The 288,358-nt window shown below is 40.2% G+C and overlaps 2 protein-coding genes, 3 long non-coding RNA genes and 1 other non-coding gene across 60 annotated transcripts in view; 3 read left to right on the top strand and 3 right to left on the bottom strand.

The window, feature by feature from the left end:
* The window catches only part of MAP3K5 (mitogen-activated protein kinase kinase kinase 5), a 248,939-nt gene extending 161,767 nt beyond the window's left edge, over positions 1 to 87,172 (top strand). For 7 of the 8 annotated variants that reach the window (XM_081528863.1, XM_081528860.1, XM_081528861.1 and 4 more), the window contains 20 exons: positions 1,419 to 1,526; positions 7,287 to 7,336; positions 9,644 to 9,739; positions 14,370 to 14,451; positions 31,687 to 31,820; positions 36,216 to 36,343; positions 37,392 to 37,528; positions 38,462 to 38,567; positions 44,036 to 44,193; positions 46,208 to 46,385; positions 47,105 to 47,125; positions 52,138 to 52,315; positions 52,407 to 52,575; positions 59,043 to 59,228; positions 62,988 to 63,093; positions 71,777 to 72,020; positions 82,770 to 82,882; positions 83,856 to 83,968; positions 85,476 to 85,552; positions 86,272 to 87,172. In XM_081528863.1, coding sequence (XP_081384989.1) covers positions 1,419 to 1,526; positions 7,287 to 7,336; positions 9,644 to 9,739; positions 14,370 to 14,451; positions 31,687 to 31,820; positions 36,216 to 36,343; positions 37,392 to 37,528; positions 38,462 to 38,567; positions 44,036 to 44,193; positions 46,208 to 46,385; positions 47,105 to 47,125; positions 52,138 to 52,315; positions 52,407 to 52,575; positions 59,043 to 59,228; positions 62,988 to 63,093; positions 71,777 to 72,020; positions 82,770 to 82,882; positions 83,856 to 83,968; positions 85,476 to 85,552; positions 86,272 to 86,332 — 2,445 coding nt within the window. In that variant the 3' untranslated portion in view covers positions 86,333 to 87,172. The remainder of the gene's footprint in view (positions 1 to 1,418; positions 1,527 to 7,286; positions 7,337 to 9,643; positions 9,740 to 14,369; positions 14,452 to 31,686; positions 31,821 to 36,215; positions 36,344 to 37,391; positions 37,529 to 38,461; positions 38,568 to 44,035; positions 44,194 to 46,207; positions 46,386 to 47,104; positions 47,126 to 52,137; positions 52,316 to 52,406; positions 52,576 to 59,042; positions 59,229 to 62,987; positions 63,094 to 71,776; positions 72,021 to 82,769; positions 82,883 to 83,855; positions 83,969 to 85,475; positions 85,553 to 86,271) is intronic. The other variant, XM_081528856.1, reaches the window with a different exon arrangement.
* Positions 87,173 to 93,029: 5,857 nt separating this feature from the next.
* MAP7 (microtubule associated protein 7) lies at positions 93,030 to 268,985 on the top strand. Of its 47 annotated transcripts, none has more exons than XM_081528846.1 (20): positions 205,116 to 205,369; positions 205,571 to 205,653; positions 207,795 to 207,896; positions 214,103 to 214,180; positions 226,235 to 226,341; positions 231,790 to 231,953; positions 232,604 to 232,721; positions 236,256 to 236,366; positions 243,456 to 243,569; positions 248,265 to 248,392; positions 253,691 to 253,806; positions 254,136 to 254,419; positions 256,682 to 256,904; positions 257,964 to 258,135; positions 258,361 to 258,462; positions 259,040 to 259,090; positions 259,183 to 259,240; positions 261,960 to 262,059; positions 265,211 to 265,434; positions 267,535 to 268,985. In XM_081528846.1, exons 7-20 carry the CDS (start codon positions 232,634 to 232,636, stop codon positions 267,543 to 267,545), a joined length of 1,782 nt encoding a protein of 593 aa, XP_081384972.1. In that variant the 5' UTR covers positions 205,116 to 205,369; positions 205,571 to 205,653; positions 207,795 to 207,896; positions 214,103 to 214,180; positions 226,235 to 226,341; positions 231,790 to 231,953; positions 232,604 to 232,633; the 3' UTR covers positions 267,546 to 268,985. The 47 variants fall into 47 exon arrangements, with proteins under 47 accessions (XP_081384931.1, XP_081384930.1, XP_081384927.1 ...); XM_081528837.1 differs by having other exon boundaries at positions 261,957 to 262,059; XM_081528838.1 differs by having other exon boundaries at positions 205,116 to 205,385; positions 261,957 to 262,059.
* On the top strand, positions 112,417 to 112,489 carry TRNAG-CCC (transfer RNA glycine (anticodon CCC)). The gene has a single exon. It is a non-coding gene; the product is annotated as a tRNA-Gly (tRNA).
* LOC145521052 (uncharacterized) lies at positions 190,054 to 225,815 on the bottom strand. 2 transcript variants are annotated; one of them, XR_014065055.1, is made up of 4 exons: positions 225,731 to 225,815; positions 208,090 to 208,182; positions 195,068 to 197,012; positions 194,193 to 194,649 (listed from the first exon to the last, which is right to left on the bottom strand). It is a non-coding gene; the product is annotated as an uncharacterized LOC145521052 (long non-coding RNA). The 2 variants fall into 2 exon arrangements; XR_014065056.1 differs by lacking the exons at positions 194,193 to 194,649; positions 195,068 to 197,012 and adding an exon at positions 190,054 to 191,901.
* On the bottom strand, positions 199,596 to 205,809 carry LOC145521053 (uncharacterized). Its single transcript, XR_014065057.1, has 2 exons — positions 203,478 to 205,809; positions 199,596 to 201,007 (listed from the first exon to the last, which is right to left on the bottom strand). It is a non-coding gene; the product is annotated as an uncharacterized LOC145521053 (long non-coding RNA).
* Positions 244,219 to 247,360, bottom strand: LOC145521054 (uncharacterized). The gene is made up of 2 exons (XR_014065058.1): positions 245,811 to 247,360; positions 244,219 to 244,788 (listed from the first exon to the last, which is right to left on the bottom strand). It is a non-coding gene; the product is annotated as an uncharacterized LOC145521054 (long non-coding RNA).
* Positions 268,986 to 288,358: the final 19,373 nt, after the last annotated feature.

Genomic DNA, 288,358 nt, shown 5'->3' with positions numbered 1-288,358 from the left:
TTATCTTGAATAAAAAGAACTGTTCCATTTTCTCTGATACTTTATTTTCTTCCCAAATATTCCTGCTTAAGACCACACAGGAAATTTGAGCTGAATAGGTGCCTTTAAGTGTCTGTACAAAAAGGTAATATCTGTAGCACCTTTGAAATCAAAGTAGGTGTGGCATTTCAGTGTTATTTGCTCCTAATATGATATGTTAGTAATAATGTAAACATTGTCCAGTCCTTTGATGGAGACTCTCATCCCAATTGTCATATATCCTCGGATACTCTCCAAAGTAGGAGCTAGTTTTACTTCTCTCTTTTTCTCTCACAAAGCTAAATATATCATTATTGAAGATACTAGTTTTATCTTGGATGCAGCGCAAAAGCATTTTTATTTCATACAGTTATGTCCATTTCTTTGGCTCATATATAATACTCTTTCAATAATAATCAAAATCTTTTCTCAATCCATTTACAAGGGTATGAAAACCATAATACTACATCTTTCTGATAAGGTGTGGCCACAAAAAAATCTAAAATAAGCATGTGATAGTCTATAAATGGAATCTTATGTACATAGGATTATTTGTTCTTTTACCACATTGCTACCTTTCTTTGACACATTTACATTTATAGAAATAGATTATGGGGAAAGAATCTGAAAAAGGATATGTATATGTATAACTGAATCACTTTACTGTACACCTGGAACATTGTAAATCAACTATATTTCAATAAAAAAAATTAAAATTTAAAAACTAAAAAAAAGAAATAGATTCTGTATTGATTGTAAATAAAATAAAAGCTTTTAAATATATATATATATAGCATTAGTAGATTCCCTGGGGATAGCCAAACCAACATAAGGACTTCAAAAATTTATTTCCAGTTTCTTTAGCAATGAAAGGTGATGCATTATTGGAACTTATGGTAACTGTTTAATACCATGAATTGCTCAGAGGCCTCATAGGATAGCAAGAATCCGAAGTTAAAATAGTTTTACTCCAGCTTTGGACTAAGCCTTATCTATTAATCTCTTGTGTCAATGCTGCTGCTGCTGCTGCTAAGTCGGTTCAGTCGTGTCCGACTCTGTGGGACCCCATAGACGGCAGCCCACCAGACTCCCCCCATCCCTGGGATTCTCCAGGCAAGAATACTGGAGTGGGTTGCCATTTCCTTCTCCAATGCATGAAAGTGAAAAGGGAAAGTGTCAAGACTTGACTTCATCTCCATATCACTCAGTCGTGTCCGACTCTTAGCGACCCCATGGACTGTAGCCTACCAGGCTCCTCCGTCCATGGGATTTTCCAGGCAAGAGTACTGGAGTGGGGTGCCATTGCCTTCTCCATTGTGTCAGTGCAGGGTTGTTATAACAGCTCTAAATGGTTAAATCTTACGTCAATAATACTAGTTTCTTTGCCTTATGTTTTGAAGGTATTAATATTAGAACCAACCAAAATCTATCAACCTTCGTATTTGTCTATCAACAATGAAGTTGAGGAAAAGACAATATCTATTTGGCACGTGCTTCCTGATGACAAGGTAAATTGTGCAGTTATTAAGACAAGAGCATTAGTAGTGAAAGATTTTATACCTTCTGGCATTTATATATTCCAGCAAATGTCTGTATTAGTTTAGAAGAAATAGCTTCCTGTGTATTTATTTTGGCATAGATGTATTTGGTAATATAAAATTTGTTAAATTTTGGTTATGGATTTCACTCAATAAAGTATAATTCTGCTGTTTGGATTTTTATTATCGATGGCATAGCCATCCAAAGGGCACTCAAAATGGCACTATTTAAAAAAAAATAATAATTTTATTTATTTATTTATTTATTTTTGGCAGCAATTACTTGGGAGGTTGTTCGTGTTATATTAGGGAATTGTGATATTGCAGTTTAGAGTAAGAAATATGTTTTTGATATGGTCCCTGTTTCTGGCACAGAGTTCCTAAAACCCTTGGAATTTCCTGAGTGCTGAGAGTCATAAAGGAGACTTTTGTTATGTTACTGAGGGAGTACCTCTAAAACACCCAAGGATGGGGCCTGGTTGCCAGGGGAACCTCCAGTTTGGAGGATTAGAACTTTCATTCCCATATCCTGACCTCTGGGAGGGGAGAAGGGCTGGCGATTGAATCATTGACCAATGACCAATGGTTTAATCAAACGTGCCTATGTCATGAAGCCTCCAGAAAAACCCAAAAGGATGGGGTTCAGAGAACTTCTGGGTTGGTGAATACTTGGGGATTTGGAAAGAGGGGTGTATGTGGAGAAGGCATGAAAGCTCCAAGACCTTTCTCCACACCTTGCCCTGTGCATCTCTTCCATCTGACTGTTCCTTAATCATATTCATGTATAATAAGCTGGTAATCTAGTAAGTAAAATGTTTCTCTGAGTTCTATGAGCTGCTCTAGAAAATTAATTGAACCCAAGGAAGGGATCCTTGGAACCTCCAATCTGTACTCCACTTGGAGTCATGCCATCATGATGAAATTGATCATAACTAATGTAACTATCTATATACATCTTATTAACCTTGTTTTTATAAAGTACAGTGTTTTCTTTGTGCTGTGCTTAGTTGCTCATTTGTGTCCTCTTTGCAACCCCCATGTACTGGAGCCCATCAGGCTTCTCTGTCTATGAAGATTCTCCAGGCAAGAATACTGGCGTGGGTTGCTGTGCCCTCCTCCAGGGGATATTCCCAACCCAGGGATTGAACCCAGGTCTCCATTACCAACTCAATGGACATGAATTTGAGTAAACTCCCGGAGTTGGCAATGGACAGGGAAGCCTGGCGTGCTGCAGCCCATGGGGTCGCAAAGAGTCAGACACGACTGAGCGACTGAACTGAACTGAACTCCTGCATTGCAGGCGAATCCCTTACAAGCAATGTAAAGTGTTTTCTTTACATTGTTTTAAAGTAAATGCATACATGTTCTCATAAGCAGAAGTAGAGTAGTCATCCAGTTGAAACTACAAAATCTAAGCGGTTAGAGACATGAAAATTTTTATCTGGGAGAGGAGATTTTCAAAAGCTTGATTAGAAAGAGCAGGGTTATCCAAGGACACTTAGAACAGACCGGGGCTAAAGGAATGAGTGATTAGCAAGTCCCAAAGAATGAGTAGAGAGCCAGAAGTTATTTGGAAGACAGAAAAAGAACAGAAAGTAAGCCAGGAATTTTTGAAAAATGAATACTATTTCCAGTTGTCACTATTTTTCTTTTTCTGGAGGTTCTGTGTTCAATACAGTTAGCCTTGAGTTGATTCTTTTATGTTTGTGACAACTGTAGAGACACTTTTTATGTTATGCTAAGAAATAAATATATTAGGATATAAATCAGTGCCTTAAATAGTTATAGATGTAGGCTGTGAATAGTCCTGCTTCCATTTTTACTATCTTTTGATTAAGAAATATTACATTTGCCTTGTCTCCACTGCTTATTACCTTCAGTGTTAAAAATGTCCTTTGTTAAAAATTTAAACTTTTAAAAAATTGATCTGTTTCCATTTTAAATTGAATGTCAATTTATTTGTTGTTCTATCCATAAGTGTGTGTATTCATTATCCCTAGTTCTATCCATAGTGTATTCATTACTACTGCCATTTTCTCTATTGTTTTAAATAGAAGTGATACAATTGGAATGAGGATAAGCAATGAAGATTACTTCGTTATTATTTTACTAGTTTTAAGCAACTGTAATAACTATAATTAAATAACAGATAAGCAACAGTTTTAATAGGTCTTAATGTTAAATAGGAAGTAGATTTTTCTTGGAAGGGTGTCATAAAATGTTTAAATTTTTCCTTCTAAAAGTTGAACAACATAGTGTTGCTTTTTGTTGATTATATTTATTCCTTTACTCCCTCTCCCAGTATTTGCATTCTAAAATGTGGAGTGAGTAGGTATATGAGCTAGTGTATACTTTATATTGCTACTTTCAAAACTTTAAGATCATTATACCAAGTCCTAAGAGTTCAGGGACTCTGTGGTCAGGGGAAATTAATTGAAGTCCCAGTCTTTTAACAGTTCTCCCTGGTTGCTGCTTTAAAAAGTTAGTGCTTGAAGAAAGTCTACATGTGTATATGAAAGAAAAACCTACATTGTGGAAGAGAGAAGTTATTTGCAAGATATTTTAAATCATTGTTATTTAGAATTCCCGTCCTTTGAAATTTGAAGCTAAGCACTGCCGGTCTATCTGGTGCAGGGTCCCAGTGGAGAACTAAGTGTCACCCCACTTCCCTCAGTCCAGCTCCAACCAGTGGCCACTCAGAGGAGACCCAGGAAACTTATTAGGGGATGTATTTACCCTAGGTTCTAGATTTTGATAATATGATGCTCTCACCCATCAGGGAAGTTTTTGACTACAAAACTCCCAACTAAAAATGGCTTAAATAATAAGGAAACATTGTCTCACATTACAAGAACTTCTGAGGTGGATTATTGGGGGCTACTTTCAGTGGCTTAGCAGTGTTAGATTTCTGGTTGGCTTCTCTATGTGCTCTTGATTTTTCTCTCATGGTCTTAAATAGCAGCACCAAGCATCACTCCATACAGACAGCATGCAAAGGAGGTCAGGGCCTTTCCCTGGGACCAAAAGTTGCATCATGTGCCCATGCCTAAGCCAGTCATCAGCAGGGGAAATGGGTTTACCATGGCTAATTTAGGGAATCTGTTTCACCATCTCTAAACACTGCCACCTGCACCTGACCAACAAGCCCTTTTTCTTAGCAAAGACGGAAAGGAATGGCTGTCACCTGGGGAACCAACAGTCTGCCATAGTAGAATTGCTGCCATGTTAAAAAAAGAAAAAAGTCACTCAGTTGTGTCCGATCTTTGCGACCCCATGGACTATACAGTCCATGGAGTTCTCCAGGCCAGAATACTGGGGTGAGTAGCCTTACCCTTCTCCAGGGGATCTTCCCAACCCAGGGATCGAACCCAGGGATCGAACCCAGGTCTTCCACACTGCAGGTGGATTCTTTACCAGCTGATCCACCAGGGAAGCTGCCATGTTAGCTCAGTATTAACACTTTGTCTTCATTCTTGCCCTAGTTGGGGCACAGGATCTGAGGCTAACCATTTCCAAGAAAATGGTGCTTGTGCAGAGTAGGTTGAGTGTTGGTTTGGGGCTTTGGGGAATTAATTATCACTCCAGCACTGCCTCTGCTCTGCCCTTTTCCCCAGACTTTCAGAGGAGCCAGGAAACATTTACCTTACCTGTTGGCTTTATGGCTCACCAGCGCCTCTGTGTGGTGAGTCCCGGTAGCAAGGGAGGTGAGGACAGAGGACTCCTCATCCCACATTGCTCGCATCTCGGGCCCTGGGCTTTGCACCACTGAAATGGAACATTCCCTGGCAGCACTCACAGCCTTCCAGGAACCTAAGATTCTGGAAATGCTCTACTTCTTTCCTACAAAACCAGCCCGGGCAATCTGGGAAATCTCTCTTTGGCTGCTCCCAGAACGAGGCTGATGGACCATAGATTTTACCAGAGCTGTCTGGTCGGTGTTCGTCAGTCGCTGTGTTCCATCGCAGGTTGACACTCTGCTCAGCCGGCTCCTCACTGAGCGCCCGCCTCGTGATCCGGGGCTTGGCCTTAGAAAGCAGCTCAGTTGCAGGCTCTGAGGATAAGGCTGCATTGTGTGCAAGGAGTGTGCAGGTAGCAGCTGCAGCTCTTGGCTCACATATTTTTAGAAGGTCACCTGAGGCCAACAGGATTTAGAAGCCACTTTCCAAATTACCAGCTGAAGCTACAGGCTGCTATTTTAATTTAAGTCCCTCTGTACTGGTTGAGAAAGCTGAGTTCCAGGAGTACCTTTCTGTGGTCTCCTCCCTCTCTGAGCCTCACATACAGCAACATTTGCTCTGTGTTAACTCAGGTCACATCCCCATTACCTGACTGATGTGCACTGAAAGTAGTTTTTTAGTAAATCAGCTCTGAGTTTGAGAGGATCTGTTTTTAAGATGCATGATCCTAGCAGAGGACTAGGTGTTGTGGAGATAAATTGTGGCTCTTCGAGTTGCGTTGGCCCAAAGGAAAGTTCTGGACCACCCCAGAGTCTCAGGCTTCGTTACTCACTTCACTAGCCCAGCCAAGACCTCAGCCTCCGGCAGTATTTTAAGTGGGTGGATAAGAGCTTGTTTCTGTGGTTCTTTTACATTTACAGAATTGAACTGCAATCAGAATTGACTACAATACAGTACTTGATAAATTTAGACACATATATCAACTGCTTTATTTCCATAAAAATATTTATGTTGTTACTTCTATATTGTTGACAATAATATTTTTATAGGGAATAAAAAATATTTTTATATTTTTATAGGGAATGCCATCTATCTTGTCATTTATGTAATTTTGATACATATGAATTTAATACTTATTTTAACTCAGCTTTAGTAATAAACTCAAGAAATAAATTCCCACATTTAATTTTCATCTTGGCCCTGCAAATCATTCATGCTTATCAAATGGTCATCAAATTTCTTATGTTCAAACTTTATTAGCATATTGAATTTTGCATAAATTAGGTCACACTTTATAGCAACAATGGACACTGTAGACATGTGTCTTTACACATACATGGGCTTTCCTGGTGGTTCAGACTGTAAAGAACCCGCCTGCAATGTGGGAGACCTGGGTTCGATTCCTGGGTTGGGAAGATCCCCTGGAGGAAGGCATGGCTACCCACTCCACTGTTCTGGCCTAGAGAATTCCATGGACAGAGAGGCCTGCCGGGCTAAGTCCATGGGGCTGCAGAGTCAGACGTGACCGAGCAACTAAGCACACACATACACATACTACTTGTTGTACTATTTTCTGATGAAATAAAAGCACTATTTTAGTTAGAAAGTATAACTAAAGATAATTCAGAAGTAATTATCTTTAAAACCTTGCAGAGATTTTGTTCAAATTCATATTTTTCTTTCTCAGAAAAGAAATATCACTCAACTGTAGTAATTAAATTACTTTGATCAGGGGTTTTTTACTCTAAATAGTAAAGGCACAACAGTTAATAGGTTAATCTGATAAAAATCAAGTTTTAGAATTTAATGATACTAATTCTCCTAGATTCTCTTGGAAGCTGTTTTATTGGAGTACAGAAATTGTTAAGTACAATAAACATCACCCTTGTGGCTTGAGAATGAACTACAGTTTCCATCTAGATGATTTGTCCTTGCAGAATTATGGGCTAGGAAAAATTACTCTGAGTATATTATTAACAATTAAATTACTGTTATGTTATTTCCATTTGGATGACTCAAACTTTGTTGTTGTTGTTCTTCCCTTGTTTTCTAGAAAGGTATACATGAGTGGAATTTTAGTGCTTCTTCTATCAGGGGTGTGAGGTAAGTCTCCTTGGTTTTGTATACTTTGAAAACATTTTTCTAGAGCCTGAATGTCTTGGATAGGACTTATAGTCATGATTTAAAAATGCAAAGAACTTCAAGCACCCTCCTGTTGATGAAAATGCTCAGCCTTCTTCAGACTCACTATCTTCGTTACAAAAAGATTTGCAACAAAAGCTTCATGGACTCTGTACTTGTCACTTACTTAAAATACGGTGACTGAGAGATAAATGTGATTGTGGACCGGAATCAAGGTAAGGATAGAAGCGAGCTGTTGGAGGTCCTCTCCAGCTGGGGGAGCTGATGGTTTATGTTAGAGGATGATTTTTCTGGGGTTTTTTGGTATAGCAGGAACTACTCTCTCTTTAGATGTATTGAAAACACATGTACCATCTACTGGATTGGTTCCTCTAGCTAATACTAACATGGTGAGATTATGGGAATTCATTTTTTAATGACTTCTCCTGAGATCTCTGTTCATCACATGTTCTTGAGGTTACAGTGACTTCCTTCAGTTTGGACATTGCCATCATAATGCCCATGCCTGGCATTTAGAAATGAGACTTTTTCAGAGTCAAGAGCCCCTGGTTAAGTGTTTACAGAAGTTTATGAGAAACCAACTCTTGCCCATTTCAAACCAAATTAGTTGTATTTACTTCTGTTGGTCCTGTATAAATAAAAATGAGAAAAGCCAGATTCCTGCAGACCAGTTATGCAACACTTTGTTGCTTTTGGCATAATGATAATTGGTTTTGTCGGAGCATGAACTGGTGGAGTTGTCTGAGTCACTGATAATTGGAGTTTGCCTGGCAAAACCACCTGTTACCTTGTGAATGATGTGAACAGAAACAGGCCAGACTGACTCATTATATATCTTTCCAGTCCATGCCTTCTCAGATAAAGCATTACTCTCCTAATATTTAATTTTTAAGACCAGTAATTAGCAAGACACTGTTTATTGCTGCCTTTTTTAAGCCATCCATCTAGGAAAGTATGGTAAATATAAATTTCTCTTTGTAATATTTATTTTCCAGTGAGTTAATTTTCTCTAATGAGGTATGGCATCACTCCACAGCCTTTGTTGTGACTGACGATATCAACATGGAATGATTATTTGTGGCTACTGCCAATTTGTGTGTTGAGAAACTTGAGTTCCTGTGTGACTTCAAAGAGATCGAACTTTTCTTGGCCTCCTCCTCTATAAATAGAAGACAAACTATAGAAAAAAATCCACCTGTCAGCAGTTTATCTTGCATCAGCTCATTTGGCATTTATTGAACACCAGCTATTTGTCAAATGTTGAGTCCTGTTCTGCTAAGGATATGAAAATGACTAAGACCTGAACTCTTCCCTTGAAGCACTCACAACCCAGCAGGGCAATAGACATTTAATAACTAATGACAGTACAGTGTGAAATTAGCAGAAGTATGTTCAAAGACTGGAGAGACAAGAGGAAATCTTTCTGTTTCAGGGAGAAGCAGTGAAGTGAGATGGACTAAGGTCTAAGCTGGGCCTTAAATGATGAATAGAATTGCTGCAAGAAGTGAAAAATGATGTGCATTCCAAATGGAAGGAACAGCAGATGCAAAGGCATAAAATAGGGATTGGAGAACAATAGCCTACAGACCAAATATGGCCTGCTGCCTGTTTTTGTAAATAAAGTTTTATTGAAACTCAGCCATATTCATTCATTGTGTATTGCCTAAGGCTGCTCCAACAGCAAAACTGAGTAGTTTGCCCTGCAAACTGGCTCATTACAGAAAATATTTGCCAACCCTTGGCGTAAAGGAGCATGGCCTGACTGTAAACTAAACAACTTGCTGAGTCCAAACCAAGTGCTATTTCATATTTCTTCACTCCTCTACAATAATGAGCTGCTTTTACTGCCTCCACACATTGCCTTCCTGACTTTGGAAGAATTTTATTGTTCGACACATCTTATAGAACCAGAATCATCAGGGTCCATAAGCCAGTTGATATGTGTGCTTTCCTTCCCAGTGCACAATTTAGTGCTACAACAGGCAAGACCTGTTCCCCACACTAAGTTGTAGGACATGTAGGTTATGTGCCTGCAACACCCTGAGCAGCCTTATCTGTAGATACAAGTAGGAAGACAGTTCTCAGAATATTAAATAATTTTAGTACTGTGGTGCAGAGAATGTCACTTTTGAAGTGCTATTTATAGCATTTTGGTATAAAGAGCATTGATATCATACGTGGGCCTGAATATAAAAAGCATTCCTTTTTCACCACAATTCATGGAAGGCATTGAGATTACTGTGAATAATTCTCTTTTGTTTGTTTCAGTATTTCTAAATTTGAAGAACGATGCTGTTTTCTATATGTGCTTCACAATTCTGACGATTTCCAAATCTATTTCTGTACAGAACTTCACTGTAAAAAGTACGTATTAGTCATTGTTGATGCGTGAAAAAGACTGTTCTTACCTGATCATTATTTTTAATTAGTGAATGAACATGTAGCTCCTGTAGAGAATTCATGGCCATGTGCTTATATAAATATTTCATTTGGGTTGGTATTTTATAATTATATGGCTTGTTTAACTGAGAAATTTGGGACCTCTTTTTAATAAATCAACCTTTTTCTTAGTCATAACTTACTTTTCCACAGACAAAACTTGTACCAAATTTACCAGTTAATTGCCAAGTCTTAGGTCTCATTTTTAAAGAGCTCATGTATTCTATGATTACCAAAATTTTCATTCTTGAATGAAATTCTCACCATTATCTACAACAGTGACTCCTAACTCTGGTTCATATTAGAGTCAACTGGTGGGCTCTAGAAGGTGCTTGAACTGTACCCTGGACTAATTATATTGGATTTTTAGGTGGAGGAACAAATTGAGTTAAAAACCAGTGATCTAATTTACACCACTAAAAGATAATCCAAAAATCCATGAACTGCTTTGTATGTTTGTGTTAACCTCCCTGGGTGTATTTCTCTTGGGCTAACAACTGAGTTCTTCCCGGTCTGTAATTGTGGGGATCTGTAGAAATGAGTGGGTCTTCCAAGGTGGCTCAGCAGTACAGGATCCACCTGGCAAGCAGGAGATGTGGGTTTGATACCTGGGTCAGGAAGATGCCCCAGAGAGGGAAATGGCAACCCACTCCAGTATCCTTGCTTGGGAAATCTCATGGACAGAGGAGCCTGACTGGCTACAGTACATGGCTTCCCAAAGAGCTGGATACAACTTAGCAACTAAACAACAACAAGCAAAAGTGAGTTACAGTTGGGACACCAAAGTGCAGTAAAAGCCAGCTTGGACTTAAAATTTTGTTGGGGATTGTTCTGATTCAAATAATCACTATTTGATCCCATTACAAGTGGTTGATATACTAGTTACAATATACACTCAATCTTTTTATCTTGGTACCAAAAATATGTATGCTTAATTTATGATTCTTAGTTAAAGTTTTATCTTTACTATTGTAAAATATATAGTAAAAAAGACTTGGAAATAAGAAAGAATTCCTAGCACATGTGTGGTCAACTTTTCTACTTACACTTGAATTCTCAAGGCTATTCATTTATTTCAATGATAATTATAGCTAAGATTTATGGAGTACTATATAAATCTTATAGGCCTATATCTATTTTAATCTTCAAATAAACTTTTTAAGGTAGGTAATATTAATAGTTTTGTTGAAAAGAGTTAAAGAAAAAAGTAGAGTCTTAGAGAGTTTATGCTTTTGAACTGTGGTGTTAGAGAAGACTGTTGAGAATCTCTTGGACTGCAAGGAGATCAAACCAGTCAATCCTAAAGGAAACCAGTCCTGAATATTCATTGGAAGGACTGATGCTGAAGATGAAGCTCCAGTAATTTGGCCACCTGATTCAAAGAGCTGACTCATTAGAAAAGACCCTGATGCTGGGAAAGATTGAAGGCAGGAGATGAAGGGGACGACAGAGAATGAGATGGGTGGATGGCATCACTGACCTGATGGACATATATTTGAGCAAGCTCCAGGAGTTGGTGATGGACAGGGAAGCCTGGCGTGCTGCAGTCCATGGGGTTACAAAGAGTCAAATATGACTGAGCAACTGAGCCGAACTGGAGAGTTTAGCCTATAATCATATATAGCCAAAAAGCATAAAATTTGGGATTTGAACGAGGCACATGCAACTACAGAATCCTAGCATCTAAAAATTACCTGTGCTCCCATCCCACTAGGAGTGTTATTTTGTACTTAGAATGTTCATGTTAGAAAATTTTGTGTGAGTAGCTGATGGAAATCTTTACCCCAGATCTTTAGAATTTGTTTAGGTCTTTCATGTTCTTCTTCCTTTTGGTTAAATTTACTCGTGTCTTCAACTCATCAAGATATGTGATCTTCATCAGAGCATACTGTCATTCTGATCAGGTTTGGGATCTTTTTTTTTCCATATCATTAACCTCCAAGAAATGTATGTATAGAGGAAGGAAGAGTGACGAACTTAGCGTCACAAGCAAACTCCAGAGAGAGGCTCCCAACGCCGAAATAGACATGGTAGGGGACCTCCTTGGTGGTCCAGTGGTTAAGACCCTGCACTTCCACCATAGTGGGTGTGAGTTTGACCCCTGATCAGGGAACTACGATCCCACATGCTGCACAGCCAGAATGTAAAATTAATTCATTAAATAGGGTCCCTGGGTGCTGTTCTTTTGGACACTGAGTCCTTTCTCCTTCAGTGCATGTATTAAAAAACAAAACAAAACGGACATTACCTATTTTGCTCATTGTCATATTTCCAAAGGCCAGAACAGTGTTTTATTCCATGAGACACTTGATGAGTATTTGTTGGATGGATGGATTAAAAAAAAGAGCACTATATAAAAAAATCTTTTTCCTTCCTATGTAGGGAAAACCCCAGGTCTTCCCTACTGTGTTTCTTTTCTGTGTGTCTCCTTTGTTCCTCACAAAACACCTCATTTCTGATACTTCTTGTCCCCAAATGTGTGGAGATTCTCCCCCGCAACAATTCTTTGTGACACCTGCGCTTGGACTCAGTCTACCTGGAGGCGGAGTGAGGTCCCGAGGCTAAGGGCTCAGTCCCATAAGACTGTTTCCTCCCTCGACTTCAGGTGCCAGTTGCAAGCCCAGGTTATCACCTGTGTTTTAGACAAACCAGTTATAGCTCAGAGGTCCTGGTGACACCCTTCTTGGGTTTGATAAATTTGCTCGAGAGGCTCACAGAACTCAGGAGAACACTTAACGTTTACCAGATCATTAAAGGACATAATACAGATGAGCAGCCAGATGAAGTGATATGTAAGCTGAGGTCTGGGAGGGTCCTGAGTGCAGGAGCTTCTGTTCCTGTGGAGTTGGGGTTAATCACGCTCCCTATGTGAATGTTTGCACCAACCTGGAAGCTCTCTGAATCCCTTACTATTGGTATTTTGTGGACGCTTCCTCACATGCGTGTGTGTGTGTGTGTGTGTGTGGTCAGTTGCTCAGTCGTGTCCAACTCATTGCGACCTCATAGACTGTAGCCTTCCAGGCTCCTCTGTCCATGGGATTTTCCAGATAAGAATGCTGGAGTGGGTTGCCCTTTCCTCCAGGGCATCTTCCCCACCTAGGGGTCAAACCCGTCTCTCCTGCATCTCCTTCATTGACAAGCAGATTCTTTACCACTGAACCGCCTGGGAAGCCCCATTCCTCAAGTAGGCGTGAACAGGTAATAACTCCACTTCCAGCCTCTCTCCCATCTCTGAAGGATGGGAGGTAAGATTGAAAATTCCAGGCTTTTAATCATGTTTTGGTATTTCTGGTGATCAGTTCCCATCCAGGAGTCATCCAGAAGCCCGCCTAGAATCGCCGCATTAGAACAAAAGATTCTCGTGGTTCTCTATCACTTAGGAACTTATGAAGGTTTTAGGAGCCCTGTATCAGGGATGATGTCTAAGACAAATATTAGAATACAAGATGTTCCTCGTATTCTTATCACTCAGAAAATTACAAGGATTTTAGGATCTCTGTGCCCAGGACCTGGGGCAGAGGCCAGTATATTTATTTTCTATGCTTTCATAGGTATAGAGATAACAGAAAAGTTCTGAGTTGTGGTAGGAAGCTTTTCTTGCCACATAGTAACCTGTTCTTTTCTTGAGCTGACTGTGCACAGCATGACCTACCCATAAGATCATCAGCCCCTGTTCAAAGTGCCTCCCTTACTCCACGTCTGGACTAGAAACCATTAGCATCCCCTCTGGAGGGACAGACTCAGCTAGTGCGCAGAGGGAAAATCTGTTTCTTGCCATATTTTTTTTTTAAGCTCTGCAATGATCTCCAGAAAACAAAACAAAACAAAACTTTACAAGAACAGTTAGTGAAGAAAATGTTTATCACCAAAAGAGAGGTGGCTTCTGTCACAAATGTAAAAGATAGCCATTCCTGGTTCACATCAGTATTTTGCAGACCGTGTACAGGGGACCCCACATGGATACTGAGGTGCTCAGGCAGAAGTTTCAGGAACTGAGATCAAATGTAGTGGCCAACACTGGGTCAGAGAGTCAGCTCAGGAGCTAGAGACACTACAGAAGATGGACGTTTCTGTTATGTCCCATTTAAAATAATAATATTAATAGCAGCAAGACAATAATAGTTAATATTGAATGAGGAGTGCCCTGCCTTGAGAACTTTACAAGTCATCTTCATGTATTCCCCGCTTATAGTTAAAGAATGAGTCTCAGAGAGGTGGAGGAGTTTGTCCCAAACCGTGTAGATACTCCCAATCTTGGTCTTATACACAAGTCCACATTCTTTACATTTCTCTGTCCTTGTCTAGCCTTACCATTTGATTGTGTAATGTATCATGTTACTATTATCTGAAGTGTTAGACATTGTCTGAAATTTCTGTCAAATTATACCAACCTGTGTTTTCTTTTTGGAAAACCTTATTTTTCGCACTGATGCTCATACTTTATTGCCTGACTCCTCTAGGTGCCAGATTTTGCTCTCAAGTCACTTTAAAACGTGCTTGCATATATTTAATATGTTAGCTATTATGAGTGACTATATACCCATTTTCTTTGTAGGTTTTTTGAAATGGTGAACACCATTACTGAAGAGAAGGGGAGAAACACGGAGGAAGGAGATTGTGAAAGTGACTCCCTGGAGGTAATTTTTACAAAATTTCTCTTGTGGCTAATTTTTTTAAGTGAACTATTTAAAGTTTTACTGAAGGAGAGGTGTGTGTGTGAGAGAGAGAGAGAAAGAGAGAGAGTAGGCATGTTACGTGAGTAGTGGTGAGGAGTAGAGGGTCTAGAGTCTATAGAGTCTAGAGTCTATAAGCTGTTCCTTAATGTTAAAAACAGCTTTGAGAATTCCTTTGGTTAAAAAGGGCTGAAAGCAAACATCAGAGAACTCTTAGGAATACCATGTTTTTTTTATCTTATTTATAGAGAGTAACTATGCTTTTATCTCTGAGGGTGTTGATAACCCTCAATGCACGGGTCACAGTGCCCTTGCACGTTTTTCTTCTCCTCTGAGATATGCTGCAATTCAGACCAGCAAAATTCCGTGAAAATTCTGAATGACAGCACCATTTGCAGCCCTCATTCGTATGCTTACACGGAGAACCTGAAAAAATGGCAGATAAACAGAATAAAGAGAGGAGGTGAATTCACTCACCCTGATGCTATTCCTTTCAATCACCTTTTCCTTGTGCCCCCTGAATATAGTACACTGCAGACACCTATTTTTCAACTGTGTCCATTTTCTCCATCCTGTCTGTCTACCGTATGTAGAAGAGTGTTCTACCACAGTGAGGACCAGTACTGGGGAGGTTCAAGAGTGCTGACTCTCTCACTGGGACATCTTCAGTAACTGAAAGGTGATACTTCTCCAGGCATGGCATGGGCCTCTGTTTTCTCCAAGCCCTTCCCATTTTATGACTTGGGAGAGAATTCTAAATTCAAGCAATATTGAAATTTACATTTCTAATGTTAAAGTGGAATTGAACTACAGCACCAGCCTGATTGGTATACTTATGTTTTAGATCACCTTGATAATGTCATCTTGTATACTAGAAGTGTATGTAAGTTTTATAAGCATAGTGGTAGGGTAACAATCGAAGGAAATTTAAATATAATAACCAATTGTTAGTTATGTGTATAATTAAATTCTGTAATTCTTTAGCAGTTATATGCATGTGTGTGTATGCTAAACTGTTTCAGTCATGTCTGACCCTTTGTGACCTCATATGGAATGTAGCCACCTGGCTCCTCTTTCCGTGGGATTCTCCAGACAAGAATACTGGAGTGGGTTGCCATACCCTCCTCCAAGGGATCTTCCCAACCCAGGGATCGAACCTCTATCCTTATGTCTCCCATTGGCAGGCGGATTCTTTACCACTAGCACCACCTAGGAAACCCTGGCAGTAGTATAGCTTTGTTATTCCTGAATAAGCCTAAGGCTTTTTCATTTAAGTAAAAAGATGATAGAGCTACTTTGGAAAAAAAAAATCTTTCCCATGTACTAGCTTGCTGTCTACAGAAGTAATAGACAGTACTTTGTTATGCTTAATATTTTTCAATGTTATATTTTCTTATTTAAGTGATTATGTTAGAAACTAAATATCTTGACTTCCACATCAGCGCTCTTTTGACTGTACTTCATTATCTCTATTTTTATTTGGGTTAAATTTAGCATTACTTGATACATACATAGCAAGTTCTAGGGTAAAAGTTAACAATGAAAATGAAACAGTTCCATTAATTGTAAATTATGAAGTGGATAGATTGAAAAACCCCTAAAGTTGTTTTACAATATCACAAATTGCTGAGTTTAAAAAAAAAACATATCAGCAATGTCACTAGTTGTAGCAATAATAGCAAACTAAGCCAAAACACTTAAAACAAGTATGCTTGAATTCACTGTATAGACTATACAATCCACTGGGAATACTGCAGAAGCCATTCTATGTCAGAGATTTTAAATTATTCTGATAGAACACGAATGACGTATAAGAAGTATAAGAGTGTTTTTCTAACATTAAAAGAATAGTGTCCCTGCACTTTCTTGAAAAGGCCTCCCAGCTAGCTCAGTGATAAAGAATCCATCCATGGATGGATGATATCTGTTCTTTATTATCCTTCTTTGAAAAACAATCCATCTTATGATAAATGTACATAGCTTAGCCAGACTATGATAGCCAGGTTGGGCAAGCTTAGTCTTCATAAACTGATTGAATCATCAGTTCAGAGACTCTGCTCTAGAAACTCCTTTAACTATAGTCACAGCATAACATGGCTTGATTTCCCTTAGAATTTGTGGTGAATTACACTAGCTAATTTTTCTAAGACTAGGTCTCCTATACTGTTAGAGGGATAGGTAGATTGCTTTTCAGAGAGCTGTCAAGAAGACCCAGGGTCAGGATCTCCCGATCTGTATGCAGTGGTAATCAATGGGGTGGGCTCTGTGAGATACCCTTCCTGATCAGACAGTTCTGCAAGCGCTGAGAACACTCACCAGCCAGATAAGGAGGGAAACATTGTTTTTCTTCCTAGGAATGTCCAGGGGTTTTAGTAGGTCTGCTGACCTCACAAAAAACAACTCATACCATAGAGCTCTCTGATTTATCGAAGTGTTCCTAAGCCACTCTTCTCAAGAAAGTGTATGCATGCTCAGTTGCTCAGTAATGTCTAACTCTTTGCAACCCCATAGACTGTAGCCCGCCAGGCTCCTCTGTCCATGGGATTTTCCCAACAAGAATACTGGAGTGAGTTGCCATTTCCTCCTCCAGGGCATCTTCCTGATTCAGGGGTCGAACCCAAGTCTCCTACACTGGCAGATGGATGGATTCTTTACCACTGAGCTAGCTGGGAGGCCTTTTCAAGAAAGTGCAGGGACACTATTCTTTTAATGTTAGAAAAACACTCTTATACTTCTTATACGTCATTTGTGCTCTATCAGAATAATTTAAAATCTCTGACATAGAATGGCTTCTGCAGTATTCCCAGTGGATTGTATAGTCTATACAGTGAATTCAAGCATACTTGTTTTAAGTGTTTTGGCTTAGTTTGCTATTATTGCTACAACTAGTGACATTGCTGATGCTGTAGTCTTGGGTGTTCTGGTAGCGTGACATGAATGAATGGATACAGTGATGTTCTGGGCTGTGAAGATGATGATGCCCATCTTGGCTCTCCCAGTCCCTTCTTGGCCCTCCCAGTCCCTTCCTGGCCAGAGCACCTATACAATATGAGTTACTAAATAACCTTAACTTATATTTTTGCATAACTTATGATAACTCCATTATACCCTTAATCACATTTCTTAGATATCTTCAATATTCATGACTAACATTGTGTGTGCATGTGCTAAGTCCCTTAAGTTGTGTCCCAATTCTTTGTGTCCCCATGGACTATAGCCCTGCAGGCTCTTCTGTCCATGGGTTTCTCCAGGCAAGAATACTGGAGTGGGTTGCCATGCCCTCATCCAGGGAATCTTTCGGACCCAGGATTGTCTCCTGCATTGGCAGGTGGGTTCTTTACAACTAGTGCCGTAACATCAGGTTTTTAGTATTCTAAATATATGATTAAAATTTGTTCCTTAATTTCATTACTGCAAACTGAACTCAAACTTCAGGTTGTGAATGACATAATGAAAATAATTCCCCTCTTCCTATTCTTTACAGTATAAGTGAGAAGGATTACTTTGGTGTTTAAGATTTTGTACATAGAATAATTATTTTCTGATCTTCACCTCCATTTGAGATAGAATTCAAATTGGCCCAAAACAAAATTAAAATGTTAGAAAGATCAGACGTGCTTTTTAAATGTTTTTTAACTTTTCATGGGGTAGTGTCAGCATTTGGCAGACATTAGCTATGAATGTGGTTCCATAAACCACAAGTTTGAACTAAACCTTAGACTTCCTGGTGTTTGAAAAACTTACCTGAAGTCCAAGTTAAGATTTGCTTTTCTTTCTGATTTTGAATGCTGTTTCTTTGAAGCAGTACAGTTGTGGGAGGGATTCAGCCTTGTTTGGGTCATGGTCAGACCCTTCTTCCAATTGATCATACCTGACTCAACTCTAGTAAGGTCCCTGTGCTGGGGTCAGGGGCTTTGGGTTTTGGCTCTCACTTTGCCAATAACCAGTTTTATAACTTTGGACATAAGTCTTACTCCTGCTGGATTAAGATGATATCATTCCTTAAATGAGAGTTGAACAAGAAGATCTTACATGTCCTTTCCTAGCTCACATTTTAAAAAAATTTCAAGATTAGTACAAACTGCACAAGGTTTCTTAAATATAGCTCAATACCACTTTCAGAGGACTTGTCTGTTTTTAAACAGAAAGAGAAACAGCTTCTTTTGATTCAAGGCCATGGTTTTGATTCAGGGCTATCTTTGAAATGGAAGAGTTATGAACCCATGGCTTAAAGAATTTATTATATTAATAAATTTACACTGAACTCATTGAACAATTGATTACAGTCAACTGTAAGGGTTTGAACACTTATCATCTGTGGTCCCTGTTTTTGTTGTCTCAGCCTTTCATGTCTGTACTAAGAGCAAGGGCATCTACACAGTTACCCAAGCCAGATACCTCAGAGAATCTCTGCTCCAGTCTCCCAGCCAGTGTTTCTTCCAGCCCCTTCATTCCATCTATCACTCCTCCATCTCAGGTCCTCATCGTCTCTCATATGGCCTGTTATCTCTCCTCCCATCAATAACACTGGCCCGGCCATCACTGGAGAGATCTCGCAGGCAGATTTAATCCTGAGACTTCCCTAATTAAAAAGCTTTTTTATTTTCTTAAGTTTCTTTTTTTATAAGAGTATAGTTGATTTACAATGTTATGTTAGTTTCTGCCGTACAGCAAAGTCAGTTATACATGCACATATATCTACTCTTGTTTAGATTCTGTTCCCATATGGGTCATTAGAGAGTAATGAATAGAGTTCTCTGTGCTATTGAGTAGGTTCTTATTAGTTGTCTGTTCTGTATATTGGAGAAGGAAATGGCAACCGACTCCAGTATTCTTGCCTGGAGAATCCCAGGGACGGCGGAGCCTGGTGGGCTGCCGTCTATGGGGTCGCACAGAGTCGGACATGACTGACGCGACTTAGCAGCAGCATTCTGTATATAGTAGTGTGTATATGTCAGTTCCACCCAAGTTTTTCTGTATCTGTGACTCAACTTCTGTTTTGTAAATAGGCTCATTTGTACCATGTATTTAGATTTCACATATAAGCATATGATATTTGTCTATCTCTGTCTGACTTAATTCACTCAGTATGACAATCTCTAGGTCCATCCATGCCACTGCAAATGGCATTTTAAAAAATAAAAATCTCTGATGCTATTCTTTTTAGAAGACGATTTCTGCACCATACAATGTTCTCATCTCTCTGGCTGTAACCTACCCTTTCCTTTCTACCCTGCGGTCCTGCAGTGCCAAACTCCTCTCCATTATTCAAACAGCCATGCTGTTCCAGCCTCTGGACTTGGCATGCAGATGCCCAACTCCACATGCTTTTTCTGCCTTGTCCTACTTGGTGACTCTACTCTAACTTTTTGAGATCCAACTCAAGGGTGCTTTTTACTTTGAACCATTTTCACCACAACTTTTCACTTTTCTCTTCCCTTACAGCATTTTTGCCCCAACCTCTGCCCTAACTCTCTTCATTTCTCTGTAATTCAGTAGCCTGCACTGGACTGTTTACATCCCAAGGCAGGACTGTGGCCCTCTTTCCCTTTTCACCCCATCGTCTTGCAGGGATCAGGCATCCAAGCAGTTCATTCAGAAGGCTTAGAAGGGTTTGACGCTGAGGAGTGACAAAACCAGAGTTGTTTAAACAATATCTCAAACTGGGAGGAAAGGGATATAGATTGGAGGAGAGCAGAGTAAATGCTGGGAAATGAGCTTGATGATTGTTTAATCAATGTGAAGTCAATGAAAGAATGAATACCATAATCAAGCTGAATACCACAATCAAGCCACTCTCCACCCATTTGCTTCATCTCTCCCTCTCTCTTTTTTAGTTTTTTGGAAGAAACCACAAATTACTGAGTTCCTTTGGTGTTCAGTACAAAATATGTTGTCTTCCTCGTCATGCCTCTTCCAAACATACATATATTCTCCTTCCCTTTTCCCATCCTGCTCCTTTTTCTTTTATGCATTTGTACCTCACTGTTTTATCAAAATGGGCATACAATTGCCACAAGCCTGAAGTAATCATAGCAGCTGGCCCTGTGAACCTGTTTCTATGTAGTTTCCAGGCTGCATAGAGAGGAAGTTGCCCCCTGTGTGATGGATTAGGAACAAGTAAGATAAATGAAATGTTTTCCTTTCACTCAAACATCTGCTGGATGATGCAACCTTACCATTTCTTACTTTTGATGATTTGCCACACAAACAGTAACAGTGAAATATGGTTTAGAATTCATTTAAATCAATTCAGAGTCATCCAGTAGCACACTGGTTTGTTTTTCTTTGGCCTTGTGTTTCTATTTTTGTACAGATCTGGTTCAGCGGTAAAGAACCTGCCTGCCAATGCAGGAAAGGCGGGTTCAACCCCTGGGTTGGGAATATGCCCTGAAGAAGGAAATGGCTACCCACTCCAGTATTCTTGCCTGGGAAATCTCATGGACAGAGGAGGCTGGCTGGCTACAGTCCATGGGGTCACAAAAGAGTTGGACATGACTTAGTGACTAAATGACAACAACCAGATCTGAAGCTGATCACCCACAGTTACTGCACTGCCTGGGAATAGCTGTCACTATGGTGTTGTATGATAAGAATATGTTTGTTACTCGTTCATTTGTTCCGCTGCAAGAAAAAGAAACTTTTTTCCTCTATCAACTTATATTCAGTGATTGGAGGTCTGCAAATTAACTGACAAAAGAAAGATTAACAGGAGAAAAGACTAGAGTTTATTCCTGTATGAGGGAACATGCAAAGAAGTGATTCCTGCATAGCTAGATTTAAAAGTTTATTTATCTTAATAGGAAAAGTCTTTGGGACTTCCCTGGCAGTCCAGTGGTTGAGACTTCACCTTCTAATGCAAAGGATGTGGGTTCACTTCCTGGTCAGGGAACAAAGATCCTATGTGCCTCATGGCCAAAACTCCAAAATATAAAACAGAAGTAATATTGTAACATGTTCAATAAAAACTTTAAAAAATGGCTCAAATCAAGAAAAAAAAAAAGGCGCAGTAAAACAATTTTTTAAAGAAAAGTTTTTAGAAGGACTTCAAGGGGAAGCAACATGGTAGGAAGCTAATGAGAAACAAGTGGAAAGTATGGAAAGTTTTGGAAAAGGTTTTGTTTAGTAATTTCTCATCCAGGTATAAGAGGTCCTAAACCTCCTGGAGAGGGGATTGTGGCATCTATGTTTTCAAGAGGCTTTGCTTAAGTCAGCAAAATATGTTTAGATAAGGTTTTTTCCTGCAGCTATTTCTTCAGATGTTTTCATCTTAAAATAATCTTTATACCACATTAGGGGGTCCCAGTGGATCCCATCAATTCATTCACCAAATATGTATTGGACACCTGCTATGAGGAAGACACTCTTCCAGGTGCTGGGGATCTAGCAGAGAACAAAATAGAGGAAATCCCTGCCTTCTGAGCTTACACTCTAGTGGGAGACTGACAGTAAGTAAGTAAAATGCATGCTATGTTTGAGTAATGGTCAACATAAAAGAGAAAAATTAAGCAGGGAAGGATTTAGGAAGTTATAGTGAAACAAGTATGTGATTTTACACAAGGAAGCCTTGAGGAGGGAAGATGTGAGTAAAGATCTGAGAAAGGAGAGAGCTATAGAAATAGATATTTGTACCTACCACATTTTTACTCTTCTCTTAATGCTATTAGTAGTTATTAATGCTTTTAGCATTCACATCTTACTAAGGCATTATAACTGGAAAAGTAGCAAAGCTACGACTTGAGTCCTTGAGGTGACTACTCAGCTAAGGTAATTAATACCAGGGACAGCGCTGGCTTTCTAGAAGGTGGCTGTTTTCCTGTGAGTCCCTTGACAGTGCAAGGACTAAGTGAGTCACCACTTTGGTGTTTGGCCTTGTCAAGATTGTCTTCCTACGCACGCCAGTTTAGACAGTTCTGGGCAGGCAACAAGAGAGGCTGATTCTAGAAGCATTCTCATCATTGCTTCAAAATGCAGTTGTCTCCCTTAGCAACACCTGGTTTGTTAACCCATTGCCATAGAAATAGAATGCAAACTATATAAGCAGTGTAATTTTATTCTTAGTTTTAAAAACACTCGATTCCCCCAGCCCCTGCCTTTTTTTCTCCATTTTCGTTACTTAACAGACTTTTGGCTTTGGTCGAGACTTCTTTCTACTTCTTCTGGTCATCACAGAGATGATTCTGTGTCCTTAAAGGTCTTGGAAGTTTTCTCAAGCCTGCCTTTTTAAATTATATCTCTATATTGTAAGAAAAAGAAGAAGGGATTAAAAAGAAAAAGAAGAAAGGGACTTCTGTGGTGATCCGGTTGGTAGGGCTCCACGCTGTCAGTGCAGGGGGCCCTGGTTCAATCCCTGTTTGGAGAACTAGATCTGGCATGCTGCAAATAAGAGTTCACAAGGCACAACTCAGAAGCCCGCACGCTGCTGCAAGGATCCCATGAGCCACAACTACGAACCTAGCACAGCCAAGATAAATTAATTAATTAAAAAAGAAAAAAGAAACCAAGCAGCAATCATGCATTGGAATGGTTTTCAGTTTTATTGAAAGCCCTTTTGAGTTTCACTATGACCATCTAGTTAGAGGCAACTTCTATACTTAATATTCTTTTTAAAAAAGAACAGTCTTTTGATGCTTTGCATCTGAGGGACACTAAACCTTGAGCAGTTTCGTAGAGGCTTGTATTTTCTTCACTATGCTAAGTAAGTATTCCTGTGGCAAAACTCCTTTCAATGAAAAATAAACGGATACTGATGGTAAATGTTTTGTTTTGGCACCTGGTTGTTATCAAGGGAATTCTCTGATGGTTCAGTGGCTAGGGCTCCACAGTGGAAAAACAAACTAAGAAAAGGTTCCCATCAAATTTTCTGTAGTCTGATTGATTAAGCAAATTTTCACTGAACCTCTACTACAATCCAGAAATGGCTAAGACTAGGGATAGACCAATTCAAGATAAAATCCTGGTTCTCAAAGATCTCAGATTAGGGACTGGAATGCAGATGGGCTAAGAGAAGACTGAAAAATGCCTGCGCAAATGAGGGCAAAAGGCCTTGGAAGCCTATCAGACCAGAATCTAACCAAGCTTTGAGGATTAGGTGGACAGTTCAAGAAAGCATCCTTATTTTGAAGGATGAGGCAGAACTCTTGACGTAGAAAACGCCTACGTGTAAAGGCACAAAGATCTGGGGAACTTCACTGAGAATGTTTGGAGGACGTTGATGAGATAGCAGGCTGGACAAAGAGGCAGTAAAGAGATTCCAAAGGGTATTGACTCCAGGCTAAGGAGTTTGGATTTGATCCTGAAAGTGTTGAGGGACACATAAAGCAGAAGCAGTGGTATGAATGTGGAAAGTTAACTTTGGAACCTTAGACTTTGGGAAGTTCACTGCTAACTTTTTGGAGGGTGAGTTGGAAAACAGAGTAAAAGGGTAGGAGGTAGCAGGAAGGCCCTTTGAGGATTTGTAGAATAATATAGAAGCAAGGGGGCTTCCTAGGTGGTGCTAGTGATGAAGAACCTGCCTGCCACTGCAGAAGATGTAAGAGACACAGATTTGATCCCTGGGTCAGGAAAGTCCCCTGGAGGAGGGCATGGCAACCCACTCTAGTATTCTTGCCTGGAGATTTCCGTGGACAGAGGATCCTGGTGGGCTACAGTCTGTGGTGTAGCAAAGAGATGGACACAACTGACGTGATTGAGCATGCACACACACACAGAAGCAAGGAGGGTCTGATCTGAGGCAAGAGCGGTGAGGATCGGCCTGGTGGCATTTGGCAGTCAGTGTGACCTGGGGAGAAAGGGAAGAATGAAGTCTAAGATGGCCAGCAGATGTCTACCCTGTGTCTGCTTGAGTACATATAGGTATCCAGTGAATACCAAGAATATGCTGGAACATCTTTACAATACTGGTGTTTGGAAACAGAACTGAGGTGTGTCTTATAAGTTCTTATACTGTAAAAAAGATTTTCCTGCAGCATTGGGTGGTATGAAGAATAGAAAATCTAGAATCTGACGTTATTGTTATTCATCCCCTCAGTTGTGTCCGATTCTTTGTGACCCATGGACTGCAGCACACCAGGCTTCCCTGTCCTTCACCATCTCCCCGAGTTTACTCAAAGTCATGTCCATTGAGTCGATGATGCCATCTAACCATCTCATCCTCTGTCACCCCCTTCTCCTCTTGCCTTCAATCTTTCTCAGCATCAGGGTCTTTTCAATGAGTTGGCTCTCCACATCAGGTGGCCAAAATATTGGAGCTTCAGCATCAGTCTTTCCAATGAATATTCAGGACTGATTTCCTTTAGGATTGACTGGTTTGATCTCCTTGCTGTCCAAGGGACTCTTAAGAGTCTTCTCCAGCACCACAATTCAAAAGCATCAATACTTCATTGTTCAGCCTTTATGGTCCAACTCTCACTTCCATACATGACTACTGAAAAAGCCATAGCTTTGACTGTATGGATCTTTGTTGGGAAAGTGATGTCTCTGCTTTTTAATACATTGTCTAGTTTGTCATAGCTTTTCTTCCAAGGGGCAAGCGTCTTTTAATTTTGTGGTTGCCATCACTGTCCACGGTGATTTTGGACCCCAAGAAAATAGTATCTGCCACTGTTTCCATTTTCCCCCATCTATTTGCCATGAAGTGATAGGACGGGATGCCATGATCTTAGTTTTTTGAATGTTGGTAACTGTAAAAAAAATTGTCCTACGGCATTGGTAGGATCTGATGAGCTAGGTTTAAACCACCATTTTGACATATTTTCAGTGGAAGATATTTTTGATCATTTGTAAACTGGAGCTAATCATAGACCTTTCCTGCTATGACACAGGCTTATTATGAACATCAAATGAGGTAGGTTATTGAAAGCTGATATTTTTTCTTTTAATTATAATAATTAAAATTATATAGCGCATTGTAAAAGGGGCTTCCCTCATAGCTCAGTCAGTTCAGAGTCTTCCTGCAATGCGGGAGACCCAAGTTCAATTCCTGGGTCAGGAAGATCCCCTGGAGAAGGAAATGGCAATCCACTCCAGTATTCTTGACTGGAGAATCCATGATCAGAGAAGCCTGGCATGGACTGTAGCCTTACAGTCCATGGGGTCCCAAGAGTCTGACACGACTTGGCGACTACACCACCAGTGCATTATAATAATGTACAGTGGTGGTAGTATGAGGTTCAGTGGGCAGGTTTCCCTCCCTTTGATAGGCCACGCTGGCCAAGATGAGTTACAGGACTTTGATGATGGTCCCTGTCCTCCCTCCTGCCAGCCTGGGTCCTGGCTGGTAGATTTCCAGCATGCCTGGTAGAGCATGGCGAAAGTCTGGACCAGGAGTTGGGTATAGAGACTTGGGCTCCTTCAAGTAGAATTTTTGGACTGTGTGTACTGCCTCTTTGCTGGAGTATCTTCCAGCATGGGGGATTTACTAAATGATCCCTGTTTCCTGTTCTCTCATCCTGTAAACATAACTGTTTTTCTCCTCTGGTCTAAGGACAATCTTCAGCCATATGTTAGATCGCTAGAATAAGAGTATTCTCTGATGTACATTGGGTAAAGTGTTGCCACTGGGAAAGTAGACATCTCTTTTCCAGAGCTTGGCCTCTTTCCTCTAGCAGAGAAGGGTCCGTGATAGAGAGATCCATGTTCACCTTGTCCTGCCATGGTAGTGGGCATAATGTTCCCCCAAAGAACGCTATGATTGACTCTATCAAGGCTTGGAAACCTCTTGGAACCAAATAAATGAGCTGGTAACAATATGCCCCCCATCTTCCTCATCCTTTGTGATGGTAGTCTCTCAAGTTGAGAATGTGTATCCCAGAGAATTTGCAGAGTAACCAGATTACCTGTCTTTGTGGGTTATTTGTTCTTTTTTTAAAAAAAAATTTCTCTGCTTCCTTTTATCATCCTCTCTTTGCCTTTGATATTTTGTAGTTTCCCTATATCATATCTGAATGAGAATTTTATTTTTATCTTTTCCTATTTAGGGCTCAATTTCTGGAGGTTAGGTTTGAGTCTGTCTCAAGTCTGTCTGGCCCTTTTTAGAGTGTCTTTATCCTTTTCTCAAGGGCTTCCCTGATAGCTCAGTTGGTAAAGAATCCACCTGCAATGCAGGAGACCCCAGTTAGATTCTTGGTTCGGGAAGATCCCCTGGAGATGGGATAGGCTACCCATTCTAGTATTCTTGGGCTTCCCTTGTGGCTCAGCTGATAAAGAATCTGCCTGCAATGCGGGAGATCTGGGTTTGATCCCTGGGTTGGGAAGATTCCCTGGAGAAGAGAAAGGCTACCCACTCCAGTATTCTGGCCTGGAGAATTCCATGAACTATACAGTCCATGGGATCCCAAAGAGTTGGACATGACCGAGTCACTTTCACTTTCCCTTTTCATCCTTTCCTCATAGTCTGGATTTCTTATTTTATATCTTTATGTTAAATGTACTTATTTTAGAGTGGTATTTGTCAAATACTGTTAGGTATGGACCTAACAGAAGCAGAAGATATTAAGAAGAGGGGGCAAGAATACACAGAAGAACTGTACAAAAAAGATCTTCACGACCCAGATAATCACGATGATGTGATCACTCACCTAGAGCCAGACATCCTGGAATGTGAAGTCAAGTGGGCCTTAGAAAGCATCACCACGAACGAAGCTAGTGGAGGTGATGGAATTCCAGTTGAGCTATTTCAAATCCTCAAAGGTGATGCTGTGAAAGTGCTGCACTCAATATGCCAGCAAATTTGGAAAACTCAGCAGTGGCCACAGGACTGGAAAAGGTCAGTTTTCGTTCCAATCCCAAAGAAAGGCAATGCCAAAGAATGCTCAAACTACCGCACAATTGCACTCATCTCACATGCTAGTAAAGTAATGCTCAAAATTCTCTAAGCCAGGCTTCAGCAATACGTGAACCGTGAACTTCCAGATGTTCAAGCTGGTTTTAGAAAAGGCAGAGGAACCAGAGATCAAATTGCCAATATCCTCTGGATCATCGAAAAAGCAAGAGAGTTCCAGAAAAACATCTATTTCTGCTTTATTGACTATGCCAAAGCCTTTGAGTGTGTGGATCACAATAAACTGTGGAAAATTCTGAAAGAGATGGGAATACCAGACCATCTGACCTGTCTCTTGAGAAACCTGTATGCAGGTCAGGAAGCAACAGTTCGAACTGGACATGGAACAACAGACTGGTTCCAAATAGGAAAAGGAGTGCATCAAGGCTGTATATTGTCACCCTGCTTATTTAACTTATATGCAGAGTACATCATGAGAAACGCTGGGCTGGAAGAAACACAAGCTGGAATCAAGATTGCTGGGAGAAATATCAATAACTCAGATATGCGGATGACACCACCCTTATGGCAGAAAGTGAAGAAGACCTAAAGAGCCTCTTGATGAAGGTGAAGGAGGAGAGTGAGCTTAAAGCTCAACGTTCAGAAAACTAAGATCATGGCATCTGGTCCCATCACTCCATGGGAAATAGATGGGGAAACAGTGGAAACAGTGTCAGACTTTACTTTTTTGGGCTCCAGAATCACTGCTGATGGTGACTGCAGCCATGAAATTAAAAGACGCTTACTCCTTGGAAGGAAGGTTATGGCCAACCTAGATAGCATGTTTAAAAGCAGAGACATTACTTTGCCAACAAAAGTCCGTCTAGTCAAGGCTATGGTTTTTCCAGTGGTCATGTATGGATGTGAGAGTTGGACGGTGAAGAAAGCTGAGCGCAGCAGAATTGATGCTTTTGAACTGTGGTGTTGGAGAAGACTCTTGAGAGTCCCTTGGACTGCAAGGAGATCCAATCAATCCATCCTAAAAGAGATCAATCCTGGGTGTTCATTGGAGTGTCTGATGTTGAAGCTGAAGCTCCAATACTTTGGCCACCTCATGCGAAGGGTTGACTCATTGGAAAAGACCCTAATGCTGGGTAGGATTGGGGGCGGGAGGAGAAGGGGACGACAGAGGATGAGATGGTTGGATGGCATCACCGACTCGATGAACATGGGTTTGGGTAGACTCCGGGAGTTGGTGATGGACAGAGAGTGCTGTGATTCATGGGGTCGCAGAGAGTCGGACACAACTGAGCGACTGAACTGAACTGAACTGATTTGTCAAATCAACCGATACTCACTGATGGTGAATTATTTTGTTATATATTTTTAAGTTTTGGATTATGAGCTTAATTTCACTGGTGGATCCTTTATAGCCTGTGTTAAGGGAGTCTTCCTTTTAAATGTTTTGCTTTGTTTCTGTTGTCACTCCAGGAATTTTCCAGGCTTGATACAGATTATGGGTATTAATGACAACTGTCCATTTGAGCTCCAGACAGCATGAGTGTCAGCCAGTGGTTTAAAGTATTCAGAGGAGACTTTGTTCACTCAGAGCTTAATCTAAGACAGACATAGTTTTCTTTTTGTTTCTCAGTGCAGTGGGCTGACTTTTTTCTAATCTACCCTTTCACCGAATTATAGTCCTTCAAGGACCCTGGATTTGTGTGTTCCATCTCTTCACCTTCCATAGGCACAAGACTTCATTTCCTGTCCCCAGTGAGCATTAAGACCAAAGTCTCAGATAAGGAATTGATGAACTGTAGCCCATACACCAAAACCAGCCCACCACTTCTCTTGGTAAATAAAGTCTTATTGGAACACAACCATGCCCATTTGCTTCTGTGTTGACTGAGCTACTGACAGTGGCAGGGTTGAGTTGCTGCCATAGAGATCGTTTGGCTCACAGATCTGAAAATAATCAATATCTGGCCCTTTGCAGAAACTGTTTGCCAGCCTCTGCCCTTGATTTATAAGTCCAGAAGACTTCATCCCCAGCTCTTGGGCTGCAAGGTCATCAGTTCTTGTGATTATCCCTTTAGTGTCCCTTTTCCTCTTAATTTCTAGTTCCTAGAAGTCTTCTTTACTTTTTTATAAGCCCAGCTAGGCATTTAATGGAATAGGAAATGGTAACACACTTCAGTATTCTTGCCTGGAAAAATCCCATTGACAGAGGAGCCTGGTGGGCTACAGTCCATGGAGTAGCAAAGAGTTGGGCATGACTGAGCACACACACTAGGCATTTAAAGTATGTCTATTTAATTTTGTCTAGGTTTTTTTGGTGGGAACATTTTCATGTACAAAGCCTACCATATTGCCAAAACCAGAAACTCTTCTACTCTGTTTGGATAGTAATATATTCTTCTTTTTGTATTTTCTTGACCATTTAACTGGATCATTTAAAAGTTTTCTGTTTTCAAATGCAATTCTTTAAAACTATGAAAATTTTTATCTACATAGTTCTGAATTTGTAGTTTTTGATGTGCAATGCTCTCCTTGCCATTCTTTTTCAACTACTTTGTAATTCCCACGATCATTTATTTTATTATAATCCCTTGATAATTTTAAATTGCAATGCTCAGTTTTCAAATATAGTTTTTGGCTGTCTTATTTTTAGTATCTTGTGGTCAAAGATCATGGTCTTTATCATAGCTATTCTTTGAAATTTTCTTTGTGGCCTAATATGTGACTAATTATTTTATATTTTTCATATATACATGAAAGGAATTTGTAGCTGGGTACAGGGCTATCTCTGTATTTACCATACCAAACTTGTTATTTGTGACATTAGGGTCTCTATTTTGAATTTGTCTGCTAGATATGTTCATTTCTAAGAGTTCTATTTAGAACTTATTATGGTTTATATTGTATATTTTTCTTTGTAATTTTATCAGCTCTATATATTTTAAGGCAATATTGTTAGTTGAGTGTCAAAATCCATGATCATTATCTTCTTTTGGATTATTTTGTGTGTTAGTATTAAATTTGCTGATATACGAATGTTAGAAATCAGGTTTTTTTTCATTAAATGGCTAACCCAAACCCTTCTGTGAGTTGAACCTAGCTATGTGCTGCTAGTTTTATACTCTAGCAAACTACAGACAAAAGAAGGAGCTTGTTTTTATGGTCTCTCCTGCTGGTCTGTAGTTTTACATTGGGTTTCTACATAGACATGGCTTGATCATTTGATGACTATGAATCCTGTAGTTTAAGTCCACAACAAAAGATGCCTTTGTGGATGACGCCTCCAGGTCTGAGAAGATGTCAACCAAATGTCACATGTTGTTGTCATTTAGCTGCTAAGTTGTTTCCCACTCCTTTGTGACCTATAGACGGTAGCCTGCCAGTCTCCTCTGTCCATGGGATTCTCCAGGCAAGAATACTGGAGTGGGTTGACATTTCCTTCTCCAGGGGAATCTTTCTAACCCAGGGATTGAACCCGTGTCTTCTGCTTAGCCGGCAGATTCTTTACCACTGAGCCACCTGGGAAGTTCTAAAGGTCACTATACCCCTTTCATTTATTTGATGCTGTTTTCCGTATCCGACTGAGATGCTTGCCACTTGGGGTTTAGGGCTGTAGATATTTCCTTTTTTGCATCAAAAATGAAGTTTTTCCTTTCTTAAAATTTTTTTAAATTTTTAGAAGTTTTTAAAATTTTACATTAAAAAAATTTTTTTTATTTATTCTATTTTTTTTAGTCATGCCACGAGGCATGTGGGATCTTAGTTCTCAGACCAGAGATAGAACCCATGGCCCCTGCAGTGGAAGCACAGACAGGGTTCTAACCACCAAACTGCCAGAGAAGTCCCCATTTTTCATTTTTAAAATGTTTTTTAGTCTTGGGGAATTGGGAACAGGGGTAAAGTGCAAATAATCCTTGCTTATTATTGTCAGCTAGTAAGACCTCAAAGTTTCTTCTTACTCAAAGCCATTCAGTGGTTTTCTTCTCCTAGCAGAGTATGAAATGCTTTGATGGTACCAAAAGCTGAAAAACAAAAGAACTGTTAATTCAGTGTCATAGCTATTGAGAGACATTGCTGCTAATCATACTCATCTTCAGAATCAATGAAAAACAGGATTCAGTGGGTAAAGAGTCCAAGTGGGCTTTTGGAGAAGCGCTTTTATGGATTTCAATACATAGTCCCTCTCCGCGCCCCTCACCCCAGCCCGGTGTTTGTCACAGTTGGGAAAATATGAACACACCATGCTCTGTGTTTAGTTTATTCTTTGGTTCTTGAAACTGTTCATTAGAACCTCATCTTATTGTTTCCCTTGTTAAAACCATTTGATAAAATAAGGAAAAATGCTCTTGGAAAAAGTTGATGTTTAAAATGTGGACTGCAGCTAATGTTTCAATCTTCTCTCCCCCTTTGTCCTTCTGTAGTATGACTATGAATACGATGAAAATGGTGACAGAGTCGTTTTAGGAAAAGGCACTTATGGGATAGTTTATGCAGGTCGAGATCTGAGCAACCAAGTCAGAATCGCCATTAAGGAAATCCCAGAGAGAGACAGCAGGTACAGTAATTGTGACTAATCAAAGCTGCTTTCTAAGGTATTTCAGTTTTTAATAGCATTTACAAAATATTTTGGTGATATTCTAATTAATGAAACTCTGTCTGAAAACTCCATGGCTTTAATTAGCTCCCTCTGAGGTTTAGCTGCTACATCACTCAGTGATTCAAGCCCAAGACTCTGTTGGGGAACGATGGCATCTCCATGGTAACTAGGACTTTCAAAGAGTAGAAAAGGGAATGGCCCTGTGTGTGTTGGGCTCAGGTTATGTTTCATCGTGATTGGTTTATTATATGGATACATGGGGAATAAGCACCAGCTAAAATGGTTTGAACCAGAAGTTCCAGTTTCCCGTCAGGTGTGTTAAGAACATTGGAAGTCAGCACTCCATTCTAAACTGCAGGTGGAAAGTTGGACCAACTGAGGAATCAACAACTCTTCTGGGAGCCATCAGAAAAGTGACGTCGCAGGGCACAACCACTGTCCCCCAACATTGGAGAGACAGTCGTAGGGCATTCCAATACTCTTATGAGTCTCTGGTCCTCGCAAAGACTATTAGAGAAATCCCTTCCTCAGAGACTGCACGAGCTCTTTCTCAAGTTGAAACCACATCATGTCATTACTACTTAAAACCTGTCTATGAGTTCTTACAACAGAAAACCCAGGAACCTTAACACAGACACCTGCCTCCCTCTGTGGCCTCGCCTCCTCCACTGCAGCTACACTGACCTCTCTTTTTCCATCAGGCCCACCAACACACTTATTGGCGGGATTGCCTTGCTGTCATCAGTTAGGTCCCAGTTCAGTTCTCAAGCCCTCAGAGATGCCTTCTCTGATTACCACAAGCTCAAGAGACACCCCTCTTTCCCCTGTAACTAGTGTCCCAGGCCTCAGTTCTCTTTCTGCCTTGCCATCCTTAGTCTCCATTCTCGGTACATGACTTTCTGACAGGTGGTCACTCTGCCTTATCTGCATTCCAGACAGAAGAGGGAAAAGGAAAATGAACTTTCTCAGAAATGTCCAGCCTATTTTCACTTCTTGTTTCATTGGCCAAAAGTGACCACTCCTGACTACAAAGGAGGTTAGAAACTCAGTAGTTTTTAAGTTGGCTAGTTGTTTCTCCAAACAAAACCACAGAAAGAGGGAGGAACAGATATTAGGCAGGTAGACAGTAAATTCAGTTTTAGGTTTTATATGGTATTTTTGCAATTTCTCCTTGGTTAACTCATGAGACGTAAGTATGAATTCTTCTGGGATGGTGATAGAAACTATTCACTAGATACATAAGGGAATGTATATATGTGTGTGTGTGTGTTATATTAAAATTTTTATCAAATATTCCTAAAGGTTCTTAAGTATTACATATTGATAGAGTGGGTTTTTAAGCAATATAAAATTTAAAAGGATTGTTTTTAGCAGTATCACCTTCCTCCCCACCACCAGATAAATGTAATTAGTCACTTGGAAGAAAACCACTTTGAAAACTGTCTTTGTAGCTTAAGTTTATTCAGCTGCCACTGTCCACACACAGAGTACACCAACACCAATGAAGATCCATTTGGCATGATGTGGTTTGTTTGAAAACACTTGCATGACAAGCCCTTCTCTTGAACAGCTGCCGTGGGGCATCTTTTTGTCACCTCTAAGAGACGATTAAGGTGAAGTCTATCATGTTATTGTGAGATACAACACAAAAAGTATTTCCACCTTTGTGACCTGGAGAGGAGTTTCAAGGTGGCTTTTAAAAAGGTAGCAGTTACAAAGGATAATTGCTCAGATGGCAGGATGGGTGTGAATAATGCATAATCCAGCATACACTAAACACAACCATCTGTAGTGAAGGATCATAGCAACAAAAGCAGCTTCTTCTGTGGTTCCCTCACACTCTAAAAACACTTCGTTAGAGCATCAGAGTAGTCATAAGAGCAAGCTGCTGGATTCTAAGGACACTCTCATAATTTGTCCCAACTAGTTGTACATCTCGAGTTGGTTTCCACTAACATTCTACACACTCGTCAACTATTTTCCTAGGTCAGGTATTTCCACCCAGCTGTGTGTTATGGGAATCTGGGAAACTTTTAAAAAATACTGGCGCTCAGGCCATAACCCCCAAAATGCTGGGGTAGGTCATAGACATTGATATTTTAAAAAATCCTTCCAGGAGATGCAAAATGGCCAGCCAAGGTTGGGAACCATTGCTTTGGATGGTTGTAGTGGGAATTTGACTCAGGAGAGGTGCTCTGGAGACATGTATGATTTACTAATTTTTCAAAGCTAAGTGCATATTTAAGTATCTTTGAATATCTATATCATTTTTCTTTCTGTTATCACAGGTAATTGAGAAGAAATGGGATTTTCTTGTAATTCCCACAGACAAGCGTGGCTTATTGACCTGAACAAATTATAATTTCATGCTTGTTCAGTGTGCAGTACTTACACTTTCACTTACATTTAGTGAGAATTGCTAGGTGTTATTAATTGTTTCTACGCTGGAGAAGAGTCCTTATTCTCAGCTAGGTTGAATTCTATTATTGTAACTTTTGAGCTATCCTTTGGTTACATAAGGAGAAGTGTGTGTTTTATATTTATTTCTTAATGATCTTATATTTAAACATTTATGATTGATATTTAATAGGTTGTTGGGGTCGGAGCCTTTTAATTATCTGTCATAAACCGAGTGAGCCTCTTGCTTCAGATTATGCAGTCATCTTGATCTACCAAATCTGAAGAATTGGCCCAATATTGCCACTGATTTATCTCATGCGTATCAAGAGAGCTCTTATTAACTAGCATTAATAAAGCATTTTAAACTTCATGGAAAAAGTAACTTGTAAATGTCTTCATAGTTGAGAGTCATTACCCAAGGATCTCCTTGGTAACATTATATACTGGTATTTCTTGCATTATCTCATTCTAGCAGTAGTCAAAATGGTATTGTCCCTAACTGATATCTTGTTAAGGAGTTTAGTTTGATACCAGCCTTTAGCTCCTAGAACAATTCTGAAGAAAAGTAAAATGAGTAAGAGGTCTAATATACAAGTCAATTTTTGGTTGTTGCTGGCAGCTTTCTGAGAAATGTTTCACAGGTTATAAAAGTTTGTTTAAATTAAATCAATTTGTGGTCCAGTGGTTAGGACTTGGCAGTTTCATTTCTGGGGCCTGGGTTCAGTCTCTAATTGGGGAACTAAGATTCTGCAAGCTGCGTGGCTAAGCCAATTAAATAAATAAAAATTTTATATTTTTTTAAAAAATAAATTAATTAAATGAATTTGGGTTTTTGTAACCTACTAATATTATTCAATACTAACTGATTCTAGTATTTGTTTTGGTCATTCCAAAAATCCATTCTGCTTACATGGATTTGCCTCTATAAAATTTGAGCATTTTTTGCATGTAGCGCTGAAGCAAATTATGAGGCATCAGGCTTATATTTTATGTTATAGTAAGTGCTTTTCACACCTGTAGCTTCCATCATACAATAGAAAAAAAATTAGGAAATAGCTTTGAGTCTCTGTTTATCATTGCTGGCACCCTACCTCAGTTAAGTTATATAGTAATTATATTAACATAATATATGATAATATATTAATATTCAGGATTGTTAAAAGTCTACAAACTTCATAGTACTTCAGAAAATCATCACAAATGTTATTCTTTCTGTTCCAGAAATATAAAATTCTTTCATCATAAAATGTAATAAAGCAATATATACCAAGTACATGATTTTGAAGTCTGGTCTAAAGCTGGTCTTTCAGTATGGAGGCTCAGCTAGGAGTGAGTAAAAATAAGTTATGATAGAGAAGAACTGGATAGAATAGAATCAAGGAGACTTGGCATATAAATGGTTTTATATTTTTTTACTGAAGAGTTGTTAGACCTTTCAGTAAGTTCTGGAATGAGTATTAAAATTATTTGCAATTTTGTCTTCCTGGGAAAGAATCTCCTAAAATAATCAACTTATGAAGCTAATGGAATAGAAGGTCATACGAATGTGACAGTGAGCTATGTGGGTGATTTCAGTTCTCCTGGGTTCAAATCTTAGTTCTGTTACTTACTAGCTTAGAAATCTTGGATAGGTTAGTTCTGTGAATCAATTTCTGTGAATCAATTTCCTTATCTGTAACATGGGCATCTTAGTAATACCTTCTCATGGAGTTGTTGTGAGAAATGAGTTAATATACACAAAGACCTAGACTAGTACCTGACACAGTTCCCCTCAAACCCTACCAAGACCTCAGCTTCACAGAATTTATGTGATGAGAAATAAAGGCCTTAGATGGTCATATTTTATTTCATATATGGGTGAATTCATTTTGCTGGAATTTCCCATTTGTATTGCTTAAATTTATACAAGAAAGTCTGACATAATTAGCTCACTGACATTTGCATGTCTTTCAGATACTCCCAGCCCCTGCATGAAGAAATAGCCTTGCATAAGCATCTGAAACACAAAAATATTGTCCAGTATCTGGGCTCTTTCAGTGAGAATGGTTTCATTAAAATCTTCATGGAGCAAGTCCCAGGAGGTAAGAGGTGGTTTTCTTTCTTTAAAAAGTATAGGTTTCTACTATATATAAAATTAATAAGCTATAAGGATATATTGTACAACCCAGGGATTATAGCCAATATTTGATCATAACTATAAGTGGAAAATAACCTTTAAAAACTTCAGATGTTATATAATAATAATACTGTACATCAACTATACCTCAATAAAAATAATAAGTTTAGGAAAACCTCAAAAAAAAAAAACTAACTTTTTTAAAAAGTATGTTTCTAGGATCTTGAAGAGTAAAACTGAATGGAATTTACTAGTTTACAGGTCTTAATTTGTGTAAATGTAAATAAAATTTTGACATATTCCATTACCTTACAGTTTAGTGAAAGTGAAAGCTGCTCAGTTGTGTCTGACTCTTTGTGATCCCATGGACTACAGAGTCCATGGAATTCTCTAAGAGAGAATACTGGAATGGGTAGCCTTTCCCTTCTCCAGGGGATCATCTCAACCCAGGGATAAAACCCAAATGGATTTTTACCAACTGAGTTATCAGGGAAGCCCCTACAGTTTATTGGGAGATAATAAATAAATATCAGAACTGTTCTTGTATCAATCATTATGACTTGAATTAAGGTTTGCAAACTGAGTGGTCTTTTGTGTGTGTGTGCTAAGTTGCTTCCATCGCTTCCGACTCTGCCACTCTATGGACTATATAGCCTGCCAGGCTCCTCTATCCATGAGATTCTCTAGGCAAGAATACTGGCGTCAGTTGCCATTCCCTTCTCCAGGGGATCTTCCCAACCCAGGGATCAAACCTGCATCTCCTGCACTGCAGTCAGATTCTTTACCAACTGAGCCACCTGGGAAGCCCTGAGTGGTCTTTTCGACTGTATTTGATAAAGACCATCAACAGAGAAGGGACTTTCCTATTTATATTTGAACCCAAGTACTGTGTCTGGTATGATACCTGGGCCACTGTTAATAACCAATAAATGTTAGCTTAATGTTATAATACTAACATGCTTTAAAGAATTCATTCAGATAAGATTTTATCCACTGTTTCTCCCTACTTACAGGAAGTCTTTCTGCTCTCCTTCGTTCCAAATGGGGCCCACTGAAAGACAATGAGCAAACAATCGGCTTTTATACAAAACAAATACTGGAAGGATTAAAATACCTCCATGACAATCAGATAGTTCACCGGGACATAAAGGTAGGTTGCACTAGGATTCATTCTTGTAAGGTCTTTGTTGGGTAATTGTTTTATTTGCAAAAATTATTTTTCTTATGAGAACTAATTTGGAATGATAAATAAATCCTAGAAACAGCAGATATATATCACTCTGCCCTGAGTCAGTTATTGACAGTCGTGTCTTATCGCTTTTACTCAAGGAATAAACTCCTTAACCGTGTTCTGCCAACAAAGATTGAGTTTCCACTTCATGGCTGGCACTGTTTGAGGTGCTCCATGGGGCTGGAAGCTCAACAGAGCAAAGTTAACAAGGATATGGTCCCTGCTACCAAGAGGCTTGTAGGCTGGTTAATCTTTGTATCCTTTCTCATAGTAGCTACTCAGTAAATCCTTGTTCAATTAATAGATGAATAGTTAGAAGGAAAAAAATAAAATCCCCGATTCTCACACATATGATATACTCCTGGGTTGAACTAAAATTAGATACTCTGTGAAATTCTCCTTAAAAAGGGAAAATTTAGAACTAACAAATTTATGACAAAATTGGACTATTGAAAGTAAGTTAGTATTACTACCCTAAAACTAACATGAATGTCCATTTATTTGTGCTGCCCCTAAGTATTACAGGAAAAGAAGTAAAACAATATAGAGTAAGTCAAGTACTAGGAAGGCATAAATATCATAATTTAACTAATCATACTCATATCAAACACAAATAGCCCCTACTATCTATAAACCTCATTTCATCTTGTGACCTGAGTAGCAGATTGTGAACTGATAGTATGTAAACAAAAATGGTGTCAGTAATTCACTACTGATGTTACTGTTAAGGAAGAATATAGAAATAGTATCCTTTTTGCTATAAGGACACCTTTTCTTATTAGACTTTCAAGCCAATAACAAACAGTATTGGGAGAAAGATAACATTTCTGATTGAAGTTCTTTCTTCTCTAGGGTGACAATGTGTTGATTAATACCTATAGTGGTGTTCTCAAGATTTCTGATTTCGGAACATCAAAGAGGCTTGCTGGCATAAATCCATGTACTGAAACTTTTACTGGTATGTTTTTGCAGTGATGATACAGATCTTATGTAATTAAAGAAATAATTGCTGTGTTTGAGCATGATGTGAGAGAGAAATTTAGTCTGGGCTCTTACCAACATTCATGTTGATATCTTTTGATGCTCACTGAAAAATGCTATACAGAATTTCATCTGACCGTTTCTTACCTTGTATTTATATAACTCACTCAGTTTCCTGCTTAATACTGCTGAAGATTTTTTTTTTTTTTAACTCTCAATTTGTTTTTTGTTTTTCTTTTCATGTCATTACTTCTCTCCTGGTTGGTCTACAACCACTATAATCCTGACAACATTTCTTTTTTTAACATTTCTTTAGCCCAGCCTCTCAGTGATTCTTACTCATACTTTAATCACTTCCCATTTGGACTATGAGTTCTTTCTTTCCTAATCTGTTTACTGCCTGTGGTCTATTCCCCTACTCACAACCTAAATAACTAAGATTTCAATTCAAAAAAAGGAAGTGACTCACTAACTCAGAAGTAGGGTGGAGAGAAAGCTTTGCTGAGAAATTAGGCAATGCAGCTACTAAGCTCCCTCTGGACCAAAATCCTGAGAGGATGGAGGCAGAGTGACTTCCAAAAAGGTAACAGTAGCCAAGAGGAAACCAAGGCTCAGAGAGATTAATGACTGCCCAACAGTTATAGGGAGGACATCTGGAAGTCCAGCCCTGCTCTCCCCTCCAAGTTTTCATCACTCCATTCTGCTGATTCTCATGAACTGTTAAGTTCCTGTTATTGGGACTTCCCTGGTGGTCCCTGGTCATAAAAAATCCACCTACAATGCAGGAGCTGCATTAGACGTGGGTTCAATTCCCGGGTCAGGAAGATCCCCTGGAGGAGGACATGGCCACCCACTCCAGTATTCTTGCTAGAGAATCCTATGGACAGAGAAGCCTGGCAGGTTGCGGTCTGTGTGATTGCATGACTAAAATGACTTAGCACATGTGCGCTGGCGGTCCAGCGGGTAAGAATCAGTGCTTTCACTGTCAGCTCGGGTTCAATCTCTGGTCAGGGAACTAAAATCCCACAAGTCTTGCAGTGCAGCAAAAAATAATAATAGTAAAAATTAAATTCTTACTATCATCAGAGAGAGAGATTTAGGGGAAAAAAAAGGTACTCTAATGGATAATCTTTGGTCTAATATAAAACAGATTGTCCAAATGCCCTCATTTCTGAATTCTGTGACATGATGGCATTACTTCCATTTTGCAGATGAAGAAATTGAGAGACAGAGAGAAGGGACATCACAGCTGAAAGTCACAAGAGTTTATAAATGATAGAACTCAGATTTTTAATCCACCTTTTGCACTTTGCTTTAAGCTTCTTGCTCCAGTCCATCTTTCTCTCCACCTTGCTGATATCTCTTGTGGAAGCCTGGAAAGGGGAAAGGCAGAGAAAGAGAAAGTCTGAAATCTCAGAACATTCAATCAGCAATGTCTCTGATCCAGTTCCTACTCTCACGGCAGTGGGTATTTCGGGACACAGTCAAACCCATTTAGAATGCATTTTTTAAACAAAATGAATTCCAGCCTTCTAGTAACTTTAAATATATTTACATTTCTTTTCCTCATACTCCCTCCATTTGGCAAGAGACCCTTTAAACACTGCCAAGTCTCAGTAACTTCTGAGAGGAAAATCCTGACTTTCAGACACTTGATTTGGGGAAGATGTTAATTTAATATCTGCTGCTAATCTTAAACATTTCCTTTAATCCCGAGAGAAGTTGTAGTAAAGCAGTCCTCCAGGAGCCCTTTGCTTGAACTTCTCGCACTGGCCTCACATGGTGTGCCATGTGTGACACACGTGTGGGTCTGTCACTCCGATCATGAGGGCCTGGGGTGTGCGGGCCTCCCAGTGCTAACTCAGTGCTGGTCAAGTCACAGGTGTAGGCAGCCTCTGATGAACTGAGTCAAAAGACAGTGGCCTGTGTGACTTCATGATTTGATGAGAGGGAAGGCAGCCATAACTATTCTTTATGGAGCGCTTACTGCATCCAGGCTGTGTTAAGTGCTTTACATGTTATTGCATCGAAATTCGTATATCAAGCCCTAATCCTTATGTATCATTATCCCAGTCTACGGTGAGAAAATTAAGGTTCAAAGAGGTTAAATAGTTTGCCTGAGGTCACAAAGCTAGTAAGTCAAAGAGCTTCAATTCAACTAGACTTAACACGCCAAATGGAATGAGTTATCTTTTCCCCAAACCTGTTCCACCCACACTCTTCTCTGTCTCGGTTGGCCACTCCAACCTTAGAGTTATCCACTATGTCTCTCTTTTCTCACACTTCAGCTCAATCAGCCAAGGAAACCTATCAACTCTGTCTTCAAAACGTGTCCAAATCTGGACCAGTTCCTCTCCGCCTCCACGGCTCCCGCCCTCTCCTCTCACACGCATGATCTCAGTAGCCTTTTCTCCTGCTTCCACTACTGTCTCTCCTTAACTCTACAGCCAGAGCAATCCCGTATAGACATAAATCGAGCCCTATCACTCAGAGACTTCGATGGCTTTCTGTTTTCAGAGTCAACAAACACCACAGTCCTTACAATGATGGACAAGGCTCAGACCTTCTCAGAGTCTGTTACCTTTAGACTCACTTCCTACCCTTCCCACCTTACACAGACCTTCCTGCACTTCCTTCATTCCACCAGGCAGGATCCTGCCGCAGGGTATTTGCACACCCTTTTCCTTCTATGGCACTCTTCTCCCGGCTATCTGCATGGCGAAGTCCCTCACGTCCTTCAAGTCTTAACTCACAGGTCATGCCAATGAGGTCTGTGATTGCCCTATTTACATGACAGCCCTCACCAGACACTTCTCATCCCCTTCTGCTTTTTTCTTGTTTTATAACACATCACTTTCTAACATACTCTGTAATTTACTTATGTGTTTTACTATAGTTTGTCATCTGTCTTCCACTGCAAAAATGTAAGCTGCACAAGCCCTGGGATTTCTGTCTGTTTTGGCCACTCCTGCATTCTAAGTGCCTGGTCCACAGAACTGTGCTGTGTTCAGTTGCTCAGTCTTTTCCAACTCTTTGTGACCCCGTGGATTGGTAGCCTGCTAGGCTCCTCTGTCCATGGAATTTTCCAGGCAAGAATACTGGAATGGGTTGCCATTTCTTTCTCCAGGGGCTCTTTCCAACCCAGGGATCAAACCTGCGTCTCCTGCATTGGCAGGTGGATTCTTACCACTGAGCCACCTGGGAAGCCCTTCTGGCAGTATTAATCCACTAAATGCATGAGTGAATATAATGTGACATCAAGGTTTAAGCTTTTAGCTACTATCTTGTAGTGGCTCCCCAGGTGGTTGTAGTGGTAAAGATATTCTAAAATAGGTGATTTTAAAGTAATTTGTTTATTCTAATGAAGATATTTGTGGTGTGGGTTTTAGAGTTAATACTCTCACTTGTTCTCCTTGGGCTAATATTCAGACTGGTTTGATCTTCACTATCCAGCTCTATAAATCTCTTTATATAAAATACTGTGTCATGTGCTTGTGGAGTAAATAGAGCAGATATGAACACACGATTAAACCTACTTTTTTGGTACTTGATCTATGGGGGATAGTTAAACACAATCGTCAAATATCACTCTTTGAAATATTATCTAATGAATCAAAACACTAATTTATTGTTAAGATATTACTTGAATTATCCAGTTTTTAAAATTCACTATATTTTTGGTCAGTTGTCATCTCTGCTGAGACATTAGTACAACTTAAATTCTTCCATTAAATCTACTTTAGATCCACAGATAATGAGAGTGGTAGGCTTCAGCTCATATTTTCTCAATGATCTCTTGATTTTGTTTACATTGTAAAAAATGATCACATTGGGGGAAACTATCAATGAAGAGAAATTGTAACAGTTTTCTACTAAGGGTAATAATTTGAGGAGCATGGTTACCTTATCCTTCACAAGGTGAAATGCTTTCTTTCAAAAATATGACTGATTTAAGCTGAGAACAGACAGGTGAAGTTGTATGTGACCGTGAACATGAGCTACTATCATGTAATGATGAGATCTCAAATATAAACCTGGCAAGATGACAAAACTTGACGAAAATAATATACTTTCACTTTTAAAAAAAAATTACAGCCAGTTTCCAGCCTTTGATTGTGGGTTTTATAGGAACTGTTTAGAGGAAATTTGTGTCGCAGTGTTCACCTATAAATTAGGCACAGAGCATTCATAGAAGGTGTTCCTTGTATTTATCAAAATGTCTCTTATTGGTTATGAATAAGAAAATGCTGAAGTGGCTCTTTTGGCAAATGCTTCAGTATTTGAAATAATTTATTATGGCATCTTGGATCCTGTTTGCTGATTACATCATTTATGAGTATATCAAAAGCTGAGGATATGGCAATTATCTGTTCCTGTTTGTACTCCTGACTAATTGCTGGATTTTGAGAAATCACTCCAACCTAGATATATAAATTTGAGAAGGAAATGGCAACCCACTCCAGTGTTCTTTCCTGGAGAATCCTAGGGACGGCGGAGCCTGGTGGGCTGCCGTCTATGGGGTCGCACAGAGTCGGGCACGACTGGAGCGACTTGGCAGCAGCAGATATATAAATTTGGCCTCTAGTTGTAACCAATAAGACAAATTGCAAGTTAGCATCCACTTGGGAAGTACGAGACCAGAACTAAAACCAGGGGTTCTTGGCCCCCATGTAGTGCTCTTTGCATCATACCACACTTTTCAACTCCTTGATTCCATGAAGCCTTTTTAATTTCCTCTCTTTTTCATTCTACTCTTCTTCACTCCAGTGATTTGTTTATACTGATGGCTCATAGCCTGACTTTAACTCATTAAATCTGTTATTCTGTGGACCACAGGCTCATAGCAGAAGCCATGTATGTTAGATTTACAGAGTAAAATACACCCAAAATTATTTACATTATTTTAACAATGGCTTTCAGAAATCTTCATGTTTTCGTGTTTAAGAAATAAACATGAAAACAGAAGAACTGAGCATTCACTCAGGAATTGAGAAATAACAGACTAAGGAAATGGATGAATGACCCAGATTTTTCCTGCAAAAGATTGGAAGTATACATAAAGGGAATCTCCATGTATTTGAAAAACTGATTGCAGAAAATGTGTATTAATGTATTTTCTGTTATTCTCAAATGACTTTTAGAAGTTTTGAAGAGGTCCCAACGAAATGATGTCTCAATTACACTCTACTGTCTAGGAAATGAGGAAGTATCTATTCATAAACATATAATATTAGTAAGATATGTTTATATCACTAGTGAAATCCATTATGACAGCTGCTATTTCCCCTTTTATTAGCAGCAGAGAAACCTGGAACTTAAAGAAGATGAGATACTAAGACCTGAATCATGCTTTTAAGTTGTCTTATTTATGTAAATAACTTGAAACTGTTGTTAGTGCATCTGTTTTCTCTTTTTAAACTGTAACTGTGTTTGAATTCTATCCAGGTACCCTCCAGTATATGGCACCAGAAATAATAGATAAAGGACCAAGAGGCTATGGGAAGGCAGCAGACATTTGGTCTCTGGGCTGCACGATCATTGAAATGGCTACTGGAAAACCACCCTTTTATGAACTGGGGGAACCACAAGCAGCTATGTTCAAGGTCATATTTCCTATCTTAAATGTCCTAAAAATCAGTGGTTAAAGCTCTTTACGGCTCTTGGAGTTCCATGTGTGTATGTCATATTTTTTTAAGCAAAGGGAAAGGAGCCTGAGCTAGCACAATCTAAGATCTAAAGTTCAAGTTTCACTCCCCTCGATCAGCCTCACGTGGAGGATCTCTCTCCACATTAAGTTTTCTCAGCTACCAGATGAGACTCAGTGTAATGCCCTTTGACCACCTTTTCATGATGCAGTATAAATAACACGCCATTCCACGGAAGATGATTTAAGCCCTTTGGGAAACACAGTCTGAAAAATCTTCCACTGAAAGACACATAAAAACATTTTTTATTCATTTAGATGTAAAGACATATCTTCCTTTTCTCCTCTATCATTATAGTTTGAAGTTTCCATAGATAAAAGGGTATAGTTGTTGTTTTAAGTACATCAACCTTATTCTCAGCTATCTGCTCTTCCAGCCTGTTACTTTGCCCATTAGTAACTCTTTGGGGGCTGGGAAAGGAAGCAGCTCCAGTTCTCAAAACAGGGAGCATGTGAAATGGAAATAGACCTGAGGGAGCCTGGGGGCCACAGCTTTAGCATCTGGGGCCTGGACAGTTACCTGCCTCTGCATCCCTGCAGTCCTCACCTGCCACTCCACTGAGCCAGAGGAATATTAAACTGAACCCCTGCTCCCAGGAAGGGAAGCTCACATCTCTGCTATTCTCTGAGGTGTTGGACTTTTGGTTGTAATTTGTTATTCCTTCCCCTGCCACTGACCATGTTTCTAGCACTTACTCCATTTGTGAATACCCCCTCTTATGAGGGACCCCCGCTTATATGTCACGTCCCTTCTATGTTCGTACCAAACTCGGTTTACCTGAAGCTTGGAGACAAGCTGATGGGCTGCTACTGATACAGAAATGAGTAGTGTAACCACACCTGAAAAAAACAAGGAGAGCTGCTCAGAGATCTGCCTTTCTGGGCATGAATGGATGTCTTTTTCTCCTTGGCCAGTCTTTCAAGTTCTCACCAATCTCTGGAACTTCACTCTGAAATGTTCCTCTGGTACCTATTGGTGCAGGGACTATTAAGCAACATACTTCAGAGGACATAGCATGCTCTGGCACCGATTTGCAATGTTTGAATCCAGACTCCAACACAGTCAAGTTATTTACTGGCTTTGAGTAAATTACTTAACCTTCTTGTACATCAGTTTCCTCATCTATAAAATGGGTATAAAAATAGTACCTATCTAAATGAAGGTTTTTGAGGAGTGGATAATATGTGAAAAGCACTTAAAACAATGTCTGACACATAGTAAAGGCTTTATAATTAGTAAAAATGTATCTTATCTACATAATAAATTAATAAAAGCTATTTAATAAAACATTTCCTTAAGAAATTTTCTCTGTACTAAATACATGAAACATTGCTGAAAGAAATTAGAATGACAGCAATGAGAAAAACGTTCTCATTGTTATAAAAATACTGTTTGTTTAATTTTAAGTGTTTTTAAATATCTCTTTTAACATAGGCAATTTGAGACAGGGAAAAACATTCACAAATCATGGCACAGGAGAAACAACACGGTCTTTAAGCCAAACAAATGAAGGTTCAAAATCTCAGCTCTGCCTTTTCATAAGCATGTAACCTCATCCCTGTGAGCCTCATTTTTCTCATTGCTGTAACTGGGATCATATTTAATCCACTGGGTTGCTAGGAGGATTCGATGAGATCTCATAAATTGAAAAAAACCAAGCACGAAGCTCTGAGGACTGAATTATTATTTCATAGCGCTGTCTACTATCTTAAGCAAATTACTGTGCCTATGTCATTGATAAAGTTACAGAAACACTGACCACTTTCCATAACCTCCAGAAAACAGGTCCTGTCTCACTTTGAGAAAAGCCACACATTTGCAGTATTTGATAAAGGAGCTTGTCTCATTAGGTGACCAAGTTATGGGATGGGATGAGATGGTCATTCAGAAGCCATGTTGTGCTGTGTCTTAGGTGGGGATGTTTAAGGTCCACCCAGAGATCCCAGAGTCCATGTCAGCAGAGGCCAAGGCGTTCATATTGAAGTGTTTCGAACCAGACCCTGACAAGAGAGACTGTGCTAATGACTTGCTTATGGATGAGTTCTTAAAAGTTTCAAGCAAAAAGAAAAAGACACAACCTAAGCTTTCAGGTATGTGGTTCCATCAAAGGGGGTGTAGGTCAGAGTCTCTAAATACTAAACTTTTAAGATGGAAGATTTTTCCAGAGGTGAGCTAATTTGTTTAAAGGTATCACTGAAAACTGGCATCTGGAATCTGTGTTAGCATCAATTTCACAAATGCTAGGGCCTCACATATAATAATCTTCCATCACATGGACAGTAGGGGATTAGTATATCAGCATTTATATATTAGCATTGCTGATACAAAGATTAAAGTACAGAAGGGGTGGAAGGTAGTTTTTTCAAACTGAAACTCCAAATTACCATTGATTGACTACAGGGCTATTAGAGAACTGTTAAACTTCCAAAACATCCGGTTAATATGTTCTTTTAATTTTAGATTGTCCAAAACACCAATTGCCTTTTAGAGAATATCATTCCAAATAATTAACCCCCCCAAAAAAAGAAAAAAAAAAGGATAAGATTTCCAGTTATAATAAAATAGCACTGTAAAAATATAAATTGGCTTTTTGCAATAATTTCCATAACTCATTTCAGAAAGGAAAAAAGTAGGCGATTCACTTGTTGTTAGCGTTTTTGGTGTCTATGTGGGATGAGATGGGCAGAATGAATGTTTGGAAAGGACATCAATCCCATTTCCAGCATTCACTTCACTTTTTGTTGATTTCTCAGTTTAATAACAAACCAAATGCATGCTTATGTTGCTGTGTTTACTTTTCTTTCCACAGCTCTTTCAGCTGGATCGAATGGTGAGTTTATTTTTATGTTGTCCTTTGAGCTGAAGCTTGGTACATCATGAAATCAGCTCTAGATTTCCTATCTAAGAGCCTCATCCTTTGCTCTTTGCTTACATGGGGTAAGGGTAGGGGGCTCCTGGATACAAAGAATATGTGGTCGGAAGCCTTGCTAGGTTCGTTCCTTCAGAAACCCCTCAACTTTCTCCCTCATAAGATAGGCTTCTTTTGTTCCTTCCTAAATGCAGGATGGTGACTCTGTTTTTGAAGTCTTCAATTTGAGAGGAGTCCATGCATTCTTAGGGGCTTCCCAGGTGGTGCTAGTGGTAAAGAACCCCCTGCCAATGCAAGAGACAAAAGAGACGTGGGTTCCATCCCTGGGTCAGGAAGATCCCCTGCAGGAGGGCATGGCAATACACTCCAGTTTTCTTGCCTGGAGAATCCCATGGACAGAGGAGCCTGGGGGCTATAGTCCATAAGGTTGCAAAGAGTTGGATACACCTGAAGCGACTTAGCATGCACACGTGTTTTCTTATCTGAGAGCTAGCTGGCCACCTAACGCATTTCTTGTGGAAAATTCCAATGCCAGACACCTTTCCCTGTCATCTTTGGTGTCCTATTTTCCTCTGATTTTAGCTGGTCAGGACTAGATGTGTTTTTGATTTTCAGTATTAGGCTTTGCAGATCATAACTAGGAAGGTTAATCTGCTCTAGGAAGATCAACTGATGCATTTCAAGGCATAGGAAAGAAATGACCATGATTTGAGATTTTCCTAAGTTGGATGAGTTGTTGATCAAATAGACATGGAGCTCGGTGTTCATTGTTAGCGTCCTGTGTATCCTTCCACTGGCTGGGGGTAGATTTTTGTAGGTTCCTTAGGTGCTTCAAAGCCAGTCAGCCCAGAAAAGAAGCCCAGTGATCGAGGTTTCTTGGCCACAGCCTCTCCAGTTTTCCCTCCTCAATTCTGAGAGTTAAGAAGAACTCTGTGAAGAGAAGCCCCTCCTTTCCTCCCTTCTCTACAGTCACTGCATTTCACAAGGAGGACCCCGGGGCACTCAGCAGCCTCCCTGCCAGCCGGGTTTTGATGTCATAAATTGGGCCCTGACTTTGGACTCCAGCAGAAGTCAATTCACTTTGCACTTAGGCAGAAGCTGATTCTGATCTCAACTGAGCCACTTTCTAAAAAACATGACAACGCAGCAATTTACTTGTTTCATCAGGCATTCTGTGCTGGGAACAATACCTACTGCACAGATATGCTTCTGAGAACAAAATAAAAAATATATACCCAAAGAAGCTGGAGCCATGCCCAGAAGTTCAATCCATGATTGCTACATGGGTAGGTTTTTGTTGCAGGAAGCAGTGTCTCATCACGCACACATTTAAATTATGTTAACTCAACTATACATACTTGGCAAGAGGCAACTAGCAAGAGGGAATTTAAGCTGACAGTTCTGCCCACAAGCCCTCTCAGTGAGCATGTGCCTTAGAGCGAGCCTGAGAAGGAAGGTGTCCATCTGCTGACCCCTTGGTCACCTTTCCCACACGCCCTCCCCACTCTACACACAGGGTGACTCAAGAGCATTTGGGACTCAGCTCTGGCTTTAGAGTCTTTTACTTAAGGTATTTTATAATCTTAAGATTTTGTAGAGTCAGCATTAAGAGAATGGGCATTGGAGTCAGAGCTGGGTTCATGCCTTAACTGGGTGACCCTGGAAATGACTTACCCTTAGTCACCTCATCTGTCCAGTGAGTTCAGTTAGACAAACTGCCCATGGGGCTTTGTGACAATTAAAATACAGTCACACATGTGAGATGCTTAGCAACTGCCTTAGGGTGGTTATTATGACTGTTACTGTGGGGCTCTTCTTGCTCTGGCCTGCCCATGCTCAATGGTTTGTTTAGTATTGTAGACCACAGTCCAAAAGTCCCCTATTCTTTCCCTAAAAACTCTCTATCTTCCTCACTCAGAACATCTCTCAGGCCTCCTCAGTTCTCTGGATTTTTTTTATTTCGCAGTGGCTTATCCGTTTCTGTTCTGCCTCCTTGGCCTGCGACATTGATCTGCTTGATAGAGATGTTTCTAACAAAAATTACTTATTTTCAAAACAATATTTGATGAAAACTAGGCACCTCCTATTTTGTCAGTTCAGACTCATTCAAAATAAAATAAAAGCTTATGTTTCTTATAAAATTATAACATTTGAGAACTGGTAAAGACCTAAGAGGTCATCTGCTCTATTGGCTTCCAAAATATGCATTTGGCAAAGAACTGCTTTTTAAAAAATTATGAAACCTTAAGCAGAGCTGAAAGATCTGATAGAGTGCCTGAAGAACTATGGAAGGAGGTTCATGATATTGTACAGGAGGCAGTGATCAAGACCATCCCCAAGAAAAAGAAATGCAAAAAGGCAGAATGGTTGTCTGAGGCCTTACCAATAGCTGAGAAAAAAAGAGAAGCTAAATGCAAAGGAGAAAAGGAAAGATATACCCATTTGAATGCAGAGTTCCAACGAATAGCAAGGAAAGATAAGAAAGCCTTCCTCAGTGATTAATGCAAAGAAATAAAGGGAAACAACAGAATGGGAAAGACTGGAGATCTCAAGAAAATTAGAGATACCAAGGGAACAGTTCATGCAAAAATGAGCACAATAAAGGACAGAAATGGGGAAGGTATTAAGAAGAGTTGGCAAGAATACACAGAAGAACTATACAAAAAAGATCTTCATGACCCAGATAACCATGATGGTGTGATCACTCACCTAGAGCCAGACATCCTGGAACGCGAAGTCAAGTGGGCCTTAGGAAGCATCACCACGAACAAAGCTAGTGGAGGTGACGGAATTCCAGTTGAGCTATTTTAAATCCTAAAAGATAATGCTGTGGAAGTGCTGCACTCAATATGCCAGCAAATCTGGAAAACTCAGCAGTGGCCACAGGACTGGAAAAGGTCAGTTTTCATTCCAATTCCAAAGAAAGGCAATGCCAATGAATGTTCAAACTACTGCACAATTGCACTCATCTCACATGCTAGCAAAGTAATACTCAAAATTCTCCAAGCCAGGCTTCAACAGTACATGAACAGTGAACTTCCAGATGTTCAAGCTGGATTTAGAAAAGGCAAAGGAACCAGAGATCAATTTGCCAGCATCCATTGGATCATCAAAAAAGGAAAAGAGTTCCAGAAAAACATCTATTTCTGCTTTATTGACTATGCCAAAGCCTTTGACTGTGTGGATCGCAACAAACTGGAAAATTCTTCAAGAGATGGGAATACCAGACATCCTGACCTGCCTCCTGAAAAACCTGTATGAAGATCAAGAAGCAACAGTTAGAACCAGACACGGAACAACAGACTGGTTCCAAACCAGGAAAGGAGTACGTCAAGGCTGTATGTTGTCACCCTGCTTATTTAACTTATATGTGGAGTACACCATATGAAATGCTGGGCTGGATGAAGCACAAGCTGGAATCAAGATTGCTGGGGGAAATATCAATAACCTCAGATATGCGGATGACACCACCCTTATGACAGAAAGCAAAGAAGAACTAAAGAGCCTCTTGATGAAAGTAAAAGAGGAGAGTGAAAAAGTTGGCTTAAAACTCATAATTCAGAAAACTAAGATCATGGCATCCTGTCCCATCACTTCATGGCAAATAGATGGGGAAACAATGGAAACAGTGAACGACTTTATTTTGGGGGGCTCTAAAATCACTGCAGATAGTGACTTCAGCCATGAAATTTAAAGATGCTTGCTCCTTGGAAGAAAAGCTATGACCGACCTAGACAGCTTATTAAAAAGCGGAGACATTACTTTGCCAACAAAGGTCTGTCTAGTCAAAGCTATGGTTTTTCCAGTAGTCATGTATGGATATGAGAGTTGGACTATAAAGAAAGCTGAGTGCTGAAGAATTGATGCTTTTGAACAGTGGTGTTGAAGAAGACTCTTGAGAGTCCCTTGGACTGCAAGGAGATCCAACCAGTCAATCCTAAAGGAAATCAGTTGTGAATTTTCATTGGAAGGACTGATGCTGAAGCTGAAACTCCAATACTTTGGCCACCTGCCGTGAAGAACTGACTCACTGGAAAACACCCTGATTCTGGGAAAGATTGAAGATGGGAGGAGAAGGGGACAACAGAGGATGAGATGGTTGGATGGTATCACTGACTCGATGGACATGAGTTTAAGCAAGCTCTGGGAGCTGGTGATGGACAGGGAGGCCCGGCGTGCTGCAGTCCATGGATCACAAAGAGTCAGACACGACTTAGTGACTGAACTGAAGTCAAGCAGAGCTCTGATATATGACTGAAGGAACATATTTGTTTTAGGTAAAACAGGTTTGGAACCTGTGTTCTAGGATCACGGAAATCTCCCCACTCACCCCATCCAAGGCAGCCCTGAGAAATAGGTGGACCTGAAACTTATAAGGAACATAGTTTATCAGTTATGAATCCGGTCCTTTATTTTATACATGTGAAAAACTAAGACTCACAAATGACTTTCCTAAACTCTAATGGGTATGTGTGTGTGTTCAGTCGTGTCCAACTCTTTGGACTGTTGCCAGCCAGGCTCCTCTGTCCATGGGATTCTCCAGGCGAGAATACTGGAGTGGGTTGCCATGCCCTCCTCCAGGGGATCTTCCCCACCCAGGGATCGAACCCGCATCTCTTGCATCTCCTGCATTGGCAAGCAGATCATTTACCACTGCACCACCCGGGAAGCTCCTAAACTCTAATAGGTGGACAATAAAAACAAGGGGCTGAGAACCCAGAATTGCTGGGCCTGGTTGCTTCCTCTAGTTTCACGTCCCTGAGATAGTTCTTTCAGGGCCTAGGAGGCCCTTTCCTCGCCGACCCCCTGCATGGATTATGCTGAGGATCCGTGGTCCCAAGACCAGCCCCTTACGTTGCATAGTTTGGCTGCTCACTGGAACGAGATGCTTGACGAGTAACCTTGCTGTCTTGTCAGTGTGTGCACGTTTCTAGGAGCCTTACTCATCTCGTTTCTCCTCTTGTGACACGCAGAGTACCTCAGGAGTATCTCCTTGCCAGTGCCAGTCCTCGTGGAGGACACGAGCAGCAGCAGCGAGTATGGCTCAGTTTCCCCCGACACAGAGTTAAAGGTGGACCCCTTCTCTTTCAAAACAAGAGCCAAGTCCTGTGGAGAAAAGGATGTCAAAGGCATACGGACGCTGTTTCTGGGGTAAAGACCTGACTTAGTTTGGGTGAGGGGCCGTGTGTTGGGTGTCATTTGATAATGGAGATGGTAATATGTGCTGCCTAAATTATTGCAGCATCCCTGATGAAAATTTTGAAGACCACAGTGCTCCACCTTCTCCAGAAGAAAAAGATTCCGGATTCTTTATGCTGAGGAAGGACAGCGAGAGACGGGCCACGCTTCACAGGATTCTGACGGAAGACCAAGACAAAGTTGTGAGAAACTTATTGGAATCCTTGGCTCAGGTAAAAGCCCTTATGGCGACTTCATTTCCCCAGAGTTGACTGTTTTTTTTTTGACTCTGCCGAGTCTGTTGTGGCGCTGGGGCTTTTTTCTCTAGTTGTGGCACATGGGCTTAGTTGCCCCTCAGCATGTGGAATTTAAGTTACCCAACCAGGGATCGAACCCACATCCCCTGCACTGGAAGGTGGAGTCCTAGCCACTGGACCACCAGAGACGTCCACTTGGAACTGCCTCAGATGATGTGAAGACATGAAGAAGTTTCTGCCTCCTGATGATAAACCAAACCTACCGTGGGGGTAGGCAGAATCCCTAACACAGAAACTGTGTTTTAGAACATAAGCTGTTTTTACGTCAGGCTTCCCTGGTGGCTCAGATGGTAAAGAATCCACCTGCAATGTTGGTGACCTGGTTCAGTCCCTGGGTTGGGAGAATCCCTGGGAGACGGGAATGGTACCCATTCCAGTATTCTTGTCTGGAGAATTACTTGGACAGAGGAGCCTGGCGGGCTGCAGTCTGTGGAACTGCAAAGAGTCAGACACAATTGAGCGACCGACATTTTCACTTTTCACTTATTTTTAAGTCAGAAGCAAAATGTTGATGAAGTTCTGGCGGGTCCCTGCAAATCTTTTCACCCTTCATTCATTTATTCATTTAGACAGTAAACATCCACTGAGACATGTGAATTGCTACCTGCCATTAGCATGCGGCCACCTGCCATTGGCTCCTCTGAGCATTTGGGAAACCTCACTCACTCAACAGAGACCCCTGTGCTTGGAGGGCTCCAGTCAAGTATAGGGAGATAGGCAATAATAAATAAATTATCTAGGGTGGTAAGAGGCCATACATGCTACAAAAAAAACAAAGCTGGGCAAACTCTTGTTCCCTGGTGTATTTGTTTGCTGAGCTGCCATAACAAAATACCTTAGACTCAGTAGCTTGAACAACAGGAAATTTGTCTCTCTCACGGTTCTGGACGCTGAAAGTCTAAAACTGAGGTGTTGGCAGGTTTGGTTTCTCCTGAGGCCTCTCTTCTAGGCTTGCAGGTGGCCACTTTCTTTCTGTGTCCTCACCTGCCCTTTTTTCTCTGTGTGCCCCTACTGTCTCTTCTTCCTCTTACAAGCACACTAATCCTGTTGAATTAGGGCCCCACCCTTATGATCTCAACCTTAATTATCTCCTAAATACCCTGTCTCCAAATACAGTCACCTTGAGGGGTTAAGACTTCAACACATGAATTGGGGGATGGGAGAAATGACACAGTTTCATACCTAATACCTGGAAAAATGTATTCCCTGGGATTCTGCTTATAGAAATGAGGAAGAATCCCCTCTCAACTCTGTCCTAGTGGAAACAGGGTTTCCACCACCTCTACACTGCAGGTGATGGCTGCTTGCCTGGAGCAGAGGCTCAGGCCTCCTCTGAGTATAAAACTCCCCAAACATACATGACACTTGCATCCTCTTTTAGTTCTATGGGTGTCAGGGACTTATGCACCTACTTCAGCACCTGTGGCAACCCCCTGTGGCCACCACCTGTCTTCCATGATCACCATGATGACATGTAATTTCTCTCCTCCCTTCTGTCCTTGGGGAATAGCCGCAAAAAGGGTGAACCTAGGGGGATCGGATCAAGTTTCCATCTCAGTCCAGTACTTTACATGGTCTCAGCTTTTATTGGAATGTAAATGAAGCCAGGCTTTCTCTTTCTCAGCTCTTGCTATATAACCCCTGCTTGTCTTTATCTTGAGTAGTGCCCAAAGTTTCTCTGCTGATTCCATCACCTTAGGAATTCTCTAATATTCACATCTTTAAATGCCATAGGAGGAGCTGAAACACCATGTGTGTGTCATCAGGGTCTCTGGGTACAGGGAGAACTGACATCTGCGTGTTCTGGGAAAACTTCTGACTTGAGTCATAAAGGGAGCTGCGTGGAGTGAGCAGGGACTCTGAGGCCCTGAAAGGAGGTGCTCTGGGTGAGGGACAGCCAAGTTCTGAATTGGAAGTGGAATGGGTGCTGAGGATACCACAGAGGAATCTGGAGACGTGGCTGAGATGGGAGGAGTCTGGAACCTGTAGCTGTCACTCGTGCCTTTCCATGTGCTCACTGTGGTCATTCAAGGACTGAGAATCAGATGGTGTAAGATAAAGAAGCAGAATCAAGTTTAGATAGAAGGAGCAACTGTGCAGTAATCGGAGGTCATTCAACAAATATTTACTGAGCATCTACTAGATGCCAGGGATCCCCCCATCTATGTGCTGAGTATGCTAGGACACTATAGTGAACCAAATGGGGAAAAATAGATGCATCCCATTGAAGCTGACATTCTTGTGGAGCAAGAAAAGCAATAAAAATGTAGTAAGTGCATAGTTGAATATATAGTACTTGAATATATAGTTAAATGTTATTATATACTATGTATGTTACATATATGTTACTATATATGTTAAATATATAATATGTGTGTGTGTGTGTGTGCTTAGTCACTCAGTCATGTCCGATTCTTTGCAACCCCATGGACTGTAGCCCGCCAGGCTCCTCTGTCCATGGGGATTCTCCAGGCAAGAATACTGGAGTGGGTTGCCATGCCCTCCTCCAGGGGAACGTCCCAACCCAGGGGTCGAACCCAGGGATCGAACCCAGGTCTCCCACGTTGCAGGCAGATTCTTTACCATCTGAGACACCAGGGACACCCAAATATAGTAATAATAACAAATACTTTCTATGGGCCAGATATCGTTCTTAGTAGTTCCTGTGTCTCTACTCACTCAATTCCTCGTGACCACAGTCCTGCAATAGTAGTTCTGTTAGTCTCCTCATTTTGCACAGAGGAGGCACAGAGGCGTTGAATAAGTCGCAGAAGCCACACAGCCCTAAGCGATGGAGTTGGGATTTGGACCCAGGCAGTCTGGCTTCGGGGTCTGTGCTCTTTAGAACCACATTGCCCTCCATTCTGCTATGCTGCTCTCCCTCCCGCTACACCCGAGGGTGACAAGTCCTGGGGGAAACACATGCAGCAGAGGAGGGGACGGGGTTTGGGTTTGGGAAAAGGAATCACCAGTAGCCTCTGTGGCATGAAGGCTTCTGTTTTAGGTCAGTACACAGAACCCAGTGATTGCTTAAATCTCATAATCATCCCCCGTGGGTGTGCTTTCCTAATACAGAAAAATGTCTACTTGTTTGGGGGTTTTCTTTGTCTGCCTTGATTTGTGTCATGGTCTCAGTCCTCAGCAGAGAGCCTAGCAGGAGACTGTGCTTCCATGACTGTGCTGAAATTCCTAAATTTTGGAGTTGGTTAATCCTGTTCAAGTGTTTGTGACTTCCTAGTGTTTTAAGAATGCTTGAATGTTCTCTAAAAAAGGGGAAAGGAAAGAAAAGCTTAAAAGCGACTGTCAGAGGGCTTGCCTCAGTGCACCAGTATGAAGTGACCAATATGATTCTGACCAGAAACTGCTGGTCACAATTGCTTAGTAAATCCAGAATTGTTAAGTGAGAGATAGGGTCCTTCTGACGGTGACTGCTGCAGACGCTGTGAATCCTTTCCTGGAGCATCCCATGGTGATCTTGCAATAGAGCAGGTCCCCACCCAGCTTTACTACTGGTTCAGACAGCTAATTGAGGCAGTAAAAGGTAATGATTAGGAGCTTGGGTGCAGCCTCAACTTGACTCTGAGGCCTGATTCTACCACTTAAAGGCTATGTGATTTGAGCAAGTTAGTTAACCTCTCTGAGGCTGAATTTCCTAATCCATAAAACTGAGGAAACAATGGGGTTAGTCACCGTAGCAAAGGGTTGCTACGGGGAGTAACTAAGATCATGAATCACTGAGACAATAATAGGGAGTATTCCATAAATGTTAACTATTATTGTTGATATCATCATTATCAAGCAGTTATCTAGTATCTGATTTTTTTCTATGACTAGATGGAAATGTATTTTCATTGTATTTCTAGATATATCTTTACATTTAAGCCTGCCCCTTTATGACAAGACTGAAGTGTAGATCCTCAAAGTGGCCCATGAAAGCACTTTCAATCTGTAACATCCTTCTGAAATCCACTCATCACTTGGAAGGCATTTAAGGACAAAGAAGGCAGAGCCCCTTTGCCAGAGAAATCTAGGATTGTCCTCTTGAGTGTTCAGGAAAGGTGCACTGTCAGATGCTACCTTCTGATACTGAATCAGTCTCACCTGATAACCTAAGATGCTTGTTCATAAAGGCATGTTGATGAGTACACGTGGGGAGGCAGGTTTGAGAACAGAAACAACCATTATTATAACCATTATGTAGGTGATGAAATTCCCCAGATGAAAAACATTTCCCAGGGTAGATAGTGTTCCTTTGTAGGACAGGGACAGTGACATGAAAAAACCAGAAGAAGCATGTTTTACTGTTGTGGAAACAAAGCAAATGTACAAAAAATGTTTGCTGTTTAAACTGCTGGCAAACATGTAACTGATTTTTCACTAAGATAAGCTTCCAATTTCTAAATAGCACACATTTTTCTTCTTGAACATATTTTCATGTTTTTATGATATTGCCTGTGAATCTTTACTTTGAGTGTAATTTAGTTTGTGGCAAGAAAAGAAACAAAGTTTATAATTGTTCCCTGTCTGGTTTTCAAATATTCCCTTAATGATAGCTTTCAAGCTTTTCAATATAATCTTTCCTCATCAAAGCATAAACATGAGAGGGAGCTCCCAAATGAAAATATACTGAGAGAACAAACTTGATGGGGCATTTCTCTTTTATTTTAATAGACTCCTAGAAATTGTCTTTTTCAAAGCCCAGATGAGGAATTTAATTTTAATGATGCAGTAACAAAATACACAATACGAGACAGAAATGAGGATAATAAAAATCCCTTTCTTAAAGTTAAATGAGGATCAAGAGCATTCTTCTATGTTTCCTTTAAGTAATAACGTTTCTTGCTCAAAATAGAAGTTCAACTTGAGGGAGGGAACTTGTTTAAATATTCAATTTTTAATGTGAAGTCATCCATTTGGTCCATTCTTATTACTGATTGCCTTATTGGTGTGTGAGGAATGGTTTCCAGGATAAAGTCTGAAGCAAGCTCCTTTTAATAGCAAAATGTTTTGTATGTTTTTATTGTTAATTAATTTTTATTGGAATATAGTTGCTTTATAATATTATGTTAGCTTCTACTGCACAGCACAATTAATCAGCTGTACATGTACATACATGTGCATGCTCAGTCATGTCTGATTCTTTGTGACCCCATGGACTGTAGCCCACCAGGCTCCTCTGTCCATTGGATTCTCCAGGCAAGAATACTGGCTGCTGCTGCTAAGTCGCTTCAGTCGTGTCCGACTCTGTGTGACCCCATAGAGGGCAGCCGACCAGGCTCCCCCGTCCCTGGGATTCTCCAGGCAAGAACACTGGGGTGGGTTGTCATTTCCTACTCAAGGGGATCTTCCCAACCCAGGGATCAAACCCAAGTCTCTTGTATCTCCTACACTGGCAGGTGGACTCTTTACTACTGTGCCACCTGGAAAGCCCACATATACATATATTCCCTTCGTTTTGAGTTTCCCTCCCATTTAGGACACCATGAGAGAAGTAGATCAGAAAAAGAAAAACAAATATCATATATTAATGAATATATCTAGAAAAATGGTATAGATGACCTTATCTGCAAAGCAGAAATAGAGACAAAGACTTAGAGAACAAATGTATGGATACTGAGGGGGTAGGCAGGGTGGTATGAATTGGGAGATTGGGATTGATACATATACACTATTGATACTATGTATAAAATAGACAACTGATGCTAGCTGCTTTTGATTACAAAGAATTGATGTGTTTTAAGGGCACTTGAAGGACTAGGAACATGTAGGCAGACATATGGATTCTCAGGTTAAGTTCAACCACAGCGTCTCACGGAGCCTCACAGAGACAGAAACAAGTGTAATTCCAAGGCCTTCAATTCCCACAGTCTGTGCTTCTCCGGCTTGGTTGCTGTTTGCACCCATTTCCATCTACTTCTCTCTCTACCAGTCGTCATTCTCAACTCTATTCCTTGTGCTTCCTTATAACTCTATGTACTCGCACCCTGTTTTATGACTTCTCTCTCTGGGCAGACTTTGAGCCTGAGATCCTATGGCTCTTTGCCTGAATCTCTCTTTAGCTCCCAATTAAAACTTCTGAAAGTGGACTCTCACAGCCTCTGCCTGTCCCTGTTTGTCCATCTGACTACATCACGGCTGTTGGACAGTGTATGTGGTGGGTTTCTTTCCTTCCCAAGGTCTTCCCTTTCCTTTCTTTTTTTTTTTGCAGGGGGAGAAGCCATAGTTCATATATGGCTGTTCCCCCTTAGCAGGGGGCTATTGATACTATGTATAAAAAAGTCCAGTTCTTCTCAACAGGGGCTGTGAGGGCGGCAGGCCCATGGCTGATACATCCAGTACAGAAATAGCTGGCTGACTGACAGACTGTTGGTTACTATTCACAGGGGGCTGAAGAACCTAAACTGAAATGGGAACACATCACAACTCTCGTTGCAAGCCTCAGAGAATTTGTGAGGTCCACGGACAGGAAGATCATAGCCACTACCCTGTCCAAGCTGAAGCTGGAGCTGGACTTCGACAGCCATGGTATCAGTCAGGTCCAGGTGGTGCTCTTTGGTTTTCAAGATGCTGTAAGTATGATACTTCGCCCATGTTTTCGCCGACACTCCAGCTAAACTTAGTCAGAAAAATAGGCTAAAAACATAAACTCTGTTGCTTGTTCTTTAATCATTGTAATGAATTCTCTTCTCTGTAGAATACGAGTAAGTATGAGATGGTTGCCTGTCTGTGTGCCTCGAAGCACTAGCTATGTTTGTTATATAATCTGGTATCTCCCCCAGGTTAGATACACATAAAATGGAACACCGTGGAAAATAACAACACTCACAGACATCTCCCATGGCTGCACTTTGTTCTTATAAAATCATGTAGTTGGTCACTATTTATTTTGATCATTTTAGCAACAGAGGCCTCTTCATTCCTGCACTTTCTATTATATATGAAAAATGCCATCTAGTGGTCACTCGGAAAAATGTAACCGTACAGATCGGAATGATCAGAATGATCAAATTTTTTCCCCCTTGCTCTGTTTTCCAAACAGAGCATTTTAAACATACTTGTTTAATAAATATTGACTACTTCCTAGCCAGCAATATACTTTAGAGCACAGGGCATCACAGGATAAAAATTAATCCACAGGCTCTGGTGAGAGATCACTGACAGTTCCTCACTCTCATAGCGAGTTGCTATGCAACACAAACTTGAAGCCAGTTTTCCAGAAGCCTGATTCAAACCATATGTGATATCCTTGAATGAGACTTGCCTGTGGAACTTGTACCAAAAAAAGCCTGAAGTCCCTTCCAGAAGCCCTTACAACTGACTGCGGGAGACAGAAATAAGAGAGTTCCCAAGGTGCCGGCCATGTGAATAGGGAAGCACTCTGCATCATTTTAGGTGAATTCCCCAAATTGACTCAGTCCTAATGAGTTTATTGCTCCTACCTAGAAGATGTCTTGACAGTTGCATCTGGTGCATCAAAAGATCCCTGATTTAAAACTCAGTTGTAATCCTTCAGTGACCTTGTGCGCCCTGGAACTCTGTGTAAGCCGCTCAGTCTTGTGCTGTATCGTGGGCAGGGCAACATTCCTGACTCAATTGACGTCATGGGAAATGAGAGCAACTGGCCAGGCCTGTCACTAATATAATGCTAAAGGCACACTTACTCTGTAACTAGGGAACCCCAGCCAGCTGCAAATAGAATCAAATAACTCAGTGAGTTTGCAACTTGCTCACACATTTGGCTTCCAGTCTAGAGGTTGGAAAGCAAATAGGCAAGTAGAATTCAGATTGAGGGTGGGTTAGTTGTAATCCTGGGCCACAGACCAAGTCTCACACACACACACACACACATACACACACACACACACACACCTGCTCTTGCTCTGACTAGAGATGTCCAGGAGGGACTTGTACTGTCCAGGTTGGGAATGAACCCAAAGAATGGCCTGGATGTAATATACTGTTTAATGAGGGGCTGTGAGGAGCTAGTCATGGTGATAGAGGACCCCTCTTCCATTTTCTGTTTGGGACCCTTGAGAGAAAGAGTATTAGTTACTAAATGTTGTTACCCACATTAGTCAAATAATCAGGCGAGTCCTTTAAGAAAATGCCAGGACAAAATCATTCTGAAGGGGTTTCCTAGAACAAGTGGGAACCTAGCAATGGTCCACTTCCTTGGGAACAACCACTCTTGAGGAATTCCTCAGACAGACTGCCATCGACACTGGTAGATTTTGATGAAGATGGATCAAGGGTAGGAATGAGCCACTGGAACTCTAGCTTCTAGTGTGAGATTGCAGCTAGGTCACCTTCTCCCCAACTTCCTCTAAGATCTCTAGTCAGAGTCCTGTTGGGAAAAATAGCGTCTTTTCTTAAAGCCCCATGTCAACCAGAAATGAGTGGAGTTAAACCAAATTTTGAATAAACCTCTCTTAGCCTTATGATAAAACTCATTTATAAAAAGGTAATGGCTTACCCATACAATGGAATATTATCAACCTGAAAAAGGAACGAAGTTCTGACACATTACACTAAGTGAAATAAGCCAGATGCAAAAAGACTGTACGATTTCGATTGTGTGAGACACTTAGAGTAGTCAGATTCGTAAACAGGAGATAGAATGGTGGTTGTCAGGGACTGGAAGGAGAGGGCAGGGGGGAATCATTGTTTAATGGGTGTAGCGTTTCAGTTTTGCAGGATGAAAAGAGTTCTGGAGATGAGCGATAGTGGTAGTAGTATTGACTTAAAAATGAGCCACAACCTGAAAGTAGAGAGTGATTTCATTTGGTGGGAATGTTAAGGACTCTGAGCCCAGGAGACAGCACCTCAGTAGCTCTGTGAAATCTTCTCAGAGGAGGTAGGAGAGGGAGTCAGCCTATATACAAGTTTGCAACAAAGGGGGCAGGCAACCTGAACATCAAAGATTATTGTTCAGTAGTAAGGAAAACCAGATATCAAGCTAAGAAATTTAGTGTTTTCTATGTATAGAAAGATGCAAGCCTTTGGGCTCTCTGAATTCATTCCTTTCATAGGCACCTCAGCTATCAGGGGCCAAATCTGTTTCTAGATGCTTTACATCCTTAATTCCTTCTTTTTTACTGTAAGGGGTGGTAGATGTGGCAGATGGCTGCTTCTGGCATCTCATCTCTTCACCCCACCAGCAATTGCTATGGTTGGGGGTGGTGGCTTCTGCTGGATCACAGTTTTGGGAGCCCTCATTCATATTAGGAGGCATGAAATCACTGACGGCTGTGACATTTCTTGCCCACTGATACAGCAGGAAATGTTTCACTTCACACTGGCACAACAGTGTCAATGTACTTGATGCCACTTAAAAATGCCACTTTAACTGTACACTTAAAAATAGTTAAGATGGTAAATTTGATGGAACGCATATTTTACCATAATTTTTAAAAAGAAAGATAATGCATATATCTGTGTCAGTGTCTGTGTAAGTAAGTGAAACATTATTAGTCACTTTAAAAAGATAGTCTTACAACAGAGATTTTTAATGTGAACAGATTGTCTGGAATGGTTCGGCAGTTTATCCCCCTTTTAAAAAGATATAAGCCATTGTGGGGTGGAAAACAAGGCACACAGCATGGCAGGTCTGTAGGTAGCACGTGTGTTCCCATGTTCACCCTGTAAGTGGTGACTGGCACTTTTAAGTCATCACATTATGCTGAAGTGCTTGGTTGTCTTGAACAGCAGCCACAACATTTAAGAATAAAAAGGAGATAAATAGTCTCGATGCATGTGTGTGTGCTGAGTCACTTAATTCATGTCCAACTCTTTGCGACCTCATGGACTGTAGCCTTCCAGGCTCCTCTGTCCATGGGATTCTCCAGGCAAGAGTACTGGAGTAGGTTGCCAAGCCCTCCTCCAAGGGATCTTTCCAACCCAGGGATAGAACCAGTGTCTTATGTCTCCTGCATTGGCAAGTGGATTCTTTACCACTAGTGCAACCATTTTAAACCCAGTGGACTCTTTTTTTTTTTCCCCTCCCTTTATCACCTCCACCATCCAATCTGCTGACATCATAAAAGGCAGAGTTGCAGATACTGAGTCCCAAAGAGGCAACATTCCCATTTGACTAGATAGCCTTTCATTGAAGTGGTATATCTCACTTGCTTACATGGGGAGCACCAAACTTCATTTTGAAGTGGCAATTTTTCATTTGTTTTCTGGTGACATAAAGAAATTATTCACAATTCAGAGTGAAGAAACCTTTTAGTTATTATTGTTCATAGAATATCATCCAAATGCATTCATCAGCTAGGTTATTTGCAATTAAATATTAAAGTAAACCATATATCACTCTCTTTCTCCAGGTCAATAAAGTTCTTCGGAATCATAACATCAAGCCACATTGGATGTTTGCCTTAGACAGTATCATCCGAAAGGCGGTACAGACGGCTATTACCATTCTGGTTCCAGGTCAGAAATACTTAACTACTTTACAAATATTTAGAGTTTGGTATTTTCAATTACTTTTCATCTATCATTTATGATGTCTCCTCACTGCTTTTAAGACAACTTAGCATTTTTTTCATCTTTCAAAGCCACCAAATAATATTTTTCTAGTGCGTGTACTCTGAGCAATGGTACACCCAGAAAAATGTTTACTATGAGTGAGGAAGATTGTTCCTTGTCTTTAAAGAGCATCATTGGATATAAAGACAAAGAGAAAATGATACAGGAGATCCAAATACATATGCATTTCAATATTTAGATATCTGTACCCACAAAACACACTCCCATATCATCCTTTACCAGTGATTCCCATAGCTGCCAGTGCATTGAGTGATGTAAGGAGCTCTTTAAAATTACAGCTTTAAGAGCTCCATCCCAGACTGAGTGAGAATCTACGGAGGATAAAGCTCAGGAATCTGATTTTCCAGGTCATTTTTATACACAGCCAGGTTTGGAAATCATGGGTCTAAATAGGTTCCAGCTATGTTTGCACTGAGATATTATACCAAAGGGTATCTCAATGAATGCAACCAGGTTATGCAGTAAGTGTGCATGCTAAGTTGCTTCAGTCGTGTCTGACTGTGTAACCCCACGGACTATAGCCTGCCAGGGTCCTCTGTCCATGGGATTCTCCAGGCAACAATACTGGAGTGGGTTACCATGCCTTCCTCCAGGGAATCTTCTCGACCCAGGGATTGAACCCACATCTCTTAGCTCTCCTGTATTGGCAGGCGAGTTCTTTACCCCTAGCGCCACCTGGGAAGCCTGTTATGGAGAAAGGTAGAGATGCACTCATGTTCTAAGACAAGCTTCCAAAGTGTTTTGATAGTGCACCCATAATAGAAATTTTAAGCAGAGCTATTCCACGTTGTGTGTGTGTGTGTGTATAGACAGAGAAATAGATTGATTTAGGTATATGAATTAGAAACGTGTTCTAAAATAAACATGTTCTGTTGTACTAATTTGTACATGTATTATAAAGTATTCTAAAACAGAAATCTAAAAAGATAAGGTAAATATAAATATGAAACATTTCAAATTTTATGTTATTTATAAATGGTACCACAACCTTTCAAGTTACCATAAACCCTTCTGAGTTGTGGAGTTCCTTCTCTTCTTTCAGAATGCCTTGTCTGGTTTCAGAGTGAGGAATTAACATTTCTTTCTTATAAAAGGAGGACGTAGAAGTTCTAACATCCTGAATAGGTTGTTCCTCTATGTGGTGCGTACCTCGTCACCCCCATCGCCCCCACCCCCATCCCTCCTGCCACCTCCCCTTGTGTTCTTGTGAGTTTGCCTTCTTCAGGTCTCAGTTTACGAGATGCCCCCTCAGAGAGTCCTGACCGACCCCCCAAAGTCTCCTGTAGACCCCCTGTCTCTCTTTCTCCTTGGAAATGGTTTTCCCATTGGTGACATTTGCCCAGTCAGAAACTACTTTTATTTTCTTGTCTAATGGCTGTTTCCCTTACCAGAAGGTAGCTATGTCTTTTATTCTGTGTCAAACACATTGTCCAGCATGTTGCCTGGAAATGAACAGACTTCCAATAAATATTGGTTGAAGCAATCAGTAGATGAGTTGTACCTGGTTATAACAAATTAGGGTGAAAACTTTTGCATAACTTAGAAAAAAACCCTAGCGAGGCTTTGAAACAAGCGGCTGGCAGTTGGATGTGAACCTGAAGAATGTAAAGCTGATGGAAACCCAGTGTGATGCTCTAAGGAAGTCAGCACATACTTATGTTTAGATGGTTAATCACTGAGATGAGCGTGGGTGTGGGAAGTGTACCAAAGAGGGGTTATAAACTCAAAAGACGTAAGGGGTGAAAGGGATTAAGTGTGTATCAGTGAGTAGTATAGGTATAGGCTGTGAGTTAACACCGTGTGCTGTGCATGCAAAGTTACTTCAGTTGTGTCTAACTCTTTGTGACTCTATGGACTAACCTGTCAGGCTCCTCTGTCCATGGGATTCTCCAGGCAAGAATACTGAAGTGTATTACCATGCTCTCCTCCAGGGGGTCTTCCTGACTCAGGGATCGAATCTGCATCTCCTGCCACTCCTGCATTACAGGCAGATTCTTTACCGCTAAGCCACTGAGGAAGCCCCGAGTTACACCCAGTAGTAACCTAAATTGAGAATGTCTAAATGAGGAGAAGAGAAAGGGATTACACTTTGAAATAATTTAAATAGCATATAAATAATCTATTAATTGAATTTGTAATAACTCCTTTTAAAATGGATTACCTAAATGCAACGGATTGTATCCTGGAATAGAAAAAAGAGCATCGGGAAAGCTAGCATAATCTGAAAGTACTCCAGTTTCCTTAATACAACTGATACTGTACCAATGTTAATTTCTTAGTTTTGACAGAGGTACCATAGTTACATAAGATATACTAGGAGAACTGGGTGGAAAGTATATGGAGTTTTCTGTAGTATCTTTATAGTATTTCTGTAAATCTAAAATTCTTCCAAAATATAAAGTTTATAAAGCACACGGATTATCATGCTGTAGATGAAACAGTTTAAGCTAGAGAGAGACAGGGACAACGCAGGGAGGCATGTCTCCTCACGTGAGTGTCCCCGTGATGGGCATTGCTTTAACCCAGCTTGTGTACAGAGGAAGGCACACTCTTTATGAAAACAGTTTGCTAAGCAAAGTTTTCTGTCCTTCCACTGTGAAATTGGTTTCTTTGAGGCCACTAGGGGTCTCTGATGACAACTGAAATGACTCTTTGAAAGCATTTTAAAAAGTGAGCAAAAAATGAAAAAAGGGACTTCCCTTGTGGTCCAGTGGTTAGAATTCCACACTTCTACTGCAGGGGGCACAGGTCCAATACCTGGTTAGGGGACTAAGATCCTACAAGCTGCGCGGCGTGGCCAATAATAATAATAATAATAATAAGTGGGAATTTCAGAGAATTATGTTAAGGAAGTATTTTTTTAATATTCCTCTCAGGATGCAGGAAGACTATATACACTGTACATCAATATGTATATGTTGAAATATATGAACAAGGGCAACTGATTTCAAGCATATGACAATTCCATTGATTTCCAAATGTCCCTAAAGATTTTGTTATACAATTAAGATTCAAAGAAACTAAACTAAAAATGCCTATTTTTTTAGTCTCCTGTAAAAATTACTTTTAGATGACAAAATACTTGCAATTAACCTACCAAATTTTAAGACATGCTAAAGAAACCAACAAATTTAAAAGTATACCATCATCAGTACACACATTTCCTAGATGTGTTTGCTGAGAGGAACCAGATGTTGGCTTTTAAACATTCTCTAATAAAAGGAATCAGAGCTCCTTGCAGAAATGGTTGATTTCCAAGGCTGCCTGGGGCAGAGGAAATACAAGATGAATCTGGAACTTACTGTGATGGCAAAAAGTAAGGAAGTGCCCCAAAAGGATGGAAGCTGATACAAAGGACCCTGGAGACAGCTTGAAGGACTTTCCAAAAGTCTAAGCCAGAACAAATTAAACAAAAAATCAATAAAAATAATATTGGATTATATGCATAGAGTAAACTAAATAGCCATGAGTCCATACTGATATAAGTGATTGAATATGGAAGAGAAAGGCTAATTATTTGTCTTAGTAGAATTCCAATTAATACATGTGAAGGGATGAGGGAAATAGAAAATCACCATTAGGCAAACACCACAGTAATAATTATTACAACAAGAACCATCAATAGCTGCTGAGATAAGCAGGAAAAATAATGCTGAGAAATGAGATATTTGAATGGTCTCAGGGAATCTCTCCACAAGATATCTACTAACTACAAAGAGAAAACAGTGACACTCCCTTTACCAAAAGCTCAAGGTAAGCATCACTCACATAAGACACAGCAGCATCAGGTACCTCCTGATATGATGCTCTGAGAAGGACACAGCATCACCTTTGTGGTATAGGAGCCAAAAAGGCAGAGCTTCAACCTAATCTTGACAAGACATAAATGAACCAAAAATGAGGGACACAGTACAAAATAGCTGACCAGGACTCCTCAAAAGCATGGAGGTCTTGGGGGATAGAGAAATACTAGGATACTGTCACAGATTGGCAGAGACTGGGACACATGACAAATAATGCGGTGTGGGATCCTGGATCAGGAAAACCGGTGAAATTCAAGTAAGGTCTATAGATTCGTTGGTATTATTGTATCCACGTGAACTTCCTGGCTTTGGTAATAGTGCCAAAGCTGTGTGTAAGCTGTTATAAATATTTAGGACAAGCTGCTACTGGGTATACAGGAACTCTCTGTACTGTTTTTTGCAACTTTTCTGTTATTCTAAAATTATTTCAAAATGAAAAAGAAAAAATAAGAAAATGTTCCATCTTCTTTCTTGCGAAAAAGCACAAACAGAACAGAGAGTACTGTGTAAACCCCATATGAGTTTCTTTTTTTTTTTTTCTCAGACTCTTTTCCCACTTGCCTTCAAGGATCAGCCTGTGGATTATTGGTAACACTGAGTATCTTTCATTACTGTGGGTGACCAGATGGCAAAATTCTGAGCATGAGACCATGTTGGCCTGGCTAAGGTAGAGAGAAGGCACAGTGCAGGCACACTTCTGATGGGAACTCTAATTGTTTAAACTGCTAGAGTCCTTGGTGTTACTCCCCGTTTTTAAGCTGAATCAGTCCATGCGCCTTGTCCACATTAATGTAAAATGACCAGCACCCCAAACTACATGCAGTGTTTAATGCGAGGATCATACACCGCACTGACAAGTATCGTGATCCCACCATGTGTTAAAGAAGCTTGGTCTGGTTATTTTTCTCTGATGAGGCAGCCAGTTGTGGTGGAGTGGGAGTGAGGGGAGGTGGGGACAGTATTGCTGTTTGATCTGTCTTGCGTTTTGGAAACATACATTCCCTTTAGTTTCCCACACATGGGCTTAAATGCCATCCATTCATTCCAGGGTCCCCTGAGTCCCTGCCTTTATCCTGACACTTGGCTCTGTCCCGACAGTCCCCTCTGCTTTCCATTCTCCTCAGAGGGCTCATTTGTGCTTCCTTCTCTTAAGCTTCCCAGGTGGCTCAGACAGTAAAGAATCCGCCTGCAATGCAGGAGACCCCATTTCAATCTCTGGGTTGGGAAGATCCCTTGGAGAAGGGAATGGCTACCTATTCTAGTATTCGTGCCTGGAGAACTCCATGGACAGAGGAGCCTGACGGGCTACAGTCCTTGGAGTTGCAAAGAGTTGGACATGACTGAACAACCAATACTTCACTTCTCTCAAGTACCTCTTCCCCTTTCTCTACCCCAAGGCTGTCCCCTCCTCCAGAACCTGCCTACGCCCTTCTATCACCTTGAATCCATCAGTGTGTAAACCCCACACTGGGTTTAGTCATTGCAAATATACTTTACTTACCCCTTAGCACTCTTATTACATGTTCCTGTGAATTATATATGTAGTTAGGTGTATAACTGAGAGCATCTAAGATATTCAAGCTGAATTCATTTGTACTTATAATTTCATGTTATCTTTGCACATGCTTTTATGACTCTTGTGTATATTTGCCCTAGTTCTCCTTCAGGTTGTTTTCTTTTGGAGGATCAAGACCAGATGCTCTCTCTTATTTGCATGTTTTACAATATCTAATTTGATGATGTGTCCTCGGGTAGCCATCATGAAAGATCAAAATAACAAAGTATTGCATTCACTTACAGTTTTCTACTTTCTTCGAATTATTGAGAAAAACTTTTAGTCATTGGCACATAAGTAAAATAATAACATATGATTATTTAAAGTGTACAGAGTTAGAGGAATGTAAGGGAACATTTAAATGTAATAATGTAATAATAAGTATTAGAAATTTTCCCTCTCCTAAAGTGAGATTATATTCAACAAGACAATAAACCTTAAAATTGTTTTTAAAATTTCAGTTTAGAGACCATAAGAAAAAAGTTTAGAAAATTTAAAAAGGCCTATTCTTGCTCTAATTTAATATAGATTGAACTCTCTTATTTTTAAAAAGTTATTTGTTTGGCATTTCCAGGTCTTAGTTGCACAGCACGTAGGATCTAGTTCCCCAACCAGGTATTGAACCTGGGCACCATGCATTAGGAGTGCTGTCTTAGGCACTGGATCACCAGGGAAGTCTTCTTATTTTTAAAGAAAGATTTTTTTTTCACTATTTTGTTCCCTTATAGATAATCCTAGTAAGATAACTTCCATTCTGCCAACACTTTTTGCGAGGCTAATATGGATGGCTCAGCCCCTGTAGCAGGTTTATGTAACTTAAACACCTGATTTTGAGTTACACCTACAACTAACACACAGAATGAAGACAAAAGGGCTTCCCTGGTGGCTCAGACAGTAAAGAGTCTACCTGCAGTGCGGGAAACCCGGGTTCTAGATCCCCTGGAGAGGGAAATGGCAACCCACTCCAGTGTTCTTGCCTGGGAAATCCCATGGACGGAGGAGCCTGGCAAGCTATGGTGTCGCAAAGAGTCAGACACAACTGAGCGACTAACACAGAGAATACTATAGATGGACTAGGAAATAGAATTTTGGAAGGAGAAAGGAGGTAATGCAGACAGCAGAATAGAGGTGGAGTTTGGCTAACCTTAAGAAATAAAGAGTAAGGATGTGGAGAAATTAGAACCTTTGTGCACTATTGGTAAGACTATAAAATGGTGCAGTCACTATGGAAAACAGTATGTGGCTCCTCAAAAAAATAAAAATTACCATATGTTCTTCTGGGTATATATTCAAAAGAATTGAAAGCAGGATCTCAAATAGATAATTGCACACCCAAGTTTACAACAGCATTATTCACAATAGCAAAGAAGTAGAAGCAACACAAGTGTCCATTGATAGATGAATGGATAAACAAAGTGTGGTATATGCAAAACAGTTACCTGGAGGATTTGGCAATGAAGTGGCCCTTTGGCTGCATTGCTGTAGCAGCTATGTTAGAGCAGTGGGAGGGGTCTTCCATCACTCCCACTGGTGCCCTCCCCTAACAGAGGGGCTCTTAAACTGTGGTTCATGGACTCTCAGAATTGGCATCAGGGAGTCAGTGAGCCCTCAAGAAACAGGGAAAATGCTGTCTGAATGTGCTTCTCTTCTGGGGAGAATCCACCTGGCTCTCATCAGATTCTTGGTGGGTTCTGTAATCTAATGAAAGCTCCATGTGCCCATAATGAGATATCACCCCAGACTTGTGGGAATGGCTATCATTAAAAAGAATACAAATAGCAAGTGTTGGCAAGGATGTGGAGAAAAAAGAACCCTCCTACACTGCTAGTGGGAATGTAAACTGTTGCAGCTACTATAGAAAACAGTATGGAGGTGTCTCAAAAAACTAAAAATACCATATGACCCAACAGAAACAAAAGCACTAATTTGAAAAAATACTTTTTTTCCAATGTTCATAGCAGCATTATTTACAATTGCCAAGTTATGGAAACCACCTAAGTGTCCTTCAAACACATAAATGGCTAAAGAAGATGTGATGTGTATGTGTGTATATGATGGAATACGACTCAGCCATAAAAAAAATGAAATTTTGCTGTTGGCAGCAACATGAATGGACTTGGAGAGCATTATGCTGAAGTGAAAAAAGTCAGGCAGAGAAAGACAAATACTGTATGATATCATTTATATGTGGAATCTAAAAAAGGCAATGAATTAGTGAATAAAACACTGATACAGAGAACAAATTAGTGTTTACCAGTGGGGAGAGGGAAGGGGAAAGGGGCAATACAGGGGTACAGGGAAATAAGGGTCATTCTAGGATGATATGAAATCATATGTGTGAAACTTTTGAAAATTGTAAAGAGTTATAGAATTTTTGAAAATGAAAGTTTCATGTGTCATAGCATATGGAGCCAAGATCCAATATTTCTGTTACCCTGATTTTACTTAAATTATGAATGTAATTCCTTTTGGAGGGGGCCATTTTGAGGACCTAATCACAATGTATAATAGTTTTTGCCATCAGAAGGTATCATCCCAATTCTGAAGTGACCTGCAGGTGAACTCTTGTCCGGCAGTCTGTTTAAACTGGAGACTTGTAAATTTTGCACTTTAAATCTTAGTGGTGAGTCAGTAGGTTAGGGTAGGATGCACACTAAAAATTAACCCAATAGTCAAAAAGTCAAAAGCAGATTGGCCTACTAGATTGAATATAAGAATGTGTGTGTATTTTCAGTACTCGCCCCTCCAACCCCCATACATTTTGAATGTTACAAGCAAAAAGCATTCTGTCTTCCTACTTTAGTTTATACAGTCTCTCTATATCTCACTTTCCTCATTTCTAAGTGAGTTAATAGTTGGCAGAATCAAAACTATGAATTTTAATTGTATAAACAAATTTTCCTATTCTTAACAGGTTTTTACACAATTGCCTATCTGATTTTAACAGATTTCCCACGTATCTTATGTGCTGTGTGAACATTTCTCTTATGTTTGAGTTAGATCATTCTGAGTTTACATATCTTATGAGTTTTGCAAATTTGCTGGAAGAACAAATCTGAAATAATGTGCAGAAATCCATCCTCACTTTTGGAAAAGGAGATGGGAATACATCTCTTATTGATAGCAGGGGAGACGACATTCATGTCTTAAGAAATTAAGGCAGTCATTCTTATTTCATTAAGATTGTTGTTGATCATATGCTTAACAGAACTGAGGCCACATTTCAGCCTTGCATCTGAGAGTGATACTGCCGATCAAGAAGACTTGGATGCAGAAGGTGACCATGATGAACGGCCTTCAAATCAAACTGTCCGAAGACCTCATGCTGTCCTTGAAGATGCGGTGGCCACCTCAGGGGTGAGCACGCTCAGTTCTACTGTATCCCATGACTCCCAGAGTGCTCACCGATCGCTGAATGTACAACTTGGAAGGATGAAAATAGAAACAAATAGGTAAGGCCTATTCCAATGTGGGTGGGTTTATTTTTTCTTACTTTTATATAAGTGCATGTGTTTGGAGTCTACTTTAAAGATTGGTCCACAGAATATACGTGGGGTAATTCCTTTTTCCCATTCATATAACCTTGATTTCATTCATTATTTATTAAAATGAGAGATTTATTTTAGTCTCTTTAGTCAAATACGTTTTCTACTTCTCCCAATTCAGTCCTTCAGCATCTCTTCTTTGATCACTGCACTAAGATTTTCAGAGTAACTTACTTGTAACCTCATAGACTGTTTGGGTTGCAGGCTCAGAGCAGCATGTACCATCCAGTAGATAGCTGAAAGACAGGCAGAGAGGCTGTGATCTTGAGACCCGTGACTTGGAATATCAGGTTCTTTCAGGAGAGGAAGAGCTCTGTTCTTAAGGAGATAAAACTAATGGTTCAAAAGTTTTTCATTTGAGAAACTTGAAACGATGATCCATTGACCACATTTATGATTTTATTTTTAATGTGCTGTATCATATCTGGAGTTTAATTTTTCTTTGTGAGTTTGATAACACAGAACTCACATGATCAGGTTATTAAGTGAACAGGAAATATGTCCTTGTGCTTCACAAGATGTTGACACAGTTCAAGGTCTGAATCTTTATGATTTATAGCTTCCTGTGCTGGTTACTGTTGACATGTGGGCAACTGACTTTATGGCTTTGGGCTGACAGGGAAAACCTTTTTATTATTTATATTTTTGGAGTGAATCAATAAACACTGTTCAAATGTTTAGAAACCTTAGTTGAAAATCCAAGTTATTCACCAGGGAGATAATAATATTTTATTTCTAGTCATAAGTTTGGGTTCTTAATAAGCTTGAATACCAAGCTTGTATGAGTAGTACCAGCCAACCTCATCCTATATTTAGAAACTTGAATTTTAGTTGCACGATTCAGTAAATCCATACTTAGCTTCTACAGTTTACATACAGAAATCTTTCTGAATAAAGGGAAAGTGGCTTTCTTGTTTCTGTATCCCGGATTTAAAATATATATATATATTGATTTATTTATTTGGCAACATCGGGTCTCAGTTGCTGCATATGGGATCTTTGTTGGGTCACACGGGATCTCTTGTTGTGACGCATGGGCTCAGTAGTTGTGGTGTGTGGACTCTCTAGCTTAGTAGCCCCACTACATATGGGATCTTAGTTCCCTCACCAGGGGTCGAACCCATGTCCCCTGCATTGCAAGCAGATTCTTAACGACTGGACCAACAGGGAAGTTCCCTTATCCCAGTCTTGTCCTCTGAAACCCGCCTCTTTACTTCCCATCTCTGTTACTTAGTGGAAAACAATTGGAGTCTTTCCTAAGACTTCCTTTAAATCTTCATGTCCTCTATTTCCTCCTCTTCTCAAGCAATATGGGCTTCCCTCATAGCCCAGTTGGTAAAGAATCCACCTGCAATGCAGGAGACCCTGGTTCAATTCCTGGGTTGGGAAGATCCACTGGAGAAGGGATAGGCTACCCACTCCAGTATTCTTGGGCTTCCCTTGTGGCTCAGCTGGTAAAGAATCCGCCTGCAATGTGGGAGACCTGGGTTCGCTCCCTGGGTTGGGAAGATCCCCTGGAGAAGGGAAAGGCTACCCACTCCAGTATTCTGGCCTGGAGAATTCCATGGACTGCAAAGAGTCAGACACGACTGAGCAACTTTCAGTTTCACTCAAGCAATAGTCCCATTATGACTCTCCATCCATTAGAGCAGCTGTTGACTTTAGTCACTTCTCTTTAGTTTACTCTCTGGCACCCAGTCCTGAATGGAGTTGTGTTTTCATACCCTTCTCTGATTTCTGGAGGAGGAGAGTACACTCATGACTGTTTAGGTCCTGCCACCCACCCGGCTCTGCCCACGGCTTCCAGACAGTAAAGCTACTTTATTTACCAGTGAGCCAGTACATTTGCTCCTCTGGCTCCTGAACCTGCTGTGTACTTACCCTGGCTTATGTCAATAGAACATGCCTCTCCTAAGTGCAGCCTCTTCCTTCTCTCCTCAGCCCATTTTGCATTACCCTGACTTACCACCCCCACGGTCCCCACCATCTGTCCATCATGCTTGCTCCACCCATGGTCCCTGGGGGCTGCCCTTCCCTGGCTGCTTTCTTTACATCTCTTTTCTGAGGGTATCAGACAGCTGAGGGCATGCTCCCCACATCTGCCCACAGGAATTACCATGTCTGTATTACATTAGGATGTTGTTGCAGTTCTTACAAAGCCCACTCATTTATGTTTTCTATGTATTTACACTCACATGTGTGAAATCTCTATGGTTACTGGCCTCCTTTTTTTCTTTTTCTAGTAGAATCTCCCACAGCTCCTCCATCAGCCCTAGAAAAGTGAGACAAGGCACAACATTCACTTCATGTAGGGATCTAAAGAAAGGGCGGCTGTGTTAGGACAGGTGCCAACAAGGGGCTGGTCATGTCTACACAGGTCCTAGTAATTTTCAGTTGAATATTACTTGATATACAGATGTACATATATTGCAAAATAAACTTCAGTTCAGTTCAGTCGCTCAGTCGTGTCCAACTCTTTACAACCCCATGAACCGCAGCACGCCAGGCATCCCTGTCCATCACCAACTCCCTCAGTCCACTCAAACCCATGTCCATCGAGTCGGTGATGCCATCCAGCCATCTCATCCTCTGTCATCCCCTTCTCCTCCTGCCGTCAATCTTTCCAAGCATCAGGGTCTTTTCCAATGAATCAGCTCTTCACATCAAGTGACCAAAGTATTGGAATTTCAGCTTCAACATCAGTCCTTCCAGTGAACACCCAGGACTGGTCTCCTTTAGGATGGACTGGTTGGATCTCCTTGCAGTCCAAGGGACTCTCAGGAGTCTTCTCCAACACAACAGTTCAAGAGCATCAATTCTTTGGCACTCAGCTTTCATTATAGTCCAAATCTCACGTCCATACATGACCACTGGAAAAACCATAGCCTTGACTAGACGGACCTTTGTTGGCAAAGTAATGTGTCTGCTTTTAAATATACTGTCTAGGTTGGTCATAACTTTCCTTCAAAGGAGTAGGCATCTTTTAATTTCATGGCTGCAATCACCATCTGCAGGGATTTTGGAGCCCAGAAAAATAGTCTGACACTGTTTTCGCTGTTTGCCCATCTATCTGCCATGAAGTGATAGGACCGGATGCCATGATCTTAGATTTCTGAAAGTTGAGCTTTAAGCCAACTTTTTCACTCTCCTCTTTCGCTTTCATCAAGAGGCTCTTTAGTTCTTCTTCACTTTCTGCCATAAGGGTGGTGTCATCTGCATATCTGAGGTTATTGATATTTCTCCTGGCAATCTTGATTCCAGCTTGTGCTTCATCCAGCCCAGCGTTCCTCATGATTTACTCTGCATATAAGTTAAATAAGCAGGGTGACAATATACAGCCTTGACGTACTCCTTTTCCTATTTGGAGCCAGTCTATTGTTCCATGTCCAGTTCTAACTGTTGCTTCCTGCCCTGCATACAGGTTTCTCAAGAGGCAGATCAGGTGGTCTGGTATTCCCGTCTCTTTAGGAAATGTTAATGTGTTTTTAGGAAAGGATGTAATCCTCAGGTTAGAAATCGTAAGCTTATATTTAGGATAATCACTGATGAATATCTATCCAGCTCTTGATTATTAGATCATCAATAATATTAAATAGCAGAAAGTAACAAAATAGCTTTAGGAAGCATGTTTTACTTAAATATAAAGTATATGCTTACCTAAAATGTTCTGAAAATAAGTCACTTCACATGAGGAATTGGGACAATAATGCAGCGGTAGTTAAAATCTAACTCAGGAGGAGCTGACTGGTTATCTGATTTCCCTTTCCTGAAATTCTGGAATTACCCACCAACCCAGCTCCCCACCCTCACCTATATGAGTTAAAGAAATGACCTCATGGCTGGTCCTTGCCAAATTTGTCTGGCACAGAGAGGCAGTCAATTGCCTTGGTTTCAAACGATTTCCCTAGTAACAGAAGACAAAGTAAAAACAAAACTGATGGACTGGATATGTCCTAAAAATAAATAATTTTGAGGGCTGGATTTGGGACAAATGAGGTGGCCTGTCAGTAATTTGCTTCCAAAGTTAAGTTCTGGCTTTTAGGATAAAAAGGAAATACATAGTATAAATGCTTGTGTGCTAAGTTGCTTCAGTCATGTCCAACTCTCTGTGACCCTCTGGACCATAGCCCGCCAGGCTCCTCTCACTGTCCAGGCAAGAATATTGGAGTTGGTTGCCATGCCTTCTTCCAGGGGATCCTTCTGACCCAGGGTCTTCTGTGGATCCTGCATTGCAGGCACACTCTTAATGGCTGAGCCACCAGGAAAGCCCATAATCTAGATCAGTTCGGTTCAATTCAGTCGCTCAGTCGTGTCCGACTCTTTGCGACCCCATGAACCGCAGCACGCCAGGCCTCCCTGTCCATCACCAACTCCCGGAGTCTACCCAAACCCATGTCCATCGAGTCGGTGATGCCATCCAGCCATCTCATCCTCCATTGTCCCCTTTTCCTCCTGCCTCCAATCCTTCCCAGCATTAGGGTCTTTTCCAATGAGTCAACTCTTCACATCAGGTGGCTAAACTATTGGAGTTACAGCTGCAACATCAGTCCTTCCAATGAACACCCAGGACTGGTCTCCTTTAGGATGGACTGGTTGGATCTCCTTGCAGTCCAACGGACTCTCAAGAGACTTCTCCAACACCACAGTTCAAAAGCATCAATTCTTCGGCACTCAGCTTTCTTCACCATCCAACTCTCACATCCATACATGACCACTGGAAAAACCATAGCCTTGACTAGACGGACCTTTGTTGGCAAAGTAATGTGTCTGCTTTTAAATATGCTATCTAGGTTGGTCATAACTTTCCTTCCAAGGAGTAAGCGTCTTTTAATTTCATGGCCGCAATCACCATGTGCAGGGATTTTGGAGCCCCCAAAAATAAAGTCTGACACTGTTTCCACTCTTTCCCCATCTATTTTCCATGAAGTAATGGGACCAGATGCCATGATCTTAGTTTTCTGAATGTTGAGCTTTAAGCCAACTTTTTCACTCCTCTTTCGCTTTCATCAAGAGGCTCTTTAGTTCTTCTTCACTTTCTGCCATAAGGGTGGTGTCATCTGCATATCTGAGGTTATTGATATTTCTTCCGGCAATCTTGATTCCAGCTTGTGCTTCCTCCAGCCCAGCGTTCCTCATGATGTACTCTGCATATAAGTTAAATAAGCAGGGTGACAATATACAGCCTTGACGTACTCCTTTTCCTATTTGGAACCAGTCTGTTGTTCCATGTCCAGTTCTAACTGTTGCTTCCTGCCCTGCATACAGGTTTCTCAAGAGATAAGTCAGATGGTCTGGTATTCCCATCTTTGAAGAATTTTCCACAGTTTATTGTGATCCACACAGTCAAAGGCTTTGGCATAGTCAATAAAGCAGAAATAGATGCTTTTTTGGAACTCTCTTGCTTTTTCGATGATCCAGCAGATGTTGGCAATTTGATCTCTGGTTCCTCTGCCTTTTCTAAAGCCAGCTTGAACATCTGGAAGTTCATGGTTCACATATTACTGGAGCCTGGCTTGGAGAATTTTGAGCATTACTTTACTAGCATGTGAGATGAGTGCAATTGTGCAGTAGTTTGAGCATTCTTTGGCATTGCCTTTCTGTGGGATTGGAATGAAAACTGACCTTTTCCAGTCCTGTGGCCACTGCTGAGTTTTCCAGATTTGCTGGCATATTGAGTGCAGCACTTTCACAGCATCATCTTTCAGGATTTGAAATAGCTCCACTGGAATTCCATCACCTCCACTAGCTTTGTTTGTAGTGATGCTTCCTAAGGCCCACTTGACTTCACATTCCAGGATGTCTGGCTCGAGGTGAGTGATCACACCATTATGATTATCTGGGTCGTGAAGATCTTTTTTGTACAGTTCTTCTGTGTATTCTTGCCACCTCTTCTTAATATCTTCTGCTTCTGTTAGGTCCATACCATTTCTGTCCTTTATCGAGCCCATGTTTGCATGAAATGTTCCCTTGGTATCTAATTTTCTTGAAGAGATCTCTAGTCTTTCCCATTCTGTTGTTTTCCTCTATTTCTTTGCATTGATTGCTGAGGAAGGCTTTCTTATCTCTCCTTGCTATTCTTTGGAACTCTGCATTCAGATGGAAATATCTTTCCTTTTCTCCTTTGCTTTTCGCTTCTCTTCTTTTCACAGCTATTTGTAAGGCCTCCTCAGACAGCCATCTTGCTTTTTTGCATTTCTTTTCCATGGGGATCGTCTTGATCCCTGTCTCCTGTACAGTGTCACGAACCTCTGTCCATAGTTCATCAGGCACTCTGTCAGATCTAGTCCCTTAAATCTATTTGTCACTTCCACTGTATAATCATAAGGGATTTGATTTAGGTCATACCTGAATGGTCTAGTGGTTTTTCCTACTTTCTTCAGTTTCAGTCTGAATTTGGCAATAAGCAGTTCATGATCTGAGCCACAGTCTGCTCCCGTTCTTGTTTTTGCTGACTGTATAGAGCTCCTCCATCTTTGGCTGCAAAGAATATAATCAGTCTGATTTTGGTGTTGACCATCTGGTGATGTCCATGTGTAGAGTCTTCTCTTGTGTTGTTGGAAGAGGGTGTTTGCTATGACCAATGCGTTCTCTTGGTAAAACTCTATTAGCCCTGCTTCATTCTGTACTCCAAGGCCAAATTTGCCTGTTATACAAGGTGTTTCCTGACTTCCTACTTTTGCATTCCAGTCCCCTAGAATGAAAAGGACATCTTTTTTGGGTGTTAGTTCTAAAAGGTCTCATAGGTCTTCATAGAACCTTTCAACTTCAGCTTCTTCGGCGTTACTGGTCAGGGCATAGGCTTGGATTACTGTGATATTGAATGGTTTACCTTGGAAACGAACAGAGATCCTTCTGTCGTTTTTGAGACTGCATCCAAGTACTGCATTTCGGACTCTTTTGTTGACCATGATGGCTACTCCATTTCTTCTAAGGGATTCCTGCCTGCAGTAGTAGATATAATGGTCATCTGAGTTAAATTCACCCATTCCAGTCCATCTTAGTTCACTGATTCCTAGAATGTTGATGTTCACTCTTGCCATCTCCTGTTTGACCACTTCCAATTTGCCTTGACTCATGGACCTAACATTCCAGGTTCCTATGCAATATTACTCTTTACAGCATCGGACTTTGCTTCTATCACCAGTCACATCCACAGCTAGGTACTGTTTTTGCTTTGGCTCCATCCCATCATTCTTTCTGGAGTTATTTCTCCACTGATCTCCAGTAGCATATTGGGCACCTACTGACCTGGGGAGTTCCTCTTTCTGTGTCCTATCTTTTTGCCTTTTCATACTGTTCATGGGATTCTCAAGGCAAGAATACTGAAGTGGTTTGCCATGCCCTTCTCCAGTGGACCACATTCTGTCAGACCTGTCCACCATGACCAGTCTGTCTTGGGTGGCCCCACACGGCATGGCTTAGTTTCATTGACTTAGACAAGGCTGACGTAGTTAAATTCTAGAAAATTTCACTCTGTGTTCTTTGAGAAAAGCAATAAGAATATACTATCATTATTCATACTGTAAATTAATATGAAAGACAAAAATATATACCAGATCAAAAATTGCCAAATTAAAAGTTCATACTGAGCTTGCTGAAACTTTCTCTGAATACCATTTGTGTTGGAGTAGGTAAGTCTCCCTTAATCCTCTCCTTCCTTCCTTCCTTCATTTCCTACTGCTTAATCCATTTAAGTGTGCACTGTTTGTCTTTAAACAAGCTGTCTTCCTGTAACCACTGTCTCTGTCTGCCTCCCATTGTTTTCTTTTTGTCTCACCTACTCACCTACTTTGCCAACAAAGGTCCATCTAGTCAAAGCTATGGTTTTTCCAGTGGTCATGTATGGATGTGAAAGTTGGATTATAAAGAAAGCTGAGCACCGAAGAATTGATGTTTTTGAAATGTGGTGTTGGAGAAGTCTCTTGAGAGTCCCTTGGACTGCAAGGAGGTCCAACCAGTCCATCCTAAAGGAGATCAGTCCTGGGTGTTCATTGGAAGGACTGATGCTGAAGCTGAAACTCCAATACTTTGGCCACCTGATTTGAAGAACTGACTCACTGGAAAATACCCTGATGCTGGGAAAGATTGAAGGCGGGAGGAGAAGGGGACAACAGAGAATGAGATGGTTGGATAGCATCACCGACTCAATGGACATGAGTTTGAGTAAACTCTAGGAGTTGGTGATGGACAGGGAGGCCTGGCATGCTGCAGTCCATGGAGTCACAAAGAGTCAGACACGACTGAGCGACTGAACTAAATTGAACTGAACTCTACTACAACCCTTTCTTCTATCTGATAGCCTCCCATGTCTCTGTCCTGTGGGAAAGAGGTGGAACATGGGGGTCATGGAGACAAACCTCAATGAACCCTGGGAGACCTCTTGTCCAGGGCCTGACCCTACAGCAGAGAACAGACAGCCCATCTTAAAGGCAAGACACTGTGCTTGGCATTTTACCTATGCTGATTCTCATCAATGATTACAGGAATCCTCTCAGGAAGTTCTACTCTTCCTTTTTACAAATGAGAAAACTGAAGCCCAGAGGCATTCAGTCATTTGTCAAGGTTAACACAGAAAGTTTATGGCTAAACCAGGATACAAGCCCAGGGCTGTCTTCAGTTCAGCTGTGCTGCCTTCAGACCATGTCAACTGAAGCAGAAACAAACTTTTGGAATGGAATCTGGTCCTGAGTTAAATCTATCAATACTCAGAAAGTAAAACAAATAGAGCTTGTTAAGAGCCATGAAACATTGTACCTTGATGATCTTATACATAATTATATTTGTTGTTCAGTCACTCAGTCATGTCCTACTCTTTGCAACCCCATGGACTGCAGCACACCAGGTTTCCCTGTCCTTCACCGTCTCCTGGAGTCTGCTCAAACTCATGTCCATTGAGTCAGTGATGCCATCCAACCATCTCATCCTCTGTCATCCCCTTCTCCTCCTGCCTTCAATCTTTCCCAGCATTAGGGTATTTTCACATGAGTCAGCTCTTCGCATCAGGTGGCCAGAGTATTGGAGCTTCAGCTTCAGCATCAGTCCTTCCATTGAATATTCAGGGTTGATTTCCTTTAGGATTGACTGGTTTGATTTCCATGCAGTCCAAGGGATGCTGAAGAGTCACCACAGTTCAAAAGCATCAGTTCTTTGGTGCTCAGTCTTCTTTATGGTCCAACTCTCACATCCATACATGACTACTGGAAAAACCTTAGCTTTGACTACATGGATTGTTTTGGTGGCTCAGACAGTAAAGAGTCTGCCTGCAATGCAGGAGACCCGAGTTCAGTCCCTGGGTCGGGAAGCTCTCCTGGAGAAGGAAATGGCAACCCACTCCAATATGTTTGCCTGGAAAATCCCACGGACAGAGGAGCCTTGGGGGCTACAGTTCATGGGGTCACAAAGAGTTGGACATGCCTGGTCAGCTTCACTTTCACTTTGTCAGCAAAGTAATGTCTCTGCTTTTTAATATGCTGCCTAGATTTGTCATAGCTTTTCTTCCAAGGAGCAAGCGTCTTTTAATTTCATGGCTGCAGTTACTATCTGCAGTGATTTTTGGAGCCCAAGAAAATAAAGTCTGTCACTGTTTCCATTGTTTCCCCATCTATCTTAAAGTATTACAATTCTGAATTCAAGTTACTCAAAGATAGTTTTCTAAAAACTCAGAACATCTCTCTTCACAACTTGGAATATTTTCCCAGTAGTGGGAATGGTGAGTGGGTTACCACTTGGCTGTCAGTTGTGCAGTGAACCTTTCATGGGTAAGAACCATGTAAAATAATACTTCTCCTTATTTCTTTGGAGAATGTATCAGATACCAATAGGGAACTGAATGTACCAGGAACACAGCTGACTTTTACTTAGTTCATTCCTCCCCTTAGAAGGCAGAAAAATAACAGTAACAAACACAACAACCCAAGCAATCTTCATTAACATTTATTGAGGACTGATTATGTGCCAGGTACTGTTGGCGACCTCCCCTATAGTTGTGAACTGAAAGTGTTAGTCGCGCAGTCATATCTGATGCTTTGCGACCCCATGGACTGTAACCCACCAGGCTCCTCCATCCAGGCAAGAATACTGGAGTGGGTTGCCATTCCCTTCTCCAGGGGATCTTCCTGACCCAGGGATCAAACCCAGGTCTCCTGCATTGCAGGCGGATTCTTTACTGTCTGGACCCCCAGGGAAGAGTTACTTCTCAAATTTTCATAGTTTAAAAGAAAGTGAGTACCTTTCTTTTTGCATTCATTGCCTATTGTATTACCCATGTTGACCAACTTTTTTTGATGAGGGGCTATGCAGGTAAACACCATATATAAATTTGTTTGCCATTATGGTCATAAAAGGAAACAGAACAACATTAAACAGTCTGTCAGCCAATTAGGGGTGCAAGTTTTAAATTCTTGTCTGGAAACACACTTTCTAGAGCTTTGCTACTCAACTTGGATGTCTATGGATCTGGGAGCTTATCACATATGCAGAAACTCAGAGCTCCCTACCAACCCCTGCTCCCCAGCCAGCTTCAGTATCAGAATCTGCATTTCAATCAAACCCCAGGCTGTCTGTGTTCATTATAGCTTGAGAACCCTTGTCTAGAAGGTCATTCTGTGGCTGCTCCCGCTTCATTATCCTGTCAACCAATATAATTTCCTTCTGCAGATTACTGGAAGAATTGGTTCAGAAAGAGAAAGAATTACAAGCACTGCTTCATCAAGCTATTGAAGAGAAAGACCAAGAAATTAAACACCTGAAGCTTAAGTCCCAACCAATAGGTGAATAGCAGAAAATTTTAAAGTAATACTGTTCAACCAGACTGCCACAGAAAAGTAGAAAGCCAACAGGCAACTTTATGTCATGGCTTATTCAGCATCCGTCACTTGTACCACAACTACAGAGATTGCTGTACAAAAATATCCAATTCTTAATTGTAGCAAACTATTATTTCTTAACAGTACAGTAAAAATGATTCATAATTATCTCTTCCTGAGATTATATATTATTGAGGTAAATAGGGCTCTCCACTTTTTTGTCTTTATTTCTTTTTAAGGATTTCACAATGAAATTACTAGAATAATATAATACTATTTTTGTCATTTTGCATTTGTATTCTATGTATTCTAGTGTTTTGTAATTTGACAAGGCTTAAGTAGAATAAAGATCAAGCAATAGCAAGTCACAAGTTGAATATACTTTAAACTAATAAAATGTTTTGTCAATTATATCTCAGTTGTTTTTTTTTTTTAAGTCACAGATTGGAACTAAAGAAATCTATTCTGTGAGAAATTGGGGATGAAAGATAATCTTTAGGCAATCTTATTTAGCCCATTTAGAGGAAAATAAAAGTCATTATTTTTTGTTCAGATATATGGTCCTTCCATATTATGGCAAATAGTGGAAAAAGAGATTATTATAATTATATGGTTCTCTGCTAATTATGCTCATCTTTGTTGCCTGAAAAACACACAGTGCGATTTTGATGCATCATTTTATTCTAAGAAGCTATAAAATTGATATGAAACTACAAGGTGGAAGTATCATTAATTATTGTTAGTGACTCTCCATTTACTAGTATATTAAGCAGCCTTAAAGAGTTTGATTTATATTATCTTGTAGACTGCCAATCTCAGTGGTTTCTATTAATCATACTGTGATGGGGAAAAGCCTGTTAAAGTATCAGTAAATGTTGACTATCACATGACCTCTGAAGCTAAGAATGTCCCTCCTTACCCCTCGATTCTGTTCTAGATATTCCTGGGTTGCCCATGTGTCGCTCCAGTTCTCGGGGCGCGAACACTGAAGATTCTGAACTTATTGACTGGCTGAGAGAAAACGGAGCCGATGAAGACACTATAAGTCGGGTAAAGAAAACATTCTACGAGACAAACATTCTTTCACTTGTTTCCTAATGCTGAGTGCCTACTATGTGCCAGGCACGGGGGATACACTGGTGAGAAACTCTGACCCAGCCCTGCCCTCCTGGGGCTCACAGACTGGGCTAGGCAGACGATAATCAGATAATTCCACATGTACGAATATAATTATGTCCTGGTCAAGTCTGTAAAGGAAAGGTTACCAGGGATTAGGAGACAGAGGCGGGGAGAAGCTGGGGGAGGTTCTTTGAAAAGATGATTGGCGAGCCGGAGTGTAAAGGAATACTTAGAAATGAACTGAATGTCTGTCCTGGGATGGGGGAAAGACAAAAAGGGAAAACCATTTGGGGTGGAGGACAGAGACAGCAGACAGAAGCTCTGTGGTCCAGAACCCGTAAGGATTTTTATGCTGTTTAATTGAAAATAAAGAAGAATAGGAAAAATCAAGACAAGAACTAAAAGGAAAAAGTTCTTCTGCTTCTCATTCTTTCTCTCGTTTTTTTAACTCTTAAATTCTCATGTGACATTCTTAGACTCCACTGGGCAACAGCTATTTATTGCTACTTAATAAAACAGACTAGTTAGTGAACTTTTGTCAGAAACAAACACTTTCTATACAAACTATATTATATAGGGAACTTTTGCAGTTAGCAGGAATAGATTTCTTTACATTGTAAGATCACATATATGTGCAGTAAGAGGTTATATTATTATTTTATAGAAATAACAAATAGTTTATATAAATAGGAAATATTCTATTATTTATTTTAATACAGTATTATGTTGATTTCAGTTTTATATTTAAATTTTTTAAATGACTAAGAAAAAAGATGAATTTCTCTTGGCTTGATAATTTATTAGATCGCTTAATAAAATTTAAGAGTCTCCTTAGAAATCTGCAAGCAAATTACAAAAATTTAAAGGATTTTCTCACCTATGGGAAAAATTTATCCAATCAAATTTTCCAAAATATTTTCCCCTTTAACCTAGACTCAAATAAAAATTAAGGAGTAGTCATTGATGACCCAGTAAATCACTGACCTTTTTGAAAGATTTAAAATTAAAAGCTTCACTTAAATTCAGGACTCTGATTTTGTAGTAAGTATCAGAAAGTTTTCAGAAATTAAGTGTAAACAACACATTTTACCCACTGGGAAAAAATAAAGCTACAAAGCATAAACCTTTTAAATACAGACATTATCTTATAAGTAACAGATGTAATTACAAGCAACTCTTATCTATTCATCAGAAGACCAATCAGAAGTACTGTGTTACTTGTCATCTTTCTGCTCCTAGAAGTCATATGGATGTAATTCTTTGTAATTATTTTGTAATAGGGGGGACTTTTTTCTAATAATTCCAAAAGATTCTGTCTTTAGTGAATTTCCTTTTAGATTTACTTTTCATTACTGCCAAGTTTACATTGTGGATAGTTTGCTACTTATGGAAGTGCATAAGACATCTTACTTTTGTGCATATTTTACTTTCTCCACAGTTTTTGGCTGAGGATTATTCATTAATGGATGTTCTCTACTATGTTACACGTGATGATTTAAAATGCCTGAGACTAAGGTACCACTTTTCTTTCTGTTCAGTCTCATCGTGATGGGAAGAGCACTGGGCTGAGATCAAGAAGCCTGGGTCCCTTCCCAGCAGATTGCTAACCAGCTCGAACTAGCTCTTCAGTCTTGGGTAGAGTGCTTAAGTTCTCAGCTTCTCTGAGTAACCTGAGTTGCTTGGACCAGGCTATTATTGGGAGCACTAATAACCAATATGTCCACATTAGGAAATGCAAATCAGCCAGAAGAATTTCTTGATAACATATCAGATTAAGACCATGCAGATATCTTAAAGCTGATATTTTAAACCAAATGCTCTAATTTGGTTCATGCTCATATCATACTTATTAAAAATACCATGATGACGTGCTGATTTGCCATCCAAATAACATGGTATAATCCTGAACACAGTTTCTTACAATAATTGGTTGTCTCCATCAGGCCAAGCACAGACATAACTATTACTCCTGTCCACCTCTAGAAAGACGCATTTCAAAAGTGCTGAAAATCTAAAATGATGCTTTGGGCTCTGGTTGTCTGTGGGAGTGGAGAGGAAAGGCATGGAGGGGTGAGGAGAAAATATATACAAAAAGAATACATCAGGACTGACAAGCCTTTGGGATCTTCACGTTCTGATCAGAGCCGCTGAAAACTAAGAAGTCACTTTCATATTTCAAGGGTGCTGTTTCAAGTGAAGCCATCTCTTCACCATATTCTTGTGTCTTTACACAGGGGCGGGATGCTGTGCACACTGTGGAAAGCCATCACTGACTTCCGAGACAAACAGGCTTGACGGTCACTCAGTTTGTTTCCAACTTTCCGTGGAGATTCTAACAATGAATATAGACCTGATCTTCTTCTAGGGGAGGGAGAATGGAAGGGACAGGAGAAAGAAGCTGCACTTTAAATCCAGTATTTGTTTACTCGTGTTAAAAAAAGAATAGATGAAATACACTGAAATTTCCTAACTGCTTCTGTTTCTATGATTCATAAAGACTCTTTATAAGGACTCTCAAAATAATCACAGACACTGTGATGTTTGGGATTATTTTGGTCCAAACATTTTTATGGAAATATTTTTAATTCAGCAGCTCTAACAACTCAGCCAAATGTTTATTTCACACGAAACAGATAGAACATTTCATGTGATTGTGCATCACTGGAACAAAACCAAAATGTGACCATAACTTTTTAGGCTTATGTGTGTTTGTATTATACCCTGATCATTTGAGTAGAAGTGCGTGATTTGGATTATTGTATAAAGTTTATGGGGTTTTTTTTAAGTGTGCAGAATCTGAGAGCAGTGGTTTTTACTTACCTGTATTAATTGTCATATTAACTCTATTTTGTAACTTAAGTTTCTGGTCTAGAGTACGTTCTTTTGAGTCATTTATGTACTACTGAACTGTACCAGTTGCACCTGCCTGAATCCTAGTAATGTTAGCTTGTTCTAAAGCTATCCCTTGTGTCATATTTACTCTAAAAAGTAAAAAGACTCTCGAAATACTGTTTTGATAAATTCTAAAGAATTTGTATTTTGTTTTGGCAATCTAGATAATTACTGTGTCAAAATTCTAACTGTTCCTTCAGTTCTAAGATTAAATAGAATCTGTCTTCTCTTCAAGTACTCAAAGAGCAACTGATGTCCAAGTCATTCCTTGGGGCTGCTGAGTGGTAAGAGAGAGAGGATATGGAAAATAGAATAAAAGAAACTCAGTGTCTTTTTCTCAAGACCCCAAGTTACCTTGGATGACTACTGTGTATCTCAAGGGGTCTGCAAATAGCACCCCACTGGGGAACACTGCATTTTCTGTCTCCTTAATTTTAGTTCTCATATTTGAGGTAAGTATTTTTATTTTAAGCTGGATATGTATTATATTTTATAAGACTGCCCACACGAATAGGATCAAGTCTGAAGTTCCTAGATGGATGAATGACATAAACAAATTTCTTAAATACAGAGGAACTTGTTTATTATGCAATATAGAAATAACAGAGCTGATCTTGTATTTGGAGAAGGAAATGGCAACCCACTCCAGTGTTCTTGCCTGGAAAATCCCAGGGACGGCGGAGCCTGGTGGGCTGCCATCTAGGGGTCGCACGGAGTCGGACATGACTGAAGCGACTTAGCAGCAGCAGCAGATCTTGTGTCATGACTTGATCCGTACAGAACAGTCTTTAATAAAACAGGAGTCATCTTTATTTCTATGTGAAAATCAACATACAGTATATGTTTTATATATTGCATTAGAGTGTGCAAAAAGTTCTCACCAGTATGTTCCTATTTGATACTTGCAACAACACAGCTGCATTTTTTTCTTCTGTCCCAATCCTGAGAACAGTCCTGTGTCCTGTGGAGAAATCTCGAAGGTGGTGAGGTGTAAATGAAATCATAAATCATTTCACTCACACTTAAAGACAGGATAACTTGTTTATTAAGCCACAGTTCATATCCCCACCTGTAATGGTTAAGTGCTTCTTTTAAAACCATATATATATATATATACATATATATATATACATCAAGCTACCTATCTTGAGCCAACTCTTTAATGATGTAATCTCCTCTTGGGATCTCCCTCCTACCCTGTGTAGGAGTAGTGCTCAGTAGCTCAGCCGTGTCCAACTGTTTTGCGACCCCATAAACTGCAGGCCACCAGGCTCCTCTGTCCATGCGATTATCCCAACAAGAATAGAATACTGGAGTGGGTTGCCATTTCCTCCTCCTCCTCCTACCCTGTATCTATGGGCAAATGTTTCTCTATCCCTATATGGTTCATAATACACTACCAGTTTAGCATCCTTGGGGTTTTTTTCAGAATTCTGGGCCTTAGTCACAAAAGAAGGCAATTCCATTGTAGCCCTATTTCCATAAAGTTTTGCACTGAAAGGCCTTTGGCGTCCATCAAGGCCAGTGATTCTCAACCTAGCTTCATGTTAACATGATCTGGACACTTAAAAAAATATATTGATACCACCACCTCAGAGAAACTGTTGTTCTGGTTTGCCGTAGGGCCCAGAGGTCTTTTTACAAAGCTCTACAGATAATTTAAGGCTTCCTTGGTAGCTCAGTGGTAAAGAATCTGCCTTCAGTGCAGGAGATGCAGGTTCAATTCCTGGGTTGGAAAGATCCCCTGGAGAAGGAAGTGGCAACCTGCTCCAGTATTCTTGCCTGGTAAATTCCATGGATAGAGGAGCCTGGCAGGCTACAGTCATGGGGTTGCGAAAGAATCAGACATGACTTAGCAACTAAACAACAGCAGATAATTTAACACTGTCAAGTCCCACCTCCTAATGCCAAGTGACACCTGGAGAGATACACAGACAGCTCCTTTCCATTAACGTGGTAGTAAGATGGTTACTATTCATTGTTCCTTTAGTGCAGAAAGAGTCCAGGCACATAGGCCTGGAACAAAACTACCACTTCCTTTGTGACCTTGGCCAAACTAATTCACCTCTCCCACTCTCAGTTTCCTCATTTGAAATGGGGGAAAGTACATGGGGTTGTTGTAAGATTTAAATAATTGTTTTAAATCTATAGGTGTGGATCTGCTTAGTACAATACTTAGCAGATTGGATAGCACTGCCATGCCCCTTGCTATTATTATCATTCATCCCAAAGTACTTCTTAAATACGTACTAGGTACTGAATCCTGTGCATGAAGAAGACACAGTTCTTTTCCCTGAAGCTCACTTTCAGAGGTGGAATCAAGACAATATAAACAACATTACATGCAGTAAATGCTATAGTTGCATCGAACTGCCAGAGAGAGTCAAGAGGGCTTTACAGCAAAGTGAAGGTCCAGAGCTGCGCCTAGAAATATTTTGTAACAAAATAGATTCACATGGGTGCCATGGGCAGACTCAAAAATAGATCCAATGTTTCTTTTAAACCACAGTTTGACCTCTTTCTCCTAGTTCTGTTATTGCATATTGTGTTTCTTTCATTCCCAAGCTATCACATGACACAGTTTGGCAAAGAGGAATTAACTGCGAACCCACTGGAAGGCCTACTGTGTGTGAGGTGCTGTAGCTGCAGGAGAGACACGAAGCCCATCAGGTTCAGAATGCAGGCATGTGTGTCATTGAGGACATCTGCAGCCTGTCAACAAATCAAATAATTGATGGCTGCAGACTTTATGGACACCTACAGAGAAAGAGAAGTCGAAGCCCCTGCCACCAAGTCATTTGTATCAGATTGAAGAGGCAGATGTGCTGTAACAAACCACATCTGGTCTGTGTTAAAGGCTGGACAAGTTACAAGTACAGAAGACCGTGGAGAGGTTCAGAGGACCAGCTTGCCAAGAGACCCAGGGCAGGTGGAATAAGTCTCACTGAGTAGGTGGACCTCAAGCTGGGCCTTGGAAGGAAGGAAGTATTAAATTAGTTAGGACTGGAGAAGTCACTCTGGCAAACAGCTCCAAGAACAAAGGCAGAAAGAGATTTTCAAGGTGTTCTAGAGAAAGTGAACAACTTTCATATTGCACTAAAGCATACACAAATTTTAACTCATTTTAACTCTCACTTGGCTGGAAATATGAATTATAGAGATGAAAAGTGGAAATGGGATAGGAGAGCTCAGGAGGTAGTTGGGGGATGGTCAGGGAGGGAGGTGGAGTTAGTATTTAGTTATGTAGAAATGGGGAATATAAGTTTTCTGAGCAAGGTGTATGTGTGTATTAGAAGATTAACTTGGTAAAGTTGTGTTGGGTAAATTAGAGGGAATGGAAATTGGACAGAGCAGTTCAGAAACTGTTTAAGATGTGAATGAGGGTCTAGTGGAAGCTACAGAGCAATACGAAGTGAGAGGGTGGAATTAAAACAATGAATTGACAAAATTTTGGAACCTTGATTTGGGCGGCGACGAAGATGTTGAACCTACGTGACTAAGAGAATTCAAAAAAAGGCAAGTTTGGTGGGGTGCTGGTCTGGGGACCTGTTAAATTAATGTCAGGGCATCCTGCTAGAATGTGCATGAATGAGAACATGCTAGAATGTCCAGAGACCCTTGAGGATGTATTGGTGGAAGTCAGGGTATAGATTCTCGATTTAGGAGTCACTTGGATGGAGATAACAGTAGATGAGGGCTGTCAGAAATAGAATAGAGATAGAAAGGTTATGGCCTAAGATTTGGGGAGGAGGCAGGTTTGGGGACAAGTTGAGAAGGAGGAAGAATTTAAGTCCACAAAACAGACAAAAGAACTGACCACAGAGGAGTGAGAAACATCAGGCCAGCGGGGTAAGCCAAGAGGAAAACGATTAGGCTCAAGTGCTGCAGAAAGTCTAGGGGAATACAGATCAAAAATTAATAACGGAATTTGATTTTGTGACCAGGAAAGCTTTTATAGACAGTAAGAAAGACCACAGCCGGTTAAACAAAGATAATAAACTGTTGGCAGCACAAGGTCCACATATTCATTCCCTTTGGTGAACAAAATATATGACGAGATTTGGCAGGGTGGGAAGTCAAAGGATGAAATTTTCAGAAGCAGAGAGTCCTGAATGTATTTGTTCGGGCAGAGCCCCTTGAATGGAGGTGTTTAGGGAGTAGGGATAAGGGAGAGATTAGGTTTCAGAGGAGGCAGGAGTGGGAGTGGGTGGCCTGAGGACATCTAGCTCCTCCCCTGGAAAAGGGAATCATGATGATGCGGCAAGGTTTTGAGTTGGATGTGGGCACTCAGGACAGATGGCTTCCGTGTTCTCAGTAAAGTACAACATGAAATACAACGTGGTGGTGTGACATTTAACAGATGTCATCCATTCCTGCAGTCACCCAACAGTCCACTCTGCTCAGACACTGCATGGGGTCTGGAATACAGAGTCTGTACAGGGTCTAAGTGCAGAATTTTGGTGTGTTTCTTGTTGAATTTATTTTTGTGTAACTTGTGACAAACTGAAATGTAAGTTATCAAAAAAATGGGAGAAGGAATGAGCACAGACAGAAACAAAAACCAAACACACATACAAAGAAAAACACCAATAAGTCTTCACTTTTGGGAGGGGAGGAAGTCAAAGAAAGAACTCATTGGTTCACTTAAGTAAATAGTATAGCAGAAGATTGAAAACAAACGGCCTCCTTTTCCTAAGGAGGATTCTTGATTTTTCTTTCAGAGAATTCAGCCTTTCTGATGTTCAAAGGAAAGTGTCTTAAACCCTGGTAACTTAATGTATTAAAAAATATCTTTGGTTGGACCCAAGCTGAGGTCTAAAACTACCTCCATCCACCTGATGCTTTATTTTTATTGATTAGAAGGGCGATAAGAGTGATCTGAATGTGATTTAGGAAGGTCACATTGCCAAATGATCAGTTTGCGTAGTCCACTATAGAAATGGCACTGAGGGAAAATCCATAACTACAAACCGCAGCACGTGTGCCTTAATGAAAACCTCTACCTAATCAGCCAATGACCCAGTAAACCAAATAAAACCAGTCCATTCCTGGGCTCAGAATGGCAGGATGTGCATGCAAGGATGGTGAGAACTGTCACCTTGCCAAGAAACCCAACACTGTTCTCAGACACACTTGAGCTCCCCTAGATTCTGCTGAAGTCCTTGAGAGGATTTTAAACTGTTGCGAGCTTGTGACTTGTGTTCAGCCAACCAAGGCTGTGGGACTGCATCTCTGCGTAACCAGGTAGAACTGATCTCTGCCCCATTTTGTTCCTTTATGTTTCCATTTATACAGGCTACATTTTTTTTCTCAGCATTTTGTTGCTTAACGTTTATTTGCTCGTTAGAGCAGAAATTGATGTCTCTGCAGCTAATAATCTGTTTCTTAAAAAAGAAAGAAATTGTTGCCTACTGCTTTTTTCTCTTGGTCTTCCGGAGCCAGCCACGAGTCACAAGGTAAGCTGCTAATCGGAAGTCAAGAATAAGAAAAGCTACATCACTGGGCACAAAGTTGTGTGCCCTGGGGAACATCAGATACAGAAGGGTGAAAAGACAGGTCGTCGGCAGTGATGTGCTAAAACGCAGATGAAGACTGGACGAATGAGTCGAATCCAGCCCGTGTAGTCCGGCTTTCCACGTGGCACCATAGTCTTCGGCGGCTGTCACCATGAACCCCAGCCCTGGCGAGTCTTAACATTGATCAGGCTGCCTCCGAGTTCAGAGAGGAATAGAGCTTTCCGGATGCTCTCGCCTCACTTCGACGGATCCTCAGAGCGTCCCGGTTCCTAGCGCCACCAAGCGTCCCTTAACTCCCTGCAGACCTCGAGGAGCGGGCAGCCGGGACCAGAAGCTCGCGCGGCCCAGGTGCCTGACTCCGCCCGCTGCTCTGGTTGCGGCAACCCTGCCGCGTCAGCCGGAGCGGCTGCCACGCCGTACCTGTCCACGAGGGGGCGCGCCGGGCGCAGGCCGCCGCGGGCTGGCGAGCGCTCGCTCCCTCCTTCCTCCGCCCTCCGCTGACGGCGCTCACCTGTCTGGGCCGCGGGCCGGGAGGCGGGGGGCCGGCGGGAGCCAAGCCGAGGAAGAGGGCGGAGCGGCTCTTCGGGCGCGTCATCGGAGCACCATGGCGGACCTGGGAGCGGGCGGCGACAGCCACACGGGCGGGGATGGCGCCGCGCAGAGCGAAACAGGTGACTGAGCTGCGGGGGCAGGTGGGGGTCGGGCGGGCGCGGGTGGGAGGGCGGCCAGCGGGGCTGCGGGCTCGCGTGGGGCCGGCGCTCCCCTCCCCCGCCCGGCCGCGGCCCGGAACGGCCGGCTTGGAGACCGCTTGGCCCTCCGCCCTCCGCCGCCGCGCGTCGATCGCGCGGCCCCGGCGCCCAAGTTCGCTGGCGCCCGGCCGCAGCCAGGGCCGCCCCTCTCGCGCTCCAGCTCGACTTCCCCCAACAGGTGGAAGCGCGCCAGGGAGCGCGGGCGGGAGGAGGAAACGGGGAGACGCCGGTCCTCCTCTCCCACCTGCCAGGCTGGGTCTAATTCGGTTGAATGGGGAAATGCTATTCCCCCAACCAAACCACCAGCCGGAAAATCCTTGTCCGGGTGCGGCTCGCAGGATTATCCTTTTCTGCGCAAATCTTCTCGCCTTAACTGGAGGACCGGGTGCCGGGGTCGCCCGACGCGGTGGACGCAGCCCAGCGCTCCGGAGCGATTGTCCTGGGGTCCGCAGTTACGACGTTGGTCGCGAGAAGACTGAGATCGGGGGGTCGGGAAGCAGGGGCTGCTTTCGGGATGGTGGGGGCCTGCGGGTGCTGGGGGGGGTGTCTCAGAGATTCGCTGACTTGAAAGGATCCTCAAGAGTTCATGTTTTCAGTCCGTGCACCAACCACAGGTGGGAACGTCGTCTCGGCCCTTCCGAACGCTGTACTGAGGACCCCCCCTCCTTCAACTTCCAAGCCGCGGTCGAGGGCAGGAGCTCACATCCCTGAGAGCATTAAGTCCTCCCCTCCTCCTCGATCTCCCCTCCTCGCGATCATTTTTTCTTGCAGATCCACCTCTCTTTTCTAGTCCCCTCTTCTATTCTTGGCCAGTAAACTGTTTCTGGTACCTTCCTACGCTTGGTGGCGGTGAGGCAGTTTCTTATTTTAAGAAGCCGTGCCAATTGCAGGCTCCCCAATTATATCGCGTTTTCTGCTTACACATAATCGGAAACAACTGTTACCTAAATGTGAGACTCCCTCCAACCTCAAAAGAGAGATATTGACTTAGAAGTTATGCTTGTATTAATGCGAAAGGTCCGGGAAAGCTGTAACAGTATTTGCAAATGATGGATCTGTTCAGCTAGGTAGAGTTGGGGCACCTTAAGACTGAAGACTTAATCCCTCCAGCCAAAATACCTGAGATTAAGACAAGGAATCTTGAACTTGTTTACTTTGAAGTCACGCTACTTCCTGAAGGGTGGTTTATTTTGTCTTAATGTGTTTGAAAGATTGGCAGGTCAATATTTTGGTTTGGGGTAGGGAAGGGGTGGCTCAGAGGACATGCCTTTGTAAATGCTTTAGGGAACTTGATAAACTGGGTTCTGAGGGTTAGTGCAGCAGGAGGGCAGTATCCTCATTAAGAATGTAAACGGTTGGTGCCTAATCCACACAAAAGGGGGGAGGGGGAACTGCTCCTGAAGCAAAATTGTTCCTGTGAGTTAAGACACACGTTTTATGCTAAAAATAATAAATAAATATTTCCTAGAATTTGCATATGAACAAGCTTTTCAGATGTAAGTGAATTGCAAACTATTTTATTCAGTGCTCAGGCATGTTTACTAAGGAACTGGTCATGCTTCTAACAATTAACATACAAATCAACCATGTGGCTGTCAGTGAAATATTTTCTTTATGAAAAGGGCGATTTAATTGGCTACCATCACTTTCATAGAAAACAATTCGTCCACATCTCTGCCTGGAAACTTTAGTTTCCAAAGACCAAGTTTTATATATAGTCTTTGAATATCTGTAGTTTAGTTGGTAAAGACTCTGCCTACAATGCAGGAGACCAGGGTTTGATCCTGGTTGGGAAGATCCCCTGGAGAAGAAAATGGCTACCCACTCCAGTATTCTTGCCTGGAGAATCCCATGGACAGAGGAGCCTGGCGGGCTACTGTTCATGGGATCGCAAGAGTTGGACACGACTTGGTGACTAAACCACCATAGTTTAACTAAAGCTTATTTCTGGCTCACATCTTTTTCCTATTTTCCTAGCCCTGTATTACTATTATGGCTTTTCATGGTCAGAGGACCTGTGTGATTAGGTGCCGAAGAAAGAAGGTGAAAATACATATACACGTATATTTAAATCTGGGTAGCAATTGTTTGAGGAGTTTAACAACTTAGGAAGTTTTCCATATATTTAAAATATGTGACCTATGCCTGAATATCAGACTTCAGTGTAGTACTTTTCTTCTTATGGATGTATTTCATATTAATATCCAAATGCTGCAAGTTACTTTTTTGTTTGTTTGTTTTATAATTACAGGGTTGTATTGAGGTGGATTTTGGGGGATAGGGTGGGGATTTCTGTCTTTTATTACCAGCAAGAAGAGAACATTGCCACCTTAAATGGCAAGATTTGTTGAAGGATTCATTGTATTCCCTTTCAGATCATGTTATTAGGTTATTGGGCTTCCCTCGTGGCTCAGATGGTGAAGAATCTGCCTGCAATGCAGGAGACCTAGGTTTGATCCCTGGGTTGGGAAGATCCCCTGGAGGAGGGCATGGCAACCCACTCCAGTATTCTTGCTTGGAGAATCCCATGGACAGAGGAGCCTGGTGGGCTACAGTCCATGGGGTCGCAAAGATTCGGACACGACTGAGCGACTAAGCACAGCACGGCACAGCACATTAGGTTATTAGGAGGTGGAGCCCATTCTTAAATGTCTTAGTTTTTCTGTCCCTGTGCAAAGACTGTGGTCCAACTTTAGGGCAATTTAGATTACAATCTAAATTTAAATCTAAATCTAGATTAGAATCAAATTATAAAAGTAACACCTGTAATGTGTTCATTATTATATACATATGTATGTGTGTGTGTATCAAAGATGGGTTGAAAAGTGGCAGTATACCACCCATAAAATGAGACATTTTTTAAAGAATATTGAAAGGTAGAATATAAAAATCATATTTCTTTCAGCATTCAGAACTGTATCTCTGTTAGGATATATTTATTTTCTACTCAAAAGTAGTCAAGTCTTATTCTTTATGATGAACTTTTAATTTTTTCTTTAAAATGAACCCTTCTTTCTACTTGTGTTGCCCTAACCAAAGGTAGGCAAGAACTGAGCAAAATAACTGACTTGGAAACGAGTTTTCAGTTTTACCACTAGAGGATGTCAAGTCTATTCAGGTGATTATTTTGTGTAGCAGATTGAAATTCACGAAATTGCCTCTGCCCAGGCTTTGTGTATTTAATTTTATACTAGTGCTCAAGAACTGTGAAAGTGAGTGTGTAGAGCTAATCTATCAATTTAATAACTTCCTTTAAAAAAGCCTATTGAATTAAGACCAAATCTAGAGTTGCTCTGGACTAATCCGTGAGAGTGCACTTTCATACACTGGGGATAAGTTAATACCGATGACCTGTGAAATCTGTTGACACTCCTTTGGGGGAAATGACTTAGAACCTGGAATTGAGCTTTTTCTCTCTTTAGCAGGCAGCATTGTGGAAGAACATGGACCTTTTGTGTGATCTTGGTCATGACTGTTCACTGCATTTTTTCCGAATTAGAAAGTGGTATTTAAGATCTTAGATTTCAGGGTCTGCAAATAATTGTTAGGTGGAGTTCAGATGGTATTAAACTCATCCATGTTGAAATTCACATCCTAGAGCTAGTAATGCCTCATTCAGGTGAATAGATAACTTTTTCCCTGTTATATTTTAGCTAATTCTTACCTTTACATCTTGCTAAGTAGAAGGGAAGTATTAGACTAGGCCTGTGGGCTCAGGAGCCTGCATTTAACTGATACATTAGTTAGGCATGTGTGTGAATCACTAATTTACATTGGCATGTTCTGTAAAAAAGAATTCTAACATCTTTGTCCCCTGGGGCATGAAAAATAATCACTTGAAAGGGTTTTTTTTTTTTTTGGCTGTATTGAGTCTTCAATGTTGCAGGTAAACCACTCTCTAGCTGTGGTGCCACCAGCCTCTCACTGAGGTGGCTTCTCGTTGCAGAGCACAGGCTCTAAGCTGCATAGGCTTCAATAGTTGTGACTTGCAGACCCTAGAACATGCAGGCGTCAGTAGCTGTGGCACACAGGTTTAGTTGCTCCATGGCATGTGGGATCTTCCCAGACCAGGGATCGAATTCATGTCCCCTGCATTGGCAGGTGGATTCTTATCCACTGTGCCACCAGGGAAGTCCCTGGGGCTATTTTTTGTTTTAAACTCAAGTCTATTAATAAATACTGAAGGAAAATTTCAAGACCAAATACAAGTCTCTAATAATAAAATGTGGATTATGATTCAAAAAAAAAATAAAAATAAACTCAAGTCTATTAATATGAGTTGAAAATATTGAGGTTTAGAATAATTTAACCAAGAAATATGTACTTTCTCGAAAACATAATGGCAACTGAAAGGTTGATAAAGACATGATCCTTAGATTTCAAAAGGAAAACAAAACCCATAAGCAAATAATTACAGGGTTATGAGGAGTTCAGTGAAGAAAGAGTTACTTCTAAGCTGTGGCTTTTCATCAGGGAGGATGTACTGGATGTAGTAATTAACTTAAACTTTTAAAATAGGTAAATGGCATATAAAGTTGAATGGAGGCAGGAGAGAAAAATACAGGTGCAGATATGGAAAAGAGCAAAATTTGGGTCCTAGTGAGATGTGTGAAGCTCATTGTGCAAGAATCTAGAAGACGGATTAGGGATGAAGGCACGTTGAGGGCGTTTTGTTGAGTGATCAAGCTGAGAGGATGCTCCGTGATTCTGCGGGCACTGAAACTGTTGATGACTCCTAAGGATAACATATCTTGAATAAAGTGCGATAAATTAGGTAATTCTCTACCTGTGGATCTTGAAAGCTTGATTAGCAAAGTCTGGCACAAATGCTCAGCTGTGCATTTTAGAAGTGTATGGTCCCTTCAGCAAGGAAAGCCATTCCCTTGATTGAATTTTGCTGCTTTGGGAAGGGTATGGGGGCAGGGGGAGGAGGGAGTTTATGAGGAACATATGCGCAGTCAGGCAGATCAGCCAAATCTCTGGCGATCAGGAGGGGAATTGGTATTCTACCCATGTGATCCTCATTTTGAAGTAGTGGTGTAGACTAGGGGAGGGACTTAAGAAGGACACATGCGGTGACTTACAGACCAGCTCTGAAGTTCCCGCAGGAACCTTCTGGGCAGGTGTTGGGCCGGCACTATGGCATGGCAGTGAAAGTGGGAAGAGAATGATTTAATTCAAGATTCTATAGAGGCATGTGTCCAAGGATGCAGGTAAGAAATTGACATTTAAGTTTATACTCCAGGTTTGAGTTCGGTTCATTCGTTTAAGGGTGGCGTGAATATAGTCATGAGGAGGACCTGGTTTTGGTGGAAGAGCTGGGCAAATCTCTGCTTTAAACACAGAGATTTGAGCTGCAAGGGAGATGTGCAAATAAAATGTTTAATGGACACTTGGGAGGGTGGGAATAAGGAGAAAATGAAGGTTGGGACTCTGGGAGGATTCATTCCACAAGGGGAATGTAATGGAGGCCTTGACAATGAGGGTTCCGAAACGAAAACTGAAAGGGGGTGAGACAACACTTCAAGGATAGGAGGTGGAAAGCCAGAAATTTAGAAGCATAACTGAGCAGTGCTGTACCAGCCAAGGGAGAGGGATGAGCTGGCCAAGGATTCCGAGATTGGAAAGAAAAGAAAGCACTTGCCGCTGTTACTGGGTAGTCGCTGACCACCCCCAGAGTTGGGGCATTTCAGAGTGGGGGATGTAGCAGAGTATGTGATTAATAGACTAGCAGTTGGAAAGTAAAGATAGCCAGTTAAAAAGACTCTCCATAAAATACACTGGTGAAAAAGAGGAGTGTAAAATCCTTGAAATTTTTCTTATTAAAACTTTTGAATTTGCACACAGCTTGCTGTTTTGGGGGGTGTGGGATTCATTGAGTTTTGTCAAATGTATAGTCATGTAACTACCTCTATGGTAATGATCCAGAAGAGTTCTCTCAGCCCAGAAAATTCCCTTGTGCGGCTCCTCCGTGATCCAGCTCTCCTATCCTTAACGCCTGGCAACCACTGATCTGCTCACCATCCTAGTTTTGCCTCTTCCAGAATGTCATAAAAGTGGCATCCTACACATAGACTTCCAAGTCTGAATTTTTCCCTTAACATAATGCGTTTGAGATTCAAATGTGTTGGGGGGTATCAGTATTTGTTGCTGGTAGTTTGCCATTTTAAGGGAGTCCCACAGATTAATCCATCCACCCATTGAGAAACATTGGATATTTCCAGGCTTTGGTGATATAAATGTTGCTGCAAACACTTAGGTACAAGGTTTTCTTATTTATCTAAGGGAAATGCCTGGGAGTGGAATTGCTGACTCATAGGTAACTACATGTTTACAAGAAACCAATGAACTGTTCTCTGTAGTGGCTGTGCAGTCTTGCATTTCTACAAGCAGTGTATATGAGTCTTACTTGCTCTGCATCCTTGTCAATACTTGTTGTTACGTTTAGTTTTGGTTTTTAGACATTGCACCAAGTTCTTTGAGTAAAGCAATGTAGTCACCTCAAAGTAAATTGGTGCCCTTCGGGATACTACATGATGTTCACTTGAACCAGGAAAACCTGTGGAGGTACTCCCAGAGCCCAGGGTATAATGAGGATTTATTTGGCTCAAATGTCATTGGCTTCTTTTTTTCCATAGTATTTATTTCTTGTGGAGTCTACATTCTGAAGTTGATGATGAACTGGAGTGTCGTCATACAGCACATCCCATGCTAGTCCAAGTTCTCTTCTCCCTGCTTAGTGTCTGTCTTCCAATCCCTTGAAATACGGCTTTCCAGAATTTGGAACTTTTTTTTTGCAGTAAGAAAGTTGGAAGTATTACTATAACTTGTTTTCTTTGTTGGCAGAATTTATATTGTCAAACTCAGTATCAGTTCTCAGCTACTGAAGTGTACTTGTAGAGCTTTGTAAAAAGTCTTGATAATGCATTTGGACCTTTAATTTACTGAGCATGGTCTAAGGTTCTATAAGCTAAATGTGTACGGTGCTCAGGCTTATTCTTTTCTAGAAAAACCAGTTTTAAAAAATTTTTAATGACGTATAATTGATTTACAGTGTTGTTCTAATTTCTACCTTACAGCAAAGTGACTCAGTTATATACACATATACATTCTTTTTTATACTTCCCATTATGGTTTATCCCAGAATATTGAATGTAGTTGCCTGTGCCATATAGTAGGACCTTGTTGTCTATCCGTTCCATTCTATATGTAATAGTTTGCATCTACTAACCCCAAACTCCCAGTCCATCCTTCCCACCCCTTGGCAGCCAGCAAGTTTTGTACTATCTGTGAGTCTATTTCTATTTTGTAGATAGGTTCATTTGTGGCATATTGTAGATTCCACATGTTATTTGTCTCTTTTTGACTTACTTAGTATGATCATCTCTAGTTGCATCCATGTTGCTGCAGATGAATGTAGGTATGCAAAATGAAGCAGAAAGGAAGCTGGATGAAATGCATTTGGTATCTGTGAACTGGGCTTTGCAAACATATTTAGTAAAACTGTGATATTTCAGTTTAGAATATTGAGATTTGGGATGTCTTAATTTCTTCTGTGACTTTTTTAAGGCTCCAAAATTCTCCTTTTTAGAACTGGCTTTGTGGTACACAGAAACATCTTTTACTATGGCATAACTTTCCACGTATACAGCCTGTCTCCCTGACACCATTGTTATAGTCTAGGAAAAGTTGAAATTCCAAGGTGCAATTCTAGAAGGAACCCCCCTTCTTTTAGTGTTCCCGTAACCCAACACAAGCCCTGTTTGGGTGGACAGTAATGTGCATAATAATTGGCTGTAGTGAAAACACCTGGCTGCTTTTCAAGGTTTTAATCAAGGCAGGCCTCTGTTTCCCAGAAGCTCCTGACCTCTTTAGCGCGGCAGACATACCAAACAGGGCCCGGTTGCCTGCTTCCATCATTCCTGCTGGGTTGGTTTATTTTCACAGTAGATGCTCTAAGTTAGTACACCCCACAGCCCTGCTGGGTTTATTTAAATATAGCTCAGTCCTTGGCCACAAGGTCATGTTGTTGAACCAATTATTGAGGTCATGTGCTGGAGCGTCATTGGTTCAGATCATTGGTTCTCACCTTGGGTAGTCTTAATTGGCTATCACCTGGGGACCTTTTAAGTACTCGATACCCACGCTGCACCCTAGGCATTTATCTGAGACTCTAGAGATGGGAGCCAGGTGGCAGTATTTTTTAAAAATTCCCCAAGTGGTTCCAGTGTGCAATCAAGAGTGAGAACTACTTTAGATCCATTTCTACTTAATGCTCTTCCAGTTGACCTTAGATTTAATTTGGAGGTGTTGAGTGTATCTTATGAAAACCACCTGGAAAATTGTAACAGCTACTGCCCTCAAGCTATTGAGCTTACTCTCTTATTTTAGCCCAGTCATTTTCTTTTTAAGGAAAGAGAATATGGGTATGAGATGAGTCCACTTGTATAGCCAAGTATATGTACATACATATTCTGGGACATATGTATGCACTTTATTGTCTGAATATGTTCAGGTAGACACAATGTTAGGTAATTAGATTTCTTTTTGTCCACTTTGCTCAGTTGCTGCACTGCCTTCCTCTACCTCCTCCTCAAAATAAAGTTCAGTTTCGGGTAGATAATTAAAGGGTTCTTTTTGTAGAAAATTATATACTTTTCCCAGAGATCTTCAAGGCGACCCATGAACTCTAATCACCAGGTGCCTGGCTGGAAACCAGCCCTTGTTTCTTCCATCTGTAAATACGTGGCACCAAGATGACCTTAGCCTTGATGCTCTCGCCTTCCATCTCATACCTGACCTGATGCCAGTGCCCTCTGGGCTAATCTTTCCTTCACCTCTTCTTTCTCCTCATTCCGTGGTATTTTACCGAAGTCTTGGTCTGGTAAGCTCTGCCCTTTTCATTTTCCAATTTTTCTCAATATTATTATTCACATCTACGGCTTTGAACCTCACCTCACATGACCATCTCTGATTTTGTTGTGTCAGAACCTCTAGAGACACTTCTGAATTGCAGTTGTGTGTGCTTGCAAGGCTCTGTGGTGCCATCCATTGTGATTGGAAGCCCTTTCCGAGAGGGCTTACCTTTGGCAGAACTGGTCTCCTCTTTTCTGCTTCTTGTAGCTGGTGTCTGCTTAACTGTAAAATCCAAGGCCAAAACAGAAAGGACAGTAGGGGAGATACAATGGCAATGATCCCTGAAGAAGAGTATCTTTTTTGTCATTGTTTTTCCTCAAGATAATACTGAAACTGAGCACATGGGAAGACGTATAGTCTTACTCTCAGAATTGACTGCCCAATTATTTAGGGATAATGCTAAACTATTACTTTGTGCGGGGGCTTTCCAGGTGGCTCAGTGGTAAAGAATCTGCCTGCCAATATAAGAGACAGGTTCGATCCCTGGGTTGTAGAAGATCCCCTGGAGAAGGAAATGACTTCCCACTCCAGTATTCTGGCCTGGAAAATCTCATGGAGAATGGAGCCTGGTAGTCTGCAGTCCATGGGGTCACAAAAGAATTGCACATGACTTAGTGACTAAACAACAAATTACTTTATGCTAGGACTCTGGGGTCTGGCTGCCTGGGTTGCAATCTCAGCTCCACTCCCCACCCCCACAAGCTGAGGGATATTGGGTGAGTTATTTGACCGTTCCTCAGTTTCTTCCTTTTTAAAACAGGGATATTGGTACCAGCTTCATAGAGTGAGGATTAAATGAGTTAATGCACATCAAACATGTAGATCAGTGTCTGACACAGCATAGGCATGAAGTGTTATAATTACTGTGGTCATGACTACTAAGGATTAGTACTGCATCACTGTGACACTGTGGACCCTAGCATGCTAAATCGCTCCCTTAAGCAAATTTTCTAATTGTGAAGTCTCCATAATAAGAGATTCAAATATAGTGCTGATTCAGGCTTGACAGCAGCTGTGATCACAGGGCCATTGGCTTGTCCCAGGTATGGGAAGCATCATCAAAGCACATGGGTGCTCTTCACCTGTCCGTGTTACACACAACCTCCTAGCAGAAGATTGTGACACACTGGCCTGTGAGATTCATGGATTATGTTGTAATTGAGTCAGACAACCATGCCAGCTCATCTTGGCTTATTTTTGTTTCGTTTTTATGGTATTCAATTGTGTTTTTATTAACATATTATAGTTCTAAATGTTCTTAAAGTGTGATTGCTATAGGATTATTGCATTTTACATGAAAGATGGACTTCCATTCTTTCAAACCACAAAGATGGACTTGCCGGTTTGTTATATCCTTAAGAAGTCACTGTCACTTCATTGAATGTTTAGCTCAGCTGGTAAAAAATCCACCTGCAATGCAGCAGTCCCCAGTTCGATTCCTGAGTTGGGAAGATCCTTTGGAGAAGGGATAGCCTTACCCACTCCAGTATTCTTGGGCTTCCTTGGTGGCTCAGATGGTAAAGAATCCGCCTGCAATGTGGGAGACCTGGATTCCATCCTTGGGTTGGGAAGATCTCCTAGAGAAGGGAACAACTACTCACTCCAGTATTCTGGCCTGGCGAATTCCATGGGCTGTATAGTCCATGGGTTGCAAAGAGTCAGACACGACTAAGCAACTTTCACTACAAGGAAAATAGAGGAAGCATATACAGCTTGCCTTCTGCAAACTTCCATAAGAAAGTTTGGGTTTCTTCAAAGTATAGGCATGAAAGAGAAAACATCAGTAAGCTGTCTTATTTGTCAGTTTCCTATTGAATTTTATAAGAGACTTTCTTAAATTGCAGAGGCTCCATTTACAAGGCCAATTCTGGTTGCGTATGTGTGTGTGTGTTTGAGAGAGAATGGCATGCACACGTGCAGAGACATTTTCCCTAAGAAAACACTGTCTCCTTCACCTTGTAACTTAGATTTTTATATCTTGAAAATAACTTAGTAAATCTTAAAATGTCACTTTCTCCAGGGGGCCCTGGGTTTAGATGCCTTCAGGTTGTCTTTATATGTATAGTAGATGCTGTGGTAATTGAACAAATATGCTTTTTGCCATCCTTTATTAAAATTTGTATAGTTCTTCAGTGAAAAAAATTAATATTGAAAATAGCATTATTATATAATATGCTTAACACTAGAACAAACCCCTTATCTTGCAACAGTGGCTTCCTACCATCTACCATCTCTGTGAAGATGCTCCTGTTGGTATATAGCAAGATACATCCACATGCTTTGTCCAGAGACTTTGTGTTAAGTCCCAGGCTGAGAATCAGAAAGTAAAATACAAGTTGAAGAAATAGCTGTACAGTAGAAAGAAAGCATGAAAATAGAGAAAAGGGAGATGGAGCTATTTTTAGTTCAGGAGACCTATGAGAGGACAAATACCATAGTCTTATAATCCAGTGAAGCCTCATGGGAAAGAACACTAGTTTGGCATTTCTAATTGAATTTCTTGGTAGTCCAACTGTATCTGAAGTAGTCAGCTTTGAGAATGTCATCTTGTTTATTTACATTTGCCTGCTACTCTGAGCATGGAGGAAAAAAAAAAAAGGAGTCCCCATCATCCACCAATTTGTACAACACAAGTCTAAACCATACACGTGATTAGAACCTCATGTCATTGTGAAGGCAATTAAGGAGTCATTCAAGAAGGTTTTGGAAGAGGAGGAGCATAGAATGTCAGGAGGAAAGAGAAAAGGGCTATTCTAAATCTGGCTGCTGGTTCAGAAATAGGACTCGGCGTGTGGCTCTTGGACACCTGTGAAGTTGAGTTAACACTGCTCTGAAGTGTATGATGACTTTTTCATGTACAGAAAACATGATTTTCTATTACTGATGTACCTACCTGAAAACACCTCATGGAACAATTTTCAGGATTGCAGTTATTTTTAAAGCAAACAGCTTTGGTTATGTAAAACGCCCTCTTTTGGTTTGTAAACAGAAAGCAAGGACAAAGTCTTTTTATACTGAACCGGATGCAGCCTGGCTTTGCGCTTCAGGGAGACATGGGTGCCTCTTGTTTCAGGGGTTCGGGGTGAGTCTCTTCCTCTGTGCCTATGGAGCCCAGGTAATACTATCTCCAGCAAGAAAAAAATTTGAGAGGGAGAAGATATTTTTATTATGAGGTTGATTCCTTTCTGCACTATGGCATGTATCTGGAACAGCCTTTTTTTTTTCCAATACATTCAAAATTTTAGTACCTTTAACAATGGAAGTGTAGCTATTTTGCTTTATGATAAAAAGGCAAAATGGTGTGTTTGTGATATTTTCTGAAGTTTGCCAAGTCTCATTTGGCATTGTAATCCTTCTTCAGTAGCCTGTCTGAAGTGTACATGAGTTTTAAAATGAGGGCTTAGAACATAGATGTGTAAGGTAAAAGGTTTTAGAGATGAGGTTTCGGGGTGCCTTGAGTGTCCTTATCAACTCATCCATCTTTCTGAGATGTTATTTATTTCTATATAAGAGCCCCTGAAATCTTGATGGCCCTAGGTTAGGCAAAACAAAAAGAAACTGTATTTATCAAAAAACAAACTGGGTTGCTAGTAATATCTACATGGAAGTACTTCATATCTTTTTTTTTTTTAAGTAATTATTGATGCATTGGGCTTCCCTGGTGGCTCAGATGGTAAAGAATCCGCCTGCGATACAGGAGACCCGGTTTCTATCCCTGGGTCAGGAAGATCCCCTGGAGAAGGAAATGGCAACCCACTCCAATATTCTTGCTTGGAGAATCCCATGGACAGAGGAATTCTTGGCAGGCTACCGTCCACGAGGTCACAAGGAGTTGAACACGACTCAGCGACTAACACACACTTTGATGTATTAGGGACATCTTTTATTTAGCACTTGCAAATTTTGAAAGCTTCTGGGCTTGCTATTTAACCCAAGTATGCTTCTCTCTTACCTGTATAATTTATTTACTTTTAAAGATTTGGACCATTTTTAAAGGCTTTATTGAGTTTACTACAATATTGCTGCTTTTTTTTTTTTTTAATGTTTTTGGGGTTTTTGGCCCTGAGGCATGTGGAACCTTTGCTCCCCGACCAGAGATCGAACCCGTACCCTCTGTATTGGAAGGTGAAGTCTTAACCACTAGATCACCAGGGAAGTCTGTACCTGTATAATTTAGGTTTAGGCTTCTGGTTGGTTGCACACAGTTACAATGGATGTGCTAATCCTTTTCACTAGGAGCCTTCAACTGAATAAAAATGACCAAACCTCAAACTTGCCCACCAGCATTTTATACTTTAGCATTTGTTAGTCACTTCCTTCCACTAGGTTGATTTCAGAACTGTGCCAGAGAATTGTATTTCACTATCTCTCCTTCCATATATATCTATATACCATGGTTTCCTCTGATTTAAACAGTAGGAAGGATTTCTATAAGTTTCATATCTGTACTTTCTAAACCATTTAATTTTGAGACAACCAGGCTGTTTAGTTCTTATAATGATAAAAAAGGATTTGTTTGATGCTTTGAAGCCAACCTGTATTGGATTCTCAGTGAAAAATCATCAGTGAAAATATAGGGGGATTTAATCTCTTCTGAGGTGTCCAGTTTATGAATACTATTTTCATAGAGCATTGCAATATTGGAAATGATTTGAGTAAATAGTATCCAGCCTATTCAATGAAGGTTATGATCGTTGACAGATAGACCTCTGACATGCTTTATTTCAGTGTGGTAATAGGGTCTTCATCTCGGGGTCACTGACTGAGATGGTTAACTTTATGTGTCAACCTGACTAGGCTACAGGACCCAGTTTGGTCAAACATGGGAGTAGGTGTTGCTGTGAAGGTATTTTGCAGATATGATTAACATATACAGTCAGTTGACTTTAAGTATCTCCTCCTCTATCAAGAAGCTTACCCTCGATAATCTAGACGGTCTGATCCAATCATTGAAGGCTGTCAGAGTGAAAACTGAGGTTTTCCAGAGAAGGAAGAATTTTGCCTCAAGACTATAACATACAAGTCATGCTTGAGTTTCAGCCTGCTGGCCTTCCCTACAGTTTTGGACTTGACAGCCTCCACAACTGCAGCAGCTATTTTTCTTTAAAATAAATCTCTTTATATATATTTTGGAGAAGGAAATGACAACGCACTCCAGTATCCTTGCTTGAGAAATCCCATGGACAGAGGAGCCTGGTGGGCTACAGTCCATAGGGTCGCAAAGAGTTGGACACGACTGAAGTGACTTAGCATATATATTTTACATATTATATTTTTCTCCAAAGACAGAGAACTGAACCCTGATGGATACGTTGATCCACAGAAAGAAAACCAAGGGTTTACCTCTAGAATTATGCAAAACACTTAAATTACTTTTTGAGAGAAAATTTTAATCTTAAGATTAAAAGAGGATATTAAACTTTCCTAAATTGGAAAAAAATCCCAATTGATGTCAGGTTTTATTTTAGGAGAATTGGGAAGAGCAGCAGAGGGTAAGGATTGGGGAGGCGGGTAGGTTTCAGAATCTGAAACACATTGTTCTTGAGCTGTTCTGTTCTTCACTGGCCTAAAGACTTAGAACTGTCTTTCGCCTTAAAATGTCCATAAAATAATAAACTGAATTGGCTTATATTTATTGCTTTTTCACTCACAGACCTTTAGATCTCATCTCTCAAGTCACACAGCCACAGTGAGCCATCGTAATAAATTGTGTCATGAAAGGAAAACTTGTATGTCTTATTCACCTTTATGTCCCCTTCACCGGAGTTTTTCACCCAGTAGCTTTCAGTAAGTTGTGGGTGGGTGAGAGAAGAGGGAGGCCTGCAAGCTTGCAGATGCAGGAATCATAGCATGGGCCTCTGCTATCTGAACACCCACTGAGGGAGGCTTCCATTGTTTTCATTATTTAGCTTTAAGTCTGAAACCTCTGGGGGGCATCAGTTGAATGAGTAAAGCGATACCGCTGCAGAGCTGCCTACAGAGTGAAGCCCTGTGAAGTTTAAGTGTAGAGAGTCAGTGACAGCAAGGAAGAGGGTAATTTGAACCTCTCTTGGGCTTTTTCTCTCTGCCCAACTGTTTTCCCTGAGGATACAGCTTGAGTTTCCATTTTCGTCAGGTCACAGAGTGGCAGGATCAGAAGGGACTCTAGAGTCTGAAACTCCAACCGGTGTACCATGCATTAGCCCAACATATCACCCCGGATCAGTGTTTGTGCACAACTGTCCTCGGTGATATTACATTTGGTAACTTCCAATCACCCAACCTCAGTCTGTGTGCTTAAACTACACTAAAAGTTTGCCTTTAAATTCGTTCTTTTTATTCCTCTTGAGTCTTATTTTCTCCAGAGAAAATGTACTTTTTTTCCAACGATCCTCCTATGTTACAGGCTTGAATCTTTATACGTCTTAACTTCTTTTCTGAATAGGTTATTTCTCATCCCATTTGAAATATCGAGCTCAGACCATGTGATCTGAGGACCAGGAAATGGAGAAGGCTTACTCCTCTGACCCAGCACACTGGCTGGGTGCTGCTGTCACCTGTGATGCTGTCAGGATGGTCACTGCCTCATCACACTGAGATGTAGGAAGCTTACTGTCCGAGGGCCCTCCTTCCTTGTGTCTACTGAAGCTTGGCTAGGTCTTCATTTTGTACCTGTGCAGTTGTTCCTTTTTAATACAAGAAGAGGTGTTCATATGTATCACAACTAAACCCATCTTTTTAGCTACAGTCCATTATTTCAAACCGTTGATCATTTTGGTCCTCATTCGAACCATCCCTCGCTTTGTTTCTTCTGCAGATGTAAAGTCCTCGTTCTCATCTGCATCTTTCATAAAAACATTAACCTCCTTTTCTGCCCACTGCCTACATCTCAGCTTTTATTTGGACTATTGGTATACCCATGCTCACTCCCCTGCATAAGTCTTCCCCATGCTGGGGGATGCCTGTATAAAAAAAGTGAATGAGTGATTCTTGGATTTCTCTCTTTTGCTTTCTGTCCTCCCAGCCACCGCTTGAGATCCCTTTTCTCCACTTGGACAAAGTTATTATGTGACAAGGTTTTCTTAAGTCTCACTCCTTGTCCCTTCCTACCAATCCAACCACAGCTGCCAGACTGGCCCGTCTGGATCACACATTTAGTCATTACCACTCCTCAGTGACGCCCCTGTCCTTGTTGGGAAGAACAATTTATGACTTGGCACCTTCCTGCCTTCCATTGTCATCCGCCAGAGCACCTCATCTTGCATCTTTGATGTTTTACCAAAACTCCTAAAAATGAGGAACCTGTTTCTTAGTTTTCTTGTTTTTCTAATTGTATGGTTCAAAAATTAAACATGTAACTTGCTCATAGACCAGTGATGGATAGATAATTTTTAGAAACACTGCTCTGGGCATGTGTCTCATTCTTCTATTGAATCCAGTGATTGATTTCTTTGCCTCATTTTGAATCTCTAAAATTGGTTATCTAAGCTCATAAGGCTGTCACTATTAAAGGAAAGGACCTTTCATGAGCATTTTAACTTTTGTCAAGGAATTCAGAAGCCCATGTGATGTATATTAATAAAGTATTACCACTGAGAATAATGAACAGGAAAGCCTAAAGGCTCTCTAGCGTATGGTACTGGGTTAAAGTTTAATGTGGCGTTTTATAATATTTGCAACTTAGCTAGTGATACCTAATGTTTAGGAAAGGGTTTTAAGGAAAACTTAATCTCTGTACCTTATGATCAGATAAATGATCCCTCAGGGTTTTACACTTGTTTATAACAGAGCAGACAAGGGAAAGTGGACTTTGCTAGCACCATGAAGTGTTCATGCAGCAAAGATTTATAGAAATGTTACAAAAGGCATGGCAGGAACCTGGTACTCCTTGGTTGATGGCACGTAACTACTAGGGTAGTATTTACTGTTTTTCTTGTAAGTGAAACTCACTCAGTCATGTTCCACTCTTTGCGACCCCATGGACTATATAGTCCGTGGAATTCTCTCGGCCAGAATACTGGAGTGGGTAGCCTTTCCCTTCTCCAGAGGATCTTCCCAACCCAGGGATCAAACCCAGGTCTCCTGCACTGCAGGCGGATTCTTTACCAGCTGAGCCACAAGGGAAGCCCAAGAATACTGGAGTGGGTAGCCTATCCCTTCTCCAGGGGATCTTCCCAACCCAGGAATCAAACCAAGTTCTCCTGCATTGCAGGCAGATTCTTTACCGACTGAGCTATCAGGGAAGTCCTTTTTCTTATAAACCTGTTAACAAAAGGTGGTAAGGAAGATCAAAGCAAACCTGCTTTATTATCCTTTCACAGAGTCAGTCTGCCTTTGTGCAGTATTTCTTTGTCCAGCTCTGCCTAATGCTGCAAGATGGCAGAATGTTGTGCCTTTATGGCCACAGACACCATCAGGAAGTAGCATCATTCTAGGAAACTGTAAGGAAGCCTTTTAACTTCGAGGAAGGGGATGGCAGAGAACCAGCTGGGACCTTTGTTCCCTAGGAGTTGTTTTGATTTCACATTCACCTATGCTGGCTTTATCGTTTTCAAACCAGGTATGGTTTTTTTAATTATATTAAAATATGGATTTCTAAAGCTCCTGCTTGCAGTAAATTGCAGCTTACTTTGGGGAGATGCATAAAGTATTTAAAAGATTACTGAAATCTAGTAGTTTTGAAGAATTAATAGTCTCCACAACTATAGAAATGTGGAAAGCATTTTGGCACTTCTGGGCCCCACTGGAAAGTAACTTATATGGATATAGAACTGTAATTTACCAGTGACTGACTGGCCATGTGATCCAGCAGTAGTGATTTTTGTTTTCAACTACAGTCCTTGATTAGTACAAATCAGCCCCTTTACCATTTCTGTAATGTTTTTGTAAAGCTCACTAGGCTTTCAGAAAGGAAAATTTAGGTATGCTTTCTCACTGATTAAGCAGATTTCTCTTTGCAAGAGGAAATTCTTTGGTTATCTGAGGAGCTGTTTTCCAGTTTTATGGTCACAAAAGCTTGGGTAGCATAAATATGAACAGCAGCCTGAAGGTTATCTGTGGATGTGTGTGCCTACATGTGTTTAGTCTCTTATATAACATCATGACAACAAGGCCTAAGTCATGAGCTGACTCTCCTGCAGATCAGCAGGTTTAACTCTGTTTCATGCTCGTGGTTTGGTGCCAGCCAGGCAGCCAGGGTAGAAACACAAATAGACATAAATTCATTGTATACTGTGGGAGTGGGGTGGGAACAGCAGTTGCTCAAGGGCCCGTTGGCCTGTTTGGTTCATAGCAATGATGAGTGGTACCATATCCACCTATGATTTTTGAGTACATTTTGTGATTTTTCTGCTAATATTTTTTTCTCTGTACAAAGTCAGGCTACTTGTAAAATCTACCCTTTTGCACCAGTTGGTCTCATTTGTACGGAGTCTCTGTTACTACATCACTTACTATTTTAACAGTTTAAACAAAGCACTTGTAAAACCTGATTGATTCTTGGAAGTCTACATGCCCACATTCCCATGGGAACTGAATGAAGCTCCTGTATCTGCAGGCGACAGGCAAGGACAGTCGTGACATGTTGAATTGAAACTGCTTATTAGTGCTGAGAACAGTAAAGAAGTTCAGAGTAGTATTCCTTTTAATTCTGGAAATATTAATTTAAGGTCCCACTCTCCCCCTTTTCACATTCGCTTTTATTTTGGGTCAGAGTGTAAAAAGGAGATTAGAGCCCCAAACTCTGTCCCTTCAGGGATCAAGCCAGGACAGTCCTGCAATTGCATAACTTAAACCTCTGGATCTGTTAAAGGCTGGATTTGAGCATTTAGGAAACTAATCTCAAGTGTATCCGTATGTCTTAAATGACATAACAAATGTTTACCTTGTGGGTAGGAAAAAATACTTCATTATGATTATTTGATCTTGAGCTGTTTGCTTTCCTGTGACTGGTCACAGCTGTGACTGTGACATCACAATCAGGATCCACAGGGCAGCAGGGTAAAAGGATCTTGGCTTTAGAGCCGATGGGCCTGAGTTTAATTCTGACTCAGTGATTTAACTAGCTATGTCACTCGAACCTCTCTGAGCCTCTGTTTCCTGATCTATCAAGGGACAGCTCTCTCTCAGGGCTGCTGTAACTAACCAAGATAACATGGGCTGTCTTGGTGGTTCAGATGGTAAAAGAATCCACCTGCAATACAGAGGACCCAGGCTCGATCCTGGGCTCAGGAAAATCCTCTGGAGAAGGGAATGACAACCCACTCCAGTATTCTTGCCTGAACAATCCCATTGTCAGAGGATCCTGGCGACTTTCACTTTGTGGACTTCCCTGGTGGTCCAGTGGTTAAGACTCTGCTCTCCCAAAGCAGGAAGCCCAGGTTCGATCCCTGGTCAGGGAACTAGAGCCCACATGCCACAACTAAGACTCAGTGCAACTAAATAAGTATTTTGGGGCTTCCCTGGTGGCTCAGACAGTGAAGAATCGGCCTGCAATGTGGGAGACCCGAGATCAACCCCTGGGTCAGGAAGATCTCCTGGAGAAGGGAACCCACTCCAGTATTCTTGCCTGGAGAATCCCATGGATGGAGGAGCCTGGCAGACTATAGTCCATGGGGTCCAAAAGAGCAACTAACACTTTGACTTTCAAGATAACATATCTAACGCACCTGGCACAGTGTCAGACAGGAAGTTGAACATGTTGCCAGCTGATGGGTTCTTATTATATTCCTATACTTGAGACCACACTGCCTTATGAGTTGAGTGATGGTGGCAATCTCTGACCTCCTTCGGTAGGCACTCATTTTCCCCTGCCCCCCAAAAATGATTATAAGTATAACTTGTATTCTTTTAAAAACAAAGCAAAACAAAACAGCCATTTTCGTGGTTTTCACATTTTGAGACAATTCGAAATTTTCCAGGATACCCCTCAGGCTAGAGCAGGAACAATTCCGTCTCCCTCACTGAGGGGTATTGCAGTGAAGTTCATGGAAGAGGAAGACTCTTGATTGCCTAGGTTGAGTGTTGGAGCTGGGTTGTCCTGTGATCTCTCTTCCCCAGGACCTTCATTCTGCTGGGAACCTTGAGTGCAGCCACAGACATCAAGGAGGACTCCTTCCTGAAATTTGTAATCTCGTCTGGACAACTTAAACGCTAGATAGTATTTGCTTTTTTGTTGCATTTCCCCCATAAAATGATTGAGGCCATCCTTGAAAGTAATGGAATGGACACCTTTTGCAGAGGTCAAAAACCACTCTTAGAAGACTTTTTTGTTGTCCTTCGAGGACAAATAAATATGGTCATTTCAGTTTTTTATTTAGAAGGTGGAGAAGAAGATCCCTTTTTCTTCTTTCAGTAGTACTTTTATTAAACTCAGTGGTGATGATCGTAAGCTGTTAGCTATATTTGAGTGAGGAATATTTTCTGAATGAAATCGGTCATTTGCCCAAGACATTGATTTTCATTTTCTCTTCCAAAAGATAGTTTCAACTATACTTCATGTTTCTCTAGAGAGAACTAAAATAGATTTGAAAATATTTCGGATATGTTTATGTATGATAATTGGCCTGTATTTATTAATCATCTGATTAAAGAAAAATAATTAGGAAATAAAAAATTCTTTAATCCAGAAAAAAGCTTACCAATTACAGAAGGTTATGGAAATACATTAACCAGTTTGAAGGCATTTTCTTTCCTCTCCACATCTTGCCCTCTCTGTAGAAGTTGGAGAAGAGGGATCTGGGATTTTAAATTATGTGGGCCAAGAATTTTTTATAAGAGGGAAGATTGAAGGAGGAAGAAGGGAATCTAAATTTTCATCATAGACTTGCTGCCAACTAACATTTGACTTGGGCAAGGACTTTATTTCGTGGGCCTGGGCTTCCTTGCATGTAAAATGATGCTGATTCAGATGCTTTCCGAGACCCATTCAACTCATTTTCGTCTTTTATTCCAAATGCCTATGTCATGATTTTAAATAAGCCCCATATCTGAAACTTCCTACATTTCTCTAAGCCACAAATCAAAATGCATTAATTAAATATCCCAGCCTTTGGAGGGAAAGATTTCTGAAGATTTATCTGTTGTTTTTTTTTTCCAGCAGGCATTTGCTAACCATTTAGTACATTTCTAGCCCTAGGCTGGGCAGTATAAGTAAATAAAAAGCAGAAGTATTCCTAGATGCAGTTGACAGTTGAACTGAAAACATCTTAAATAATTATGAAGCAAAAGTGAACTAGTTATAAAAATGTATTATAAAATATAATTAAAGCAGCTGATATTTATTAAGCACTTTTTTTCTGCTAGCACGAGCATCATTTAAACCTTGACCCTAATCCTATGAGACAAATGATGTCATCAACCCAATTTTATATAGAAAACTGAAGTACCAAGAGAGTAGTGAATTGTCTGAAGTTACTCTGCCATGCCAAAGATTTAGATAGGATGTCTTCCTTGCCTTAGCACCCCTGGGTCCCCTCTTAGATAAATAAGTTTGTGGTGGTTGTTTAGTTGCTAAACCATGTTTGACTCTTTGTGACTCTATGGACTGTAGCCTATCAAACTCCTCTGTCCATAGGTTTTCCCAGTCGAGTGGGTTGCCATTTCCTTCTCCAGGGGATCAAACCTGTATATCTTGAGTCTCCTGCATTGATAGGCAAATTCTTTACCCCTGAGCCACCAGGGAAGTCCATAGTAAGTTTAGGGATTGAGAAAAAGTAAGAGTAGGCTGGGGGTGGGAGGATGGCTACAGACTTTCTAAGCCAACTTGAATTTGATTAAAAGGCAGAAACAGAGCAAAGATTATTTTCTTAATTTGGAGTTTGACATTTTTAATGTCATTTATTGTATATTTAGGTTTTCTTGCACACAGCATAAATTTTAGGCAGCCTAGAAATGGAGAGTCTCATAAAATGAGAGAGATGATTTCAAAAGAAAACAGTAATCACATGACTGTGTGCTTTGGAGAAATCAGTCCAAAAAAGAGCTAAAATTGGGTCAAGTGTTGGGAATTGCTCAGCCCTGCTGGTAAGGAGTTGCCCAGAGCAGTGGGAATTCAGGGGAGTTTGCTGGATCTAATCAAGGCAGCTTTTTGCCCATTGGAGGATCGTAGTGTCTCATTTGTATCCCTTCAGCATGACCTGCAGAAGCAACATTTCAGATTGTGGACTCGGTGAGAACAGGCAGAGTTCTCCCCTGCCTGTCTTCAGTGGAGAGCCTCAGGGACATGGCCAGGCTAGTCCTCATGGCAGGTACCACCAAGCCTGCACTTATACAGACTCTGGGGTCTTAAGAGTGTCAGGGAAACTGGCATGTGTTACCGAGTGTGAAGTGAGCTGGAGGGTACCAGCCAAGCCTTCCTTCATCCAGGGGCTCACAAACATTGTTACGATGGAAAATCTGGTCCCCCAAAGAAGCAAAAGTGGTCTCACCTTGAGCCCCTTTCCCCAACTGCGGAGTCCACTGCTGTCTGTACAAGCAGAACACATTTCTCCTCCCCTCCTGCTGCCACTGCCGCTGCGAGGGAGAGGGAGCTGCCCAGCGGCCAGGCGGCCTCGCCTCCTCGCACTGTAACCCTCTGCTGGCGAACTCCCAGGACCAGCATCCCAGCAGGCTGGCTGCTGCCTCTCCACTGGGGAGATGGAGCCGCTCCCAGCCCTCCTCGATTAGGATGTGTCAGGGTTGTCAGGGCAACTGTTCACGGCAGCATCTCCTACTTCCCCTTCTGTGCTGCGTGCTGAATATTTTCTGTGTGGTGGCAGGAAGAAGACTGGGAAAAGGTGCCGAGCAGGAAGGAGAAGCTGGGATCTGACTGAGCAGGTTAGGCAGTGGAGAGAAGCATTCGCCCCTGCGTGCCTTTCGCAGGGCTTTTCTGGAAGGAGAGAGTGGGAGTGTGTGGGTGTGGGTATCGGTGTGTGAGTGAGCGAGCTGGAGCCAGCACACGTGCCTGTGAGGAGTAAGTGGGAGGGGGCTCGAAGGGGAGGGGACGCTGCTAGGTGAGGGGGAACTGCAGGGCCTCAGTTGCCAAGAGGCTGGTAGTATCTGTCAGCTGTTTGCACACTGTTTCCCCATAGGGGATCTATTACAAGTGCTGAAATGAACCAGCAGCTTAGAAACTAGCGGCTTCCTGGGAGCTGCGATTATATAAGCATATACTTTGGATATACTAATAATTAAAAAACAAGTTGCAGCGGTATGCCTGGATCAGCTACAGCTCTCCGACAAGAGAGACTGAAGAAGACCCATGCAAGGCCAGTCCCCCTTGGTCTATTCACCATTAATGAGGAAGATGAGCAGCAGAAGAATGGACATTCCAGGAGACCAAAAGGTATGCATCAGCCCTACCCTGTGGTCAGAGCCAGACCAGCCCCTCCCGTTTCCCACACTCCCTACAGCACTCTTATCAACTAGGCTCTGGAGCACGCTGTGTGGAGTGCTGGTGACCTGCTAGCACAGTTTGCTGGTTATATTTACGCACTCTGTAGGGCTGTGTGTGTCTGAAAGGGAGAACAGATTTTTGCAGATTTGGTAGGTTTCAGATCAGCTGCCTATTTGACTCAAGGTGCTTTCTGGGCCTAGAGAGCTTTAATCTTCACCTGCTCACTTAAACAGTCACTAGTGACTGTCCTCATCAAGTGGAGGGAGTGTGAGTTCTCAAGGTTAAAATGAATAGCTCCCTGAATAGCTCCCTCCATAGGTGCATCGGGCGATTTTCTCCTTGAGAGAGATGAGTTGGATCGAGTGACCCAAGAGTGCAGCCTTTCCGTGGGCAGAGGGTCAAGCTGTTACTTCTTTTTCTATTTTGAAGTGCTGAGAGAGGAGGAAATCAAACACCCAGCATGACTGTGGGAGGCAAGGCTAGGGAAGCAGGGAGGAGACCCTGAGGTTTTATAACTTCTGATGGCAACTCTGCTGCATCTGAAAAGAGGTTGAAATGTGCTGGGTATGGAAAGGAGAGGACCAGTTCTTGTTTTGTCCCTTCATCAGGATGAAATGGAGCAGCAGCTCGCTGGCTTCTTCCATCTCAAGTACTGCATCATCTTTAACGCTATCTCATGGCCACCCTCCTGGGCCTGCAGTCACCATTCAGACAACATCGTGCATTTTTGAAGCAGGACTTTAAGGCTTTCGTTTTCCAGTATCATTCTTGCAATGCCTCCTTCCCACACACAGATGAGCTATTAAGCTGATCGGTGATCAGTTTTGTTGTTTCCTATGTGCTGATTACCTTTTAGCTCGTGTTCAAATTGTTCTGTCACCGAGAGATCACATTTTGCTCAGTGTGTCTCAGAGCTGTAGCGTAGCAAAGGAGCAAGGAAATATTTGAGCAGTGATAGAATGAGCGTTTACATAGAAGCCACTGTCTGAAGACAGCTGGCTCTTTCTCTCCTGGTCCTGGAATCAATCTCTTTGCTTTTAGGAAATATAATGTAAACTCTCTGAACCAAAAAGTATATTTTAATCTCATCTTTAAAAGGCTATACAGGGAAGTCCTAATAAGTAGAGTGTTATTACTGTAGTTGATCTCATTTCACTGTCAGACTTCGTTTCTGTCTGAGGACCAACCATCTTCAGGTATCTGATGCTGTGTGACTAGAAGGTGACTAAGGTGATTCTTTTATTTGCCCGTGAACTAGATCTTGATGAAAACTCAATACTTTAAATTGTTGGTAGCAAATCATTTGGCCTTCTGGCATTTGGTAGCTTTAAAAAATTGATGTGGATTTGTTGAATTGTGGCCGCTGTGTATTTTTGGAGTTGTTGATTTGTGGCACTTTTCCCCTGTGTGTCCTAGAACAGTAATTTAGGATCATCATCCATTTTGTCCTTAGTAATTTTTTTGAATTTCTTTTCTGTCTCCTGTTCTTTTCAGTTGCCTCTAGGATTTTATTTAAAAGGAAAGAGGGCTGGGGGACGGAGGTGCTTCTTAAAATCGATTTGTTTTTGGCATTTTATGCAATTTCTTGGGCAAGAGATTTAAATTGAGGAGTTTCTGATCCCCTGCTATTTTGGTTTTTCTACCTTCTCCCACACCAAGGGCAGAGGGGAGGGGGAAAGAGAAGGGGGAAAAAGCCTATGCTGATAAGGATGTCCAGACTTTCTGTATATCCCAGAATGTCTCTAATTTAGGATACATACAGTAAAATAAGTAGATCAGGCATCTTAGGTGTCTCTGATATTCCTGATGGGTAAGACTATTAACTTCGATTCTGAATTTGTCAACAGGTCTACAGGAGCAATAGGAATGTTCACTTTTAAGTCTAGCTTTGTCCATCAGGAGGACAATGATGGAAATATTGTCTGCACTGTCCAGTATGATAAACCACTAGCCACATGTGGCAAAGAGCACTTGCAATATGGCTGTTACAGCTGGCAAACTGAATTTTTTAATTTTATTGATTTTTAGTTATATTTAAAGATGGCCACGTGTGGCTAGCGGCTACTTGACTAGACAACGCAGTTCTAGTCTATAGAGCTATGACTTTCTGAATTTGTCCTCTTTGTCCATGCTTGATTGCTTCCTGGTGCTAGATTTAGTTGATACTGAAATGAATGTGTTATTAAGAAGGGCAGCAGGGAGTAGATAGTCTGTTCTCTGCAGAGGAGCACATTAACCTGGATTTATAGATAACTTCATTTTTCCTTTTCCACTTAAATGTTATTGCCTGCTCTGTATATTATTCTTACCAGTTGCTCATTTCCTATGCCATTTTAATAAACTCCTATTTTCTATATTATTTCCAAAGCATCACAGCAGGATAACATACAGTTTATCTTTTAGTCTAACCATTAAGATAAGCAATCAAAAACTTTTGAGTTTTATTTTTTTTTTTCCTGCTTACTCCATGATCTAATCAGCCACCTGGTTTTCAATGCTTAGTATCTTTGTTGTATCATTACCAGGGATAAAGAAGCTTGCTATCTAAATTGAATAAGCTGAATGTTTCTGTTTGGGATTTCCCTGGGTTAATGGCAGTAGCACCTTTCCAGGTACTCTGTTGTTGGGTTCATCAATACGGATGAACGCGTCGATTACCATCTGGACTCCCAATGGTAGCTTCAAAATTATCTGATAGGGTCATGCTGTAGTTTGGTTAGCTAGTAGACTAGATCAACTATTAAAGGAGGGATTTCTCTCCTGTATGCTGCTGCTGCTGCTAAGTCACTTCAGTCATGTCCGACTCTGTGTGACCCCATAGACGGCAGCCCACTGGGCTCCCCCATTCCTGGGATTCTCCAGGCAAGAACACTGGAGTGGGTTGCCATTTCCTTCTCCAATGCCATAAAATCGATAGCAATATGAATGTTTTTATGCCTTCTTATTATTGATGTATAGCACTTAGTAATTGGGAATGAACTGGACTTATACTGTTGCTGTTACACCTCAGAACCCAAGCCTCCATAACTGCTGCCTGTATAACTTGCTTAGGAGAGATTGTTTAGGTATTGCAGTGACTGAATAGGTTTCAAGGCCAAAGTGCCTTGTAAGTTTTGCTGAGTTCAGTGTGATTATTTAGTAATATGACATTTCTCCCTAAACCAGTGTTTGTTAATTGCTCACTCTATACAGATTACTCTGCTGGTCATTGGAAGGGCTGCAAAGATAACTGACATGGTTTCTGCTCTCAGAAGTGTTTAACTGTCTAATAGAAGAAGACAAGTACGTACAAATAATGCAAGGATATTAACTGAAATTAATTAAGGGCTGATAATGTAATGATATTACCTCTGCATACATCCATGCCTTTCTCTAGACTATAAACTGCTTAAGGGCCAAGTCTACTCCATGTCATAAGTATTTTGCAGGTGCAGGGAAAGCTATTGAATAGAGATAGATTTAACATTCAGAAATAATTTTCACTGGTTCTTAAAGGTCTTACTAATGCAGGGATTCTGAGAGACGTTGATGGTATTAGAATCGTCCTTCCAAGATAACTACTTTGAAGGTGTGTAGCATTTGGATGTATCTGATGTGTTCGTTGTTTTATTCTCTGCTGCACTGCATTTATCTAATAGTATATTGAGGATTCTGCTGCTTGTTGCTTTCCCTCATAGTATGCATCGTTCTCTTTGAAAAAATACAGGCCTATGTTCACAAGGTAGAATCAGTTGACTACTTGTTAGTATCTCGGTTAACCCCTTCTGCCCCTTTTGTTAGCTAATCGCAGGTTAGAGTGTAAAGAAATAAAAATCTCTCCTTGAAATCAGGACACAGTAGTTGTGAGAAACCGAGCTCCTCTTCTCCTCTTCCCCCCATTTTGTTAAAAGTGTGTATTGATGGAGCCTGCAAGTGACTCTTCTTCTTTCAGCTTGTCCTTTGCAGAATTTCTGCCAGTTAAGGTTTCCAAATGAAATACAATCTACCATTTGCTGCCTATATTCCTATTGGATAGGTGGTGATCTAACAACTGTAATGTCCTCTTTGTAAGTCACGAGTCTTTTTCTTTTCAAGGGAAGTGATATGTTAAGACATGTGAATGCCACTCTAGAATCATTCTCACACATTTCCTCGTTTCTTTTTCTCTTTTCTTTTGTAAGACTTGGACTGTTGTCTGTTCCAGTGTTCTTATTTGTGCTATTTGAAGACTAGGCAAAAGGCTTTAGCCATAGAATTTTACAGCTAGTGAGGCAAAAGTATAGTTTAGAAAAACAGTGATACCAAAGATCTCTATTATGAGGGGAAACATCTTAGACAAAGTGATTGGCATATCTTGTATTTGTTAAAGAAACCCCAAATATATTTATTCAAAGCATTTATGTTTTTTAAAAAATAGAGGATACCAGGAACAAGGGCCACAACATCCAATGTATGGCTTGCACTCATTGGATTCTCCATAAATATCTGTACGTAGCTGTCTTTCAGGCATTCCTATGTTCTAGAAGTAGAAATTAGCATAGATGGATCACTGTGTACTAGGGAAACATGATTTAACTGGTACATAGCCACGTTTTTTTGAACAGTGAGCTACTGTATGTAATAGAATTTGTTTCCTATCCAAAACTAATAGGTTTAAAACTTGTGTGCCTGTTTCAAGCTGTAATTGATGGAGCTAAAATTTAGCTGACTGCTCCAACCATAAGAAGTCAAAACACATGTTTGATGAGGCTCTCCCAGCTGATAAATCTTTGACCTTATTTATTGGAAGATTGATGTGAGTATCCATTTCCACTAACATCAGCATGTCTCAAGGAGCATTTAATTTGTTGCTGCCAAAAAATTTCCAGGTGACTTGCAGGCACCTTGACCATATTTTTAGCAGAAATGAACACCTTCACAGCAACAAAGGTAATTTCGAGAGAGTCCGTCTTAATGCCCAGATTTTTGTAGGCATTCAGAAAAAGCCTCATTTATATTAGACCCTCTGTGGGGTGTTAGGTTTAGGTTGCAGATTTGCTAACTTCAACAGGCAAGTCATACCACATTGTACCTCAGATGCAAAGACCCAGAGATACCATTTATCACAGACGGACATGGACCTTGTGTTTGAAATAGTTGTCAGAGCACCATGGAAATAGTTTAGCTGACTATAAAATGCAAGTCCTTTTTTTAGGCTATATGCCCAGCATTGATTTGTTAGTGAGAGAATTCTAACAGATGCTGTCCAGATTCTGAAGAATTGACCATCCTTGGTCCAGTGTGGCATGTGAAATGAGAGTAGAGCTTAGGAGTACAGACCAAGGAAAATTATTTTCACAGTTTTGATTGAGTGTGAAAATAGGCAAGTTACGTTTATTTAACCTCATTATTTCCAAGCCTCAGGTTCTCAGCTGTAAAGAGAAATTAATAAAATGATACTCACAGGTGGTGGTGAGAATTAGCAATAACGTAAGTACTTAGCACCCTTTCTGGGAAATAATTGGAATTCATTAAATGAGAGTTACAGAAATGATAATTTGTAGTCCTATGCCCCACATTTTCTGTTAACTTCTACCAGCATGTTCTCTTGGGGGTATGGGCTATGGGCTCACAGAAAGACCACAATGCTTATCCCTTCTGGCACCCTCATCAGAGAAAGATTTTTCTCTAGTCTGATCTCCTACCTTTTAGTGAAGTCACTCAGTTGTGTCCGACTCTTTGCGACCCCATGGGCTGTAGCCTACCAGGCTCCTCCATCCATGGGATTTTCCAGGCAAGAGTACTGGAGTGGGTTGCCATTTCCTCTCCTACCTTTTAACTTACTTGTAAAAAGTTTCCAGGAAGGCTGCCTCTTCTCCGAAGCCTTTTTAGTCCCTTCGCCACCGTAGGCATATGTGACTGGATCATTGTCCCATGCTTATTCACATGGATCAGATGGACCACATCTGATCAGGTAGGTTACTCATCAGGTAGATTACTCATTGCAAAACCCTGTAATTTTGTCATGTTAAGTGAGGGAAGTAAATTGCATTATGTCAGATCACTTACTATTTCAAATACAGCTCAGGGAGTAGACCTTTTCTTCCTCTGGATGAATGGAAACACCTGGTCTTTAAGGGAACAATAGCACCAATCCTCTGCCCTCTTTTTGTCATTGCTGTTTAGTCACTCAATTGTGTTGACTTTTTTGAAACAGCATGGACTGTAGCCCTCCAGGCTCCTCTGTCCATGGAATTTTCCAGGCAAGAATACTGGAGTGGGTTGCCATTTCCTTCTCCCGGGGGTCTTCCCAATGCAGAGATCAAACCCACGTCGCCTGCATTGGCAGGCGTGTTCTTTACTGCTGAGCCACCAGAGAAGTGCTCTGCCATCTTGGAAACCGATCAAAAGGAAATTTTTTCCTTAAAATTTATTTTTCCTTCTGATATGGAGTGTGTGTGTCTGTGTGTGTGTGAATTGCTTGATGGAGATATCCTAGATTTGTGGGCAGGTTTCTACCAGTGACTTAGGTTATAGGTGCTCACATGTGGGGCTGCCAATTTTATGCAAGCCATTTTTCTTTTTCTATATGTGTATTTTAAGCACCAAGATTTGTTCTAGGTTGGTTTAATACTTCTCTATGGTAGTCTCGTTTCATTCACTAGTCGGGCAGCAGTAAGTGTGACAAGCATGAGTTGGATGTTTTAGCTGCTGTTACTAAAGATCACAGGCTGGTGGGTCTTTGTGCCCTTCCTCCTCCTCGTGTCACTTGGGTTTCTCCTCCCCTCTCCACTTCGCGATACCTGGCCGACTCCTGCTTGTCCTTCAGTTCTAATGTCATTTCCTCAAGAGACCAGGTAAGGTCCCATGTTCTATGCTCTTGCAGGATCTGGTACTTGTCTCTTCTCTTCAAATTGTAGATCATTTGTCAAATAGCTATTGAATATCTGTCTCCCACTTCCCTGGTGGCTCAGATGGTAAAGCATCTGTCTACAATGTGGGAGACCCGGGTTCGATCCCTGGGTGGGTAAGATCTCCTGGAGAAGGAAATGGCAACCCACTCCAGTATTCTTGCCTGGAAGATTTTCCATCCTGGAAAATCCCATGGATGGAGGAGCCTGGTAGGCTACAGTCCATGGGGTCTCAGAGAGTCAGACACAACTGAGCAACTTCACTTGCACTTTTCCCAACTAGACTAAACGCTGAGCAGGCAGCAACTGTAACTTCTTGTTTACACTGTATCCCTGCACCTACAAGGCCTGGTACATAATTGAGGGTCCCTAAATACTTGTCGCATGACTGATTAGAGACTGGTACCCTGGCAGCACCAGCCAGAGAAAATGAGGGAGCACAGCTGGGAGAGACTGTCCAGGCCTTGGAACATTCCAGGGACCAGACTTGGCTTTGAAACTGGCAAAGCGCTAGAGATACCAGATCAAGAATCATCCTGCCTAGTGATGGGACAGTGACTTTCTGTTAAAGACATCGTTCCACTAGCTTTCGTGCAGAGATGACCTGTTGTTGGTTTTCTTCTTCCAACAGCTAAGAGTTGTGATAGAGAGCCTGCAGATAGTGCAGTGACTGACTTAGAGCAAATTCTAGTGCTAGACCATTCCAGAAGCACCTTCTACCATCATCTTTCCGTGACCTGCTGAAAGCTCATTATAAAATAGTTCATTTTAATTTGTGGTGGTGGTTGTTCAGTAACTAAATCGTGTCCGATTCTTTGTGAGCCTATGGACTGCAGCATGCCAGGCTTCCCTGTCCTTCACTATTAGTTTGTGGTATATATTCATTATCACCACATTTGAGATGTTAAAAGATTTACTTTACTTTGGAACTATTCAAATTCACTATTATGACTTAAAGCGTAAGTTGCAATCAGAAGGAGTTGTGGCAGGGGAGAGAGTGACATAAGAAACAAATCCTCGTTTACTTAAACCCTCCCTGAGTTCTTTGACAGAAAGTGTCTGCCATTTTTTCCTGCTGCTTTGTGGATCAAGAAACATTTCTGAGACCAGAGCTGCTGTTAACTTACCAGTCCTGTGTGTTCCTAGTCATATGCCTGCTGATCTCCCACCAATTTTGGTGCATCTCATTAAGCCACCTCTGAAATGTCCTTTTATGCGTTTCTTTTTACTGTCTCTACGTCAGCCTTTTTTTTTTTTTCCTCCTCAAGACCCAGAAAAACAGGTTCTTTGTCAGTAGACAGGTCCTGGTGCAGACCTTTGTGTCAGCAACTTGTATAGATGCAAAGTAGCAACTGAGACTTTCGGATTCAAAACTTCAGCACTCTGAGTTTTTACCCTGGACTTGTTTCAGGATCACTTTTTTTTTTTTTATGAGTTGGCTACTTGTTAGTGCTGATTCTTCTGTGATACTCCAGTGAACCCTTCTAATTTTTGCTTGTTAGTTCCTCAGTCATTTCCTATTCTTTGTGACCCCATGGATTGTAGCCCACCAGGCTCCTCTGTCCATGGAATTCTCCAGGCAAGGATACTGGAATAGGTTGCCATTCTCTTCTCCAGGGGATCTTCCTGACCTAGGGATGGAACCTGGCATTGCTGGCAGATTCTTTACCGTCTGAGCCACCAAGGTGGTATACATTATCCTACAGCTCTGAATACTGAGCTGAATACTGTCATCCTTACCCATCTGAAGACTGTCACAGTAACCTGGGCATGAATTATGAATGGAACTCCGAACTGGCCACTTGTCAACACTTCCAATCACCAGACAACCTTACAGCATTATCTCACAACCCCAGTGACTTCAAAATCATCTTCACTCAACTGCTACAAGTTGCAGTGACCTGGACATCTGCTTTGCTCCATGGCCTTTGCTTCACCTCCATTTAGGCAGACAGGCAGCAGTGCAAGTTGGTGCTGGGACTTGTTAGCACTGTACCTACGGTATCATGAACTCAGATTCCCCCAGGCAGCCACAGACTTCAGATTTAGCAAACACTAATTATGTGCTGACCCCATGCCAGACAATATGCTAGGTTTTCCCAGATCTGTGAGCTCATCCTTCTACTGGACACACAGCCTCACACCTTCCAAATCCATCATCTTTTGCAGAACCTCTGGGCTCCTGAACCCTCTGTGTTATAGTTGTTAGTACCCTTCCAGCTCACTTGGCTTATCCTTGCCTCTTTTCAAGCCTGGAGCTCATTGGTAGCCATTTCAACAATGTGTTTGCTATGATGTTGGGGCCACCTTTGCAGGCTCTGAATTTGCCCACATGGCCTCTTATTTAGGGCTACTGACTGCTATATGAAAGCACTCAGGTCTTTTCCACTTTGCTGTTCTCTCACCATCAGATGAGCCTTGATTGCTGCTGGACAGTCATTTTAGTCAAATCACATGACAGCTGGTATTCACCCTATGTCTCATCCACTCTACCTCTCAACATCTAACATTTTCTGCCACTTTGCTGTGAATATTGAGGATGTATTGTATTAGCTTTTAGATCATAATCTACTCTCTTGAAAAGAAGGAGAAAATAAGTGGAAAGGCATATAGCCTGTATTATTCTAATTAAAACTCAACAATGGAAAAGAGAAGAGAAACTTTGATATAATTTTGAAGAAGGAAAAGATTTAAGAGGACTTTTGGTCACTAACATTGGGTTTAAATAAAGCCTGTCAGAGGATGACTGCAGCTTCATGGTCAGCAGCACAGTTCTTTGAGGCATTATACATAAGAGAAAAGCAAATTGAATGTTCCAGGTACCATCTGAGAATTTCTTGATCATTTCTTGTTGATCATTACAACTATAGGTGCCACATGACCAAGTTAATGCAGTCAGTAATCTGTGCCTTATTACTTGGAAAGAACAAGGTTAAAGAATGAGGATATACTGTTACAAGTCATGTGTTCAAAAGCAAAGCTTTATATCCTGTGATGAGCCATAATGGAAAAAAATATGAAAAAGTATGTATGTATATGTATAACTGAATCACATTGCTGTGTAGCAGAAATTAACACAACATTGTAAATCAACTATACTTCAATAAAATACTTAAAAAAAGCAAAGCCTTTAACTCGGGGCTTTTAGTATTTCTTGCGTTCCTTTCATCTGGCAGTACTGTTGTAACCACTGCAGTGGAGGTCTGCCTAGTCATTTCCAGGGTCCTAGGTTTAATTCCCCCCCCCAAGATTATTGACTCTAGGTAATAGGAAATTTCTTGGCTGAATATGTGGCTATTTCAGTCTTCTCTAACATAGTTTATCTTAAAACTTTACTGTTATGTTTTAGTGTGAAATTTAAAATAGGAAAAACAACTGAACTGTCTTGGGCTGTGGTTGATAGTTAACCCTGGACAAATCTGTAGCATTTAGCATTATCTATTTTCACACGTGTGGCCCTAAGGCTTAGTGTTCATTCTTCTAGAATGTTGACTGGGGGGAGGAAGGGAAAAGTAGGCATCCATGTATGAAACTGTATGAAGGATACTGGGTCAATACATAGCTTAGGATGGTTAAGGGTAGAATGTGCTAGTACCAAAATTCAGAATGCTTGATCTGTTATTAGTTGAAAGATTGACAAAAACTAATTTCCTTTTCCTGATGGTGATTTCCTTCTTAGAACCACAGGGTTCTAAGTGGTTCAGATTTCCACTGGTATGACAGGCCTTTGATAGAGTAGTCCCTGGTGAAAACCAAATGTTCTGACTAGTAAAATGAGCAAGTCATGTGTTAATGTCCTAGAAGCAGCTCTGAAATGTTAAATTGGGGATTGTAGGTCAAAGTACATGTTGAATTGAGAAGTTGCATGCTGCTCAAATGTCAAATGCTCACATCTGAGGTGTGTCATTATGATCTCTTGGAGGTAATGTGGATTCGGAGCCAGTTTTGCCACCTCTGAAGTATATGCTTCAGGCAAGGGACTTTATATTTGGGCCTGTTGGCTTCATCTAAAAACCAGGGATAACGGTGACACCTGTCTCATGGGGTTATTAATGATTAAGTGGGATAATGCATCAAACATGCTCGTAACTGTGCCTGGCACTACTATGCTGGCATGTGAGTGGTAGCAAAGGTCACTTGGAAAGTTTCTTAGCTCCATGGCTTTTCCTAATAGTTCTGATAAACCAGCATTTCTGCTAAGACTCCTAAATTTTGAGGGACTTGAAACCAATTAAAACAAAGTTTTAATTACTGAGAATTAATTATATATCTGCTGCGAATTACTTACATAATTAAAGATAATTTTTCTTCTACATTCGGTTTATCCTTTGAAAATAACTGTAGATTCCTAGTGAATGTGAAACTGTAGCAAATATTTTTATTGAAACTCGCTATCCTTGACAGTTACCTTGATAACAGCATTGTGAGTCACACAGCGCCCTCCCATCAGCCACACAAAAATGAGGACACGAAAATGTGTTTGAAATTGCAATGCGTTGTTCTTAAGAAAATACTCAGGAAGGTACTACTTTTTGGCTTGGCCACCCAACTCATTTTCAACCTTATACATTGTTGTATGGTTACATAATAAATATCCGTATACCCATCCCAGACCGTTTTTTAAAAATATTTAAATACTTTATATTTCAGTACATAATTTGGGAAAATGTGAAGTATGACTGCAAATGTCACAGTTTCCTGTGTGTCCTTCCGTGGTCTTCTGCTCCCTCTCTGCCTTTCCCCTTCAGGGAGATAACACACACTCCTCCAGTCTGTTTCTGAGCTTTTACTGCATGTGTGCACTCGTGTTAGTCACTTGGTCGTGTCTGACTCTCTGCAGCCTGCCACACTCCTCTGTCCATGGAATTTTCCAGATAAGAATACTGGAGTGGGTTGCCATTTTCTACTCTAGGGGATCTTCTGGACCCAGGGATCAAACCAATGTCTTCTGCGTCTCCTGCATTGGCAGGTGGATTCTTCACCATTAGTGCTACCTGGGAAGCTCAGGTGTATTACTACATGTATATATCTATATCTATAAATATCATGTGTGTATATTTCAATTTATATAAATTATATTGATATATCAGTTTGCTACTTGGTACTTTCCCCTCACTCAAGTTTTAAAAGAACTTTCTAAAATGATCAGTGTAATTTATTCTAACGGCAGCTTAGAATTCTGTAATGTGACTTTACTGCAGTGTACTATTCCCCATCTGACAGATGAAGAAGCTGATTATAGAGTTTGGTTTTCTTTGCCTTATTTCTACTACAAATCGTGCTGTAATAACCATTTATAAACTTCTTCTTGGGCATGTGTACAAGTTTCTCTGTGTATTTCTGGAAATGGTATGTGCATTTTCACACACCAAACTGCTCTCCAGAACAGTTTTATCAGCCTCATCCCACCTATGGTATGTAAGAGTCACATATCCTAACTTAGACTGGATTTATTAGTAAGACAATTTGATTTTTGATAGTTGGATAGATATGAAATGGTATTTGGTTTTAATTAGCAAAATCGGACATTGGCTAATGTTGATTTTTTTTTTTTTCTTTTAAATAATGGGAACAACTGGTACTGTTTGTGTGTCCCCTCCCCCCTCCCTGGCCCAAGGGAGGGCAGAGAAACCACTGCATCAGTAATGTGGCTTAAAGCTCCTTGTTCTTGGCAGGTATACTGAGTCACTGGGGAAAGAAACAGATGGTGCCATCACCCTGCACAGCTGGAGGGAGGGCAGTTATCTTCGTTGAAAGCATGGCTGGGCCTTAGGACAGGGTTTCAGATTCCCCTTTCCAAACAGTGCATCTTGTTTGCAGGCCTGAGCCTTTTGGTTTTCTCTTCCCATTGCTTCTTTTCACTCAGTCAGTATCACTGCTACTAAGTAGCCAGAGAAAAAGCTGTGTATATAAAAGTTAAGCTGACTTTCTTGATAAAACGAACTCTATACTAAGATTTCTCTTAAGGATGAAGACTGTAAGTGGTGGGGAGGGTAGAGACCATGCTTGGGGAAGATTTCTGGAGAGAGCATGTGTTGAAAACATTGCTTAAAATCAGATTTGGTAATTATTTGCAGCTTTCCATTATTCATGTAATCCTTGGATCTGATTAGTATTCCTAAAGTATAAACTCTACAAATGCAGGGTATTAACATGAATAATTAAAAGGTAGGGAGTTAGTTGTATGTGACTGTGGGTTTTCTTTTATTATTGTGGAGGCTATTTTAGTAACAAGAGGAAGCTTAGACTTGTAGACTGATGGTCTGGAGATTCCAGTAATGCTCTCAGCTCAACCACATGTCATGATATATTGTACAATTGCCGTACTTTCCTGGAAAAAGAAAGGTAGTCTGCTGGGGGAGGGGGTAGCAATATTCTGTGCTATCTATATTAATTATAAGGGTACAATCTGAATTCCTGGGAGGAGGGCTGTACTGGGTGTAATCATATCAACCTAAGTATAATTCTTATTATAGTTTAAAATTGCCTTGGTCATGGCTCTAATTCATTGATTTGGGACCCTGAACCCCCACAAAGTATCCTTTTCAAAATTAGGGTATTTACCAGGGGATAGTTGGTGTGCTGTAAACAAGGCCTGCACGAATGCCACCTCCATCCATAAGTTGCCTTCCCTGTTCATACTGTGCCCATACACTGCTCTACACTTACATTTCCCAAACTGGCATTCTCTAGGTCAGTCCTTCTGCAGGATGTTAATGGATGTGCCAACAAAAAAGTGATTCTAATTCAGATCACTTTAGGAAATGTCTTTACTATAGGACTCATAAGGGCATTTAGTATACTATTACAAATCACCAAGAAAGAATTAGTAGATGCATTTGACTAAGGAATAATTCTGTGTTGGGTGTATGTATGTCTCAACAAATGTATGTGCTACTGCACAGAGTACCACTTTAGGAAATTCTGTAGTGTTTGTGCGTGTTTGCTTGCAAAGCATCATTTAGGAAATTCTTCCTTTGCTACCACGTGGTACCAAAGCTGTGAGCTGGTTCAATGCAAATGGATGTTAGATTTTTTTTTTCTTAATGGCTTCTGGGACATACTCTGACAAGTCTTGATGTGTCTAAATCTCTCAAAGTCCAACTTGGACCCCTACAACATAACAGAAGTCTATAAACCTAACTTGCCTGCTGGTGAAAATGCACAAAAAAGTATCTCGATCGTTTTTGTTCTTGCTCTGGAAGCAGGAGGCAGATACTATCTCAGTGGATACCAGACTCTGGTCAGTAAAGTCATGGCCACCTCTGGCCCTCTGAATTTATTGTAGGGGTGGGGGGAGGAGAGGGTCTGTCTATATTCTGCAACCTCATACACAGTCTGTGACCCTCCCTTCACGGGGATGTTCCACTGAGTAAAGAAGGGAAAACTTGTGATAGGAACTTGACCATTTTCCACTGAGATCTGCATGTGAGCAAGTCATGATGGATCTATTTTCTGTATTCTGAAAGGATAAGTAAAATGAAATTTAAGTCATACAGTGATTTGATTATTCTACAGCTTACTTCTTTGATATGTATGTAATAAAAGACATTTGTACAGAGAATTTCAATAAGTAATTTATTGTAGTTGCTCAGTTGTGTCTGACTCTTTGCAACCCAAGACTGCAGCATGCGAGCCTTCCCTGTCCTTTACCATCTCCTGGAGTTTGCTCAAACTCATGTCCATTGAGTTGGTGATGCCATCCAGCCATCTCATCCTCTGTTGTCCCCTTCTCCTCCTGCCTTCAGTCTTTCCCAGCATTAGGGTCTTTTCTAATGTATATCATTTATTATATATCATTTATTTTACCCAATAAGTAAAATAAATGATATATAAGATCAAAGAGAAAGGAATCAAAAGGAAGATCTGAGAAAAATCACTGACTTTTGGATATATTTTCTTCCAGTCTGTTTTCTGTTTATCGTCCCAGTGATTTGGAACATGATGTTTTGCTATAAAAATCTACTGTGGTTACGTTACTGAAGATTTTCCCTCAGATAGTCTTAAGCTTATGTTACCTGACAGTGCCAGAAAATATTAGTAAAAGATGAGCTTATATTCTTCTTAAAACAAAAATTTGGAAAAATGTTGAAGTATGTAATTGCTGATAAATCATAGCAGATTTTGGAACATTTGTTTTTTAAGAAAATGTTAATCAGAAGTTTCCTTCTTGCTGTTCAAATCCCTTTGGGAGCCAGTTAGAAGCACTTAGTGGTATAACCACCAGCATAGCACTCTGCTACTTCAGCATCGTTATTCTTAATGGAAGGTAGTAACTCTAACATTACTATAAAGCCCAGAAAGAATTTATTTAGAGTTAGTTCCAAAGTGATTCCAGATCAGTGAAAAGAATTTTGCAAAACTTGAGGCAGCTCTAGGTAATGGCTAGACATATCCTCCTTACAAATGCACTTAAATGTTAAGATTAACTGAAAAAAAAAAAAAAAAATCAGCGGTTAACAGTGTTCCATAAGGAAGGAAATGAGAAGGAAAATCCCATTTGAAGAAACAATGTACAAGTCATGAGCAACAGTTTTCCTGCCTGGGGATGCCTGTGAAACATGTGGTACTTGAAACTTTTAACAGAATAACTGTTTAATAGTTGCCAATATTTACTGAGCACTTGTTATGTGCCAGGTTATTTATATAGATAATTTCCGCTTAATCTTAATAGTAATCTTATGACAGAATTATTAAAATCCTCTTTACAGAGTTCTTCATTGAGACTCTGAGAGCTTAAGTAACTTGCTCAGGATCATGCAACTAGGAAGTGCTAGCATCTGATTTAGAATAGAATCCAGCTCTGTCCAGAGTCCACACTCTGAAACTTTACTCTTGATATTTTGCAATGTTGGTTCTATTTTCTTGGTGTCTGGTATTTTTTATTTCCTTTGGATCATTTCCATTATGTGTCTTTCAGCTGCATCTCATGCACTTTCAGAGTTCTTCAGGTAAGACACTGGCTTACATGGTCAGTGCAGTCATCACTCGATACCTGAGTTCAAGGAACCCTTTGGATACCCAAATCCACGCCGGTGCTGCGGACCTTTATGTAAAATGGAGTAGTACAGGCAGCTCGTCCCACCGTCTGGCCCTGCACCCAAAATTCCATCCTCAGTTTGTGGAATCTGCAGATGGGTAAACCATGAATATGGAGGGCCAACTATGTGTGCTTCCAGCGTTAGAATTTGGCTTTAGGCTCCAATAAAAACACATGAGCCTCTCTTTGGGGAAATCTTTAGTGTTTGAATGTCTTGTCACTTGAGTTCCAAGGGACTTATAACCACCCGATAGACCTGTAGACCCTGAAAATGTCTCTGCAGGGGTGACTCGATCCTCCTCTTCCACTCCCATTCCTCTATACAAAACGAAATCGGTAACCAGGAAGGGAGACTTATCTTTTGGTGACAAAAAGACCTCAGGTTATCTTCCCTTTTCCTACTGATAATTCTTGTAGGTAAAGTCTTTCTCACTTTTTTCCCCTGAGATTAGGAGAGCAATTGTGCGGTAGGGTAGTTTGAGCATTCATTGGCATTGCCTTTCTTTGGGATTGGAATGAAAACTGACTTTTTCCAGTCCTGTGGCTACTGCTGAGTTTTCCAAATTTGCTGGCATATTGAGTGCAGCACTTTCACAGCATCATCTTTTAGGATTTGAAATAGCTCAACTGGAATTCCATCACCTCCACTAGCTTTGTTCGTAGTGATGCTTCCTGAGGCCCACTTGACTTCGCGTTCCAGGATGTCTGGCTCTAGGTGAGTGATCACACCGTCGTGGTTATCTGGGTCATGAAGATCTTTTTTGTATAGTTCTGTGTATTCTTGCCACTTCTTCTTAATATGTTCTGCTTCTGTTAGGTCCACACCATTTCTGTCCTTTATCGAGCCCATCTGTGCATGAAAAGATCTCTAGTCTTTCCCACTCATCTCACATGCTAGCAAAGTAATACTCAAAATTCTCCAAGCCAGGCTTCAACAGTACATGAACTGTGAACTTCCAGAGGTTCAAGCTGGATTTAGAAAAGGCAGAGGAACCAGAGATCAAATTGCAACATACGTTGGATCGTCGAGAAAGCAAGAGTTCCAGAAAAACATCTGCTTCTGCTTTATTGACTACACCGAAGCCTTTGACTGTGTGGATCACAATAAACTGTGGAAAATTCTTCAAGAGATGCGAATACCAGACCACCTGAGCTGCCTCTTGAGAAACCTGTATGCAGGTCAGGAAGCAACAGTTAGAACTGGACATGGAACAACAGACTGGTTCCAAATAGGGAAAGGAGTACATCAAGGCTATATATTATTACCCTGCTTATTTAACTTATATGCAGAGTACATCATGAGAAATGCTGGGCTGGATGAAGCACAAGCTGGAATCAAGATTGCTGGGAAAAATATCAATAACCTCAGATATGCAGACAACACCACCCTTATGGCAGAAAGTGAAGAACTAAAGAGCCTCTTGATGAAAGTGAAAGAGGAGAGTGAAAAAGTTGGCTTAAAACTCAACATTCAGGAAACAAAGATCATGGCATCTGGTCCCATCACTTCATGGCAAGTAAGTTATGGGACCGGATGCCATGATCTTTGTTTCCTGAATAGATGGGGAAACAGTGGAAACAGTGACAGACCTCATATTTTGGGGCTCCAAAATCACTGCAGGTGGTGACTGCAGCCATGTAATTAAAAGATGTTTGCTCCTTGGGAGAAACGTTATAACCAACCTAGACAGCATATTAAAAAGCAGCGACATTACTTTGCCAACAAAGGTCCATCTAGTTAAAGCTATGATTTTTCCAGTTGTCATGTATGGATGTGAGAGTTGGACTATAAAGAAAGCTGAGCACAGAAGAATTGATGCTTTTGAACTGTGGTGTTGCAGAAGACTCTTGAGAGACCCTTAGACAGCAAGGAGATCCAACCAGTCAATCCTAAAGGAAATCAGTCCTGAATATTCATTGGAAGGACTGATGCTGAAGCTGAAACTCCAATACATTGGCCACCTGATGCAAAGAACTGACTCATTTGGAAAAAAAACCTGATGCTAGGAAAGATTGAAGGTGGGGGGAGAAGGGGAATGTCAGAGGATGAGATGCTTGGATGGCATCACCAACTCAATGGACATGAGTTTGAGTAAGCTCCGGGAGTTGGTGATGGACAGGGAAGTCTGGTGTGCTGCCGCCCATGGAGTCACAAAGAATCGGACACAACTGAACTGAGGAGAGTTAAGTTCTTTCCCAAGACTGGAGTAGCCTGGGAGGATTGGGAGGTCTCTGCTGCCATGACTTTGCTCTCCTCAATAGTTTTTTTTCTTGCCAATTTGAATGGCAGCCTGTTGCTTCTGTTTCAGAAGTTTCCCATAAAGGTTGCAGAGTTTATTTTCTAAACCAAGGGAACATGTTGCTGTCCTGAGTTCATCAGAGATGTAAATCTCAATGATGCTCCAGAGGTTGGGAAACGCAGCCTTCAGGCAAATCTGACTTTGGCTTATTTTTGTACTAAGAGCTCAGAACAGCTTTTCACATCTTTAAAATTGCAGCTCAGCAGTAAAGAATCCGCCTGCCAGTGCAGGAGACTCGGGTTTGATCCCGGGGTCAGAATGATCCCATGGAGAAGGAAATGGCAGCCCACTCCAGTATTCTTGCCTGGGAAACTCCATGGATAGAAGAACCTGGTGGGCTACAGTCCATGGGGTTGCCAAGAGTCAGACATGACTTAGCAACTAAACAGCAAAATGTACATAGTATAAAATTTACCATCTTAACCATTATAAACTTCAGTGGCATTCAATACACTGATGGCTTTGAGGTTTTTTTTTTTTTTAACATTTTAAAGAGTTGTAACAGCAAAGCCTATGTGACATATTCATGTAGCTTGAAAGCCTGAAATATTTCCTGCTCAGTCTTTTACAGAAAAGGTTTACTGACCCCTGTCTAGGTCTTTCTCTGTACATGGGAAAATGAGTATCATGATCAAGAGCATCAGCTGTGGAATTGAGGAGCTCTGAGTTCACTTCTGGTTCTCTTACTGTTAATATTACCAGCTAAACAACTTGAGGCAAGTTAGGTAACCTCTGAGCCTTGTTTTTCTCAAGCCCTGTAAAATGTCAATGATAATAGTACTTAACCTCATAGACGGCTTCCCACGTGCTGCTAGTGGTATACGCCTGCCAGTGCAGGGGATGTAAGAGATGTGTGTTCGATCCCTGCATCGGGAAGATCTCCTGGAGGAGGGCATGGCAACCCAGTCCAGTATGCTTGCCTGGAGAATCCCATGGACAGAGGAGGGGCCTGGCAGGCTACAGTCCATGGGGTCACAAAGAATTGGACACAACTGAAGCAACTTAGCACGCATGCAACCTCATAGAGTCATCTCTTGATTAAATGAAGGAATATTTGTGAAACATCGTATTAGTTAAGATACTTTGGGTGAGATTTATCGGGCTCATGTCAAGGACATGTCCAGAGATGATTAGTAGACACTCTTTCTCCTTGAAGTTAGAGGGCTGTTGCTAAAGTTGCTGGCCATAGGAGAGACCAGCCTGAGAGCAAAGCTAGCCCAAAGAGGAGGCCACAGGTAAAAATTCTCAGAGAAGTGGAACCACTATCCTGATGACTTGCTGAATTTCCCAGTCAGACTGAAGCCTTTTCCACTTTTGGACCTGTCAGTTACCAATGCCTGTAAATCCTCTGTACTATTTAAGTTATCTTAGCTGAGTTTGCTAATGCTTAAACTGGAAGTATTGTGCAGGGCTGTGGTAACAAAATTCTGTGGACCAGGTAGCTTTAACAACAGAAATTAATTTTCTTAATGTTCTGGAGGCTAGGAGTCAAGATCAGGGTGTCCACAAGGTTGGTTGATTCTGAGGGCTTGTATTCTTAACTTGTAGTTGGCTATCTACTCTTTTCACATGGCCTTCTCTCTGCCTGTCTGTCCTAACCTGCTTAGGGAGGACATAGTCCTACTGAATTAGGATCCACCCATGTGACTTCATTTTACCTTAATCACCTCTTTAAAGGCCTTATGTCCAAATATGGTCCCATTCTGAGGTACTGGGGGTTAAGACTTCAGTGTATGGATGGTGGGGGATACAATTCAGCCCATAGCATGTTCTGATTTTTATAGTTTTCTACATGTATTAACTACTCCTGTAAATAATATAACAGTGAGGACTGCCTTAGTTTAGGCCAGTCAGGACCCACCATGGACCTGGGTGGGGATACAGTAAGGGAGGGTTAGAGTGGCTGTCGGGAGAGCCATGATGACTATTGCAACCATTAACACGCTTCCTTAGACAGAGTAGACACCATTATCTGTCAGCTTGCTGCCAGAATTATTCTCTACTAGTATGAGTTGTTTTTAGAAGATAACTTTGGACTTTATTGTAAGGCTCCTGACAATTAGCAATGTATTTTGAAGTTTTTAAAATCCTTTCAATTTGTCACATCATTTTTAAAGTGAATTTGCTTTTAGAATTGCAAGTCCAGGATGACTCTCCAAAAGTCATCTGTGTATTTCTGAGCCTCTAGGAGGTACAACATTTACACCAGCCCAGAGGGTTATGTCCCACACCTGGAAGTCTCTAGAACCTCCTAGTGTACCGTCACCATGCAGTCAAGTTGACATTTCATGTGCAAGGGAAGGGACCTAAAAGGACTAGAGCTTTTTTCTCAATATAGCACTGGCATTCAAATTCCACTAGATACTACTGAATCAGTTAACTGTGGCTATGTAAGAAACCACGCAAATATATGACTGAAAACAATAGCAGCTTACTCTTTCTAATGGTTCTGTGGGCTGGCTCCGTGACTCTGCTGGTTTTGCCTGGGCTCACTCATGGGCTCATTAAGCTCGAGGGTTGGCTGGGCAGGAAGGTCCGTGATGACTTCACTCACTTGCCTGGAGTTGATGGTCATGGTGATCTACTGGTGCACCGGGGTTCTCTTCTAGTAGGCTAGACCTATTTAGTGATCTTGAGGAAGTATTCCACGAGAGCAGAAACTCCAAAGCCTTTTATGGCCTGGTGTTGAAAGTCACCCAAGGTTGATTCTGCCATGTACATGATCAAAACATATCACACGGCTAGCTCAAATTCAAAGAAGAGGGGAAAAACCCCACCTGCTGGTGTGAGGAGTAACAAAGTCAGATTGCAGAGGAGCCTGAAAAGAAGCTATGACTCACCAGGAGCTGCTGTGGTAACAAGCCACAGCTGCTAATGTTCACTGACCCCCCACATGCATTTCTTGGATTGTGACTTATATGGAAGACTAGGTGGGAAAGTAATTCAGGTTTGTATGCAGATGTATAGATTTTTTCAAAATGTATTCATGAGTATGCTTATTGTATAGAATCCACCTGCCAATGCAGGAGACCAGGGTTCGATCCACAGGTCGGGAAGATATCCTGGAGGAGGACATGGCAACCCACTGTAGTATCCTTGCCTGGAGAATCCCCATGAGCAGAGGAGCCTGAAAGGCTACTGTCCATGGGGTCGCAAAATCATATATGACTGAGCGACTAAGCACATTGTATGTATTGTTTTAAAACAGGTATTAAATGGCAGGTTTGTATAATATTTTCTATTTTGCATCTGGGAGGATATATTTCAGAAAGTCCATCCTACATCATTATAGCCAACTTAGTTCTTCAACTGAGCTGTGCAAATAAATGACTGAAAAGATTAATATGTACCTCTGCCAAAAGTTACCAAGTGAATCTTTGTTATTTAAATGTTATCTTTGAAATTCTAGGTTACTTCAAATGTTATCTTTATTTGGATGCGTTTTTATTAATGTGGATAATAAATGAGATTCTTTGATCAAAGTGGAGATCTAGCACATTCATATACGCAGGTGCAATGTACCCGTGTGCACAGTTATATATAAACAGCTGTGGATTTCAAAAGGCATTTATGTAATTTGTATATGCTCACATATTTAAATTCTTAATTCAAAATATGTGAGCATATTGCTGTCATTTAGTCTCTTAAGTCGTGTCTGATTCTGTGTGACCCCATGGACTGTAGCCTACCAGGCTCCTCCATCCATGGGGATTCTCCAGGCAAGAACACTGGAGTGGGTTGCCATTTCCTTCTCCAGGAAATCTTGCCGACCCAGGGATTGAACTCGTGTCTCCTGTGTTAGCATACAGATTCTTTACTGCTGAGCCACCAGGGAAGCCCATGTGAGTATATAGAAATTATATGAAGTTGTTTATATGTACGTTGCCTTATAGATACAGCTACCCAATCTAAGTGACCAGATGGTTTGTCGGACCTCTGCTCACCTAATTTTGCATCTCCTCCATCACCAGTCCATTCCCTCTTAACTCATGTCTCAGATACTGCCTTCTCCCTCCAGCCTCCAAATATTCTCCATCCATTTCCTCTGGAGAGATAGGCTCACATAGGTACAGATACTCATGAGCACCATGGGGCACGCTGAGGCCTCCAGATTTCATTTCATTCTAGAACCACTAGAACCAAAGTCAGGGGGAAAGGATAGTGCATAAATCCTGTAACTGTTTCTTTTCTCATCTCCTTGTCCTTGCAACAGGCAGATCCCAGCATTCCCAGGGTGTTCAGCTACATGCATTACTTCACGTAAAGACCCTACTAACTCTCCCCATCCCATTGCTACACTGATGATAAACTTTGCAGGTCTTGGATGTTTCCCTTTTAGAGTATAAGGATCTAAATATAGAATTCTTTCTTGGTGGTAGAGGATCTTATGAAGGACTCCTTAAAACTGCTGGGATCCTCAAGTTTCATAGATCTGTGAAATTATTTACAAAGTATGTGAATATGTCCTTATCTGCATTTTTTTTTTTTTCTGAGAGAAAAATCTATAGCTTTTATAAGGTTCTCAAAAAGACACAGGGCTTAAGAAAAGAATGTCCTTCACTCTATGAGATCTCAGTGAAATAAAGAAAAGGGTTAAAGATGCAGGAGAGAAACAACATATAACCTCAGTTCAGTTCAGTTGCTCAGTCGTGTCCGACACCTTGCGACCCCATGAACCGCAGCACACCAGGCCTCCCTGTCTATCACCAACTCCCGGAGTCCACCCAAACCCATGTCCATTGAGTTGGTGATGCCATCTAACCATCTCATCCTCTGTCGTCCCCTTCTCCTCCTGCCCTCAATCTTTCCCAGCATCAGGGTCTTTTCCATGAGTCAGCTCTTCGCATGAGGTGGCCAAAGTATTGGAGTTTCAGCTTCAACATCAGTCCTTCCAATGAACACCCAGGACTGCTCTCCTTCAGGATGGACTGGTTGGATCTCCTTGCAGCCCAAGGGACTCTCAAGAGTCTTCTCCAACACCACAGTTCAAAAGCATCAATTCTTCGGCGCTCAGCTTTCTTCACCGTCCAACTCTCACATCCATACATAACCACTGGAAAAACATAGCCTTGACTAGACGGACCTTTGTTGGCAAAGTAACGTCTCTGCTTTTTAATATGCTGTCTAGGTTGGTCATAACTTTCCTTCCAAGGAGTAAGTGTCTTTTGATTTCATGGATGAAATAAAGTCAGCCACTGTTCCCTATCTATTTGCCATGAAGTAGTGGGACCGGATGTCATGATCTTAGTTTTCTGAATGTTGAGCTTTAAGCCAACTTTTTCACTCTCCTCTTTCACTTGCATCAAGAGGCTCTTTAGTTCTTCTTCACTTTCTGCCATAAGGGTGGTGTCATCTGCCTATCTGAGGTTATTGATATTTCTCCCGGCAATCTTGATTCCAGCTTGTGCTTCCTGCAGCCCACTTCACTATATTACTGGGTCCTCCCTGCCAAATATTAATACTTAGTATGAAGCATAAGATTAGGAAAGAGGCCAAGAAGAGAAGAAACCATCAGTTCTAATGGAGAATGAATCATGCCAACCAAGAGAAGGAGAAAAAAGGGGAACATGTAGTAAGAAACTTCCATGTGCCAGAATCTGAGCTACATGCTCGAATTTTTCATTTAATCCTCTCCAACATTTACTCATTTGATGGGAAGTCCTTGGGTTTTGGAGCTAGTTAAGAAATAGCTAGATCTGGATTTGAATTTTGGCTCATTGCTTTACTGTGTGACACCTGGCAATTCCTATAACCTCTGAAACCCAGTGTTCTTAATTGAAACGTGAGATTAAGAGCACTTACTAAATTTGCATGAAGATTGGGGATTGTTTCTAGAAATTTTAAGAGCTCAGTAAATAGTAGCTATTATTAATCATATTTTAATGAGAGATTCATGTTTAGGGGTTGATTATGAAATCAGAAAGGGGCTGGCTCTGAAACAGGTTTCCAGTGACTATTACTTAGCTCTGGTGGTTTCATTGTCCCTTCCCTCTAGGAATAGATCCTTCCTTACCAATCCCTCCCTACCCCTAGGTTCTGACAGCTTAGTTATTATTGGGAAATAGGGAGAGTTCTGTCTTCATAAAATAGGGGAGAGCTGTGTTCAAAATTGAAACTCCAGCCCTAGAAATCCTGCCCCGTGCAGCACTGAAGGTGCATCTGAGCTTTAGGTTGTAGGTTAGATTGTGGATCACATGGGCTTTGGCAAATCAGTCTCGGAGCTAACATTTCTAATATTGCTTCTGTGGGGGAACTCTTTTCTAAATTCCAGTCAAATGTCCTATTCATATGTTACTGGTATACATAAAAATTGGTGAGGTCTTGAGGAATTATATTCTTAGGCAAAAATTGAGAGATTCGGAGAAACACGACGTTGACAGATAGTTACACTTTTTCTCATTGCTTATGAAGTTAATGTAGTTTTGACATGAAACTTGTTCTACCCATGTATTAGTTGCATGGCAGCCAAATGAGGGACACGAGAAGATGCTTACTTGTCTCTCCTTTTGTGTCAATTCAGCTTCTGTTCCCTTCCAATCATAAGTAATTAGGAACTGCTACTATGAGGGAGCTTAAATAATGCTTCACCCTGCCAAGGCTTGAGTCTTGAAACACATCACTGGCATATTTCTTCCTTTGAAGGGAAAAACACCAACTTTTGGTCATCCATTAATTTCATTTTGATGCCACCTCTAAGGTAGGGAGAGATGGATCCAGTGTGTTCATGTGACAAAGGGAGCATATGTATTAATACATGCCCCTTAACAGTTTGTAACTTAAAAAGCATTTCAACTGTTATAGCTTATTGTGAACTATTTTAAATTATTCCTCTGACTGTTATGAATTCAGTCCTCCATGAGCCAACACTTTACAACTTACTTTTATTTGGAGGGTACTTTTTAGTAAATAATTTTACCTTTCTTATCAATATTTTCACTTGCTGGTATTTGTTTTGATCTGTAAAAATAAAATCCAAGAGAAAAATTCAAGACGTGATTCTTAAAAGAAATCTTAGTGTAAACTTGAAATTGTCGTTTTTTTCATAGCAAATGGATTTTAGGTATGTAAGATACTTATAGATTATATTCCAGTGGCTATCCTTTTTCACACTTTAGATATGTAGACCTGTACACATCCCAGTAGAAAGAACATTCATTGATGTATCAGGAATACATTTTTTTGTGTATTTGTATGAACATGTGTGCATGTATATATATAATTTATATATTGATAAAATGTCACATACATTTCTTACTGGTCATGAAAATAAGCTTATGCATTCAAACCCAAGATCTAGAGGACAAAGGCTCAAAGATGAGCTTAGGTGGGCTATGACTAAATTGTAACAGTTTACATTTTCTAAGAAGATTTAGAGTTTATCGGCTTCTCTTAGAGAAAGCTGTGACCCAATTTAGAAACCACTTTTCTAGAATAAGTCAGGTAGTGGATCTAGATAATGTCCCTCTCCAATCCTTTTAGGATTCTTGAATTTAATTTTCTACATGCTCAAGCTTTTAGGGTCTTAGAGGTCTCGGGAGGGTAGAAAAAACTGGCTTTATATAGAAAATAAGCAATAATGATAAACATAAGGAGAGTCAGTGTAATTTCTAGGCCAAGTAGAGCTTTTGCTAAACCAATGGCTTTGTTTTGATCAGGTTGCTGCTTCAACCTTCATATATGAAGCTTCAGTGATTGTAGCTTTATAAAATGAGCCGTTATGCTTCTCCCATTTCTCTTCTCGGTGTGTATTTGAGTGACCGTATATGTTTGTGGGTGTGAGGAGACCTTGTGTCAGGGTCTCTATGGACATTAGGGCAATCCTGATCTGGAAATGCTTGTTCCATATTACTAAATCCAGAGACTCAAGGAAATATTCTATCCACTCATTTGACAGTGTGAAGTTGTCAGCAGTCTCAAGTTTTGTAGACCTACTCTTTAAAGATGGAGACATCTTATCTCTTGAAAACTTTTTTTCTAGTTTGTCTCCCGTCAGTCTACCTTTTATCTCATGTGAACATGACTCAGTAATGAAGGGACTCTATGAATTAGTTGTAGCCTTGGTGTTCATGAGACCTACTAGAGAGAAGATAGTGACTATTTAAGGATTTTTATTAAAAATTGTGGTGAAGTCAGAATGGCTGCTATCCAAAAGTCTACAAGCAATAAATGCTGGAGAGGGTGTGGAGAAAAGGGAACCCTCTTACACTGTTGGTGGGAATGCAAACTAGTACACCCACTATGGAGAACAGTGTGGAGATTCCTTAAAAAACTGGGAATAGAACTGCCATATGACCCAGCAATCCCACTGCTGGGCATATACACCGAGGAAACCAGAATTGAAAGAGACACGTGTACCCCAATGTTCATCGCAGCACTGTTTACAATAGCCAGGACATGGAAGCAACCTAGATGCCCATCAGCAGACGAATGGATAAGGAAGCTGTGGTACATATACACAATGGAATATTACTCAGCCATTAAAAAAAATACATTTGAATCGGTTCTACTGAGATGGATGAAACTGGAGCCCATTATACAGAGTGAAGTAAGCCAGAAAGAAAAACAACAATACAGTATACTAATGCATATATATGGAATTTGAAAGATGGTAACAATAACCCTATATGCGAGACAGAATAAGAGACACAGATGCATGGAACAATTTTATGGACTCTGAGGGAGAAGGTGAGGGTGGGACGTTCTGGGAGAATAGCATTGAAACATGTATATTATCGTATGTGAAACAGAACACCATTCCATGTTCGATGCATGAGACAAGGGCTCAGGGCCGGGGCAATGGGATGACCCAGAGGGATGGGATGGGGAGGGAGGTGGGTGGGGGGTCCAGGAAGGGGAACACATGTAAACCCATGGCTGATTCATGTCAATGTATGGCAAAAACTATTACAATATTGTAAAGTAATTAGCCCCCAACTAAAATAAATAAATTTATAAAATAAAAAAAAAAAAATTGTGGTGAAATACACATCACATGAAATTTGACATCTTAACCATTTTTAAGTTTATAGATTGGGGCCTTAAGTACAATCACTTTGTTGTGCAACTATAGGGTTTTTCAACAATGGGTTTTTCTATGCAAATATTTCTATTTGGTCAGAGATTTTCTCCTTCAGAAAACCATGTATCTTACTTATCCCAAGGACAATATAAGTAAAACATGTCTGTTAAAATAATGTGTCTCCTAAAATCACTGAGTCTATGAACTCAGTTTTTACAGTAAAATAAAGACTCAATATTACAACTGCCACCAAATCTGTTACTAAATCTGTCAGGATTCTAATTTCGCTACTGCATATCACCACACTGTGAATGCAGCCTTTCTTGTGGCAAATCCTCATGTTTCCCTTTTCTGTTTCCTAAGTAACCGTGTATTTTGAGGTTGGCTATGAGACTGAAGGCATCACCTCAGCATGCTCGGTTCTCCCAATTCAGACCAACAGATGTTGATTGTCTGTTATGCTGAGATATGCTATCTCCAGTTCTCCTCAGTGTCATGGGTTGCAGCCTCTGAAAGTGATTTTATACCTTACAAATAAAAAAATGGTCAGGAATTAAGAGCTCTAAAGATTTTAATTAGGTATGACTTGAGAGGTAGGTAAGTTGTACCATCCCCATTTTGTAGATGCGGGCTCTGAAACGTAAAGGTGACATAATGGCATCAGGGTAGTAGCTTCCTGTAGAATGCTGTGGCGTTGGAATGCTAGACTGAGTCCAGTGCCCCTCTTAGCCCATGGGGGAGGTACGGCCACCGTTGGCATAGACGGAATTAGGGATTAGCATGTTTCTGCAACAAAGCACTCAACTCACATGTCTTGGAGTTTTGAAACGTAATCGAATCCAGTGAGAAAAAGGATACTGTCCATATGGGTTTTTAATATGTTTCATAGAAATAGCGTTGCGAAACTTTATTAAGATAGTTATTGTAGAATTGTAACTTTCAAGGGTGAAAGTTTTACCAAAAGTCCCTTAGCCTTGTTGATTCAAATATTTATTTTTAAAAATTGAAAATAAAGGTTGTGTTCAGGGTGCTTCTTAGCATGATGCAGTTAATAGTGTTGAGCTTTGTATGATTTTTCCAAAAGACCTTTTTCAGTCTTTAACAGATTTTAGTCCTACAACATAAGATCTGTGAGCTTTATCGGACAAAATTTTGTAAATGGACACTACTTTCTGTCCAGTGGCAAGTCTTCTTTCCAAGCAGACAGACCTTAGGTAATTTACTTGATAGTGCCCTTACTGGCTCTGGTTTAACCCACTACCCTTGCTCCTCTCCAAGGATGCTTTGAATGAGAATATCCTTTGACATTTCCTCTTTATCTTTTTGTTCTCCAGAAAAATGTCTTAGGTTCATCTAGCAAACTTAAGATGAATAATTTTATTTTCATTATTTTTGTTTTATTCTACACTTCTTGTATGGAGATAATGCTCTTTATGGTATAATTCTGAAATCAGTTAAAGCCATTATTTATCTCATATCTTTTCAACTCTACTGATCAGAATGAATTCTCCATTTTTCAAGTGAAAAAACTCGAGCGACAAAGAAAGATAAATGCCTTTTCCCAAACTTTCAAAGAAAGAGAAATAGTAGAGTGAGGGTTGTATGTATCTTTGAATCTTATGTACTGATTTGCATCAAACTGTGCTGATTTGAAAGATAATTTTCCTTTTTTTCCTTCATTTATTGAAAGATTAGGTAGGACAGTGCATGGTTCCAGGTATTTAAACTAAGATGGATATAAGCTTCAAGAATCAAGAATGCTTGGTAGTCTATATAAAGATTTGCAGTGCAATTCTTGACTTAGAAGTTCTGTGTTTCATATTATTGGATGCAAAAACTAAAGGAAATGATTGCATATGTGTTATATTTCCTGTCTATAGTGTATAAGTTCAACAATATCTTGCATTATAGCTATTTGTTTATATGTCCTCACCATCAACTATTGGAATATAAGTGCATGGGTAGGGAGCAGGACAGCAAAGATCTCTTCTCCCTCCCCACACCCTCCGGTTTCCCTAGCAACTTAGTGGAGTGTTGAATATGCATGATTGGTAATGTAGAACCTCTCAAATGGCTATTTCTTGTGTAGAAGGAATTCATTCATATCATGATTATCCTGCTGTTTTCCCATTAAAGCCATTCTTTGAGATCAGAATGTGAAGCCAAAGAGAGCTAACCAGTCATGTGGGGGAAAATTACAGGAGCAGCATTTTGATATATTTGCTTTTTGGTTCATTTCAGTAGTAAAATCTCAGATTTCCCCTCAATATAACCCACTAAAATGGATGAATTGAAAGAAAATGAATTCTAAAAGAAAAATATAAAATGGAAGGAGAGAGATATTAAGTCTGTTATTTTATTCTTTGTTTCTTGTTGATGATGATGCTAACCTTGTACAAGGAACACAGCGTGCTCAGCAAGTTGTTTGTCCTCTTCATCTATGTTGTTGGGTGAGGAATGGCCACCCATGATCTGAAGTCGTTGTCATGATAAACTGAGTGATGCCATTTGATAGACTGGGTGCAGGCACCACAGGGTGTGAAATCTAGATCACATCATAAACAGCCATGTCCTGGGAACAAGAAGCTTGCTGGTTGTCATCTGTCTTGCACAAACAGTTCATCTTGGTGCTTGAAATTGTTGGCATAACTTGGCTCAAGTGTGAAGCTGAACTATAAAGAAATTCCTATTTTTGACCATTCTTTACCTAATATGACAATTTCATGTTGTTCAGCTTAATACAAAATATAGTGAAATCTGTTTAAATTTCAGACTCTTACACTGTAATTTTAAGCTTTTTTTTTAAATTAAAAACTACTGCCTGTTAAAAGCACATTGTATAGTGTAGGAGAATCTATACAGTTATTAATAATACCTTTCACTTTCAGAAACGGTGTTATTAATGGCAAAAATTTCATTGGAGAGTAGAGTTAGATTCTAGGACTAAAGACTTAAGGTACAAAAGCTAAAGTACTTAACTGTAACTTCGCATTGAGATATAAGAGGATTTTTTTATTTCCTACTAACCAAAGTCGGTCTTATGCCAGCTATTGAGAACAGTTATATATGGAAGTGGAGTTGTATGTGTTTGCTAGCCATCTCCAGTTCAGAAGTGTCTTGTGAATCTCTGTGGTGTCTTGGATGCTTCTACAAGTTTTGTGTTATGAGCTAGTTGTCCTCATTCTTATTAAGGGCGATGTGTTGCTTGGAAACTCCAACCAGGTTTTCACAACTATAATATGGAAAATAGATTTAAAATCTTCAGATTAGAAAACTGCATTGGCAGGGGGAACTATACTTTACCTGGCTTTTGGTTAAGAATGCACCATTTTAATTTAGAGTAGAATTTATCTGGGGCTTCCTAAGTGGCTCAGTGGAAAAGAATCTGCCTGCCAATGCAGGAGACATGGGTTCAATCCCTGGACCAAGAAGATCCCCTGGAAAGGAAATGGCAACCCACTCTAGTATTCTTGCCTGGAGAATTCCATGCATAGAGGAGCCTGGAGGGCTACAGTCCATAGGGTTGCAAAGAGTTGAATACAACTTAGTGACTGAGCACACACACACAGAATTTATTTCAAGTCATGTAGCTGCTGCTGCTGCTAAGTCACTTCAGTCGTGTCCGACTCTGTGCGATCCCATAGACGGCAGCCCACCAGGCTCCGCCGTACCTGGGATTCTCCAGGCAAGAACACTGGAGTGGGTTGCCATTTCCTTCTCCAATGCATGAAAGTGAAAATGAAGTCGCTCAGTCGTGTCTGACTCTTCATGACCCCACGGACTGCAGCCTACCAGGCTCCTCCATCCATGGGATTTTCCAGCAAGAGTACTGGAGTGGGTTCAAGTCATGTTACTCTGAAGTAAATGTGAAACTCCTGAGACTTCAGATTTAAATATCACCATTTGCTTCATATAGATCGACTTCTTCCTCTTTAAATTCTATATGATTATATATATATATGTATATTGTATATATGGTTTTCTCCTTCAGTGTTTTTAATTATTTTTGCCTCTCTAGGTGATTCTCCTTTCCCTATGTCCACCACTACCCACAGCTTATTCTTTCCCTCATAATCTTAACCACAGCTGCTTAAAAAGTTCTGGGATGTCATTACCACTCCCTGTCTGTCTTGGCATTCCCAGTGTGCTGGCAGTTTTTAAGTTACTCATGCAAAACATTCCTGTCCATTCATGGTGGAAGTCAGAAAAATGCCATGAGGATGTGTCTGCAGCGTCATCAAGGCCCCTGATCTTAGAGTATTGGAATGACCCAGGAATTCTCCGGAGTGTAGTGTTGCCAAATGAATAGCATGAAGAGGTAAAATGAATGTGTAGACTTAAGCAAAAATGGAGGAGAAAAGGATGGAATCATTAACGTTAGGAATAAAAGGGCAGATGTTAATCAGATATTTTCTGGTTAATACCAGCTTAAAGAAGCATACATTTCTCTTTCTGAAGATTGTGAGTTGCTTCTCGGGATATAAGTGAATTTATGCATTTCTTCACCTTTAAGTACAACATGCTTTGATTTCCATGTCCATCCCACTGTGGGTTGGGGGATGAATTCTGAAATCTCATGAAAAAAAAATACAGTTTATTCTTGGAAAGGTAGAGAAATGGCCTTAATTTGGAATTACTTTTGATGTTGTTCAGGGAGATTAGCACCTATTAGACCTATTAGAGTCTGTTCCTATTAAAATCAGAAATCTGAAAAAAAAAGTTGTAAAAATAGAGGGATGGTGAATGTAAGTGTGGGGATCGACATAGGTCATGTCTAAAATTTAAAAATCCCTAACATTGCATGTGTTTTCTATAGTGTATTATTTTTCTCAAAACATATAAGAAATTAAATGCGTAGCATGGCACATGGTAAGAATCAATAAATACTTGTTTCTTGACTGAACACTCTTCTAGTCTAAATGTATTAAGAACAAAGGAGGATTTTATGTTAATGATAATCATTTAAGGGGAACATATCCTGTTGGTAAAATAAATGTAGACTCCTATTGTTTGCTTTTGCTATAGTTGATGATACCAAAAGAAATTAAAAAAAAAAAAACCTTTCTAAAAAGACTGCCAAATAGCGTCTCCACCATCTTTTGAATTTTAAAAAGTGAATAAAAATGTGAGAAGTTATTTCTCGGCATATGGTTTTTCTTCAATGTAGAAAAGCTTGTACAGGAATATTATCTAGAAGCTACTTGAAACTTTAAAAAGAGATGTTGAAAATGAAATCAAATCACAGAAATTTGCCTTTTTTGAAATGTTATAATTATTTAAGTATGAGCATAATGTGAAAGTAAGTAAGTGTAAGCTGCCCTTTCCCTAGAAGGCTTGTCCCTGTTTTTTTTTTTTTTGAGGCTGTCTCTTTTGATTGGTTTTTGGGGGAGGCCTTTTTCCCAGAATAGATTCGCCTTTTAACAAGACTTTCAGCTCTCCACATTAGCATATACAGTGAGCATCCATACTAGTGGTCCAACTTCAGGCATCTTTTCTGCCATCACTAATGACTAGAGTACAGAAAATCATGAACAGAAATAGGCTCCAAGCATTTCCTACTGGTTACTGTCTAAACACCTTAAATATCACATACATATTTCTGATAGTAAAAGTAATAAATATTGTAAGACACTTACAAAATGCAGAAAAGGATTAAGCTTATTTTTGAAAGTGAAAGTGACAGTCACTCAGTTGTGTCCACCTCTTTACGACCTCATGGCCTGTACAGTCCATGGAATTCTCCAGGCCAGAATACTGGAGTGGGTAGCCTTTCCCTTCTCCAGGGATCTTCCCAACCCAGGGATTGAACACAGGTCTCCTGCATTGCGGGTGGATTCTTTACCAGCTGAGCCACAAGGGAAGCCCATTTTTAAATCATCTATAATCCTACCATCTACATATAGTTCTGTTCACGTATTGTGTGTGTGTGTGAACATATAGTTTTTAGAAACTCATGCCTGTGTGTTTACAGACTTGTCATATTGTTGAATATGTGGTTTTGCAAACTGTTTTCTTTTCCATTTAGTTTCAGAAACATTTTTTAAACATTTTTCTAAAAAAGTTACAGTAAATATTCTCTTATTTGAAATTTCTGTCAATTTTATAGGCAAGGAAATGTTTTGCCTTCATTTAATAACTGATGTTAATTCTTACATGCTTGTTAGCCTTTTATTTTTGTGAATTACATGTTTATTTCTTGTGACATTTTCTAGTGACGTGTTTTTTAATATAGAAAAATATAATATCTATCATATATGGCCACATGTATGATAGGTATTTTAGATATTTTCCCATTTTAGCATTTGCAGTTTAATATTGTTATGGGGTTTTGTTTAAATCTTTGTTACAGTTCTTTAGTGATTTCAGAAATCTCCCTGATTCAGAGAGTTGATTTGGGCCTATCTGTTTGTTGGTGATTCACTCAGATCCACACTAAAATGGTTTCAGAGATGCAAGAATGACCTCTCAACTATAAGCTCATGAACTGTGAAGACCTGGTGAACCCTAAGGCCTGAGCTCTGGGGCACCGGGCAGCCTCGACACTGGGTGAGGATTAAGCCAGCTCAGATGCGCACAGCCTGCTGATCTAACTAGGTCAGCCTGCAGTGCCTCCGTGACAGACTGTGGGGCTATTTTTGTCGATGTTTCTCTGTGTATGAAAATGAGAATTGAGAAGAGCTACAGATGCTTCCCATATGGCTGCTATTAGTGAAATTACGTACCAAGGATTTAATTTGAAAACGAAGTAGGTACACTCACATTATTTAGAGACTTAAAAGATTCCTGTTTCCAGGACGGGTGCTACATCTTAGTGTGAAGGCCTCTGTCCTGTTCTTGTTCTTCCAACGAGGGAGCTTACATTCTGGTGTTCATGAGTTTTCATAATAAAATATTTTATGAAGGATTCGAATCTTACTTTTTTCTCTTTTCTTCCCCTGCCCTCCAGAATTTTTTTTTTTTTTTCCCTAATGGATATTGTCTGGATTCTGCATACTTTTGGGGATTTCTCATGGCCTTTTCATGAACTGAGCTGATAGCTGCCCCAGTCTTTCTGACATCCAGAATTTAGGGGGAATTTTCATTTGTAATCAGCTGTACTTGTTCTTAGAACGGCTTATTTGGATATAGCAGTGAACAGGCTGTGATGGTTTATCACTTTAATTGGTCCATTAGATGTACTTGATGTTTCACAAGGTTCTAAGAAGAGGAAAAAAAAAATGTTCATCCACAACAGACTTGTGGAGCCTACTAATGGAGTTTAAGGTCTATTTTTGCCTTCTGTGAAAATGCATTATGGATTTGTATTTTAAAGAATAATAATAATAAACTTTTAGTGGGATTAATCATTAAGTCATCAAATTTAGTTATGCTCTATTAAGGCAATCAGGTGACCTCTAAATTTGATTTCCCCTAAATTCCTAATCAATATGCTTATCCCAGTACGCTTGACCTACAAAGAGAATTTACTGCTACATAGTTTTCCTTTTAAGAGAAATGTCATTTTGAAAAAGCATTATTTGTGTCTATTAAAGAGAAGCCTTTAACAATCTTAACTTTTAAACACTGTAATTACATTTATAAATGTAACTCAGACTTATAAAATGTAACCCAGACCTATCCCAGATTAGTAAATATTGCCCCCCAAAAAGGTCTTTGATCAAGTCAATTTGGGAGACCCTTATTAAATTGGTTACTTAGTAAGGGCTTCCTCACAACTTTTAATATAATATATGCTGTAATTCTTTAAAATAATAATTATTTCATGCTGTTTTCCAAGTGCATTTACATCAGAACCCCAGTCATGAGAAACATCACTTGAGGCACGCTCTTTAGTAATAGTATAAGTTTTTAATAAGTGATTAAGAATATCATCATTATGATTTATAGTTAAAGAATCACTTAAATAGTTAAGATTTCCTTATCTCCCAGTTTTTTAAGTATATAACTATCTCTATTCAAGCATATGCATACATAAAACACATCACGTAATAGATTAAGTAAACACTTCCTCTACCCAAGTATTTCTTTGTGTAAATTATTGATAAAGGAAGTAGAGGAATTCAGTCTAAAATCTGATAGTTTAGCTGGCAAAGACAACATTAAATACATAAATCCTTGTATACCGAATGATCATTTCAGGGAAGAGAAGGAAATGGGGAGAAAGAAATGAGAGATTGTTTTCTGTAATTACAAATGGCTCTGATAATCATAACATGCTAAATGATGCTAAGATCCAACTAAAGTAGCTTCTACTCCCTAATTCAAAATCATGCTATTTTACTTTTTAAGAGAATATTTCATTAGCTTGTATCTTACTTTAGGCTAAAAGGTATGAAAAACATTTCTTTTTGGCTTTTTGTTTAACAACAGTTTTTGAGCCAGATTTGAGGTCTGTCTTGTTCCTGGGAGGGGAATACTGATTTAGTAGAGCTGGACTTAGCTTTCAGGGCTTAGCTTGAGTTAATAAGAATCTCGAGTCAATTGATGCATGGTGTCGGGAAATTGCTGCCTGAAATTCCCCCAGCTCGTGTCCTGCTGCTCCGGATACCAGATTCCATTTCCTTCTGCCACAAAGGGCCAGCTAGTTTCACCCTCAAATTGCTCTTTGCTCAATTTTCCTATTTATTTTTAGCCAGTTTAACATTAAGCATATGAAAGTTTTTTTTTACCATCTGGTCAAAACAAATTGATTTTTTTTTTCTTCTGAAAGAAAAAAAATGGTTAAAAGTATCTGAGGGTGGACCACTGTATAAATGAATAGATTTTTTAATTTCCTCTTCATTTTATAGCAAGACAGTTGTAATTGGAATGAAGAATAAAATAGGTAAGGTGCTTACTTTTGCTGTGTATCTTATACTCTAATTTGAAGAAAATATTATATTTTATATATAGTATATTTTCAGAAAACTTTGTTTTACACTCAGATTTTTCCAGTTTTAATTAATGTTCCTGTTAGTAAATGAGTCAAAAGTTAACATTAATTTTTTAAAGCTATCAAGAAAAAATAGGAATTCAATAGCCTTGGTTTTAAAAAAAAATTTTACCCCCACATAGTGTCAGAACTACAGAAAAGCTGAAAAGTTGTAGTCATAGTACTACCAGGAATTCCCATGTGCCCTTCACTCAGATTCTCCAAATATTAACATTTTGGAAGATTTATTTTTAATCCTTTCTCTCTACTTTTTAAAAGCAAGCGTTGTCTTTTATATAACTATATATGCGTATGTGTGTGTGCTCAGTCGCTCAGTTGTGTCCAGTTCTTTGTGGCCCCATGGACTGTAGCCCACCAGACTCCGTTGTTATGGAATTTTCGTGGGCTGCCATTTCCTTCTCTAGGGGATCTTCCTGATCCAGGGATCAAGCCCGCATCTCTTGCATTTGCTGCATTGGCAGGTGGATTCTTTACCACTGCACCACCTGGGAAGTCCATAACCATATTCCATTTATTAAACTTAAGGTTATCACTGATAGAATAGTGTTGTCTAAGCTACAGACCTTACTCAGATTTCACCATTTATTCCAGAGATGTCCTTTATAGCAGAAGATGAGCCAGGTCCTTGCATTGTATTCAGTTATTGTGCCTATTGACTCTCACTTCCTCCCAGTCTTTCTTTCTCTGAATCAGTAGTTCATGCTACATTTTTAAAGCATTCAGGCCAGTTATTTTTGTAGGATATTCTCAAATGGGGTTTGCCTGATGTTTCCTCATGATGGGATTCAGGTTACATATTTCTGGCAGAAATGCCAGAGAAGTGGTACTTAGTCCTCAGTTTATCCTACCAGGAGTCACAGTGTTGACTTATCGCAATTCCGGTGATACCCTGCATCACTGTGTGAAGGTGATGTCTTCCAGGTTTCTCCACTATCAGCTTACTTATCTTGCCTTATAATTAATAAATGTCTTGTGGGGAGGTACTTGAGGCTGTGTAAACATTCTGTTCTTCCTCTTATATTCATCTCTTAGTTTTAGAATCAGTGATTCTTGCCTGAAACAGTTGGTTGCCAAGTAGTAATTTTCTAATTCACCATTCCCTCTACATTTATCAGTTAGCTTTATACTGTAGGGAAGACCTTTCCTTTCTCTTACTTGTTTACCAGTGTGGACTCATGGATATTTATTTTACTCTGTAGATTTGAATGCTTTTCTGTATTTAGTCTGATGCTCAAACTGTTCCAGATTTGGCGAGTGGGATCCCTTTGAGGTTGAGTCCTGTGTCCTTTTGATGCATCTTTATTATTTTTTGAGCACATCTTTCCCTTCTGGCACAAGATGTTATTGACTCATCTTTCTTTGACTCAGCCTTGGAATCTGCCATTTCTTTAGGAGCCCTGGTTCCTTACAGTGGAAAATGACATTTTATGATCGAAGATCTCGGTGCTAACTTTGCTCATGGTTACCTCTAGGCTGTCAGCAGGCCAAGCTCTGTGAAATTGTGTGTGTGTGTGTGTGTGTGTGTGTGTGTGTGTGTATACCTAAGACACTGCATCATTGCATGTGGCTGGTGACTACTATATTGGGCAGTGCAACTCTGGAGAGTAATGACTTGCTTCATGTCACATAGATGCTAGTGACAGAAGCCACACAGGATCTTTAGATAGTGCATACCAGATTAAATTGACTAGACCAGGCTTATCATATACCTTTTATAATAATTATAATTTTTAACAATTTTATTTATTTTTGGCTGTGTTGGGTCTTTATTGCTACTTGAACTTTTCTCTATCTGTGGCAACTGGGGGCTACTCTATAGTTGTGGTGTGTGGGCTTCTCATTGTGGTGGCTTCTCTTGTTGAGGAGCATGGGCTCCGTGGATGGTGGCTTCAGTAGTTATGGCACATGGGCTCAGTAGTTGAGGTCCCTGGGCTCTATAGCACAGGCTCAGTAGTTATGGTTCATGGGCTATGCTCTGCGACATGTGGGATCTTCCTGGATCAGGGATTGAACCCTTGTCTCCTGAATCAACAGATGGATTCATTACCACTGAGCCACCAGGGAAGCCTAATAATTGTAATTTTTTATACCAAAACCTATGGCGCATTTTTTAGCAGATTTTTTTAAATCCCAGGAGCTTCAACACGATCATCTGTAGCAGTTTATTTATTATTTTAAAGAAAATTTAAAGACCAGTAGCAACTCAAAGTTGACTTGTTTTCAGTACCTAAAAGTAACTAATAGTCATAGCTATAATTTGAGCACTTGCTGTTTTCAATGGGAATGCTTTTTTTTAGATCTAAAATGTACTGGCAATTCTTAAATTAGTACTAATACTTCTCCAAAAATGCTAATTCTCTTATAGGTTCAATGATATCACTTAGGTTTACAACCTTTAATAAATACTATGCCAAGATTTATTTTTGCTTGTTTCTAATGAGAATAAGCAGTGCAACTAGGTAGTAATTCTTGCGCAGTGTTGGTGAGAGGAAATTGGTAACGCCATCCAGGAAATTATATTCAGTGCTAAGTATCAAAGCTTTAAAACCATTCCTAACTTTGAGCAATCCCCTTTACAATCTAATGTACAATTCAAGTTTATGTATAAAGACATAGGAAAAAAATCAGAAAAACTTGAATGTACAAGAAGATGCAAAATATAGAAAAATAATGTGATAGCATCTTGGCTTATCACATCACAGATTTTACCTTTTGATGTTTTTAAATTTTTTTTTTATTGAATGAGAGATTCTTTAAATTCTGTAGTGCATTGTAGTTTTCAAAAGTTTCACATACATGGTTTCATATAATCCCATAATAACCCCTTTTTTCACTACCTCCATACTGTCCCTTCCCCTATCCCTCTCCCCAGTGATAACCACTACTTTGTTCTCTATATCTGTGTCTGCTTCTTTTCTGTTTATTCACTACTTTGTTGTCCTTTTTAGATTCCATGTATAAGATCATAGAGTATTTGTCTTTCTCTGTTTGACTTCACTTATTATATTGCCTTCTAAGTCCACATGTTGTTGCAAATGACAAAATTTCATTCTTTTTATGGCTGAGTAGTATTCCATTGTACTTATATACCACATCTTCGTTATACGTTTATCTGTTGATGGACACATAGGGTGCTTCCATAGGATGGCAGTTGCAAACAATGCTGCTGTGAACATTGGAGTTCGTGTATCTTTTTCAATTAGTGGAGTGTTTGGGGTTTTTTTTGGGGGGGGCATGAATATACACTCAGGAGTGGAATTCCTGGGTTATATGGTAATTCTGTTCTCCTCAAGCTTATTTGATCTTCACTCAGCTCTGTCTTAATAGATGTTCAACCAAATGCCTAGGTGTCATTTTTAGTTTTTCCCTCCACATTGAATCCATCGATGAGTCCTGTCGGCACTACCTCCAAAATATATCAAACCTGTCTACTTTTGTCCGTCACCATTCCTGGTACAAATCATATGTGCTCACCCCAGATTATATCATTAGTAACTGAGCTGGTCTTGCTCTTCCATGGACACCTCAGCCTCCAGTCAATGTCCTTCTGCACAGCAGCTAGTGACCTTTTAAAATTATAGATCTGATTCTGGCTCTTCTCTGCTTAAAACTTGTCACTTGCCAATGGCTGGCTTCCCATCGATTTTAGTATAAAATTCTTATTATGAGCTACAATTAGAATCTTCCCTGATGGTTCAAGTGGCTAAAGAATCCACCTGCAATACAGGAGACACAGGTTCTATCCCTGGGTCGGGTAGACCCCCTGGAGGAGGCAATGCCAACCTACTCTAGTATTCTTGCCTGGGAAATCCCATGGACAGAGGAACCTGGAAGACTACAGTCCAAAGGGTTGCAAAGAGACAGACACAACTTAGTGATAAGTTTGGATAGTTTGGATTTTTCATAAACTACAGTTACCTGCTTTTCTTCCTTCTCACCACATTTTAATCCAGTTTATTTTCTTTTCATTCTCTTAATCCTCTTTGCTTACCCTGGCCTCAGGACCTTTATACTTACTCATCCCTCTGTCTCTCTTTGAAACTCCCTTCCCTTGGCTTTTGGGCTGAGTGGATTCTCCTTAACCTGCTGCACTGCTACTTCCTCAGAAAGCCCCTCCCTGGTCCTTCTACCACATCTCCTGTCCCACCCCAGTATTGTTTCATTGACAATATTGATCTTATTTATCAATCTCTTGTCTCATGTATTGTTCATCTACATCCATGGGATGGAAGAGTCTTGAAGAACAGTACCTGGCACATAGCAAGTACTTGTAAGATAACAAATGAACTAGTGAATGTATTGCTGCTATCTGAGGCTATGGTGGAAAAGGCTCTCTTTGGTGAAATGTATCACTTAAAAATTCAAAACTATTTTAAAACATTCCTAACCAAAGATGCAACAATTCTATTTTAGAATTTGTCCTTCAGACATTGTTAAGATTTGTGAAACTCTATAGTCAACCTTGTTTATAATATCAAGGAATTAGAAACAAAAGTTTGAGAGTCCGCTACATATATTGTGGTATTTCAGTATTGTGCAACCATTAATAAAGGTGTATTTGGAACATAGTTGACGTGGAAAAATGTCCAGAGTATAAAATAGATTTCAAGATAGTGTTATGTAAAAAGCTTGCTTTTTTTTTTTTTTAATATTTGTGCAAATTAAACATTAAAAAATCTTCAGGAGCAAATAACTAAAATGTTAACAGTGGTAATGTCTGAATTTTGAGACTGCAACTTAAATATTTTGTGCTTATTTTTATTTTCTGTTTTCTACACTTAATGTTTATCATCTAATTTATAATCTCCTGAAATATATACTCCAATAGCACTGAAAATTGACCTATATAACTAGAAGCTACATCATTGCAGTTTAGTGTGTTTCTTGAGCTTCAGTTACCCAGAGAGCCTTTGAGGGAGTAGATGGATGAGTCTGATAACTCCCCTCTGAAGGCAATACTGTTAGAGAAGAGTAATTGATGTGTTTGTGGCTTAGGATGGGGGCAAGCTCTTCTGTCTGGGAGAATCCAGATAGAACTCATAGAGGATGAGGGTATTTGCCTTGCTTCTTAACGGAGATGACTGAAGAGACATTCCACACAGGAAGAAGAAGTGGGCAGGAAAGGGAAAGGAAAGGAAATCCCGAGGCATGTCAAAGGGACAGCAAATGCATCCATTTTGTAAAAACATGGGCTATTTGAGGGAGCCATGGGAAAAAATTCTCAAAGTTGGTGGAAACATTGCTATGCTTTAATTGGGAAGGTAACTGCGAGACATGATAGATGCTTGAGCAGGGGAATGATAAGCTGCTGGAGCTGGTTTTTAAGGCAACTAGTCTGATGGATCCTAGGAATTAAAGAGGAGAGACTGGCAGTAGTGAGACCAGTTTTGGAGCCTGACAGTGCAAACAAAGTGGTGACGCTGGTTTGAGACTAAGCTGTCTGCCCAGCGTGTCATGTGTGCATGTGCCATGTGCTCAGTTGTGTCTGACTCTTTGCGACTCAATGGACTATAGCCCGCCAGGCTCCTCTGTCCATGGGATTTCTCAGGCAAGGATACTGGAGTGGGTTGCCATTTCCTCCTTCAGGAGATCTTCCTGACTGAGGGATTGAACCCATGTCTCCTGTGATTTCTGCATTGCAGGGGGATTCTTTCCCCGCTAAGCCATTGGGGTTTCCCAAGTAGACTAACTCTATTCTGTGTGATAGCAGAAAGCTGTAAAACTTGAGTACTCTTGTTTCCTAGTGATTTGCCACAGTGCCATAAATCTCTTATAGTCTGATCTTGCATGTAAATTAGATTATAAAATAAGAACTTGTACTTGGGATATATCACACTTGACATTTTTACATCCCTCCATTCCACAACTTTTTTATGACATTTCTCCTGAGGATGGTGTAATGTCTGGAGCTGGAAAGTGGGAGAGGAGTGAGTGCTCATAGTCTGGAATATAGACATTCTTCAGTATCCCGGGGGTTTGGTTCTAAGACACACACCCGGCTTCAGGGATACCAGAATCCACAGATGTGCAATTTCCTGATATTTGCTGCTAAGTCGCTTCAGTCGTGTCCGACTCTGTGTGACCCCATAGACGGCCGCCCACCAGGCTCCACCGTCCCTGGGATTCTCCAAGCAAGAATACTGGAGTGGGTTGCCATTTCCTTCTCCAGTGCATGAAAGGGAAAAGGGAAAGTGAAGTTGCTCAGTCGTGTCCGACTCTTAGAGACCCCATGGACTGTAGCCCACCAGGCTCCTCCGTCCATGGGATTTTCCAGGCAAGAGTACTGGGGGGTGCCATTGCCTTCTCCGTTCCTGATATTTAATGGCATAGTATTTGCATAACCTAGCACATCCTCTGTATACTTTAAATCACCTTTGATTATGTATAATGCCTAATACAATGCAAATGCTAAGTAAATAGTTATAAATACAATGCACAATATGTGGCAAATTCAAGTTTTGCTTTTTGAAACTTCCTGGATTTCTTTGTTTTTTTGGATAATTTTCTGTGTGTGGTTGGTTGAATCCATGATTATAGAATGTGCAGCTACAAAAGGTCAACTGTACAAAAAAAGGAAACATCAAATTGTTTTTGTAAATTCAAAGTTGTGTGTTACAAGAGTTCCTTACATATATGGATATCTATTTTACTTCTCTGCAATAAAACCTTTGACATTTTGGCTCCAGATTCTGAAGGCAAATACCTGAAAGATTGCATTGGTTTGGGTTGAGAAAATTAACAAATATCCCTTTAGAAACTAGGTCAAGTTCCTTATTTTAATTTCTGATCTAATTCAGGACTCCAGCTGTCAGACTACCCCATTAATCCTCCACTGGCAGTGAAATCCTCTCTAAAATATATTGTAATTAACTTGCAGGAATTTACAGCAAAAGATGGAAAGTTAGGATGATATTTGTTTACAAATTTCCCAGATGGAAGTGGACATTTAAACTTTTGAGAAGTCATTAAAAATGCTTAGAGAGTTTTGGCAGAGACTTTCTTTTTCTCCACTGAAAAATAGCTGACCCTTTTTAGCAGTTTCAGCACCCAAAATCTAGACCTGAAAACTTGATTTTGCTGAAATGTTTAGTATTAGAACTGTTGCTTCAAGCATAGCAATTTTTTGTTATAATTATCCTTAAACTAGCGTGCCTCACAAGTTCCACAGGAAAACTAGTTATAGCTGGTGACATGCCTAGAGTGGGGTAGGAAGAGGCTTGAGCAAGTTTGATTACAGCTAAGGGGAAAGATTTCAATGTAGACTAAAAGTATCTCATTCATTTGTTAAGTATAGCTTTGTCCATTCCTGGGAAGTGTTGACATGAAAAATTGTTTCCGCAACTTGAGGTCATGGAAAATTCCAGGGCAGTGCAAACATGGATTTTGAGAAACAGACAAGCATGCTATAACATACTCCCTGAAAGAAAACATTTGTGTGTGGAGTACATTTTTAACTGAATTGATTGAGTTTTCCTAAACAACCAACTCTTGTAGCTTTTGTCACTGTCCAAGGTACTAATAAATGGGGGGCTGAAAAGCAGAATTTTCTTTTTCCAGGATCTTAAGGATTATGGCCTCTGAGGACAACCTAAACGGGAAAGAGAATGAGCCGAGATACCTATTGGGAAGGAAAAGAAAACAGTGCTGGTTACTATGTAAAGGTTGAAATGAACAAATATTCTCCCAAAGCCTACCACTTGTTGAACCCAAAGGAAATGGGAAAAAAAAAAACAAGAATTAAGATAAAGAAGGGGTCCTGGAGAAAGTGGTAGGCTACAATATTCCTAGACTGACCGTGGGCTTAGAAGCAGTTCACATATTTTCAAATAAGACTGACCATGATTAAATCAATTGGTAAAAGATAATGAGCTGAGGAACTGGGTCTTTTAATGAATTATGTATAACAAATCTGTGATTTGTAGCTATTGAAAACTTCAGCAAAAAGCATAAATTCCTTTATAAAATGAATCTGCTTTTACTTTTCAACTAAATATGAAACAAATGAAATCTATTTTAAGTGAAGTGAAAATTGCTCAGTCATGTCTGACTCCTTGTGACCACATGGACTGTACCTGCCAGACTCCTCTGTCCATGGGATTCTCCAGGCAAGAATACTGAGTGGGTTGCCATTTCCTTCTCCCTATTTCTCAATATTTGCCCCTTAAAATAGCAATAGCCATGGTCTCAGTATTTTATAGTAGATAAACACTAAATTCTTCAAAATACCAAGATTTTAAACTGTATGATTTTGATAATTGAGGTAATAAAATACAGAATATGTGACTTTTTTATCACATAAAATTAAAATTTTTTTACACATAAAAATGTTTTATGTGTAAAATATGTTTAGAAACATATTTTAAATTCTTATAAATAATAATAATACACTATAAGAGCATTATCTTTTCAGCCCAAAGACTTAGTCTACCCATGTTCTTTCAATTATTTGATAGGACAACTAGATCTTCATCTGTATAGTTATATATTCATTATTACATGGACAGTTCAGTTCAGTCACTCAGTCGTGTCCGACTCTTTGCAACCCCATGAATCACAGCACGCCAGGCCTCCCTGTCCATCACCAGCTCCCGGAGTTTACCCAAATTCATGTCCATCGAGTCAGTGATGCCATCCAGCCATCTCATCCTCTGTCGTCCCCTTCTCCTCCTGCCCCCAATCCTTCCCAGCATCAGAGTCTATTCCAATGAGTCAGCTCTTCACATGAGGTGGCCAAAGTATTGGAGTTTCAGCTTCAACATCAGTCCTTCCAATGAACACCCAGGACTGATCTCCTTTAGGATGGACTGGTTGGATCTCCTTGCAGTCCAAGGGACTTTCAAGAGTCTTCTCCAACACCACAGTTCAAGAGCATCAATTCTTCGGCGCTCAGCTTTCTTCACAATCCAACTCTCACATCCATACATGACTACTGGGAAAACCATAGCCTTGACTAGATGGACCTTTGTTGGCAAAGTAATGTCTCTGCTTTTTAATATGCTATCTAGGTTGGTCATAACTTTCCTTCCAAGGAGTAAGCGTCTTTTAATTTCATTGCTGCAATCACTATCTGCAGTGATTTTGAAGCCCCCAAAAATAAAGTCTGACACTGTTTCCCCATCCATTTCCCATGAAGTGATGGGACCGGATGCCAGATCTTAGTTTTCTGAATGTTGAGCTTTAAGCCAACTTTTTCAGTCTCCTCTCTCACTTTCATCAAGAGGCTTTTTAGTTCCTCTTCACTTTCTGCCATAAGGGTGGTGTCATCTGCATATCTGAGGTTATTGATATTTCTCCCGGCAATCTTGATTCCAGCTTGTGCTTCTTCCAGCCCAGCGTTTCTCATGATGTACTCTGCATATAAGTTAAATAAGCAGGGTGACAATATATAGCCTTGACGTACTCCTTTTCCTATTTGGAACCAGTCTGTTGTTCCATGTCCAGTTCTAACTGTTGCTTCCTGACTTGCATACAGGTTTCTCAAGGGGCAAGTCAGGTGGGCTGGTATTCCCATCTTTTGAAGAATTTTCCACAGTTTATTGTGATCCACACAGTCAAAGGCTTTGGCATAGTCAATAAAGCAGAAATAGATGTTTTTCTGGAACTCTCTTGCTTTTTTGATGATCCAGCGGATGTTGGCAATTTGATCTCTGGTTCCTCTGTCTTTTCTAAAACCAGCTTTAACATCTGGAAGTTCGCGGTTCACGTATTGCTGAAGCCTGGCTTGGAGAAGTTTGAGCATTACTTTACTAGCGTGTGAGATGAGTGCAATTGTGCGGTAGTTTGAGCATTCTTTGGCATTGCCTTTCTTTGGGATTGGAACAAAAACTGACCTTTTCCAGTCCTGTGGCCACTGCTGAGTTTTCCAAATTTGCATACACATACACCTCCCCCTGTTAAGAAGTGCAAAACAAAGTTGCATCACCCAATTCTCTTTGTTTAAAAAAAAAAAAAAAAGGTGAAAACATTACCAGATGTCTCATGTCTCATAGAATTCTTCTATTTATGGGTATACTAGTTTATTAACATTTAAATTTCACCAAGAGTTCAAGTATATGCTAGCCTTTGTTCAGATTTTTGAAATGAAGATAAAATGGACAGACAGCTTTAGAAGAGTACAATGTGTTTAAAACCTGCATAATATATTCACCTACTATTCAGTCTGATAGGTGGTGTAACTATACACTTAAGAGCACGGGTATAGGAGCACAGGTATAGGGACAAGCCCTGGAACTGGAGGAAAAACCCACCATTCAGTACTGAACAGAGGTTCTTGGTTACTGACAGAATCTCCTCTTGACTTCAGGTTTGAGACAAACCAAGGGAGTCTGTCAGTGTACTAAAACCACTCAATTCAGGACAGTAACAGGATTGGCCAGTGCCAGTTCTCATTGTGGCAGCCAGTCTGAAGGGAACAGGAGGCTGAAAATGTTGCAGCTGAAGTGCACAACGGGTGGATGAGAGGGGCCATCTTCTAAACATCACTGATTTCCCAAACAAGTTCCTAAGATGCTTTTCCCAAACAGTCATAGAAGTCTTGCTGCAGCTTAAAAGATCCTATTTTATAAGAACTGGTTTTTCTCTTAGTAGCCAAAAAGTTAAGAGGAGGGGGGAAATAGGAAAGAAAGAAGAACAAGGAAGAAGCAGAGTAGTAAGTGAGCAGATTAGATGGGAGAAAACACAGATAAGAGCTGCCTACACGTTTTACCCTGGCGAGGGCCTCTGCAGTTTTAAGGTTTATGATGGGACTCAGGATGGAGCTGAGAGCTGATGAATCATCATCTCTGCCACAGAGCAGTTTTAGGAGGCTGGTGAGCAAAGCAGGTGGTTCTTGAGCGAGTAATGAGTTAGCACACAGAGGGGAGAAGGTGGATTCCTCGGAGTTCTACAACTGCTCTGCCAATTTTATAACTCACCAGCTCCCATTACAAAATATATATCACATTTTGTATTTGTTAAGGATGATGTAGTTTAGATTTAATAAACAGATTCATTTCCCCTTAATTTCTCAGGATTCACGTATTCTGTTGTAAAACGTGCTAATCTTTCCAAGTGATTTCCGTTCCCAGAAGTTGAATAATAAACTGTCAATTCAGCCTTCCTCCATCTGCCAGTATTCTGCATTGATAGTTTTGCTGGATATTGAAAATGAAGCCAAAAATAGACTGGTAGGCAGAAGCCTTAGTCTTGAGAAGATGACAGTAACCATGCATGTAGTTAGAAATGTGCCTCTTTCCAAGATCCTCACTGTGCAGCTATGGTTTCAGATGACACATTATTACCGTACCCACTGCCCCATGCACTGGGACATAGAAATCTCCTTGAGCCACTGGTCACATAACAAAACCCTCTATTCTCTTTCCTCTCTTGTTAGCATTCAGCTGTTTTTCTGGATGAATGCACCGCCATTTAGTTACACGCTGTTGTTCCTAAGGGGAGAGTGGGGCACTGTCTCCACACAGTGTCACCTCCTGTCTCTCCCCGCCTGTCTTCTCCCCTCGTGGTACCAGTCCTTTCCTGTCAGCAGGCGACAGTGGCCTAATGCTCCGGGGTGCTCGGAAGTGAGAAGTCACCTAGCTGGAGGGCAGAGATGGCCATAGAGCAGAGTGTGGGGACTGAGAGTCTGCCACTGACTAGCTCACCCAAATTACTCTGTATACCTGAGTCTCCTCATCAGAAAACTTAGCATAATAGGGTGATTTGTGAGGTCAGACCAATCCTTATGTGTAGGACCTTAGAATAATGACTGAGTTAACAGGCCATTCACAAGCTTAAGCTATTATTTTTTTTTTTTAAGCTATTATTTTTATGATTCCCTGTGGCAATCTGTCTGAGCCACCAGGGAAGCATGGCTTAGACAGATTGCCATAGGAAATTATGAAAATAATAGCTTAAGCTCAGAAAATAATAGCTTAAGCTCCTGCAATGCAGGAGACCTGAGTTTGACCCCGGGTTGGAAAGATGCCCTGGATGAGGGCATGGCGACCCTCTCCAGTATTCTTGCCTGGAGAATCCCATGGACAGAGGAGCCTTGCAGGCTGTAGTCCACAGGGTCACAAAGAGTCGGACATGACTGAGTGACAAGCACAGCACAGCACATGGCAATCTGTACTTAAGGCAATTTTTTCCCCACCAGCCCTTCTCTGTCCTATAAACCTCAGATGAGCACACAGCTGGTCACAGTGTGGAAGGATGGATCCACAGCAGGGGAGGCAGTGTGGAGAATTCCTGAGGAGCTGATGGAAGGTAGAGAAAAGGCTTGTGGTAGTTAGCCAGAAGAAGGGAGGAGAGGAATCTTCAAGAAGTAATGGCAGCATGTATACAACTGATGAGGACAGGAGAGCCAAGTCCAGGGAAATGCAGCCGAACGCCATGCTCCGTGAGGCCAGAGAGGAGAAGGCAGAGCAGACAGGCAGCCGGTAGTGCTGCTGATGTGTAGTGAGAAAAGCAAGTGTGTGAGACCACCAAGAGCCAAGAAAACAGAGGCGCTGAAAGAGTTACAGGATCAGATTGGTATTCTAGAAACACCATAGCTGTGTTGACGACTGGGTTTTGGCGGTCAGGATTTGGATGGCCACAGAACAGACAGCTAGGAGGTTCGTATAACACCACCCTGTCCTCTTAAAACTGGGTGCCTCTAATCTTCAATGAACTGAGAGATAGATAACTGAGCTAATTACATTTGAGTCTAAAGTATAAATATAAAGATTCTGAGGAAAGAGGTGAAAGGATTTTTTTTTAAGTTGCTAATAGGAATTATTTTTTTATTTGATAAATTCTTGATAAAAATTAGGGTTAGGGTTAGATAATTGTGAGATAATTCAGAGTATGAGTTCTAACATTTATGGAGCCCTACTAAATGTACCCTTGGAGGAGGGCCTGGCAGCCCACTCCAGTATTCTTGCCTGGAGAATCCCATGGACAGGGAAGCCTGGCTTGCTACGGTCCATGGTATCACAAAGAGTCGGACACAACTGAAGTAACTTAGCATGCGCATATTGAATATACAGGCATAGAATTGTGGGAATGGGTCCATATTTTAATAACACGCCTCCAAATTTTCTGAAATTAATAACCAACATATTTCTTTGGCTAGCACGCACTCTGTGTCATGCATTTCATTGCTATAGTTGGACAGAATTGGGAATTTGTCTACTTCTTAAGACATTTAGGCAAATCACATACCAGCCATTGTATCACACGTGAGCAGAGAGAAAAGTGTAGGGCATGTTTATTCCCCAGAGTATCAGTGTTGTGAATCTTGACCGCCCTTTCCCATGTCAGTTACATTTGAGTCTAAAGTATAAATATAAAGATTCTGAGGAAAGAAGTGAAAGGATATTTTTTTTAAAGTTGCTAATAGGAGTTATTTTTTTATTTGATAAATTCTTGATAAAAATTAGGGTTAGGGTTAGATAATTGTGAGATAGTTCAGAGTATGAGTTCTAACACTGATGGATCCCTACTAAATGTACCCCTGGAGGAGGGTGTTCTGTGTCCCAGAGTCAGTGTCACAGAGTCAGTTCTGTGTCCCTCTCTGAGGCAATGAGGTCTTTGGGGAGGGAAAAAGAACAGTGGAGCGATTCGAGTATGTTTCCCCACCTGGAGAAGTGCTCTGCTCTCTAGCCTCCCTACCACACTAGCCCTGTTCGGAGGGGCAGAAAGAAGAAAAAAAAAACCGGGATTTGGAGCCACCAGAGTTGTAATTTTCTTTAACCAGAAGTAATCTTGCCTCACACCCCCATGGGACATTTGGCAGTGCCCGAAAAAAATGTTTTTTAATGGTCTTGACTGTGGAGAGGCGGGTGTCTATAGGCAAAGCTATTAGATACAGGAGGCAGAGGCCAGGGGTGCTGCCAAACTGTTAAAGCCTCATCCCCTCCCCTGTCGTCCGCAGCAAAGAGTTATCCTGTCTGAAGATCAGGAGGACCAAGGCTGAGAACTCCTGCACTAGAGATCCTGTCTGTACTTATGTTGTTGTTCAGTCACTCAGTCCTGTCTGACCCTTTGTGACCTCACGGGCTGCAGCACTCCACGCTTCCTTCTCCTTCACTATCTCCCGGAGTTTCTCAAACTCATGTCCATTGAGTTGGTGATGCCATCCAACTATCTCATCCTCTGCTTCCCACTTCTCCTCCTGCCTTCAATCTTTCCCAGCATCAGAGCTGCTTTTGACAATGCAAGGGGACTGGTTGGCAGGAATGATGGTACTTAGGCATCTGTGACGCTAGGCCTCTGGAGGTGTTGGGATGGTACTGGCTACAGCTGGTATTCCATGGGTTCCTACTAAGTAAGTCTTTAGTTCCAAGGACATTAAAAAGGGTTAATTGCCAAGTCCAGTGGATGCTTGAACCCCTACATCCTATAAATCCTATGTGTCCAGTCTCTTTACTGAGGCAAGTCCTACTACTCAGAGAGGCTTGAAACGATTTGTTTTCTTCTAAACAGCGTATTTCGTTTTCCAGATTGGACCCATGGATCATCCAAACTCATGAAGTTCATTGGTTTTAACTCAGGTATTCTGACTCCCATATCACAGTTTTAAATTCTATAAAGGCACAACAAGGACTTGACATGATTTTTTCTCCTCAGATTCCCCTCTGTGTCCCTAGACAAAAAGTCCTTTTAAAGACAAGCCTAAGGTAACATTGTGATAGAAATGTTGAATTCGAAATTCATAATGTAAAACTCATCACTGGCTTAAAAATTTTTTCTGAAGCCCTATAATTAATTTATCCAGAAATAATTTCTAAAACTTTAGTGTTAATTGATTCTTCCTCTTCACTTTGAAGACCTTCAGAATTTTTCAAAACTTGCTAAAGCGAGTCAGTCTTCTGGACCTTCTGAAGGATAGTGAAACTTCATTTCATGTGGTTTCCCAACGGCTCCATGAATGTTCTCAGTGAAGGGAGGGAAAGAACAGAGGTCTCTCTGCTTGACTGATTCTAAATGATTGCCTCTCTCAGATGCATTTGGTATGGGAACAAAATCAGCCATAATCTTTGGGGTTTTAAAATGCCATCTTTAGTACATTAGGAAACCAAAAGGCAGAAGAATTTGGAAAGATAGTAAATACCGTTTAGATGATCTTGGTTAAACATTTGTTCAAATGTGTTTAATGCACATCCTGTTTGGGGCCCGAGCTGATTTTAAACCCTGAGACTGAACTGATGTTTAACAGCCATTTCTTAACCAGGAAAGGCCTCCCCTTCTCCCAGCCCACACCCATTCGAGCTTCACTGGCTCTTTTGAACAGAAGCCGTTCTCAGTTTTTACTTGGTTCAGTGAACAAGGTTACTGTTTAGAAACAGTGGCTGTCGAGTCATATGTCTCCTCACCCTTTTGCCTTCTTCCTGAGTGTACCTCGAGCTGCATGAGAGATGATATTAATACTTGGGATGATTAAAGGGTCTCTTCACTGATCGCTTGGTCTTTGCCTGGCCGAGAAACTCAAAGCAGGAAGAGGGAGACATGCAGATATGTTGCAGCATATTCAAGAAAGAAGGGTTTTAGGATGGAAGACACTAAACTGGCCTGTAAGTTCTTGGGCTCAAAATATATTTTGAAACTTCTTAATAAGGATATGTAGTAATTGGGCAATTTTTAACTGTGTTAGTTTTGACACACTAACACTTTCAACAGGTACAGAGTAAGAAATCTTTTAATAGATCTTTTTGTTTTAGGGGGTAGGGAGGACTTGGTTTTAATGTTCTAAGAAAAAGAAGTGTGAATTTTAATTAAGTGAAACATTCCTTGTGCTCTATAGATGATGGATTTATACTTTATTATCCTGCAGCCATGGGATGGCTTCTATGAAAATTCAAGGCAAATGATATTATTTTCCATTTTCCATGTTTGTACTTTTTTTTTCTTTTGGCAAAAAACAAAGTGAAAACCCTGAAACAGCTCCTAGAGTCTCCTGAGTGCTGGAGGTAGACAGTAGTAGCAGGCTACACATACAATTGCACTGCTGTTCAAAGAATATTTTAGCACATAATTTATTGATGATTTCTTATTGCTTTCAATATTTGCATCTGGATTAGATCATGAAGAATTTGAGAAGTGATTGTTTTTCTATTTTATGGGAGTATGTTTGAGAAGTGCCGAGGATTTTTGCTGATTAAAAAGGTCATATTTCTCTTGCATGCCTGTTCGGTTTTTATTTAGTTTTTTTTTTTTTACCGTCAAAAACATTGCCTGCATTTTCCTCTCATACCTTTCCTCACCAGAATGCTTCCATTTCCATGGTATGTAAATCAGTTAACTCGCATGTAGGCTTTATGGAAAAAACTATAGTGATCAGAATCTTAAGCACTACATTTTGGAGAGGTATTTTTATCACTGTATTTTCTTCTCTAAAATTTTCTATATGTACTAGATGCTTTATCAGATTTAATTTTAAGAGTAGTAAAGATGCTTTATTCACTAAATTATTTGCTCTTTTAAAATACTGCCTCTATTCATTTGCATGGATAATATTTGCAAATTTTATAATAAAAACACATCTAGGAAAGAGAAGTGAGTTGTACATAGTGTCAGTATCCAGTAAGCATTAAGGAGATGGATTATGCTAAAAATAAGTGGCTTGCTTTTGGTGTTTTATGATTATAAAGTATAGAGTCAAAGAGGCATATTAGAAATATCTTGAGAGTTGGATCCAAGCCTAGATTTTGGCTCTGACACTAGTTTTGTGACCTCAAACAAATTATTTATACTCTATAAGTGTGTCAGTATCATCACTGCACATGGGAATAATCTAACTTTCAGGGCTGTATATACATTAAAAGAGAGGCAAAATGCCTCACCTAACTGGCTTCTTAGAAAAAAAGCTGATATTATTATATGTATTTGTTCAGTTAACTCACTTTTAAATTCACTTTGTACTTAATGAGTCAGAGAAGAATTTCTGTGTGGAAATCATATTTATATACAGTATTCAAATATTAGGATAAAACAATGCATAATAAGCATTGGGTTTCATAATGAATTATTTAAATGTGATAAATAATATTGGTTGAATCAAATGAAATACAGGTTACTCAGTAAGAAAACTGGATAAATATCAAATAAATAAAATTTATATTGAGGGGGAGAAATTTTTTCATTCAGAAAATTGGTCAAAAAACATTAGATAAGTGGTTTAAAAATACTAAATTTTTCTTTTTTAAAAAATATGTGTTTATCTTTATTTATCTGGCTGCACTGAATCTTAGTTGTAGCCTATGGGATCTAGTTCCCAGACCAGGGATCAAACCCAGACTCCCTGCGTTGGGAATGTGAAGTCTTAGCCACTGGACCATCAGGGAAGTCCTCTAAATTTTTCTTAGATACTGGATTTAGGTCTCTTCCAATTTCCAACTTTTAATTTGGTATTGAGTAGACCTTAGAAAAGTAGACGTTGTAGCTTCATGTTCCATAAACTAAAATTTCAGTGTGAAGACCGTAACACTATCTGGAGTAGAGATGAAGGGTGAACTCTGCTCTGTACACTTCCCACAGCCCATCCAGCTCATTCATGAAAGTCCATCCCACTGTGGGAGCAGAGCTTGTTGCCATGTCAAGCTGCTGGGGAGTAACTATAAGAAACTGTAACAGTGACCCCCCCCAACCCCAGACTAAAGCTGGTATCTATTGTCATTCGGTCTGTTCTCATGTTAGCACTTACCACCAACTGAGGCTGTCATGTTTGTTTTGTTCTCCCACACTAGAATATGAGCCACAGGGGCAGGGAGTTTTGGCTTTGTCATTCACAGCTGTATCCCAAGCACCTACAACAGAGCCTGGCAACCAGTAGGTGCCTAGTCAGTTTATCAGATTAATGAGCCGACCCCTCGTCTTCAAGAGGGCAACAAGTTAGGGAAGGCCATGCCTACTCTCACTGTAAAGCACAAAATAACAAAGATACAGCTTTGTATAAAATCTGTACCAGGGCATGCTACTTTATCCTGTGGTTGACGCAGAAGTAGAGCTTTGTTACAACTTTTAGAAGAAAAGAAAGTCAGCAGAAAATGTTACTGTCCTCAGTTAGACATGTGCCAAGAGCAGAAAACTGAAAAGTTTACTTCCTTTATGAAAAATAGGTAAATTAAGGGCTCTAGAAAAATAATTTTGTGATAAAATGCCAAGTCACAGGCCAAATAAACTCCCTCCTCCCCTGAGCCCTCGGTGAGGTCAGCGCTCAGCTCCAGAGGGACAGCCCCTCCCACACACCCCGGAAGCATCACACAGCGCTGTGGACTCAAGCTCCTTTACCAGGAATTGTATGTAGGTGTAGTTTTCAGAAGCTATGAATCTTGTTCAGTAAGACTTTCACAAAACACTAGCCATTCTCAAAGTTACACTGAATCTATACCTCAATCAAGAAGATAAATTGCTGTACTTTAGAGTCAAAAGACCAGGTTTTCAAACTCTAGTCTAAGGCTGTCTGTATGACCAAGGGCAAATCCCATTTGATCTCTGAGTCTCAGTCCCCTCCCCTATACAAGGGCAACAGGCATACCTGCCATAATCAAGTTAAGATGGTCAAGTGAGTTTATACACAAGAAAGTGACTTGTAATCCATTAAACAAATTATACAGTTTAACTTGAATACACATTTAAAAAACAGGGCAAGTTCTTTCCTTAAATGAGAATTTAAGTGCTTTATAACTTCTATTATTTGTCAGAATATCACTAATTAAAGGGGCAAACCCCATCAAAACAACAAAAAAGGCTAAGGTACAATTTTTAATGCCATATTTTAAAAATAAATCTAGAAAGCACTATGGCATAGTGGTTAAGATACTAGGTTTTAAAGTCACATTGATGTGGATTTTATTCATGATTTAGCTGTTCACATTAGACAGATTTCTTAACTTTGAGACTCAGTTTTCATCTCTGTACAGTGGGGAAAGTGTTAACCTAAATGCAGGCTTACTATAAAGAAAAAATTGAATGAGACAGAATGCTTAAAGCATGTAGTACAGCCTTGGAACATAATAGATGCTTAGTAAACAGCAGTTGCATTTGTAGTTATTTTAATTCTTTATAAATATCATTGGGTATATGGTTTGCCTTTTAAATGATATGATACTGAACTTTTAAAATCTGTTAGCCACTATTACTCCGTATAGAAATCTGCTAGAAATTTCCTGAGAGAAAATAATTCTACAATTTTTGAGAGCTCTTACTTTACTGAGCCTGATGATTCTTTAGATTAGGTGGTCTTTGAAATAAGCATCAATACAACTAAAAGTTTTCTAATATAATTTACTTACCTAAAGCTTGGGGGATCTCAAAGTATGTTAGATTAAATAGACTTATCCGTAACAGAACACACAGATACTCATAAAGAAAGAGCAGTGGCAGGAATTTTCAAAGACAAGAGTTTAAAATTCTCTTTCTAGGAAGTGTATGTTGCTAGGGAATGAACAAGAAGGGCATCAAGGTAGCAACACATATTGTCGTGCAACCTAGAGATATTTAAGTTCCAAGATTTATTGTTCATAGTCCAAGATGTAAGTCATGTATTAAAAGTCACTAATCCTTTCTCAGCATTTCACTGAGTCATTGAATTAAATATTCTCTGAACTGACATTTTAGTACTGAATTGCAAACATCAGTGTACAGTCTTGATAATATAATTTCTTTCTCTTATCAGAACCTCCAGATGACGTGAATAAATGAAATTCAGTTGAACCACAGGCTAACTTTAAAACTTAGGTTAGCATTTTAATATACAAGAATTATTGTCCATTAAAAGATGCTTTTCTATAAGACCTACTTTATTTTAAAAGATAATGCCATAATCCATTTCTGGATCATAATCTGGTTATATAAATGTATTGTAATGTCTTATCTCAGCATAAAATAACATTACTTGAATAACAAGTAGCATAATGTGATGAAGGACCAAGAAGGTAAAAGTTAATATTTAAGCTTTCTCCTTACTTGATTTAATATTAACAGTGCATAGTTTTCATGTTTTTCTGTAACACAACAGTTATAAAGCCCTGAATCAAAGATTAACATCTTTATATAACATTATTAAGAATTATTGTTTTGAATATTTGGATTTTGTGTTTTACTTCTGTTAATCAGAATACAGAATTCAAATATACAAGCATTTAAGTGTGATGTTCTTATAATTCAGTGCTGTCAGTTTTACCCAACAATCACAATCAAGTTAAAGAAAGCAAGTAAGTCTGAGGGATTTTAGTTGGACTCAGTAGATACCATTTTAACAAAAGAAAGGTGGCCTGGGCTTTGAGAGATGATATATTGTGGGGAAATGATTAGGAAATAGAGCTAATGGAAGATGAGGGTTAATATAGTAGGTTTGTTTATGCAAACTCATCTCTGTCTCTGGGCATGAGCCATTCTCCTCCTCATGATACAGGAGAGGGGGACACCATCACAGGGGATATTTATGCCCAGCTTTTAGGTGGGTATACGCAGAGAATTCTTTCCACATCTGTTGATTCTCAATGCCTTCAGCTGAAAATAATGCCAAAGTGGCATCTTTTGGAACAGTGCATTCTGATGCCCTTCGTGGTATTCTAGTGGACATCTTTAGGTATAAGACTTTTCTCATATTTTAGATTATTTCCTTGAGATAGAGTCTCAGAAGTGCAGTTGTCGAGCTAGTAGTTTTAAACCTTTTAATGGCAGTAGATTCATATCACTAAATTCCTTTCGTGGAATTATACCAATTAACTGTTACTCTAATACTGCTGCTTTCTGCTCCACATACTTTCAGGGTTTTCAGTGCTGCATTTGGAAGCACATGTCTAATATTCCTCTTCAGGGTTCACACTAGATGAAAAATACCAAGGATCTAGAAAAGGATAGTTCTAACCATTGGTGAAGCTAGTTGCAATATTCATGACTGGTGCTGTGGTAGTGAAGGAGTAGCATAAACGGACTGAAGCGGATGCTTTTCTCCAGGTATCCCTACTACCAGCTGAATTTAACATCTCTATCACAAGGAGACCGCTCAGGAAGAGGGATAATGGAAGATACCTTCACTGCAAATAGATCATATGCCTTGTGCATGTGTGCACAGTCACTCAGTCACGTCTGATTCTTTGTGACCCCGTGGACTGTAGCCCGCCAGGCTCTTCTGTCCATGGAATTTTCCTGGCAAGAAAACTGGAAAGGGTTGCCATTTCTTCTCCAGGGGATGTTCCTGACTCAGGGGTGAAACCCCTATCTCCTGCATTGCGTGTGGATTCTTTACCCCTGAGCCACCAGGGAAGCCCAAATAGATCATGTGGTGGTGGTGGTGTTGGTGGTTTAGTTGCTGAGTCGTGTCCGACTCTTGTGACCCCAGTATGGATGGCATTAAATCTTCATGAACTATTTAGTCCTAAATCCAGATTAGCATTTGATTGCCAATGGGACTGATACCAAGCCTTCCTGGGGACAGATCCTCCCACCCATATGTTCCCCCATCTCTTTTTTATTTGAAAAAAAAAAAAAGACCTTTAGCCTCTTTAGCCTTCCCCAAGTTCCAAAGAGCAAATGTAATCAGAGAAATGGAAAAAATACAGAAACAAAGGAAAGCAGTCAAGCGGGACAAAATTAGTTTAGCCACAAAACAAAATCAAGGACTTCTAGTTCCTCTTCAAGGGTTACAGATAATACTCCGAGCCACATCCTTGAGTTGTTTTGCAGATAGTAAAAACTCCTACCAGGTGGAGACGGTCAACCATATGCTGGCTAGCATCACATAGACCCCAGACAGGTTGGAACTAGAAAACTAATAATTGAGATTCCCAAAATACTACAGTGTTACCTCGCTGTCAGCCAATTCAAGAATTGTGCATGAGCTGATCAATCACCTCAAGACCCTATCCCTCACACTGTCCTTATAAACCTTTCCCTGAAAGCTATTGGCAAGTATTTAGGCCTTTTGAGCACAAACTGTCCTGTTGCATGGCATCCTACAATAAATGCTGTGCTTTCCTTCACCACAGTGTCAGCAGCTTGGCTTTGCTGTGCATTGGGTGAATGGACCCAAATTCACTGGATTTTTCAGAAGGCATAAAATGACACATTCAAATCAAGGAATTTTAGAGCTGTCACCATCAAGCTAATTACCATTGGGTAGAATCTTAAGCAATGCATTGGAAAACTGAAACAGCTTCAATTGATTATAAATTAATGACATAGGATGTTTATTAATTATTAAGCTTTGTTGAAATACGCTGAACGTTGTACATAGGGTTTACAGCCAATAGCTGTCATCAGAATGTTTTGAAATTACACCCATGAGAAAAACAGAAAGGTTTTTACCTCCATGCATTTGCAGTTGTTTGCTAGTTTTGTAGTAACCATCAAAACACAGGACATTGATTTATACTATTGAGACTTGCCTCTTCTGAGAAGATTTAGCCACTTTGAAAAAAAGTCATATATCTCAAAAAACCCCTCTTAAAAAGTCAATACTTAAGGTACTGATTTTATACTGAAGTATTAAGTTCTTCATTTTTAGGCAGACAGGTAAAAGTATTATATGGTGGGAATTAATACCTTCCATTTTTTAAAAATCATCATTTATAAAGTGGTTGAGGGGGGGAGGTGTTATTTAAAAACTTAATTAAATGAAGAAATCTTGGAAATAAGTTTCAGATTCTAAGTTGTGTTCAGTTCAGTTGCTCAATCATGTCTGACTCTTTGTGATCCCATGGTCTGCAGCACTCCAGGCCTCCCTGTCCATCACCAACTCCCGGAGTTTACCCAAACTCATGTCCATTGGGTTGGTGATGGCATCCAACCATCTCATCCTGTCTCATCCCCTTCTCCTCCCACCTTCGATCTTTCCCAGCATTATGGTCTTTCTTCGCATCAGGTGGCAAAGTACTGGAGTTTCAGCTTCAACATCAGTCCTTCCAATGAACACCCAGGACTGCTCTCCTTTAGGATGGACTGGTTGGATCTCCTTGCAGTCCAAGGGACTCTCAAGAGTCTTCTCCAACACCACAGTTCAAAAGCATCAATTCTCTGATGCTCAGCTTTCTTTATAGTCCAGCTCTCACATCCATACATGACTACTGGAAAAACTATAGCTTTGACTAGACGGACCTTGGTTGGCAAAGTAATGTCTCTGCTTTTTAATATATGCTGTCTCGGTTGGTCATAACTTTTCTTCCAAGGAGTAAACGTAAGTAAACTAAGTTGTTTTAGTTACAGTATTTTTCTACATAAAGATATATCCTGAGTTGTGTTAGTTTGAAGGACAAAGGTTTAAAAGAAGCCATGTGGAATTTTAAATAGTAGCACTTATTCAGCTCACTGTGTTATATTCCTAAATAGAATTGTGTACTTCCCTTTAGAGCTGTTATCTCAGTTCTCAGTAACAGTCATTAATGTGACCATTTTTCTAATGCTTGCCTCCCTGTAGCCTGTAAGTTGCATATGAGCAGGACCACACCTGCCTCCCACCGTTATATCCTGGCTACCTGACACATTGGATGTCAGCACTCAGTAAGCAATGGCTGGATGGAGTAATGGGGAAGGATTCTGGCTCCTCTGTCCATGGAATTCTCCAGGCAAGAATACTGGAGTTGGTTGCTATTTCCTTCTCCAGGGCATCTTCCCAACCCAGGGATCGAACCTGCCTCTCTTGTGTTTCCTGCATTGCAGGCGGATTCTTTACCACCGTGCCACCTGGGAGCGGAAGTTAGTCATTCTAAAAGACCCAAAACATTAAAGTGTGTTTTCTTTTCTCAGCATCTGGTTGAAAGGATTGATTGGTAACTTCTTCCTGCCTCTTTATCTGTCTAGTATCTCAGTGAAACATTTTGTAGAATCAGAATACTTTGTAAGAAATTCATTGTCCTTTAACAGTTGTGGCCTTTTAAAAGTCTGGACTCTTATCCTACAAAGTTTTAAATAATTGTGTTGCTGAAAAGACCTTAAGGCAAGTTAAGCTTATTTATAAAGACTTTTTCCAGTATAGACCCCAGAGCATTACTATAGAATTCCCAGAACCTGCTTATCCCCTCAGAAGTCAAAACAGCTTCTTATTTGTAATTCCTTGGACTCCTTGCCTTTAAAAGAAAAACATTGTGTTTTAGCACAGCACTATATGAAAGTCACTGCTTAAAATTTTAGATGATAACTTTCAGGATAAATTAATATTAAAAGAACAACATTGTTTCAATTTTTGAAAAGCACCAAGAACTTAAGTATTGTTTTCAAAATGATGCTTATTTAGCCAACATTTGAGCCTTTAAATTTTGCCTTAATTGTTACAATTTAAAGATGTACTATAAAGTATAAATCTTAGTTGAAATAGTATTAAAAACATATCTCTACTGCATTGACAAAAGGAAAGAGAAGCTCTGGAAAATGTTTGAAGTGTATACGTGTGAGAGGTGGGTGCTCTAGTTTAAAATACTCTGATTATAATGTAAATATGTCAGAGTTGTTTCATTTGTTTTTAGCCCCAGATGTTATTCAGTGTCGAAATGAGTTTTAAAACATAATACAGGGACTTCCCTGGCAGTCCAGTGGTTAAGACTTCAAACTTCTAATGTAAGGGGTACAGGTTCAATGCCTGGTTGGGGAACTAATATCCCACATGCTGTGTGATGCCCAAAAATTGTTTTTTAATTTTTCAATTAAAAAATAAAGCATTCAAAACAGATTGAATGCATGCTAAAGTTGGGAAGTAACCATAAAAGCAGGTTTTATTTATGGAGGACAGTGTGGTTCATTACACAGCTCTCTATTAGTCTAATTTAATACAGGAATAGATTTTAGAATATATACAATTAGTCTGCCATACATTGCCCACAATACAGCTTCTTGAAACTGTGCTTGTGCTAGCTATTGAGTGAGCACTCCTTGTCAAGTTTCTGGATTACATTCTGTGTTGTCAGTTAATAGTGGAATCACATGATTTAGCAAACAGTTGACCTTGGGGTAGAGTTGATCTGGTCACACAATAACTGAGAGCTGTAACAAAGATGTAGGCTTAAACAATCAGTCAGCATGTTGCACCTCTAGGAGATACCAGTGGGCAGGGTCAGACTTCTTCAAGAATAATTTTAAACTGGGTCATTCATTCATTAAAGGCCCCAAATTGAAACTCCAGGTAGCATGACTAATAGAATTGTAGTCTGGAGTTTGTGAATTTGGATGAAGAAAATAATTGCATCTGTGTTTCTAATAACCTTTTCTGGAAATTGAATGTTTCTTTTAGTTATGAATGTGAGCAAAAAAACCTACAGCAGTATTAGCATTAACAGAAGTCAGATATTTTCATAACACATTACAGTTGTTTTAGGAGAGTCAAAAGGTAGCTTAAAGAGATAACTGCTTTGAAATCATGGCAGTTGTGAGACATACCTCTAGATTGTGTTATTTAATGGGTTAATAAAGAAACACATATATGTACGTATATTACAGATCTTTTGCTATCTTGATAAGCTTTTAAATATAAATATGTATTTTTTGTGATGCTACATATTTTAATTTATTCATTAAAAAATATTATCCTGAGTAGGAATCTGTCCTGACCTTTTGCAGAAGGAATCCAAAGCCGAAAGAAAGGTTAAAATCCTTTTGTGGAAAGCCTTCAGGTGCCTTTAAGAGCATTCATACCCTAGATTGAAGGCTGCTGAGCCTGGAAAAGACTGAAGCCCACCAACTCATCTTAAAACGTTAGACCAGGAAACCCAGACTTGCTTTTTTTTTTTTTTTTTTTGCCAGGATATGAAAAAATCACTTAAGCCTGTGGGAGAGGAATCCTAGTTTAAATTCCATGATCTGTTGGTTCTAAATCAGGGATGTACATCAGACTTCTCTAGGGAGCTATTTATAATCATAGAGCTGAGCCTTATGCCTCAGGATTGCAGTTTAGCAGGTCTGGGTCAGACCTGCGCATCTCTGTGTGAAAGGCCCAGAGGTGGTTTTCATACAAACCCGCAAATGAGAAGTGCTTTGAAAGCTTGTTCTTTAAGAATTATTTCAAATATCACATTTTTAAGGATTTCTGTTTGGTTTAAAAAAAATCATCTCAAGAAATGAGGAAGATTCACTTTATAGTTTGTAACTGCTTAAGGCATCTTTTGCTGTGGCAGAAGGTGAACCGGTTCTTGACCATCCATCTCTGGGAGCCATGAGACGTTCTGAAGTTGCATGTGCATTTTCCAGGGTAAGGGGACAGTGGCTTTCCTGAGATTTGCAAGGGTATTCATGATCTAAATAAGAAGCAAGAAATAGCTTCCCATATACTGAGATAGTAAAATGTAATCATAAAGTAGGCAAAAGACAAAATTACTAGATCTGCTAAGGAAACTTATGAGAATACCATTAATTCTATGATAAAAACATTGAACTTGAATAATATGACTTTATCATTAATTCCTGAAATCAAAATATTTGTTTTTTGCAACGCAAGGCATCATAGGGTGGCAAATAAGTGGTTTTGATGCTATATATACATTAGGGAAAAAATAAATATAAAATACTAGATTTTATGGAGTACATAATTGCATGTAAAAATCCAATCCCTCATGGCTCAGTGGTAACGAATCTGCCTGCAATGCAGGAGACATAGGAGATGTGGGTTTGATCCCTGTGTCGGGAAGATCCACTGGAGACGGAAATGGCAACCCACTCCAGTATTCTTGTTGGGAAAATCCCATGGACAGAGGAGCCTTGCAGGCTACAGCCCATGGGGTCCCAAAGAGTCGGACACAACTGAGCACACGCACACACATGCAAAAATCCAAAAACAATATGATCATTAAAATAAGACTTAGCTTTCTTTAAAATAAAGTTATTCTAATATTGGACATACCCCCTACCTTGAACAGTTTTGTGTCCTTGGACCCATATTCTAAAATTATGAAGCAGTAGAAATGTGCTGTGAAATGTAGTTTCCTCCTTGTAACAAGTGAAAAAATAAACTATAGGAAAAAGTATTTTTATGAAGGAATAAAGAAAAGATGCAGCGTTTCATTTACAAAAGAAGTTGACAGTTTCAAGTAGGCATGATTGAAGGTTGATGCACATCTGTCCTTTTCTCTGTAATGGTAGTTTCCTCCTGCTTTTGGTTATCTTGCTTTCTCCTTGACCAGAAGTGCCCACCCCCACCCACATGCCTACTCCAGAAAGCCACCCTTACCTTTGTCTGTGCTTCCATCGAGTCTTTTTTTTTTTTTCAAACCTTTTTCTTTTTTTTTTTCCAAACCTGTTTCTTTTTTTTCCTCTGCGCCTCAAGGCATGTGGGATCTTAGTTCCCCAAGCAGGGATTGAACCTGACCCCCCTGCATTGGAAGCGTTGAGTCTTAAAACCACTGGACTACCTGGGAAGTCCCTCCATTGAATCTCGTACATACCTCTCTTACTACTTACCGTGCTGTATCTTAATTATCAGTTTCTATGTGTCTTGAGAGATTAACTTCGCTACCATTATCCTTGTGTTATTATGCCGGGAATGATGTCTGCTCATTAAATATTTTGCTGAGTAATTACATATGATTACCACCCAACTCATGCCGCTCACCCATTGTTTATTGTACTCGACAGTGGTTCTGTGCCACCGGATCAGTCCATGTATTATGCTTTGGCATTCAAACTCCTGCTCTAGCCAACCAAGCAAACCTGCTCAGCCCGACTGGCAGCTCAGTACAATAAACTGAGTCCAAACTGAATCTAACAATATTTAGACTGGCCATCAGCCTAAGATTACACTTCATAGTGGGAGCAAGACCAAGCATGAAGTTGACGACTAAGCCAGCCACTCCCTGTTTATGTCTAGGTCCACTTCAGACTCTTAGACTTGTCATCTTATTACTGTCTTAGCAAGATTTCCTTTCTTCTTGGCCTATATTGACTTTTAAAAAGTTATTTATGTCTACTCAATTATTGGGTTGGCCAAAACGTTTGTTCAGGATTTCCCTAAGATATTAAAGAAAAATACAAATGAACTTTCTGGCCAACCCCAATATTACTGTGGGGCTTCCCAGGTGGCACAGTGGTAAAGAATCCACCTACCAATGCAACAGATGCAGGAGATGCAGATTTGACCCCTGGGTTGGGAAGATCCCCTGGAGTAGGAAATGGCAACCCACTCCAATGTCCTTGCTTGGAAAACTCCATGAGCAGAGGAGCCTGATGGGCTAGAGCAACTGAGCGTACACACACGATATTATAAACTAAATAAGATCCTGAACTAGAAAATAACAATTGCTTATGACATCCAGTGAATTTAGTGGGAACCACATCCCAGGGTTCCTCCATATCCTTGGATTCAGCCAACCATGGACCGTGTAGTACTGTACTGTGTATCCACTGATGCTGATTTTTCCCAAGACTGTAGTGTTTACTCTCGGGAAAAATTGCCATATGAGTGGATCCGCTCAGTTCAAACTCTTGTTGTTCAAGGGTCAGCTGGAATCAGAGAGCAGTTGCATTTCATCTTGAAAAGTGGGGAGGAAAAAAAAAGAGATGGCAATAGATTTGTTACTTTTTTTTTTCTTTTGACTTGTTACTTTTATTCCTGGAAAATAGGAACTGTATGGATGGCCCTGAGGGTCCTGAGTGCATCCTGAAGATTTTATGCATCCTCCGCATGGTTTTAGGCATTAACTGATCAATAGTGAAGTCGAACATAAAATTATTAGTACAAGTTAAGACTGGGCTGCATGTATCAGCTGTGCTCTGTAGCCTCAATTTTGGCAGAGAAAGGGGTTGAAACATATATCTTGTAGCTACTATCAGATTGCTAGGAGAATTGTTAATGCTCTCCATTTTATATCTTTTACTTGAGCTAGGGAGGGGGAGAGTGAGAGCGAAAGAAGAAAAATATGATTTCATCCCATGTGGATTTTCTAGAATTCCATGGAAGGTGTTGCTTCTGTTTCTGTAGTCTCGGAGACTGCTTTCTTTCTTTAAAACTAACTGTGGCTTCATTACGAATTCATTAGTATTACGAAGCACCAAGAAATAGTAAAACTACTGTGACATCATGTGCAGTTGTTCATGCAAGGCAGAACTTTCACAAAGCAGATACACAGATTCTCCTTAAGTGCAGGATAGGTCATCAGAAGCCTGAGTCCTCGGGTTGCTTTTTCTCATCAGAGAGAAAAGGAAAAAGCCGCTGGTCTCCTCTCATACCCTAGTCATACCTAACCAGGGCTACATTCTAGGTAGTCTAGCACATGAGTCTGTCTAACCCTTTTCTCGAAGATCAGCATGGTGAGTGAAAACTACACAAGGCGATCACCCCGTTCGACCACTTACTCTTCTCTTCCCCTGTGTTTTCAGTGTAACATGGGGGTGTTCATTGCCTACCCTGCATGGATGCCTGTAGGAATTTGATGTGATGGATGTAAAGACTCTAGCACAGTGCTGATTACATTAGATGCCACTTGATAAATGGCTCTCACAGTTGTTGCTTTTTTATTGTGACTAATATATTTATTTTTTTCCCTCTCACAGTGATTCTGCTGTCTTATTTAACTTTTTAAAGCATGAATTTTCTAATGAGCAGTCTGTGTTTCTCCCCTTTCCCATTGAGTGTTTTCACTGGTGGTTTCTCATTTGTTCATTTGTTAGCTTTGCCTCAGGCTGCTTTTCTTTCCTTATTGAGTTAATCTGATAACTAGATAAGAGAGAGCCCACTGGAAGCGTGCTGGGGGAAGGCTGAATGAGAAGTAGCATATACTAAACCGGACATTTTTAATTAGAATTTGAAGCATTGTTTTAAGTAATCTAAAAATGTGTATAATAGTCTAAAACCAAAATATGAAGGTTTATAAATGAGATTTTAAACATTGCATAGTATTAAGATAGTTTTTCTAGCTTTTATATTCAGCTTAAATTTTTTCTTAAAGTTGAGTTTTATAAAAGGGCTAAGATTTTTGTCCCTAGTGAAAGGAGAATCAGCACACTTCTAAAGCTGGTTGAGAACACTTTCCAGATTAATGGAAATGAAAATGTGTTGCCAGAAGATATTTTATTGTAGGCTCCTAAGAAATGACCATGAGTTCTGTCTCATCTCCAAACATGTAGATGAAACTGTCATTCTTAAATGCAAATTTAGCTCAATGCTCTCCAGCTGATGTAAGTAAGATCAGTATTAGTATTTGTGTAATCCCAGCATGGGGGTGCCTGTATTGATAGCTGTAAGGAGCAGTGAGTTTTAAGGAACAGCCCACAGAGATAGTACTGGCTCTATTCCAGGGTAGAGTGATGTGTCCACAAACTAAATTCTTAGGAACAAAGCTGTAGGATTCTGGGAATCCCAGTGAAGTGGGCCAAAGGCTCTGGAGTTGGAGGTGGGAAACTTCCCGCTCTGGCAGCACTGGGTGGGTACTGAGATGCTCTCTCATACAGACTTCTTGTGAGTGGGCACCAGACTCTGTCCAATCAATTACCAAGGGGCCCAAGGGGGACTATTGGGCTCCCATCCTGGGAAGTCTCACTCTGATTAGAAGCAGCAACATCTCCAGCATAGATGATACTGCTTGGGAGTCAGTGGAAGAGGAAGAAAGGGGGCAAGGAGGCAGTTCTCTGCTGAAACTAAAGATAATAGAATGGACTTTCTATTATCTTTCTGCCATAGGCAGTAGTGTTTCTGGGAGCAATGTATGTCATTGTAAGAACTTTTTCCTTCGTTACAGAAGTGTTGCTCTACCAGATATACAAGTAAAACTTCAGTTAGTCAAGCGGTCTCAGAAGTTCACCTGTTTAACTGGTTTAACTCACTTAGTCTAACACAGGGCACGTACACATGGAGGATTTAGAAATCAGCCTTAATGACAAAGATGAAACATGATGTCATTTGTATTTTCCCTATCTCCCTGTATGGTGGAGTTATTATACCATCATGTCATCAATAGGGATTCCCAGGTGGCACTAGTGGTAAAGAACTCATCTGCCAATGCAGGAGCCTTAAGAGCCAAGCATTCAATCCCTGGGTCGGAAGATCCCCTGGGGGAGGGCATGGCAACCCACTCCAGTATTCTTGTCTGGCAAATCCCCATGGACAGAGGAGCTTGGTGGGCTGCAGTCCATGGAGTTGCAGAGAGTCAAACGCAACTGAAGCAACTTCGCACGCACATATGCACATGTTATCAGTGCTTGTATTGCTGAGGCTGATTGATGTATTATTATAGAGCATAGATGTTGATGCAGCAAAAATTGAATATGACTGGTTACTTGGTGCAAAGACTTAGATACTCATTTAATGTAGTCACATTAATTTGATCATTCTGAAGGCCAACATCCATATTTGATTTCAGTGTGATTTAATGAGTAAGATGCTGTAAAATCAGTCTGGTGAGTTGAAAAAGCTAAATGCTTCCTTTTTGAAAACAACTCGCACTGAGATAGGTGTCAGCCATCCTTATCTTTCTTTTTCCTACTTTCAGTTCAGTTCAGTTGCTCAGTCGTGTCCAACTCTTTGCAACCCCGTGGACTGCAGCACGCCAGGCCTCCCTGTCCATCACCAACTCCCAGAGTTTACCCAAACTCATGTCCATTGGGTCGGTGATGCCATCCAACCATCTCATCCTCTATCGGCCCCTTCTCCTCCCGCCTTCAATCTTCCCAGCATCAGGGTCTTTTCTAATGAGTCAGTTCTTCACATCAGGTGGCCAAAGTATTGGAGTTTCAGCTTCAACATCAGTCCTTCCAGTGAATATTCAGGACTGATTTCCTTTAGGATGGACTGGTTGGATCTCCTCGCAGTCCAAGGGACTCGCAAGAGTCTTCTCCAACACCACAATTCAAAAGCATCAATTCTTCGGCACTCAGCTTTCTAGTAAATGCTTGTCCATGGTGTTTTCAGATGATGAAAAATGTTGTCTTTTAGACATATGAAACATGAAATTTTTATCAGGCATCACTAGTTGCCATAATTTTGCTACTGAACATTATTTTACAAAGTCAAGTTCAGCCTGCCTTCTAGAAGCATCTTGGCGAAGGAAAAACTGAATAGCATATTCAGAGGTACTGAACTGAGCAACATATGAGTGACTGTCTCTCAGACATTTAAACTGAAATGGTTAATGACACTTACGAAGTGAACTTCCTTTCTCAACTAGTTCTAAAGTATGATCACCTATGATCTTTGCCTTAGGCATATTTGCTAGACTTCTGTGGTGTTTAAAAAAAAAAAAAAAAGATAGCAATTCCCTGTGATATATGGGTTAGGTTCCAGAAGTTCATTTGTGCATTGGCTGTTTGAAAGCTGGAACACATTCATATTATAAAAATATTATATGTGCAACTGGTGACCCTCAAAAGCCTATTTAACCTGTTTGGTAGCAATGTTATCATAGAATCTCTATTTTAAAAAACTCAATTATTCCACAATTTCTAGGCATCTGTACTAATAGTACAATGGTGGTTACTGGTGGCTTAGTCGCTAAGTTGTGTCTGGCTCTTGTGACCCCATGGACTGTAGCCCACCAGGCTTCTCTCTCCATGGGATTTTCCAGGCAAGAACACTTGAACAGATGGTCATTTCCTTCTCCAGGGGATCTTTCCCCACCAAGGGATTGAACCTGCATCTTCTGCTTGGCAGGTGGATTCTTTACCACTCAACTACCAGGGAAGCCCTGATAGTACAGTGACCTACCCTTAAATTGCTCATATTCTGTTTTGAAAGCTGAGTTTCCCTCTCTCCCCGTCCCTTCTTCCTGCCCTGCCTTCACCCAACCGTAATTGCTCTCCTACCTTAATCTACATGAAGACCAAACAACATCCCAGCTTCTCCCAACCTCACTATTTACAGAAAGCACACACCCTTTTGAAAATCGTCTACGGATTTTCACTGCTTTAAAACGAAGGAGGTAGAATAGCAAAAGTGTTTGAAGAAGTCTGGGGCTTGTGCTTCATTTGTAAATTACGAAGAAACCGTTGGCTCTGTTGCTTCAAGATGATCCCTGGCTCATCCAGGCGGAGTGGAGGGTTTGAGGGGCCGTCCCATACTTTACCAAGGCTTCACTGAGATACATTCACACCTCACTAAACACCTGGGATAGTTTTTTAAGTAGGTTCCTTTCTGACAATGATTCTACTGGAATTTTGAAAACAGAGCAGGTTCTCAGTTAAAGAACAGGGTGGAGAAACAGTCAAGGCCAATGACTGGTGACCAGTAACAAGGCCAGTGTTCCTGGAATGCAAGGACAGCAGCCTGGCTTACAGCAGCTCTGTTCCTCCCACCTCCACTGAGTAACTGTTGAATTTTTTCCTTTTTTCCAGGAGGAGCTGTCTATACAGATTTACCCTCCCAATCTTCTCACCCCTCTCCTGACTTCTCCAACTACTGTAGCTGCCAACTCCCAAATAGAGATTGTCAACTAAGAAATGGCCTCATAAAATGCATTCCAAAGGCACTTCGAAGAAAGGAGTCAGTTTATCAGCTTAGTTCTGGCTTAGCTCTTTGGGACCCTGAAAAACCTTAACACTTAGGCAGATTTAGGACTTGTAATTGGATTCTCTTGTTTGGAATGGGTGTAGCATACTTCAGATGAATATATGTATTAGAAAACAAGCATGTAAGTTTCAGCCTATAAACCAAATAGCTGTTAGTGTTCTGTACTGTAAAGAGCTCTTCCGCCTGACCTGATACTGTTTGCCAGGTTGTGACACCTGCCACACAGTCACCTTTGTCCTTTCGTGAGTTGGCCAGCTTCTGCCAAACTGTTTCCTTGTTTTTGAGACTGAGAGCTTTTCCTTTACTTTTTGTTCTCATGTGTTACTATGCAGTAGATTCCAAAATTTGAGATCCTCTATTTGGGAATCTTTTGAGTGTGGCAAATTAAAGAAATTGATCAAATAAAATGCCATGTCTAAGTAGAAAGATAATAAAGAGAGCAGAACACCATGTTCTAAATTTCACTTTTCCTTTCCTGCAGAAGGCTGGCAGGAAACTTTGTGATTTTAAATCCCTGATACCGAATTTCTGGTCATTTACTGTGTGAACATAGCAAGGTCTGGGCTGCATCACATTTCTTTGCACTCCAGGGTAATTGGAGAAGGAAATGGCAACCCACTCCAGTATCCTTGCCTGGAAAATCCCATGGACAGAGGAGCCTGGTGGGCTGCAGTCCTCGGGGTCTCAGAGTCGAGCACAACTGAGCAACTGACACTCCAGGGTAATTATTTCAGAGTTGTTTTTCAGTTGCTCAGTCATGTCTGACTCTTTGTGAACCCATGAACTGCAACACACCAGGCTTCCCTGTCCGTCACCATCTCTTGGAGTTTGCTGAAACTCATATCTATGGAGTCAGTGATGCTATGCAACCATCATCCTCTGTCACCCCCTTCTCCTCTTACCCTCAATCTTTCCCAGCATCAGGGTCTTTTCCAATGAGTTGGCTCTTCGTATCAGGCAGCCAAATTATTGGAACTTCAACATTTGTCCTTCCAACGGATATTCAGAGTTGATTTCCTTTAGGATTGATTGGTTTGATCTCATGCTATCCAAGGGACTCTAGAGAATCTTCTCTGGCATCGCAATTCAAAAACATCAATTCTACGGCACTCCACCTTCTTATGGTCCACTTTTCACTTCCCTACATGACTACTGGAAAAACCATAGCTTTGATTATACAGACCTTTGTCAGCAAAATAATGTCTCTGCTTTTTAATATGCTATCTAGGTTTGTCATAGTTTTTCCTCCAAGGATCAAGTGTCTTTTAATTTCATGGCTGCAGTCACCATTCGCAGTGATTTTTGAGCCCAAGAAAATCAAATCTGTGACTATTTTCCATTTGTTTCCCCATCTCTTTGCCATGAAGTGATGGGACCAGATGCTACGATCTTAGTTTTTTGAATGTTGAGTTTTATGCCAGCTTTTTCACTCTCATCTTTCACCCTTATCAACAGGCTCTTTAGTTCCTCTTCACTTTCTGCCACTAGAGTGGTATCATCTGCATATCTGAGGTTGTTGATATTTCTCCCAGAAATCTTGATTCCAGCTTGCGCTTTATCCACCCTGGCATTTTATATGATATGCTCTGCATATACGTTAAATAAGCAGGGTGTCAATATACAGCCTTGACACACTCCTTTCGCAAATTTGAACCACTCCGTGTCCGGTTCTAACTGTCACTTCTTGACCTGCATACATACAGGTTTCTCAGGAGGCAGGTAAGGTGGTCTGGTATTCCCATCTCTTTCAGAATTTTCCACAGTTTGTGGTGATCCACACAGTCAAAGGCTCTAACATAGTCAGTGAAGCAGTATATGTTTTCCTGAAATTCCCTTGCTTTTTTTATGATCCAGGGGATGCTGGAAATTTGATTTCTGGTACCTCTGCTTTTTCTAAATCCAGCTTGTACATCTGGAAGTTCTCGGTTCACATACTATTAAAGCCTTGAAGGATTTTGAGCATAATCTTGCTAGCATGTCAAATAAGCACAATTGTACAGTAGTTTGAACATTCTTTGGCATTGCCCTTCTTTGAGATTGGAATGAAAACTGACCTTTTCCAGTCCTGTGGCCGCTACTGAGTTTTCCAAATTTGCTGACGTTGAGGAGTGCAGCACTTTAAAACAGCGTCATCTTTTAGGATTTGAAATAGCTCTGCTGGAATTCCATCACCTCCCCTAACTTTGTTCATAGTGCTGGTTCCTTAAGGCCCACTTGACATCACACTCCAGGATGTCTGGCTCTAGGAGAGTGACCACACCATCGTGGTTATCTGGGTCATTAAGACTTTTTTGTACAGTTCTTCTGTGTATTCTTGCCACCTCTTCTTAATCTCTTCTGCTTCTGTTAGGTCCTTGCTATTTCTGTCCTTTATTGTGCTTATCTTTGCATGAAATGTTCCCGTGGTATCTTTTAAGGAGATCTCTGGTATTTCTTGAAGAGATTTCTAGTCTTTCCCATTCTATTGTTTTCCTCTATTTCTTTGCATTGTTCACTTTCTTATCTCTCCTTGCTATTCTTTGGAACTCTGCATTCAGATGGATATATCTTTCCTTTTCTCCTTTGCCTTTCGCTTCTCTTCTTTTCTCAGCTTTTTGTAAGGCCTCCTCAGACAACCAGTTTGCCTTTTTGCATTTCTTTTTCACTGCCTCCTGTACAATGTTATCAACCTCCATCCATAGTTCTTCAGGCACTCTGTCTACCAGATCTAATTCTTTGAATCTATCTGTCAGCTCCACTGGATAATCATAAAGGATTTGATTTAGTTCATACCTGAATGATCTAGTGTTTTTCCCTACTTTCTTCAATTTAAGTCTGAATTTGGCAATGACGATCTCATGATCTGAGCCACAGTCTGATTTCGGTATTGACCATCTGGTGATGTCCATGTGTCAAGCTATCTCTTGTGTAGTTGGAACAGGGTGTTTGCTATGACCAGTGTGTTCTCTTGGCAAAACTCTGTTAGCCTTTGCCGTGCTTCATTTTGTACTTCAAGGCCAAACTTCCCTGTTACTCCAGATATCTCCTGGCTTCTATCTGTTGCATTCCAATCCCCTGTGATAAAAAGGACGTCTTTTTTTGGTGTTAGTTCTAGAATTATTAAATAGAGTCGAATGTATTTTCAGACCACAAACTATGCACCCTTGATGGTCACTAGCAGAGTACGTCCTAGGACAGCATCTGTGCAGAGCTGCTGAGGTGGGAATCAGCACCGTGTCATTGCAGGTGTCACCAGCCTTTTTCCCCACTTTGTCACCACTGGCTGACAGCAGAAGGAGCAGCATCCGCCTTCCACTCTTCTCAGCACTTTCTGACTTAACAGCCTGTGATTCTGGCTTCAAAGTGGGCATGAAGGCGGCCAGGAAGTGTTCTTCTATCTTTTGCTGCTCTGCTCCATTTCCTGTGCAGAGAAAGTGCCAGAGACACAGTTCGATTTCCGCTCAACCCACAACATCTCACATCAGAGTTGGCAGAAGCCACAGCTTGAACCAATACAGGTTTGGCTTGGAAAACTGAGAGGGAAAGTGGTACGTGTATCCACATGGAGCAACCTAGTTTGTCAGCTTCTGATTCAGACCTAGCACTGTGGCTCCTGGTGGATCCCTTTGCTGGCTTTCCCCTTTCTCCCAGGAAAGTCAAGTTGTCTTGGAGTTTTCTTGGTAGTCCTCCTCCTTGGAAGTGGTTGCCTTCTCAGCAGCACCCAGACTGGCAAGAACAGAGAGGCCTAAATTGCAAAAGATGAATTTACCAATGCCAGAGGCAAGAGATCAGGTGCTGTTGTTAAATATATATTATACTCAAGCAGGAAGATTCAGATAACTTGAAGTTAGAAAGCAAAACAGGGGATTACTGTTATTTTAATTACTTCAGTCATGTGTTAGAAATGATGAAATGCAGTGCAGTTAAAGAAGGAAATTGAAAAGTAGGCTGAGGTTAAAAAATTCAACAGAAAAGTAAGTATCGTGATGTTTTGAATAAATTAAATGTAAATATATATATGCACATAGACATTTTTTCCAGAGAGAAAAGAGGGGAAAGGAAGGGGCTTCTATTTTTAATTTACAACTTTTATGTGCAATTAGACTTTGCTAACCACAGGAGAGACATTTCTTTTTAATATAAAAAGAATAAATGGGTTATTCAGATGATGGGATTATGGACCTTTCAAATTTGTACCTCCATAGTCTTTATATTGTATAGAAAAGCTAATAAATGCTATTTTAAAAAATATACTAATTCAACTGAAACTTTTTATTTCCTTTAATGGGCGAGTGTATGGTTAATACCTGCTCTGATAGCTTCTCTCTCAACAGTTCTATAAATGTAACTTAGTCCCCTAGCCAACCTTTGGGTGCTTCCGTGCCATGTAAGCAGTCATATAGAGGGCCTTAGGATACTATCAACAGCTGGCTAGAAAAAGTAGAATTGGTGACTCAGGAGTTACCAAGAGCTATTACAGATAACCAAGTTTGCTCTGGGGGAAACCTTCACATTCTTTTTAGAAATACTGGCTTCTAAGTTGGAATTCCTGTGATTTCTATCACAAATGATATTATTAAAATCACCTGATCTGGGGACTTCCCTGGTAGTCCAGTGGCTAAAACTCTGCACTCCCAATGCAGGGGGTTTGATCCTTGGTCAGGGAACTAGATCCCACATGCCACAACTAAAGATCCTGCATGCTGGAACTAAGACCCAACACAGCCAAATAAATAAATAAGTTTAAAAAAAAAAAACTGATCTGACATCTTTGCTCAATTTTTTTTTCCTACTGCTATTTTTCAAATCTAAATGCAAATCTGTTTTAATGTGCTAAACCAGCCCCTGTTTTGCTTTCTGACTTCTGGAAGAAATTGGAATAAGTCACGATGCATCAAATGAAGGCGATGCTGAAACACAAAGCATGTACAGACTCCCCAGTGTCAAGCCTGCTCATGAACGCCTTGCATGAAAAGCCCTTCTCTAAGATACCACGCATGAGATATTTTTATCATCTAACCACCACCTAGCTCTGTGTGCCCTTTTTTTTTTTCCTTTCTGGTTCCTCACTGTCCTTTGTAGCCTTTTATTATCCCCCACCTAAATTAAATCCTCTGCCTTTTCTGAATCTCACCCACCTACTAAGCCAGTTTGGAGCACCCCCTCCAGCCCTCAGTGATGTCTGACTGAGCTCCAAGAGGTGATAGTTGAGAAGTAGAGGAAGTAGAAGCCAGCAGGTTGGTCTGGGGCCCAATTTCGGAAGATATCTGGAAGATATCTGGAAGCTAAGCATTTGGACATCATTCTGTAGTTAGTGAAAACTCTATCGGGTTGTGGTGGTTATTATTCAGTCGCTAGGTCATGTCCAACTCTGCCGCCCCGTGGCCTGCAGCACATCAGGTTTCTCTGTCCTCCACTATCTCCCAGACTTTGCTCAAATTCATGTCCATGGAGTCAGTGATGCTATCTAACCATCTCATCCTCTGCCACCCCTTACTCCTTTGGCCTTCAATCTTTCCCAGCATCAAGGTCTTTTCCAGTGAGTCAGCTCTTCACATCAAGTGGCCAACAAATTGGAGCGTCAGCTTCAGCATCAGTCCTTCCAATAAATATTCAGAGTTGATTTCTTTTAGGATTGACTCGTTTGGTCACCTTGCAGTCCAAGGGACTCTCAAGAGTCTTCTCCAGCACCATGATTTAAAAGCATCAGTTCTTTGGCACTCAGCCTTCTTTATGGTCCACCTCTCACATCCCTGCATGACTACTGGAAAAACCATAGCTTTGACTGTATAGACATTTGTTGGTGAAGTAATGCCTCTTCTTTTTAATACATTCTCTAGGTTTTTCATAGGTTTTCTTTCAGGGAGCAAGTGTATTTTAACTTCAGGCTAAGGATTGCTTTTCATTGTGAATACAAGATCTAGAAAATAAAGTGATTTAAACAAATTAGGTTTTTGTTTTGTTTTCTTACCGACAGCAAACATGCTAATACTTGTTCAGCAGCTTAAACATGGCAGGGTCAAGTTTCTGTTATTCCCATCACCTCTTTGTCATCATTGCCTTCTGGTTATAAGGCGAATGGTTGCTCTACTTTGAACATCACATCGAGATTCAAGGCAGAAAGAAAAAGAGGGGAGAGGAGCAAACCCACCAAGTCTGCTTCTCCTCTAAGTAGCTTTCACAAACCCCACCAGCAATTTCAGTTTTCAACTTTTCAGTCAGAGCCGTGCTTTGTGGCCAATCAGGGTTCTATTAGAAAGCATCAGAGAATATATATTTATTGGATAACCCAGCACAGATCTGTACAGAGCCTTCCCTGTGCAAGTTGGCACTATGAATTTCCACACAAGAAACAGTGTATCAAGCATTTCCCCCAATTTATTAAACGATAAAGCATAGTTTTTGCCTTGCCTTTCATGAGATTATCAGTATCTAGAACTTTTGGAAATAAACATTCTAAAAGTCATATAAGATAGAATGAAGTCAAATGCTCGATAATGTGGGGCAGTCTTGGAGTGTAGCAAAAGTCAGAGAAAGAAATGTGTTGAAGGTAGGATAACTAGAAGAGATTTTAGGAAAAAGAGACTTGAGCTGGACTATGAAAAATGATCTGGATTCCGTATGATACTATAATGGTGGATACATGACGTTATACATTTTTCAAAACCCAAAACAACACCAAGCATGAACGTTAATGTGAACTATGGACTTTGGGTGATGATGAGGTGTCAGTGTAGGTTCATCGATTGAAATAAATGTCCCACTCAGTGAAGATTGATGGTGGGAGAAAGTGTGTTTGCATATGGGAGAAAGTGTGTATATGTAGAGGCAGAGGGTACATGGGAGTTCTCTAAACTTTCTGCACAATTTTTAGGTAAACCTAAAACTCTCAAAAATAAAGACTTTTAAAATATAGTAAGATGGATTGGATTAAATAGTTGGAGAGATGGTGAGACTGGTGATCCAAGGAGAGAAGAAAAACTGTTAATAACAAGGTCACAAATGTAGAAATGACTACAGCATAAGACAGCATGGTGAGACTGGGTTGGCCAGTCATTTGGAAACAACTTTTAAGTTAAATGTTCAGTAGTTACCTGAAATGAATTGGAATAACTTTTAACCTTTCACTGTTTACCATTCATTCATATGAGTTTGTCATGTTAACATAAAAAAGTTTAAAGTATTTTACTATTTTCTGCAGAGGAGGAATGATTAATGATTAATATTCTGCAACCATGTGTATATGGGAAGCATGGATTACTCATTTAGTCGACTAATACAGGATTAAAATTACTTTCACATTTCTTTGCAAAACTGACATTTAAAACTAAATCTACTGCTTATTTGGGACTCTTTCTAAAAATTGTACATTTACTACCTTGATAATTTTACTTTGTATTTAAGTACAAAATCTTTTCTGTTTTGTGGCCAAAAATAAGCATTTTTTTAAAACTCTGGCATTAGCCATTTTAGTTTTCTTTCAAGTTAAGTCGTAATCCTGTTAAAAGTAAAAACAGCTTCTTTCAGTTGGTGACTTTAATTAAGGGGAGTATAATAAAGTTGAGTTCTAATTATTTTTCTTTCCTAAATTAGTTAAACAGTTGCTTTTAATTACACGCTGAATTTAATTGAATTGGATTAATTTGATCAGCTCCCTATCCAGCTGTTGAAATTTAGACAATTAACTGCAATCTGTAATTTACCATTTCTCAGTGAGACTGGAAAACAGTACGGTTAGGGTTTTCACCCCCTTTCTATATTTTGCCCTGTACTTTGCTTAATCATAAACATTATTCATATTACAGGGCAAAGATCATTTGTGAAACAGCTTGCACTGTGACTGGTAAATATCACCAGGAAAATATGTCACCCACAGGGATGAAAAGGCTTACCTTTTAATCTGGTTATATTAATACAGGTGAAAAATACAGCATTTTCTCTTTTGATTATCATGTTGTCTCCATCTGACTGGAGGAAGGCTTTTGTTTATTTTTTGTTGACTTTTAAATAAAAGCCTCTTGGGTTGAATTTAAAGTGTGTAGTGAGTGTTTACTCCTGTTGGCTAAATGTATCAGAAGGACTTTGTAACACAAATCAAGAAGCTGCTTTTGGTGATAAACAAAACAGCTTGAGAAATAATTCTCAGTCATTTACACAAAATACATGGAACATGTGCTTTTTTGAAATGCTTTTCATTTCAGCTAAGATGGGTTTTTTTTTTTTTTTTGGCTTTTTAACAAACAGATTATCAAAACATATCTATTAAGTTGCTTTGGAAAAAAAACTGGAGTTCACAAATCTCTCAAAGATGAAATGCCTGTTTCATGGAGTGTCTGATGTTTCCAGCCAGAGACTGTACTGTTCTCAGGCTTTATCCCAGGCAGTATAGGTGGTATACTGTTGTATTCGAGATTGACCCTCTGTTCCCCAGATATTCACTATAAGTGTTGGTGGTGGTTTAATCATTAAATCGTGCCCGACTCTCGCGTCCCCATGGGCTGTAGACTCCAGGCTCCTCTGTCCATGGGATTCTCCAGGCAAGAATACTGGAGTGGGTTGCCATTTAAGTGAAAGTCGCTCAGTCATGTCCAGCTCTGTGTGACCCCATGGGCTGTACAGTCCATGGAATTCTCCAGGCCAGACTACTCTAGTGGGTAGCATTTGCCTTCTCCAGGAGATCTTCCCAACCCAGGGATCAAACCCAGGTCTCCAGCATTGCAGGTGGATGCTTTACCAGCTGAGCCACAAGGGAAGCCCTCACTATAAGTGGTACTGAGCAAACCTTTCTATTATGTGGCTGCCAAAACAGTCCTTTGATTTTTGAGTCTTGCCTGACACATTGTTAGCACCATCCTAGAATTACGTTAGTTTTTGTTTTCTGACACGGAGTGATGTAACTGTGATCTGACAGTTCTTTTGGTCACCTTTTTTCTACCATATCTGCAGGAGAAGGAATAGGCTACCCACTCCAGTGTTCTTGGGCTTCCCTTGTGGCTCAGCTGGTAAAGAATCTGCCTGTGATACGGGAGACCTGGGTTCGATCCCTGGGTTGGGAAGATCCCCTGGAGAAGGCAATGGCTACCCACTCCAGTATTCTGGCCAGGAGAAGTCTCAAAGAGTCAAATAGACTAAGTGACTTTCACTTTTTCACCATCTTAGCCGCCATCAAAAAGTGAGCAAATGTATACTTTCTTTTTACTTGTCATTAATACTTTCTCTTCTTGGGCTTTTGCCACAGTTTGTTTGGGGTACACTATCTACAATTTCTTACTCTCTTGTTTTCTTCTTCAGGCGTTTATGCAGTGTCGCCTATATGCCAAATGGTGGGCTAAATACTAAAGGTACGGAGCTGATCAAGATGAAGGCCCCATCCTTGCCCTCAGGTTCCTCAAGTCGGGTAGAAATTATCGTAGTTCTGAAAGCACCTGGCCAAGTATCAAAGACTAAATTAGCCTGTCACTCCCCTTGCTTGGAGAGCATCTATGGTTCTTCAAGGTCAGAACATGATGTCTGTGTGTGTGTTCAGTTGCTCAGTCATTTCTGACTCTTTGCAACCCCATGAAATGTAGCCCGCCAGGCTCCTCTGTCTGTGGGATTTCCCAGGCAAGAATACTGGAGTGGGTTGCCATCTCCTCCTCCAGGGGATCTTCCTGGCCCAGGGATCAAGCCTGCATCTCCTGCTTGGTAGATGGATTCTTTACCACTGAGCCACTTGGGAATTTAAGTATGATGTCTGTGATTAGACATCAACTCTTTCGGGTAAACAAGTAGCTTACTCCTTATCCCTTAAAAATATCTTGGTAACTTGGTAGAATTATCTGTTGCAATTATTTAAATAATATTTAGATCTTTCCTATTGTGTACTTTGGCAAACAAAATGGATTTTTATAGAAAAGGTTATGTTGACATTTTATCTTATTGTAGACGACACTTCAGTGCAACTGCTTCAGTTTCTTTCTAGAACTTGATTGATTACAAACTGTTAATAAACACCAACATGTGTCTGTTCCATTCTTCATACCTTACTGTCAGTTTTGTAGATGAGTGATGTTTTTGGTGGATTCTGTTCCCATGCATCACATAACTTCACACAGTGTTTGGTTTATATTGATATTTGTAAAATCAGTGTCTCTACATTGGATTTGTACTATCTCAGTATTGGACAGACTTCTTTGTTTTTTGGATGAATATCATTTTCCATAACTCATAATTTTTTTTTCATTATGAAGAAATGAAGTTATCAGAAAGGGACTTTCAGTCACTATTCGTTGTTGCTGGGATAAGCTCCCTCTAAATTTTAAAACCTCCACAGGGTCTTACAAGCCTCTAATGTAGTCTAGTGGGGCTGCCAAGTCATTAGTTTTTGTTCTATTTGGAATATGTGAAATACAACAACAACAAAAAAAGTCTTAATTGAGTCATTTCTGTCAATATGAATAAGGAGGATGCAGTGTATGTCCTAGATGCACAGTATCTTCAAATATTCTCATTTAATTGCATTTGTTTTTGCAACAAGAAATGAGCAAGAGTGCTGAATAAATGGTTCATTGTTCTTATTGTTGCGTCAGTTTAAACGTGACCAGATGTCACACCATGTGACAAAGTGGGTCTGTTCTGGTGCAGAAGGGTAAATCAGACTCTGCGCTGTTTCTCAGCATCTCTAGTTACATATGTTGCCATGGTTCAGTACCTGTAAGTGTGCATAGTGAAGTGACTGCTTCCTAGGTTTGCCTATGAAAGAGTAAAAATACTCATCAGCACCTACCTCCATCACCTGCCTGTGTATCACCTTCAAAAACACCCCACTTGTTTCCCAGCCAGGCACTGTTCCTCCATTCTCTATTTCCTCTTCCTGCTCACTGCTCTTGCTTCCTGGAGTTTGTGGCTGGGTCTCCATTTCCTGCAGGATCTGAAGCCGAGGAGCCCTGGAGCCACCTACGCAGGGTCCCTGTGCGGTGCTGCCTCTCTGCCCTGGCTCCCACGAGGACAGCCACACTGACTCTGCTCGTCCTTGGCTCCCTGATGCGTCAGCTACAGACAGAAGTTTCAAAACACAGTCACTCGTGTCACTTTTCTCCCTTAGTGGTTAAATAATCATCTCTTGGTACAGGTTAAGGGAAAGTGGGAAAATCTGCATAATCATTGTGCAGAGAGTGGAGTTCTTCAGATGTGGTTTTAGTCGGATTTCCTTTTTATTAAGATGATCACCGTTTTGAATGCATTTCCAGTGGGCTTGTGGGGTCTTACCTTTCATTTACTCGGAATCTGCTGGAGCTAGACTAGTTCACAGCTAGAAGTGCCATCTGGCACTCTTGTGATTTCCCATTGCCTTCATCACAAATTCCAAACTCTTGGAATCTGAGGAGGCGTTGGCCTCGGGCTGTTTGTCTTATTTTCACCTGTCTGCCTTCCTACACCTCCTGTTCTGACTGGACAGTTCCTTGATGCACTCTCATTTGTGTGCCTCGGTAGTTTTGCACATGCCATGCCCCAGCCAGGAGGATTCTCGGCATCCCCCTCACGTATCCATATTCTCTCCATTCATCAAAATCTTTATTCAGTAACGTTCCCATCTCTACTACCCCTTTTATCATGGTCTCCCATCTCTGAATCCCTATAACACTGTGTCACATTTGGTTACTAGTCCTCTGTAGTGTATTGATTTTTGAAAACTGATTTGGTCTGTTGTTGTAAATGCCTATGTTTGCATATTGTCTCCACCAAAGGACAATGAGGATCTTGCAGGTAGATGCTATGTCCTCAGTTCAGTTCAGATGCTCAGTTACGTCTAACTTTGCGACCCCATGGACTGCAGCATGCCAGGCTTCCCTGTCCATCACCAACTCCCAGAGCTTGCTCAAACTCATGTCCATTCAGTCAGTGATGCCATCCACCTATCTCATCCTCTGTCATCCCCTTCTTGTCCAGCCTTCAACCTTTCCCAGCATCAGGGTCTTTTCTAATGAGTCAGCTCTTCGTATCAGGTGGCCAAAGTATTGGAGCTTCAGCTTCAGCCTCAGTCTTTGCAATGAATATTCAGTTTGCAGTCCAAGGGGCTCTCAAGAGTCGTCTTCAACACCACAGTTCAAAAGCATCAATTCTTTGGCGCTCAGCTTTCTTTATGGTCCAACTCGCACATCCGTACATGACTACTGGAAAAACCATAACTTTGACTAGATGGACCTTGGTTGGCAAAGTAATGCCTCTGTTTTTTAATATGCTGTCTAGGTGTGTCATAGCTTTTCTTCCAAGGAGCAAGCATCTTTTAATTTCATGGCTGGAGTCACCATCTGCAGTGATTTTGGAGCCCAAGAAAATAATGTCTGTCACTGTTTCCATTGTTTCCCCATCTATTTGCCTTGAAGTGATGGGACCGGATGCCATGATCTTTGTTTTTTGAATATTGAGTTTTAAGCCAGCTTTTTCACTATCCTTTTTCACTTTCATCAAGAGGCTCTTTAGTTCTTCTCTTTCTGCCATAAGGGTGGTATCATCTGCATATCTGAGGTTATTGATATTTCTCCCAGCAATCTTGTTTCCAGCTGGTGCTTCATCCAGACCGGCATTTTGCATGATGTACTCTGCATATAAGTTAAATAAGCAGGGTGACAATATACAGCCTTGATGTACTGCTTTTCCTATTTGGAACCAGTCTGTTGTTCCATGTCCAGTTCTAACTGTTGCTTCCTGACCTGCATACAGATTTCTCAGGAGGGAGGTAAGGTTGTCTGGTATTCCCATCTCTTGGAGAATTTTCCAAAGTTTATTGTGATCCACACAGTCAAAGGCTTTGGCTTAGTCCATAAAGCAGAAGTAGATGTTTTTCTGGAACTCTCTTGCTTTTTTGATGATCCAGCAGATGTTGGCAATTTGATCTCTGGTTCCTCTGCCTTTCCTAATCCAGCTTGACTATCTGGAAGTTCTCGGTTACTTACTGTTGAAGCCTGGCTTGGAGAATTTTGAGCATTACTTTGCTAGCACGTGAGATGAGTGCAGTGATGCAGTAGTTTGAACATTCTTTGGCATTCCCTTTCTTTGAGATTGGAATGAAAACTGACCTTTTCCAGTCTTGTAGCCACTGCTGAGTTTTCCAAATTTGCTGGCATATTGAGTGCAGCACTTTCACAGCATCATCTTTGAGAATTTGAAATAGCTCAGCTGGAATTCCATCACCTCCCCAACTTTGTTTGTAGTGATGCTTCCTAAGGCCCACTTGACTTCACACTCCAGGATGTGTGGCTGTAGGTGAGGGATCACACTGTTGTGGTTATCTGAATCATTAAGACCTTTTTTGTATAATTCTTCTGTGTATTCTTGCCACCTCTTCTTAATATCTTCTGCTTTTGTTAGGTCCATATTGTTTCTGTCCTTTATTGAGCCCATCTTTGCATGAAATGTTCCCTTGGTATCTCTAATTTTCTTGAAGAGATCTCTAGTCTTTCCCATTCTATTGTTTTCCTCTATTTCTTTGCATTGATCACTGAGGAAGGCATTTTTATCTCTCCTTGCTATTCTTTGGAACTCTGCATTCTGATGGGTCTATCTTTCCTTTTCTCCTTTGCCTTTCACTTCTCTTATTTTCTCAGCTATCTGGAAGACCTCCTCAGACAACCATTTTTCCTTTTTGCATTTCTTTTTCTTGGGGATGGTCTTGATCACCACCTCATATACGATGTCATGATGCTAGGTCCTAAAGTCTTTGTATTCTTAGTTCATGGCACAGTGGCCAGCCCATAGGAGTGTCTAAATTTTTACTGAAAACATTATGTAGCATTTCTGAGCCTAGAAATACAGTAGTTCCATTGACAGTAACAAGGAGACCGGGTTGGCTCATTTTGTGAGCATGGTTAGTTCAACTTTTGACATAGTTTCAAGTGATAGCAGAGATACATGAGCATATATTCCGTAGGGGTGGAAGACTGTTTATAAATGCAAAGCATATTTATAAATCCAGACTGGAAAATGACTGAGGTCAAGATTGTGCTTTAGAAGCTATATATGACAAACCCACAGCAAACATTATCCTCAATGGTGAAAAATTGAAAGCATTTCCCCTAAAGTCAGGAACAAGGCAAGGGTGCCCACTTTCACCACTACTATTCAACATAGTTTTGGAAGTTTTGGCCACAGCAATCAGAGCTGAAAAAGAAATAAAAGGAATACAGATAGGAAAAGAAGAAGTAAAACTCTCACTGTTTGCAGATGACATGATCCTCTACATAGAAAACCCTAAAGACTCTACTAGAAAATTACTAGAGTTGATCAATGAATATAGTAAAGTTGCAGGATATAAAATTAACACACAGAAATCCCTTGCATTCCTATACTCCAATATTGAGAAAACAGAAAGAGAAATTAAGGAAACAATACCATTCACCACTGCATCAAAAAGAATAAAATACTTAGGAATATATCTACCTAAAGAAACAAAAGACTTATATATAGAAAACTATAAAACACTGATGAAAGAAATCAAAGAGGACACAAACAGATGGAGAAATATACCATGTTCATGGATTGGAAGAATTAATATAGTGAAAATGAGTGTTCTACCCAAAGTAATCTACAGATTCAATGCAATCCCTATCAAGCTACCAATGGTATTTTTCACAGAACTAGAACAAATCATCTCACAATTTGTATGGAAATATAAGAAACCTCGAATAGCCAAAGCAATCTTGAGGAAGAAGAATGGAACTGGAGGAATCAAGCTGCCTGACTTCAGGCTCTACTACAAAGCCACAGTCATCAAGACAGTATGGTATTGGCACAAAAATAGAAATATAGATCAATGGAACAAAATAGAAAGCCCAGAGATAAACCCACGCACATATGGACACCTTATCTTCGACAAAGGAGGCAAGAATATACAATGGAGAAAAGACAATCTCTTTAACAAGTGGTGCTGGGAAAACTGGTCAACCACTTGTAAAAGAATGAAACTAGAACACTTCCTAACACCGTACACAAAAATAAACTCAAAATGGATTAAAGATCTAAACGTAAGACCGGAAACAATAAAACTCCTAGAGGAAAACATAGGCAAAACACTCTCCGACATAAATCACAGCAGGATCCTCCATGACCCACCTCCCAGAATATTGGAAATAAAAGCAAAAATAAACAAATGGGACCTAATTAAAATTAAAAGCTTTTGCACAACAAAGGAAACTATAAACAAGGTGAAAAGACAGCCTTCAGAATGGGAGAAAATAATAGCAAATGAAGCAACAGACAAACAATTAATCTCAAAAATATACAAGCAACTTCTGCAGCTGTATTCCCGAAAAATAAACGACCCGATCAAAAAATGGGCCAAAGAACTAAACAGACATTTCTCCAAAGAAGACATACAGATGGCTAACAAACACATGAAAAGATGCTCAACATCACTCATTATTAGAGAAATGCAAATCAAAACCACAATGAGGTATCATTTCACACCAGTCAGAATGGCTGCTATCCAAAAGTCTACAAGCAGTAAATGCTGGAGAGGGTGTGGAGAAAAGGGAACCCTCTTACACTGTTGGTGGGAATGCAAACTAGTACAGCCACTATGGAGAACAGTGTGGAGATTCCTTAAAAAACTGGGAATAGAACTGCCATATGACCCAGCAATCCCACTGCTGGGCATATACACCGAGGAAACCAGAATTGAAAGAGACGCGTGTACCCCAATGTTCATCGCAGCACTGTTTACAATAGCCAGGACATGGAAGCAACCTAGATGTCCATCAGCAGACGAATGGATAAGGAAGCTGTGGTACATATACACAATGGAATATTACTCAGCCATTAAAAAAATACATTTGAATCGGTTCTACTGAGATGGATGAAACTGGAGCCCATTATACAGAGTGAAGTAAGCCAGAAAGAAAAACAACAATACAGTATACTAATGCATATATATGGAATTTGAAAGATGGTAACGATAACCCTATAAGCGAGACAGAATAAGAGACACAGATGCATGGAACAATTTTATGGACTCTGAGGGAGAAGGTGAGGGTGGGACGTTCTGGGAGAATGGCATTGAGACATGTGTATTGTCATATGTGAAACAGAGCACCATTCCATGTTCGATGCATGTGACAAGGGCTCAGGGCCGGGGCAATGGGATGATCCAGAAGGATGGGATGGGGAGGGAGGTGGGTGGGGGGTCCGGGAAGGGGAACACATGTAAACCCATGGCTGATTCATGTCAATGTATGGCAAAAACTATTACAATATTGTAAAGTAATTAGCCCCCAACTAAAATAAATAAATTTATAAAAAAAAAAAAAAAAGATTGTGCTTTAGACCATAATGGGGGAGAATATTTCTGCAAGGAGAGGAATTACTGGGGGAAATCAAAAGCTCCCTAGAATTAGAGGTCTGGAAAAGGAAAAAGTTGTAGAAAAGATGTATTGTTCACTTAAGATTTTCCCAATACTGAGCACAAGGTGTCCCATGGAGTAGGGTATCAACTGAATAAATGTGAAGAAAACTGAAATAAAGTAGAAAATTAAACCTGGGTTTGTCTAGTGCTGACTCCCACGAGCTTTGATCATTCCTCCCCAACTTCGCAAACAATTAGGAGGAATTTAAACTGAAAAGCTCTCCATGTGGAATAATCAGAAAAGTCATTAGAAGTTATGAGATTGCATTATGACTTTCTTATTCTAATGCAAGTTTTATAAATAATGTTGGATAAAACATTTAATAGCAATGACTTATATGTTACAATATTCCTGGCAGCTCTTTTAGAATAGATGTTAACTGTCAAGTAAATAAGCTAAAGAATTTCATACAGTAGAACATTTTAAGTGAAACACTTTGAATTACCCGAGAATCTCCTGAGAGTCCTCTTTAATCTTTAGATATTGTGATTTTAAACCAGCAATGTTCTTTAGTTGCCGTAGTTGTATTCTGTAGTCAGATTTTCATAGAAGCTATTTGTGATTCAGGTTCTGTGATTCACTGAGAAGGACGCAGAACTTAATATATAGTCATACTTGTGCCTAAGATTTATCGTAGCAAGAAGACATAAAGCAAAATCAGACCTTTCCAAGGACACACTAGCAAGCCTGGAATGTTAACTTTCTTTCTGCCCAGGTAGAATGAAGCTATGAGACATAAGAAGTTGCAACATTCAGCCATTTTTTACTACAAAAAAAAACAATTGTGTGCAGTTCAGCCTCTAGTTCTGTCTTCTGGTTTACTCCCCCAAAGGTATGTGTGTAGCCTGGGGACTGGATTCCATAATGTCCAACCCATACTGAGCAGGGCATTAAGTTTTGCTGTTTCCCAGCCCATATGCCATGCTTGATTTAAAACAGTGACAGAAATACATTATTTTTATGGGGGTTAAGACCACCTGTGATTGAATGAGCTTAAGCTCACATGGTCCCTAAAGTTGTAGTCATAAATGTCTTATAAGAGTAAACATTTTGACTAAATTAAGCATTTGTTGGACCAGTTATCTTCATCACATGAGAGAAGGCACTTCAACCAGACCCTACAGCCAAACATAGACACAAAGCAGTAAGAACCCCATGACCTTCATGGAAAGACATTGCAAGGAGTGTATTAATAGTGAATCATAGAGGAGGTCGATTGTAGACACACATTTGTGGCACTTCCTGAAGCTGCAGAATTTTTTACTAAATGAAAGCTCCGAAGGTCTGCTGCCTGCATCTTCTATTGCAGAGTGATTTAGAGACAGTCTCAGACCACAAGGGTGCTTCTCTCCATCCTTCCTCTTCTCTTTAACACATTTACATGTGATGCTAATGGAATAAAGCTTTCAAGCTAGCAGGAAGATCAATAAAAATTTTATAAGGCTAGCAAAGTCTTATTGAGCATCATAGTATATGGCTCAATTTTCTTTTCTGAAAAATGAAAGAGATTCAAATAAATAATACTGGAAATGTCATCTGGGTCATTTTAAAACTGGAATTTTAATGGTAATTTTTAAAAAGGTGTATGTGATCCTACCTACTAGTTGCCCAGGATTTCCAGATTTTTAAATGTTGGAAATCTTAAAATGGATAAATTCCTATTTTCATTCTGTTCTCAAACAGCAAAATTCCCTGCCATTTGTTTGAAAAAAAAAAAAACAACCCTCTTAGAAGCTACTATTTTCCTGCTAATAAAAGTGAGTTTTTTTTCTTTTTTGAAGATTTAGCCTTACTTTTGGCAACTTGAAAGGTATTACATCTCAGAAAACTGTCATCTCTCTAAGCCCCGGAAAGACCGATGATTAAGTCAGGAAACTGGAAACTGTACTCTAAGTCCTACCTTCCTGTAGCCCCCAGGAGGTGTGATTGTAGCTGAGCTGCAAACCTCTGAAGCCAACAGCAGAGCCAGGCTCTGCTCCCTAGGACTGCTGTCACCAACTTGACATAAGTTTGCTTTCCCTGTTAGCATTAAGCAAGCAAAGCCCAGAGGAACGAACTAGAAACCTGCTTTCCCACATTAGTGTAGGACTAGGGGGAGAGCCAAAAATACCTGCCACTTTTTATTGAGCCTTGCAGTGGGCCCGGCAGTCTCATTTAATTTTTGCAACACTGAAAGTTTTCCTGCACTGCAGATGGGGAAATTATGACTGAGAGGTTGAGTGACGTGCTGTGGGTTCACAGCTCATAACTGGCAGAGCCAGGTCAGCTGACTCCAGAGTGCACACCACCTCCACTACAACCTCAACACACAGCTCTACACCTGGGAGTGTGGGAGGCCCAGGACCTTGAGGAAGAGCATAAATGTTGAGGGAAGGAGGGCTGAATGTTTGCTAAACACCTCCTGTGGGCCATGTTCTATAATAGATTCTTAACACAGATCTTTTCAACTAATCCTCCCAATGACCCTCTGAGTTAGGCCATTTCACCCTCATATTACCTACTCAGAGAAGTCAAGAAACTCTGACAGTCACTCAGCTAGTAAGTAGCAGGGCTCACAGTGGCTTCTCTGGTGGCTCAGATGATAAAAAGAATCTGCCTGCGATGCAGGAGACACGAGAGACACCAGTTCAATCCCTGAGCCAGGAACATCTCCCGGAGAAGGGAATGGCTACCCACTCCAATATTCTGACCTGGAGAATTCCATGGACAGAGGAACCTGGCGGGCCACAGTTCATGAGATCACAAAGAGTCAAACACAGCTGAGCGACTAAGCACACACACATAATCTTGGCTTAAACAGACTGGCTTTCAAATTTACCTTTATTTTACTAAATTTAGCCCATCAGTTTTATATGAACATAACACATTTTAAGATCAATTTTAAATTTGTTATGAATAGGACTCAGAAGGATTTTGTGATAGAAATGAATTCCTGAGATCCAGATGATAAGAAAGTGGGCAGATAGATCCAACTCGACTGGGTCTAATAAAAATCAGATATATTGATAGGTAAATTGGAATTCAGGTAACCAGACCTCCAGACTTACAGTTTAATTGAAATTTATATTTTACATTTGAATTTCAAGACAAAGCAAATTACAACCAAAAAAAGGGGGGAGAGGGATTACCCAGGAATTATTTGGAAAAGTCACTTGCACTGAATGTCTTCTTTTGAATCTCCTCCATGGTCTACTGTAACGTAATATTTAGCTACGATTGATATCTGTCGTCCAGGCCTGGGGTCATTGCAGATAATCAACAGAGACAGATTAAATTATGTCAAATATGCTAAGGTAAGAAAGAAATGAATGCATATGAAATAGTCTAAACAAATAGTCCTAATTATCTTTCATTTAAGTGAAAATGATAAATAGAAGCTCGCTTAAACAGCTTACTACTTAAGGCTTTGTTTGCTATGTGCTAGAGGTGGCTGTATAATAAAAAGAAAATAATCAGAGTATTCTCAATCTGTGTGCACTCCTTTCTGTTCATCTTCTTTATAAGCAGTTTTGAGAATACCTTGCAAAAGATGGGAGAAAGTTGGTCTATCCATATTGAGCACCAGAGTTCCAAGTAAGTCAATTTTTGGTCTTTAGGGACTACCTCTAAAATTGTGAGGCTGTAGGCCAATACGAACTAGTGTGGCCTTTACCTGCCACAGAGTGATAACTGGCAACTTGTTTTTGGCAAGTGGGATGAGAGTGTTATAGCAACCAGTGTTTATGTTTGAACCTGTTATTTAAAGCCAACAAATTGTTTGAAACTGGGCAGTTAAACAGTGTTAAAAATATGGCATAGGATGCTTTCTGCTGTTCAGTCTGTGGTTTCCTATGCTAGCTAATACCGTATGTAATTGAGGGGCATCCATAAACATTTGGTATATTCTTTGTTCAGAGCTCAAAGGTAAAGGTTTACCAAATTGAATAACTTTTTAAAGTGTATCTGGGGTACCATTTTTAAATTTAGTCTTCCTGAAGTATAACTGTCACATTCTTTCAGGTTCAGAAACCCTGAACAAGTGAATCTCATTTTCTAGTTATTCTCCATTTCCCTCAGCCTAGTGGAGGAGATAATAAACGTGCAGGGTGTCAGGGGATGAGGGCTACAAACAAGGCAGAGTAAGGAGGAGAGATGAGTGACGCAGGTGCTATTTTAGACAGATCAAGAGGACTCTAATATCACATTTGAGCAGAGACTCAGTGGAAGTGACGGACAGACCCGTGTTAACACCTGGGGGAAGAACATTTCAGGTACACTCATTTCAGGTATGTCCATGAGATGGACGAAGTCAGTATGTAAGATCTGAGCAGAGTAATTAAGAGGTCAAGTGGTACAGGGTAAAGGCCAAACCATATAGTACCCTGTAGGCCGTGGACAGCCCTTGAATTTTTCTCTCAGTGGGATGGTGGCTGTTAGAGGAGTGACATGACTTATGATTTCATGGGGTCACTCTGGCTGCTGAGATGAGCAGCGACTGAAGATCAGTGGTAGGATCTGGTAGACTGGTTAAGAGGACATTCCAGTCACACAGGGAAGAGAGGAGCAGAAAGGTAGTCATAGAGGTGATGATTTTTTAAGGTAGAGCCAACAGAACTTAGCCAACAGAGCGAACTTACTACTGAATCAAATATGGGGAGTGACTGGAGGAGAGAAGTCAATGCTGATTCCACGGCTCCAGGCCTAATCTACTGGAAGAATGGAATTGCTTGAATGGATGGGGAAGACTATGGGTGGAACAGATTTTCAGGCAGATAGTAGGAGGCAGGGAAAATCAAGAGTTTGGTTTTTGACACTATTTATGAGAAGCAGCAAAATACTTTAAATATGTTTTGAAAAATATGTTGTTAAAGTAAAATGTGTAAAGAGCAATTTACCTGAAGGACTTTATGCTTTGTATAACCAGGGAGTTGCCTGATATTTCTGCCCTTTGGTTGCTTCCTAGAATACCTTTCCCTTAGTCTCTTGAATGATCTTTGTTACTGAACATTTGTTAGAGGCTTTTCCAGAATCCTAGTAAATTATATCCCCGGTTCCCTTTTGGTGACCTGCTTGGTTATGTTCTTAGAATTTTTTGGTTCCTAACGCATGACCTTTGTAAGAACAAATATCAGACGCTCTTGTTCCAGTCTTATTTCTTCATGGTTGCTTTCTGTATAAACTGGAACAGCCAGGGTGAACAACTTCATGGACCCTGAAGACGCCACTGCTGTAGGGTTGGTCAGTTGATTTGAGACTATTGATTCTTGGGTGTGTTCTTCCCACTAAATGGTATGCTCATTGAGGGTAGGAGTTATCAGCTGCTTAATCTTTGTATTTCCTGAGTCTAGCCTGGTACTTGATACAAAGGTTGACAGCAAATTTTGAATATGTGAATGTTCCTGAATAAATTTTGAGAAACTAAATATGTCTTTTCTCTTTTATCTCATCTGTGTAGCGCCTGATGGCAACAAACTACAAGATAAGAAAACCTCTGCCTCTCACCGGCCCTCCACTACTACTTCAGGACAAAATAGCAACCACTCAGGAAATAAACCAGGTACTATGCATTGCCTTTGCTGTGGAAAAAGGAGGGTAATCCCAAAGGTCTTAGGCCTGCTAGAATTTAGGAGAGCTTGGTTTCAGTCCTGCCACCAAAACACACATTTAGATGGATTTCTATAAGTCAGAAAACCTCTCACACCCTGATTTTCTATCTTTAAAATGGAGATTCAAAGCTAAGCCCTACTCACCTCTCAGAATCATTTTGACAGGCAAGATGGTATCTGTGAATGCACTGTTTACTGTCAAGCAGTGTACTAGAGGTAATAATTTTTCCATTCTGCCTGAAATGATAGAAATGACACAGTTTTTTTGTACCTGTATGCCCAGCATTAGTGCATATCTCTTTTGTGACTTTTTCAAAACCCACTTAAGGAAATCATTACACACAGCAATGCTGGTATAGAATTACATTTTTGTTCACTGTTGCCTGCAATGATTGTACACCTACACAGTAATTTCATTTAATAGCCTGTGATTCATGGTCTGTTCCATTCAGTGATACAAAGAAGCAAACACTCTGTAAACAAACTACAAACAATGGAGTAGACAATGCAGTAGCTTCTGGGTATCTAGCAGCCATGATATGGTCTTTGGGAGAGACTAACTTACAGTATGATGACCAGAGATAGCCAAAGGAAGGAAAAGGCAAACCGAACACCCCTTGAGGTTCTTGGAAGACTACTTCATGCTGCATCCAAGGCCAGAGGCACTTAAGAACAGTCAATCCGTGGGACTAAAGATGAAAATAACTCTATCTAGCCCCATAGAAAACATTCCCTGTCCCACCTAATTTTGTGGGGCCTTTTTTCCTATGTGGAGGAGGTCTTGAACAGAGCAGATAAGTCTGCCTTGCTATTCAGATGATGTATAACAGGTACAATTGCAAGTATTGCATTTGCTACCATTAGTAGCAAATGATGTGTGGTTTCAGTGGAGTTTTAATTCACAGGCTGAGATTTTTCCCATTTAGTCAGTTTACATTTTCATTCATTGGTCCACCCATATATCCACCCAAAGCCCAGCCAACATCTAATGTTTCTTGAGTAATTGCCCAATGTTGGGGACTGTGAGAGATACCTTGTGAGAAAGCAACAGGGTTGCTGTCCTCACAGGGCTTATTCTAATGGACTTTCATTCCCTGTACTCCAGTGGGCATCCTTATAGAAGTAGAAGCTGTTTAGCATGAAAATCCCCTTTGTTTTATCGTGAGAATTGAACATAGCTAAATGGTTTATACTGATTTTCCCTTATTCTCTCCATCAACCATCATTTCTAATTCCTCCCATTCTTTACTGTGCAATTTATACTTTTATATCCTGATAATTTGTTTATTCATCTGGTAATAGCACTGTATAGGTACTAGGAATATATTATTGAAAGACATAATCCTACTCTCTAGCTGACAAGTGTAGTAGAAAAAAATCAGTATATGAATAGATCATTCTAATATAGTATTTCCATTGTGAGAAGAGAGATATGCAGAGTGCATAGAAATATAGAGGCCAAAAGAAAAATCTTTTCTACCCCAATTGACTGTCTCTTCATTGAACTATTTGATTTATATTGCTAGAGTCAAGTTCAGTGAGGAGACATTTCATTTCAGATTGTGTCTTTTAAGTATCCTTGTGTCTGCTTTCTTGTATATACACATAAGCACAGATATATCAAAGATTCTTATTTTTAAACCACCATGTTATTTTCCTGAGTATCTCTGAAGATATCAGAGGTTCCATGTTGGAGTTATAGGCTTGAGTAAAACCTTTTGATTTTATGGGATATGAGTCATGGGAACGTCTGTCTAAAGCATTTTTTTGATTTTCTTACTTCAGGAACTTGAAAAGAAGTACCTGCTCTTTGGGGGATATTTTGAGTATTGCCGTAACCAAATGCAAATATCCTGACAGTAGTTGTTCAGATAGGAGTCAAGGTATAGTGAGTTCTTATAAAAAGGCTTGTCACAGTGAGTTTATTTTTCTTGATCTTTGAGGGTCACTCTTTAGTTCCAGTTTATTCAGGATTGTACATGCTTTCACATGTAACCACAGGCTATTACCAGCATGCCCTTTCACTCTCACAAGTACCCGGGTTTGGGTGGTCCCTCTGCTTTTCAGTTATCACAGGTAGAAGGTTGGATGCAGAGTGGAGCTGCAAGTGTGTCTCCACTGAAATCCTATTTCTCTTAAAAACTTTTCCTTCTAAGAATTAACTAACTTAATTCTATTCTAACAGTGTTAGATTTATTGGGAAACTGTGTGAAATGTTCATGATGTCAAACTATTTTCTATACCTTCATTTTGTTCCAGAAAAAAAGTAGTATGAGGATAGAAATGAGATGGAGAAAAAGAATTTCAGAAAATTCGCTATTTACTTGCAATTATTCAGTTGTATTTTTTTTCTGAAATCCTACCTTTAAAGGTCATTTTTATCAGTTTTTAGTTATTAAACCTTAGAATTGTAATCACAGTATTTACTAACACCTTTTTAAAAGTCTATTGTCAAATACAAGTTTGGTATGAGTTTGCACTCATAGTGAATGTTAATTCCATTAACATTTAGAGTGTGTAGGCTCCAAACGTTAGCCAAGGTTACTGGCTCATTTGTTCTTTCATTCATTTAATAAATATATATTGAATGCCCTCCTTTCTGCCAGGTATAGTCCTAGGCTTTGGGAATATAGCAATGAACAAAACTGACAAGCTCTGCTCCTCCCTACCCATATTCACAGTCATCTTTAATCTGCCACAGAGTGTTTATTAACATCCTGGTACCAAAGTGACCTTCTTATTAATGTGACCAGAAGAATGGAAACAGAATTCAAACTGAATACCTTTTTCACTCTACAGTGTTTTTTAGTGCCAGGTCCCGAAACCAACCAAAATCATCTAGCATATGATAGTCACTATGCACGTTATATTTCAGAAATGTGTTGCATTTGTTCTTTACTTCCTCAAATCGAATTCTAAATAAATAATGGTTGAGATCAGTGCTGAAGCGATAAATGTGGCCAGGGAGAATTATTGAACTCATAAAGCTTTGGCCTTATTTATAGTGTTTATTGATATATCTTTATAGTGCTAAATACAATGTGGTTTTTAGGGTACTGGTGTTACCAGACAGGATACAGTTTATTACATGTGAAGAGTGTAATTTTCATATGGAGTGATATCATAGAAATCAGAGGTAAACTGTGCCCTTTCTTTATGTATCTGAAAGGCAAATGTTCCACTGCATAATTGAGTGTTGCCTCATGACTGCAGGAACACCAGGTATTGACTTGGGGCTCTCAGGGTTGGTTGGGGTGGAAGAGGATAGGTGAGGATGACTATGTTGTTATTGAAAATTTCTGTCAAAATTTGTGTGAAATTTGTAGCAATGTCACATACTCCGTATTCCATGAACAGAATGTTACTTCATAGACTCTATTTATAGACTTTCTATAATGTGCCCATGTAACTTTTATAAATAAAGTTGTTTTTCAAGTTTCATAATAAGTGCAAAGTTTCATAAGGGAGTAAAACCTCACTATTAAAGGACTTTTTTTAAGCAATAAGTAATTGCTAGAAGTCTTGCTTCTAACTTCATTTTGGCTTGTGTTCTTAGATCATTTTTTTCTTCAAAATATCATTTCGATAGGGCTATCATTTCCAAAAACAAACGACAGCAAAGCTCCCGTCTGTGACCCTTAACCAAGTGCCTAAGGGAGGTCTACGTGCCTCTTTTCTAGTGTCAGAAGAAAACCTTTTGGGACCAAAGGCCATATTTTTCTACATAAAAAATATTTGAAACCTCATAAATGATTAGCAAATGGGGGGAATAATTATCATAATGAATATGAGCTAGTTAGGGGTTCATATTATCAATTAAAAAAAAAATGCCTTAAAGTAAAGGAAAACCACAAAATATCATCTGCTGGTCCTGCCTGTGACCCCACTACCAGGTTTATGCAGCTTCTAATGCACTTTCATACAGTTTTATTTCTCTTAAATGTACAAATCCTGTAACATTTAGGAGGCATTTGGGGTGCAAGGCCTTTAAATCTGTTGAAGTACTACTATGTTGTCTCTAAAGTATTATTCCAGTAGGTTTTTCTTTTTAATATGAGATTTTAAATTGTTAATTTAGTAGCAAGGAAAATAATGCTGATTTTAAGGGTAATTATTACCATCATTATTGTTATCATTACTATGCTTTTGTTTTTGTTTAGTAACAGCAGAGTGAGCGTGTTTGTATAGACCTCTGCTGGAAAGCCCTTAGTGGCATCTCACTCACAGCATAATCCAAAGTCCTCACCAGGACCCCAGCCTCTGGCCCCATCGCTTAAATGATCTCACTCTGCTGCAGTGGCTCATATCTTCATGTTGTTTCTTGAACATCTTAGGTACTTGCAACCTCAGGGCCTTTGCAGTTGCTTTTCACCTCTTGGAATGTCTGCACAGACAGCTCCCTTATTTTCATCAAGTTTTTACACATAAAAGCTACCATCAAGTTAGAATTCCCTTGGCACCTATCCAAAATGTCCAACCTTCCATTCCTGCCATTTCACAGTCTGTTTTGTTGCTTTGTTGTCTCCTTAGCATTTATCTCAGTCTAACATTCCCAGGTGGGTCAGTGGTAAAGAACCCTCCTGCCAGTGCAGGAGATGTGGGTTCAATCCCTGGATCGGGACGATCCCCTGGAAAAGGAAATGGCAACCCACTCCAGTGTTCTTGCCTGGGAAATCCCATGGACAGAGGAGCCTGCAGGCTCCAGTCCATGGGGTCGCAAAAGAGTCTGACCCTACTTAGCTATTAAAACAACGACATTCTATGTGCGTGCATGCTAAGTCGTCTTTGTTGCATCCAACTCTGTGCAACCCCATGGATTGTAGCCCACCAGGCTCCTCTGTCTATAGAATTCTCCAGGCAAGAACACTGGAGTGGGTTGCCATTTCCTTCTCCAGAACATTCTATATATTGCCCCTTTTCCCATTCTCTACATTTTGCATATGTTTTTCCCTAAGCAAACTTTATTTGAGCAGAGATTTCTGTCTTTTTTGTTAATAGCTCTCCTTTCAGCACATAAAACACTGCCTGATCACAGTAGATATTTAGTGTCTTCAATGAATGCAGATATTTACTGAGATTTATCAAGTGCTAAGGCACTGTGCTAATGCTGTTATAAGCATCATTTTATTTAATCCATACAGTGATGTTAGATAGGGTCTAACAGAGTGACAGAACCAGAAGTGATTTCATGCCTGTCTGATTTCAAAGCTGGGCTCTTCATGTCTAGCTGGTGACTGACCATCTATTTAGTAGAATAAATTCACTTAGGATTCTATTTGTTGTTAAGGAGCAGACTTTTTTAAATTTAATTTTTTAATTTTTTATTTGGCTGTGCTCTGACTTTTCTCTAGTTGCAGCGAGCAGGGACTACTCTCTAGTTGCAGAGCACAGACTTTAGGGCACACAGGCTTCAGTAGTTGCAGCACGTGGGAACAGTAGTTGTGGCTCCTGAGCTCTAGAGCACAGGCTCAGTAGTTGCGGCGCACAGGCTTGGTTACTCCATAGCATTTGGGATCTCCCAAACCAGGGCTCAAACCTGTGTCTCCTGCATTGGTAGGCAGATTCTTTACCACTAAGCCACCAGGGAAGCCCCAGGAGACTTTTTAAAACATAAAAATAATAAAAGTTCAGTAGTTTAGGAACATAAAACCTCATGAATAGTGTTTGATGAAAATAAGCCAAAGGCACAGTTATGTTTTTACATAATTTGTTTTGGCTGTGTGCCTTTTTCTTTTTTTTTTTGAGTCTTATTGAGATGTAATTAACATACATCATCAATCAAACTGTAAGTTTAAGGTGTACAGCATAATGACTTGACTTGTATTATGACATATTTATGCCAATATATTTAGTTAACATCCAGCATCTTATATAGATACAAAAAGAAAAAACGAAAAATGATTTTTTCCCCTTGTGATGAGAACTCTTAGAATCTAACCTCATATATAATATTTTTAAATTGAAGAAAATAATGGGAAATTCTCAGGAAAATTATAATGAAGTACAACACTGCAAGTATGGTCATAATTGTTGTAATGTTACTATAGGTAAGATGTAGTAATAATTCATTCATCAGATTTACCAGACAAAGAGATATTTATCAGTGTTTATCATTTTTAAAAATCTGCTCCTCTTGCATCTCCCATCTCCTTTTCAGACCCGCCACCTGTGCTGCGTGTTGACGACCGGCAGAGGCTCGCGAGGGAGCGGCGTGAGGAGCGGGAGAAGCAGCTAGGTATGTCCCTTTCAAAGACACTGTTGTTGAAATGTTACTTTTTTTCCCCCTAGGATAATGGACACTTAACATTGAGCAAATGGACATTTCTATAATAGCCATGCTCTCTTGCATGCCTTTATGAGTTTTGCTGATGGATTGGGAGACAGAATTTTAGTATGTGATAGAAACATAGAACCAAATTTTCACCCACAATGAAGTCCAGCCCAGGATTAGGGAGATTTTCGTTTCTTGTTGTAATGACAGTTTCACCTGACACTGGAGGAATGTATGTATGAGAGGCGTGATGGCTCAGCTTACATTTTACAACTTAAAAAATATCAGGAGAGTAAGCATAGGGTTCTTTTTATGTGACCAGTTATGAGACTGTTTAGTGCTAGGGCACTCACTGCTTTCCACGTTAAAAGAACACTGCTGCTGAATTTATAGACAGATGCTACCAGTATGCTGCCAGGAAAAACCCAAGACCTGTGCTGTGATGTCTGACTTTTCTTTTGTTACCCAAGGCCCTTGCAAAAGTTTAGCAACTGCAGTATTTGCCACATGATCAGCTAGAAAGCTGGGTCATGGGACTAGCTAATCAGGAGGCCAAGATCCAAGCACTCAGCAATCATCTTCTAGAACACTGAGCAAGGATATTGGTACCAGCTCCTCCTCTGCTTGAATGTCCACCTATGCTAAGTTTGCTAAGACAGGATATTTTCTTTACGTGCCTTGGAAAGATGAAATGTCATGTGTCTCAGTGTTTCCAGGGTGTCTGATATTTTAAAACCAGAACTGACTTGCTGCTGCTACTGCTGCTAAGTCGCTTCAGTCATGTCTGACTCTGTGCAACCCCATAGTCGGCAGCCCACCAGGCTCCTCTGACCCTGGGATTCTCCAGGCAAGAACACTGGAGTGGGTTGCCATTTCCTTCTCTAGTCCATGAAAGTGAAAAGTGAAGGTGAAGTCGCTCAGTCGTGTCCAACTCTTAGCAACCCCATGGACTGCAGCCTACCAGGCTTCTCTGTCCGTGGGATTTTCCAGGCAAGAGTACTGGAGTGGGTTGCCATTGCCTTCTCTGAACTGACTTAGGTTGTCACAATCTTTACAGTGGATGACTTATAACTTTTCTAAAGTTCTACTGCATTTTATAAGAGATAGTGTTTCAATTGGAGAACCCAGCCCCATATCCCATCTCTGATTATTTGTATTCAAGAACCCAGATTTGTGAAGTTCATTGGAAGCTGGTTTTCAAAAGTCTGTTGACATTGTTTACATTCTTTGAACACAGGCCTCTTTCTCTCCCTTGCCATCATGGTCATGCGAGGTCATTTCTTCTGCTGCCAAGGTTTTTCCAACACAAATTTCAATGACTTGCTGAAAGTTAACAAGCCACATTTCTCTGTGTTTAAAGTTTGCGCCTACGCTTGAAGTTCCCCACCTTTGGGAGGTCTCCTTCTGGCTGGTAGGTTCCTGGAGAACAGGGCTACCTGTGACCTGTTCCACTCCTCTCTGCTTGGAGTGCTGTGCAGTCTGGATTTCTTCCTTTTATGCATTGTACCCGCTGCTCCCCAGGCAAGGTCAATTTGACAAGTGGATCAGAACTGAGAGGGAAAGAAAGGCAGAGCTACAGAAGCAAGAAGAGATTCCAGATGAGCATAAAGCAGCAGACGACTGCTCCAGGGTGGTTGGTATTTACACTCTGGTTTTGAATCCATCCAAACAGGGAAAAGCACTCTCCCTTCTCCACCCCATCCCTGTCAGGTTAGCTTTCACCCAATTAAATGTCTCCTTAGCATTGCAGTGTAGATTCATAGCTGCCTGAGTTAAAGGAGCTCCGTAGGTTGAGGAGACTATTCCTTTATGATTTAAATCCCATCAAGAATTAGCTTTTACACACTAACTCATGTCTTCCCATTTGGATTTCTTTGTCTTTCAAATCCAGGTGTTACTAGTTTTATCATGGAAAGCATGATTATGCTTGTCACACAATAATGATTTCCCTTCTTATACTATAAAGTTGTATAGCTCTGAGCCTGCAGATTCTCCTTGTAAGTTGCCTTGCTTTATCTGTTAAGTGGCTGGATTTCTTCTTAATATATAACTTCATATTTTAAATCATATTTCAGACCATACATCAATGGTGTAGAACATGCATCATTAATTTATATATTTTAAAACTGCTATTTGCCAGGTATTATTCTAAAAAGATGAATAAAGGTTGAGACCCAGCCCTCCAGGGTTAGCTGCAAGGAGGTGGGAGAGGGTAGATAAACACACAGCAATTATAGCAGAGGATGGTATTGAAGGAGTGCACACATGGGGCACTGAGAACCCACAGAAGAACCTAACCCAGCCTGGGGATGTCAGGGACCACCTGAGCTTCCAGCTAGAGGATGAACAGAGTCATCCAGGGAACTAGAAGAGATGGGGACTGCAGAGCAGTGGTGCAAGGACAGGTCGCAAAAGGGCATTTGGTAACAGACCCATCTGTTCATCATCAGATTAATATATGGGTCAAAGTAAAGTTCAAATTATTATATTATCCTGTGGTCACAACTTACTTATTTGGTGAGCTGGTAGCTCAGACAGGAAAGCATCTGCCTGCAATGCGGGAGACCTGGGTTCGATCCCTGGGTTGGGAAGGTCCCGTGGATAAGGAAATGGCAACCCACTCTGTTGCAGGAAGGGGGACCCCTTCCAGGGCCCAAAACTGGGCTCTTGTCTAACACTCAGAAATGAATTGTCCGAGGAGACACATGTGCTGACAAAGCAAGAGATTTTATTGGGAAAGGGCACCTGGGTGGAGAGCAGTAGAGTAAGGGAACCCAGGAGAACAGCTCTGTCGCTTGGCTCACAGTCTCCGGTTTTATGGTGATGGGATTAGTTTCCAGGTTGTCTTTGGCCAATCATTCTAATTCAGAGTCTTTCCTGGTGGCGCACGCATCACTCAGCCAAGATGGATGCTAGCAAGAGGGATTCTGGGAAGTGGACGGACACGCGGTGCTCCTTTTGACCTTTCCCGAACTCTTTTGGTTGGTGGTGGCTTATTAGTTCCCTATTCCTTAACAAGATGGTTACTATGGTGCCTGGCCAGGGTGGGCGGTTTCAATCAGTGTGCTTCCCCTAACAACTCCAGCATTCTTGCCTAGAAAATTCCATGAACAGAGGAGCCAGGCAGGCTACAGTCCATGGTGTCGTAAAGAGTCAGACACAACTGAGCAACTAGCACACACAGCGTATTCTAGGCTTTGTTTTTCTTCCTTCTTACCCCTGCTGTATTTAATACTACAGTTTCCTTAATTTTGATCTCTTTTCTTGTTGTTAAGTCATAGTTTTAATGAAGTAGCATTTTATTTATTGTATTTATATTTTATTTTACTCTGCACTTTTATTTTTATGTTCTTATTTTTTCTGCATTAATTGTATTTTCTTTTAAAATTTTAAACCAATGTCTTTTGGCCTATTCTTTTCCACTTAAGTTCTCTGAGTAGAAATTAATTTTCAGAAATACACAAACATACAAATGTGCACTTACATTTGTGAAAGAGTCATCTAAAATGTAGCATCTAATTTAAGCTGTGCCTTAGAATACAAAAGGGCTATTTCTAAAAAATTTCAGTACTAAAAGAAAATCAAAGGGCACCTGATAAACTACCCATAAACTGTGCTTTGCAGAAACTATGATGGCAGTGAAATAGTGTTTTTTAAAAAATGGCAGGTAGGGTGGAGGAATGGCTATTATCTCAAAGATCTTTGGAGTGTGCTTTTTGAAAACACAAAAGCAGTTGATAATATCAACTATTACCAAGCTTTCACAGTTTAAAGCTTTCCAAGTATAAAGAAAAAAAAAAAAAGAATACATCCCAGAAATTCCAACAAAGCAAAGTTTAAAGCAATTGGCTGGTGAGATTATTTACTGTTGAATGTAGGCTGAAATTAATATTGAAATCATTGAAGTTTTTATTCAGACAACATTTTTAAAAGCAAAGTAGAAAGAAGGGAATAAAGATCTTTGCTTTGAGTGACAAGTCATGTTTGTACTGTTTTGCAAACAGAGGGTCTGTTAATAACTTTCTGTGGGTTAAATCTCTGAGTCATGATTTAATGCATTATGATAGGATTATGTCATGTGGCCTCTGTTTCTACATTATCCTTCAACTTATCACATGAAATCAGGCATAATTCTTGAAGTGTGGGACTGTTCTGTTCATTTGGTTGGGCATATATACTCTGAAAGCTTTATTTTTCTGCCTTAAAAGGTTTTCTCATGAAGAAATGTCAACTAGTCTCTTTTATCTGACTCGAATTCAGGCCATTCCTTCAAACTTCTCTCTTGATTTCTGCATATTTTTACCATCTCTCTTCTAAGCTTTAATTTTGTTTTTTTCCTGGGCTAGGTTGGGAGAATTGTATTTGTTCTCATGATTTCTACTCTCCTGTTTTGATATTATGGGTTCCACATCCCCAACTCACTCTTTAAGGTAGTAGATGCTTTCCTATGATCTAAAACTCAACTTCTATACAATAAATTGTCCATGAACTTTCACTCTGAGTAATTGCTGTGTACCAGTCAGTTGTACCAATATGCCTTCCACCCTTCCCCACCCCCACAGCATTATTTTTCAGGTTTTGGTTTGTTTTTGTTTTGTTTTGTTTTGATACTTTCTGCTGCTGCTGGAGGCACTGGCATCTTTCTGACTCCCAGCCTTAACTACTGAATCTTTCGCAGAATAAAATATTCCCGTCCTGGTGGTCCAATGCTGTGCACTGCCTAGACTCCACGCTGGCCTGTTGAGCCACTTGTAGGTGCCACTGGTCAGTCTGGACTCAGCCTAGTCCTGTAGCTCTGGCTTCAGGTTTGTAGGTGGAGATTGCCTCACACCCTGTCCCTAAATCCATATAGTCACAGGTCTGGTACTCCTCTGTCTTCAACAGAGGTCTCAGATCCTTGCCTTTAAATTTGATGCTTCTGCTATCATCCTTCTGCAGACTTCAATAAATTTAGAGTTTAGTTACCCAAAACTGTCTCACTGATGTACTTCATTTGTCCAGCTCTGTCACATTCAGTACCAGTCCTTCTTTTTGAAGCCTTCCTAGTTTTTAATGATCTTTTCCCTCTTGGAAACTCTCATTTTCTTGCTATATAATGTATCTTGCATAACTGTCATGTTTTAGCTATATGTTATTCAACTTCTTCTATTGGGACTTCATAAAACTTTCTAGTTATATATATTTTAAGCTTTTAAAGAGTATAGTCATAGTATTCTAATTCTTTTTATCCCAGTTCAGTTCAGTTCAGTTGCACAGTCATGTCCGACTCTTTGCGACCCCATGAACTGCAGCACGCCAGGCCTCCCTGTCCATCACCAACTCCCGGAGTCCACCCAAACCCATGTCCATCAAGTCAGTGATGCCATCCAACCATCTCATCCTCTGTCGTCCCCTTCTCCTCCTGCCCCCAATCCTACCCAGCATTAGGGTCTTTTCCAATGAGTCAACTCTTTGCATGAGGTGGCCAAAGTATTGGAGTCAGCTTCAACATCAGTCCTTCCAAAGAACACCCAGGACTGATCTCCTTTAGGATGGATTGATTGGATCTCCTTGCAGTCCAAGGGACTCTCAAGAGTCTTCTCCAACACCACAGTTCAAAAGCATCAATTCTTCGGCGCTCAGCTTTCTTCACCGTCCAGCTCTCACATCCATACATGACCACTGGGAAAACCATAGCCTTGACTAGACGGACTTTTGTTGGCAAAGTAATGTCTCTGCTTTTAAATATGCTATCTAGGTTGGCCATAACCTTCCTTCCAAGGAGTAAGCGTCTTTTAATTTCATAGCTGCAATCACCATCAGCGGTGATTTTGGAGCCCCCAAAAGTAAAGTCTGACACTGTTTCCACTATTTCCCCATCTATTTCCCAGGAAGTGATGGGACCAGATGCCATGATCTTAGTTTTCTGAATGTTGAGCTTTAAGCCAACTTTTTCACTCTCCTCTTTCACCTTCTTCAAGAGGCTCGTTAGTTCGTCTTCACTTTCTGCAATAAGGGTGGTGTCATCTGCATATCTGAGGTTATTGATATTTCTCCTGGCAATCTTGATTCCAGCTTGTGTTTCTTCCAGCCCAGCGTTTCTCATGATGTACTCTGCATATAAGTTAAATAAGCGGGATGACAATATACAGCCTTGACGTACTCCTTTTCCTTTTTGGAACCAGTCTGTTGTTCCATGTCCAGTTCTAACTGTTGCTTCCTGACCTGCATACAGGTTTCTCAAGAGACAGGTCAGATGGTCTGGAATTCCCATCTCTTTCAGAATTTTCCACAGTTTATTGTGATCCACACAGTCAAAGGCTTTGGCATAGTCAATAAAGCAGAAATAGATGTTTCTCTGGAACTCTCTTGCTTTTTCGATGATCCAGCGGATGTTGGCAATTTGATCTCTGGTTCCTCTGCCTTTTCTAAAACCAGCTTGAACATCTGGAAGTTCGCGGTTCACGTATTGCTGAAGCCTGGCTTGGAGAATTTTGAGCATTACTTTACTAGCATGTGAGATGAGTGCAATTGTGCGGTAGTTTGAGCATTCTTTGGCATTGCCTTTCTTTGGGATTGGAATGAAAGCTGACCTTTTCCAGTCCTGTGGCCACTGCTGAGTTTTCCAAATTTGCTGGCATATCGAGTGCAGCACTTTCACAGCATCACCTTTGAGGATTTGAAATAACTCAACTGGAATTCCATCACCTCCACTAGCTTTGTTCGTAGTGATGCTTTCTAAGGCCCACTTGACTTCACATTCCAGGATGTCTGGCTCTAGGTGAGTGATCACACCATCGTGATTATCTGGGTTGTGAAGATCTTTTTTGTACAGTTCTTCTGTGTATTCTTGCCACCTCTTCTTAATATCTTCTGCTTCTGTTAGGTCCATACCATTTCTGTCCTTTATCGAGCCCATCTTTACATGAAATGTTCCCTTGGTATCTCTAATTTTCTTGAAGAGATCTCTAGTCTTTCCCAATCTGTTGTTTTCCTCTATTTCTTTGCATTGATTGCTGAGGAAGGCTTTCTTATCTCTCCTTGCTATTCTTTGGAACTCTGCATTCAGATGGGTATATCTTTTCTTTTCTCCTTTGCTTTCGCTTCTCTTCTCTTCCCAGCTATCTGTAAGGCCTCCTCAGACAGCCATTTTGCTTTTTTGCATTTCTTTTCCATGGGGATGGTCTTGATCCCTGTCTCCTGTACAATGTCATGAACCTCTGTCCATAGTTCATCAGGCACTCTGTCTATCAGATCTAGTCCCTTAAATCTATTTGTCACTTCCACTGTATACTCATAGGGATTTGGTCTAGGTCATACCTGAATGGACTAGTGGTTTTCCCTACTTTCTTCAATTTAAGTCTGAATTTGGCAACAAGCAGTTCATGATCTGAGCCACAGTCTGCTCCCGGTCTTGTTTTTGCTGACTGTATAGAGCTTCTCCATCTTTGGCTGCAGAGAATATAATCAATCTGATTTCAGTGTTGACCATCTGGTGATGTCCACATGTAGAGTCTTCTCTTGTGTTGTTGGAAGAGGGTGTTTGCTATGACCAGTGCATTCTCTTGGCAAAACTCTATTAGCCTTTTCCCTGCTTCATTCTGTACTCCAAGGCCAACTTTGCCTGTTACGCCAGGTGTTTCCTGACTTCCTACTTTTGCATTCCAGTCCCCTATAATGAAATGGACATCTTTTTTGGGTGTTAGTTCTAGAAGGTCTTGTAGGTCTTCATAGAACCATTCAACTTCAGCTTCTTCAGCATTACTGGTTGGGGCATAGACTTGGATTACTGTGATATTGAATGGTTTGCCTTGGAAACGAACAGAGATCATTCTGTCGTTTTTGAGATTGCATCCAAGTACTGCATTTCAGACTCTCTTGTTGATCATGATGGCTGCTCCATTTCTTCTAAGGGATTCTTGCCCACAGTGGTAGATATAAAGGTCATCTGAGTTAAATTCACCCATTCCAGTCCATCTTAGTTCGCTGATTCCTAGAATGTTGATGTTCACTCTTGCCATCTCCTGTTTGCCCACTTCCAATTTGCCTTGATTCATGGACCTAACATTCCAGGGTCCTATGTAATATTGCTCTTTACAGCATCCGACTCTGCTTCTATCACCAGTCACATCCACAGCTGGGTATCGTTTTTGCTTTGGCTCCATCCCATCATTCTTTCTGGAGTTATTTCTCCACTGATCTCCAGTAGCATATTGGGCACTTACTGACCTGGGGAGTTCATCTTTCTGTGTCCTATCTTTTTGCCTTTTCATACTGTTCATGGGGTTCTCAAGGCAAGAATACTGAAGTGGTTTGCCATGCCCTTCTCCAGTGGACCACATTCTGTCAGACCTCTCCACCATGACCCATCCGTCTTGGTTGGCCCCACATGGCATGGCTTAGTTTCATTGAGATAGACAAGGCTGTGGTCCTATCCCAGTACATAGGGTAAATATAAAACAGATGCATAATAAATGTTTTCTGACTATACTCAAACCTTTAATTAAATACTAATAATATTGTTAATAATAATCATGTTAATTGAGCACTGACTATGGGCAAAGCAATGTTCTAAGCACTTGACTCTGTATTATCCAATTTAGGAGCAAATTAACACAATGGTTGTACTTTTTCTTGTGTAAGCCTGCCATAGTTGCTGATGTAAGTTATGAATTGTCTTTTATTTTTTTAAAAATGCATTGGGATAATTTAGCTTAAGGAAGGAACTGAACCTTTTAAAATGGGATAGTTAGTGGACCCTTTTTTCTTTCTGCCATATCAGCTGTTTATGTATAGGGTCACCAAGGTCCATGTTTACATTCTTCAACAAATGGTGATGCTGTTAAGTAGAGAGCAGTCCCTGTGCTTTGGATTCAGGTGGTGGTTTTTTCCAGGTTTCAGAGCTGGGCACCCCAGCTCGCATGTAGAGGAAGAGTCTTTCTGCTTCTACATACAAGCAGGGTACTAGTGTGCTGTACTCACTGTCCACTTGATATAGAACCAAAGGGTAAATGTAAGTGTTGGAGCAGATTCTGACATCTTTTTGAAAATATTTAGTGGCATTGACCATTTGTTAACCTTGAAGTCATTAAGAGTCTGTAAGAGCTTGGAATAGATCCTGGTTACTAACTTCTCTTCTAAAACATCTGCAAGGATCAAAGCCTGTGAAATTTATGTAATACAAATTTTTGACTTAGGTTAAGTAATACCACCACCACTACTACCACCACCTCCTTTTTTAAAAAGCTATTTCATGCTATTTTAATTCACATATTCATTCACCTAGTATTTGATGTAGGGTCACTATTGAGCTAGAAACCCTGGGCTATTGAAGTGAAAGATCAATTTTCTAACCTCCTAGAACTTACATTGCTATGCACTCCACCTGGAATATTTGGCCTGAGAGATGCATGTAAATCATTTTCTCTCCTCCTTCAGGTATTTTAAATGCCATCTCTTTAGTGATGCCTTCCCTGACCATCTTCCTCAGATTTGCAGCTCCCCAAACTAACACCCTCTAATTTTCTCCATGTCATTCGCAACATCTAAACATGCATATATTGATATTCTACTTGTTTATTGTCTTGTCTGCTTTCACTGGAATATAAGCTTATTATAAGAGAGGACTTATGTCATTTTTTTTTAACTTCTGTAACCTAGTGCCTAGAAGAGTGCCTGGCACATAGTTGATGTCTAACAGCTGTCGGTTGAATGGAATGGTAAGCGAATAGTCTGTGCATTTCAATGTATGTGCAGCAAGTATACTGCAAATTAGTTAGATATTACCAAATTATCAGGTAATATCTTCCCTTATAACATCCAGTCAAACAAGCCTGAAAATCTCATTCTTAAGCAGTTTCTCAGTTAGATGAACAAGGACACAAAGATAATCTACATAATGGTTGCACCTTGAAACTACTTGGTCTTCATATATGTTATGAAACTAATAATCCTACAATATGCTGACAAATTCTAAGGAATATATGAGGGATACTGAGCAGACAAATAGTTTTCTCTGTTTAGGAAGATACAAGGTTTCCCTTTTTGAAGGTGATACAGATTAAGTTTGAGGTATAGATCAGAGGCTTTTGAGAGTCTGTAAAATCACGAAAGATTATCAGTGAATTGTATGATTGACTGCTATAGCTCTTGAAGAAAAAAATTAAATTTCTCAAATCTCTCATTCAGTTCATTCATATTGGGTTTTGTAGCTAAGTTCAAAGCTGTACAGGAGATCTGTCAGAATATAATATATTAGAAACAACCATAAGATAATATGAAAAAGATTTTGACCTTCAATTAGATTATATTTAATCTAATTTGTGGCTTCCCTTGTGGCTCAGACAGTAAAGCATCTGCCTGCAACGCGGGTGACCTGGGTTTGATCCCTGGGTTGGGAAGATATGGAGAAGGAAATGGCAACCCACTCCAGTACTCTTGCCTGGAGAATCCCATGGACAGAGGAGCCTGGTAGGTTACAGTCCATGGGCTCGCAAAGAGTTGGACATGATTGAGCAACTTCACTTATCACTTATCTTTAGATTATATTTGCCTTGTTTCTCAGATAAATTCACCAGACTTCCTTTCCCCTCCAGTCATAACTTTTCTGCTTTGCCTCCCTTCCCACTCCTCCAGTCTCAGTGTGTTGTCAACTCAGGGGCAACAGTGTTAATAAGAGTGTGGTCAAGACATACATGATCATTTCAATCTGGCTTAGAATGTTCATCTCAAAAATGTTGATAGAGTAGAATTAGTAAACAAGCAGTGATGCCGTACTCTGATTAGAATCACAAGTGAAATTGTCCCTGGTTTCACACTTCACATTATTATTATTATTGCTAGACATATAAGGAAGTCATTGGTCTTGACAAAACTGTCCTCAATACACATACACATACACATACACACCCGCTCCCAAAAAAACCCAGACTTTGGGCTTTGGGAAAGCAGTCTTTCTAGTCCAAATATATGCTGGGTAAAACTTTGACCGATCTGTGGTCACCCATGGCATCTGGTTTCCTAAAGCTGTCTGTTGATGAATAGAGTGTACAAAATCCCACAAGGCTGCCAGGCAGGCTGTGAACAACCAAGGCATCAGAGTAAATGTGAGTGGGAGGGATGCGGACATGAGCGCATATTGCAGCACTGCATCAGGAGTCAGGCACAGGACCGGGAAGAATAAACGCTTGTTGTGGAATGGATTAAATAACTCACAGGCTGAAGCTTTAACATCAGGAGAATCACTGTGACTAAGCAGCCATTACTTATTTCTCCCAAGTTTACTTTGCCTGTAAAGCTGACAGTGAAAAGGTCTTAAAGCCTGAAAAGTAAGGGGTCTTGTAAACAGATGATGAAGGCCAAGAGTGATGTGAGAAAATCAGGATCTTCACATTGGGTGCCCACCTTGTCCCAGTCTAGAGGAGGAGCCTTAGTCATGGGAAGTATTCCAAATCCTGCCTTTAGCATAATGGTTTCTTGTTTGCTTCTCGAGTCAGATAGTCCAGAGTTTGAATTCCAGTCCCCCCACTGACTTACTGTGAGACCTCAGGCAGGTTACTTCAATTCTCTGTAAGTTTAATAGCAGTGTCTCCCTTGCCAGCTGACTGTGTAGGTAATGCCTATAAATCACCTGGTGTCAGCACAAAGAGCTGAGCACAGCTCACCGTGACGATTGTGATGATAAAGGTGAGGATAGCAGGTCAGGTGACTCCAGAGGCTGACTGACATGCTTGGGGCTGGAGACACCAATGCTTCTGAGCTTCGGGGAGGCAGAGATAGAGGGGCATTTGTACTTCCTGGTCTAGTAGGGTGGGCTCAGTAAGACAGCAAGGGAAGAGGATGGCAACATTTTTGGAGGAGTGAAAGTGGATCAGGGTCAAGGCGGTGAGATTCAAGGATAATCATTGCTTTGTGTGCTTTAGCAAAACTCTGTTGACTTTAGCTGCGGCCTAGCTAAACACTCCAGTGAGCCTAGCTCTGAAGATAAGAAGTCCTGGCACAGTGTTGCTCTCCTGTCTCAAAAGAAAATGTCTTTCACAGGTATAAGCACCTCAGCTCTGCCCCGGCAGCTCAGCCTCATTAGTCCACCACCGTGTCCAGGGATGAAGGCAGAGTAGGCAGTCCCCTCAGGCAGGAGACGCAGTGTTGTGAGTATCCTACAAAGTCACCTTTATTGCCAGGCAGTTCTCCAGCGTAATATTCAAATGAGAGGAGAGTAGAAAACAGTTTAAATGACTGGTTGAGAAGGCTTTGAATTAACACTAAGGCTCAATGTGAATCACTTTGCTTGGAGGTCATATAACCCTTTCATTCCTTAGCTCATTTTATGTGGGGAAGGACTCAGAAACATGTAACCGCAGAGTAATTACCATCTGGTGTACAGGTAGGAGTGCAGAGGAACTACGGGAGTGACCTTGGTGCCAGGGAAGGCTTTTCAGAGGAAGAGCCATTTGACCTAGAACTTGAAAGATGACTGAAGTTTGACAGGTGGGAAGAGGTATTTGGGGCAGGGGTAGCACGTAAAAATGTAGAGGATCATATGGTCAATCTAAGGAGCCAAACCGGGGGACAGGGGAACTAACAGATCTTCAAGCAGGACTATGACAGTAGGTTTTGTTTGGGAGTGGGGCCGGCGGCAGGGGGAGGGAGATGTCTGAGAACAGTATGCGGGATGGTTGTGAAAAGGAAACAGACTAAACCCCAGGAGTAAGAAAAAAATGAGGGCTTAAATACAATCGAATCGGAAGGAAGAGAGAGAAGACACTAAATTCTGATGTAAAATGGAAAGGTCAATTGTGGAAGTGTTGAGTTGGGTTGGAGCATCCATGAAGGAGAAATTGAGGGTGACTCCAAGGGATCTTCGTAAACCATTGGGAGGTCATGTATCTGCTATCAGAATGGAGAAGGCAGAGCAGGTTCTGGTTTGAGTAGGGATGATGACTAAGGTTATGTGATGGATCTGACCGGGAAATTCAAGAGGAAATTCTAGGCGGGCAGTTGTGAATTTGGAGGAAGTATTGTATAGTAAACTGAAAGTACAGGCTTTACAATCAGAGCTGAATTATAATTTCAACTCTTCCTCTTTTAGACACCGTGATCCTGGGAGAGCTATTTATCTCCTTTGGGTTTTTTTTTAATTTCACTTTATCTTTACTGCCAGACAAAATGGAATTATTATTCCACATTTATTACAATTTTGTTTTCATTTGCCTGATAGCTTTTGTTCATTCATTATTTTATGGGTTTTTTTTAACACTTTGTTTTAGGTTTGTTTCTTTTAAACAACATGTTGTTGTTCAGTTGCTCAGCTGTGTCCTACTCTTTGTGACCCCATGGACTGCAGCATGCCAGGCTTCAACATAACTTGAGCATTTTGGATTTTGGCCTGGTCTAAAAGTCTCAATCTTAACAAATAGGGTTAGTTTTATTCCTTTTAAACTTTCTTTTTCCCCCTTGCTATGGTAGGGGTAGGGTTGGTGGTATGGAGGTATAGAGGTTACATGTACTGAGTCCTGACTCTGTACCTGGTACTGCGCTGAACACTTTATATGTTACTGTGGGCTCGTCTGGCAACTCTGGCAGGAAGACGGTTGGAGGAAACAAGACCACTTCCCTCTGTAACGGGAGTGGCAGGAGGGGGAGGACTCAGGTTCCTGTGAAGTCAGAGCTTCTCTACCCAGTACCCTTTCACTTCAAACTCCTTTTAGTACAGGAGTCACTGTTTCTTTAGTACAAGAGTCACGTTTCTAAATAGAGTCCAGGTTGACAGTGGGTTTCCCCTTTGTGTGGCACTGACCTACTGTTACAGTGTCTTGGTGGCAGCAGCTCAGGGATGGGACTGGAGTGTTCACGTCCAGAGGCCACAGTGGGTTTTCGTTTCATTTTTATATTGTGACCTCAGTCCAGGAGAAAATGCTAACTTCACAAGAGCAAAGGTTAATGATATTCATCACAGGTCTTTTTTGGACATGTTATTCGTTCACAGAGCTCTGTGAAATTAGTGATCGTTAATGATTTAAATACTGAATAAGTTGTTATACAGTCTGTTCATACTGCCATAGCAGACTACCATCGAGTGCATGGCTTAAACAACAAATTGTTTTTTCTTACAATTCTGGAGGCTGGAAAGTTTAAGATCAAGGCTCTGGTAGGCTTCCGTTCGTGATGAGAGCTTTCTTCCTGCCTCATGGATGGCTGCTTTGTTCTCACCTGGTCTTACTTCTGAGCATGAAAAGAGAGGGAGAGAGAGCTCCCTGGTGTCTCTTTTTATAAGGGAGTAATCATTTGAAAAGACCCTAATGCTGGGAAAGATTAAAGGCAGGAGGAGAAGGGGACGACAGAGGATGAGATGGTTGGATGGCATCACCAACTCAATGGACATGAGTTTGAGTAGACTCCGGGAGTTGGTGATGGACAGGGAGGCCTGGTGTGCTGCAGAGCATGGGGTCGCAAAGAGTCAGACATGACTGAGCAACTGAACTGAACTGAACTGAATCCTATTGGATTAGGTCCCTACCCTTATGATCTCATATAATCGTGATCATCTCCTGAAGGCCCCAGCTCCAGATACCGTAGTACACTTTGGGCAGTAGGGCTTCAATGTACAAATTGCTGGACGAGGAGACACAAATCAGTCCATAGCAAGCGTTGATTTCTTTTTCTTATATTCAGAAGTCTAATTTCTTAATTAGAAAATATGAAACTTTGATATTGTATATCATCCACAGGGAATATTTTAGGTAACTAAACCTCTTAGGATAAGTTAACTTTCAATTCTTACTAAAATATTGAAATCTTTTATGCATTATCCTCCTGTTTAAAGGGTCACAAGATCTATACTTGGTAGTAATCCTGGTGCTCACCACCATTCTCTGCAATAATATGAAACCATTGTTTGCTATTTCACCATTGTTTGCCTGTTTGACTGTTTAAAGGTGACAATTGTTTAAGAAGGCACTACAATAGGATCTTCACTTCCTGGTAGAAAATAGAAGTGGAAGTTAAGAGTTTGATGATGAAATACTCTTCATTTAAAAGATTATTTGGGACAAAATTAATTGTTATTGTCATAATATCTGTTTTGATTGGTAGCACAAGCTTAAGAACTACCTTGAATTTTCTGAATTGAAATTATGGTGACAAATTTGGCAATAATGGCTAATATTTATTGAATGCTTACGAAGCGCAGAGAACTATTCTGACTGTGTTAGGTGTAATGCTTCTTTTAATCCTCACAGTAAATACTATGAGAAGGTCCTATGTTTAGCCACAGTTTACCCTGACAGAAGTGAGGAGTAAGGAAGTTAAGTAATTTGCCTAAGACCACACAGTTAATGGTGAATGAGTCAAGAAGTACAATTGTTCTCAGTGAATCGGGAAGTAATTATTAAGGCCCTTGCTTATATACAAGTTGTGAAAAACACTATCTGTGTATGTGCACTCAGTCATGTCTGACTCTTTGTGACGCCGTGGACTGGAACTCACCAGGTTCCTCTGTCCATGGAATTCTCCAGGCAAGAATACTAGAGTGGGAAGCTATTCCCTCATACTATGTGCGTTTTCTTAGAGTAAATTTTTAACTTGAGTCTGACAATTTGTTTAAAACCATGAGATTTGCACATTGGAAGGAAAGAACCTTAAAGATCAATTTCTTCATGTTTCAGACCAGAGAAAACTGAAATCCAAATGAAATTGTCCAGGTCTCACCATGTGTTAGCAGCAGAGCTGCTCAGGAAACCCAGACCTCTGTGTACCACCCTGAGTGATGTCAGAGAACAAACTCGCCTTGGGTTTGTCCTCATCCTTTTCCTCCCGTGAAAATCAAGTCAGTTCACACTCCTTTCAGTGGCTTTGTCTCCTGAAGTGAATAGCTCTGGAAAGATTTAATGGTAGCAGGAATACATAATCTCTCATATTAAATATTTAGAGGAAGCTAAATGTTCTTAAGTAACATTTTAATTTATATACCATGTAGTGTCCTCCAAGTTTATGCTCTATACTTTGTTTGGATACTTTTGCCTACAGTGTTAATAACGCATATTAAAAATGTGTTTAGCTATCATGGCTGAAGGAAGCATCATATTAAAAAAAAAAAAAGTTTTCTGGGGTTTATTTTTCCCAGAAATGAGGAAAGTGCGTGTATATGTAAAGAAGAAAGGAAACATTCCATTATTAAATGATATTTTTTTAGGTCATATAGACTTTTTTTTTCAAACTGTAAACTTTTTATTATGTGTTGAAGTATAGCCAGTTAACAATGTTGTGGTAGTTTCAGGTGTACAGCAAAGGGACTCAGCCATACGTAACACACGTATCCATTCTGTCCCAAACCCCTCTTCCATCCAGGCTGGCACATAACATTGAAAAGAGTTCCATGTGCTATACAATAAGTCCTTGTTGGTTATCCATTTTTAATATAGCAATGTATACAAGACCTTCCAAAACTCCCTAACTATCCCTTCCCCCTGGCAAACATAAGTTCGTTTTCTAAGTCTATGACTCTCTTTCTGTTTTGTAAGTTCATTCGTATCATTTCTCTTTAGATTCCACATCTAAGGGATGTTATCTGATACTTCTCCTCTGTTTGATTCACTTCACTCAGTATGACACTCCCTAGGTCCAACCATTAAACAATATTTTTTGAGCTGTATATTTTCACTCTGTGATAAAAATGTCTTGCCTGAATAGATTAGGAGCAATTCAGAGACAAGGTTGGCTGCTCATTTGATCCCTCATGTCCTTTTGCTGACTCAGTGCGATATACCCATGAGGTGTATCTTTCATCAACTATCAATCTTTGGAATTTTCTCCCAAATCTTTTTTTAATTAATTTTTGTTGGTGTGTATGCTAAGTCACTTCAGTCATGTCCGACTCTGCAACCCTGTGGATGGTAGCCCGCCAGGCTCCTCTGTCTATGGAATTCTCCAGGCAAGAATACTAGAGTGGGTTGCAATGCCATCCTCCCAGGGATCTTCCCAACCCAGGGACTAAATCTACGTCTCTTATGTTTCCTGAATTGGCAGATGGGTTTTTTTTTTTTACCACTAGTGCCACCTGGGGATTGGAATATAGTTGATATACAAGGTTGTTTTAGTTTTTGCTGTATAGTAAAGTCAATCAGTTTTACATATACACATATCTACTCTCCCAAATCCTTTTAACATTTGCAGAACCAATGCTATGTTGAAAGGAAGTCACAGGCTTTCGATCTGAAGGATATCACATATTTTAATAAGAGAGAGACAGATGGTGCTGCTGGGTTTGAGAGTATCATCATTATCAGCTTTGAGGCTAGAGTATGTGATGCATGCCTTCTTATGCAGTAATAATGTACCGAACTGGAGGGCTGTTCCAGTTCCCAAAGAATAGAATTAAGTGCATCTTCTTCTGCCTCATTGTTTGCATATTCAATTATGTTCAACATTAATAGTAGTATTTTTTTTTCCTGAAAATTTGAGGAAAGCACAGGCCATGGTTGGTTAATAAAAACAAGAGACCCCATCCATGTTTGCTAAATGTGGGCCACTCCTACATCCCCAACTGTTAAGGTTTTAAACCTGCCTGTGTTTGGTTTCCCTTGTTTTTTCTCCTGAAGCTGCAAGAGAAATCGTCTGGTTAGAGAGAGAAGAGCGGGCCAGGCAGCACTATGAGAAGCACCTGGAGGAGCGGAAGAAGAAGCTAGAAGAGCAGAGGCTGAAGGAGGAACGGCGGAGGGCTGCCGTGGAGGAGAAGCGCCGGCAGAGGCTGGAGGAGGACAAGGTGAGACGCTGCCCTGGGGGCGCAAGAGGGGCGCGTCTGTTTCAGAAACACAGCACATTAACTGCGAAGCTTCCCACTGAGGTGCTGGGATGCACAGCTAGAATGTCTGAGGCAGCAGATTTACCAGCCATCATAGTTTCTAGGGGCTTCCCTGGTGGCTCAGACAGTAAAGAATCCACCTGCAATGCAGGTCACTCTTTGTGACCCCATGGACTGTAGCCCACCAGGCTCCACTGTCCGTGGGATTCTCCAGGCAAGGATATGGAGTGGGTTGCCATGCCCTTCTCCAGCGGATCTTCCTGACCTAGGGATGGAACCTGTATCTCATGACTCCTGCATTGGTAGACAGGTTCTTTACTGCTAGTGCCACCTGGGAAGTCAGTGGTAACAATAATAGTCCTTTTTTTAAGTACCTGCTGTATGCTAAGGGCTTTATCAGCTGGAACCTAATAATTTCAGTAACCACCCACCCAACCCCATGTTGATAGTACTACTCTCACCTTAAAGTGTAGAGTTTAGGAATCTTCTGAGTATTAGGAGTATTAAGGTTGAAATTTAAGTAGTACCTCTCACTCTACTCTGCCTTAAGTTGAAGAATCCTCCAGCAACCAGGTAGAATCTAATCATCAACTCCTCTGTTCCATTTAAAGGAACGTCATGAAGCCGTTGTGCGACGTACAATGGAGAGGAGCCAGAAGCCAAAACAGAAACAAAACCGGTGGTCATGGGGAGGTGCTCTCCACGGGAGCCCAGGCATCCACAACACAGGTAAATGGAGAAGCCACTTTCCAAAATTACTATTTTTTAAATCACAGTTAAAGTCATAGTTACTTTTTTATTCTGTGTTTGTAAAAAAATCCTGCATAAATAATTAAGCTACAATGAAATGATGCTTCTACTGTTTGAGGATAAGAGGGTGATGGAAGTAAGAAGATAAGGTTTCCTCCCTCCACACAGGCTGCTTTTCTCATTTGTTACAAAGTTCTTTAAAGAAACTGAAACCTGTGCAATTTTTCGCAGCAACTATTTTCAGTTCTACATTATTTTGGTAATTCATTTGCATAGGGGTTTCAAGATTATGGAATGGGTTAACCAGTTTTGCCTTTTTCTCTGTGAGAATCCTAGCACTGTTGCCGATCAGAATCAATCCTGTGAGCTTATGTATTCTGATCCTAAAGTATATGCAACACGAAGGCTCTGCAAGAGGAAGTGCAGATTTCTGAAGCTAGAAATAGTAGTGAATGTCCAAGCAATTCCTTGTTCTTAAATTCACTTAAAATCCTACTGAAATTTGGACTTAGTGAAAGGCTTTATTTTTGTACTGTAAATTCAATACACCTTGAATTTTATATAGTGTGTCAGTTTCATATGTGTGAGTCTAATAAGCTATTTTTTTCTTTTTTTAATTTACTTTGGAAAATCATTGTCTTACATTCTGTCCCCAGGTGGTTTTGTTGAATCATCATTCACCTTTCTCGATTTAGCAGGCCTGGACCACCACTTCACAACTTTTGGTGGTACTAGAAAACCTGGTACAGACCTCCTTGTGATTTGCTGATTGCCTGACCTGTAGCTAGCACCTCAGACTAGGGCCAGTTCATCAATAGCTGAACCATTGCCACCTTAGTCATAATGCATGCTTAATATCCTATTGCATAGACCTAGATCTGGGACATGGCACAGTGTTTCTCAAGTGTTGATAATATAACTCGGTGACTTAAAGGTATTGAAATAAAGTAATTACCTGTGATATGTTTACTTTCTCTTTAAATGATCATTTTGGATAAAACTTTAAAGAAAATGTTTTTTCACTGATAAATCACCTGAGGTCAAAGTACATCCAGTTTGGCTTTATTTCACTCTGCCTCCATCAATACAGCTATTGTCACTTTCAGTTTTCATATGAATAACTATGGATTTTTGTTTGTTTTCTCTGTTGCCTTTCATTCCTAACATTCAGTGTATCTTCTATAACCTCATCATTTAAAAAAAATCTAAAAGCATATTGCCACAACTTTCTTTCCTATGCAGTGAACCAATTTGAAAGCATGTTTTTTCCCCCTCGGCTCTTCATGACCCAGTTATATTTGCAGTGGGACACATCAAATCTGTGGTCAAAAGGCTCATTTACATGTGATATTTCATTCTAGGTATAATTTTGCGTATTTGTTCCATACAAAAAAGCCATCATGGTATATGCTTTTATAATATTACTTATTTTTCTTTTGTTTGGCTTAGAGTTCAATATATGACCTCTATTATTGCCACTCAGAACTGTATTTGTGAGCTGTTGGATAAATCATTTTTTATTAGGGCTGTGAATTAGAGAAAATTGCTCCTATAATAGAGAAGTTTGAAAATAATGAGAATTTACCAAAATTCTCAATGGTCAGAATAATTTGCCAAGATCTCAAGAGCAGTAACCAGGTCTTGTTCATTTTGCCTACTCCTTACTTCACAACAATGCTAACTTGTGGTAGATACAACAAACAAATCCTAGAAATTAACTTTAATCTAGATCAAATCAATGTGTTGTCTCACTGTTCCCACTTCAGCTAGCCCTGCTTTATAAAGACTATACTTTTTCATCCAATTCTTCATAAATCCTTTTGTGAATTTGTGTTTTGTTCAGAGAGGGAAAAAAGATTAAAAGATTCTTATTTGTTAAGTAATATAATAAGTACATATTTTATCTCCATAAATTTAATTATGTGTGTAATTAAATTATGCATTTAATTATGCATGCCTGCATGTAGACACAATTTTCCCCCCAACTGAAGCTGAACATATAAAGCGATATCAGAAAATGTATTGCTATGAAATGTCCTGGAAATAACTTTCCTTATCCTTCTTTGTGTCCTTAAACCTCACATTTTGTCATTGTTTCTTTTGACATTTTACCCTAAGTCTTTTCTTTCTTAGGATTCCCCTAAGAGCCCATCCATTAAGTGTGAATTTGAGTCACAGAAATGATGTTTGGTTTTTTTCTTTTGATGATTAAATCACTTCATGTAAATCAATGATACTTCAATAAATTAAAATTTTTTTAATTGCTTCAACTGTAAAGATGAGTCCCTGTAGAAGATAGGAATATCTGATGTTGGTGGAAGACTCGCTTATCCCCTGTACTGTAAATAACGTCCAGAAGTGGTTATTGTATGGGAGAAAGTTTAACATATTTACTCCCAGGGTTAGTTTAGACGGGTGGGAACAGGGTTTGAAGGCCTCTCCCACAAGGAATATTTTGGTTTGTGTTCAGTTTTAGAAGAAGCTAACCATAGAAAAGAAAATACATGAAGAGTCCTTCAACTTTGGCTAATATAGGTCAGAACAACTCCCTGCATCCTAAATAAATAAAATAATGAGGTTTTTTAGACTGTCATTATATGTAGTTGCATTCAGGGAACGTGATGTACACTAGTGAGCGTAGTTATAGCTTGGTTCCACTGTTCAGAGAGCAAACCATCAGAGTTGATTTTTCCCTTTGATACAGCTATTATTTCTCTTCTAACTTGAACTTGAAGAATTACTCTAAAATTACCCAACAGCAATAAGAATGTTATTAATAAACTTAATTCTGATTGTCTTTGCATGGCCACCGATATTGTTAGGCAAGTTTGTGGGCTGATTCTATAATGTGTCTATAAACCACACTCATCTCTGTGATCTAGGCACACAGGGGTGGTCATTAGTAGATTTAAAAAAACAGAAATGCTCTAGGGGCCATCGTTTCTGCACCTGCAGTGTTGCTTTTTTTGTTTCTGATTAATCTGTTTTTCTATAGTGCACTTTAGTGCCCTCTGTAAAATGACTCTACAAGCAAAAGTATCAGCAAATGCACAGACCCTGGTGTGTTTTATTCTGGTGTTTGCATTCTGTCTCACCAGCACCATTACTGCCGCATTGTTTCTCCTTTGGGAAATTATGAGGCATTCCCTTTTGTAGACCCGCTTTTGCTTCATGGGCTGCCTCCGTCGTTTTTGTTGCCCTCCACTGGTTTTCCTCTGGTCTTCTCCGTTTGTTGTATTGTAACCATATGCTTGAATTTCCCTGCTGACAAACTGGTGAACTGAATAGTTCTTTAATATTTTTATTCTGTATTTTTATTTTCCTATAAGAAAAATGAGTATTATTTCTAGCCTTTAAGTTACCTTAAAATGTCCACTTAGAAAACTGTGCTATAGTAAAGATCTAGCCATAGAGCTGAAAGCATCCAATCCTAGTTTTTCCTTCCATCAGTGAACTAGGAAATTGCAATCCTGCATGCTGGCTGTCAATTAGCATTATCTCCATTTGTTTTAGATCCAGACAGGCGGTCAGTTTCCACCATGAATCTTTCGAAACATGTTGATCCCGTCATTAGCAAGCGGCTCTCCTCTTCATCTGCAACTTTACTAAATTCTCCAGATAGAGGTACAGTCAAAAGGAAAACAAAAAAAGTGTTCTGTTATTTCCTTAATGCTTTTATTTTCTGGATGTTTACAGCTAAGAATAAGCATCTGAAGTTGCTTTCCCTACGTTTCTTAAATAGGAAGAAAAAAACTTCAGAGTAAAAAAGCAATAAACGTCTGAGCAGCATTTTCCTTGCGACAAGAACATGTCTCATTTTAGAACTTGGCTGAATGATTGCATTTAGCAGTGATGAAAAGCGGTGCTTCTCTCAAGTTTTTAGTACAGGAGTTTACAGCTCCAGAAATCACCCACTTATCCACCAACATGCTAATAATCTGTTATGAACATTTATTTCATTTTAATCAGATTGTCTTTGACTTTTCATCTGTACTTGGGGAATTCCAGGCATTAACGTTCTAAAAAACCTTTTTAAATGATTCATGTTGGCAGATTTCATTTTGCTAACTTATTTCTCCTTTAACCAAACCTTTCTTACTGCATTTCTTGTGTGTGTGACTGGTTTTTTTTGGCGTCCATTCATTTAAAGGGATATGGCCCAACTTTAAGAATATTATTATGTAAGCCTCCTAAAAATTTCAATATTCATAGTCCTCCAGTTAACATTTTATTTGAATTTTGAGTTTTATTCATCCCATGGATTTACAGTACATGAATGCTGAGTTACTTATAAAATTAAAGTTTCATTCTACAATATTTATATATCATAGAATGAAAAATCAAGCTTTTAAGATAAGCTACTTGTTTTACATAACTAAAACAATTTTAAATTTGAAAAACCAAAGAATTATTGTGCAATCTAAAAACACATACTCTTTGAAAGTAACAAATTGTGGTTATTTTGAGTGCTTTATTAAGAAACTGATTGGTGTTGAAGTGTTTATAGTCTTTAAAAAAGATTGTAATGTGTGCATGTTCTATATGTGTGCATGTGTATTTGTATATGTTGTATTGTACAAAAGTTATGGTGTCACTGTAATGTATAATATAATGTGTTGATGTTAGAATTAATCTCTTAAAGCAGTAAATGTTTGAACAGCTTCCAATTCTTGCCTTTTAACCTAAATCTTTTTTTAACCTAGTTTGCCTAAATCATTGATATTAGATGGGCCTTTTATATGTTAGAGAAAAGTATTATGAATTGAAGCTCCTTTCATAAGTAGCCTTTATTTTCAAGCCAATTCCCTTATTGTAAAATATAGCGTACTATTCTTAGCAATTGTCTATTCCTCTTTTCTTTGGAATTGGCCACTTAGCACTTGAATTTTATATTTTTGTGAACATGGATCTAAGACAAACCATAACTGGGATTTCACAGTAATTTTCAGTTAAACCTTGCTTATTGAATCCATAGCTGAAATTGGGGCAACGTCGGGAGTGGGGATAAACCGACCAGTATTCTATCCACACTTTTATAGAATGACAGTAGTGTGTCACCTAGTATCTGACACATGACAGTATCTGATTGGATAGTCTGAAGTAATCGGATCTTAGAACTGGGAAAAATTTGGATGGCTCAACTGGATGGCAGAGTCCCTGAGAGGTGAAGGGCCTGACTTCATAACCGGCAGGTTAATCACAGAGAAGAGGGGTTAGAGCAGAGATTGCCAGCTCCCAACTCATGCTGTTGCTGTGCTGCATCTTCAGTTCTCTCCTTCATGGATGTCCTTCCTTAGGTTAATCCTTACTCCATCCTCTCTACCTTTGGGTGAGGTGAAGGGTCAGGGGAAGTTCAGCAAGCAGTGAATAGCTGGAGCCAGGAAATTGCCCCTTGAATCATGGTTCAGTTCAGTTCAGTCGCTCAGTCGTGTCCGACTCTTTGCAACCCCATGAATGGCAGCACGCTAGGCCTCTCTGTCCATCACCAACTCCCGGAATCTACCCAAACCCATGTCCATCGAGTCGGTGATGCCATCCAACCATCTCATCCTCTGTTGTCCCCTTCTCCTCCTGCCCCCAATCCTACCCAGCATTAGGGTCTTTTCCAATGAGTCAACCCTTCACATGAGGTGGCCAAAGTATTGGAGTTTCAGCTTCAGCATCAGTCCTTCCAATGAACACCCAGGACTGATCTCCTTTAGGATGGACTGGTTGGATCTCCTTGCAGTCCAAGGGACTCTCAAGAGTCTTCTCCAACACCACAGTTCAAAAGCATCAATTCTTCGGCGCTCAGCTTTCTTCACCGTCCAACTCTCACATCCATACATGACCACTGGGAAAACCATAGCCTTGACTAGATGGACTTTTGTTGGCAAAGTAATGTCTCTGCTTTTAAATATGCTATCTAGGTTGGCCATAACCTTCCTTCCAAGGAGTAAGCGTCTTTTAATTTCATGGCTGCAGTCACCATCAGCAGTGATTCTGGAGCCCAAAAAAATAAAGTCTGACACTGTTTCCACTGTTTCCCCATCTATTTCCCATGAAGTGATGGGACCAGATGCCATGATCTTAGTTTTCTGAACGTTGAGCTTTAAGCCAACTTTTTCACTCTCCTCTTTCACTTTCATCAAGAGGCTCTTTAGTTCTTCTTCACTTTCTGCCATAAAGGTGGTGTCATCCGCATATCTGAGGTTATTTATAATTCTCCTGGCAATCTTGATTCCAGCTTGTGTTAACTCCAGCCCAGCGTTTCTCATGATGTACTCTGCATATAAGTTAAATAAGCAGGGTGAAAATATACAGCCTTGACGTACTCCTTTTCCTATTTGGAACCAGTCTGTTGTTCCATGTCCAGTTCTAACTGTTGCTTCCTGACCTGCATACAGGTTTCCCAAGAGACAGGTCAAACGGTCTGGTATTCCCATCTCTTTCAGAATTTTCCACAGTTTGTTGTGATCCACACAGTCAAAGGCTTTGGCATAGTCAATAAAGCAGAAATAGATGTTTTTCTGGAACTCTCTTGCTTTTTCGATGATCCAGCGGATGTTGGCAATTTGATCTCTGGTTCCTCTGCCTTTTCTAAAACCAGCTTGAACATCTGGAAGTTCACGGTTCACGTATTGCTGAAGCCTGGCTTGGAGAATTTTGAGCATTACTTTACTAGCATGTGAGATGAGTGCAATTGTGCGGTAGTTTGAGCATTCTTTGGCATTGCCTTTCTTTGGGATTGGAACGAAAACTGACTTTTCCAGTCCTGTGGCCACTGCTGAGTTTTCCAAATTTGCTGGCATATCGAGTGCAGCACTTTCACAGCATCACCTTTGAGGATTTGAAATAGCTCAACTGGAATTCCATCACCTCCACTAGCTTTGTTCGTAGTGATGCTTTCTAAGGCCCACTTGACTTCACATTCCAGGATGTCTGGCTCTAGGTGAGTGATCACACCATTGTGATTATCTGGGTCATGAAGATCTTTTTTGTACAGTTCTTCTGTGTATTCTTGCCACCTCTTCTTAATATCTTCTGCTTCTGTTCTGAATCATGGTACAGGTCTGTAAAACCTGATGCCAAGCTAGACTAAAAGGACAAGGAGGACAGCACTAAATTTGGGGTTTCTACTTCTCTGCCCCCTTATCAAAAGAACTGTGACCCAGTTCTGGTTTAACTGGTGAGGTTAGCCTGGCAGAAAAATCTGGTTCATCCAGAGGTTCCCATGTGGTTCAAGAAGCAATTTTTTTTAAATTAGGCAGAACACTCAGTAGCACAGTGAGAAGGCTCTGTCTTCTAATGAGAACAGAAATCTTCTGCATTTGAACTTCTCTAATTTGAGTGATCTAAGTAATTTGGTTAATATAATTTCTTTTCTGCTATCTATTTGTTAAATTCAATTATGCTTTATTATCGAAGTAGAAAGCATTCTTATCAAATTATTAGAGGCTTTTACAGTCTAGTCTTTAGAGAGTGTACAGCATTACTAGATTGTTTGAGCTTCTCAGCCCTATAGCACAGGCCTTAAAGGTGATGTTAAATTGAAGCTCTGATACTATCAAAGTTGACATTCAACTGAAATGCTCTGCTGGTTATTCAAAATGCTGGAATATTTCCATACCAGTTGGTAAATATCCACTTCCCCAAGCTGTGCTTCCCCAGGCCCTCCAGAGCTAAAGAGTGTTACCTACTAGCTCTGTGCCTTGCCCCATCAGTTTTTCAATGTTTTGATTATCACACCTGGATATAGAGTCACATAGACTGATAAAATGACCCTAGTTAAAGGAAACCCCTGATTACTAAAGATTTCTGTAATTGCTGCAACAGAGACAATATTGCCACTGGGAATTTTTGCATTAAAAGTGTTTATTATTAAGATTCCTTCTTCACCAGTTTTTTCCCCCCCTTCAAAGAAGACGGATAGTTTGAAAAAAATAAGAAAGAAATTGGCTACTCTTAGCTGAAAATTAGTCCATACATTTTTTTTCCCCAGAATCTAGATTAGAGGACGTGGTGGTGGACCTAAAGCTGAATTCTGCCCGCACGTTCTGTTTGGCCTGAGAATGGGTTTTTTGTTGTTGTTACTGTTTTAGTTCAAACTATGCCATCATATGAAAAAAAAAAATGGAAGATTTCATAGAACATTTCAGGATGTAACAATATGTGCCTGATTTCTACCTGGCACCCATCATTAGGAACTAAATAGTGATTTCCTGCTTGTGGAGAAACAGGGCAGCACAAACACCTGTAATGTTTAGTTGCCTCCTGGGACCAGATTGTCTATTAAGGGAATTGTCAACATCTCATTTTAACTGCTTAAGGAGGTTCAAAACTATAGTTGTTTCATGAGAATTAATACCTTTTCCTTCAGCAGCTTATCTCAAGATCAGGCCCTTCTAGGTTGAAAAAATTTTAGAAAGTAACTCTCCTGTACTAACCTTTACTAAAAATTTATCTTATGGTGGAAGAGATCTATTTCTCTCTTGCTCAGGGCATAATTAAGAATATGGTAGAACTGAAAGCATATTTCTCCTAGCAACATCTTTCATTCAGAGTTTCGAAGTTATTAAAACAAATCTCTTTGGATTTGCTTTAAACACAAGTCAAAGAGGGTGTTTAATGATCTTCATTTGAAGCAGATTATTTGGTTGATGCCTTAAAGATGAAACAGAAATAGAGCAATTGAACTTCTTAATCGAGGAGAAAAAGCAGACATGTCTTTTCAATGATAGACCATCTCTGCAGTTTTGAGTCATTTATTCTACAGAGTTTATCTAAGAAAAGGGAGGATTCACCTCTTCTTTCCTTTATCATCTACTGAAATTATAATTCTGTTGACGATTTTAATTTAATCCTGATTACTTTCCCCACTGATTTAATTCTCTGAATGTATTCTAATTTTAGGTTAGATTATGTTCTGTTGATACACACACACACACACACACACACACACACACACACACACACACACACACACACACACACACACACACACACACACACACACACACACACACACACTGCCATACTATAGTTTATAATGGCACTTATCCTATTGTGCATTCTACCAACTGTATTATAATAGTTTTTATAACAGATGTTTTTTATTTATGTCTTCACATCAGCAGATAAGGTTTAATTTAACCATGAAGACTCTCCCCCAAAACCCAGAAAATCTAATAAACTATTTACTAATTCTTAAATTCACCAGTGCCTGATCAAAATGGCTACTCTTTTAAAATAAAGTCAGGTGATTAAGGTACTTATTGGAGGTTGGTACCTCCCTTTGAAATAGCAGATATTTTCTATAACAACCTTTAATGCTGGATGGCTTCTATTAACTAAAATTAATTTTCTGGAAGTTAGAAGTCATTTCTTTAAAATATATATAAAAAATTATTATAAGAATAGTTGCTCCAGAGGCCAGAGGACTTGCACCAGCTGTTTGTGGTGTAGAACAGAGTGGCCTTGTCAGGTTTAGACAGTTTTAAAGGTTTTTATAAGTGATTTGGGAGTATGTTCTAAAATATACAGTCCTCCCTTGACATCCATGGGAGGTTAGTTCCAGGAACTGCTGCAGACACCCAGATCCTCAAGTGCTTGAGCCCCATAGTGAGCCCTCTGCATCTGCAGGTTCTGCATTCATGGATACCAAGGGCCAACAGTATACTTAGTGGGAAAAATCCACATATAAGTGAACCTGTGCAGTTCAAGCTGTGTTGTTCAAGGGGCAAGTATATATAATCACTTTATTTTAGTGATATTTGTAGGATTTTGCAAGCTTCTTTCCTGATATCTTTGGAAAGTAGCTTCTGTATTTTCATAGACCATTACTGGAAGCTAATAGCATAAGCAAAGTAATTTATTTGTAATTAGCATGCATTTCCTAACAGTGGTCTTGTGAAGCCCCAGTACAATTTGGGACTCTACTGCATTGTATCATTTTAAATTTATTTTCTGGATTCTTCACACACCCACTAGTAATTTCCAACATTATGGTTATATTGGATTTTGGCTTTTTTATCTTAATTTTATGTTCAGCTTTATCCTTATCCTCCATCAAAAGTTTTATGTTCTTACCAAACCAGGGACCCGAAAGAACCTGCTTGCTGAATGGGGAAGACAAAAGTTCTATACAGAACTTTACATGAGTCCTCTTTCATTTTATTATATCTAATTCTGCCCCTCCCAGTTACCCACATAGCAGTTCATGGAGATGTAGCAAAATCTAATGGAGACCCTTTCTATCTTTATTTACATATTTCCAGTCTCACATTAAGCTGCCCAAGCCTGTGATGAACTTGGCATGCAGGATACTTAGGATGCCCTTTGGCTGAGGTGTATGCCTTAGGCCGACTGCACATCCTGATGAGGGCAGCTAGGTTCGATGGACTCAGAGAAACATGCCAAACTCGCTTGAAATGGTTCTTCTGTTTTGTTACCTGTTGACCCCATAGGCAGGTGGTTAGCAAAAGCCATGTCCATAAACCTAATATAGAGCCTGCCACAGACTTAACACCTTGAAGAGAGCCAACCTTATGGAATAGCCGCTCCTCTGAGCAGAGTCCCTCCTGCCCCAACTCGGCACCACCTTCCTCCCCGGACAGCCTGGTCTCTTGTCGAGGTTTCTCTCCGAGGCCTGGGAAGTCAAAGGGGTTATGGCCTGCACCCGCCTCGCCCCTGGAAAGAATGCTTCTAACATCTCGCTTATGTGGTGACGTTTAGCTCGCCGCCTGCAGCTCAGCCCGTGGGAGAGCAGCGTGGTTAACAGACTGCTGACGCCCACACATGCGTTCCTGGCCAGAAGTAAAAGCACAGCAGCCTTGTCTGGAGATTCAGGTAAAACTGTCAAGGTGCAACTTTCTCAGTGAGGTAAAGTCCTCCTTTAGAAGCCCTCTCTGAACCACCCCATTGTCATCTAATCACATCTCAGTTCTTCCCATTGTGTGCTTCTCCTCCTGGTGGGATGGCATTGGAAATATGTGTGCTGGTGTTGGTTTCATGCCCCTGGCATTGTTCCTCTGTGCTTCCATCTTAGCATCTTATCTGGACACCAGATGCCAGGCAGACAAATGATGTCCCTCCCTGTGATCAGGTGGCTCCAGAGGCTTCTGTCAGTTCATAACTGTTACTAGAAAATCCTATCCCTTCCCTTCCTTTCTGTCTTCGCATATGAGCAGATGATCAAAGGTAGAAGTAATTTAAGATTGAATACTACTTTGTGGACTTGGGGATAATATCAAAGCACAAGCCTATTTAAGCATAGTGTTTCATAAATGTGGCCGTGGGCTAGGCACTTATCCTCCCTGGGCTAGGCTTTTATATGTAATCGAGGAATAGTATCCTTTCAAAACTCTAAGAGTTGTGGAGAAGGCTAATTACAGTGTTCTTGGTTGTTACATTACTTTGAAAATATGTAAAATGTGCCAAGTTCTAGTTATTATAATTAGTTATAACTCCTCTACTTTTTTAAAATGTAAAACATGCCTGAATGAGCCAATTAGTTTAATAAGAAGTTTGTATAGTCTACACCTAGCTGGAAAAAAACATACATATTAGGCTTTTGGCAGTGTCTTTCTCACAGTGAGTTGACTTAGGTTTTCCCAAATATCCACGTGACCAGCCCTCATCTTTGGTAGGTAGGAAACTGCATTGCCTCCTCATAAAGCTCCCTTTAAGGCTTGCCTTTGCAAGCCTCTTCATGTTCACTAACCCTCTCTTTTTTTTTTTTAATAATAACCCTTGGTAGTCTTATGATGTCTTTCATCTGTAGTGCCCAGTGAGCTAGTGTCAACCTGACTTCTCACAGTACCCCTGGGAGGCAGTCAAGAAAGCAAGTACAGGCATTCCCACCACCTTCCTGTGGAAAGCAAGAGACTGACAATAAGTGACTTGCACCAGAGCCACTTCGGTGGACTAGATCTTAGATGTGCTTCTATCCTTGGCACCCTTGTGATGCTCTGTGTACCATCATGCATTCAACTAGCTGGACCACAGCGATCTGTGTTTTCTGTAGAGCAACTCTTCTGTCAGCTGTCACATTGCATCTGAGATTTTTCTGGAGGAAAAAGTACAAGATAATTTATTTTTATGCCCATTTTGTTGTACTTACATACAAGTCATGAAAGTTTTTCTTTATGTCCAGCTAATTGAAGAACCTTTGAAACTGTTTTTCAGTCATGTTTCCTAGGATCCAAATAGTTTGTCTCTTGTGCTTCTAAACCTGCACTGTGTGTTGTTTCATACTAAAGGACTGCCTCACAGCTACAAAAAAACAAACAAACAAACAAAACTGTCTTCCTTTGCTATTTCTGTCATCACTAACTTTTGTCAATTCTTTCACTCTTCCTCTAGTCTCTTCCAACACCATTTCCTCATTTTCCACCCATTTGACTTACCCATCTTTCCACCTTCCGTCATCGTTACGCTCAATCAAGGTGCTTTTTAATCTGCTAACTGGCTCTTGTTTGCAACTTTTACATCTTCCTTTTCACAAACTGATACAGTTTTGTCATTTATTTTAATGTGAAGCAATGCCATACATAGCCTTTACTTGTTTGTTTTATTAATACATTCCTTAGATCATTGTTACCTATTATTACATTGATACAGCTTGTATTTAATGAACCAAAACTGGTGTTTAAAATTTTCCGTTTGAAATTATTTATGTTAATGTCTCTCACATTTATTTTGTCAAAAACACTTTTCCCATCACTTTTATTTTTCCAACCCCTCTCCTTGATTTTTTTTCTTGTCTTCCTATTTTTAATGTCGTTCCTTCAGTTCACCTTATATCCAATTGCCATTGGCAAGAGGATGACCTACATCTAGAGCCAGGGTTATCATAGCAGATCAAAACAGCCGCTCTTACCCCTAGGGTGTCCGGTGATTGTAAATTCCCAGAACAAGTAATAAGAGCAGTTGAAAATTGGAAATCAGTCTCATATGTTTCATTTGTGACCACTGCTTTGGGTTGATTTTTCCTTGCCCATTTTTTTAAAATACATTTAAGATATATGTGATTATTGGAGCTCAGGATTAAATGAATTAACATAAGCAAAAAGAAGCTTAGAATAGTACCTGCACATAGTAAGCACTTAATAAATGTTGTTATTCTACCATGTAGTTATTCTCTCTGCTGCACATCAACAACATGAACTGTATTATCTTTTCTCTGCAGCCACTATTTCAAATAGAAAATACCAAATGAGTTAAATTAATGCATATTTGCTACCAAGAGTAGAAAGAAATACAGATATTGTGGAAGACTTGCTCAAAGACATTTCCATAAAAGAAATTTTATGTTTAATAAGACTACTTTGGGATATGGAGGGCACTCTAGGGAGAAAAAAACAAATATTGCTCTTCCTTTTCCTTCAGAAAGGCAAGATCATTAGAACTATTGATTTAAAGGTTTCAGGTTTTTCAGTAGTTGCTGTTAAGAACAGCAATGAATTCCATGAAATGTAGTCTCCTTAGAATTAACCGGACAATATTTCTTGAACAGTTGAATTTGAAGATTTTTGTGTAGACTGCGTCAGGTAGGTTTCTTCCTTTCCTTCATATTCACTCAGCACTGTAATAAAGAATGAACCAAAGACATGATGAGATCGGTTTACAGCCATGATGGTCTCAGGAAATGTTCCATAGATACCCCCTGAAATTATTACTTCCCGCTAGAGGAAAAAGAAATCATATTTCTGGGCTTCATTCCTTTTTCAGTGTCAGACCCATGGCCTCAGAGAAAGGCTGTCATCTAGGGTTTCTTGATCGTTGAGCAGTTAATGACCTCTGGCTGTGCCCTGGGCTGTGTGTGCCTCTCTTGCTCATTAATCCCACAGAAGTGCCTTGCGCTAGGATGTTCATCTTTAAAGGCACTGGATTGGATTGGAAGGGGTTTGCATTAATGAACTCTTTCCTTATCTGGGAAGGACAAGTGCTTTGTTGTGGCACTTAAGAAAAGGTTAAGTTTTCAAATCGTTTTGCCTGTGATCACAGTAAGCCAAATGAAGAGGGTCTACTTCACAACATAAAGGAAACTTCCTTCACCATTAAGGTCTTAAGCAGAGCTTTATGTCAGTTTGCAAGTAAGACATATATCTTTTGAGGAGAACTGAGGGAATGCAAAGTGTTTCAGCTTATCCAAGAAATAAGAGTTCTGTTTTCAGATGATGGGAAAAGAGTGCCATTTCCAGTTGATCCACTGCCTTGACCATTCAGTGATAACCACAAGATACTACAAGGCATTTAATGAAAGAGAACACAAAGGTGAAGATGCAATCTGACTGACCTTCTGTCTATAGAGTAAAACAAAATAACATAGTTTTAACCATAATTCTGAAATTAAGATGACTTTGAATTTGTCTTATGAACTTTTGAGTTTAGAACTTATTAACTTAATACTATTATATTCAGTTGATGTAATAGTATCTTTAAAAAGTTGCTACAATGGCGAGGGTTGGGTAAAGTCATAACATGGTCCAGATACATAGTATCCCCTTCAGTAGTCACGTTTGTCTTATTTTCCTAGAAAACAAGATTTCTGGATAAAATACGAAAATGAACCTTGGATTATTAGTACCCAAATGTCTGATACCTATTCAGTGTTCTGTGAATTTCTTTAACCCCATTATTACTCAGAATCAACCACTTGATTAATGACAATGTTCCTTTGAAAGTAAGGTCGGAAACTATGTGGTTTTCACAAAAAAAAAAATCTTAAGTAAAACTGTAAAAGCCATTCATGATTCAACTTTATTTTTGGCAATTCTAACATATTCATGTTCTCTTCACCGTTTTAAATGATGACACCCCTTTTCCCTATATGTTCTTCTGCTTGTTATGAACCATCCAATGCCTTGGCTTTTGGGAAAACCCAAAAGCATGCATTTGATTTGCCTTTAAGTAGATAAAACATTTACAGAATTTTTTTTTCTGGAAATTATTAGTTATTCTTGTAGCAAGTCTTAACACCTAATGAGACTTGGTCATTTAATATTTAAAAAATTCAGTTGCTTTGTTTCCCCACTGGCTGTTGAATTTTACTCCCAAAATAGCTGCAATGTATCTTGCTTGCCTGCTTGCTCACTTGCTGTCTTTCCACCTTTTGTTCCATGTGAAAGCTAATTAGGAAAAATCTGATTATAAACAATCCTTATCTTAAAATTATCTGTCACTAATATAGCATTTTACCAGAACCATCTGTTTATAGGAATATAAGGCCTTTGCTTTTTGTACGGCTGACGTCTGTATCTTTAATTAAAGTATTTAAATAGCCAAATAGTTTATATATTCCTGATTTTTCACTTGGACGTGCCCTCCTTTTGGACACACTGTAAATAGGACCGTGAGGAGAATTGAGCGTGATGGTTCTGGAGGCCTTTAGGTAATAACACTTCTCCCTACTTTTCTCTCTATCTCTGCTTTGCTCCTTGTCCTGATCCTGCTTTTGGCTTTCCTTCAACTGCTCCTCTGGCACTCTTGTGTGTAAAACAATCACCTGCACCCTAGTTATCCCCATTTGTCCTCGTTCAGCATCTTGCAGCCCCATCAACATCACGCCCTACAGAGCTGCACACTCTAGAAATCCACTGGAGCGACCAAAATTCTTTGTAACACCACCCGAGGGCTCCACGCGGAGGAGGACTGTTCACGGCACAGCGGTGAGTAGCTCTTGGGAAGCAAGCCTGGTGAGTCTGCGCTGTTCTTGTGCAGAGTGGACACCGCCCCGAAGTGCAATGCGGATGTCAGAGCGGGCCATGCCAACATCCATCATCACTTCCACCCCACCAGTCTTGAGTCGGCTTGGCTGAGTGGTCCTGCCCCTACACTTTGTACCCACTTGGGGACTCTACTCCCACAGAAAATCTAAATTTGAAGATGAAAACCATTCTTTGTTCAAGCATGTCTGAGTGGCTGGACTGCCATCTGACTGCTTCCAAGCAAATCAGTACAATACCAGCATACTTTACGTGTGAAAGTAAGGAAAGCTTTGAAGGGGAAGTGGGCCTGGACTGCTGCCTTTGCATTTTAGTCCAACCAGCTCCAGAAGCTAGCTTCAGTCTACATGTAGTTCACTAAAAAGCAAGATAAAGACTTTTTGTCTGTTTAGCTAATCCGTGTCAAGGCTCAGATCTTAAAATATAGTGACAAAGTATTTTGAAAACACTAATTACCTGCTAAGTAATTCTTGAAAGGCTGTTGGGCTCTGTTACAGAGTCACATTTTGCAAGTGAAGAATATAATTTGTACTTGTTGTTACTGGTAGAGTGGCTGAACTAACCTCAATGTTCACCATGCTGTAAATGCAATGAGATCACTTGTATGTCTCCAGGAATATTTCTTCTTCTTTAAGCCACGTATTATTTGGCACCTGTTGAAAGATGTAGACATTTGTATTTTAGTGTTAAGGGACCCCCCAGTCAACCAGGAGATCTCATTGTGCCTCTCTCATGGTAATAGCATGACCCATGAAAGGCTGGAACAATGCTTTAACTTCCCAGAGCAGTTCAAATGTATAAAGCTGATGGACACTTAAAAGGATTTTGCTTAGACCTTTGAGGATAATTCAAGAGTTGTGAGAGTTTGATGGCTTTGCCTATAGGCAGTTTTCTTTCAAGCCCCTCAAGCTTTCAGGAATCAACATTTAATTCATGATTGAGTCAGACCTCCAGCCCTTGAAGCCAGAAGTGAAGCTACCTTTGAAGTCTGGGAAGTTTACCATCATTAGCACGTTGGTGCTTCAGAAAGCCTAGCTGTGGCCAGATAGCAATAGTCAAGCAGAACAGCTTTGGCCCTGAACACTGGATACTTATTGGGTAGGGAAAAGTGTTTACCAAAGGAAAAATATCTTGTTAGAGATTAAAAGGAAAATTAACACACCAGGAGGAAAGTGTGAGAGCCGATCCTCCAACAGATTAAATGAGAGGGATTTGTCATCACTTGATCCACAACCTGTATTTTCTCCCCGGTTTTGTTTTGTCTTTTCCATGCCTCTTTCTTTCTGTATTTGATCTATTGGCTACCTTTTCGTTTCTTTACAATTAAATATTTAGGCAAATACTTACTGTCAGAAAACGACTCACATAATTTATATTCCAGAGCTGCACTGCAGAATTCAACCAAGCACTTGAAAATGTGACTAATGAGACTGACAGATCAAATTTGAAATTTATCTTTTAAACAGTTTTTAATTGTGACAAAAAACAAAATTTACCTTTCCAGCCGTTTTTAAGTGCACAGTTCAAAAGCGTTAAGTATATTTACATTGTTATGCAACCAATCTCCAGAACTTTTTAAATCTTGCAAAACTGAAACTGTACCCACTACGCAATAACTTTGCATTTCCTTATCCCTCAGCTCCTGGCAAGCACCATTTTACTTTCTGTTCCTATGAATTTGATTACACTAGATAGATACCTCACATGCATGAAACCATACTGCATTTGTCTTTTGTGACTGACTACTTGCACTTAGCATAATATCCTTAAGTCTGTCCTTCCATATTGTAGCATGTGACAAGATTTCCATTCTTTTTAAGACTAGTAACACTCCATTGTGTATGTGCATACACACACACACATATGTATTGACACACCACATTTTGTTAATCTGTTCATCTGTTGATGGACATTTGAGTTGCTTTTTCCTTTTGGATATTGTGAATAGCATGGCTATGAACATGGGTATGCAGATATCTCTTTGAGATCCTGCCTTTGGTTCTTTTGAATATGTACCTGATTGTTGGATCTTATGGTAATTCTATTTTTAATTTTTTAAGTAACTGCTACACCGTTTTTCATAGTGACGATACTATTTATTTACATTTTAACCAACAATGTACAAGATCTTCTACTTTTTCACATCATCAGCAATATTTGTTTTGTTTTTTAAATCGTAGCCTAAGGAGTGTGAGATGATCTCATTATGGTTTCAATTTGCATTTCTGTAATAGTCAGTGATGTTGAGCATCTTTCTATATGTTTGTTGGCCATCTGTATATCATCTTTGGAGAAAAATCCAGTCAAGTCCCTTGCCCATATTTTTAATCTTAATTTTTAGTTTTTTAATCTTTTTTTTAATTTTTATTGAAGTTTTTATATATTATGGATATTCCTTATCAGATATATGATTTGCAGATATTTTCTGTCATTCTTTAGGTTGCCTTCTTACTCTGTTGATTGTATCCTTTGATGTAGCTTTTAAGTTTGTAGTCCCATTTTCCTATTTTTGTTGTTGTTGTTGCATGTGCTTTTGGTGTCATATCCAAGAAATTATTACCAAATCCAATATTAGGACTCTCCCCACTTTTTTTTTCTGGGAATTTTATAGTTTGAAGTCTTAGCATTTAGGTTTTTTCAGCATTTTGAGTTCATTTTTGTATATGGTATAAGGTATGTGGTGTAAGGTAAGGGTCTAACTACATTCTTTTGCATGTGGGATATCTAGTTTTCCCAGCACCATTTGTTGAATAGACTATCTTTTCCCCATTATGTGCTCTTGACACCTTTGTCAAGGCTCCTTTGACCATATACTCAAGGGTTTATTTTTGGTGCTCTATTCTGTTCCATTGCTCTATAAGTCTGTTTTTATGCCAGTACCATACTGTTTTAATTACCATTGCTTTGTAATATGTTCTAAAACCAGAAAGTGTGACTTCCAACTTTGTTCTTTTTTCAAGACTTTTGTCTATTCAGGGTCCCTTGAGCTTCAATATGAGTTTAGGATGGAGTTTTCTATTTCTGCCAAAAAAAAAAAAAATGATGTGGCCTTTTGATAGACAGTGTATTGATTCTATAGATTGCTTTGGGTAGTAGTGATATATTAGCAATAACAAGTCTTCCAGCCTATGAAAATAAGAGGTCTTCCCATTTATGTTGCATCTTCTTTAATTTCTTTCAGCAGTGCCTTCTATTTTTTACCGTCTTCCATGTCCTAGGTTAAGTTTATTCCTACATATTCTTTTTTTGATGCTGTTGTAATGGTATTGTTTTCTTAATTTTCTTTTTAATTTTCTTTGGTTTATCTAAATTCAACTGACTGCTCTTGAGCACTTGAAATACATTTGTGAGACTGAACTTAACATTAAGTTTTAATTAATTTAGGTCCAAATTCAAATAGCCAAATGTGGCTAGTGGCTACCATTTTATTCAGTGTAGAATGCAGAATATTTCTATCATCCCAATTCTTTTGTACAGTGCTACCTTGGAATATCTGTTTATATTTTCTCTCTTGTAGGTTATTTGTATTCTAAACCTAACTCTAACTGTAAAATTAAAGTCTTTGTCCTGCTGGTAAGTTGTCCAGACCAGTGGCATGGGCAGCTTACTGTGTGTGTTTCCACCTTAGTCTTGTGTAAAGTGTTAACAGGAAAGATTATTATACAAACCACTGGATATTAGATTAGGATAAGAATTAGGAGCACCTTCACATGTGTGGAACTCAAATAAGTGATTGAGTCTAAGACCAACAGAAAGATATTTGAAAGACATTTGTGACTTTAGCCACATTAAAATGTTTTGAGAAAAAGAAAAGCAATTCAACCACTTAACGCCAACCTCCCTTGGGAAGGGAAGCATACTTGCCACCCTATACACTTGCAAAGAGGGTTCCATATGGCGGCTACTGCTTCATCTACCCAAGGACTGCAGCTGTTCTCCGAGACTCTGCCTCCTCTCTTCTGGTACCAGCTATGGGGACAGAAGGTAGTTGTGCAGCTGCAAGTGATGTACAGGGGGCACATGCCCTGTGAAGTTCTTTCCTGCCCCATCCTTCATTTGTTTTATTTAGAAATTCTTGGGAAACGTTGAGTATTATTTGACAGTGAGCTGTTTTCCCCCACCTGTAGTCCAGCCCATCAGTTAGGATGCTACTAAGGAAAAGAGAAGCAGTTAGAAGAAATGCTGAAGGAAACAAAAGGGGTGGGGGGTGGGGGTGGCGTGGAGAAGTTAGGTGATGCTTAAGCCAGGCAGGAAGGAAAGAAAAGAAGGTACACACCAGCTTGTTGGCCCTGAAGCTAGATGATGTTCTGTCTCTTCCCTAACACCCTCAGTCTGAGTTCCTGCAAGGATCCCACTGAGTGAAGGACTGCTAGACATCCACACAGGTGTCTCCAGCAAGCATTCATTGCCCTCGCAGAACACTGTCAGCCATGTTTCAGATACTTGGAATGAGTCTCTCTTGCTGTGTTCCTTGTTTGTTTTTTGTCTTGGTTGACTTTATCAGAACACCTCTGGGTTTCCTTTTGCCCATTTCAACCTAGGAAAGGTGTCATTTCTCTGGCTAATTCCTAGTGTTCAGTCAGAGAAGGACTGATATTTCAGACCACTGTCAGCGTCCCATTTCATCTCTAATGAAGAAGGCCAAAAATAGCTAAAATTCCTCACCTTGAGTCTGACTTTTCCTTCAAGGGCAAGAGGGTGCTAGGTAAGGAAGGACTTGCTTGTATAACATTAGTATAAAGAAAAAATTAATGTCTGATGTAGCAGACATGTAAATTTAAAAAAAAAAAAAAAAAAAAGACTGAGCTGTAGTGTGTTCCAGGGTGAAAAAAAGAAAAATGCTAAAGAATTAAGAGAGACAAAGGTAGGGAGGATAAGCCAGAAGTGACCTTTATTTTGACATTTGTGTGGGCTAAACCAGACTATGAGAGATTTTGGTCCAGGCAGTTTTAGATAGAAAGCATAGGTGCTTTCTAAAAGTGTGTTTTTGCTTTGTTTTTTACAAATACACATCCAGATCACACTTCCAGAACCTTCTTATTAGTGTCAGATTGTGTTGATTCAATTATAAGGTTCAGTTTTAACCTAATAAAGGCCTTTTGTTGGGGTGGAATGGATATACATGGCAAAGGCTGGAAATTTTCCAAGTCATTCAGTGGATCACAGCTTCACTGTTGAATACTATGAATGTGATTGTCCTGCTTGTGGAAAAATCTAATTATTGTGTTTCTCTGAACGTAGGGCTATAAAAGAGAGAGGGAGAGAGAAAATGTACCCTTCCACCTCACATCCGGCAGCCGAAGGTCTCTGTCTCCATCTCATCCCAAAGCCAGATCACCAGCTTCCTCCCGACTTTGGTAAGTGAAATATAAGAGCCTGGCAGTGTTGTTCCATGTTGGATAATTAGTAGTGTCTGTCCTCTGAAAAGAAACTGTCCTCCCCACACTGTTTAGCTTTCTCTTAGGGAGTAACATTTTTCCTCAGAGGAAATAAAAAAGAAACCTGGAATGAGCCTCTAAAGCAAATACTCCTGTGTTCGCCATGTAAGAGACATGTTCACACAGCTAAATACCTTCATTTCTCTTGGTGTTAGTATTCCAAGACTATTACATGGTAGAGATGTGGAGAAAGGAGGGTTCTGACCAGCCTGTTCTCATGTTCCCTCTTCTCTTTGTCTGTTGCCCAGGCTCCCATCCAAGTCCTTTCCCCATCTGCCCGGCACCCCCAGACCAGCACCCTCCACACCTCCTGGACCAGTCAAAGCTGCCCCTGCTCAGCTCCGGCCCCCCTCCCCCGGCAACATCCGCCCTGTCAAGAGAGAAGTCAGAGTGGAACCTGAGAGAAAAGACCCTGAGAAGGAACCTCAGAAAGTTACCAGTGAGCCCTCACTAAAGGGCAGAACACCTTTGGTGAAAGTAGAAGAGGCCACAGTTGAGGAGGCGACACCAGTCGAAACAGAGTCTGCCTCTGGTAGGAATCCCCTGACTGGTGGTGCAGTGGGGGCTGCTTGCACTCTTGTTTCTCTCCTGCACTGCTTTTACTTAGCCCTTCCTCCTTCCCTCTCTTCCTTCCCTCCCTTCTTTGCTCCCTTTTTGGGCACTTGGAAATTTTACTCTAAGACTAATTTGGGGGCCTTTTCCTAAGTATAATTTTCTTACATATAAAGAAGGAATCATCCATCCAACAGCCTATTGTTGGAGCCACAGCATATTTGTTTCAGGTATGGTTTAGGATTCCTTTCATTGGCTGAGTCCAATAATTTGACAAAATGTGGTATTCACAGCACCTGCATCAGAATCATTTATCTATTGCTGTGTAACAAATTATCCCAAAACTTTGTAGTTTATAACAACAGACAGTTACTGTATCATGCAGAGTCTTGGGAGAGGAATTAGAGAGCAGTTTAGCTGAGTTGTTAGAGGATGACTCACACACAGGGCTGTCATCGGGTGGCCGTCGTTTCCTGACACATGGACCTCGCCATAGGAGTTATCTGATGTCCACACAGTCTGTCTGCCTGCTCTGTTGGCTTTCCCCAGTTGAGTGACCTGGGGGAAACACAAGGAGCCCACAGTATCTTTTATGCCTAAATTCAGAAGTCTCACACACACAGAAGTCATGATTTCTGTCACACAGTTCATTATAAGCAGGTCACTAGCTTCACCTCACACTCAACTGGAGGGGATTAGTCTCTACCTTTTAGAAGGAGGATTTTCTAAAAATTCATGGAAATATTTTTCAACCACATCTGTAATGTTTCATACTATAGAACCCTGCCCCTACCTCAGACCTATTGAATCAGGATGTGTTGTGGATCCATGGACTCTGATACTAAGTTCATCTGACTCCCGTGCAGGATTGCCAGATAAAACAGTGGCAGTTATCCTGTGTGTGGGCTTCCCTGGTAGCTCAGACAGCAAAGAATCTGCCTGCAATATGGGAGACCCAGGTTTGATCCCTGGGTCGGGAAGATCCCCTGGAGAAGGGAATGGCTATCCACTCCAGTATTCTTGCCTGGAGAACCTCATGGACAGAGGAGCCTTGTGGACCATGGTGTCGCAAAGATTCAGACATGACTGAGCGATTAACAATTCACTTATACTTCACATCCTACATGTACTATAATTTGAGGACCACTGGCTTATTAGCCTGTGTGACTGACAGAGGTCAGAACTTTTTCCGGGAGACCCAGTGGATCTCATCTCTACCAGACTAACCAGATGCTGTCTAGAAGTTTAAAAATCACCTGGAACTAGAAATTCAGTACATCTTGTTGAAAACTGTCTTCATCCAAAAGTTTTCTCTTTAAAACTTAATTTGAAGATAGAGGGTTGAGAGCAAAGAAGAATAGATGACTCAAGACAAATGATAATGTTGTTAAGGGAATGGGAGAGTCCAGTATCTGTTTACGTGTAAAGTGGGAGAAGAGAAAGGCCAAAAAAATGTCCTGAGGGCAAAGAAAAAACTTGTGGGAGCAAGAGAAATATAAGTCTTGAAAGGAGAGTCTGGAGTGGTCAGGTACATCTCACCATGGTGCCTGGGGTTGGGGTTGGGGGTTGGGAGAGTTCCCTGCTGCACAAGCCCTCTAGGTCCTTTCTCTGAATCCAGATAAGGTCAGAGAACTGCTCTAATCTTGCATGTTCGCATCAGGACTGGCAGTGGAGACCTGCTGTGTCTAAGGAGCACAGGTGCTGGCTCATTCCTTCTAGGACCTGGAGACAATGCTGGGTGGACCTAAGGGATCTCTTGACTGTCATCCTCCCAGCCTGAACCTGGGCTCGTAGTAGGGACACTGGCCATGGTCATAGAAGAGCTTTAGTCCTCTAATGATAAATAGTCACTTAAGAAGGAATTTTTTTTTTTAACGTAACGAAAGGCAAATGGGAGCTCTCATCTTTTTTTGTTAGGGTTATAACTTCCTACAGAACCTAACGTGAGGCTCTATATTCAGTACACGTTCGATATGTGTTGTTAACTGCTTTAACTGTATAAAAATAAGACTCAGTGACATAGTGTCAGCTTTGGATGTCTCACTCGCACATGAAGTTTTTTGTTATCTGTTGCCTGGTTACAGATAGAATACAGTGAAACCCTGAGAATGCGCCATAATAAACATTCCCTTTTCCTTTATTAATGATGAATTCTAGGCCTGGAGTGTGGGGGATGCTAGTTTTTGTTTTGTTCTTTGGCTTTTGTTTCCAATTGGCTTTCTCCTTGTACCTGTTTGTACAGCTGCTCCAGCAGCAGCCTCAGCCCCAGCTCCGGCCCCAGCCTCCACCCCAGCCCCGACACCAGCCCCGTCATCCACTCTGACTGCCAGCGCTTCTCCGAAGACCTCTGCGGGCACCACCGACCCAGAAGAGGCCACGAGGCTGCTGGCTGAGAAGAGGCGGCTGGCCCGAGAGCAGAGAGAGAAGGAGGAGAGAGAGAAGAGGGAGAAGGAAGAACTCGAAAGGTAATGGAGCAACACTGCTCAGGGACACCCTCGTGACACCTTGGATTAAGTCTTCAGTCAGAAGAAGTGGTAGTAGTGTTGAAGGTGAATCTATATAAGTTGTTACAGAATTACTCTCACCTGGTGTTCCTCTGATGACTAAGCAACTTTTTAAGTCACATTTTCTTTTTATAATGACAATACAAAATTGATGGAGAAAGGTTTGAAGAAAAAAATCATCTATAATCCTACCAGATTTCAATAAGTATGTACATTTTGATTCACCCATTCCATTCTCTGAACAGTGTGTGGGTGTATACACATGCCTATATACAGACACACATATTTTCATGATTGTAACCACAATAGAGGTACAGTTGTACAGTCTGAGTTTTTTTTTAATCTAACATTTCACTCATCTCCATGTTTCCTCATTATCTTATTATTTTAAAGCTGTGTAATAAAAGTTCATGTTTTCTTCTTTCCAGATAGAGTTCCTCTCATAGGGTAGCTGTTGGGAGATAAAGTGCCCCATGACTGCCTGCCAGACAGTATATGCCAGGGGCACTTTGCTTAGTTGGCCTCCTTCTGGAGCTAATAAGGCTAATGTTAATATAATTGTTCTTCAAATAAGCAGAACTGCTTCTCAGGAAAGTATGCTGGGCCACCATCTTGGACATGCCCTACCCTTGGTCCCAATAGGGAGCGTACATGGTCCATCTTCCCCTGTCCTGCCGCAGAACGTTATAACATTTATTTATTTACAGAAACTGGGAGGGGAGTGTTAAATTCTTTCCTAAAAAGTTAGCATTATTGGATTAAACAAGTTTGAGCCTTTAAAGATAGTTATATTGCAGAACCTTAAAACAAAAAAACAAGCTGCCCTCAGAATATGAGTGGTTACATTTTGCTTCTGTTTCCCACAAGGCAACATGAGGTGGGGGAGAGAGTGGCTTCACATGTATCCAAGTGGAGACTGCGGCAGACCTCCCAACAAACCGTCCTTGAGATAACCGCAAGCTCCAGCCTCGCCAAGGAACTCCCCTCACGTTTCTTTGTCTTGGTTGGTCTTTTTTCCAGACAAAAGCGAGAGGAATTGGCCCAGAAGGTAGCTGAAGAGAGAAGCCGCCGAGAGGAGGAGGCCCGCCAGCTGGAAGCTGAGCTAGCCCGGGAGCGGGAAGAGCAGCTGCGGCGGCAGGAGGAGGAGCGGGCGCGGCGCGAGCAGGAGGAGATGGAGCGCACCCGGAAACAGGTAGCGGGGTCCGGCTCGGGCTGGGAAGCAGGTCGGCGCAGCCCTGGCTCAGGATGGCGCGAAGGGCAGCTCAGATGAGCAGAGCAAGGTGTCTAGCGTGTGCTGAGGAGCGCTCTGAGGCCCCTGAGCGCCATCCTAGTCCTTGCGTCCTGTGCCCGGGGATTTCGGGGCAGCGGGCAAAGCCAGTTTGTCCCTACGAAGCCGATGCCGACTTCTCCTTTTCAGAAGGAAGAAGAAGCTCGTGTTCGGGAAGAGGCAGAGAGGGTCCGGCAGGAGCGGGAGAAGCATTTCCAGAAAGAAGAGCAAGAGCGCCTGGAGAGGAAGAAGGTATTTGGGATACTCACTGTTCTGATTCTTCCTAAAATGAAGCAGGCTAAAGATGGAGAGACTGGCTCACCACATTCAGAAAACAAATGTGTTTTGCCCATTTTAGGTTCTCTAAAATAGCTCTCAGTATTAATATTCTCCTCCAAAGAAATCGGTCTTGGTGTTACAGTCCTCACCAAAAACAGTTACTTCCAATTCATGTGGCCTAAGCCAATTCCAACGTTTTTGTGTGTGTGCTGTGCCAAGTTGCTGTGTCCGACTCTTTGCGACCCTATGGACTGTAGCCCTCCAGGCTCCTCTGCCCACAGGATTCTCTAGGCTGGAGTGGGTTACTATTTCCTCCTCCAGGGGGTCTTCCCAAATCAGGGACTGAACCTGTGTCTCTTATGTCTCCTGCATTGGAAGGCAGGTTCTTCACCATTAACTTCTTTTAATAACTCCAATTAAGACAAAGACAATATTTTCCCAAAATAATAGATGTGTTTCAATGCTCTGCTATTTGCTTAGTCAGTGAAATGCACCAGGCTAGCTTTCTTCCTTTATCAAATCTGTTTGCTCAATTCTTCCTTTCTTGTAGCGACTTGAGGAGATTATGAAAAGAACCAGAAGAACAGAAGCTTCAGATAAGGTATTGAGATGGCCATTTTTTAAACTATTTTTAATGGTTTTTTTTTTTTTAACTTGTAATTTTAACATTAAAAAGTCTTTTTTCTTGGCTAGAAAACTGTTGATCAGAGAAATGGAGATATAACCAAGGGAACTCCCTCTGGAGGAACAGGTATGTATTTCAGTGAACTCAATTCAAATGCAGAATTTTTAAATTGACTGTAGAGGTCAAGATAAGCATTGATTTAAAAATAAAACTCATTCATTCACAGAAGCTTAGGTGTATCTCATCTAATCTACAAATAAATCCCCTTTATCTAAAAATCTCTAGCATTTCTAGCAGATTTTTTCACATTTGGTTATACTCTAATGGAGTGTTTGATATTTTAAGTCATTTTATATCATATACTTCTTCTATATGTATATATTTTTGTGTCCATATCTGATATATATGCCTTTATAGGTATGTATAGTGGTGGATGGTTTAGTCACTAAGCCATGTGCAACTCTTGTGACCCCATGGCCTATAACCCACCAGGCTCCTCTGTCATGGATTTTCCAGGCAAGAATACTGGAGTGGGTTGCCATTTCCTTCTCCAGTATATACACACATTAAAATTAATTTTCTTTGAATATACAATTAAATATCATTTGGAAACCTGGGCTTGATCCCTGGGTCGGAAAGATCCCCTGGAGAAGGAAATGGCAACCTGCTCCAGTATTCTTACCTGGAGAATTCCATGGACAGAGGAGCCTGGTGGGCTACAGCCCATGGGGGTCACAAAGAGTCGGACACGACTATAGGACTAACACTGTCACCATCTGCTAAAGGAACCTGTATTTATATTTGCTATTAAGGACATTAAACTTTTTGTACTTACAGCAGTTCTCAGAAAAGGATTTAAATGTTATTTAAGTTCTGACTTCAGAAGACAGTTAAAATTTGAAAATTGTTGAAATTTCATTAGAAAATTGTTCATATGCCATAGGCTTTGGCCAGAGATGATTAATTTCTTGGTGATTTTAAATAAAATTTATGCAAGTAAAAATAGAACTTCATGATTGTACAGAAGGGTGGTTGGTCAATAGTACATTATTCAGTTTTCTTCTTTCATCATATGCAATGTTAATATGAAGAGAAAGGACCAGAGATACCTCAGTTTCTTTTGCTGTTTTTTTTTTTTTTTTCTTAAAGACAAATGAAATGATTTACACAAAAGAACATTCTCTATAAACTCTTATGGGTTTTCAAATGTGAAATTTGGGGTTTAGGGATTTGGTTTTACTTCAGTAGAGGCTTTCCTAGGTCCTTTAGGTCATGATCCCTTCTTAATAGTGTTTTCATGCTCTCTTTATTTTTAAATATTTGTTTGGCTGCTCCAGATCTTAGTTGTATTTGGCAGGATCTTTAGTTGCAGTATTTGAATTCCCAGTTGCATCATGTGAGATCTTGTTCCCTGACCAGAAATTGAACCCAGGCCCCCTGCCTTGGGAGCATGGAGTCTCCCAGTCACTGGACCACCAGGGAAGTTCCCATGCTCTTTTAAAGATGCTCTAATTATATTTGTTTGGAAAACAGCCTTAATGCTTGCCTGTTAACCCCACTGTATTTTTAACAGGTTGTCTCCAGGAATGTTGTAATAGATGCAGGCTTGAAGCAGGTGTGGCATCTAGTGAGTGATCAGAATGCGCATTTTAGGGTGTAAATTGTACCAACTCAGGATTATTTGAGGAGCTGATGCTGTAGATTGTGCAGAGCCAAACAGCTCCTAGTTGTTATTTCTTTCCCCAATCTTTCTGCTATTTCCCTATCAATTCTTTTGATATTCTTTTTACCTCACTTCTGGAACGAACAATGGTGAGAGGGAAGGTGAAACTTGTCAGTCATCATACCTGTGTTTATCATCACTAATAATCAGTTTGATTTAATACTGCTAGAAAGAGGCCTGAGGATTATCTAACACATGTTCCTCTTCTCCCAGTCTCTCATCTGGTTGAGGGCTAAATGGTATTACCAGTGCTCCAAAGAGAATTCTAGGCCTGGCTGGCAGGTGAATTTGCAGACCTACCAGAAGTTTTCTCAGAAGATATGTTACCAACTTTGCAAATTTTGACAGCTTTTAAGTTATCAATCTTTTCTTTGTACATCTGGCTGTTTTGTTCAATTTGTACTAGGCTTTGAAATAACACTTTTTTGGAATTATTTCACTTATTCTCTGACATCAAGCTGAAACCATAATACTGCCACAAAGGTCCCTGAAACTATGATCTACATAAGTTTTATAAGACTTTATATAAACCTGGACCAGATTTTAAAGTCACTTATCAATACTGTTGGCTTACGCTAGACTCCAGCAGGGAGCATTGAATGACTAGTTAGGTACAATTCACTGGCCTTCCATGTATGAAATCTATACCATTCTTAAGTGTGACTAGAGCTAAACTGAGTTTTACCAAGTAGGGTAAAACCACTTTTCACCACTTAGGGTATTTCATGATTATTTGCTCCAAATCCTTCAGTAATCATTTGTTCAGCATCAGCTTGGCCAAGTCAACATACTGCTGTCTTCATCAATTGCTATGATTTCAGTATTACATATTTTCCCCAAAATCAATTGGGTGCAGGCAAAAATAATAGCAGCCCTAGTTTCCACCCTTACAATATGCCGTGCGGTGTTCTAAGTACATTTACTTCTCACAGTAGCCTATGAGATAGGTACTATTATCCATGAGGAAACCAAGGCACAGAGCATTTATGGCTTGCCCGAGGTCACACAGCTGGTAAGTGGCAGAGCCAGGACATAAATCCAAGCATCCTGGCTGCTGGGCTTTGGGTTTGATAGTAGAGTAGTAGTAACCCTTTATCCCATCATCTTTGCTATGTCCAGCAGTATCTACACTTCCAAATATGACAAACTCTCCAGGATCGGAGGAACCAGAGGCCAGCACCCATGTGGTTACCTCTCACCAATCAAAAGTGACTGTGGACAGGTGAGTTACACAGCTGGGGCTTTTCTTAGCACATTAGAGCAAAGCATGACAGTTTTTGTCTAACCATCCTCCCCACCCCCACCCTTGGCTCTGCCAAATCCCACCAGAATTTCAGAGTTTTGACATGCAGATTTATTATATTTAGGTTCATTATTTTGGTTAGAGGTAGTAATTTTGTAATCTGAGAAAAGGAAAATTTCTTTTCTTGAACTGCTAAATATGATGATGAGGTTTTTGTGTGGCTATTTAATCAAGTTACAGGGAATAATTTGTTACTTTCCTTTATATATCTTTGGCATGATCCTAGACCATCTTCACACACTTTGATGATATATAACAGCTGTATTTTTACTGTATATAATATTATAGTGTGTCACAGGTTTGTTCCTTACTAAAAGTAATTTAGATGCCAGTATTTCTTATACCAGTAGTAGGACTTCCTACGAGGAAACAATGGTTGCTAACAATAGTTAAGAAGTGTGGGTTGAGGGAAGATTGCCTTTCTCTTCCCTTGCATTTATATTGACAGAATTTTAACAGCACTCTCTCAAACATGAAAAAAGTTCTGTCTCTAATGCCAGCCTTAGATACCATAAGAGAATTGAAGCTCCTCAAATTAATTTTCTTTTAATTGATAGAACAATATGTCTTAAGATCTAAGGTCTTTTGTCCTCCCAGTTATATTGAGATGTGATTGACATATAGCACTGTGTAAGTTTAAGGTATATGGCATAATGCTTGATATAAATTCTTAATCTAAAAACACATACCACACGTTTTATAGTATTGGCAGAAATGAAAAGACAAGTCATCCTAAGGTGTCATAGGGTATCTTTATATATCTTTCTGGGACAGTAAACATTTTTTATTTTGCCCACTTACAATTCCAAAAAAAAAAAACAATTTTCTGAAGAGATACGTTAACAATAAGCTTTTGATTATGTTGAATAAATTTTCAAAATTATCTGAGACATATTAAGTAATATTTCATTTTTAAATTAGTTTGATTTTCAAATAAAATATTCATTTCCAACTCCTATAAAAAGTACTGCAGAGAGTGCCCCATTATTGTAACAAGAAGTAAGTATTTTAAGCCACTAACAATTCTCTCCAGGGAATAAAATTAGCTTATAGATTAGCTGACTCTCTTCAGTGGTAAAATCACCAAGTGATCAATCATTATATAAGAACCTGAAACATATCTTCAAAAGTCTTGCATCCAGCTTCAACCTCGACTATAAGCCAAAGAAGGGGAATTCAAAAGCTGGTTCTTGTATCTTAAAGAGGATCCATAAACCCTAACCTCAGCAACTTGAACTTCAGTTTTATAGTTTTTTCATATCACTGTGTCCTCTGAACATTTAATAATTGGTCATCCAAAGCATATGGTATGATTATTCCTCTAACTGTTAACAAGACTGGGTGGAGCAGTTGGGTAGTAGTGGAAGGGGAAGATGAAGTCAGCTGTTGAGTCAAACCTGGGGTTGGTGTTGCCATTATAGCTTGTCAGCACACGCAGGCCTGGAAGGTGACGGAGTTGACATGGTCAAGAAACAAGGGCTTAGAAGATGTATTCTTCTTTTGCCAAATCTCTGTGGGATGAGAACCGCAATTCTCCCTGGTTACAGAAAGCCCATTCATATTGGGAAAGACTAGGATGGCAGGCATTCATTGTGTGTGCATGCATGCACACTCATGTAGACTGTGATGCCAAGCTTCCTCTCAGTTCCATGGTACAATAGTGGGAAAGCACCACACCATCATAGTCTGAATCTGTATAATAATTTTATGTTCTTTTCCACAGCACTCTTACAAATATTATTTTCACTGTACCCTGCAATACCTTGTGATGCAGTTAGGTCAGGCATCTTTATTTTTCTCCTAAAAGAGGTTTAATAGTTAACAAAAAATGTACCAAAATATCCAAATCAGAAATGCTTTAGAATATGTTCCACAAAGTCAATATATCTCACTGACTGAGGAAAGTAAACTATATCCTCAATACAGGGGCAGAGAAGCAAAGATGCCTCAAAAAAAAAAAAGAGGGAGGGGGACAGTGGAAAGATTGGATGTATATTAGCTTCATTTTTACCATTTGGGAAAGAGATAGAAAGAAGACTAACTTACTAAAGTTCAAGTTGCTGGCATTACTGACAGAGACCTGATTTTCTGATCTCTTCTATAGACCTGTCTATAGCTAAACATTCAATTAATAATCAATGTATATTAAAAGTTAAAACATTCACAATTTTTGCCTCATTTTCCATTTGAAGACTAACTTCTGTCAAACAAGGTCATTTTCTTATGAGCACTGAACAAATCATGAAGCTTGCAAATATGTTAACTGCTACAGTCAGGTAAAATCAACAGTAAAATTAATCTAGCATCCGTTTGATGCACAGGTATTGTTTTGTCACATTGTAAAACATGATAATGAACATATAACCTAAAAAGGGCTGCTGATTTGGTTATGGAGTGTGTAGAGGGAGCAAAAAACCTAAAAGAAATTACAGGTAGAAAATTAAGGATTTCATGGCCAATTGAATGTATCTCAAAAATCCAAGATATTAAGCATGAATTGCTAAGAATCGAGGTAGCGTCAGAGGCAGAGTTAAGGGGAAAAGATGAGAACAATTAACCTATACAATTATGTTCATGTTTTAGGAAGCTGGAGATAGCCAGGAAGAATTTGAATAGCCAGGCAGTGTACAAAACAGCATTATGAGCAAAGCATTATGAGCAAAACATAGGACCAGAAATCATGTAGCCAGTCTGGAATGCAGACTGTCTCTCAGTACTTGTGCAACGTGTGTAAATTATCCCCCTTACCCCCAAGTTATAATCCCCTCATCCTTGAAGTAAAGATCCTAATAAGGGCTATTTCTATCAGACACAGGGATATAAAATGCATGCAGTAGAAATTGTTAAATGTATGTAGAATTATTGATAATGATCTATTCTAACTGACAAGTTGTTCCATTTGATTAAGTTTAAAAACAGATTTTTTTAAAAATAAAGTATAAATATGTTGGAACTCACCATTTTTATTAAAAATGTCATTCTGATTTATTATAAAAGTTTTGGGTTGTCCTAAAAATATTTTCCAGTTTTAATATTAACTCCTTTAATTTTGATTTTTCGAACTCCCTAGTACTCCCAGTTTGGAAAAACAACCAAGTGAAAATGGAATATCAGTTCAGAATGAAAATTTTGAAGAAATTATAAACTTACCCATTGGCTCTAAACCATCCAGACTAGATGTCACCAACAGTGAGAATCCAGATATTCCATTGAATCCAATTTTGGCCTTTGATGATGAAGGGACACTTGGGCCCCTGCCTCAGGTAGACGGTGTTCAGACACAACAGACAGCAGGTAAGCTTGCCTCAAACTCCCTTTAGTAAACATCAGAAATAGGTGACACCGAAGAGGGATGGAGAAGGGAATGGCAACCCACTCCAGTATTCTTGCCTGAAGAATCCATGGACAGAGGAGCCTGGTGCGCTATGGTCCATGGAATTGCAGAGTCAGACATGACTGAGCAACTAACACTTAAGAGGCGGTGAACCTTCTGCTGTATGACTTTGGCACACTTTGTCCTTCAAGGAACCAAATACACCTCATGGAAAAGACTGCACGGGTCATAGAAATTGAATTTTGAGTTGTGTTGGGCAACTTCTAGGGCCCCTCTTATTCTCCCACTCAGTGTAGAAATTCAGTCTGTAGCACGTGTGGGTATCTGTGGGCCTCCTCTCACAAACATTCATTGCCCAGAGACACTGCTGGTCAGAACATGCTTTATAGTGAGACAAAAACTTTACCATAACTGAGTGGCCATTGAACCAAGTTCTGTCCACTGCAGACAAGGTTTGTTGGTTTCTATTCCATCTTTCTCAGTTCTAAAGATATTTGAAGACTGCCAACATGTGGCTCAAATGGTAAAGAATTCCCCTGCAGTGCAGGAGACACAGATTCAATCCCTAGGTCGGGAAGATCCCCTGGAGAAGGGAATGGCTACCCACTCCTGTTTTCTTGCCTGGAGAACCCCATTGAGAGAGGAGCCTGGCGGGCTGCAGTTGATAGGGTCGCAAAAAGTTGGACACAACTGAGCAACTAACACTGTCACTTTTTTCACTTTCAGCATGTTCTCCCACGATTTTTCTCTTGTTTGGCACAGCAACCTGGGATAATATATTATTGTCCTTTTTACGTGTAATGAGATAATGATTTAGGTAACAGGACCAGTATAGGAGTATACTGAACCCAGGGGCCTTCCATTCCTAGTTGAGTGACTGCAGCTGTTGACTCTCTTAGACTTACACTTAAGCTGAAGTCATTGTCCAAAAAGAACAATAGCTTTACAGGACCCAGAGAAATAACAACATAAAAAATTGCCAACTCAGTGCTCCTAGTGACTCAACAGCACAATCTCATCAGGCTCAAGAACAAACTGGATAATCCAGCTTCATCTCTTTACAAACCTCTTGGAATTCTATCAACTTCCCTCTCTCCCAGCACCTCACTTGCACGTATTGACCAGCATCTCTTTATATTGTCATGAACAGCGCCAGGCAAATTCAGGATGTTTAGATGAGTCAGTAAAGTATTACTTGTGGTCAAATTGTTTTGTATTATATTGCATCTGCACTTCTAAAAAATATTTTCCAGTTTAAAACTGGTTGAAAAAGCCAATTTTGAACCTTTATACAAATGAAGCTAGTCTTTTTTCCCTCCTCTAAGATACTGACCCTTGGGCCTGTAACTTTGCTTTAATGATCTACTTTTTTAGATTGTAAAAGGAAGAAGGTCCACTGTAAATGAAAGCTATTAACACCTGACATTCTGTTAAATTAAGCCTTTGAGAACAACCTGATTACCTATGTGTTGATGGAAACACTCCTGGTACAGCTTCCTACTTTGTCACGTCACAGATTCACAGAGATGGAAGGAATGTTCAGATGACTTTGTTTCATTTGCCAGGTTTTAAATCACCTTTTGATTTAAAGGTGATTTAATGATTTACCTGTCATTTCATTCCCACTCTTTTCTAAGAACATAGTCCAGTGTCTGCACTAGTAGGTGGTGGTAGGGGTTTTTTTTTGTTCATGGCTACTTATCAACCGTCATTTATTTCAGCTTCAACATATGACTGGAGCCTGAAGCATCAGGTACTGAGGATTCAAGACTAATGAATGTAAAGTTTCTAATCTCAAAGCAAAGTACAATTGACTTACACAATTTGAAAAAGCAAATGATATATAGCTTAAGTTAAAGAAAGGACATGTGTTTTCCTATTAGTGGTAGAATTCACTTAGAAGACCAGGGATCCTGATAAAATTGCCTGTTCTTATGTAAGACAGTGTATAAAAAGCGTGGTAAAGTTTTAGGAACATATTGATAAGATATTACGGTAGTATTTTCTAAGACTTTAGGTAAATGTCATATTAATCTGTTCTTTCTTGTCTCCTAATATAGAAGTTATATGAGCATTTCTTTTGAAGAACCAAAGCAGAAATTTAAAAAGAATTTCTACAGTTAATGGAATTCCTTCCATGCTACAAAGGAGCATCTTCTCTTCCTCCAGTTTTCTAAAGATTTCTTGACCATCATTTTGAAAAGATTTTATTAAAACTAGCTAAAGACAACAGACTGGAAAGCTTTTCTAATAATTTTCGCCAGTAGAGAAAAAAAAAAATGCTCCTTGTTCTTCAGTACTTTAAAATGGCTTTTTCCAGTGTGCTCCTTCTTAGGAAATCAATATTTTTCTGCATTCTTTAAAAGACGAGACCATTTGGCTATCAAAAATGGGCTGAGTAGGCATGATTTTTCACATAGATATTTTGGTCTTTAAATGCTAACATGTAAAATTGACACAAAAATTTTTACCTTTTACAATATAATACTTGAAAATATAAGTACCTCTTGGTTCCACAGGTAGAGTCAATAGGAGAGGTGTTTAAATTAAGCCTGTTTGTTAAAATATTATTACAAAGAGCTCTGTTTGTAGAGGCAGATTACCAGGTTCCTGTAAATGCAACTTGTACATGGACATTCTGCAAACCCCGCTGTCCCATTCTTCTTGCATCTTTTTGCTAAAGCGTACTCAAGTTTTAAAATGTGAAAAAATTATTTTTTCTAGAGCAAGAAAATAATTTACTGTCCTCTTAAATAATGTATTTATAAAGTTTTTCAGAGAAACTAATCAAATAAATTAGAACAATGTGATAACACTGCAGATTTGATTTATGAGATGCATTCCTTATATTACCGTGAGAGAATGTTGCTGATAATTCAGGGCTATTTCTGAAGTCTGTTTATTGCTGCTGTCCCCAGTGATGGTGGGACTTATCTTTGCCTTACCGAATCTCAAATTATGTGCGAGGGAATAAAGATTTACTATTATTTCTTTAAATAAAAAAAAAAAATTTGGTTTTGCTCGTTTAAGAGCAATGAAAAAAATGATGGAATGTTGACTGTGTTTGGCACCCAGGACACTGCAGGACACCTTCATGAAGGTCCTTGTTCTGTGTGACAGCCATCGGCTTTCACCCTTCACTTCCGCTGCTGAGCTTGGCTGTACAAATTTGCACTTTCATTTGATGATATAAATTCAATTTTATTTTACCATTTGAGAGACTGTTAGTAACTAAATACTGAAGGAGAGAGAACATTGAGGAAACACATGTTTTATTATGGAGTATTTTTAAAAAATGATAAGCTTCTGCCACTAGAGTGTGTTTTTATTAAAAGAGGGGTTGGTTAATTAGATTGAATGAGGGGCTGTTCATTTACTGGACTGTTTCCTTAAAATACCAACATACCATCTTTAGTAACAGCTGTAAGTTGTTGAAACATTAATTTGGGGGTTTTCCCTGTTCTCAGTTGTCCATGTACACATAGTCATATTAAAAGAAAATCTGTTCAAATTGGGTCTTTGTTGTTGTTGTTTAGATTGACCTAGCATGAAAACACCAAATAAAATGTGTTTGACATAGTTTACTTTTAGGTTTCTCCTATGTTATAACTGCACTTAGGTTGATTCTTGAGTTTTCCAATTGTTCTTCACTTAACCTCAACCATCTTCCTCTGAACAGGCATACAGAATAGGTTTCTTTAAAATTTAGAGCAGGAATTCAGTATTTGCTAGGTTTTCCTTTTTTTATTTATATTTAACTTGAGCAAAATCATTAGCAAACTGAAAGCCTCTAAGTAAGCAAGTTTTAATTAGAAGTGATAGAAAATTGTTAACTCATTTTGTTAGCTACACTGCCAGAGGATGACCTTTACGACTGGATTGCTTTCTCTCCAGCCCCTTTAGATCAGTACATATCCACCTACTGATGTTAAAGAGGTGCTCAGTAGGGACTACATTAGGGGAAGGTCTCGGATCAAATATGACCCTCTCCATGGCATGAAGGTTCATGGGCTTTCTGTTTCCTTTTCCACACCATTGTAGTCTGTTTTAGGCCAGTTTAGTCACCAGTCACATGTTCATTTGGTAGACAGCCACAAACCTTTACTGGAAGGTAAGGCTATATGTTTCCTCTTGCATAACTTCACTACCTGGTGGTATATTATAATAAAAGCAAATCTAAAACAGTTCTTTCACATGAACAAACATTAATTCACATGAACGGTCTTTGGAAAGCTTGAGGAAGTTCCTTCTCAAACCCATCATCAAGGTGTCTGCGGGATTATGATTTGCCTCACAACAGGTAGGACCACAGTGATATTCTAAAGGCAGGATTAGGTAAGCTGATTGGATCGGGAAGCACAGTCCTAAATGGGTGGGTTGGGGGAAGGCGAACCCCCAGAACTCTACACCTACAGTACTAATTAAAAGTCCTGAGCTTGCAGGATCTGCCATATTCTTTTACCTCATGCCTATTCCCTCTCAGCCTTTCTAGACAACCACTGATCTTTCAAGCTCCATTCACTAATGAAAAGTTACTAACATCCTTTCTGCTGATTAACAGTGATACAGATTTAGATAGCAATGTTTAAAGCCACCAGATTGGGGTCCTTCAAATCCTATCTGTCCTACCCCCATGGTAAGATTAAACTAAACATGTATAGTTTATATATACATGTATATATACTCTTGAGAGTCCCTTGGACAGCAAGAAGATCAAACCAGTCAATCGTAAAGGAAATCAATCCTCAATACTCTTTGGAGGGACTGGTGCTGAAGCTCCAATACTCTGGCCACCTGATGTGAAGAGTTGACTCACTGGAAAATACCCTGATGCTGGGAAAGATTGAAAGCAAAAGAAGAAGACAGCAGAAGAAGAGATGGTTTGGATAGCATCACTGATTCAATGAACATGAACTTGAGCAAACTCCAGGAGATAATGAGGGATAGGGAGGCCTGGCATGCTATATACGGTCCATGGAGTCACAAAGAGTTGGACATGACTTAACAACATATGTATACATCACAAAGTATATGTTAAAGTGTTTTAAAGTAGATTATTGCATATTAACTGGAGAAGGAAATGGCAACCCACTCCAGTATTCTTGCCTAGAAAATTCCATGAGGCCTGGTAGGCTACAGTCCATAGGGTCACAGAGTCACAGGCACCAATAAATGCAACCATCTTTTGCATTTTTTTTTTAACTAATGGAAATTATTCACTTATTGGCCTATATATGTTTTGTGCATAGAACATTAAAAGTCATGATGAAATGGCTATTGGATCAGGCTAGAAAAGCAATTTTAGATGACCTAAGAAACATCATCCCTTCAATCCATCCTATTTAACACTTGAACACCTAAACCTGCTCAAAAATACTCTTGTCATTTTTTCACATCTTTTGGCTTTTCACTGGTTTGGGGCAGGAGCTATAAAGCCAAGAAATGGAAGAGAAAAGCACCATCATGTGAACAGAGACAATTTTAAATTTGTTACCAGTATTTTGCTAATAACAGTTTCCTTGGTGACTACTAACTTGAGGTTTATGTTGACAGTTTTGATTACAATTTTAGAGATCAAAGAAATTTTAGGAAATGACAAAAATTAGAATATTAACAGCAGCAGGGGTAAAGCAACAAATAACATACAAGGGAACTCCCATAAAGCTATCAGTTGATATTTCAACAAAAGAAACTGCAGGCCAGAAGGGAGTGGCATGATATATTTAAAGTGATCAAAGGGGAAAACCTACAACCTCTACCCAGAAAGGATCTCATTCAGATTTGAAGAGATCAGAAACTTTACAGACAAGCAAAAGCTAAAATGTGAGCACCAACAAACCAGTTTTACAACAAATGTTAATCAGAAACAAGAAAGTTATGAAATGAAAAGCTCTTCATTAAAAGCAAATATACAGTAAAGGCAAGAAATCATCCACAAACAAAACTACTAGGGAAGTTAAAAGTAGCAAAATCATCAAGATCCACAATAAGCAGTTAAGGGATACATAAAACAATTAGATGATACACAAAACAATTAAAATGATTACTGTTTCCACTATCATATTTTACATCTAATTGTTTTGTGTATCCTTTAACTGGTTATATAGATAGATAGATAGATCCAGGTGGCACTAGTGGTAAAGAATCCTGCCAATGCAGGAGAAATAAGAGACAATTTCAATCCCTAGGTCAGGAAGATCCCCTAGAGGAGGAAATGGCAACCCACTCCAGGATTCTTGCCAGGAGAAGCCCATGGACAGAGGAGCCTGGCAGGCTACAGCCCATGGGGTCACAAAGAGTTGGACATGACTAAGCATCTGAGTATATCTAGATATATATATATATATAGTCTATATACACACACATATATATTTACACTGCTATATCAAAACCTCACGGTAACCACAAACCAAAAATCTACAATAGATATATACACACAAAAGAAAAAGCAATTCAAACAACACTAAAGATAATCATCAAATCACACGAGTAAAGAACAAAAGAAGAAAGGGGGAGGGGAAGACCTACAAAAACAAGCCCCTAACAATTAACAAAATGGTAATACGAACATACTTATCAGTAATTAAATGTACATGCTCCAATCAAAAGAGTGACTGGATAAAAAGATCTATATATATATAAACACATATGTACTTCCTACAAGAGATCCACCTCAGATCTAGAGACATACTAACTCAAAGTGAAGGAATGTAAAGGGTATTCCATGCAAATGGAAATCAAAAGAAAGCTCGAGTGGCAATACTCATTATCAGGCACAATAGACTTCAAAATTAAAAAAATGTTATAAGAGACAAAGAAGAACACTACATAGTGATCAAGGGATAAATCCAGGAAGAAGATATAATAATTGTAAATGTATATTCACCCAACATAGGAGCATCTCAATATATAAGGCAAATACTAACAGCCATAAAAGGAAAATTGACAATAACACAATAGTGGAGGACTTCAACACCACACTTAACATCAATGGACAGATCATCCAGAGAGAAAAATCAAGGTCAGTTCAGTTCAGTTCAGTCGCTCAGTCGTGTCCAACTCTTTGCAACCCCATGAATTGCAGCACGCCAGGCCTCTCTGTCCATCACCAACTCCCGGAGTCTACCCAAACCCATGTCCATCGAGTCGGTGATGCCATCCAACCATCTCATCCTCTGTTGTCCCCTTCTCCTCCTGCCCCCAATCCTACCCAGCATTAGGGTCTTTTCCAATGAGTCAACCCTTTGCATGAGGTGGCCAAAGTATTGGAGTTTCAGTTTCAACATCAGACCTTTCAATGAACACCCAGAATTGATCTCTTTTAGGATGGATTGATTGGATCTCCTTGCAGTCCAAGGGACTCTCAAGAGTCTTCTCCAACACCACAGTTCAAAAGCATCAATTCTGTGGCACTCAGCTTTCTTCACCGTCCAAAAATCAAGGTAACACAGACCTTAAAGGAAACATTAGACCAGATGAACTTAATTGATATTTATAGAACATTCCATCTAAAAGCAGAATACACATTCAAGTGCATATGAAACATTCTCTAGGATAGATCACATGCTAGACCACAAATCAGGTCCCAGTATATTTAAGAAAATTAAAATCATATCAAACTTCTTTTCTGACTACAACACTATAAGACTGGAAAACGACTACAAAAAAAACTGCAAAATACACAAATAGAGGGTAAACAATATGCTACTGAACAACTAATGAATTACTGAAGAAATAAAAAATACCTAGAGACAAATGAAAATAACAATCCAAAGCCTGTGGAGCACAGCAAAATCTAAGAGGGAAGTGTACAGTGATACAAGCATACATCAGGAAACCAGAAAAATCTCAAACAACCTAAACTGACATCTAGTAGAAGGAAAGAAATCACGAAGATCAGAGCATAAATAAATAGAAACAAAAAACAGAAAATATCAATGAAACTAAAAGCTGGTTCTTCGAAATGATAAACAAAATTGATAAATCTTTAGTCACACTCATCAAGAAAGAGAAAGGATTCAAACCAATAAAAATTAGAAATGAAAAAGAAGTTACACCTGATACCACTATATTGCCAATAAAAGGGACAGCCTAGAAAACATGGATGAGTTCTTAGAAAAGTACAATCTTCCAAAACTGAGCCAGGAAGAAATACAAAATATGAACAGACCAGTCATAAGGAATGCAATTGAAACTGTGATTTAAAAACTTCCAACAAACAAATGTCCAGGACCAGATGACTTCACAGGTGAATTCTATTAAACTTTGAAGAGTTAAGACCAATCCTTCTGAAACTATTCCAAAAAACTACAGAGGAAGGAATACTTCCAAACTTATTCTATGAGGCTCCAATACCAAAACCAAAGATACCACAAAAAGAGAAAATTACAGGTCAATATTACTGATGAACATAGACACAAAAATCCTCAACAAAATACTACCAAACCAAATACAGCAATATATTAAAAGGATCTTACACCATAATCAACTGGGATTTAAACCAAGCATGCAAGGATTTTTCAATATCTGCAAATCAGTTTGATATACATTAACAAATTGAGGAATAAAAACCTTGTGATCTCCAAAGATGCAGAAAAAGACTTTGACAAAGTTCAACATCCATTAATGATAAAAAAAACTCTCCAGAAAGTGGGCACCTGTCTTAACATAAGGGCCATATATGACAAACCCACAGCAAATGTCATCCTCACTGGTTAAAAAATTGAAAGCATTTCTTCTAAGATCAGGAACAAGACAAGGGTGTCCACTCTCGCCACTTTTACTCAATATAGTTTTGGAAGTCCTAGACATGGCAGTTGGAGAAGCAAAACAAAAAGAATCTAAATTAGAAAAGAAGAAATAAAACCGTCACTGCAGATGACATGATGCTATACATAGAAAATCCTAGAGATGCTATCAGAAAACTACTAGAGGTCATCAGTGAAGGTGGTAAATTAAAGGATACAAAATTAATACACAGAAATCTGTTGCAATTCTATATATTAAAAGGTCAGAAAGAGAAAGAAAGAATCCCATTTACCATCACATCAAAAATAAAGTACCAAAGAATAAACTTAAGGAGGCAGAAGACCTGTACTCCAAAAACTATAAGATGCTGATAAAAGAAATCAGTGATGCCACAAACTGATGCAAAGATATACCACATGTACCACGAACTGGAAGAATTCATGTGCTACTCAAGGTAATCTATAGATTCAATGCGTGCATGCATGCTCAGTCGTATCCAACTCTTTGCAATCCCATGGACTGTAGCCTATCAGGCTCCTCTGTCCTTGGAATTTTCCAGGCAAGAATACTGGAGGGGGTTGCCATTTCCTCTTCCAGGAGATCTTTCCTACCCAGGGATCAAACCCGCATCTTCTGCATCTCCTGCATTGGTAGGCAGATTCCTTACCATTCAGTGCAATCCCTATCAAATTACCAATGGCATTTTTCATAGAGTTAGAAGAAAAAAACATTATCGTTTGTACGAAAACACAAAGACTCCGAATAGCCAAAGCAATCCTAAGAAATAAAAATAGAGCTGGAGGAATGGGCCCCCTGACTCCAGGTTATACTACAAAGCTGCAGTAAACAAAATAGTGCTGTATCGGCACAAAAACAGGAATATAGACCAATGGAACACGATTGAAATCCCAGAAATAAATCCAGGCATCTATGGTCAATTAATCTATGGCAAAGGAGACAATACAATGGAGAAAAGATGGTCTCCTCATAAGTGGTACTGGTAAAACTGGACAGTTACATCTAAAATAATGAAACTAGAACATCCTCTAACACTATACAAAAAAACAAACTGAAAATGTACTAAGATTAAACATAAGACCAGACACTATAAAACTCTTAGAGGAAAACATAGGCAGAACACTCTGACATACATTGCAGCGATGCTTTTTTGGATCCACCTCCTAGAGAAAAGGAAAGATATAACCATTTGAATGCAGAGTTCCAAACAATAGCAAGGAGAGATAAGAAAGCTTTCTTAATTGAATAATGCAAAGAAATAGAGGAAATCAATAGAATGGGAAAGGCTAAAGATCTCAAGAAAATTAGAGATACCATGGGAATATTTCATGCAGAGATGGGCACAATAAAGGTCAGAAACAGTATGGATCTAACAGAAGTAGAAGATATTAAGAAGAGGTGGCAAGAATACACAGAAGAACTGTACAAAAAATGTCTTAATGACCCAGATAACCATAATGGTGTATCACTCACCTAGAGCCAGACATCCTGGAGTATCAAGTCAAGTGAGCCTTAGGACAAACAAACCTAACAAGCAAAGCTAGTGGAGGTGATGGAATTCCAGCTGAGTTATTTCAAATCATAAAAGATGATGCTGTGAAAGTGCTGCACTCAGTATGCCAACAAATTTGAAAAACTCAGCAGAAGCCACAGGACTGGAAAAGGTCAGTTTTCATTCCAATCCCAAAGAAAGGCAATGCCAAAGAATGTTCAAACTACCACACAATTGTACTCATTTCACATGCTAGCAAAGTAATGCTCAAAATCCTTCAAACTAGGCTTCAACGTATGTGAACCAAGAACTTCCAGATGTAAAAGCTGAATTTATTTAAAAAAAAAAAAAAAGAGGAAACAGAGATCAAATTGCCAACACCCATTGAAGTGAAGTGAAATTTGTTCAGTCATGTCCAATTCTTTATGACCCCATGGACTATTTCAGTCATGTCCAACTCCGTGCAACCCCATAGATGGCAGCCCACTAGGCTCCACCATCCCCGGGATTCTCCAGGCCAGAATACTGAAGTTGGTGGCCTTTCCTTTCTCCAGGGAATCTTCCCAACCCAGGGATCGAACCCAGGTCTCCCACATTGCAGGCAGAGTCTTTACCAGCTGAACCACAAGGGAAGCCCCAACATCCATTGGATCATAGAAAAAGCAAGAGAATTCCAGAAAAATATCTCCTTCTGCTTCATTGACTATGCTAAAGCCTTTCACTGTGTGGATCACAACAAACCGTGGAAAATTCCTAAAGAGATGAGAACACCCGACCACCTTACTTGTTTCCTGAGAAACATATATGCAGGACAAGAAGCAACAGTTAGTACTGGACATGGAACAATAGACTGGTTCAAAATTGGGAAAGGAGTACATCAAGACTGTATATTGTCACCTTGCTTATTTAACTTATATGCAGAGTACATCACGCAAAATGCTGGGCTGGATGAAGCTCATGCCGGAATCAAGATTGCCAGGAGAAGTATCAATAACCACAGATATGCAGATGACAACACCCTAATGGCAGAAAGCAAAGAGGAACTAAAGAGCCTCTTGATGAAGGTGAAAGAGAAGAGTGAAAAAACTGACTTAAAAATCCACATTCAAAAAACTAAAATCACGGCCTCCAGTCCCATCACATCATGGCACACAGATGGGGAAACAATGGAAACAGTGACAGACTCTATTTTCTTGGGCTCCAAAATCACTGTGGATGATGACTGCAGCCATGAAATTGAAAGACACTTGCTCCTTGGAAGAAAAGTTATGGGAAACCTAAACAGCATATTAAAAAGCAGAAACATCATTTTGCCAACATAGGTCCATATAGTCAAAACTGTGGTTTTTCCAGTAGTCATGTACTGATCTGAGAATTGGACCATAAAGAAGGCTGAATGCCAAAGATTTGATGCTTTGAAATTGTGGTGCTGGAAAAGACTGTTGAGAGTCCCTTGGACTGCAAAGAGATCAAATTGGTCAATCCTAAAGGAAATCAGTCCTGAATATTCATTGGAAGGACTGATGATGAAGCTCCAATATTTTGGCCACCTGATACGAACAGCCTGAAAAAGAGCTCTGAAAAAGACCCTAATCCTGGGAAAGATTGAAGGCAGGAGGAGAAGGGGGTGACAGAGGATGAGATGGTTGGATGGCATCTGGACATGGGTTTGAGTAAACTCTGGGAGACAGTGTAGGACAGGGAAGCCTGGCATGCTGCAGGCCATGGAGTCACAAAGAGTCAGACATGACTGAGCCACTCAACAATTTAGAGCTATGAAAATAAACACCAAAATAAACAAATGGGACCTAATCAAACTTACAAGCTTTTGCATAGTAAAGGAAACCAGAAACAAAAGTAAAAGACAACACCCAGAATGGCAGAAAATATTTGCAAACAAAGTAATCCACAAGGGATTAACCTCCAAACTATACAAATAGCTCATGCAGCTCAAAAAAAAAAAAAAAAATGAAATTTAAATAGACATTTCTCCAAAGACTTACAGATGGCCAAAAAGCATATTTTAAAAATGCTCAACATTGCTAATTATTACAGAAATGCAAATCAAAACTACAAGCTATCACCCCACACCAGTCAGAATGGCCATCACCGAAAAGTCGACCAACAATAAAAGCTGGAGATGGTGTGGAGAAAAGGGAACGCTTCTACGCTATTGGTGAGAATGTAAGTTGGTGCAGTCACTACGGAGAACAGTATGCAGGTTCCTTTAAAAACTAAAAGTATGAACTATCATATGATGCAGCAATGCTACTCTTGGGCATATATCCAGAGAAAATCACACTTAAAAAAGATACAGGCACTCCAATGTCCATTGCAGCAATATTTACAATAGCCAAGACATGGAAGCAACCTAAATGTCCATCAACAGAGGAATGGACAGAGAGGATGTGGTACATATATACAATGTAATTCTAGTCAGCCATAAAAAAGAATGAAATAATGCCATCTGCAGCAACATGGATGGACCTGAAGATTATCATACTAAGTGAAATAAGTCAGATAAAAAAGACAATATCAAATGATATCACTTATATGTGGAATCTAAAAAAATGATATAAATGAACTTATTTACAAAACAGACTTTGAAAACAAACATGATTATTAAAAGGGAGAGGTGAGGTGGGAAGGATAAATTAGGGATTAACATATACACACATGCATGCTCAGTCATGTTTGAATCTTTACAACTCCATGGACTGTAGCCCACCAGGCTTCTTTGCCCATGGGATTTTCCAGGAAAGAATACTGGAGTGGGTTGCCATGACCTCTTCCAGTAGTTCTTCCCGACCCAGGGATCAAATCCGCGTCTCTTACATCTCCTGCATTGGCAGGTGGGTTCTTTACCACTAGCACCACCTGGGAAGCCCCACATCAACTATGCTACAATTTTTAAAAAATTTTAAGTAATATTAGGAATTAGTGTCAAGATTGGTAAAGTTCAAAAGAGAAAAATTTAAATCACTGTTTAATAATACACACTAAAAATAAAATTAGGACTCATAACCACTTTGAATGATTGGATCTCTAATATCTCTCAGGAGATGACAGGGAGAAGGTTAGAAGACAGGGCTAGTATTGCAAACCGCTGAATGGTTAAGAACTAACATCTGGCATTAGACTTGGGTTTGAACACCAGGACTGCCACTGATTAGGCAGAGGTGGCTGGAAGTCCCCTGTCATCTAGGTCTGGGTTTCTTCATCTATATGTGGAAGGACAATGCTCATCCCCTGGATTGTCTTAATAGTTATCAAGGGTGAATCAAATGGGAGTAAAGTACACAGTAATAGTTTAGTAAAGTACAAGTTGTTTGTCTCTAGTCTGAGATACCCATGGTAGACAGGTTCTCTAGCAAGGCCAGTAGGAAACCATGCAAAAAGTGGGAACATCACTATTTTCCTAATACTGGCCTTGTGCCTGCTAGGGCTTCCCAGGTGGCACTAGTGGTAAAAAAAAAAAAAAAAAAAAAACTCGCAGGTATTATACCAAACAAGCTAAACAGATATGAGCTCGTTTCTCTAGAACACTATTAACAAGTAATTGTTTTTAAGTTAGCATATTACTATTTAAGTTCAGTTATTTCAGTTCACTCCTCTTTTCTCTACCCTACCCGAAGTGTTTTCTTTCTGGAAAGAATTAGTTCATTGATATTTTTATGTATTTGGAGGCCCTTCTTGACACCATTTGACACAATTAGAGCTAGCTTATTGCCTACAAAGTGGAGGTCAGGGAGGGGAGATTAAATATTTCTCCAAAAGCTCCTGTCACCATTGACCAACCCTCAGGAAGTGCTTTAAGAGAAGAGGCTGAAGCAGTGAGGAGAGAAGCTTCTAAAGCTGTTGCTGTGAGGACAGTTAAGCAAATCATGTTTAGCTTGTAGCTGATGATTCTTTTTTCTCCTTACATGGAGCTCCCTTACCGAAAGGGCTCAGAGAGGAGATGGAGGCAAGAACTGAGATCCTTGTTGGATTTCTGGAGTCATCCTTCCCCCTCAGAAGGATTGACAGGAATTTGCCTCTTAGCTGTGAGATGCATCTGCCCTCTTGCTGTTATTATGTTGCCAAGTGACAGGAGGAAGCTGTGACTGGAACAGTCAGTGCCCCAGACTTTCTGATGTTTGGATTTAATTGGAGGAGGATTGGAAAAGGTAAGTGGGAACCAGTATCACTGACATCTTTTTGCCAAGATTAAAACAGTCAAAATTACTCTCAAGGTCACTATCAGAGGCTTGTTCCCTCCAGCTGTACAGGTGGCTAGAAATCCCCTGTTATCTAGGTCTGGGTTTCTTCATCTATATGTGGAAGGAAAATGCTCAGACGTGTCTGAGGAAATGTCTCAGAAAAAGCACAGGCCTTTTCCTCACTGGATTTGGCTCCTGTCACCCACCGTGGTCATAGCTTGATGACACTCCTGCTGTGGTTGCCTTTTCTTCTTTGTCTCACTTCTCCATTCCTTTTCTGGGGTTCCCTCCACCATCCAGATAGATTATGTGTACACAAATCCTTACTCTAGGGTCTGCTTCTAGGGAAACCAGGACTAAGGGTATTATGCTAAAGTCTATTCACATAATTGTATAAAACAAGGAACATTTTATCTCCTAAAAGGAGCACACAGCTCTTGTTCTTGAATGAATTAAATAAATTTAACTTCCAAGACCCACTCTAGTTTTCTCATTCTCATTTTGTCACATACCTACACCAGTCAGTGAAAAATGTTTTCAGCATAATTCAGTTCTTAGTGGATATAAATTAATAATAGTGAACATTCCTTAACTTCCAGGTGGATATAGGCCTGTGCTCACCCAAGTATTCCCATTGTTATCTTCCCTACTTTTTATGTTCAGGTCAGTGACTCCCAGTTGTTGAATTCTGCTTTCTCATCTCACATCCTAGATACTTTTTAGTGACAGTTCTACATATTTAAAAAAAAAAAAAACCTACTTTTAAGATTTTTTTTATGTGGGTCATTTTTAAAGTTTTATTGAATTTGTTACAATATCGCTTCTGTTTTGGTGTTTTGGCCATGGGACATGTGGGATCTTAGCTTCCCAACCAGGGACCAGCCCTGCACCCGCTGGATTGGAAGGTGATGTCTTCACCACTGGACCATCACGAAAGTCCCCTCAAAACCCTAATTTTCTTCACAGTCCCTGAAGCCTCTCGGAGGATGACTGCTTATCCCCCCACAGCACAGTCTCTGTGCTGTTGTTGAATTTTTGAGAGTTGGAATATTGAGTTTGTTACATTTTCTGAAAGAATCTAAAACTAATAATCTTTCTAATGGTGTGCTAGACTCAGAATCTTATCAAGTACTTAAAAAAAAATTGCTACTGCTCCTTATAGAAATTGCAAGTAAGGGAGGGAATTTATTTTCATATTTTATAGGGACCACATGGAAATGGTAAGGAAATAGTGGTAAGCGCTATTTTATAAAGAAATATGATGTTACATAAATATACACATAAGATTCCTAAAATGTGTTAGCTGGTCTTTACATTTTGCAGTTTGCATATCAAAATGCTTAATTTATACTTATAAACAAATTTTAATTACAAACAAAAAAAATCCACAAGATAAATCATTTTAAAATAGCATTTTTTAGCTACTAAATTTTTTAAAAACATTTGGGGTAGTACTATAAACACAAAGATAATCCACCAGTTGTGTCTTTTATGCATATTTAAAGTACTCCAAATTTAAATCTCTGATGATATTGATATTTATTCAGGTAACATTTTAGAAAGAGAGATATAGAAGTATAAGGCCCAAAACCTTGAAAGCCTGCTTTCTGATAGAAAAATTATCTATTGCTCATGTTCTTGATAGGAAGAAATGAAATGGAAATGTAGCATAGTTTATAAACTAGGATGTACTAGAGATGAAAATGTCATTCTTTCCTAATGGCACTACCATCACTGTGTTACCTTCTAGGTTTCCTGCAAATCATGAATGGTATCACCCTCTTCTTAACCCTTTGAGTCAGTTCAGAAAAAGGGTTTCCTTCTGGTAGCTCATCTACACTAGGAGCACAGCCAGAGGCATTTCTACTTCGCTCATAGTCAAACCAAGCCAAGTGGCTCTTAGACCCAGTTATGGAAGAAAACCAGCATTCTCACTAAGCAGCCATCCTGAATGCTCCTGCTGCCGCTGCCCAGCCACATTTTACACCTGTGGAGCTCTGCTTCTGCTGTATCTTCTCTGTTGGGACATTAGTCAAGGCTCCAACTGTTGTCCATGATGGATCCTTTTACACTTGGTGCAAATTTCCAACAATAATGGGACTCAAAATCCCAAATCTATTGGGTTGGCCAAAAAGTTCATTTGGGTGTTATGGCCAAACCTGAACAAACTTTTTGGCCAACCCGATGTAAGAGGCACCCTGAGACAAAGATGTCAGTCTGCTCAGAGGTGGCCCGCAGGATTTCTAACCAAAATAAACAAAGCCAGATGCTAGGTAAAGTGGTCAGGGCAGATTTTAATCAATAATACACTGTTGCAATAGAGGAAAGAATCCAGGATAAATGACACCTAAGTAATTTGTATAGAGGTGATGGTCTTTTAAAAGGAGAATGAGGGAATAAGGAGACAGCTGAGCAGGCGCTCAGTGGAGCCAGGCAGGTAAAATATTACAAAAAGTTAGAAGAGAAGCACTGGTCCATATGAAAATCATCTGGACTTGTTAACTGACTCCTATCAAAGTTGGGCTCCTACACTCCCACAGCAGCTGGCAGCCAGGGCCCTGTCTTCATGTGTCAGCTGCAACAGGGTTTCTCGCTCATGCTGTCCCCTCTGCTAATAATATTCTCTACTTCATATGAATGTTTGGAGGATTCCACGAGGTCTAGCATGTAAAGGTCTTAGCATCATGCTTAGCCCACAGTGTTTGGTATTTATTAACTAAAAGACTCTTCCTTCAATATTCGGCTTGGGTTTCTTCCTTCAAGAAGCCTGCTTTCCTTCCTGAGTCTCACTGCAGGTTAGGTGCACTTCGTCTTTTCTAATGTTAGCTCCCTGAATATGCCTCTATTGTTGTAGTAGCCACAGTCTATTACATTTATAGTCATGATTCTCTCCCCAACTAGACTGAATTCTTAAAGAGAAAGACTATTTCTCATCCATGTACAGTATTTCCAAATGTCCAGTGTGGCCCCTGGTACCCATTAAGGACTTATAATGATAATTGTTATAATGGATGGATGTTTGCATGCATTCATGAACTCCTCATCTGGACTTTTTGGCAGCTTCTGAATTACTGATTAGCCCTTTATTCTTGAGTATCTTTCCACCACTGATGTTTGTATTATTTGGAGATCAGTTGCAGACAACAGAAACCAACACAGTATTTTCAGCAGAGATGGATTTAAACACTATTAAAATTGTTGGACAGAGAAGAAAATGGTAACCCACTCCAGTATTCTTGCCTGGAAAATTCCATAGGCAGAGGAGTCTGGCAGGCTACAGTCCATGGGGTTGCGACGAGTCAGATATGATTTAGCAACTGAGCACACAAAATCGTTGGAAGGACTGAAGAGCACGCTCTAGGTGGGGCCTTCAGGAATGACTCAGATCACAGCAGAAATGACCCACCAGGAGAGCGACTACTTCTCCCACACAGGAAGATGAGAATTCAGGAAGCTGCCCCTGGAACCACTGACATCAGGAACATATTGCCTTCACTGAGATCCAAAGATCAAGAAGCCACCACAACTGAACTTTTTTGCAAGAGTCACACAAGCAAAGCATGAATTCCTAGGCCTTTGCCTCTGGTCACACAGGAGCTGGTGCCTGAATGCTGAATGCCAGCTGGGAGGGGCAGAGGCAGTCAACAATTCCATGACCTTACTTATCAGCAGAAGCAGCTCAAAAGTCCTATCAACATCTTCCCAGTCTCACTCAGATCACCTGATTCTCAGAACCTGCATCACATCCAGACCCTCTGGTTGCAAGAAATCTGGGAAATGTAGTTTTCAGTCTTAACACCACAGAAGGACATCCTAGACTCATGGTGGACTGGTTGTTAAGTCAGCACACAAGTATCCTCCCCAGCCCCAACTCTGTACTCTTCACTGAGTCTTCCTTCTCATCTCAGCACCCCACCCAATATGATTTTACCCTTAGTCACCACCCCTTCCCCTGAAATTGCCTTGAATAGCAATTATACACATTATCATTTCCTAGCCCAATTTACAAATTTTAATTTACAGCTCTTCCCTCCCTCCTAAAGTTGTTCTCTTGGTCCATATGCCTGTCAGCTGGTACCACTTGGGCATCCTGCCAGCACTGCACACTCAACGTGTCTACAATTAGCTGCATCATTAACCCCCAAATCAACTCTACCTTTATAATCCCTTTCTTTTTTCCCCACCACCATTTCAGTCATCCATGCTTTAAACATCAGATACTTTTTATTTTCCATTCTGCATTCAGTCTCCAACTTTCCCTGTTACACAACTTTTAAACTGTTTCTACCCTGTTAGCTGCGGCCCCTTGCAGCTGCTCACCACTGCTGGAGCACCCTTTGCCTCAGTTCAGTCGCTCAGTCATGTCCGACTCTTTGCGACCCCATGAACTGCAGCACGCCAGGCCTCCCTGTCCATCACCAACTCCCGGAGTCCACCCAAACCCATGTCCATTGAGTTGGTGATGCCATCCAACCATCTCATCCTCTGTCGGCCCCTTATCCTCCTGCCCTCAATCTTTCCCAGCATCAGGGTCTTTTCAAATGAGTCAGCTCTTCGCATCAGGTGGCCAAAATATTGGAGTTTCAGCTTCAAAATTAGTCCTACCAATGAACACCCAGGACTGATCTCCTTTAGGATGGACTGGTTGGATCTCCTGGCAGTCCAAGGGACTCTCAAGAGTCTTCTTCAACACCACAGTTCAAAAGCATCAATTCTTCGGTGCTCAGCTTTCTTCACCGTCCAACTCTCACATCCATACATGACCACTGGAAAAACATAGCCTTGACTAGACGGACCCAATACGGACGGGTCATGTTGGAGAGGTCTGAGAGAATGTGGTCCACTGGAGAAGGGAATGGCAACCACTTCAGTATTCTTACCTTGAGAACCCCATGAATAGCATGAAAAGGCAAAAAGATAGGACACTGAAAGATGAACTCCCCAGGTCAGTAGGTGCCCAATATGCTACTGGTGATCAGTGGAGAAATAATTCCAGAAAGAATGAAGGGATGCAGCCAAAGCAAAAACAACACCCAGTTGTGGATGGGACTGGTGATAGAAGCAAGGTTCACTGCTGTAAAGAGCAATATTGCATAGGAGCCTGGAATGCTAGGTTCATGAATCAAGGCAAACTGGAAGTGGTCAAACAGGAGATGGCAAGAGTGAACATTGACATTCTAGGAATCAGCAAACTAAGATGGACTGGAATGGGTGAATTTAACTCAGATGACCATTTTGTCTACTACTGTGGGCAGGAATCCCTTAGAAGAAATGGAGTAGACATCACAGTCAAAAAAAGAGTCCAAAATGCAGTACTTGGATGCAATCTCAAAAATGACAGAATGATCTCTGTTCGTTTCCAAGGCAAACCATTCAATATCACGGTAATCCAAGTCTATGCCCCAACCAGTAACGCTGAAGAAGCTGAAGTTGAACGGTTTTATGAAGACCTACAAGACCTTTTAGAACTAATATCCAAAAAAGATGTCCTTTTCATTATAGGGGACTGGAATGCAAAAGTAGGAAGTCAGGAAACACCTGGAGTAACAGGCAAATTTGGCCTTGGAGTACAGAATGAAGCAGGGCAAAGGCTAATAGAGTTCTGCCAAGAGAATGCACTGGTCATGGCAAACACCCTTTGGCTCAGAGGATTGCAAGCTCAGACACAGCTGCCTCCTCAATTTGAAGGCTCACAATTTCAATGTCACACAGGCTAACATGAAAGAAAAGCAACAGAGTGGTACCTTAACTCTTGAGCTGTTGTCAGCAGGTTCCTTGACTTTGCCTTTTGTGGGATTATGCATGTCTAATCCCCACTCGGCTCATCAAGACTGAGAAAGGTCCACTCCCATGCCCAGCTCTGCCAGGAAGTTTTTCTGGTTATAGTTTGCCTGTTATTTATCTTTGGTACCTGTATGCCTTCATCATATTAGTGGGAAAACACAAAATATGAGGCATAGGCTCCTGGGAACCAACAAGTATGTATGTACTCATTTCTCATTTGCTACCTTGAGTCCACTATTTCTTGAAAAATGCTGACCACTTCCTTTGAAATATATTACCTCTAAGTCTATATTTATGTTCCTACTCTCATCATCTTCATTTCTACTCTGATCCCATTCTTATTATCTAATGCATGGACCATGATCAAAATCTTTTGTCGTTTCCTCATATCTATCAGCTGATGAAGGTTTTGTTTTTTTCTTTTTTCCGGCTGCACCACATGGCTTGTGGGATCTTAGTTCCTGAACCAGGGATTGAACCTGGGTCCACAGCAGTGAAAGCACCAAGTCCTAACCACTGGACCGCCAAGGAATTCCCTGGAGGTCTTTAAAAGGCAACTCATCAACTGATTTCTACTCAAGGTAGACGATTACTCCAGATCAGAAAAAGATGACATAACATCTAACACAATACAATCTTTCCCTTGCATTCAGTGGAGACCTAAAAAGTTATGAATAGTCAGGTTTTTATGAGCTAAATACAGTTTCTTTCTCTCACATGGATATACAATTTAAAAAATGTTGTTAGGATTTGTTTCATCCCTAAGTTTTAATGAAGTTTGAGGCTTACTGATAATTGCCTTTCCAAATTTGTATACTGGCCTATTTCAAAGTTAGAGAAAATTTCCTCTATTAAGTAGAAAATACAATTATCATTAAAATAGCTCTCATTTATTGCTGATTTACTATGTGCTGGACACTGTGTTAACATCTATTATGCATTCGCTCCTTTAACTCCTTTCATCCTCACAACCTCTTGAGGTTGGTACTCTGAGGCTTGGAGAGGTAAATAATTCTGTGAAAAACCACACAGCTTCTAAGTACATGATCAGGACTAGAGCCCAGGTCTGCTTCCAGGGGCCAAGCTCACAGTCACTGCTCCATCTATGATGTGACCTCCAAAGTGAGTTCATTGAAATCACTGTGCTCTGTGTGTGAAGGGAATTACCGCTTTAGTTTAACAGTAAACTTTCAGGGTGGGGGTGTGGCGGGGGTGTGGGGGGAAGGAAGCTGCATCTTATTTATCATTGAGTAAACACAGATCTACAAATAAATAAATACATTCAGAGATAACTGGAGTAAGGTTCTTCATTCTCAGAATAGTTACAGATATGGAAACCCAGTTGCTTTGAATTAGATTTGGAAGCATTGATGTGAATGCATGGTATCTAAGACAGAGATTTCTGTACATATACACATGTATATGCATACATTTATTTCTTAGCTCTGCCTATTGAGAGGACCTAGAAGGAATGGCAATCTACTAGCAATGACCACATCTAGTATCTAGATATTTGTTACTAAATATTATTTTCTACTAAAAGTAACCAGAGAAATGGCTGTTTGCAAGGCAAGGGTAGGAAAAGTACAAGATGAGTTTGGTATCTTCTGTCCCAGAAACTGGGCAAGTGCCTTCAAAATTACAGGAACATGTCAAAAATGTACAGGAAATGAGTTTTAAAGGCCTTCCATTGACCAAATCTAGGACACTTTGAGCATGAAAAGAATAATGATAGTCATAGTTTGTGACCCACTAAATAAAAGAGAAACTGATGAGGCCATACTGATTTAAAATAGAAGAAAAAACTTTAACTCACAGTCAAATTTCAGGAAATAAATACAGAAGTATGGAATCTTAAAATCACTATTTTGCAATTATAATAACTGGTTCAGGCAATAATCATCAATGAATACCACAAATAGTGGGTGGAAATTTGATGTGGAACAGCATATATATAAATATATAGTCTTATTTTTCCACAAAATACCTATTATTAATTTAAAAAGTTAATAAAATACTTAACATTAAAGTAGAGAAATCTGTTAAATACCATCTGAAGTGATAAACATTAACACTAATTCTAGTCGTGGGCCAGACCCACATATATATCCTCATATGATACACTGAGAAAGCATAGCATTTTGATATTTCTGCCTAGAATGCATATTCTAAATTTAGTGATCATGAAACATCAGACAATCCCAATATAAAGAGCATTTTACAAAGTAACATGCCAGTCCTCTCCCAAATGATATGGCCATGAAAGATAAGGAAAGAGAAACGTTTCCAGATCTAAGGAGTCAGAGAGAAAAACCGTATTAACTAAATAGAATATGTACTCTTTGACTGGCACCTTTGTCTAGAGAAGACAATATTGGAACAAAAGCCAAAATAAATGGGGATGGGTGGTGGTCTGTGAAATAAACACTGATGAGTATCAATGTTAATTTCCAGACTGCACTCTCATCAACTTGGGGACCACTCTTGTTCAGTTCAGTCGCTCAGTCGTGTCCAACTCTTTGTGACCCCATGAGCTGCAGCATGCCAGGCCTCCCTGTCCAACATGAACTCCCGGAGCCCACTCAAACCCACGTCCATTGAGTCGGTGATGCCATCCAACCATTTCATCCTCTGTCATCCCCT

Source organism: Giraffa tippelskirchi, chromosome 9, assembly GCF_054371585.1.
Source record: "Giraffa tippelskirchi isolate mGirTip1 chromosome 9, T2T-mGirTip1v1.2.pri, whole genome shotgun sequence".
Classification (NCBI taxonomy): domain Eukaryota; kingdom Metazoa; phylum Chordata; class Mammalia; order Artiodactyla; family Giraffidae; genus Giraffa; species Giraffa tippelskirchi.
Note: the sequence above shows the minus strand (reverse complement) of the source record. Positions and strands in the feature narration are given on the sequence as shown.

Excerpts from the sequence above, each read along its gene's own strand:
- MAP7 (XM_081528797.1), top strand. The coding sequence starts at position 116,280 with ATGCCTGGATCAGCTACAGCTCTCCGACAAGAGAGACTGAAGAAGACC. Across the intron at positions 116,413-207,794 it reads ACATTCCAGGAGACCAAAAG|CGCCTGATGGCAACAAACTA; the intron begins GTATGCATCAGC and ends TCATCTGTGTAG. Across the intron at positions 258,463-259,039 it reads AGCGCCTGGAGAGGAAGAAG|CGACTTGAGGAGATTATGAA; the intron begins GTATTTGGGATA and ends CCTTTCTTGTAG.